Here is a 288,358-nt window from a genome sequence, read left to right as displayed (position 1 = left end):
TCATTCAGGAGGGAGATAGTCCATTCAGCTCTGATGCCCTCTTGCTCTTTAGTTGCTTGAAGAGGCTTGTTATATCCGGTTCATGAATCGTCAAGATGGAAGGAGTCAGGGGTATATACACCGAAGTGTATGAAAGAGGAAAACCTACTTGGAAAATGTAAGTAACACGTTGTAAGCCTTGAGCAGAAGGCTTAACTGATTTAGATCAATTTGAGATATCATTACCCAACGAAAAAAAAAACATTATACCCATTATAAATCACATATTGTTGAAATTTTATAGCATGTGAGCTTAACCCTTTCAGGGACAGCGGTTATTACAGTTATTATACAGCGGTTATTATACAGTTATTACATCAGGTTACAGGATGCATGAAAGGGTTAATGTAGATGTTTTGGCTGTTCACGAGTCGCTCTTGTGGCTTACGACAATTAAAGTTGCACTCAATTCAATTTTTAACTCAACTCAACTTTACATACAGCACTTTAAGTACACTTTTTGTACAGTCACAGCTGTACAAAAGCACTCTTCACAAGACTAATAAATCCTTCCATCCATTTTCCGATCTACTTTAGCCTCAAGGGTCACGGGGGGTGCTGGAACCTCTCTCAGTCATCTTCGGGCAGGAGGCGGGGGACACCCTGAACCGGTTGTCCGCCAATCGCAGGGCACACATAGACGAACAACCATCATCACTCACACCTAGAGACAATTTAGAGTCTTCAATCAGCCTGCCATTCATGTTTTTGGAATGTCGGAGGAAAACAAACTACGCTGAAAAAACCACGCAGGCACGAGGAGAACATGCAAACTCCACACAGGAAGGCCACACCTTTTGCTAAGTAAGCTGTTGGTGAAATGATATAGCAATGCATTGAGTGTTTTGTCCGAATGAAACCTATTAGAAGAGATCAAAAGCGGGTAGCTAATACACTTCGTGAATATACCATTAGCTCCTGGGTTCTGCACTTGCTTGACATTAATTCCCCTGTTTGACAACCGTATGCCTGTTTTTTCTCTATCAGCTATGGGTTATTACAATACAATACAATACAATACATGCTGATTTATATAGCGCTTTCACAACAGCGGCAGCTGTAACAAAGCGCTTTACAAAACAGTTAACATGAGGTAAAATAATAAACACAACACATAACATAAACATAACCATATTAACGTGGTTTAACACATTATTGATATAAAACAGACACTACAACACACACACACACACACACACACACACAAAAGACTATAAATGGAGGGGCATCGAGCAATGGTTGTTTGAGATAACGCCAAACAAACATTAACCGAATACATTTGCATCACATACCTCTTCATAAATATCCCAAAAGACCTGCCAAAACAATGACATTTTTCAAGTTATGTAGAAATTTGAATTGATCATTTTTCAAAACAAAGAAGAAAAATCTACATACCATCAAATACTTTTACCCTTATGTATACTATACTTTTCTATTTATACACCTTTTGGTTTGTATATATATAGTTATTATTTCTCCTTTTTTATTTCAATTTTCTCATATTCATTATAATTATCATTTCTTGAATACAATTGATAAGTTGATCAAAATCCAAAACAAGAACAAACAGTTGTATTATTATATTTTATAAGTATATCAAATTTATCTTCTTAATTCTGATTCTGTACTAATCTTTTGAATTTGTTTTTGAACTCCTCCAACGATTTACTCATTTTCAGGTCCGTTTCAAGCTTATTCCACAGATTGACACCTATTACTGATACATGGACCAAGTGCTGAATAATATGAGGGACTATCGCCTGGACATCTTAGGCATTAGTGAAATGAGGTGGACGGGGCAAGGGTGCCTCATGGTTAATGGAGCAACTTTTCTGTACTCTGGGAAGCAAGACCACCATTCCCATAGAGTCGGCATCATCCTCTCCAGTAGTGCAGCAAAAGCATTGATTGGATGGAAGCCGGTGAATGAATGGATTATTACAGCAAGGCTCTACACCAGATATGCCAAAGTAACCATCATACAAGTCTATGCCCCAACCGAAGCTGCCTCAGCGGACGATAAAGACACCTTCTACAACCAGCTCCAGACCGTGCTTGAGGAGATCCCCAGACATGACATCAAAATGCTGATTGGAGACTTCAACGCAAAACTGGATAATGACACAAGGGGCCTGAATGCCACAGTTGGACCACATGGGTCTGCGAGCTCAACGAACGACAACGGGGAGAGACTGTTGATGCTAACCAGTACCAACGGTCTCAGCATTGGCAACACCTTTTTTGAGCACAAGCGGATCCACAAAGTAACCTGGTTTTCGCCTGGTGGCGGGACCCGGAACGAACTGGACTACGTCTGCATCAACACAAGGTGGCGCTCGTCATTGCTCGACGTTCGCTCCTACAGAGGTGCAGATGTGGGTTCAGACCACTTCCTTGTGGTGAGAAAAATCAAGGTGAAGCTGAAGAAGGTGAAAAAGGTGCAGCCCAAGAGACCTTACGCGGTGGACAAGCTAAAGAATAAAAACTTCTCAGAAAGCTTCTGTGAGGAGTTGAGTAGGAAGCTCAAGGTATCACAACACCTTGCAAACATTGAGGACCAGTGGAATATGTTCTCTTGTGCCATTGCTGAAACTGCAGTAGCTGATATAGGCAGAAAGACGGGTACCAACAAAGAGAGATGGATCAGAGACAACACCTGGAAGTTGATTGATTAAAGGAAAGTGGCTAAGATAAAAAGAGAACAAAAGAGGAGGCTCCGAAGCTGGAGGATGGAAGACGAGGAGTACAGATGCTTGGACAGGGCAGTGAAGAAGAGTTGCAGGAAGGATAAAAGACATTGGCTAGAAGAGAAAGCAACAGAGGCACAGGAAGCAGCAGAAAACAACGACACGACGACCCTATACAAGATCGTGCGGGAGTTAACCAACTCCAGGAGCAGCTCTAGCGTGCCAATCAGGAGCAAGGATGGCAGGACACTTCTAAGCGACTAGGAGCAAGAAGCAAGATGGCTGGAACTCTTCAGGGAGGTTCTCAACCAACCAATGCTTCCCGTGCTCTTCAATTTCGATCAAGAGACACCAGCTCCAGCTCTAAATATTACATCGAAAGAGATATCCGAGACTGAGCTTGCCAGAGCAATCAAGGGCCTTAAGAACAACAAGGCACCAGGACTCGATGAGATAGCTGCCGAGCTGTTGAAACATGGCCAAGATGCTGTTGTGGAGAGCCTTACCCACCTGTTCAACCTGATTTGGCATGCTGAAGAGGTTCCTGCCGACTGGAGACGTAGGGTCATTGTCACGCTCCCTAAGAAGGGAAACCTCGCAAACTGCAATAACTGGCGGGGCATTACACTGCTGTCGATCCCCAGCAAGGTATTCTGCAGTGTTCTGCTACATCGCCTTAAAGATGAAGTGGATAACATTTTGAGGGAAGAACAAGCCGGCTTCAGGAAGGGACCAGATCTTTACCCTTCGAAACATCATAGAGCAGTGCCAAGAACTTCAGATACCACTCATGATCAACTATATCGATTTCAAGAAAGCCTTCGACAGCATCCACCGGGAGTCACTGTGGCAGATCGTCAAGCTGTATGGTGTACCCCCCCCCCCCCCCCCCCAAGTACATCAACATCTTCAGGTCATTGTACCACAACTCAACCTGTTGTGTCAAAACCAACAGTGGCACAACTGATGATTTTGACATTGTCACTGGTGTAAGACAGGGTTGCATTCTGTCACCCCTTCTCTTCACCATCATAATTGACTTTGTGATGAGGAAGTCCATCACAGGAGCAAAGGTTGGTATCAAGTGGGGAGGAAGCAGACTAGCTGACCTGGAATTTGCAGATGATTTGGCTCTGTTAAGTCACACCCAGCCCGCACTCCAGGAGTTGACCAACAATCTTTATGAGCACGGAGTTAAGGTCGGTTTACGAATTAGCCAGGAAAAGACCAAGGCCATGGCCGTCGGACAGCACTAAAACACCTTCAACCACTCACTCTACACCAACATGAAAGAGTACATTGACAGCTTCACATATCTTGGGAGCAACATCTCAAATACAGGTGGTTTGGAGAAAGTCGTCAACAGTAGACTTGGTAAAGCTGCGGGAGTGTTCCAACGCCTCCGCAACATCTGGTCATCGAAAGCCATCACTACGACCACCAAGCTACGCCTCTATATGTCAGTGGTTATCCCAACAGCGATTTACGCCTGTGAGACATGGATGAAGACAGCCAACATTACCAACAAGTTAGATGTCTTCCATCAGCGTTGCCTGAGATCCATCCTGAGGATCTCATGGAGCGACCACATCACGAATGAGGAGGTGATGAAGAAGGCAGGAGTGGCTGAACTGTCAGACATTGTCTCTGAAAGGAGAAGGAAAATGATCGGCCACGTACTCCGACTGCCAAGAGAGAGACCGGCAAGTGTGGCCATGGACTAGATGCCAGAGGGTGGAAAGAGGAAGAGAGGTAGGCCAAAGAAGACGTGGAGACAGACTGTCAAAGAAGACCTCAGCAAAAAGGGTCGCCAATGACCGAAACAAATGGAGGAAACTCGTCGCCCAATGTTCCAAATAGGAACGGGCGGAACTAACTAACTAACTAACTAACTGATACACACCTTTGCTTGATGTTTGTTCTTGTTCTGGATCTGTTGTATTGATTAGTACCCCTTAGACTATAGCAGCTCTCTCTAATTTCAAAAAGCTTCTGGATATTTTGGCAAAGGAGATTGTTATGTGCTTTATACATTAATTGGGCGATTTTGAAGTCAACCAGGTCGTAAAAATAATTGTGTTTAATTAGATGAATATTGGATTTGTGGTTTCTATATATTTAGACCTATTGATTATTCTGATTGCTTTTTTTTTTTTGCAGTTTTAGAACAGGGAGTGTGTTTGTTTTACAGGCTTTCCCCCATATTTCTACACAGTAGGTCATATATGGGAGTAATAATGAGTAATATAACGTGTACAAGGAGCTCTTATACAACACATCCTTAGTTTTGTGGAGTATCCCGATACTTTTGGATATTTTTCTTTTAATGTTATGTATGTATGTATGTATGTATGTATGTATGTATGTATGTATGTATGTATGTATGTATGTATGTATGTATGTATGTATGTATGTATGTATGTATGTATGTATGTATGTATGTATGTATGTATGTATGTATGTAATGTAATGTGTGGCTTCCAGGATAGTTTTGTATCTATTACTAGTCCAAGAAACTTATTTTCATAGACTCGTTCTATTTCAATTGAATTTATCTTTATTTTAACTTGATCTTTGATTGGTCTCGTGCCAAAAACAACTAACTTAGTTTTTGTTAAATTGAAAGATTTTTAATTTTTAATTTTATTTTATTTTTTATTTTGTCTATTCATTTTCCACAGTTTTCAGGAGTTGTTTCATATTTTTTCCAGAGCAGAAAAAGATTGTGTCATCAGCGAATAGGGCACATTTGAATTGTTTTGAGAAACTACAGATCTCATTTATATACCGGTATAAAATGAATAGTTTTGCTCCAAGCACCTGACCCCTGGATAATCTTCAGTAAATTGGATTTTTTTTTATTGAACTGCACATACTGATATCTGTTTTCCAAATAGCTTTCAATCCATTTATATGCTGTGCCTCTGATACCATATCTCTCTAATTTATTCAGTAATATAGTATGATCTATTGTATCAAAAGCTTTTTTTAGATCAAGAAAAATCCAGACCATGAATTCTTTATTATTATCTATATTAGTAGCTTTTGCTTCCACAAACTCCATTGCTCCATTAAGGTGGTCCGTTTTTCTCTGAAGCCATATTGATTTTCACTTAATAGCATGTGTTTATATATGAAGTTATCAAGTCTGCAAGAATATATTTTTTCTAATATTTTGGAAAATTGTGGTAGCAGTGATATTGGTCTATAATTTGTAAAGAATTGTCTTTCTGCACTTTTAAAAATTGGAATGACTTTAGCTGTTTTCATTTTTGATGGAAAAATACCAACTTTAAATGACAGGTTGCATAGATATGTAAAAGGTTATTCATTCATTCATTCATCTTCCGAACCGCTTTATCTTCGCAAGGGTTGCGGGGGGCGCTGGAGACCATCCCAGCTGTATGTAAAAGGTCAAGTCAAGTCAAGTCAACAGTATTTATAGAGCACTTTCAAACAGCCATCGCTACATACAAAGTGCTGTACATGGAGCGATTTAACATACACAATAAACAGTAAGACGAATCGGTAATAAAGGCGGTAGAAAGCACCAAGCAGTAAAATCAAGAACAAATCTAAGCCATGGTGAGTCGAACGCCAAAGAATACAAGTGAGTTTTGAGGAGGGCTTTGAAGATGGGCAGCGAGGAGGCTTGCCGAATGTTCAGTGGGAGGTCATTCCAGAGAGAGGGACCAGCAACAGAAAAGGCTCGATCCCCTCTGAGCCTCAGTTTAGTTCTTGGTACTTTGGTCGCACTATAAATTCTATAATCTGTTTTACTAGTGTCATATCAATATTAAAACAGTCAGTTGACTTTTTACTTTTATATGTTTTTACAATATTTAATATTTCATTGTGATTCACATCAGTAAGAAACATTGTGGAGGATTTTTTTTTATGTATTTATCTATTTCAAAAGAATTTGTTGGATCAGGAATTTGTTTTGCTAAGTTACTGCCAATATTAACTAAATATTCATTAAATTCCTTTGCTATTTCTGCAGTTTCCTCAATAATGGTATTTTTATCTTTCATAAAATACTCTGGATAATCTACTTTATTAGAGCTATTTCTAATTACATGATTTAAGATTTTCCATATTTCTTGAGTGTTGCTTTTCTTTTGCTCTAATATTGCATGAAAATGGTCTCTCTTGCTAGTTCTTATTTTTACAAATTTGTTTTTATAAATCTTATATTTTGTTTCAGCTTCTTTCGTTCTGCATTTTAGAAACGATTTGTATAGATTGTTTTTCTTTTTACATGCATTTTCTATGCCTTTTGTTATCCATGGCTTACTTTGTTCTTTTTACTTTCTGGTGACCTTAATTACTGGGAAATGCTTGTCGTATAAGGAGGTTATGGTTGACTGAAATGCGTCAAATGCAGTATTTGGATCTTCATTTGTGTAGACCTCAGACCAATTTTGCTTGTCTAGGTCGAGCTAAAAAGCTGCGATGGAATGTTGGGTTCTGAGTCTTATTTCTGATATGTGGGTTATTGGTTTAGTTTTTCTAACATAGTAATTGTGAAAGACTGAAAAGACCGGTAGATGGTCACTTATATCAGTTATGAGAAGTCCACTTTCCTTTTTATGATCAATCTTATTTATAAATATATTATCTATCAATGTGGCCGTATCAACTGTTATTCTGCTGGGTCTCAGAATGACTGGGAAAAGACCGTTGCTATACATTGTATTTATGATTTTTTTTTTTGTCCATTTGGGTTTAATAAGTTGATGTTAAAGTCGCCACATATTATTCGTGTTTTCTTGTCATTAGAACAACTCAGCATATCTGTCAGTTTTTTATTAAATGTGTCTAAACAAGATCCTGGTGTCCTATAAACACAACTTATAATGACATTTGATGCATTTTTAATGTATATTTCAAGAGTTAGACATTCCATTAGATTCTCTGTTGTATTTGTCAGGTTCTCAAATTTGCTGCATTTCAGGGTTTTATCTACATATATTACATGATGCATACATTTCATATCCATCAATTTTCATTTCACTTGTTTTTTCATCATCAAGCCAGGTTTCTGATATGGCAGTTATTGTAAATTTATTAAATGTAGTCAAATATTCTTTGATTTTGGTGAAGTTTTTATAAAGAGTTTTACTATTTATATGTTCATTCAATGAATATTTATATGTATCACTGAAAATGTATTTTTCAGTTCTACATTTGTGTTGAATTGTTCATCCGGATAATACTCAGAGTTTGTGATGCTGTAATTATGATTGAAGAAAAAACAAATTGTTCTCTGGGTCGAATGTCTTGTGTTCAGCGTAATCAAAGATTTTAAAGTCAATGTTTGTGTTGTTTGTTTCCTATATCTATTAAGTCAAAGTTTTTGTCTGGTGCTAATCAGCTCTCAGCATGTTGAAGTCGAGCCCGTTGAATTGGAGTACTGGTGCAGGGGTGGACGATGAGTTTGTCATGCCTCAAGTAGGCAATTTCCCCTCTTTCACGTGCCGCTTTTAGTTTTGGAAGCAATTCTTTTCTTTTTTGACGTACAATATCTGTATGATCTTCATTAATGTAGATTTTGGTACCTATTATAAGTATTTTGCTCTCTGTTGAATCATTGTTTTGTCCTTATATTTTTCAAATTTCACCACGACTGGACTTGGTCGAGGTATTCCCGATTTGTGTCTCTCCGTGCGGTGGGCTCTTTCCACCTCGATTGTCTCCTTTAATTGTAGTTGCTCCTTGAAGATTTTTTGCACTTTTTTCTCCATTTCGGTCCACGTTTCTGCTTGCGTTTCTTCAATTCCATCGATTATCAAGTTATTTCTTAAAGATTGCCCCTCTAAGTAGTCCATCTTGTCAGTTAAAACCAGCATACTGTCACATACTTTATAGATTTCAGTTTGCATGGTTTTGCAATGTCAGTTCCATTCGTTTGTTGTTTTTTAATGTCATCGACCTCCTTTTGGGTAAAATTAAGACTTGTTTTCAGTTCTTGTACTTCCCTGGACAAATTGTCGAGTCGTGTGTTTGTTGAGTCCAGTATCATCTTTACAAATCCTTTGAAGTGATCCTGTTGTTGCTGAATGAGTGCTGTGAACGGTTCTTTTTGTTGCATGAGTAGTTCGTTGACTTGCGTAAGGGTCATCAATTCTTCATCCTGTTTAATATCTTATCCCGTTTGGGCGGCATTTTTCGGGTTTTCTTGCTAGCCGGCTGTCAGCTAGTTGATGAGGTGTGCTGTGGTCTTTCTGCCAACCCAGAAGTTGGTGACGTGGCAGTGGGCCTGTGGCCTCCCCGGACGGCACCGCCAGATTAACCGTTCAGCAGGCTGGCCTCAAGTGATGGTGGCTCCAGCTGCCAGCGCCGCCCCCACCGGAGCCCCGAAGAGTCCTCTCGCCCAACCACGCCAGCTGGCTATCGCTAGCTCGCACTCCCTCTGTGGTCAAGCGTGTTGTGCCGCCGCCGCCTGGCTCACCGATCAGCCGATTGGTTTTCTAGGGTGGACCCCGCTGCCCACGTCCGACCAATGGGTCGACCGCCGCTGGGCCCCCAGGCGTGAACCCAGCTACCGGCGCGGAACCAATGGGTCGACCACCGCCGGAGCCCCAAACGACCACTGGCTGTAGCTCGCTCCAGGGGGCAGGGGGCACTGACAGGGGTAGGGAGGACGAGGATGTGCCAAATGCAAATATTTACTGAAATAATTTTACATGAACATTTTTCACTTGGAGCAGTTGTTCACACATAATCTCTCACACAATATTACTTTCCATCAACAACAGTGAAAAATAATATATTTTGTCACACAACAGCTGCTTTAACAGCTTTTTAAATGAAATCAAAACAAAGCAATATAACATTATAAAGTGCACATCTATGGTAAACTAGTTCTCAGCCTATAGTGGATTTAAACCATAGCATACTTCGTTTTTCTCAAGTTTGCTTTGAAGACAGCAGTCTGTTTCTGTATGTTTGTTGAAAGAATAACGAGACCCTGGACACCAGTGTTCGTTATGTGCCGCTGTATTCAAAACTGCCGGCCGTACAAACAAGAGCAAGCATTCCCCCGTGCCGCTGGGGCAAACCATTCTGAAAGCCATTTCACTCCCCCTAAAAAAGTCAGGCTATGTTGATTATGTTGGTACTTCTTTCGCGGAAGTCTCTCTACGGTTTTTGTGTCTACCTCATTTCGAATGACTACACTTGGTTCCATGACAACACTGGAGACGTTTTATTTTCGCTAGGTCGCTACCACTGCACCGCTGAACCGTCAGTCAGACGAACACAGAGAAGCTCCACCCGCTGTATTTATATGGACACGGAACGTTGTAACCTTCCACACAAAATAGTTCCAAACAAGTAACAATCGCGTCAGTGGCATACATCGTATACCTGTATGATACATAGAGAGAGAAGAACAGGTAACTTTGATCTTGTCAGTGGAGCAATCTGGCAACTTTTCAAAAGTAAACTTTCCATTCATAAACTCTTTAAGTATCCGTTTTCGGTATCTCGCGCTGCCATGACTGGCAAAACAGACATGGGCGTGGCCTTCTGCAGCGCGCTTGTTGTTTTGTTCTGGTGTATTTATAGCGCAACGTAACATCCGCTTGTGACGTGGGCCGCGTTAATCTCGCGAGAAAAAATGTAATCCCGTTAAAATTCATTTAAATTAATGCCAATAAAAACGCGCTAAACTGACAGCTCTAAAAAAAACATGTTATTTTTTTCACGAATGAAGGGTTCTGATCTAATGCATAGCGATGATGTACATATCATACAAACAGCTCTTACCTAGATTTCTTCTGGTCTTCCTATATTCAAATCCACCCCCATTGAAGTGGGAGTAACGAAGGATATTTGGTGGACTGTACAACAAACAGTATAGAGCTGAGGCACTCCACTCGACGTGAGGCAGAGTCGCTAGATCAGGGGTGCCCAAACTTTTCGGATCTACTTTTCGATCAACTAACCTCGCGGGATCTACCCTTACCGACGTGCGCACGTACACGCACACGCACACGCACACGCACACGCACACACGCACACACACACACACACACACGCACACACACACACACACACACACACACACACACACACACACACACACACACACACACGCCATGATGAGAAACAGCCTGAAACTGAGGCATGCGACGCACTTCTGCAGCCTGTTAACTATCGTAGCTCACAAGTACCATTTTAAAGTGCTTCCCTGGACCCTCCAAGATTCCTATTCTTTGCCCGTGCCCTCGGTGAATTGTACACGAAGCAAACTCTGAATGAGAAGAATGACGATAAAAGATAGAGCGCAACAGCTCTTATCACAAGCTGCAATTGCAGACTGCGAACAACTTCCGGTGATCTAATCAGGCGCCACCGTAAATTCAAGATTTACCTGCTTTATTTTATTTTTTAAATATTTATTTTGTGAAAATGAGACTGATAGGATTATTAGGGCGCAGCGTATATGACACAAAAATATATTACTAACATGTACAAAGACACACAAATGGTTGTTTGGTTTTTTTTCTGCTCGACACTCTTCAGATCTACTCGGGACCTGTCTTAGATCTACCGGTAGATCAGGATCGACCTAATGGGCACCCTTGCGCTAGATAGTAGTCAAGAGGACAAATAGTCGATGTGGACGGGTACGATGGAAATTTGCTACGTACACATTGAAAAAATTTGAGGCCAGTCATTTTTACTCTCTGACAAGGTGATCAAATAATACAGATGTGTAATCTTCAAACAGATGCCTCACACCCCAAATTGCTTTTTTTGGTCCAGATGGAGAAAGGTCTTGTCCATCAGAGATGGTTCAAGGAGAACATTTTCTTCTAAAGGGGTTAGGAATTCCTCGACGAGGCCACCAGGCGAGAGGCCCTTCTGCCTTGGCAGAGAAAAAAGTATCCAAAGTGGAATTCCTACACTGTGGTTCTTATAATGTTTACAGGTGATATTGTCCATCCATCCATTTTCCGATCCGCTTCTCCTCACAAAGGTTGCGGGGGGTGCTGGAGCCTATCCCAGCTGTCTTTGAGCAGTAGGCGAGGAACACCCTGAACCGGTTGTCAGCCAATCGCAGGGCACACAGAGACGAACACGCATCCACACTCACACTCATACCTAGGGACAATTTAGAGTGTTCAATCAGCCTGCCATACATGTTTTTGGAATGTGGGAGAAAACCCATGCAGACTTGGGGGGGAACATGCAAACTCCACACAGGAAGTCCAGAGCTGGAATTGAACCTGATACCTCTGAACTGTGAGGTCGACGTGCACACCATTGGACCACCGGGCCGCCTCTGTGATATTGTATTCAATGACATTAAAACACACTGAACTTTTATTTGAGTATTAAATACAACAAATAGTAAGTAGCAGAGGTGGGCTAGTTGCAAAAGTGTGTCATTCGTCAGCGGCCTGGGCACCCGTTCATCATCGTCAGTCCGTCATTATTTCAAGTCAAACCAAACTGCAATCATCAGTCAGTGACAATTTTTTTTCCCATCCATGTACGTTGAAATACTAACTCCTTCTGTGAGATATAACAGTTGTATTTAGTGCCCCATCATCTTCTACTCTTGGAAAAGATGTAAAATTATATTTATACATTTTAAAGGAGTGATCTGCATTGCTTATTTTTCCAATTTGAAACAGTTCTTAGTATCAAATGTATCAAAACCCATGCATCAAGGACGAATATGGCATTTTGTTTGGTGGCTGGCCAGTAGGCGCCAGACGATAAGATAAGATAAGATAAGATAAGATAAGATAAGATAAGATAAGATAAGATAAGATAAGATATCCTTTACTCGTCACACACTGGGGAAATTTACAGCCTCCAGCAGCAAGAATGTATGTAGAAAGAAGAAAGGAGAAAGAGAAAAAAAACAACAAACATCTTTCAATTAAATACAATATGAACACAAATCGATAAATCACAGTACTATTTACAATTTTCCTTCACATCATTTAATTATTATTATTATTGTGATTGTTATTTTTTATTCATCAGCCTGACAGCAGTCAGTAGGAATGAGCGTCGGTATCTCTCCTTCTTGCAGCGCGGGTGTAACAGTCTCTGGCTGAAGGAGCTACCAAGTGATCGCCACCAAGAAGACCTTAGAAAAATTCCGCTCAAAATGAAAAAAAAAAATAATATTTTTTTTTAATACTGTATCTGTCTATGTAGTCTACTGTATCTATTTTATATCTCTATGTATTTGATACATATTATAACAATTTTAGATAAGCAGAATACATCTATCACTAATGATAAGATTTGTTTCCTTCATCTGCGCGTCTGATTTTGTACGGAGCCCCTAAGGGGACATGGAAGGAAAAAAAAAAACTTTACGAGGTCTCACAAAGTATAGCGAGATCTCGCAAAGAAAGATTGCGAGATCACTAGTTCGATATCTTTCAGCACATGTTCGACACTCAGCCACACCAGTGACACACTTTGTCGAACTAGTTGCACGGAAATCCTCACTCGCCACTCATTTTTGGCAACTAGTGCCACTTTTGTCCAACTAGTGCTGACAAAATTCTAACTAGTGACTCCTGGAAGCACACAAGCAGAGGGAACTTCCCAGCTAGTCAGCTTTTTTATGCCCGAGTGGCCCACTAGACCAAACTAGTGAGGTTCAAAGTCTTACTAATTTACTAGTAATGTTTAAAAAGTGGTTAACATGTTAACTAGTGAAACATGGATTGTTCTAACATGTTAACTAGTGGCCTATGATTTCCTGCACTAGTTAACTAGTGGGAGCTGAAATATCCACTAGTTAACGAGTGGAGGATAAAACATTGATAGTGCACTAGTTTAAGACCGTTAAAGCCTTGATATCCAACTAGTGAGTCCAAAAATTTTACTTACTTACCAGTGATGCAAACAAGCACCAAACATAACTGAACCAAACTGAATGACGTCACGTCACGTGAGTTGCTACGCATTGCCGAGCTGAAAGAAGGAGCAGCAACAGTAAAGTCAACATTTCTCTCGTGTGAAGCTTTCCCACATTTAAAGTAAAGAACAGAGCTAAACACGGTGGCAGCGCGTGTGTAGAAATTGTCGACGTGAAGAGGGGGCTGGACGAAACGCTAGCTCGTTAGCACGGAAGCTAACCGCGGACGTTAGCACGGAAGCTAACTGCGAAAAGTCGCTACGCAGCTGGAACCCACGACCAGAGACCAACCAACCAAACGCCAGCGAGCGTGAGGGAGCCGGTAAACCCACTTGCCACGTTAGAAACACCCAGCAGCAAGCCTACTGGACACGTCACAAACTAGCATACAACCGGCTAGCAACGAGACCCGACAAAATGCCACCCAAACAGAAGCAAGACACAAAGCAGGAAGAGGATTCCCTGACCCTCACTCAAGTAAATGAATTACTCCAGCAACAAAAAGAACTTTTTACGGCGCTCTTGCAACAACAACAGGAAAATTTCAAAGGATTTGTCAAGATGATAATAGATTCAACAAACTCACGACTTGACACTTTTACCAGGGAAGTGCAAGAAATAAAAACCAGCATCAACTTTACCCAAAAAGAGGTAGACGACATTAAAAAAAAATCTAATCTGTCAAACTGGCCATTCCAAAGACATGCAAACGGAATTCTACAAAGTATGTGACGGCATGCTTGTATTAACGGACAAGGTTGACTACTTGGAAGGACAGTCAAGGAGAAACAACTTAGTAATTGATGGAATTGAGGAAAAACCGGGAGAAACGTGGACTGAAACAGAGGAAAAAGTTCAAAAAATCCTTAAGGAGAAACTGCTGATACAGGGGCAAATTGAGGTGGAGAGAGCTCACCGCACAGGAAGACAAGACCCTGGAAGACCTCGACCAAGGCCAGTTGTGGTGAAATTTCTAAGATACAAGGACAGATCAAGGATCCTACAAAAAGCAAAATATTTAAAAGGCTCCAACATCTACATTAATGAAGACTTTATAGATGCCGTACGACAAAAAAGAAAAGAGCTCCTCCCAAAATTAAAAGCTGCACGTGACAGAGGGGAAACTGCCTACTTAAGACATAACAAACTTATTGTCCACCCCCGCACCAGTACTCCAACACAACAGGCTCGAGTTCAACACCATCAAGCAGCATACTGAGAATTTTTCACCACCAGACAATAAAAACTCTGACCCTACTGAAGCAGGAAATTCACATACCAAAAAACATGGACTTCGAATCCTTTGATGACCCTTCCAACCCTTTGATGACCTCCAACCCTACTGACCACAAGACGTTTGACCCTGAGAACAACTTGGACCCGGACAATAACTTTTTCAAGACCGACCGACCGCGAGGCAGCCAGCGACGACCGACCGTGAGGGAGCCAGTGATGACCGCGAGGAAGCCAGCGACGACTGCAGGGAAGCCTGCGACCGTGAGGAAGCCTGGAGACAACCAGCCTGCGACCACCGTGAGGGAGCCAACGACGACCGAGAGGAAACCAGCGACGACTGCAGGGGAGCCAGTGACCGTGAGAGAGCCGGGAGGCAGCCAGCCGGCGAGGTTGAGGGAGTCGGCGACGACCGTGTGGGAGCGGGAAATTCACATCCCAAAAACATGAACTTCCAACCCTTTGAAGATATTGACTATAAGCCATTCGATCCCGAGAACAATTTGGACCCAGACAATAACTTCTTCAACAACAAACAAAGGGTAACAAACTCTGACTATTACCTGGATGAACAATTCAACCCTAATATAAAATTGGAAAATGCACTTTCGGTAATACACTTAAACAGTAGAAGTCTCTATAAAAACTTCACAAAAATTAAAGAATACCTGACTAAATTCAATAAATTTAAAATAATTGCCATATCAGAAACTTGGCTTGATGAAGATAAAACAACTGAAATGGAAATAGAAGGTTATGAAATGTTTGCAACTAATAGAGAAAACAAAAAAGGAGGGGGGGTTGCAATGTATGTAGACAAAGCACTTAAATGCAGTAAAATCGAGAGATTGACAAACACAATAGAAAACCTAATGGAATGTCTAACCATTGAAATACACAATAAAAAGGCATCAAATATCATCATAAGTTGCATCTATAGGACACCAGGAACATGTATTGACACATTCAATAAAAAACTAACAGATATGCTCAGTTACTACAACGATAAGAAAACACGAATAATATGTGGTGACTTTAACATTGACTTATTAAACCCAAATAGACACAAAAAAACAACTGACTTCATAAATACTATGTACAGCAACAGCTTTTTCCCAGTAATCCTGAAACCTAGCAGAATAACAGTTGACACGGCCACATTAATAGATAACATATTTATAAATAAGATAGATCATAAAATGGAAAGTGGACTTCTCATTAATGACATAAGTGACCACCTGCCTGTTTTTGCAGTTTTTCATAATTATTTCGATAGAAAAGCTAAATCAACAACTCGTATAACAGAAATAAGACTACGAACCCAACGTTCCATCGATGCCTTTAAGCAAGACCTAGAAAAACAAAACTGGACCGAGGTCTACTCAAACGAAGACCCAAATACAGCGTTTGAAGTATTTCAGTCTACTATAATCTCCTTATATGATAAACATTTTCCATTAACTAAAGTTTCCAAAAAGTATAAAGACCCAAGTAAGCCATGGATAACAAAAGGCATAGAAAACGCATGTAAAAAGAAAAACAATTTATATAAATTGTTTTTAAAATTCAGAACTGAAGAAGCAGAAAAAATATATAAGACCTATAAAAATAAACTAGTAAATATTATAAGAACCAGTAAAAGAGATCATTATCATGCACTATTAGAGCAGAATAAAGATAACACACAAGAAATATGGAAAATACTTAACCAAGTAATCAGAAATAGTCCTAAAAAAATTGATTATCCACAGTATTTTATCAAAGGCAAAAATACTATTTAGGAAAAAACTGCAGAAATAGCAACTGAATTTAATGAGTATTTTGTCAACATCGGCAGTAACCTAGCAAAACAAATTCCTGATCCAACAGACCCGTTTGAAGTGGATAGATACGTAGAAAAAAACTCCTCCACGATGTTCCTTACTGCAGTAAAACAAGAAGAAGTATCAAATATTATAAAAGCTTTTAAAAATAAAAAGTCAACTGATTGCTTTAATATTGATATGACAATAATCAAGCAGATTATAGAATATGTAGTGCGACCTTTCACGCACATATGCAACCTGTCATTCAAAGCTGGTATCTTTCCATCAAAAATGAAAATTGCTAAAGTTATTCCAATCTATAAAAGTGGAGAAAAACATCTGTTTACAAATTATAGACCAATATCACTACTACCACAATTTTCAAAAATATTAGAAAAACTATTTTCTCGCAGACTTGATAGTTTTATACAAAAGCATGCGCTGTTAAGTGAGAATCAATATGGCTTCAGGGAAAAACGGACCACCTCAATGGCAGTTATGGAGTTTGTGGAAGCAATAGCCAGTAATATAGACAACAAAGAATTTACTGTTGGGGTTTTCCTAGATCTAAAAAAAGCTTTTGACACAATAGATCACAGTATATTATTGAAAAAACTAGAAAGATATGGCATTAGAGGTGTAGCTTATAAATGGATAAAAAGTTATTTAGAAAACAGATATCAGTACGTGCAACTCAACAATAAAAAAACGAATCAACTGAAAATCACTCACGGAGTACCTCAGGGGTCAGTGCTTGGTCCAAAACTATTCATCTTATATATAAATGATATCTGCAAGGTCTCAAAACTATTTAAATGTGTCCTATTTGCTGATGATACAACTTTCTACTGTTCTGGAATAAATCTGAAACAGCTCCTGACAACCGTAGAAAACGAATTAAACAAATTAAAAAACTGGTTCGACAGAAATAAATTGTCACTTAACCTGAAAAAATCGAAGTCAATTGTTTTTGGCACAAGACCAATCAAACACCAAGCTAAAATTATGGTAAACTCAATTGAAATAGAAAGAGCGTATGAAACCAAGTTTCTCGGATTAGTAATAGACTCAAAACTATGTTGGAAACCACATATCGATAACGTAAAAAGAAAAATAGCCAAGACCGTAGGGATCCTCTACAAAACCAAGGAAGTGCTAAATAAGAGATCCTTGTACACATTATACACTTCATTATTATTACCATACATGACCTACTGTGTGGAAATATGGGGAAATGCCTGCAAAACAAACACACTCCCTATTCTCAAACTACAAAAAAAAGCAATTCGAATTATTAATAGATCAAAATATACGGAACCCACAAATCCACTATTTATCAAATTAAATACGATGAAATTTTATGACCTGGTTGACTTTAAAATCGCCCAATTAATGTACAAAGCACACAATAACCTGCTCTGCCAAAACATTCAGAAGTTTTTTGAAATTCGAGAAAGCAACTATGAATTAAGAGGTACCAACTTATTCAAAAAACTCAAAACAAGAACAAACATCAAGCAAAGAAGTGTATCTAGCAAAGGTGTTAATCTGTGGAATAATCTCGAAACGGACCTAAAAATGAGTAAATCGCTTGCTGAGTTCAAAAACAAATTCAAAAAAATAGTACAAACAACCTACACCAATCAGAGTTAAAATGATAAATTCTAAACGTTAAATATAGTGATAAATCAGAACTAAGTTGATAAATCGAGAAAGGTATTGCAATATCCATTATGAATACAAGAGAAAATTGACACAAGAGTGCCAGGGTGAGGATGTATATAATCCCGATACGAACCAAAAGTTGTGAAAATATCATGGTTAAGGGTAAAGTATGAGCCTTAATGGAGACTTCTTCTTACTTTTTCTTTTCTGATTGATATAAAAATGATTTAGTAGATATAAACACATAACGGGGTAGGACTAGATAAGTTTTTTTACTTCATCCTACTCCCTTGAACATAATAACTGTGTTGAATGAAGACTGATTTCTTTCTTTTACTTTTTTATCTACCTTATTTTCTATCAAATTATTACTGTATGTTTTTTATGCCCCATATGTCCACTAGTGCGTCATTTTGACTTCACTAGTCAAACTAGTGAAGTCAAATGTCGCACTAGTGGAACTAGTGGATGTCACCCTACTCACTAGTCAACTAGTTAAATGGTCGTTTGATTTAACTAGTTAACTAGTGATGGCAAAATGTTCACTTGTACAACATGGGAAACACTAATGGCTCACTGGTCACACTAGTTACGCTAAATGCTAATCAGGAGGCAGGACAGTGCCAGAAGTGAACACCTCCTATTGGCTCCTTGATAAGAGCTCCACCCAGCAAAAAAGTAACCCTTTAAACCCTGATCCTGAGCTTTCACAATTATTTAAAGCCATTTGCGTAATATCTACAGTATACAGAAGGAATCAAGCAATTTTTACCAGTCAATGTATCTGTAGGTGATGTTTATTTATTATGTACACAGAGATAAAGAGTAATGGTACAGCACTGCAGTATCTTTCCACTTTTATATATGTATGCTAAATAAAATTAATAGGGCGCCGTATAATGCAACAGGGGGCGGCCCGGTAGTACAGTGGTTAGCACGTCGGCTTCACAGTGCAGAGGTACCGGGTTCGATTCCAGCTACGGCCTCCCTGTGTGGAGTTTGCATGTTCTCCCCGGGCCTGCGTGGGTTTTCTCCGAGTGCTCCGGTTTCCTCCCACAGGCTGATTGAACACTCCAAATTGTCCCTAGTTGTGAGTGTGAGTGCGAATGGTTGTTCGTTTCTGTGTGCCCTGCGATTGGCTGGCAACCGATTCAGGGTGTCCCCCGCCTACTGCCCGAAGACAGCTGGGATAGGCTCCAGCACCCCACCCCCCCTCCCCGCGACCCTAGTGAGGATCAAGCGGTACGGAAGATGAATGAATGAATGAATAATGCAACAGTTCTGCAACTCCCTAAATAATTATGTGAATTTTCAGTTGTTGCTAAATCAGTTAGGATGCTATCATTTGTGGTGTAGATGCGAATTTAGGAGAGCAGGACAATATATCGCATTGCAATTGGAGCAGCAGCTTGGTTGATGATGTCCCCAAACCGGCTCATCTATTATATTTGTCGTGCAATACAACGAAAATGAGCACAATTGAAAAACAAAGGCTTCTTATATTTTAAAATAAAATAATCACATGTTTACCGTTCTGGGGTTTCTACAATCATGAATGAAGGCATGATTTACAGCAGGTTGACAGCAGTGTGATCGAGCAGATTCGATGGAGTAAAATTTGATTGGGGCTTCACTGATTTATTTCATACAATTCATATCGAAAACACAGTTGAAAAATATTTGATTGTTAAAATATTTAAATACAAGAACTATATCAAGAAATTAACAAAACATAGTTTTTTTAATGAGGAGAAAAGTCTAAAAACATATCACAAATGACAAATATTGTGCCTCTCCTCCTCCTGTTCTTCAATGAAGCTGATCACCCTCCAATTCCCATTAGAAACATAGTGCTGCTGAAGGTGTGCCGGCAGAATGGTTGTGATGCAGGAGGTGCTGTGGACTCTCCCAGAAATGAGGACCTAGCAAATTTATTTTACCCTCATTAACTGTGGACCTGATAAAGTGGTACTTTATGTCCACATGCTTACACCTCTGTCTATGAACAGGATTTTTAGCAAGGGCAATTGTCCCCTGGTTGTCCTTGTACACCGTTGTTTTTGTGTATTGGTAGTTGTCAATAGCCTCTAGCAACTGTTCTAGATACAGGCACTCTTGTATTGTTGAAGCTAGAGCCATATATTCCGCTTCGCAGGTGTAAAGCGCAACTCTAGGCAGCTTCTTAGTTTTCCAGGAAACTAAAGAGCTGTTTTTACTGAGACTAACACAATATCCTGTGGTACTGCGCCTGTCATTGGAGTCAGATGCCCAATCTGCATCGCTGCAGGCTTTAATGCCTAGCTCCTCATTCTCATCTCTTTTGAAATTCAAACCTTTGTCAGAAGTGCCTTTTCGGTATCTTAACACATGTTTCTCATTAACCCACTGCTCCTCTGTCGGTTCTGCAAAATACTGTGACAACCTGCTTACAACAAAATTAAATCTGGTCTGGTACAAGTGGTCAGATAGATTAGGCTACCTACTGCTTCTCTGTAGGTTCTGACATCACTCATTTTCACTGCATCATTTGAATATTCCAGCTTTTGTTCACAGGGTGTTTTTCATACTTTACAGTCTTGCATATTGAAACGCTCTAATATCTTGTTAACATATTTCTCCTGTGGCATTTTTACACATCCATCAGACTGATCGAAATCGATACCTAGAAAATGCTTGAGTGTGCCAAGATCTTTCATTTTGAACTTTACAGAAAGCATCTCTTTCACGTCTTTCAAAATCATTTCTTTGCTGGCCGCGATAATCAAATCGTCGACCCATATGATTATGATCACCTTGTCACTTTTTGACTCTTTGGTATAGATACAATGGTCGGCTGGGTTTTGCTTGTACTCATTATCTGTTAAATAGTCATGTAGAACTCTATTCCAGTTGCGTCCGGATTGTTTGAGACCATAAAGTGATTTTTGTAGTTTGTACACTAGTCTATCATCTTTCTCTTCAAAACCTTCTGGAGGGTTCATGTAGATGTCATAGTCCAAGGGCGCGTGTAAGTACGCTGTGCTCACGTCCATTTGGTGAAGGAGTAAATTCTCCTGAGCTGCTTTTTGTAGCACCACTCTTACACTTGTTAGATTTGCAGTTGGTGAAAACGTCTCTCCATAGTCTATGTCCTTCACCTGGCTGTAGCCATTTGCCACAAACCGAGCTTTGTACTTGTCTTTTCCATCCAAATCACTTTTGATCGAGTATACCCATTTACCCCCCACTGTTTTCTTGCCCGCTGGGAGGGTTGCTCGGGTAAATGTGTTATTATCATTTAACGACCGGATCTCCTCATCCATAGCTTTTACCCATTCTTTAGAGTTAGTCGACCTCATAGCCTCTGCATATGTTTGCGGAACACCACACACTGCTCTGTAGCAATATCCACTGTGGTGTGTGTCGCATCGTTATCATTACATTCATCCACAAAATCATATAAGTGTCTAGGTTTCTTTCTCTCTCTTGTAGGATATCTTCTACTTTCAGGTTCATCTCTTGCGTCACTCTGTTGTGTGAGGCTATACTCATTTGATGCCATTTCTGTACCTGGACTATCATTTTGTACATCCCTGTTGTGTACACTTGGCTTTCGAGTACTCTCTACTTTCTCATCGTTTTCTTGAATGAGCTCACGAGTCCGAGGCTGCCTCATGTCATAATCTGTATTAGGATCGGTCTCATTTGTCTGTCTGTTTCTCAACAGCTGCCTTGTTCACAAATTTTACAAGCCTGTGTTTTGATACTCTGTTTGTGTCTGGATTCTTTACCAAGTAAGCTGGGCTATATTTATCAAACCCCACAAAAAGTCCTTGGTCACATTTAGAATCCACCTTTCCTTTGTCGTGTTTGTATATGTAACATGTAGACCCAAATTTTTGCAGTTTGGATACATTGGGTCTCTTTCCGCTTAACATCTGATAGGAGGTCTGCCCTGTACGTCTGCTAAAGCATCTGTTGCGTACATGCGCTGCCATTTGTACTGCATAGTGCCAAAGCTCTCTTGGTAGCTTACTTTCAACTAGCATACATTTTCCCATCTCAAAAAGAGTACGCCAGCCCCTCTCCGCTGTCCCATTCTGGTGGGGTGAATAGGGAGCTGATGTCTCATGTCTGATTTTGTTATCCCTTATCGATGTTCGGAAATCATTACTTTTGTATTCTGTTCCCCCATCTGACCTCATACGCTTCACATTCCCAAAGGGGTTACATCTGCAAGAAGCTTCTCTGTTGCTCGTACCGTGTCACTTTTCTTCTTTAGAAAATAAACAGACATTGCACCCGAGTAATCATCGGTGAATGATACTCCATAATTGTGACCAATCTGCATGCCATCAACCACACTCTGCAATTTAAGGATATCATCATAATTGCAGTGGCCTAATATCTCGTGCCATTTCTGAATGTCGTGACATGTATTACATTTGTCATTAGGCTCATTCTCAGTATGCAAATAATACAACTTGCCATACACATGAATATCATATTTTGTACCTCCTTTTGTAATCAGTTCATCTTTGCCTTCTTTGAATACAACTGTTGCTCCGCTGGAGGTCGCCTTCTTTACGGAGAAAATATCTTGGGGATATGAAGGAATGTATAGAGCATCCCTCAGCGTCGTTTTGTGTCTCAGTCCTTTGCTGTCTATCAGAGAAACCTCAGCATTCCCCCTCCTCTGTGCGACCCCGCTGCATCGCGTGCCGTCCGCCAGCTCCACACTGTGTTTTTCCGGCCTGAACGTGCTGTCGAAATCCTTAAACATGGTCACGTCTGTAATAATGTGATGTGAGAATGAATTTACTCGTTTAGTTCACACACGTGGCATGTTTGATTTGCCGTCTGCACAGAGAGCAGCCGCTTCTCATCGCTACTGAACAGGAATAAGAAAAAAAAAAAAAATTCGCGCCGAGTACAGACCGGATATGGCGTAGTGTCTTGGCTTGCCAGATCCGTTCAAAATAAAGAACACATCACATCATTACAAAAATGAGGATACAAGACATTGTTTCCCAACAATGTCAATTAGCTTGTGAGTAATAAGACAAAATGTGACTGTTAGACAGAGAACTGTCAGAGCAAACGGCAGATTTTAGAAAGTCCTGCCGAAATAAATCTGCACCCGACCGCGCACTGTCAGCGTTGAACTGTCGCCATTGCCGCCATTGCTGTCAAAGTCAGACACATCTCCGAAATCATGTAAGGCCATAAATGTGCCCACTAGTTCACTAGTAAGATCATTTTGAGGCTTACTAGTTGACATGTACGCCACAAAACACCCACTAGTTTACTAGTAAGATCATTTTGAGGCTTACTAGTTGACATGTAAGCCACAAAACGCCCAATAGTTCACTAGTACGAACCACATTTCCAACTAATATTCAGCGGGCACCTCTGTCATTTGTCAGAGCAACATTATTTTTGTCCTGAGAATTAGAAACACTAGAATTGCAGATTCTGCTAAACCGGAAATGTTGGAAAAAGTAAGCATTCGTGATAATTTTTTACTCTTCTAGATGGTACTCTTGATTTGAAGATAAACACTAGTGCAGTGGAAATTTAATATATTTCCACTGCATCTTTATGTAGTTCCTGATTGGTTTGTGTGCGCCTATTTGGTAGGCGGAACTACCTAATAGGCGCACACACACCAATCTGGGGCTTTTAGATCGTAAGTGCCATATAGAGGAGTCAAAAAAATAATTACTTCATGAAGATTCATTTGTCCATCACGATTTGTTGTTGATTCAAAACTAACATTTCAAAATATAAGTTAGTCAAGGCAGGGTCTGATTGAAATCTACATATTTACATCACCTCAGTGACACTATTTTGTAGCAGTTAAAATTTGAAATGTTTCTTTCTTTTGCATGTTTTTACCTGAGATAGATGTAATGCTTGACAACATATGCATAGATTTTTGGCATGTCTTCAACTTTGGCACTAAATATTCCTGGGATGCCACACTCAGAAATCCAGTCCCCCAAGTCACGTTGGAGTGCTATCAGGTCCTCATTTGTCTTGCACTGTTGAATCTGAGAGACAGGAGTGGGAACAATGCAGCCGAGTCACAGACTGAACTTTCTTTTCATAGAAATAAACAGCAACTGGTAGCAGTTTGACTCTTTACAAATACATCTTTAAATGACAATCATGATGTACCCTTTTGACTTTGCTTCGCACATCTGGGTCAGGCAGCCCATGCCAGTCAAAATGCTCCAGTGTTGGCTCCTGGCCGCACATCAACTGGAAGAGGCAAGGATCCAGGGCCTTAATGCATGGACCACCATGAGCAATTGACCAAGCGATAAGGTTGCCACCTTTCAAATATTTTTACTGGTCTAGAGCCGTTTGGTCATAAGTAAGAAAGACCTGGCCAGCCTTTCCTTCAAAAATTCCGACGAAGGTCTGTACCTCTATCATCAGGAGTCTAGGATAAAAGTCAAAAGAAAAGGGTTTCTTTCAGGCATTCATTCATCTTATGAATTGCTTTGCAGGTGTGCTGGAGCTCATCCCAGCTGTCTTTGTGCGGTAGGCGATGTACACCCTGAACTGGTCGTCAACCAGTTCACGCAAGCTACACTGAGACGAAAAACCATTCGCACCTGCTTACAATTTGGAGCAGTCAACTGGCTGGCAACCAGTTTAGGGTGCTGTGCATAAGCTCCAGCACCCCTGTGTTGAAAATGGAAAATGAAAACTGGCATTCATACCTGAAAAACTCCAGCTGTGGTCCCCCCATATCATCTGCATCTTCTCCTACAAACTCTATGTGTGGTGACTGCATCCAACAGAAAGTCACTCTGGAGATTGCTTTAATGGCACTCTCCAGAAGCTTACTCCTTCTGATACAGATGGTGGATACCAGATTGACAGAAATGTGATCCTCGTGAAAATTCCTCAAAATAGTGGCAAGATCCACTTCTTCCTCATGTATATTAAAAGAACCGTATATTAGAATTGAATGGCAAAACAATGGCAGAGAGAAGCAACACATTATTTCCACTTATGAATATTTAAAATGCAGTGTCATAAACAACTCCTGGAAAAAAAAAACATTTTGGCCTATGTTATGTTTAAAAGAGCTCTAACTTACTGATGGAGGACTGTCATTTTCATAAGCAAGTGCCATGAGGTCATCATCTGACCTCTCTTCTTCAGAATCATCAATAAAAAAGTCATCCACACGAGTCCTAAAAATCTGATTACCCAAATCATAATTACATACTGGAACTCCAGACTCTCAAACCATTTGCATCATAGATGTACTGCATTTTGATTTATCTACAGATGTATTGTGATTTTATTCATGCACGTGGAGCTCCTTAATTTCCTATTCATTCACATTGGTGTCCGTAGAGTAAAAGTGACAAATCATTTATTTGCTTTCTGTATTTTCCATAGAGTTTTGCTGGAGAAAAAGCTTCTTATGTTCGAACCTTCATAACTCTCCAGAGTGTTAATAAGAAAGGGCTGTTGAACTATCTGTCAATATACAGGGCACAGCACAAGTGCTGAGGACAGAACAGAAATTGAATAGAATTCCGTGTCACATATGGTACATGTTTCTTCCATCCATCGATCCATTTTCCGAACCGCTTAATCCTCACTAGGGTCGCGGGGGGGGTGGGGGGGGGGGGTGCTGGAGCCTATCCCAGCCGTCTTCGGGCAGTAGGCGGGGGACACCCTGAATCAGTTGCCAGCCAATCGCAGGGCACACAGAGACTAACAACCATCCACGCTCACATTCAAACCTAGGGACAATTTAGAGCGTCCAATCAGCCTGCCATGCATGTTTTTGGAATGTGGGAGGAAACCGGAGCACCCGGAGAAAACCCACGCAGGCCCGGGGAGAACATGCAAACTCCGCACAGGGAGGCCGGAGCTGGAATCGAACCCGGTACCTCTGCACTGTGAAGCCGACGCGCTAACCACTGTACTACCGGGCCGCCCTTGGTACATGTTTTTAAACCTACAAAATACCTGTTCATTGATTCCAAACGTGTCACTCTGTAAAATACCTTCAAAAGTACAAATGGTGCATGTTATAATGTGAAAACTCCATGAAAGATGTGCATAACACTCGGGGGAGTTTGTCGCATGCAGATCATGACTTGGGATCCCTGGAAAATAAATACCCATCCCCCAGAAAAAAAGAAAAATCAAACATATGAACATATTTTTTACAATAAAAGCACAAGGGTATGTACTGTTCCTACGTTTGAGGTCACTTATACCCTTACCCACCGTTTTATCCATGACAAAAACATTAAATTAATTGGAAATACCAATCTTGACATTGCTAGTGTTTTTTTTAAACAATACAAACAAACATTGCTTTTCTTTAAAGCATAAGGATTTTCTGAGTGACCCCGAACTTTTGAACATTAGTGATATGGCTGGCAACCAGTTTAGGACTACACATCCAATGAAGCAATAACCGCCGAGCCGGCCCACTTTCCGCCATTGAGACTAAACGGGGGCTATTTTTTTTTAAACTCTCAACCTGTCCAAGAGGCCTCCTGCCCGGCCGCACTCGGCCGCCGGGCCGGCTCTCTCCCCGCAATTGAGACTGAACGGGGGCTATTTTTTTTTTATCTCTCAACCTGTCCAAGAGGCCTGCTGCCTGGCCGCACTCGGCCGCCGGGCCGGCTCGCTCCCCGCAATTGAGACTGAACGGGGGCTATTTTTTTTTCCCTCTCAACCTGTACAAGAGGCCTGCTGCCCGGCCGCACTCCGCTCTCCGCCGCCGGGCCAGCCTGCTCCCCGCCGCTGAGCCGGCCCGCTCCCCGCCATTGTGACTGAACGGGGGCTATTTTTTAATCTCTCAACCTGTCCAAGAGGCCTGCTGCCCGGCCGCACTCGGCCGCCGGGCCGGCCCGCTCCCCGCCATTGAGACTGAAAGGGGGCTATTTGTTTATCTCTCAACCTGTCCAAGAGGCCTGCTGCCCGGCCGCACTCGGCCGCCGCAGGGCCCGCCCGCTCCCCGCCATTGAGACTGAATCGGGGCTATTTATATTTTTATCTCTCAACCTGTCCAAGAGGCCTGCTGCCCGGCCGCACTCGGCCGCCGGGCCGGCCCGCTCCCCGCCATTGAGACTGAACAGGGGCTATTTTCTTATCTCTCAACCTGTCCAAGAGGCCTGCTGCCCGGCCGGACTCGGCCGCCGGGCCGGCCTGCTCCCCACAATTGAGACTGAACGGGGGCTATTTTTTTTTATCTCTCAACCTGTCCAAGAGGCCTGCTTCCCGGCCGCACTCGGCCGCCTAGCCGGCCCGCTCTCCGCCACCGGGCCGGCCCGCTCTCCGTCATTGAGACTAAACGGGGGCTTTTTTATTCTCTCAATCTGTCCAAGAGGCCTCCTCCTCAGCCGCACTCGGCCGCCGAGCCGGCCCGCTCTCCGCCGCCGAGCCTGCCCGCTCTCCGCCATTGAGACTGAACGGGGGCTTATTTTTTTTAAATCTCTCAATCTGTCCAAGAGGCCTCCTGCCCGGCCGCACTCGGCCGTCGAGCCGGCCCGCTCTCCGCCGCCGGGCCGGCCCGTTCTCCGCCGCCGAGCCGGCCCGCTCTCCGCCATTGAGACTGAACGGGGGCTTTTTTAAATCGCTCAATCTGTCCAAGAGGCCTCCTGCCCGGCTGCACTCGGCCGCCTAGCCGGCCTGCTCTCAGCCGCCGGGCCGGCCCGCTCTCCGCCGCCGAGCTGGCCCGCTCTGCGCCATTGAGACTGAACGGAGGCTTTTTTTTTTTTAATCTCTCAATCTGTCCAAGAGGCCTCCTGCCCGGCCGCACTCAGCCGCCGAGCCGGCCCGCTCTCCGCCTCTGAGCCAGCCCACTCCCCGCCATTGAGACTGAACGGGGGCTATTTTTTATCTCTCAATCTGTCCAAGACACCTCTCCGCCGGCCACGCTTGACCACGTCGCCGGGCCTCTCCGGTGCTCAAGATGACTTCCGCTGGCCGCGTTCCAACGCCATTCATCCGACCAAAACGCCTCTCCGCCGCCGAGCCGGCCCGCTCTCCGCCATTGAGACTGAACGGGGGCTTTTTTTTAATCTCTCAATCTGTCCAAGAGGCCTCCTGCCCGGCCACGCTCGGCCACGTCGCCGTGCCTCTCCTCCGGTGCTCAAGATGACTTCCGCGGGCCGCGCTCCAACACCGTTCATCCGACCAAGACGCCTCCCCGCCGGCCACGCTCGGCCACGTCGCCGTGCCTCTCCTCCGGTGCTCAAGATGACTTCCGCGGGCCGCGCTCCAACACCGTTCATCCGACCAAGACGCCTCCCCGTCGGCCACGCTCGGCTACGTCGCCGTGCCTCTCCTCCGGTGCTCAAGATTACTTCCGCGGGCCGCGCTCCAACACCGTTCATCCGACGAAGACGCCTCCCCGCCGGCCACGCTCGGCCACGTCGCCGTGCCGCTCCTCCGGTGCTCAAGATGACTTCCGCGGGCCGCGTTCCAACACCGTTCATCCGACCAAGACGCCTCCCCGCCGGCCACGCTCGGCCACGTCGCCGTGCCTCTCCTCCGGTGCTCAAGATGACTTTTGCGGGCCGCGCACCAACACCATTCATGCGAACAAGACAACTCTCCGCCGCCGAGCCGGCCCGCTCTCCGCCGCCGAGCCGGCGCGCTCTCCGCCATTGAGACTGAACGGGGGCTTTTTTATCTCTCAATCTGTCCAAGAGGCCTCCTGCCTGGCCGCACTCGGCTGCCTAGCCAGCCCACTCAACGCCGCCGGGCCGGCCGCTCTCCGCCGCCAAGCGGGCCCGCTCCCCGCCATTGAGACTGAATGGGGGCTTTTTTTTAATCTCTCGTTCTGTCCAAGAGGCCTGCTACTCGGCCGCCGAGCCGGCCCGCTCTCCTCGGCCGGGCCAGCCCGCTCTCCGCCGCCGAGCCGGCCCGCTCTCCGCCATTGAGACTGAACGGGGGCTTTTTTCTTAATCTCTCAATCTGTCCCAGTGGCCTGTTGCCCAGCCGCACTCGGCCGCCGAGCCGGCCCGCTCTCCTCGGCCGGGCGAGCCCGCTCTTCGCCGCCGAGCCGGCCCGCTCCCCGCCATTGAGACTGAACGGGGGCTATTTTTTATCTCTCAATCTGTCCAAGAGGCCTCCTGCCCGGCCACGCTCGGCCTCTCCTCCGGTTCTCAAGATGACTTCCGCGGGCCGCGCTCCAACACCGTTCATCCGACGAAGACGCCTCCCCGCCGGCCACGCTCGGCCAGGTCGCCGTGCCTCTCCTCCGGTGCTCAAGATGACTTCCGCGGGCCGCGTTCCAACACCATTCATCCGACCAAGACGCCTCCCCGCCGGCCACGCTCGGCCACGTCGCCGTGCCTCTCCTCCGGTGCTCAAGATGACTTCCGCGGGCCGCGCTCCAACACCATTCATGCGAACAAGATGCCTCTCGGTTTGCCGAGCCGGCCCGCTCTCCGCCATTGAGACTGAACGGGGGCTTTTTTATCTCTCAATCTGTCCAAGAGGCCTCCTGCCCGGCCGCACTCGGCCGCCGAGCCAGCCCACTCTCCGCCACCGGGCCGGCCGCTCTCCACCGGCCATTAAAATGAATGGCCTTTTGCCTACTACACCGCCCTCTGGCGGACACAAGCGGTTCTGCCGAGAATGAATGGGGGGATTTTTTAATTTTCCCAATGCGACCAAGACGCCTCCCCGCCGGCCACGCTCGGCCACGTCGCCGTGCCTCTCCTCCGGTGCTCAAGATGACTTCTGTGGGCCGCGCTCCAACACCGTTCATCCGACGAAGACGCCTCCCCGCCGGCCACGCTCGGCCACGTCGCCGTGCCTGTCCTCCGGTGCTCTAGATGACTTCCGCGGGCCGCGCTCCAACACCATTCATGCGAACAAGACGCCTCTCGGCCGCCGAGCCGGCCCGCTCTCCGCCATTGGGACTGAACGGGGGCTTTTTTCTTAATCTCTCAATCTGTCCAAGAGGCCTGCTGCCCGGCCGCACTCAGCCGCCGAGCCGGCCGCTCTCCGCCGCCGAGCGGGCCCGCTCCCCGCCATTGAGACTGAACAGGGGCTATTTTCTTATCTCTCAACCTGTCCAAGAGGCCTGCTGCCCGGCCGGACTCGGCCGCCGGGCCGGCCTGCTCCCCGCAATTGAGACTGAACGGGGGCTATTTTTTTTTTTATCTCTCAACCTGTCCAAGAGGCCTGCTTCCCGGCGGCACTCGGCCGCCTAGCCGGCCCGCTCTCCGCCATTGAGACTGAACGGGGGCTTTTTTATTCTCTCAATCTGTCCAAGAGGCCTCCTCCTCAGCCGCACTCGGCCGCCGAGCCGGCCCGCTCTCCGCCGTCGAGCCTGCCCGCTCTCCGCCATTGAGACTGAACGGGGGCTTTTTTTTTTTTTAAATCTCTCAACCTGTCCAAGAGGCCTGCTGCCCGGCCGGACTCGGCCGCCGGGCCGGCCTGCTCCCCACAATTGAGACTGAACGGAGGCTATTTTTTTTAATCTCTCAACCTGTCCAAGAGGCCTCCTTCCCGGCCGCACTCGGCCGCCTAGCCGGACCGCTCTCCGCCACCGGGCCGGCCCACTCTCCGCCGCCGGGCCGGCCCGCTCTCCGTCATTGAGACTAAACGGGGGCTTTTTTATTCTCTCAATCTGTCCAAGAGGCCTCCTCCTCAGCCGCACTCGGCCGCCGAGCCGGCCCGCTCTCCGCCGCCGAACCTGCCCGCTCTCCGCCATTGAGACTGAACGGGGGCTTTTTTAAATCTCTCAATCTGTCCAAGAGGCCTCCTGCCCGGCTGCACTCGGCCGCCTAGCCGGCCTGCTCTCAGCCGCCGGGCCGGCCCGCTCTCCGCCGCCGAACCTGCCCGCTCTCCGCCATTGAGACTGAACGGGGGCTTTTTTAAATCTCTCAATCTGTCCAAGAGGCCTCCTGCCCGGCCGCACTCAGCCGCCGAGCCGGCCCGCTCTCCGCCATTGAGACTGAACGGGGGCTATTTTTTATCTCTCAATCTGTCCAAGACGCCTCTCCGCCGGCTACGCTTGACCACGTCGCCGGGCCTCTCCTCCGGTGCTCAAGATGACTTCCGCTGGCCGCGTTCCAACGCCATTCATCCGACCAAAACGCCTCTCCGCCGCCGAGCCGGCCCGCTCTCCGCCATTGAGACTGAACGGGGGCTTTTTTTTAATCTCTCAATCTGTCCAAGAGGCCTGCTGCTCGGCCGCCGAGCTGGCCCGCTCTGCTCCCGGGCCAGCCCGCTTTCCGCCGCCGAGCCGGCCCGCTCCCCGCCATTGAGACTGAACGGAGGCTATTTTTTATCTCTCAATCTGTCCAAGAGGCCTCCTGCCCTGCCACGCTCGGCCACGTCGCCGTGCCTCTCCTCCGTTGCTCAAGATGACTTCCGCGGGCCGCGCTCCAACACCGTTCATCCGACCAAGACGCCTCCCCGCCGGCCACGCTCGGCCACGTCGCCGTGACCCTCCTCCGGTGCTCAAGATTACTTCCGCGGGCCGCGCTCCAAACCGTTCATCCGACGAAGACGCCTCCCCGCCGGCCGCGCTGGGCCACGTCGCCGTGCCGCTCCTCCGGTGCTCAAGATGACTTCCGTGGGCCGCGTTCCAACACTGTTCATCCGACCAAGACTCCTCCCCGCCGGCCACGCTCGGCCACGTCGCCGTGCCTCTCCTCCGGTGCTCTAGATGACTTCCGCGGGCCGCGCTCCAACACCATTCATGCGAACAAGACGCCTCTCGGCCGCCGAGCCGGCCTACTCTCCGCCATTGGGACTGAACGGGGGCTTTTTTTCTTAATCTCTCAATCTGTCCAAGAGGCCTGCTGCCCGGCCGCCGAGCCGGCCGCTCTCCGCCGCCGAGCGGGCCCGCTCCCCGCCATTGAGACTGAACGGGGGCTATTTTTTATCTCTCAATCTGTCCAAGAGGCCTGCTGCCCGGCCGCAATCGGCCGCCGAGCCGGCCCGCTCTCTGCCGCCGGGCCGGTCGCTCTCCGCCGCCGAGCCGGCATGCTCTCCGCCATTGAGACTGAACGGGGGCTTTTTTATCTCTCAATCTGTCCAAGAGGCCTCCTGCCCAGCCGCACTCGGCCGCCGAGCCAGCCCACTCTCCGCCACCGGGCCCGCCGCTCTCCACCGCCCATTAAAATGAATGGCCTTTTGCCTACTACACCGCCCTCTGGCGGACACAAGCGGTTCTGCCGAGATTGAATGGGGGGATTTTTAAATTTTCCCAATGCGACCAAGACGCCTCCCCGCCGGCGACGCTCGGCCACGTCGCCGTGCCTCTCCTCCGGTGCTCAAGATGACTTCTGTGGGCCGCGCTCCAACACCGTTCACCCGACGAAGACGCCTCCCCGCCGGCCACGCTCGGCCACGTCGCCGTGCCTCTCCTCCGGTGCTCAAGATGACTTCCGCGGGCCGCGCTCCAACACCGTTCATCCGACGAAGACGCCTCCCCGCCGGCCACGCTCGGCCAGGTCGCCGTGCCTCTCCTCCGGTGCTCAAGATGACTTCCGCGGGCCGCGTTCCAACACCATTCATCCGACCAAGACGCCTCCCCGCTGGCCACGCTCGGCCACGCTCGGCCACGCTCGGCCACGCTCGGCCACGTCGCCGTGCCTCTCCTCCGGTGCTCAAGATGACTTCCGCGGGCCGCGCTCCAACACCATTCATGCGAACAAGATGCCTCTCGGTTTGCCGAGCCGGCCCGCTCTCCGCCATTGAGACTGAACGGGGGCTTTTTTATCTCTCAATCTGTCCAAGAGGCCTCCTGCCCGGCCGCACTCGGCCGCCGAGCCAGCCCACTCTCCGCCACCGGGCCGGCCGCTCTCCACCGGCCATTAAAATGAATGGCCTTTTGCCTACTACACCGCCCTCTGGCGGACACAAGCGGTTCTGCCGAGAATGAATGGGGGGATTTTTTAATTTTCCCAATGCGACCAAGACGCCTCCCCGCCGGCCACGCTCGGCCACGTCGCCGTGCCTCTCCTCCGGTGCTCAAGATGACTTCTGTGGGCCGCGCTCCAACACCGTTCATCCGACGAAGACGCCTCCCCGCCGGCCACGCTCGGCCACGTCGCCGTGCCTCTCCTCCGGTGCTCTAGATGACTTCCGCGGGCCGCGCTCCAACACCATTCATGCGAACAAGACGCCTCTCGGCCGCCGAGCCGGCCCGCTCTCCGCCATTGGGACTGAACGGGGGCTTTTTTCTTAATCTCTCAATCTGTCCAAGAGGCCTGCTGCCCGGCCGCACACAGCCGCCGAGCCGGCCGCTCTCCGCCGCCGAGCGGGCCCGCTCCCCGCCATTGAGACTGAACAGGGGCTATTTTCTTATCTCTCAACCTGTCCAAGAGGCCTGCTGCCCGGCCGGACTCGGCCGCCGGGCCGGCCTGCTCCCCGCAATTGAGACTGAACGGGGGCTATTTTTTTTTTTATCTCTCAACCTGTCCAAGAGGCCTGCTTCCCGGCGGCACTCGGCCGCCTAGCCGGCCCGCTCTCCGCCATTGAGACTGAACGGGGGCTTTTTTATTCTCTCAATCTGTCCAAGAGGCCTCCTCCTCAGCCGCACTCGGCCGCCGAGCCGGCCCGCTCTCCGCCGTCGAGCCTGCCCGCTCTCCGCCATTGAGACTGAACGGGGGCTTTTTTATTCTCTCAATCTGTCCAAGAGGCCTCCTCCTCAGCCGCACTCGGCCGCCGAGCCGGCCCGCTCTCCGCCGTCGAGCCTGCCCGCTCTCCGCCATTGAGACTGAACGGAGGCTATTTTTTTTAATCTCTCAACCTGTCCAAGAGGCCTCCTTCCCGGCCGCACTCGGCCGCCTAGCCGGCCCGCTTTCCGCCACCGGGCCGGCCCACTCTCCGCCGCCGGGCCGGCCCGCTCTCCATCATTGAGACTAAACGGGGGCTTTTTTATTCTCTCAATCTGTCCAAGAGGCCTCCTCCTCAGCCGCACTCGGCCGCCGAGCCGGCCCGCTCTCCGCCGCCGAACCTGCCCGCTCTCCGCCATTGAGACTGAACGGGGGCTTTTTTAAATCTCTCAATCTGTCCAAGAGGCCTCCTGCCCGGCTGCACTCGGCCGCCTAGCCGGCCTGCTCTCAGCCGCCGTGCCGGCCCGCTCTCCGCCGCCGAGCTGGCCCGCTCTGCGCCATTGAGACTGAACGGGGGCTTTTTTTTTAATCTCTCAATCTGTCCAAGAGGCCTCCTGCCCGGCCCGCTCTCCGCCGTCGAGCCTGCCCGCTCTCCGCCATTGAGACTGAACGGGGGCTTTTTTTTTTTTTAAATCTCTCAACCTGTCCAAGAGGCCTGCTGCCCGGCCGGACTCGGCCGCCGGGCCGGCCTGCTCCCCACAATTGAGACTGAACGGAGGCTATTTTTTTTAATCTCTCAACCTGTCCAAGAGGCCTCCTTCCCGGCCGCACTCGGCCGCCTAGCCGGCCCGCTCTCCGCCACCGGGCCGGCCCACTCTCCGCCGCCGGGCCGGCCCGCTCTCCGTCATTGAGACTAAACGGGGGCTTTTTTATTCTCTCAATCTGTCCAAGAGGCCTCCTCCTCAGCCGCACTCGGCCGCCGTGCCGGCCCGCTCTCCGCCGCCGAACCTGCCCGCTCTCCGCCATTGAGACTGAACGGGGGCTTTTTTAAATCTCTCAATCTGTCCAAGAGGCCTCCTGCCCGGCTGCACTCGGCCGCCTAGCCGGCCTGCTCTCAGCCGCCGGGCCGGCCCGCTCTCCGCCGCCGAGCTGGCCCGCTCTGCGCCATTGAGACTGAACGGGGGCTTTTTTTTTAATCTCTCAATCTGTCCAAGAGGCCTCCTGCCCGGCCGCACTCAGCCGCCGAGCCGGCCCGCTCTCCGCCATTGAGACTGAACGGGGGCTATTTTATCTCTCAATCTGTCCAAGACGCCTCTCCGCCGGCTACGCTTGACCACGTCGCCGGGCCTCTCCTCCGGTGCTCAAGATGACTTCCGCTGGCCGCGTTCCAACGCCATTCATCCGACCAAAACGCCTCTCCGCCGCCGAGCCGGCCCGCTCTCCGCCATTGAGACTGAACGGGGGCTTTTTTTAAATCTCTCAATCTGTCCAAGAGGCCTGCTGCTCGGCCGCCGAGCTGGCCCGCTCTGCTCCCGGGCCAGCCCGCTTTCCGCCGCCGAGCCGGCCCGCTCCCCGCCATTGAGACTGAACGGGGGCTATTTTTTATCTCTCAATCTGTCCAAGAGGCCTCCTGCCCTGCCACGCTCGGCCACGTCGCCGTGCCTCTCCTCCGTTGCTCAAGATGACTTCCGCGGGCCGCGCTCCAACACCGTTCATCCGACCAAGACGCCTCCCCGCCGGCCACGCTCGGCCACGTCGCCGTGACTCTCCTCCGGTGCTCAAGATTACTTCCGCGGGCCGCGCTCCAAACCGTTCATCCGACGAAGACGCCTCCCCGCCGGCCACGCTGGGCCACGTCGCCGTGCCGCTCCTCTGGTGCTCAAGATGACTTCCGCGGGCCGCATTCCAACACTGTTCATCCGACCAAGACTCCTCCCCGCCGGCCACGCTCGGCCACGTCGCCGTGCCTCTCCTCCGGTGCTCTAGATGACTTCCGCGGGCCGCGCTCCAACACCATTCATGCGAACAAGACGCCTCTCGGCCGCCGAGCCGGCCTACTCTCCGCCATTGGGACTGAACGGGGGCTTTTTTTCTTAATCTCTCAATCTGTCCAAGAGGCCTGCTGCCCGGCCGCCGAGCCGGCCGCTCTCCGCCGCCGAGCGGGCCCGCTCCCCGCCATTGAGACTGAACGGGGGCTATTTTTTATCTCTCAATCTGTCCAAGAGGCCTGCTGCCCGGCCGCAATCGGCCGCCGAGCCGGCCCGCTCTCCGCCGTCGGGCCGGTCGCTCTCCGCCGCCGAGCGGGCCCGCTCCCCTCCATTGAGACTGAACGGGGGATATTTTTTATCTCTCAATCTGTCCAAGAGGCCTCCTGCCCGGCCGCACTTGGCCGCCAAGCCGGCCCGCTCTCCGCCGCCGAGCCGGCATGCTCTCCGCCATTGAGACTGAACGGGGGCTTTTTTATCTCTCAATCTGTCCAAGAGGCCTGCTGCTCGGCCGCACTCGGCCGCCGAGCCGGCCCGCTCTCCGCCGCCCATTGAAATGAATGGCCTTTTGCCTACTACACCGCCCTCTGACGGACACAAGCGGTATTGCCGAGAATGAATGGGGGGCCCGCTCTCCGCCGCCGGGCCGGCCCGCTCTTCGCCATTGAGACTGAACGGGGGCTATTTTTTTAAACTCTCAACCTGTCCAAGAGGCCTGCTGCCCGGTCGCACTCGGCCGCCGGGCCGGCCCGCTCCCCGCCATTGAGACTGAACGGGGGCTATTTTTTTAATCTCTCAACCTGTCCAAGAGGCCTGCTGCCCGGTCGCACTCGGCTGCCGGGCCGGCCCGCTCCCCGCCATTGAGACTGAACGGGGGCTATTTTTTAAAATCTCTCAACCTGTCCAAGAGGCCTGCTGCCCGGCCGGACTCGACCGCCGGGCCGGCCTGTTCCCCGCAATTGAGACTGAACAGGGGCTATTTTTTTTAATCTGTCAACCTGTCCAAGAGGCCTGCTGCCCGGCCGCAATCGGCGGCCGAGTGCGGCCCGCTCTCCTCCGCCGGGCCGGACCGCTCCTCTCCATTGAGACTGAACGGAGATTATTATTTTTTTTATCTCTCAACCTGTCCAAGAGGCCTGCTGCTCGGCCGCACTCGGCCGCCGGGCCGGCCCGCTCCCCGCCATTGAGACTGAACGGGGGCTATTTTTTTTTTAATCTCTCAACCTGTCCAAGAGGCCTGCTTCCCGCCCGCACTCGGCCACCGAGCCGGCCCGCTCTCCGCCGCCCATTGAAATGACTGGCCTTTTGCCTACTACACCGCCCTCTGGCGGACACAAGCGGTATTGCCGAGAATGAATGGGGGCCCGCTCTCCGCCGCCGGGCCGGCCCGCTCCCCGCCATTGAGACTGAACGGGGGCTATTTTTTTTATCTCTCAACCTGTCCAAGAGGCCTGCTGCCCGGTCGCACTCGGCCGCCGGGCCGGCCCGCTCCCCGCCATTGAGACTGAACGGGGGCTATTTTTTTTTTTAATCTCTCAACCCGTCCAAGAGGCCTCCTTCCCGGCCGCACTCGGCCGCCGAGCCGGCCCGCTCTCCGCCGCCCATTGAAATGAATGGCCTTTTGCCTACTACACCCCCCTCTGACGGACACAAGCGGTATTGCCGAGAATGAATGGGGGGCCCGCTCTCCCCCACCGGGCCGGCCCGCTCCCCGCCATTGAGACTGAACGGGGGCTATTTTTTTAATCTCTCAACCTGTCCAAGAGGCCTGCTGTCCGGCCGCACTCGGTCGCATTCAAACTCAAAAAACGTGCTCAACTCGGCCTGAAAATGCATTTAAAGCAATAAAAACTCAAATTGTATGTCACGCCTAAACCCGCTCCCCGCCATTGAGACTGAACGGGGGCTATTTTTTTTTTTATCACTCAACCTGTCCAAGAGGCCTGCTGCCCGGCCGCACTCGGCCGCCGGGCCGGCCCGCTCCCCGCTCCCCGCCATTGAGACTGAACGGGGGCTATTTTTTTTTATCACTCAACCTGTCCAAGAGGCCTGCTGCCCGGCCGCACTCGGCCGCCGGGCCGGCCTGCTCCCCGCCATTGAGACTGAACGGGGGCTATTTTTTTAATCTCTCAACCTGTCCAAGAGGCCTGCTGCCCGGCCGCACTCGGCCGCCGAGCCGGCCCGCTCCCCGCCATTGAGACTGAACGGGGGCTATTTTTTTTATCTCTCAACCTGTCCAAGAGGCCTGCTGTCCGGCCGCACTCGGTCGCATTCAAACTCAAAAAACGTGCTCAACTCGGCCTGAAAATGCATTTAAGCAATAAAAACTCAAATTGAGGGTCACGCCTAAACCAAAAGACTAATGCACACATTTCAACATGTATTTAGTTCAGGTTGACCTCCTGAAGCCTAAATGAGCATTAATTTGACTACACAACTCATTCCTATGAAGATACATCCAAACTCAAAAAAACATGCTCGGCTCGGCCTGAAAATGCATTTAAAGCAATAAAAACTCGAATTGTTTGTCACGCCTAAACCAAAGGACTTATGCACACATTTCAACATGAATTTAGTTCAGGTTGACCTCCTGAAGCCTAAATGACCATTAATTTGACTACACAACTCATTCCTATGAAGATACATCCAAACTCAAAAAACGTGCTCAGCTCGGCCTGAAAAGGCATTTCAAGCAATAAAAACTCAAATTGTGTGTCACGCCTAAACCAAAGGACTTATGCACACATTTCAACATGAATTTAGTTCAGGTCGACCCACTGAAGCCTAAATGAGCATTAATTTGACTACACAACTCATTCCTATGATGATACATCCAAACTCAAAAAACGTGCTCAACTCGGCCTGAAAATGCATTTAAAGCAGTAAAAACTCGAATTGTGTGTCACGCCTAAACCAAAGGACTTATGCACACATTTCAACATGTATTTAGTTCAGGTTGACCACCTGAAGCTTAAATGACCATTAATTTGATCACACAACTCATTCCCATGAAGATACATCCAAACTCAAAAAACGTGCTCAGCTCGGCCTGAAAAGGCATTTCAAGCAATAAAAACTCAAATTGAGTGTCACGCCTAAACCAAAAGACTTATGCACACATTTCAACATGTATTTAGTTCAGGTTGACCTCCTGAAGCCTAAATGAGCATTAATTTGACTACACAACTCATTCCTATGAAGATACATCCAAACTCAAAAAACGTGCTCAGCTCGGCCTGAAAATGCATTTAAAGCAGTAAAAACTCGAATTGTGTGTCACGCCTAAACCAAAGGACTTATGCACACATTTCAACATGTATTTAGTTCAGGTTGACCACCTGAAGCTTAAATGACCATTAATTTGATCACACAACTCATTCCCATGAAGATACATCCAAACTCAAAAAACGTGCTCAGCTCGGCCTGAAAATGCATTTAAAGCAATAAAAACTCGAATTGTGTGTCACGCCTAAACCAAAGGACTTATGCACACATTTCAACATGTATTTAGTTCAGGTTGACCTCCTGAAGCCTAAATGACCATTAATTTGACTACACAAATCATTCCTATGAAGATACATTCAAAGTCAAAAAACGTGCTAAACTCGGCCTGAAAATGCATTTATGCAATAAAAACTCAAATTGAGGGTCACGCCTAAACTAAAAGACTTATGCACACATTTCAACATGTATTTAGTTCAGGTTGACCTCCTGAAGCCCAAATGACCATTAATTTGACTACACAACTCATTCCTATGAAGATACATCCAAACTCAAAAAACGTGCTCAACTCGGCCAGAAAATGCATTTAAAGCAATAAAAACTTGAATTGTGTGTCACGCCTAAACCAAAGGACTTATGCACACATTTCAACATGTATTTAGTTCAGGTAGACCTCCTGAAGCCTAAATGACCATTAGTTTGACTACACAACTCATTCCTATGAAGATACATCCAAACTCAAAAAACGTGCTCAGCTCGGCCTGAAAATGCATTTGACTTATGCACACATTTCAACATGTATTTAGTTGAGGTTGACCACCTGAAGCTTAAATGACCATTCATTTGATCACACAACTCATTCCCATGAAGATACATTCAAACTAAAAAAACCTGCTCAACTCGGCCTGAAAATGCATTTAAAGCAATAAAAACTCGAATTGTGTGTCACGCCTAAACCAAAGGACTTATGCACACATTTCAACATGTATGTAGTTCAGGTTGACCACCTGAAGCCTAAATGAGCATTAATTTGACTACACAACTCATTCCTATGAAGATACATTCAAAGTCAAAAAACGTGCTAAACTCGGCCTGAAAATGCATTTATGCAATAAAAACTCAAATTGAGGGTCACGCCTAAACCAAAAGACTTATGCACACATTTCAACATGTATTTAGTTCAGGTTGACCTCCTGAAGCCTAAATGAGCATTAATTTGACTACACAACTCATTCCTATGAAGATACATCCAAACTCAAAAAACGTGCTCAGCTCGGCCTGAAAATGCATTTAAAGCAATAAAAACTCGAATTGTTTGTCACGCCTAAACCAAAGGACTTATGCACACATTTCAACATGTATTTAGTTCAGGTTGATCTCCTGAAGCTTAAATGACCATTAATTTGATCACACAACTCATTCCCATGAAGATACATCCAAAATCAAAAAACGTGCTCAGCTCGGCCTGAAAATGCATTTAAAGCAATAAAAACTCAAATTGAGTGTCACGCCTAAACCAAAGGACTTATGCACACATTTCAACATGTATGTAGTTCAGGTTGACCTCCTGAAGCCTAAATTACCATTAATTTGACTACACAACTCATTCCTTTGAAGATACATCCAAACTCAAAAAACGTGCTCAGCTCGGCCTGAAAATGCATTTAAAGCAATAAAAACTAAAATTGAGTGTCACGCCTTAACCAAAAGACTTATGCACACATTTCAACATGTATTTAGTTCAGGTTGACCTCCTGAAGCCTAAATGACCATTAATTTGACTACACAACGCATTCCTATGAAGATACATTCAAACTCAAAAAACGCGCTCACTCGGCCTGAAAATGCATTTAAAGCAATAAAAAGTCAAATTGTGTGTCACGCCTAAACCAAAGGACTTATGCACACATTTCAACATGAATTTAGTTCAGGTTGACCCACTGAAGCCTAAATGAGCATTAATTTGACTACACAACTCATTCCTATGAAGATACATTCAAACTCAAAAAACGCGCTCAACTTGGCCTGAAAATGCATTTAAAGCAATAAAAACTCAAATTGAGTGTCACGCCTAAACCAAAGGACTTATGCACACATTTCAACATGTATTTAGTTCAGGTAGACCTCCTGAAGCCTAAATGAGCATTAATTTGACTACACAACTCATTCCTATGAAGATACATTCAAAGTCAAAAAACGTGCTCGGCTCGGCCTGAAAATGCATTTAAGCAATAAAAACTCAAATTGAGGGTCACGCCTAAACCAAAAGACTAATGCACACATTTCAACATGTATTTAGTTCAGGTTGACCTCCTGAAGCCTAAATGAGCATTAATTTGACTACACAACTCAATCCTATGAAGATACATCCAAACTCAAAAAAACATGCTCGGCTCGGCCTGAAAATGCATTTAAGCAATAAAAACTCAAATTGAGGGTCACGCCTAAACCAAAAGACTTATGCACACATTTCAACATGTATTTAGTTCAGGTTGACCTCCTGAAGCCTAAATGACCATTAATTTGACTACACAACTCATTCCTATGAAGATACATTCAAACTCTAAAAACGTGCTCAACTCGGCCTGAAAATGCATTTAAAGCAATAAAAACTCAAATTGAGTGTCACGCCTAAACCAAAGGATTTATGCACACATTTCAACATGTATGTAGTTCAGGTTGACCTCCTGAAGCCTAAATGACCATTAATTTGACTACACAACTCATTCCTTTGAAGATACATCCAAACTCAAAAAACGTGCTCAGCTCGGCCTGAAAATGCATTTAAAGCAATAAAAACTCGAATTGTGTGTCACGCCTAAACCAAAGGACTTATGCACACATTTCAACATGAATTTAGTTCAGGTTGACCCACTGAAGCCTAAATGAGCATTAATTTGACTACACAACTCATTCCTATGAAGATACATTCAAACTCAAAAAACGCGCTCAACTTGGCCTGAAAATGCATTTAAAGCAATAAAAACTCAAATTGAGTGTCACGCCTAAACCAAAGGACTTATGCACACATTTCAACATGTATTTAGTTCAGGTAGACCTCCTGAAGCCTAAATGAGCATTAATTTGACTACACAACTCATTCCTATGAAGATACATTCAAAGTCAAAAAACGTGCTCGGCTCGGCCTGAAAATGCATTTAAGCAATAAAAACTCAAATTGAGGGTCACGCCTAAACCAAAAGACTAATGCACACATTTCAACATGTATTTAGTTCAGGTTGACCTCCTGAAGCCTAAATGAGCATTAATTTGACTACACAACTCATTCCTATGAAGATACATCCAAACTCAAAAAAACATGCTCGGCTCGGCCTGAAAATGCATTTAAAGCAATAAAAACTCGAATTGTTTGTCACGCCTAAACCAAAGGACTTATGCACACATTTCAACATGAATTTAGTTCAGGTTGACCTCCTGAAGCCTAAATGACCATTAATTTGACTACACAACTCATTCCTATGAAGATACATCCAAACTCAAAAAACGTGCTCAGCTCGGCCTGAAAAGGCATTTCAAGCAATAAAAACTCAAATTGTGTGTCACGCCTAAACCAAAGGACTTATGCACACATTTCAACATGAATTTAGTTCAGGTCGACCCACTGAAGCCTAAATGAGCATTAATTTGACTACACAACTCATTCCTATGATGATACATCCAAACTCAAAAAACGTGCTCAACTCGGCCTGAAAATGCATTTAAAGCAGTAAAAACTCGAATTGTGTGTCACGCCTAAACCAAAGGACTTATGCACACATTTCAACATGTATTTAGTTCAGGTTGACCACCTGAAGCTTAAATGACCATTAATTTGATCACACAACTCATTCCCATGAAGATACATCCAAACTCAAAAAACGTGCTCAGCTCGGCCTGAAAAGGCATTTCAAGCAATAAAAACTCAAATTGAGTGTCACGCCTAAACCAAAAGACTTATGCACACATTTCAACATGTATTTAGTTCAGGTTGACCTCCTGAAGCCTAAATGAGCATTAATTTGACTACACAACTCATTCCTATGAAGATACATCCAAACTCAAAAAACGTGCTCAGCTCGGCCTGAAAATGCATTTAAAGCAGTAAAAACTCGAATTGTGTGTCACGCCTAAACCAAAGGACTTATGCACACATTTCAACATGTATTTAGTTCAGGTTGACCACCTGAAGCTTAAATGACCATTAATTTGATCACACAACTCATTCCCATGAAGATACATCCAAACTCAAAAAACGTGCTCAGCTCGGCCTGAAAATGCATTTAAAGCAATAAAAACTCAAATTGAGTGTCACGCCTAAACCAAAGGACTTATGCACACATTTCAACATGTATTTAGTTCAGGTTGACCTCCTGAAGCCTAAATGACCATTAATTTGACTACACAACTCATTCCTATGAAGATACATTCAAACTCTAAAAACGTGCTCAACTCGGCCTGAAAATGCATTTAAAGCAATAAAAACTCAAATTGAGTGTCACGCCTAAACCAAAGGACTTATGCACACATTTCAACATGTATGTAGTTCAGGTTGACCTCCTGAAGCCTAAATGACCATTAATTTGACTACACAACTCATTCCTTTGAAGATACATCCAAACTCAAAAAACGTGCTCAGCTCGGCCTGAAAATGCATTTAAAGCAATAAAAACTCGAATTGTGTGTCACGCCTAAACCAAAGGACTTATGCACACATTTCAACATGTATTTAGTTCAGGTAGACCTCCTGAAGCCTAAATGACCATTAGTTTGACTACACAACTCATTCCTATGAAGATACATCCAAACTCAAAAAACGTGCTCAGCTCGGCCTGAAAATGCATTTAAAGCAATAAAAACTCGAATTGTTTGTCACGCCTAAACCAAAGGACTTATGCACACATTTCAACATGTATTTAGTTCAGGTTGATCTCCTGAAGCTTAAATGACCATTAATTTGATCACACAACTCATTCCCATGAAGATACATCCAAAATCAAAAAACGTGCTCAGCTCGGCCTGAAAATGCATTTAAAGCAATAAAAACTCAAATTGAGTGTCACGCCTAAACCAAAGGACTTATGCACACATTTCAACATGTATTTAGTTCAGGTTGACCTCCTGAAGCCTAAATGACCATTAATTTGACTACACAACTCATTCCTTTGAAGATACATCCAAACTCAAAAAACGTGCTCAGCTCGGCCTGAAAATGCATTTAAAGCAATAAAAACTCGAATTGTGTGTCACGCCTAAACCAAAGGACTTATGCACACATTTCAACATGTATTTAGTTCAGGTAGACCTCCTGAAGCCTAAATGACCATTAGTTTGACTACACAACTCATTCCTATGGAGATACATTCAAACTCAAAAAACGCGCTCAACTTGGCCTGAAAATGGATTTAAAGCTATAAAAACTCAAATTGGGTGTCACGCCTAAACCAAAGGACTTATGCACACATTTCAACATGTATTTAGATCAGGTTTACCACCTGAAACTTAAATGACCATTAATTTGCTCACACAACTCATTCCCATGAAGATACATTCAAACTAAAAAAACCTGATCAACTCGGCCTGAAAATGCATTTAAAGCAATAAAAACTCAAATTGTGTGTCATGCCTAAACCAAAGGACTTATGCACACATTTCAACATGTATTTAGTTCAGGTAGACCTCCTGAAGCCTAAATGAGCATTAATTTGACTACACAACTCATTCCTATGAAGATACATTCAAAGTCAAAAAACGTGCTCGGCTCGGCCTGAAAATGCATTTAAGCAATAAAAACTCAAATTGAGGGTCACGCCTAAACCAAAAGACTAATGCACACATTTCAACATGTATTTAGTTCAGGTTGACCTCCTGAAGCCTAAATGAGCATTAATTTGACTACACAACTCATTCCTATGAAGATACATCCAAACTCAAAAAAACATGCTCGGCTCGGCCTGAAAATGCATTTAAAGCAATAAAAACTCGAATTGTTTGTCACGCCTAAACCAAAGGACTTATGCACACATTTCAACATGAATTTAGTTCAGGTTGACCTCCTGAAGCCTAAATGACCATTAATTTGACTACACAACTCATTCCTATGAAGATACATCCAAACTCAAAAAACGTGCTCAGCTCGGCCTGAAAAGGCATTTCAAGCAATAAAAACTCAAATTGTGTGTCACGCCTAAACCAAAGGACTTATGCACACATTTCAACATGAATTTAGTTCAGGTCGACCCACTGAAGCCTAAATGAGCATTAATTTGACTACACAACTCATTCCTATGATGATACATCCAAACTCAAAAAACGTGCTCAACTCGGCCTGAAAATGCATTTAAAGCAGTAAAAACTCGAATTGTGTGTCACGCCTAAACCAAAGGACTTATGCACACATTTCAACATGTATTTAGTTCAGGTTGACCACCTGAAGCTTAAATGACCATTAATTTGATCACACAACTCATTCCCATGAAGATACATCCAAACTCAAAAAACGTGCTCAGCTCGGCCTGAAAAGGCATTTCAAGCAATAAAAACTCAAATTGAGTGTCACGCCTAAACCAAAAGACTTATGCACACATTTCAACATGTATTTAGTTCAGGTTGACCTCCTGAAGCCTAAATGAGCATTAATTTGACTACACAACTCATTCCTATGAAGATACATCCAAACTCAAAAAACGTGCTCAGCTCGGCCTGAAAATGCATTTAAAGCAGTAAAAACTCGAATTGTGTGTCACGCCTAAACCAAAGGACTTATGCACACATTTCAACATGTATTTAGTTCAGGTTGACCACCTGAAGCTTAAATGACCATTAATTTGATCACACAACTCATTCCCATGAAGATACATCCAAACTCAAAAAACGTGCTCAGCTCGGCCTGAAAATGCATTTAAAGCAATAAAAACTCAAATTGAGTGTCACGCCTAAACCAAAGGACTTATGCACACATTTCAACATGTATTTAGTTCAGGTTGACCTCCTGAAGCCTAAATGACCATTAATTTGACTACACAACTCATTCCTATGAAGATACATTCAAACTCTAAAAACGTGCTCAACTCGGCCTGAAAATGCATTTAAAGCAATAAAAACTCAAATTGAGTGTCACGCCTAAACCAAAGGACTTATGCACACATTTCAACATGTATGTAGTTCAGGTTGACCTCCTGAAGCCTAAATGACCATTAATTTGACTACACAACTCATTCCTTTGAAGATACATCCAAACTCAAAAAACGTGCTCAGCTCGGCCTGAAAATGCATTTAAAGCAATAAAAACTCGAATTGTGTGTCACGCCTAAACCAAAGGACTTATGCACACATTTCAACATGTATTTAGTTCAGGTAGACCTCCTGAAGCCTAAATGACCATTAGTTTGACTACACAACTCATTCCTATGAAGATACATCCAAACTCAAAAAACGTGCTCAGCTCGGCCTGAAAATGCATTTAAAGCAATAAAAACTCGAATTGTTTGTCACGCCTAAACCAAAGGACTTATGCACACATTTCAACATGTATTTAGTTCAGGTTGATCTCCTGAAGCTTAAATGACCATTAATTTGATCACACAACTCATTCCCATGAAGATACATCCAAAATAAAAAAACGTGCTCAGCTCGGCCTGAAAATGCATTTAAAGCAATAAAAACTCAAATTGAGTGTCACGCCTAAACCAAAGGACTTATGCACACATTTCAACATGTATTTAGTTCAGGTTGACCTCCTGAAGCCTAAATGACCATTAATTTGACTACACAACTCATTCCTTTGAAGATACATCCAAACTCAAAAAACGTGCTCAGCTCGGCCTGAAAATGCATTTAAAGCAATAAAAACTCGAATTGTGTGTCACGCCTAAACCAAAGGACTTATGCACACATTTCAACATGTATTTAGTTCAGGTAGACCTCCTGAAGCCTAAATGACCATTAGTTTGACTACACAACTCATTCCTATGGAGATACATTCAAACTCAAAAAACGCGCTCAACTTGGCCTGAAAATGGATTTAAAGCAATAAAAACTCAAATTGGGTGTCACGCCTAAACCAAAGGACTTATGCACACATTTCAACATGTATTTAGATCAGGTTTACCACCTGAAACTTAAATGACCATTAATTTGCTCACACAACTCATTCCCATGAAGATACATTCAAACTAAAAAAACCTGATCAACTCGGCCTGAAAATGCATTTAAAGCAATAAAAACTCAAATTGTGTGTCATGCCTGAACCAAACGACTTATGCACACATTTCAACATGAATTCAGTTCAGGTTGACCTCCTGAAGCCTAAATGACCATTAATTTGACTACACAACTCATTCCTATGAAGATACATTCAAACTCTAAAAATGTGCTCAACTCGGCCTGAAAATGCATTTAAAGCAATAAAAACTCAAATTGAGTGTCACGCCTAAACCAAAGGATTTATGCACACATTTCAACATGTATGTAGTTCAGGTTGACCTCCTGAAGCCTAAATGACCATTAATTTGACTACACAACTCATTCCTTTGAAGATACATCCAAACTCAAAAAACGCGCTCAACTTGGCCTGAAAATGCATTTAAGCAATAAAAACTCAAATTGAGTGTCACGCCTAAACCAATGGACTTATGCACACATTTCAACATGTAATTAGTTCAGGTTGACCACCTGAAGCTTAAATGACCATTAATTTGATCACACAACTCATTCCCATGAAGATACATTCAAACTCAAAAAACCTGCTCCACTCGGCCTGAAAATGCATTTAAAGCAACAAAAACTCAAATTGAGTGTCACGCCTAAACCAAAAGACTTATGCACACATTTCAACATGTATTTAGTTCAGGTTGACCTCCTGAAGCCTAAATGAGCATTAATTTGACTACACAACTCATTCCTATGAAGATACATCCAAACTCAAAAAAACGTGCTCAGCTCGGCCTGAAAATGCATTTAAAGCAATAAAAACTCGAATTGTGTGTCACGCCTAAACCAAAGGACTTATGCACACATTTCAACATGTATTTAGTTTAGGTTGACCTCCTGAAGCTTAAATGACAATTAGTTTGACTACACAACTCATTCCTATGAAGATACATTCAAACTCAAAAAACGCGCTCAACTCGGCCTGAAAATGCATTTAAAGCAATAAAAACTCAAATTGAGTGTCACGCCTAAACCAAAGGACTTATGCACACATTTCAACATGTATTTAGTTCAGGTTGACCATCTGAAGCGTAAATGACCATTAATTTGATCACACAACTCATTCCCATGAAGATACATCCAAAATCAAAAAAACGTGCTCAGCTCGGCCTGAAAAGGCATTTCAAGCAATAAAAACTCAAATTGAGTGTCACGCCTAAACCAAAGGATTTATGCACACATTTCAACATGTATGTAGTTCAGGTTGACCTCCTGAAGCCTAAAGGACCACCAGTTTGACTACACAAATCATTCCTATGAAGATACATTCAAACGCAAAAAACGCGCTCAACTTGGCCTGAAAATGCATTTAAAGCAATAAAAACTCAAATTGAGTGTCACGCCTAAACCAAAGGACTTATGCACACATTTCAACATGTATTTAGGTCAGGTAGACCTCCTGAAGCCTAAATGAGCATTAATTTGACTACACAACTCATTCCTATGAAGATACATTCAAAGTCAAAAAACGTGCTAAACTCGGCCTGAAAATGCATTTAAGCAATAAAAACTCAAATTGAGGGTCACGCCTAAACCAAAAGACTTATGCACACATTTCAACATGTATTTAGTTCAGGTTGACCTCCTGAAGCCTAAATCACCATTAATTTGACTACACAACTCATTCCTATGAAGATACATTCAAACTCTAAAAATGTGCTCAACTCGGCCTGAAAATGCATTTAAAGCAATAAAAACTCAAATTGAGTGTCACGCCTAAACCAAAGGACTTATGCACACATTTCATCATGTATGTAGTTCAGGTTGACCTCCTGAAGCCTAAATGACCATTAATTTGACTACACAACTCATTCCTATGAAGATACATTCAAACTCAAAAAACGTGCTCAACTCGGCCTGAAAATGCATTTAAACCAATACAAACTCAAATTGTGTGTCACGCCTAAACCAAAGGACTTATGCACACATTTCAACCTGAATTTAGTTCAGGTTGACCTCCTGAAGCCTAAATGACCATTAATTTGACTACACAACTCATTCCTATGAAGATACATCCAAACTCAAAAAACGTGCTCAGCTCGGCCTGAAAATGCATTTAAAGCAATAAAAACTCGAATTGTGTGTCACGCCTAAACCAAAGGACTTATGCACACATTTCAACATGTATTTAGTTTAGGTTGACCTCCTGAAGCTTAAATGACCATTAGTTTGACTACACAACTCATTCCTATGAAGATACATTCAAACGCAAAAAACGCGCTCAACTTGGCCTGAAAATGCATTTAAAGCAATAAAAACTCAAATTGAGTGTCACGCCTAAACCAAAGGACTTATGCACACATTTCAACATGTATTTAGTTCAGGTTGATCTCCTGAAGCTTAAATGACCATTAATTTGATCACACAACTCATTCCTATGAAGATACATTCAAAGTCAAAAAACGTGCTAAACTCGGCCTGAAAATGCATTTAAGCAATAAAAACTCAAATTGAGGGTCACGCCTAAACCAAAAGACTTATGCACACATTTCAACATGTATTTAGTTCAGGTTGACCTCCTGAAGCCTAAATGACCATTAGTTTGACTACACAACTCATTCCTATGAAGATACATTCAAAGTCAAAAAACGTGCTCGGCTCGGCCTGAAAATGCATTTAAGCAATAAAAACTCAAATTGAGGGTCACGCCTAAACCAAAAGACTAATGCACACATTTCAACATGAATTTAGTTCAGGTTGACCTCCTGAAGCCTAAATGACCATTAATTTGACTACACAACTCATTCCTATGAAGATACATCCAAACTCAAAAAAACATGCTCGGCTCGGCCTGAAAATGCATTTAAAGCAATAAAAACTCGAATTGTTTGTCACGCCTAAACCAAAGGACTTATGCACACATTTCAACATGAATTTAGTTCAGGTTGACCTCCTGAAGCCTAAATGACCATTAATTTGACTACACAACTCATTCCTATGAAGATACATCCAAACTCAAAAAAACATGCTCGGCTCGGCCTGAAAATGCATTTAAAGCAATAAAAACTCGAATTGTTTGTCACGCCTAAACCAAAGGACTTATGCACACATTTCAACATGAATTTAGTTCAGGTTGACCCACTGAAGCCTAAATGAGCATTAATTTGACTACACAACTCATTCCTATGATGATACATCCAAACTCAAAAAACGTGCTCAACTCGGCCAGAAAATGCATTTAAAGCAATAAAAACTCAAATTGTATGTCATGCCTAAACCAAAGGACTTATGCACACATTTCAACATGTATTTAGTTGAGGTTGACCACCTGAAGCTTAAATGACCATTCATTTGATCACACAACTCATTCCCATGAAGATACATTCAAACTAAAAAAACCTGCTCAACTCGGCCTGAAAATGCATTTAAAGCAATAAAAACTCGAATTGTGTGTCACGCCTAAACCAAAGGACTTATGCACACATTTCAACATGTATGTAGTTCAGGTTGACCTCCTGAAGCCTAAAGGACCACCAGTTTGACTACACAAATCATTCCTATGAAGATACATTCAAAGTCAAAAAACGTGCTAAACTCGGCCTGAAAATGCATTTATGCAATAAAAACTCAAATTGAGGGTCACGCCTAAACCAAAAGACTTATGCACACATTTCAACATGTATTTAGTTCAGGTTGACCTCCTGAAGCCCAAATGACCATTAATTTGACTACACAACTCATTCCTATGAAGATACATCCAAACTCAAAAAACGTGCTCAACTCGGCCAGAAAATGCATTTAAAGCAATAAAAACTCGAATTGTGTGTCACGCCTAAACCAAAGGACTTATGCACACATTTCAACATGTATTTAGTTCAGGTTGACCACCTGAAGCCTAAATGAGCATTAATTTGACTACACAACTCATTCCTATGAAGATACATTCAAAGTCAAAAAACGTGCTAAACTCGGCCTGAAAATGCATTTATGCAATAAAAACTCAAATTGAGGGTCACGCCTAAACCAAAAGACTTATGCACACATTTCAACATGTATTTAGTTCAGGTTGACCTCCTGAAGCCTAAATGAGCATTAATTTGACTACACAACTCATTCCTATGAAGATACATCCAAACTCAAAAAACGTGCTCAGCTCGGCCTGAAAATGCATTTAAAGCAATAAAAACTCGAATTGTTTGTCACGCCTAAACCAAAGGACTTATGCACACATTTCAACATGTATTTAGTTCAGGTTGATCTCCTGAAGCTTAAATGACCATTAATTTGATCACACAACTCATTCCCATGAAGACACATCCAAAATCAAAAAACGTGCTCAGCTCGGCCTGAAAATGCATTTAAAGCAATAAAAACTCAAATTGAGTGTCACGCCTAAACCAAAGGACTTATGCACACATTTCAACATGTATGTAGTTCAGGTTGACCTCCTGAAGCCTAAATTACCATTAATTTGACTACACAACTCATTCCTTTGAAGATACATCCAAACTCAAAAAACGTGCTCAGCTCGGCCTGAAAATGCATTTAAAGCAATAAAAACTAAAATTGAGTGTCACGCCTTAACCAAAAGACTTATGCACACATTTCAACATGTATTTAGTTCAGGTTGACCTCCTGAAGCCTAAATGACCATTAATTTGACTACACAACGCATTCCTATGAAGATACATTCAAACTCAAAAAACGCGCTCACTCGGCCTGAAAATGCATTTAAAGCAATAAAAAGTCAAATTGTGTGTCACGCCTAAACCAAAGGACTTATGCACACATTTCAACATGAATTTAGTTCAGGTTGACCCACTGAAGCCTAAATGAGCATTAATTTGACTACACAACTCATTCCTATGAAGATACATTCAAACTCAAAAAACGCGCTCAACTTGGCCTGAAAATGCATTTAAAGCAATAAAAACTCAAATTGAGTGTCACGCCTAAACCAAAGGACTTATGCACACATTTCAACATGTATTTAGTTCAGGTAGACCTCCTGAAGCCTAAATGAGCATTAATTTGACTACACAACTCATTCCTATGAAGATACATTCAAAGTCAAAAAACGTGCTCGGCTCGGCCTGAAAATGCATTTAAGCAATAAAAACTCAAATTGAGGGTCACGCCTAAACCAAAAGACTAATGCACACATTTCAACATGTATTCAGTTCAGGTTGACCTCCTGAAGCCTAAATGAGCATTAATTTGACTACACAACTCATTCCTATGAAGATACATTCAAACTCAAAAAACGCGCTCAACTTGGCCTGAAAATGCATTTAAAGCAATAAAAACTCAAATTGAGTGTCACGCCTAAACCAAAGGACTTATGCACACATTTCAACATGTATTTAGTTCAGGTAGACCTCCTGAAGCCTAAATGAGCATTAATTTGACTACACAACTCATTCCTATGAAGATACATTCAAAGTCAAAAAACGTGCTCGGCTCGGCCTGAAAATGCATTTAAGCAATAAAAACTCAAATTGAGGGTCACGCCTAAACCAAAAGACTAATGCACACATTTCAACATGTATTTAGTTCAGGTTGACCTCCTGAAGCCTAAATGAGCATTAATTTGACTACACAACTCATTCCTATGAAGATACATTCAAACTCAAAAAACGCGCTCAACTTGGCCTGAAAATGCATTTAAAGCAATAAAAACTCAAATTGAGTGTCACGCCTAAACCAAAGGACTTATGCACACATTTCAACATGTATTTAGTTCAGGTAGACCTCCTGAAGCCTAAATGAGCAGTAATTTGACTACACAACTCATTCCTATGAAGATACATTCAAAGTCAAAAAACGTGCTCGGCTCGGCCTGAAAATGCATTTAAGCAATAAAAACTCAAATTGAGGGTCACGCCTAAACCAAAAGACTAATGCACACATTTCAACATGTATTTAGTTCAGGTTGACCTCCTGAAGCCTAAATGAGCATTAATTTGACTACACAACTCATTCCTATGAAGATACATCCAAACTCAAAAAAACATGCTCGGCTCGGCCTGAAAATGCATTTAAAGCAATAAAAACTCGAATTGTTTGTCACGCCTAAACCAAAGGACTTATGCACACATTTCAACATGAATTTAGTTCAGGTTGACCTCCTGAAGCCTAAATGACCATTAATTTGACTACACAACTCATTCCTATGAAGATACATCCAAACTCAAAAAACGTGCTCAGCTCGGCCTGAAAAGGCATTTCAAGCAATAAAAACTCAAATTGTGTGTCACGCCTAAACCAAAGGACTTATGCACACATTTCAACATGAATTTAGTTCAGGTCGACCCACTGAAGCCTAAATGAGCATTAATTTGACTACACAACTCATTCCTATGATGATACATCCAAACTCAAAAAACGTGCTCAACTCGGCCAGAAAATGCATTTAAAGCAATAAAAACTCAAATTGTGTGTCATGCCTAAACCAAAGGACTTATGCACACATTTCAACATGTATTTAGTTCAGGTTGACCACCTGAAGCTTAAATGACCATTCATTTGATCACACAACTCATTCCCATGAAGATACATTCAAACTAAAAAAACCTGCTCAACTCGGCCTGAAAATGCATTTAAAGCAATAAAAACTCGAATTGTGTGTCACGCCTAAACCAAAGGACTTATGCACACATTTCAACATGTATGTAGTTCAGGTTGACCTCCTGAAGCCTAAAGGACCACTAGTTTGACTACACAAATCATTCCTATGAAGATACATTCAAAGTCAAAAAACGTGCTAAACTCGGCCTGAAAATGCATTTATGCAATAAAAACTCAAAATGAGTGTCACGCCTAAACCCAAGGGCTTATGCACACATTTCAACATGAATTTAGTTCAGGTCGACCCACTGAAGCCTAAATGAGCATTAATTTGACTACACAACTCATTCCTATGATGATACATCCAAACTCAAAAAACGTGCTCAACTCGGCCAGAAAATGCATTTAAAGCAATAAAAACTCAAATTGTGTGTCATGCCTAAACCAAAGGACTTATGCACACATTTCAACATGTATTTAGTTCAGGTTGACCTCCTGAAGCCCAAATGACCATTAATTTGACTACACATCTCATTCCTATGAAGATACACCCAAACTCAAAAAACGTGCTCAACTCGGCCAGAAAATGCATTTAAAGCAATAAAAACTCGAATTGTGTGTCACGCCTAAACCAAAGGACTTATGCACACATTTCAACATGTATTTAGTTCAGGATGACCACCTGAAGCTTAAATGACCATTCATTTGATCACACAACTCATTCCCATGAAGATACATTCAAACTCAAAAAACCTGCTCAACTCGGCCTGAAAATGCATTTAAAGCAATAAAAACTCAAATTGAGTGTCACGCCTAAACCAAAAGACTTATGCGCACATTTCAACATGTATTTAGTTCAGGTTGACCTCCTGAAGCCTAAATGAGCATTAATTTGACTACACAACTCATTCCTATGAAGATACATCCAAACTCAAAAAACGTGCTCAGCTCGGCCTGAAAATGCATTTAAAGCAATAAAAACTCAAATTGTTTGTCACGCCTAAACCAAAGGACTTATGCACACATTTCAACATGTATTTAGTTCAGTTTGATCTCCTGAAGCTTAAATGACCATTAATTTGATCACACAACTCATTCCCATGAAGATACATCCAAAATCAAAAAACGTGCTCAGCTCGGCCTGAAAATGCATTTAAAGCAATAAAAACTCAAATTGAGTGTCACGCCTAAACCAAAGGACTTATGCACACATTTCAACATGTATTTAGTTCAGGTAGACCTCCTGAAGCCTAAATGAGCATTAATTTGACTACACAACTCATTCCTATGAAGATACATTCAAAGTCAAAAAACGTGCTAAACTCGGCCTGAAAATGCATTTAAGCAATAAAAACTCAAATTGAGGGTCACGCCTAAACCAAAAGACTTATGCACACATTTCAACATGTATTTAGTTCAGGTTGACCTCCTGAAGCCTAAATGACCATTAATTTGACTCCACAACTCATTCCTATGAAGATACATTCAAACTCTAAAAACGTGCTCAACTCGGCCTGAAAATGCATTTAAAGCAATAAAAACTCAAATTGAGTGTCACGCCTAAACCAAAGGATTTATGCACACATTTCAACATGTACAGTATGTAGTTCAGGTTGACCTCCTGAAGCCTAAATGACCATTAATTTGACTACACAACTCATTCCTTTGAAGATACATCCAAACTCAAAAAACGTGCTCAGCTCGGCCTGAAAATGCATTTAAAGCAAAAAAACTCGAATTGTGTGTCACGCCTAAACCAAAGGACTTATGCACACATTTCAACATGTATTTAGTTCAGGTAGACCTCCTGAAGCCTAAATGACCATTAGTTTGACTACACAACTCATTCCTATGAAGATACATTCAAACTCAAAAAACGCGCTCAACTTGGCCTGAAAATGGATTTAAAGCAATAAAAACTCAAATTGGGTGTCACGCCTAAACCAAAGGACTTATGCACACATTTCAACATGTATTTAGATCAGGTTTACCACCTGAAACTTAAATGACCATTAATTTGCTCACACAACTCATTCCCATGAAGATACATTCAAACTAAAAAAACCTGATCAACTCGGCCTGAAAATGCATTTAAAGCAATAAAAACTCAAATTGTGTGTCATGCCTAAACCAAACGACTTATGCACACATTTCAACATGAATTCAGTTCAGGTTGACCTCCTGAAGCCTAACTGAACATTAATTTGACTACACAACTCATTCCTATGAAGATACATCCAAACTCAAAAAACGTGCTGAGCTCGGACTGAAAAGGCATTTAAAGCAATAAAAACTCAAATTGTGTGTCACGCCTAAACCAAAGGACTTATGCAAACATTTCAACATGTATTTAGTTCAGGTAGACGTCCTGAAGCCTAAATGACCATTAGTTTGACTACACAACTCATTCCTATGAAGATACATTCAAACTCAAAAAACGCGCTCAACTTGGCCTGAAAATGCATTTAAAGCAATAAAAACTCAAATTGAGTGTCACACCTGAACCAAAGGACATATATACACATTTTAACATGTATTTAGTTCAGGTTGACCTCCTGAAGCTTAAATGAGCATTAATTTAACTACACAACTCATTCCTATGAGGATACATCCAAACTCAAAAAACGTGCTCAGCTCGGCCTGAAAATGCATTTAAAGCAATAAAAACTCAAATTGAGTGTCACGCCTAAACCAAAGGACTTATGCACACATTTCAACATGTATTTAGTTCAGGTTGACCTCCTGAAGCTTAAATAACCATTAATTTGATCACACAACTCATTCCCATGAATATACATTCAAACTCAAAAAACATGCTCAGCTCGGCCTGAAAATGCATTTAAAGCAATAAAAACTCAAATTGAGTGTCACGCCTAAACCAAAGGACTTATGCACACATTTCAACATGTATTTAGTTCAGGTAGACCTCCTGAAGCCTAAATGAGCATTAATTTGACTACACAACTCATTCCTATGAAGATACATTCAAAGTCAAAAAACGTGCTAAACTCGGCCTGAAAATGCATTTAAGCAATAAAAACTCAAATTGAGGGTCACGCCTAAACCAAAAGACTTATGCACTCATTTCAACATGTATTTAGTTCAGGTTGACCTCCTGAAGCCTAAATGACCATTAATTTGACTACACAACTCATTCCTATGAAGATACATTCAAACTCTAAAAACGTGCTCAACTCGGCCTGAAAATGCATTTAAAGCAATAAAAACTCAAATTGAGTGTCACGCCTAAACCAAAGGACTTATGCACACATTTCAACATGTATGTAGTTCAGATTGACCTCCTGAAGCCTAAATGACCATTAATTTGACTACACAACTCATTCCTTTGAAGATACATCCAAACTCAAAAAACGTGCTCAGCTCGGCCTGAAAATGCATTTAAAGCAATAAAAACTCGAATTGTGTGTCACGCCTAAACCAAAGGACTTATGCACACATTTCAACATGTATTTAGTTCAGGTAGACCTCCTGAAGCCTAAATGACCATTAGTTTGACTACACAACTCATTCCTATGAAGATACATTCAAACTCAAAAAACGCGCTCAACTTGGCCTGAAAATGGATTTAAAGCAATAAAAACTCAAATTGGGTGTCACGCCTAAACCAAAGGACTTATGCACACATTTCAACATGTATTTAGATCAGGTTTACCACCTGAAACTTAAATGACCATTAATTTGCTCACACAACTCATTCCCATGAAGATACATTCAAACTAAAAAAACCTGATCAACTCGGCCTGAAAATGCATTTAAAGCAATAAAAACTCAAATTGTGTGTCATGCCTAAACCAAACGACTTATGCACACATTTCAACATGAATTCAGTTCAGGTTGACCTCCTGAAGCCTAACTGAACATTAATTTGACTACACAACTCATTCCTATGAAGATACATCCAAACTCAAAAAACGTGCTGAGCTCGGACTGAAAAGGCATTTAAAGCAATAAAAACTCAAATTGTGTGTCACGCCTAAACCAAAGGACTTATGCAAACATTTCAACATGTATTTAGTTCAGGTAGACGTCCTGAAGCCTAAATGACCATTAGTTTGACTACACAACTCATTCCTATGAAGATACATTCAAACTCAAAAAACGCGCTCAACTTGGCCTGAAAATGCATTTAAAGCAATAAAAACTCAAATTGAGTGTCACACCTGAACCAAAGGACTTATATACACATTTTAACATGTATTTAGTTCAGGTTGACCTCCTGAAGCTTAAATGAGCATTAATTTAACTACACAACTCACTCCTATGAGGATACATCCAAACTCAAAAAACGTGCTCAGCTCGGCCTGAAAATGCATTTAAAGCAATAAAAACTCAAATTGAGTGTCACGCCTAAACCAAAGGACTTATGCACACATTTCAACATGTATTTAGTTCAGGTTGACCTCCTGAAGATTAAATAACCATTAATTTGATCACACAACTCATTCCCATGAATATACATTCAAACTCAAAAAACCTGCTCAACTCGGCCTGAAAATGCATTTACAGCAATAAAAAGTCAAATTGTGTGTCACGACTAAACCAAAGGACTTATGCACACATTTCAACATGAATTTAGTTCAGGTTGACCTTCTGAAGCCTAAATGAGCATTAATTTGACTACACACCTCATTCCTATGAAGATACATTCAAAGTCAAAAAACGTGCTCAAATCGGCCTGAAAGTGCATTTAAAGCAATAAAAACTCAAAATGAGTGTCACGCCTAAACCAAAGGACTTATGCACACATTTCAACATGTATTTAGTTCAGGTTGACCTCCTGAAGCTTAAATGACCATTAATTTGCTCACACAACTCATTCCCATGAAGATACATTCAAACTAAAAAAAACCTGCTCAACTCGGCCTGAAAATGCATTTAAAGCAATAAAAACTCAAATTGTGTGTCATGCCTAAACCAAAGGACTTATGCACACATTTCAACATGAATTCAGTTCAGGTACACCTCCTGAAGCCTAACTGACCATTAATTTGACTACACAACTCATTCCTATGAAGATACATCCAAACTCAAAAAACGTGCTGAGCTCGGACTGAAAAGGCATTTAAAGCAATAAAAACTCAAATTGTGTGTCACGCCTAAACCAAAGGACTTATGCACACATTTCAACATGTATTTAGTTCAGGTAGACGTCCTGAAGCCTAAATGACCATTAGTTTGACTACACAACTCATTCCTATGAAGATACATTCAAACTCAAAAAACGCGCTCAACTTGGCCTGAAAATGCATTTAAAGCAATGAAAACTCAAATTGAGTGTCACACCTCAACCAAAGGACTTATATACACATTTTAACATGTATTTAGTTCAGGTTGACCTGCTGAAGCTTAAATGAGCATTAATTTGACTACACAACTCATTCCTATGAAGATACATCCAAACTCAAAAAACGTGCTCAGCTCGGCCTGAAAATGCATTTAAAGCAATAAAAACTCAAATTGAGTGTCACGCCTAAACCAAAGGACTCATGCACACATTTCAACATGTATTTAGTTCAGGTTGACCTCCTGAAGCTTAAATAACCATTAATTTGATCACACAACTCATTCCCATGAATATACATTCAAACTCAAAAAACCTGCTCAACTCGGCCTGAAAATGCATTTACAGCAATAAAAAGTCAAATTGTGTGTCACGACTAAACCAAAGGACTTATGCACACATTTCAACATGAATTTAGTTCAGGTTGACCCACTGAAGCCTAAATGAGCATTAATTTGACTACACAACTCATTCCTATGAAGATACATTCAACGTCAAAAAACGTGCTAAACTCGGCCTGAAAATGCATTTAAGCAATAAAAACTCAAATTGAGGGTCACACCTAAACCAAAAGACTTATGCACACATTTCAACATGTATTTAGTTCAGGTTGACCTCCTGAAGCCTAAATGACCATTAGTTTGACTACACAACTCATTCCTATGAAGATACATTCAAAGTCAAAAAACGTGCTCGGCTCGGCCTGAAAATGCATTTAAGCAATAAAAACTCAAATTGAGGGTCACGCCTAAACCAAAAGACTAATGCACACATTTCAACATGTATTTAGTTCAGGTTGACCTCCTGAAGCCTAAATGAGCATTAATTTGACTACACAACTCATTCCTATGAAGATACATTCAAAGTCAAAAAACGTGCTAAACTCGGCCTGAAAATGCATTTAAGCAATAAAAACTCAAATTGAGTGTCACGCCTAAACCAAAGGACTTATGCACACATTTCAACATGTATTTAGTTCAGGTTGACCATCTGAAGCGTAAATGACCATTAATTTGATCACACAACTCATTCCCATGAAGATACATCCAAAATCAAAAAACGTGCTCAGCTCGGCCTGAAAAGGCATTTCAAGCAATAAAAACTCAAATTGAGTGTCACGCCTAAACCAAAGGATTTATGCACACATTTCAACATGTATGTAGTTCAGGTTGACCTCCTGAAGCCTAAAAGACCATTAGTTTGACTACACAACTCATTCCTATGAAGATACATTCAAACGCAAAAAACGCGCTCAACTTGGCCTGAAAATGCATTTAAAGCAATAAAAACTCAAATTGAGTGTCATGCCTAAACCAAAGGACTTATGCACACATTTCAACATGTATTTAGGTCAGGTAGACCTCCTGAAGCCTAAATGAGCATTAATTTGATTACACAACTCATTCCTATGAAGATACATTCAAAGTCAAAAAACGTGCTAAACTCGGCCTGAAAATGCATTTAAGCAATAAAAACTCAAATTGAGGGTCACGCCTAAACCAAAAGACTTATGCACACATTTCAACATGTATTTAGTTCAGGTTGACCTCCTGAAGCCTAAATCACCATTAATTTGACGACACAACTCATTCCTATGAAGATACATTCAAACTCTAAAAACGTGCTCAACTCGACCTGAAAATGCATTTAAAGCAATAAAAACTCAAATTGAGTGTCACGCCTAAACCAAAGGACTTATGCACACATTTCATCATGTATGTAGTTCAGGTTGACCTCCTGAAGCCTAAATGACCATTAATTTGACTACACAACTCATTCCTATGAAGATACATTCAAACTCTAAAAACGTGCTCAACTCGGCCTGAAAATGCATTTAAAGCAATAAAAACTCAAATTGTGTGTCACGCCTAAACCAAAGGACTTATGCACACATTTCAACCTGAATTTAGTTCAGGTTGACCTCCTGAAGCCTAAATGACCATTAATTTGACTACACAACTCATTCCTATGAAGATACATTCAAACTCAAAAAACGTGCTCAACTCGGCCTGAAAATGCATTTAAAGCAATAAAAACTCAAATTGAGTGTCACGCCTAAACCAAAGGATTTATGCACACATTTCAACATGTATTTAGTTCAGGTTGACCTCCTGAAGCTTAAATAACCATTAATTTGATCACACAACTCATTCCCATGAATATACATTCAAACTCAAAAAACGCGCTCAACTTGGCCTGAAAATGCATTTAAAGCAATAAAAACTCAAATTGAGTGTCACGCCTAAACCAAAGGACTTATGCACACATTTCAACATGTATTTAGTTCAGGTAGACCTCCTGAAGCCTAAATGAGCATTAATTTGACTACACAACTCATTCCTATGAAGATACATTCAAACTCAAAAAACGTGCTCAACTCGGCCTGAAAATGCATTTAAAGCAATAAAAACTCAAATTGAGTGTCACGCCTTAACCAAAAGACTTATGCACACATTTCAACATGTATTTTAGTTCAGGTTGACCTCCTGAAGCCTAAATGACCATTAATTTGACTACACAACGCATTCCTATGAAGATACATTCAAACTCAAAAAACGCGCTCAACTCGGCCTGAAAATGCATTTAAAGCAATAAAAAGTCAAATTGTGTGTCACGCCTAAACCAAAGGACTTATGCACACATTTCAACATGAATTTAGTTCAGGTTGACCCACTGAAGCCTAAATGAGCATTAATTTGACTACACAACTCATTCCTATGAAGATACATCCAAACTCAAAAAACGTGCTCAGCTCGGCCTGAAAATGCATTTAAAGCAGTAAAAACTCGAATTGTGTGTCACGCCTAAACCAAAGGACTTATGCACACATTTCAACATGTATTTAGTTCAGGTTGACCACCTGAAGCTTAAATGACCATTAATTTGATCACACAACTCATTCCCATGAAGATACATCCAAAATCAAAAAACGTGCTCAGCTCGGCCTGAAAATGCATTTAAAGCAATAAAAACTCAAATTGAGTGTCACGCCTAAACCAAAGGACTTATGCACACATTTCAACATGTATTTAGTTCAGGTTGACCTCCTGAAGCCTAAATGACCATTAATTTGACTACACAACTCATTCCTATGAAGATACATTCAAACTCTAAAAACGTGCTCAACTCGGCCTGAAAATGCATTTAAAGCAAAAAAAACTCAAATTGAGTGTCACGCCTAAACCAAAGGACTTATGCACACATTTCAACATGTATGTAGTTCAGGTTGACCTCCTGAAGCCTAAATGACCATTAATTTGACTACACAACTCATTCCTTTGAAGATACATTCAAACTCAAAAAACGTGCTCAGCTCGGCCTGAAAATGCATTTAAAGCAATAAAAACTCGAATTGTGTGTCACGCCTAAACCAAAGGACTTATGCACACATTTCAACATGTATTTAGTTCAGGTAGACCTCCTGAAGCCTAAATGACCATTAGTTTGACTACACAACTCATTCCTATGAAGATACATTCAAACTCAAAAAACGTGCTCAACTCGGCCTGAAAATGCATTTAAAGCAATAAAAACTCAAATTGAGTGTCACGCCTAAACCAAAAGACTTATGCACACATTTCAACATGTATTTAGTTCAGGTTGACCTCCTGAAGCCTAAATGAGCATTAATTTGACTACACAACTCATTCCTATGAAGATACATCCAAACTCAAAAAACGTGCTCAGCTCGGCCTGAAAATGCATTTAAAGCAATAAAAACTCGAATTGTGTGTCACGCCTAAACCAAAGGACTTATGCACACATTTCAACATGTATTTAGTTCAGGTTGACCACCTGAAGCTTAAATGACCATTAATTTGATCACACAACTCATTCCCATGAAGATACATCCAAAATCAAAAAACGTGCTCAGCTCGGCCTGAAAATGCATTTAAAGCAATAAAAACTCAAATTGAGTGTCACGCCTAAACCAAAGGACTTATGCACACATTTCAACATGTATTTAGTTCAGGTTGACCTCCTGAAGCCTAAATGACCATTAATTTGACTACACTCTCATTCCTATGAAGATACATTCAAACTCTAAAAACGTGCTCAACTCGGCCTGAAAAAGCATTTAAAGCAATAAAAACTCAAATTGAGTGTCACGCCTAAACCAAAGGACTTATGCACACATTTCAACATGTATGTAGTTCAGGTTGACCTCCTGAAGCCTAAATGACCATTAATTTGACTACACAACTCATTCCTTTGAAGATACATCCAAACTCAAAAAACGTGCTCAGCTCGGCCTGAAAATGCATTTAAGCAATAAAAACTCAAATTGAGGGTCACGCCTAAACCAAAAGACTTATGCACACATTTCAACATGTATTTAGTTCAGGTTGACCTCTTGAAGCCTAAATGACCATTAATTTGACTACACAACTCATTCCTATGAAGATACATTCAAACTCTAAAAACGTGCTCAACTCGGCCTGAAAAAGCATTTAAAGCAATAAAAACTCAAATTGAGTGCCACGCCTAAACCAAAGGACTTATGCACACATTTCAACATGTATGTAGTTCAGGTTGACCTCCTGAAGCCTAAATGACCATTAATTTGACTACACAACTCATTCCTTTGAAGATACATCCAAACTCAAAAAACGTGCTCAGCTCGGCCTGAAAATGCATTTAAGCAATAAAAACTCAAATTGAGGGTCACGCCTAAACCAAAAGACTTATGCACACATTTCAACATGTATTTAGTTCAGGTTGACCTCTTGAAGCCTAAATGACCATTAATTTGACTACACAACTCATTCCTATGAAGATACATTCAAACTCTAAAAACGTGCTCAACTGGGCCTGAAAAAGCATTTAAAGCAATAAAAACTCAAATTGAGTGCCACGCCTAAACCAAAGGACTTATGCACACATTTCAACATGTATGTAGTTCAGGTTGACCTCCTGAAGCCTAAATGACCATTAATTTGACTACACAACTCATTCCTTTGAAGATACATCCAAACTCAAAAAACGTGCTCAACTCGACCTGAAAATGCATTTAAAGCAATAAAAACTCAAATTGAGTGTCACGCCTTAACCAAAAGACTTATGCACACATTTCAACATGTATTTTAGTTCAGGTTGACCTCCTGAAGCCTAAATGACCATTAATTTGACTACACAACGCATTCCTATGAAGATACATTCAAACTCAAAAAACGCGCTCAACTCGGCCTGAAAATGCATTTAAAGCAATAAAAAGTCAAATTGTGTGTCACGCCTAAACCAAAGGACTTATGCACACATTTCAACATGAATTTAGTTCAGGTTGACCCACTGAAGCCTAAATGAGCATTAATTTGACTACACAACTCATTCCTATGAAGATACATCCAAACTCAAAAAACGTGCTCAGCTCGGCCTGAAAATGCATTTAAAGCAGTAAAAACTCGAATTGTGTGTCACGCCTAAACCAAAGGACTTATGCACACATTTCAACATGTATTTAGTTCAGGTTGACCACCTGAAGCTTAAATGACCATTAATTTGATCACACAACTCATTCCTATGAAGATACATTCAAACTCTAAAAACGTGCTCAACTCGGCCTGAAAATGCATTTAAAGCAATAAAAACTCAAATTGAGTGTCACGCCTAAACCAAAGGACTTATGAACACATTTCAACATGTATGTAGTTCAGGTTGACCTCCTGAAGCCTAAATGACCATTAATTTGACTACACAACTCATTCCTTTGAAGATACATCCAAACTCAAAAAACGTGCTCAGCTCGGCCTGAAAATGCATTTAAAGCAATTAAAACTCGAATTGTGTGTCACGCCTAAACCAAAGGACTTATGCACACATTTCAACATGTATTTAGTTCAGGTAGACCTCCTGAAGCCTAAATGACCATTAGTTTGACTACACAACTCATTCCTATGAAGATACATCCAAACTCAAAAAACGTGCTCAGCTCGGCCTGAAAATGCATTTAAAGCAATAAAAACTCGAATTGTTTGTCACGCCTAAACCAAAGGACTTATGCACACATTTCAACATGTATTTAGTTCAGGTTGATCTCCTGAAGCTTAAATGACCATTAATTTGATCACACAACTCATTCCCATGAAGGTACATTCAAACTCAAAAAACGTGCTCAACTCGGCCTGAAAATGCATTTAAAGCAATAAAAACTCAAATTGAGTGTCACGCCTAAACCAAAAGACTTATGCACACATTTCAACATGTATGTAGTTCAGGTTGACCTCCTGAAGCCTAAATGAGCATTAATTTGACTACACAACTCATTCCTATGAAGATACATTCAAAGTCAAAAAACGTGCTAAACTCGGCCTGAAAATGCATTTAAGCAATAAAAACTCAAATTGAGTGTCACGCCTAAACCAAAGGACTTATGCACACATTTCAACATGTATTTAGTTCAGGTTGACCACCTGAAGCTTAAATGACCATTAATTTGATCACACAACTCATTCCCATGAAGATACATTCAAACTCAAAAAACCTGCTCAACTCGGCCTGAAAATGCATTTAAAGCAACAAAAACTCAAATTGAGTGTCACGCCTAAACCAAAAGACTTATGCACACATTTCAACATGTATTTAGTTCAGGTTGACCTCCTGAAGCCTAAATGAGCATTAATTTGACTACACAACTCATTCCTATGAAGATACATCCAAACTCAAAAAACGTGCTCAGCTCGGCCTGAAAATGCATTTAAAGCAATAAAAACTCGAATTGTGTGTCACGCCTAAACCAAAGGACTTATGCACACATTTCAACATGTATTTAGTTTAGGTTGACCTCCTGAAGCTTAAATGACAATTAGTTTGACTACACAACTCATTCCTATGAAGATACATTCAAACTCAAAAAACGCGCTCAACTCGGCCTGAAAATGCATTTAAAGCAATAAAAACTCAAATTGAGTGTCACGCCTAAACCAAAGGACTTATGCACACATTTCAACATGTATTTAGTTCAGGTTGACCATCTGAAGCGTAAATGACCATTAATTTGATCACACAACTCATTCCCATGAAGATACATCCAAAATCAAAAAAACGTGCTCAGCTCGGCCTGAAAAGGCATTTCAAGCAATAAAAACTCAAATTGAGTGTCACGCCTAAACCAAAGGATTTATGCACACATTTCAACATGTATGTAGTTCAGGTTGACCTCCTGAAGCCTAAAAGACCATTAGTTTGACTACACAACTCATTCCTATGAAGATACATTCAAACGCAAAAAACGTGCTCAACTTGGCCTGAAAATGCATTTAAAGCAATAAAAACTCAAATTGAGTGTCACGCCTAAACCAAAGGACTTATGCACACATTTCAACATGTATTTAGGTCAGGTAGACCTGCTGAAGCCTAAATGAGCATTAATTTGACTACACAACTCATTCCTATGAAGATACATTCAAAGTCAAAAAACGTGCTAAACTCGGCCTGAAAATGCATTTAAGCCATTAAAACTCAAATTGAGGGTCACGCCTAAACCAAAAGACTTATGCACACATTTCAACATGTATTTAGTTCAGGTTGACCTCCTGAAGCCTAAATCACCATTAATTTGACTACACAACTCATTCCTATGAAGATACATTCAAACTCTAAAAATGTGCTCAACTCGGCCTGAAAATGCATTTAAAGCAATAAAAACTCAAATTGAGTGTCACGCCTAAACCAAAGGACTTATGCACACATTTCAACATGTATTTAGTTCAGGTTGACCACCTGAAGCTTAAATGACCATTAATTTGATCACACAACTCATTCCCATGAAGATACATTCAAACTCAAAAAACCTGCTCAACTCGGCCTGAAAATGCATTTAAAGCAACAAAAACTCAAATTGAGTGTCACGCCTAAACCAAAAGACTTATGCACACATTTCAACATGTATTTAGTTCAGGTTGACCTCCTGAAGCCCAAATGACCATTAATTTGACTACACAACTCATTCCTATGAAGATACATCCAAACTCAAAAAACGTGCTCAACTCGGCCAGAAAATGCATTTAAAGCAATAAAAACTCGAATTGTGTGTCACGCCTAAACCAAAGGACTTATGCACACATTTCAACATGTATTTAGTTCAGGATGACCACCTGAAGCTTAAATGACCATTCATTTGATCACACAACTCATTCCCATGAAGATACATTCAAACTCAAAAAACCTGCTCAACTCGGCCTGAAAATGCATTTAAAGCAATAAAAACTCAAATTGAGTGTCACGCCTAAACCAAAAGACTTATGCGCACATTTCAACATGTATTTAGTTCAGGTTGACCTCCTGAAGCCTAAATGAGCATTAATTTGACTACACAACTCATTCCTATGAAGATACATCCAAACTCAAAAAACGTGCTCAGCTCGGCCTGAAAATGCATTTAAAGCAATAAAAACTCGAATTGTTTGTCACGCCTAAACCAAAGGACTTATGCACACATTTCAACATGTATTTAGTTCAGGTTGATCTCCTGAAGCTTAAATGACCATTAATTTGATCACACAACTCATTCCCATGAAGATACATTCAAACTCAAAAAACCTGCTCAACTCGGCCTGAAAATGCATTTAAAGCAACAAAAACTCAAATTGAGTGTCACGCCTAAACCAAAAGACTTATGCACACATTTCAACATGTATTTAGTTCAGGTTGACCTCCTGAAGCCTAAATGAGCATTAATTTGACTACACAACTCATTCCTATGAAGATACATCCAAACTCAAAAAACGTGCTCAGCTCGGCCTGAAAATGCATTTAAAGCAATAAAAACTCAAATTGAGTGTCACGCCTAAACCAAAGGACTTATGCACACATTTCAACATGTATTTAGTTCAGGTAGACCTCCTGAAGCCTAAATGAGCATTAATTTGACTACACAACTCATTCCTATGAAGATACATTCAAACTCTAAAAACGTGCTCAACTCGGCCTGAAAATGCATTTAAGCAATAAAAACTCAAATTGAGGGTCACGCCTAAACCAAAAGACTTATGCACACATTTCAACATGTATTTAGTTCAGGTTGACCTCCTGAAGCCTAAATGACCATTAATTTGACTACACAACTCATTCCTATGAAGATACATTCAAACTCTAAAAACGTGCTCAACTCGGCCTGAAAATGCATTTAAAGCAATAAAAACTCAAATTGAGTGTCACGCCTAAACCAAAGGACTTATGCACACATTTCAACATGTATTTAGTTCAGGTAGACCTCCTGAAGCCTAAATGACCATTAGTTTGACTACACAACTCATTCCTATGAAGATACATTCAAACTCAAAAAACGCGCTCAACTTGGCCTGAAAATGGATTTAAAGCAATAAAAACTCAAATTGGGTGTCACGCCTAAACCGAAGGACTTATGCACACATTTCAACATGTCTTTAGATCAGGTTTACCACCTGAAACTTTAATGACCATTAATTTGCTCACACAACTCATTCCCATGAAGATACATTCAAACTAAAAAAACCTGATCAACTCGGCCTGAAAATGCATTTAAAGCAATAAAAACTCAAATTGTGTGTCATGCCTAAACCAAACGACTTATGCACACATTTCAACATGAATTCAGTTCAGGTTGACCTCCTGAAGCCAAACTGAACATTAATTTGACTACACAACTCATTCCTATGAAGATACATCCAAACTCAAAAAACGTGCTGAGCTCGGACTGAAAAGGCATTTAAAGCAATAAAAACTCAAATTGTGTGTCACGCCTAAACCAAAGGACTTATGCAAACATTTCAACATGTATTTAGTTCAGGTAGACGTCCTGAAGCCTAAATGACCATTAGTTTGACTACACAACTCATTCCTATGAAGATACATTCAAACTCAAAAAACGCGCTCAACTTGGCCTGAAAATGCATTTAAAACAATAAAAACTCAAATTGAGTGTCACACCTGAACCAAAGGACTTATATACACATTTTAACATGTATTTAGTTCAGGTTGACCTCCTGAAGCTTAAATGAGCATTAATTTAACTACACAACTCATGCCTATGTGGATACATCCAAACTCAAAAAACGTGCTCAGCTCGGCCTGAAAATGCATTTAAAGCAATAAAAACTCAAATTGAGTGTCACGCCTAAACCAAAGGACTTATGCACACATTTCAACATGTATTTAGTTCAGGTTGACCTCCTGAAGCTTAAATAACCATTAATTTGATCACACAACTCATTCCCATGAATATACATTCAAACTCAAAAAACATGCTCAACTTGGCCTGAAAATGCATTTACAGCAATAAAAAGTCAAATTGTGTGTCACGCCTAAACCAAAGGACTTATGCACACATTTCAACATGAATTTAGTTCAGGTTGACCTTCTGAAGCCTAAATGAGCATTAATTTGACTACAAACCTCATTCCTATGAAGATACATTCAAAGTCAAAAAACCTGCTCAAATCGGCCTGAAAGTGCATTTAAAGCAATAAAAACTCAAAATGAGTGTCACGCCTAAACCAAAGGACTTATGCACACATTTCAACATGTATTTAGTTCAGGTTGACCTCCTGAAGCTTAAATGACCATTAATTTGATCACACAACGCATTCCCATGAATATACGTTCAAACTCAAAAAACATGCTCAACTTGGCCTGAAAATGCATTTACAGCAATAAAAAGTCAAATTGTGTGTCACGCCTAAACCAAAGGACTTATGCACACATTTCAACATGAATTTAGTTCAGGTTGACCTTCTGAAGCCTAAATGAGCATTAATTTGACTACACACCTCATTCCTATGAAGATACATTCAAAGTAAAAAAACGTGCTCAAATCGGCCTGAAAGTGCATTTAAAGCAATAAAAACTCAAAATGAGTGTCACGCCTAAACCAAAGGACTTATGCACACATTTCAACATGTATTTAGTTCAGGTTGACCTCCTGAAGCTTAAATGACCATTAATTTGCTCACACAACTCATTCCCATGAAGATACATTCAAACTAAAAAAAACCTGCTCAACTCGGCCTGAAAATGCATTTAAAGCAATAAAAACTCAAATTGTGTGTCATGCCTAAACCAAAGGACTTATGCACACATTTCAACATGAATTCAGTTCAGGTTGACCTCCTGAAGCCTAACTGACCATTAATTTGACTACACAACTCATTCCTATGAAGATACATCCAAACTCAAAAAACGTGCTGAGCTCGGACTGAAAAGGCATTTAAAGCAATAAAAACTCAAATTGTGTGTCACGCCTAAACCAAAGGACTTATGCACACATTTCAACATGTATTTAGTTCAGGTAGACGTCCTGAAGCCTAAATGACCATTAGTTTGACTACACAACTCATTCCTATGAAGATACATTCAAACTCAAAAAACGCGCTCAACTTGGCCTGAAAATGCATTTAAAGCAATGAAAACTCAAATTGAGTGTCACACCTCAACCAAAGGACTTATATACACATTTTAACATGTATTTAGTTCAGGTTGACCTGCTGAAGCTTAAATGAGCATTAATTTGACTACACAACTCATTCCTATGAAGATACATCCAAACTCAAAAAACGTGCTCAGCTCGGCCTGAAAATGCATTTAAAGCAATAAAAACTCAAATTGAGTGTCACGCCTAAACCAAAGGACTTATGCACACATTTCAACATGTATTTAGTTCAGATTGACCTCCTGAAGCTTAAATAACCATTAATTTGACGACACAACTCATTCCTATGAAGATACATTCAAACTCTAAAAACGTGCTCAACTCGACCTGAAAATGCATTTAAAGCAATAAAAACTCAAATTGAGTGTCACGCCTAAACCAAAGGACTTATGCACACATTTCATCATGTATGTAGTTCAGGTTGACCTCCTGAAGCCTAAATGACCATTAATTTGACTACACAACTCATTCCTATGAAGATACATTCAAACTCTAAAAACGTGCTCAACTCGGCCTGAAAATGCATTTAAAGCAATAAAAACTCAAATTGTGTGTCACGCCTAAACCAAAGGACTTATGCACACATTTCAACATGTATTTAGTTCAGGTAGACCTCCTGAAGCCTAAATGAGCATTAATTTGACTACACAACTCATTCCTATGAAGATACATTCAAACTCAAAAAACGTGCTCAACTCGGCCTGAAAATGCATTTAAAGCAATAAAAACTCAAATTGAGTGTCACGCCTTAACCAAAAGACTTATGCACACATTTCAACATGTATTTTAGTTCAGGTTGACCTCCTGAAGCCTAAATGACCATTAATTTGACTACACAACGCATTCCTATGAAGATACATTCAAACTCAAAAAACGCGCTCAACTCGGCCTGAAAATGCATTTAAAGCAATAAAAAGTCAAATTGTGTGTCACGCCTAAACCAAAGGACTTATGCACACATTTCAACATGAATTTAGTTCAGGTTGACCCACTGAAGCCTAAATGAGCATTAATTTGACTACACAACTCATTCCTATGAAGATACATCCAAACTCAAAAAACGTGCTCAGCTCGGCCTGAAAATGCATTTAAAGCAGTAAAAACTCGAATTGTGTGTCACGCCTAAACCAAAGGACTTATGCACACATTTCAACATGTATTTAGTTCAGGTTGACCACCTGAAGCTTAAATGACCATTAATTTGATCACACAACTCATTCCCATGAAGATACATCCAAAATCAAAAAACGTGCTCAGCTCGGCCTGAAAATGCATTTAAAGCAATAAAAACTCAAATTGAGTGTCACGCCTAAACCAAAGGACTTATGCACACATTTCAACATGTATTTAGTTCAGGTTGACCTCCTGAAGCCTAAATGACCATTAATTTGACTACACAACTCATTCCTATGAAGATACATTCAAACTCTAAAAACGTGCTCAACTCGGCCTGAAAATGCATTTAAAGCAAAAAAAACTCAAATTGAGTGTCACGCCTAAACCAAAGGACTTATGCACACATTTCAACATGTATGTAGTTCAGGTTGACCTCCTGAAGCCTAAATGACCATTAATTTGACTACACAACTCATTCCTTTGAAGATACATTCAAACTCAAAAAACGTGCTCAGCTCGGCCTGAAAATGCATTTAAAGCAATAAAAACTCGAATTGTGTGTCACGCCTAAACCAAAGGACTTATGCACACATTTCAACATGTATTTAGTTCAGGTAGACCTCCTGAAGCCTAAATGACCATTAGTTTGACTACACAACTCATTCCTATGAAGATACATCCAAACTCAAAAAACGTGCTCAGCTCGGCCTGAAAATGCATTTAAAGCAATAAAAACTCGAATTGTTTGTCACGCCTAAACCAAAGGACTTATGCACACATTTCAACATGTATTTAGTTCAGGTTGATCTCCTGAAGCTTAAATGACCATTAATTTGATCACACAACTCATTCCCATGAAGGTACATTCAAACTCAAAAAACGTGCTCAACTCGGCCTGAAAATGCATTTAAAGCAATAAAAACTCAAATTGAGTGTCACGCCTAAACCAAAAGACTTATGCACACATTTCAACATGTATTTAGTTCAGGTTGACCTCCTGAAGCCTAAATGAGCATTAATTTGACTACACAACTCATTCCTATGAAGATACATCCAAACTCAAAAAACGTGCTCAGCTCGGCCTGAAAATGCATTTAAAGCAATAAAAACTCGAATTGTGTGTCACGCCTAAACCAAAGGACTTATGCACACATTTCAACATGTATTTAGTTCAGGTTGACCACCTGAAGCTTAAATGACCATTAATTTGATCACACAACTCATTCCCATGAAGATACATCCAAAATCAAAAAACGTGCTCAGCTCGGCCTGAAAATGCATTTAAAGCAATAAAAACTCAAATTGAGTGTCACGCCTAAACCAAAGGACTTATGCACACATTTCAACATGTATTTAGTTCAGGTTGACCTCCTGAAGCCTAAATGACCATTAATTTGACTACACTCTCATTCCTATGAAGATACATTCAAACTCTAAAAACATGCTCAACTCGGCCTGAAAAAGCATTTAAAGCAATAAAAACTCAAATTGAGTGTCACGCCTAAACCAAAGGACTTATGCACACATTTCAACATGTATGTAGTTCAGGTTGACCTCCTGAAGCCTAAATGACCATTAATTTGACTACACAACTCATTCCTTTGAAGATACATCCAAACTCAAAAAACGTGCTCAGCTCGGCCTGAAAATGCATTTAAGCAATAAAAACTCAAATTGAGGGTCACGCCTAAACCAAAAGACTTATGCACACATTTCAACATGTATTTAGTTCAGGTTGACCTCTTGAAGCCTAAATGACCATTAATTTGACTACACAACTCATTCCTATGAAGATACATTCAAACTCTAAAAACGTGCTCAACTCGGCCTGAAAAAGCATTTAAAGCAATAAAAACTCAAATTGAGTGCCACGCCTAAACCAAAGGACTTATGCACACATTTCAACATGTATGTAGTTCAGGTTGACCTCCTGAAGCCTAAATGACCATTAATTTGACTACACAACTCATTCCTTTGAAGATACATCCAAACTCAAAAAACGTGCTCAGCTCGGCCTGAAAATGCATTTAAGCAATAAAAACTCAAATTGAGGGTCACGCCTAAACCAAAAGACTTATGCACACATTTCAACATGTATTTAGTTCAGGTTGACCTCCTGAAGCCTAAATGACCATTAATTTGACTACACAACGCATTCCTATGAAGATACATTCAAACTCTAAAAACGCGCTCAACTCGGCCTGAAAATGCATTTAAAGCAATAAAAACTCAAATTGTGTGTCACGCCTTAACCAAAAGACTTATGCACACATTTCAAAATGAATTTTAGTTCAGGTTGACCCACTGAAGCCTAAATGAGCATTAATTTGACTACACAACTCATTCCTATGAAGATACATTCAAACTCAAAAAACGTGCTCAGCTCGGCCTGAAAATGCATTTAAAGCAATAAAAAGTCAAATTGTGTGTCACGCCTAAACCAAAGGACTTATGCACACATTTCAACATGTATTTAGTTCAGGTTGACCACCTGAAGCTTAAATGAGCATTAATTTGACTACACAACTCATTCCCATGAAGATACATCCAAAATCAAAAAACGTGCTCAGCTCGGCCTGAAAATGCATTTAAAGCAATAAAAACTCAAATTGTGTGTCATGCCTAAACCAAACGACTTATGCACACATTTCAACATGTATTTAGTTCAGGTTGACCACCTGAAGCTTAAATGACCATTAATTTGATCACACAACTCATTCCCATGAAGATACATTCAAACTCAAAAAACCTGCTCAACTCGGCCTGAAAATGCATTTAAAGCAATAAAAACTCAAATTGAGTGTCACGCCTAAACCAAAAGACTTATGCACACATTTCAACATGTATTTAGTTCAGGTTGACCACCTGAAGCTTAAATGACCATTAATTTGACTACACAACTCATTCCTATGAAGATACATTCAAACTCAAAAAACGTGCTCAACTCGGCCAGAAAATGCATTTAAAGCAATAAAAACTCAAATTGAGTGTCACGCCTAAACCAAAAGACTTATGCACACATTTCAACATGTATTTAGTTCAGGATGACCACCTGAAGCTTAAATGACCATTAATTTGACTACACAACTCATTCCCATGAAGATACATTCAAACTCAAAAAACCTGCTCAACTCGGCCTGAAAATGCATTTAAAGCAATAAAAACTCAAATTGAGTGTCACGCCTAAACCAAAAGACTTATGCGCACATTTCAACATGTATTTAGTTCAGGTTGACCTCCTGAAGCCTAAATGAGCATTAATTTGACTACACAACTCATTCCTATGAAGATACATCCAAACTCAAAAAACGTGCTCAGCTCGGCCTGAAAATGCATTTAAAGCAATAAAAACTCAAATTGAGTGTCACGCCTAAACCAAAAGACTTATGCACACATTTCAACATGTATTTAGTTCAGGTTGATCTCCTGAAGCTTAAATGACCATTAATTTGATCACACAACTCATTCCCATGAAGATACATTCAAACTCAAAAAACCTGCTCAACTCGGCCTGAAAATGCATTTAAAGCAACAAAAACTCAAATTGAGTGTCACGCCTAAACCAAAAGACTTATGCACACATTTCAACATGTATTTAGTTCAGGTTGACCTCCTGAAGCCTAAATGAGCATTAATTTGACTACACAACTCATTCCTATGAAGATACATCCAAACTCAAAAAACGTGCTCAGCTCGGCCTGAAAATGCATTTAAAGCAATAAAAACTCAAATTGAGTGTCACGCCTAAACCAAAGGACTTATGCACACATTTCAACATGTATTTAGTTCAGGTAGACCTCCTGAAGCCTAAATGAGCATTAATTTGACTACACAACTCATTCCTATGAAGATACATTCAAAGTCAAAAAACGTGCTAAACTCGGCCTGAAAATGCATTTAAGCAATAAAAACTCAAATTGAGGGTCACGCCTAAACCAAAAGACTTATGCACACATTTCAACATGTATTTAGTTCAGGTTGACCTCCTGAAGCCTAAATGACCATTAATTTGACTACACAACTCATTCCTATGAAGATACATTCAAACTCTAAAAACGTGCTCAACTCGGCCTGAAAATGCATTTAAAGCAATAAAAACTCAAATTGAGTGTCACGCCTAAACCAAAGGACTTATGCACACATTTCAACATGTATGTAGTTCAGGTTGACCTCCTGAAGCCTAAATGACCATTAATTTGACTACACAATTCATTCCTTTGAAGATACATCCAAACTCAAAAAACGTGCTCAGCTCGGCCTGAAAATGCATTTAAAGCAATAAAAACTCGAATTGTGTGTCACGCCTAAACCAAAGGACTTATGCACACATTTCAACATGTATTTAGTTCAGGTAGACCTCCTGAAGCCTAAATGACCATTAGTTTGACTACACAACTCATTCCTATGAAGATACATTCAAACTCAAAAAACGCGCTCAACTTGGCCTGAAAATGGATTTAAAGCAATAAAAACTCAAATTGGGTGTAACGCCTAAACCAAAGGACTTATGCACACATTTCAACATGTATTTAGATCAGGTTTACCACCTGAAACTTTAATGACCATTAATTTGCTCACACAACTCATTCCCATGAAGATACATTCAAACTAAAAAAACCTGATCAACTCGGCCTGAAAATGCATTTAAAGCAATAAAAACTCAAATTGTGTGTCATGCCTAAACCAAACGACTTATGCACACATTTCAACATGAATTCAGTTCAGGTTGACCTCCTGAAGCCTAACTGAACATTAATTTGACTACACAACTCATTCCTATGAAGATACATCCAAACTCAAAAAACGTGCTGAGCTCGGACTGAAAAGGCATTTAAAGCAATAAAAACTCAAATTGTGTGTCACGCCTAAACCAAAGGACTTATGCAAACATTTCAACATGTATTTAGTTCAGGTAGACGTCCTGAAGCCTAAATGACCATTAGTTTGACTACACAACTCATTCCTATGAAGATACATTCAAACTCAAAAAACGCGCTCAACTTGGCCTGAAAATGCATTTAAAACAATAAAAACTCAAATTGAGTGTCACACCTGAACCAAAGGACTTATATACACATTTTAACATGTATTTAGTTCAGGTTGACCTCCTGAAGCTTAAATGAGCATTAATTTAACTACACAACTCATGCCTATGTGGATACATCCAAACTCAAAAAACGTGCTCAGCTCGGCCTGAAAATGCATTTAAAGCAATAAAAACTCAAATTGAGTGTCACGCCTAAACCAAAGGACTTATGCACACATTTCAACATGTATTTAGTTCAGGTTGACCTCCTGAAGCTTAAATAACCATTAATTTGATCACACAACTCATTCCCATGAATATACATTCAAACTCAAAAAACATGCTCAACTTGGCCTGAAAATGCATTTACAGCAATAAAAAGTCAAATTGTGTGTCACGCCTAAACCAAAGGACTTATGCACACATTTCAACATGAATTTAGTTCAGGTTGACCTTCTGAAGCCTAAATGAGCATTAATTTGACTACACACCTCATTCCTATGAAGATACATTCAAAGTCAAAAAACGTGCTCAAATCGGCCTGAAAGTGCATTTAAAGCAATAAAAACTCAAATTGAGTGTCACGCCTAAACCAAAGGACTTATGCACACATTTCAACATGTATTTAGTTCAGGTTGACCTCCTGAAGCTTAAATGACCATTAATTTGATCACACAACGCATTCCCATGAATATACGTTCAAACTCAAAAAACATGCTCAACTTGGCCTGAAAATGCATTTACAGCAATAAAAAGTCAAATTGTGTGTCACGCCTAAACCAAAGGACTTATGCACACATTTCAACATGAATTTAGTTCAGGTTGACCTTCTGAAGCCTAAATGAGCATTAATTTGACTACACACCTCATTCCTATGAAGATACATTCAAAGTAAAAAAACGTGCTCAAATCGGCCTGAAAGTGCATTTAAAGCAATAAAAACTCAAAATGAGTGTCACGCCTAAACCAAAGGACTTATGCACACATTTCAACATGTATTTAGTTCAGGTTGACCTCCTGAAGCTTAAATGACCATTAATTTGCTCACACAACTCATTCCCATGAAGATACATTCAAACTAAAAAAAACCTGCTCAACTCGGCCTGAAAATGCATTTAAAGCAATAAAAACTCAAATTGTGTGTCATGCCTAAACCAAAGGACTTATGCACACATTTCAACATGAATTCAGTTCAGGTTGACCTCCTGAAGCCTAACTGACCATTAATTTGACTACACCACTCATTCCTATGAAGATACATCCAAACTCAAAAAACGTGCTGAGCTCGGACTGAAAAGGCATTTAAAGCAATAAAAACTCAAATTGTGTGTCACGCCTAAACCAAAGGACTTATGCACACATTTCAACATGTATTTAGTTCAGGTAGACGTCCTGAAGCCTAAATGACCATTAGTTTGACTACACAACTCATTCCTATGAAGATACATTCAAACTCAAAAAACGCGCTCAACTTGGCCTGAAAATGCATTTAAAGCAATGAAAACTCAAATTGAGTGTCACACCTCAACCAAAGGACTTATATACACATTTTAACATGTATTTAGTTCAGGTTGACCTGCTGAAGCTTAAATGAGCATTAGTTTGACTACACAACTCATTCCTATGAAGATACATCCAAACTCAAAAAACGTGCTCAGCTCGGCCTGAAAATGCATTTAAAGCAATAAAAACTCAAATTGAGTGTCACGCCTAAACCAAAAGACTTATGCACACATTTCAACATGTATTTAGTTCAGGTTGACCTCCTGAAGCCTAAATGACCATTAGTTTGACTACACAACTCATTCCTATGAAGATACATCCAAACTCAAAAAACGTGCTCAGCTCGGCCTGAAAATGCATTTAAAGCAATAAAAACTCAAATTGAGTGTCACTCCTAAAGCAAAGGACTTATGCACACATTTCAACATGAATTTAGTTCAGGTTGACCTTCTGAAGCCTAAATGAGCATTAATTTGAATACACACCTCATTCCTATGAAGATACATTCAAAGTCAAAAAACGTGCTCAAATCGGCCTGAAAGTGCATTTAAAGCAATAAAAACTCAAAATGAGTGTCACGCCTAAACCAAAGGACTTATGCACACATTTCAACATGTATTTAGTTCAGGTTGACCTCCTGAAGCCTAAATGACCATTAGTTTGACTACACAACTCATTCCTATGAAGATACATTCAAAGTCAAAAAACGTGCTCGGCGCGGCCTGAAAATGCATTTAAGCAATAAAAACTCAAATTGAGGGTCACGCCTAAACCAAAAGACTAATGCACACATTTCAACATGTATTTAGTTCAGGTTGACCTCCTGAAGCCTAAATGAGCATTAATTTGACTACACAACTCATTCCTATGAAGATACATTCAAAGTCAAAAAACGTGCTCAGCTCGGCCTGAAAAGGCATTTCAAGCAATAAAAACTCAAATTGAGTGTCACGCCTAAACCAAAGGATTTATGCACACATTTCAACATGTATGTAGTTCAGGTTGACCTCCTGAAGCCTAAAAGACCATTAGTTTGACTACACAACTCATTCCTATGAAGATACATTCAAACTCAAAAAATGCGCTCAACTTGGCCTGAAAATGCATTTAAAGCAATAAAAACTCAAATTGAGTGTCACACCTGAACCAAAGGACTTATATACACATTTTAACATGTATTTAGTTCAGGTTGACCTCCTGATGCCTAAATCACCATTAATTTGACTACACAACTCATTCCTATGAAGATGAATCCAAACTCAAAAAACGTGCTCAGCTCGGCCTGAAAATGCATTTAAAGCAATAAAAAGTCCAATTGAGTGTCACGCCTAAACCAAAGGACTTATGCACACATTTCAACATGTATTTAGTTCAGGTTGACCTCCTGAAGCTTAAATGAGCATTAATTTGACTACACAACTCATTCCTATGAAGATACATCCAAACTCAAAAAACATGCTCAGCTCGGCCTGAAAACCTTTTAAAGCAATAAAAACGCGAATCGTGTGTCACGCCTAGACCAAAGGACTTATGCAGACATTTCAACATGTATTTAGTTCAGGTTGACCATCTGAAGCTTAAATGACCATTAATTTGATCACACAACTCATTCCCATGAAGATACATCCAAAATCAAAAAACGTGCTCAGCTCGGCCTGAAAAGGCATTTCAAGCAATAAAAACTCAAATTGAGTGTCACGCCTAAACCAAAGGATTTACGCACACATTTCAACATGTATGTAGTTCAGGTTGACCTCCTGAAGCCTAAAAGACCGTTAGTTTGACTACACAACTCATTCCTATGAAGATACATTCAAACGCAAAAAACGCTCTCAACTTGGCCTGAAAATGCATTTAAAGCAATAAAAACTCAAATTGAGTGTCACGCCTAAACCAAAGGACTTATGCACACATTTCAACATGTATTTAGTTCAGGTAGACCTCCTGAAGCCGAAATGAGCATTAATTTGACTACACAACTCATTCCTATGAAGATACATTCAAACTCAAAAAAGGTGCTCAACTCGGCCTGAAAATGCATTTAAAGCAATAAAAACTCAAATTGAGTGTCCCTCTAGGCCAAAAGACTTATGCACACATTTCAACATGTATTTAGTTCAGGTAGACCTCCTGAAGCCTAAATGAGCATTAATTTGACTACACAACTCATTCCTATGAAGATGCATCCAAACTCAAAAAACGTGCTCAGCTCGGCCTGAAAATGCATTTAAAGCAATAAAAACTCAAATTGAGTGTCACGCCTAAACCAAAGGACTTATGCACACATTTCAACATGTATTTAGTTCAGGTTGACCTCCTGAAGCTTAAATGACCATTAATTTGATCACACAACTCATTCCCATGAAGATACATTCAAAGTCAAAAAACGTGCTCGGCTCCGCCTGAAAATGCATTTAAAGCAATAAAAAGTCAAATTGAGGGTCACGCCTAAACCAAAAGACTAATGTACACATTTCAACATGTATTTAGTTCAGGTTGACCTCCTGAAGCCTAAATGAGCATTAATTTGACTACACAACTCATTCCTATGAAGATACATCCAAACTCAAAAAACATGCTCAGCTCGGCCTGAAAACCTTTTAAAGCAAAAAAAACTCGAATCGTGTGTCACGCCTAAACCAAAGGACTTATGCACACATTTCAACATGTATTTAGTTCAGGTTGACCATCTGAAGCTTAAATGACCATTAATTTGATCCACAACTCATTCCCATGAAGATACATCCAAAATCAAAAAACGTGCTCAGCTCGGCCTGAAAAGGCATTTCAAGCAATAAAAACTCAAATTGAGTGTCACGCCTAAACCAAAGGATTTACGCACACATTTCAACATGTATGTAGTTCAGGTTGACCTCCTGAAGCCTAAAAGACCGTTAGTTTGACTACACAACTCATTCCTATGAAGATACATTCAAACGCAAAAAACGCTCTCAACTTGGCCTGAAAATGCATTTAAAGCAATAAAAACTCAAATTGAGTGTCACGCCTAAACCAAAGGACTTATGCACACATTTCAACATGTATTTAGTTCAGGTAGACCTCCTGAAGCCTAAATGAGCATTAATTTGACTACACAACTCATTCCTATGAAGATACATTCAAACTCAAAAAAGGTGCTCAACTCGGCCTGAAAATGCATTTAAAGCAATAAAAACTCAAATTGAGTGTCCCTCTAGGCCAAAAGACTTATGCACACACTTCAACATTTATTTTGTTCAGGATGACCCACTGAAGCCTAAATGAGCATTAATTTGACCACACAACCCATTTCCATGAAGACACATTCCAAGTCAAAAAACGTGCTCAACTCGGCCTGAAAATGCATTTAAAGCAATAAAAACTCAAATTGTGTGTCACGCCTAAACCAAAGGACTTATGCACACATTTCAACATGTATTTAGATCAGGTTGACCACCTGAAACTTAAATGACCATTAATTTGCTCACACAACTCATTCCCATGAAGATACATTCAAACTAAAAAAACGTCGCTCAACTCGGCCTGAAAATGCATTTAAAGCAATAAAAACTCAAATTGTGTGTCACGCCTAAACCAAAGGACTTATGCACACATTTCAACATGAATTCAGTTCAGGTTGACCTCCTGAAGCCTAACTGACCATTAATTTGACTACACAACTCATTCCTATGAAGATACATCCAAACTCAAAAAACGTGCTCGGCTCGGCCTGAAAATGCATTTAAAGCAATAAAAATTCAAATTGAGTGCCACACCTAAACCAAAGGGCATAAACCAAAGGGCTTATGCACACATTTCAACATGTATTTAGTTCAGGTTGACCTTCTGAAGCCTAAATGAGCATTAATTTGACTACACACCTCATTCCTATGAAGATACATTCAAAGTCAAAAAACGTGCTCAAATCGGCCTGAAAGTGCATTTAAAGCAATAAAAACTCAAAATGAGTGTCACGCCTAAACCAAAGAGCTTATGCACACATTTCAACATGTATTTAGTTCAGGTTGACCTCCTGAAGCCTAAATGAGCATTAATTTGACTACACAACTCATTCCTATGAAGATACATTCAAAGTCAAAAAACGTGCTCAAATCGGCCTGAAAAGGCATTTAAAGCAATAAAAACTCAAATTGTGTGTCACGCCTAAACCAAAGGACTTATGCACACATTTCAACATGTATTTAGTTCAGGTAGACGTCCTGAAGCCTAAATGACCATTAGTTTGACTACACAACTCATTCCTATGAAGATACATTCAAACTCAAAAAACGCGCTCAACTTGGCCTGAAAATGCATTTAAAGCAATAAAAACTCAAAATGAGTGTCACACCTGAACTAAAGGACTTATATACACATTTTAACATGTATTGAGTTCAGGTTGACCTCCTGAAGCTTAAATGAGCATTAATTTGACTACACAACTCATTCCTATGAAGATGCATCCAAACTCAAAAAACGTGCTCAGCTCGTCCTGAAAATGCATTTAAAGCAATAAAAACTCAAATTGAGTGTCACGCCTAAACCAAAGGACTTATGCACACATTTCAACATGTATTTAGTTCAGGTAGACCTCCTGAAGCCTAAATGAGCATTAATTTGACTACACAACTCATTCCTATGAAGATACATTCAAAGTCAAAAAACGAGCTCGGCTCGGCCTGAAAATGCATTTAAAGCAATAAAAACTCAAATTGAGTGCCACGCCTAAACCAAAGGATTTGTGCACACATTTCAACATGTATTTAGTTCAGGTTGACCTCCTGAAGCCTAAATGAGCATTAATTTGACTACACACCTCATTCCTATGAAGATACATTCAAAGTAAAAAAACGTGCTCGGCTCGGCCTGAAAATGCATTTAAAGCAATAAAAACTCAAAATGAGTGTCACGCCTAAACCAAAGGGCTTATGCACACATTTCAACATGTATTTAGTTCAGGTTATCCTCCTGACGCCTAAATGACTATTAATTTGACTACAAAACTCATGCCTATGAAGATATATTCAAAGTAAAAAAACGTGCTCGGCTCGGCCTGAAAATGCATTTAAAGCAATAAAAACTCAAAATGAGTGTCACGCCTAAACCAAAGGGCTTATGCACACATTTCAACATGTATTTAGTTCAGGATGACCTCCTGAAGCCTAAATGAGCATTAATTTGACTACACAACTCATTCCTATGAAGATACATTCAAAGTCAAAAAAACGTGCTCGGCTCGGCCTGAAAATGCATTTAAAGCAATAAAAACTCAAATTGAGTATCAGGCCTAAACCAAAGGACTTATTCACACATTTCAACATGTATTTAGTTCAGGTTGACCTCCTGAAGCGTAAATAAGCATTAATTTGACTACACAACTCATTCCTATGAAGATACATTCAAAGTCAAAAAACGTGCTCAAATCGGCCTGAAAGTGCATTTAAAGCAATAAAAACTCAAAATGAGTGTCACGCCTAAACCAAAGGACTTATGCACACATTTCAACATGTATTTAGTTCAGGTTGACCTCCTGAAGCTTAAATGACCATTAATTTGATCACACAACTCATTCCCATGAAGATACATTCAAAGTCAAAAAACGTGCTCGGCTCAGCCTGAAAATGCATTTAAAGCAATAAAAACTCAAAATGAGTGTCACGCCTAAACCAAAGGGCTTATGCACACATTTCAACAAGTATTTAGTTCAGGTTATCCTCCTGACGCCTAAATGACTATTAATTTGACTACACAACTCATTCCTATGAAGATACATTCAAAGTAAAAAAACGTGCTCGGCTCGGCCTGAAAATGCATTTAATGCAATAAAAACTCCAATTGAGTGTCACGCCTAAACCAAAGGATTTATGCACACATTTCAACATGTATTTTGTTCAGGTTGACCTCCTGAAGCCTAAATGAGCATTAATTTGACTACACACCTCATTCCTATGACGATACATTCAAAGTCAAAAAACGTGCTCAAATCGGCCTGAAAGGGCATTTAAAGCAATACAAACTCAAAATGAGTGTCACGCTTAAACCAAAGGGCTTATGCACACATTTCAACATGTATTTAGTTCAGGTTGACCTCCTGAAGCCTAAATGATCATTAATTTGACTACACAACTCATTCCTATGAAGATACATTCAAAGTCAAAAAACGTGCTCGGCTCGGCCTGAAAATGCATTTAAAGCAATAAAAACTCAAATTGAGTGCCACGCCTAAACCAAAGGACTTATGCACACATTTCAACATGTATTTAGTTCAGGTTGACCTCCTGAAGCCTAAATGAGCATTAATTTGACTACACACCTCATTCATATGAAGATACATTCAAAGTCAAAAAACGTGCTCAAATCGGCCTGAAAGTGCATTTAAAGCAATAAAAACTCAAAATGAGTGTCACGCTTAAACCAAAGGGCTTATGCACACATTTCAACATGTATTTAGTTCAGCTTGACCTCCTGAAGCCTAAATGAGCATTAATTTGACTACACAACTCATTCCTATGAATATACATTCAAAGTCAAAAAACGTGCTCGGCTCGGCCTGAAAATGCATTTAAAGCAATCAAAACTCAAAATGAGTGTCACGCCTAAACCAAAGGGCTTATGCACACATTTCAACATGTATTTAGTTCAGGTTGACCTCCTGAAGCCTAAATGACCATTCATTTGACTACACACCTCATTCCTATGAAGATACATTCAAAGTGAAAAAACGTGCACAAATCGGCCTTAAAGTGCATTTAAAGCAATAAAAACTCAAAATGAGTGTCACGGCTAAACCAAAGGGCTTATGCACACATTTCAACATGTATTTAGTTCAGGTTGACCTCCTGAAGCCTAAATGAGCATTAATTTGACTACACAACTCATTCCTATGAAGATACATTCAAAGTTAAAAAACGTGCTCGGCTCGGCCTGAAAATGCATTTAAAGCAATCGAAACTCAAAATGAGTGTCACGCCTAAACCAAAGGGCTTATGCACACATTTCAACATGTATTTAGTTCAGGTTGACCTCCTGAAGCCTAAATGAGCATTAATTTGACTACACAACTCATTCCTATGAAGATACATTCAAAGTCAAAAAACGTGCTCGGCTCGGCCTGAAAATGCATTTAAAGCAATAAAAACTCAAATTGAGTGTCAGGCCTAAACCAAAGGACTTATGCACACATTTCAACATGTATTTAGTTCAGGTTATCCTCCTGACGCCTAAATGACTATTAATTTGACTACACAACTCATTCCTATGAAGATACATTCAAAGTCAAAAAACGTGCTCGGCTCGGCCTGAAAATGCATTTAAAGCAATAAAAACTCAAATTGAGTGTCAGGCCTAAACCAAAGGACTTATGCACACATTTCAACATGTATTTAGTTCAGGTTGACCTCCTGAAGCCTAAATGAGCATTAATTTGACTACACACCTCATTCCTATGAAGATACATTCAAAGTCAAAAAACGTGCTCAAATCGCCATGAAAATGCATTTAAAGCAATAAAAACTCAAATTGAGTGTCACGCCTAAACCAAAGGACTTATGCACACATTTCAACATGTATTTAGTTCAGGTTGACCTCCTGAAGCGTAAATGAGCATTAATTTGACTACACAACTCATTCCTATGAAGATACATTCAAAGGCAAAAAACGTGCTCAACTCGGCCTGAAAATGCATTTAAAGCAATAAAAACTCAAATTGAGTGCCACACCTAAAGCAAAGGACCTAAACCTTCAGGTTGACCTCCTGAAGCCTAAATGAGCATTAATTTGACTACACAACTCATTCCTATGAAGATACATTCAAAGTCAAAAAACGTGCTCGGCTCGGCCTGAAAATGCATTTAAAGCAATAAAAACTCAAATTGAGTGTCAGGCCTAAACCAAAGGACTTATGCACACATTTCAACATGTATTTAGTTCAGTTTGACCTCCTGAAGCCTAAATGAGCATTAATTTGACTACACACCTCATTCCTATGAAGATACATTCAAAGTCAAAAAACGTGCTCGGCTCGGCCTGAAAATGCATTTAAAGCAATAAAAACTCACATTGAGTGTCAGGCCTAAACCAAAGGACTTATGCACAAATTTCAACATGTATTTAGTTCAGGTTGACCTCCTGAAGCGTATATGAGCATTAATTTGACTACACAACTCATTCCTATGAAGATACATTCAAAGTCAAAAAACGTGCTGAACTCAGCCTGAAAATGCATTTAAAGCAATAAAAACTCAAAATGAGTGTCACGGCTAAACCAAAGGGCTTATGCACACATTTCAACATGTATTTAGTTCAGGTTGACCTCCTGAAGCCTAAATGAGCATTAATTTGACTACACAACTCATTCCTATGAAGATACATTCAAAGTTAAAAAACGTGCTCGGCTCGGCCTGAAAATGCATTTAAAGCAATCAAAACTCAAAATGAGTGTCACGCCTAAACCAAAGGGCTTATGCACAAATTTCAACATGTATTTAGTTCAGGTTGACCTCCTGAAGCCTAAATGAGCATTAATTTGACTACACAACTCATTCCTATGAAGATACATTCAAAGTCAAAAAACGTGCTCGGCTCGGCCTGAAAATGCATTTAAAGCAATAAAAACTCAAATTGAGTGTCAGGCCTAAACCAAAGGACTTATGCACACATTTCAACATGTATTTAGTTCAGGTTATCCTCCTGACGCCTAAATGACTATTAATTTGACTACACAACTCATTCCTATGAAGATACATTCAAAGTTAAAAAACGTGCTCGGCTCGGCCTGAAAATGCATTTAAAGCAATAAAAACTCAAATTGAGTGTCACTCCTAAAGCAAAGGACTTATGCACACATTTCAACATGTATTTAGTTCAGGTTGACCTCCTGAAGCCTAAATGAGCATTAATTTGACTACACACCTCATTCCTATGAAGATACATTCAAAGTCAAAAAACGTGCTCAAATCGCCATGAAAATGCATTTAAAGCAATAAAAACTCAAATTGAGTGTCACGCCTAAACCAAAGGACTTATGCACACATTTCAACATGTATTTAGTTCAGGTTGACCTCCTGAAGCGTAAATGAGCATTAATTTGACTACACAACTCATTCCTATGAAGATACATTCAAAGGCAAAAAACGTGCTCAACTCGGCCTGAAAATGCATTTAAAGCAATAAAAACTCAAATTGAGTGCCACACCTAAAGCAAAGGACCTAAACCTTCAGGTTGACCTCCTGAAGCCTAAATGAGCATTAATTTGACTACACAACTCATTCCTATGAAGATACATTCAAAGTCAAAAAACGTGCTCGGCTCGGCCTGAAAATGCATTTAAAGCAATAAAAACTCAAATTGAGTGTCAGGCCTAAACCAAAGGACTTATGCACACATTTCAACATGTATTTAGTTCAGGTTGACCTCCTGAAGCCTAAATGACCATTAATTTGACTACACACCTCATTCCTATGAAGATACATTCAAAGTCAAAAAACGTGCTCGGCTCGGCCTGAAAATGCATTTAAAGCAATAAAAACTCACATTGAGTGTCAGGCCTAAACCAAAGGACTTATGCACAAATTTCAACATGTATTTAGTTCAGGTTGACTCCTGAAGCGTATATGAGCATTAATTTGACTACACAACTCATTCCTATGAAGATACATTCAAAGTCAAAAAACGTGCTCGGCTCGGCCTGAAAATGCATTTAAAGCAATAAAAACTCAAATTGAGTGCCACACCTAAACCAAAGGGCTTATGCACACATTTCAACATGTATTTAGTTCAGGTTGACCTCCTGAAGCCTAAATGAGCATTAATTTGACTACACACCTCATTCCTATGAAGATACATTCAAAGTCAAAAAACGTGCTCAAATCGGCCTGAAAGTGCATTTAAAGCAATAAAAACTCAAAATGAGTGTCACACCTAAACCAAAGGGCTTATGCACACATTTCAACATGTATTTAGTTCAGGTTGACCTCCTGAAGCGTAAATGAGCATTAATTTGACTACACAACTCATTCCTATGAAGATACATTCAAAGTCAAAAAACGTGCTCAACTCAGCCTGAAAATGCATTTAAAGCAATAAAAACTCAAATTGAGTGTCAGGCCTAAACCAAAGGACTTATGCACACATTTCAACATGTATTTAGTTCAGGTTGACCTCCTGAAGCGTAAATGAGCATTAATTTGACTACAGAACTCATTCCTATGAAGATACATTCAAAGTCAAAAAACGTGCTCGGCTCGGCCTGAAAATGCATTTAAAGGAATAAAAATTCAAATTGAGTGCCACACCTAAACCAAAGGGCATAAACCAAAGGGCTTATGCACACATTTCAACATGTATTTAGTTCAGGTCGACCTTCTGAAGCCTAAATGAGCATTAATTTGACTACACACCTCATTCCTATGAAGATACATTCAAAGTCAAAAAACGTGCTCAAATCGGCCTGAAAGTGCATTTAAAGCAATAAAAACTCAAAATGAGTGTCACGCCTAAACCAAAGAGCTTATGCACACATTTCAACATGTATTTAGTTCAGGTTGACCTCCTGAAGCCTAAATGAGCATTAATTTGACTACACAACTCATTCCTATGAAGATACATTCAAAGTCAAAAAACGTGCTAAACTCGGCCTGAAAATGCATTTAAGCAATAAAAACTCAAATTGAGTGTCACGCCTAAACCAAAGGATTTATCCACACATTTCAACATGTATTTTGTTCAGGTTGACCTCCTGAAGCCTAAATGAGCATTAATTTGTCTACACACCTCATTGCTATGAAGATACATTCAAAGTCAAAAAACGTGCTCAAATCGGCCTGAAAATGCATTTAAAGCAATAAAAACTCAAAATGAGTGTCACGCTTAAACCAAAGGGCTTATGCACACATTTCAACATGTATTTAGTTCAGGTTGACCTCCTGAAGCCTAAATGAGCATTAATTTGACTACACACCTCATTCCTATGAAGATACATTCAAAGTCAAAAAACGTGCTCAAATCGGCCTGAAAGTGCATTTAAAGCAATAAAAACTCAAAATGAGTGTCACGCCTAAACCAAAGGGCTTATGCACACACTTCAACATGTATTTAGTTCAGGTTGACCTCCTGAAGCCTAAATGAGCATTAATTTGACTACACAACTCATTCCTATGAAGATACATTCAAAGTAAAAAAACGTGCTCGGCTCGGCCTGAAAATGCATTTAAAGCAATAAAAACTCAAATTGAGTGCCACACCTAAACCAAAGGACTTATGCACACATTTCAACATGTATTTAGTTCATGTTGACCTCCTGAAGCCTATACGAACATTAATTTGACTACACAACTCATTCCTATGAAGATACATTCAAAGTAAAAAAACGTGCTCAAATCGGCCTGAAAGTGCATTTAAAGCAATAAAAACTCAAAATGAGTGTCACGCCTAAACCAAAGGATTAATGCACACATTTCAACATGTATTTAGTTCAGGTTGACCTCCTGATGCCTAAATGAGCATTAATTTGACTACACAACTAATTCCCATGAAGATACATTCAAAGTCAAAAAACGTGCTCAACTCAGCCTGAAAGTGCATTTCAAGCAATAAAAACTCAAATTGAGTGTCACGCCTAAACCAAAGGACTTATGCACACATTTCAACATGTATTTAGTTCAGGCTGATCTCCTGAAGCCTAAATGAGCATTAATTTGACTACACACCTCATTTCTATGAAGATACATTCAAAGTCAAAAAACGTGCTCAAATCGGCCTGAAAGTGCATTTAAAGCAATAAAAACTCAAAATGAGTGTCACGCCTAAACCAAAGGGCTTATGCACACATTTCAACATGTATTTAGTTCAGGTTGACCTCCTGAAGCATAAATGAACATTAATTTGACTACACAACTCATTCCTATGAAGATACATTCAAAGTCAAAAAACGTGCTCGGCTCGGCCTGAAAATGCATTTAAAGCAATAAAAACTCAAATTGAGTGTCACGCCTAAACCAAAGGACATATGCACACATTTCAACATGTATTTAGTTCAGGTTGACGTCCTGAAGCCTAAATGAGCATTAATTTGACTACACAACCCATTCCTATGACGATACATTCAAAAACAAAAAACGTGCTCAACTCGGCCTGAAAATGCATTTAAAGCAATAAAAACTCAAATTGAGTGTCAGGCCTAAACCAAAGGACTTATGCACACATTTCAACATGTATTTAGTTCAGGTTATCCTCCTGACGCCTAAATGACTATTAATTTGACTACACAACTCATTCCTATGAAGATACATTCAAAGTTAAAAAACGTGCTCGGCTCGGCCTGAAAATGCATTTAAAGCAATCAAAACTCAAAATGAGTGTCACGCCTAAACCAAAGGGCTTATGCACACATTTCAACATGTATTTAGTTCAGGTTGACCTCCTGAAGCCTAAATGAGCATTAATTTGACTACACAACTCATTCCTATGAAGATACATTCAAAGTCAAAAAACGTGCTCGGCTCGGCCTGAAAATGCATTTAAAGCAATAAAAACTCAAATTGAGTGTCAGGCCTAAACCAAAGGACTTAAGCACACATTTCAACATGTATTTAGTTCAGGTTGACCTCCTGAAGCCTAAATGAGCATTAATTTGACTACACACCTCATTCCTATGAAGATACATTCAAAGTCAAAAAACGTGCTCAAATCGCCATGAAAATGCATTTAAAGCAATAAAAACTCAAATTGAGTGTCACGCCTAAACCAAAGGACTTATGCACACATTTCAACATGTATTTAGTTCAGGTTGACCTCCTGAAGCGTAAATGAGCATTAATTTGACTACACAACTCATTCCTATGAAGATACATTCAAAGGCAAAAAACGTGCTCAACTCGGCCTGAAAATGCATTTAAAGCAATAAAAACTCAAATTGAGTGCCACACCTAAAGCAAAGGACCTAAACCTTCAGGTTGACCTCCTGAAGCCTAAATGAGCATTAATTTGACTACACAACTCATTCCTATGAAGATACATTCAAAGTCAAAAAACGTGCTCGGCTCGGCCTGAAAATGCATTTAAAGCAATAAAAACTCAAATTGAGTGTCAGGCCTAAACCAAAGGACTTATGCACACATTTCAACATGTATTTAGTTCAGGTTGACCTCCTGAAGCCTAAATGAGCATTAATTTGACTACACACCTCATTCCTATGAAGATACATTCAAAGTCAAAAAACGTGCTCGGCTCGGCCTGAAAATGCATTTAAAGCAATAAAAACTCACATTGAGTGTCAGGCCTAAACCAAAGGACTTATGCACAAATTTCAACATGTATTTAGTTCAGGTTGACCTCCTGAAGCCTAAATGAGCATTAATTTGACTACACACCTCATTCCTATGAAGATACATTCAAAGTCAAAAAACGTGCTCAAATCGGCCTGAAAGTGCATTTAAAGCAATAAAAACTCAAAATGAGTGTCACACCTAAACCAAAGGGCTTATGCACACATTTCAACATGTATTTAGTTCAGGTTGACCTCCTGAAGCGTAAATGAGCATTAATTTGACTACACAACTCATTCCTATGAAGATACATTCAAAGTCAAAAAACGTGCTCAACTCAGCCTGAAAATGCATTTAAAGCAATAAAAACTCAAATTGAGTGTCAGGCCTAAACCAAAGGACTTATGCACACATTTCAACATGTATTTAGTTCAGGTTGACCTCCTGAAGCGTAAATGAGCATTAATTTGACTACAGAACTCATTCCTATGAAGATACATTCAAAGTCAAAAAACGTGCTCGGCTCGGCCTGAAAATGCATTTAAAGGAATAAAAATTCAAATTGAGTGCCACACCTAAACCAAAGGGCATAAACCAAAGGGCTTATGCACACATTTCAACATGTATTTAGTTCAGGTTGACCTTCTGAAGCCTAAATGAGCATTAATTTGACTACACACCTCATTCCTATGAAGATACATTCAAAGTCAAAAAACGTGCTCAAATCGGCCTGAAAGTGCATTTAAAGCAATAAAAACTCAAAATGAGTGTCACGCCTAAACCAAAGAGCTTATGCACACATTTCAACATGTATTTAGTTCAGGTTGACCTCCTGAAGCCTAAATGAGCATTAATTTGACTACACAACTCATTCCTATGAAGATACATTCAAAGTCAAAAAACGTGCTAAACTCGGCCTGAAAATGCATTTAAGCAATAAAAACTCAAATTGAGTGTCACGCCTAAACCAAAGGATTTATCCACACATTTCAACATGTATTTTGTTCAGGTTGACCTCCTGAAGCCTAAATGAGCATTAATTTGTCTACACACCTCATTGCTATGAAGATACATTCAAAGTCAAAAAACGTGCTCAAATCGGCCTGAAAATGCATTTAAAGCAATAAAAACTCAAAATGAGTGTCACGCTTAAACCAAAGGGCTTATGCACACATTTCAACATGTATTTAGTTCAGGTTGACCTCCTGAAGCCTAAATGAGCATTAATTTGACTACACACCTCATTCCTATGAAGATACATTCAAAGTCAAAAAACGTGCTCAAATCGGCCTGAAAGTGCATTTAAAGCAATAAAAACTCAAAATGAGTGTCACGCCTAAACCAAAGGGCTTATGCACACACTTCAACATGTATTTAGTTCAGGTTGACCTCCTGAAGCCTAAATGAGCATTAATTTGACTACACAACTCATTCCTATGAAGATACATTCAAAGTAAAAAAACGTGCTCGGCTCGGCCTGAAAATGCATTTAAAGCAATAAAAACTCAAATTGAGTGCCACACCTAAACCAAAGGACTTATGCACACATTTCAACATGTATTTAGTTCATGTTGACCTCCTGAAGCCTATACGAACATTAATTTGACTACACAACTCATTCCTATGAAGATACATTCAAAGTAAAAAAACGTGCTCAAATCGGCCTGAAAGTGCATTTAAAGCAATAAAAACTCAAAATGAGTGTCACGCCTAAACCAAAGGATTAATGCACACATTTCAACATGTATTTAGTTCAGGTTGACCTCCTGATGCCTAAATGAGCATTAATTTGACTACACAACTAATTCCCATGAAGATACATTCAAAGTCAAAAAACGTGCTCAACTCAGCCTGAAAGTGCATTTCAAGCAATAAAAACTCAAATTGAGTGTCACGCCTAAACCAAAGGACTTATGCACACATTTCAACATGTACAGTATTTAGTTCAGGCTGATCTCCTGAAGCCTAAATGAGCATTAATTTGACTACACACCTCATTTCTATGAAGATACATTCAAAGTCAAAAAACGTCCTCAAATCGGCCTGAAAGTGCATTTAAAGCAATAAAAACTCAAAATGAGTGTCACGCCTAAACCAAAGGGCTTATGCACACATTTCAACATGTATTTAGTTCAGGTTGACCTCCTGAAGCATAAATGAACATTAATTTGACTACACAACTCATTCCTATGAAGATACATTCAAAGTCAAAAAACGTGCTCGGCTCGGCCTGAAAATGCATTTAAAGCAATAAAAACTCAAATTGAGTGTCACGCCTAAACCAAAGGACATATGCACACATTTCAACATGTATTTAGTTCAGGTTGACGTCCTGAAGCATAAATGAGCATTAATTTGACTACACAACCCATTCCTATGACGATACATTCAAAAACAAAAAACGTGCTCAACTCGGCCTGAAAATGCATTTAAAGCAATAAAAACTCAAATTGAGTGTCAGGCCTAAACCAAAGGACTTATGCACACATTTCAACATGTATTTAGTTCAGGTTATCCTCCTGACGCCTAAATGACTATTAATTTGACTACACAACTCATTCCTATGAAGATACATTCAAAGTTAAAAAACGTGCTCGGCTCGGCCTGAAAATGCATTTAAAGCAATCAAAACTCAAAATGAGTGTCACGCCTAAACCAAAGGGCTTATGCACACATTTCAACATGTATTTAGTTCAGGTTGACCTCCTGAAGCCTAAATGAGCATTAATTTGACTACACAACTCATTCCTATGAAGATACATTCAAAGTCAAAAAACGTGCTCGGCTCGGCCTGAAAATGCATTTAAAGCAATAAAAACTCAAATTGAGTGTCAGGCCTAAACCAAAGGACTTAAGCACACATTTCAACATGTATTTAGTTCAGGTTGACCTCCTGAAGCCTAAATGAGCATTAATTTGACTACACACCTCATTCCTATGAAGATACATTCAAAGTCAAAAAACGTGCTCAAATCGCCATGAAAATGCATTTAAAGCAATAAAAACTCAAATTGAGTGTCACGCCTAAACCAAAGGACTTATGCACACATTTCAACATGTATTTAGTTCAGGTTGACCTCCTGAAGCGTAAATGAGCATTAATTTGACTACACAACTCATTCCTATGAAGATACATTCAAAGGCAAAAAACGTGCTCAACTCGGCCTGAAAATGCATTTAAAGCAATAAAAACTCAAATTGAGTGCCACACCTAAAGCAAAGGACCTAAACCTTCAGGTTGACCTCCTGAAGCCTAAATGAGCATTAATTTGACTACACAACTCATTCCTATGAAGATACATTCAAAGTCAAAAAACGTGCTCGGCTCGGCCTGAAAATGCATTTAAAGCAATAAAAACTCAAATTGAGTGTCAGGCCTAAACCAAAGGACTTATGCACACATTTCAACATGTATTTAGTTCAGGTTGACCTCCTGAAGCCTAAATGAGCATTAATTTGACTACACACCTCATTCCTATGAAGATACATTCAAAGTCAAAAAACGTGCTCGGCTCGGCCTGAAAATGCATTTAAAGCAATAAAAACTCACATTGAGTGTCAGGCCTAAACCAAAGGACTTATGCACAAATTTCAACATGTATTTAGTTCAGGTTGACCTCCTGAAGCCTAAATGAGCATTAATTTGACTACACACCTCATTCCTATGAAGATACATTCAAAGTCAAAAAACGTGCTCAAATCGGCCTGAAAGTGCATTTAAAGCAATAAAAACTCAAAATGAGTGTCACACCTAAACCAAAGGGCTTATGCACACATTTCAACATGTATTTAGTTCAGGTTGACCTCCTGAAGCGTAAATGAGCATTAATTTGACTACACAACTCATTCCTATGAAGATACATTCAAAGTCAAAAAACGTGCTCAACTCAGCCTGAAAATGCATTTAAAGCAATAAAAACTCAAATTGAGTGTCAGGCCTAAACCAAAGGACTTATGCACACATTTCAACATGTATTTAGTTCAGGTTGACCTCCTGAAGCGTAAATGAGCATTAATTTGACTACAGAACTCATTCCTATGAAGATACATTCAAAGTCAAAAAACGTGCTCGGCTCGGCCTGAAAATGCATTTAAAGGAATAAAAATTCAAATTGAGTGCCACACCTAAACCAAAGGGCATAAACCAAAGGGCTTATGCACACATTTCAACATGTATTTAGTTCAGGTTGACCTTCTGAAGCCTAAATGAGCATTAATTTGACTACACACCTCATTCCTATGAAGATACATTCAAAGTCAAAAAACGTGCTCAAATCGGCCTGAAAGTGCATTTAAAGCAATAAAAACTCAAAATGAGTGTCACGCCTAAACCAAAGAGCTTATGCACACATTTCAACATGTATTTAGTTCAGGTTGACCTCCTGAAGCCTAAATGAGCATTAATTTGACTACACAACTCATTCCTATGAAGATACATTCAAAGTCAAAAAACGTGCTAAACTCGGCCTGAAAATGCATTTAAGCAATAAAAACTCAAATTGAGTGTCACGCCTAAACCAAAGGATTTATCCACACATTTCAACATGTATTTTGTTCAGGTTGACCTCCTGAAGCCTAAATGAGCATTAATTTGTCTACACACCTCATTGCTATGAAGATACATTCAAAGTCAAAAAACGTGCTCAAATCGGCCTGAAAATGCATTTAAAGCAATAAAAACTCAAAATGAGTGTCACGCTTAAACCAAAGGGCTTATGCACACATTTCAACATGTATTTAGTTCAGGTTGACCTCCTGAAGCCTAAATGAGCATTAATTTGACTACACACCTCATTCCTATGAAGATACATTCAAAGTCAAAAAACGTGCTCAAATCGGCCTGAAAGTGCATTTAAAGCAATAAAAACTCAAAATGAGTGTCACGCCTAAACCAAAGGGCTTATGCACACACTTCAACATGTATTTAGTTCAGGTTGACCTCCTGAAGCCTAAATGAGCATTAATTTGACTACACAACCCATTCCTAAGACGATACATTCAAAAACAAAAAACGTGCTCAACTCGGCCTGAAAATGCATTTAAAGCAATAAAAACTCAAATTGAGTGTCACGCCTAAACCAAAGGACTTCTGCACACATGACAACATGTATTTAGTTCAGGTTGACCTCCTGAAGCCTAAATGAGCATTAATTTGACTACACAACTCATTCCTATGAAGATACATTCAAAGACAAAAAACGTGCTCAACTCGGCCTGAAAATGCATTTAAAGCAATAAAAACTCAAATTGAGTGTCACGGTTAAACCAAAGGACTTATGCACACATTTCAACATGTATTTAGTTCAGGTTGACCTCCTGAAGCCTAAATGAGCATTAATTTGACTACACAACTCATTCCTGTGAAGATACATCCAAAGACAAAAAACGTGCTCCACTCGGCCTGAAAATGCATTTAAAGCAATAAAAACTCAAATTGAGTGTCACGCCTAAACCAGAAGACTTATGCACACATTTCAACATGTATTTAGTTCAGGTTGACCTCCTGAAGCCTAAATGAGCATTAATTTGACTACACAACTCATTCCTGTGAAGATACATTCAAAGACAAAAAACATGCTCCACTCGGCCTGAAAATGCATTTAAAGCAATAAAAACTCAAATTGAGTGTCACGCCTAAACCAAAAGACTTATGCACACTTTAAACATGTATTTAGTTCAGGTTGACCTCCTGAAGCCTAAATGAGCATTAATTTGACTACACAACTCATTCCTATGAAGATACATTCAAAGTCAAAAAACGTGCTCCACTCGGCCAGAAAATGCATTTAAAGCAATAAAAACTCAAATTGAGTGTCACGCCTAAACCAAAAGACTTATGCACACATTTAAACATGTATTTAGTTCAGGTTGACCTCCTGAAGCCTAAATGAGCATTAATTTGACTACACAACTCATTCCTATGTGGATACATTCTAAGTCAAAAAACGTGCTCAACTCAGCCTGAAAATGCATTTAAAGCAATAAAAAGTCAAATTGAGTGTCACGGTTAAACCAAAGGACTTATGCACACATTTCAACATGTATTTAGTTCAGGTTGACCTCCTGAAGCCTAAATGAGCATTAATTTGACTACACAACTCATTCCTGTGAAGATACATTCAAAGACAAAAAACGTGCTCCACTCGGCCTGAAAATGCATTTAAAGCAATAAAAACTCAAATTGAGTGTCACGCCTAAACCAAAAGACTTATGCACACATTTAAACATGTATTTAGTTCAGGTTGATCTCCTGAAGCCTAAATGAGCATTAATTTGACTACACAACTCATTCCTATGAAAATACATTCAAAGTCAAAAAACGTGCTCGGCTCGGCCTGAAAATGCATTTAAAGCAATAAAAACTCAAATTGAGTGTCACACCTAAACCAAAGGACTTATGCACACATTTCAACATGTATTTAGTTCAGGTTGACCTCCTGAAGCCTAAATGAGCATTAATTTGACTACACAACTCATTCCTATGAAGATATATTCAAAGGCAAAAAACATGCTCAACTCGGCCTGAAAATGCATTTAAAGCAATAAAAACTCAAATTGAGTGTCACGCCTAAACCAAAGGATTTATGCACACATTTCAACATGTATTTTGTTCAGGTTGACCTCCTGAAGCCTAAATGAGCATTAATTTGACTACACAACTCATTCCTATGAAGATACATTCAAAGTCAAAAAACGTGCTCGGCTCGGCCTGAAAATGCATTTAATGCAATATGAACTCCAATTGAGTGTCACGCCTAAACCAAAGGATTTATGCACACATTTCAACAAGTATTTTGTTCAGGTTGACCTCCTGAAGCCTAAATGAGCATTAATTTGACTACACACCTCATTCCTATGAAGATACATTCAAAGTCAAAAAACGTCCTCAAATCGGCCTGAAAGTGCATTTAAAGCAATAAAAACTCAAAATGAGTGTCACGCCTAAACCAAAGGGCTTATGCACACACTTCAACATGTATTTAGTTCAGGTTGACCTCCTGAAGCCTAAATGAGCATTAATTTGACTACACAACTCATTCCTATGAAGATACATTCAAAGTCAAAAAACGTGCTCGGCTCGGCCTGAAAATGCATTTAAAGCAATAAAAACTCAAATTGAGTGTCACGCCTAAACCAAAAGACTTATGCACACATTTAAACATGTATTTAGTTCAGGTTGATCTCCTGAAGCCTAAATGAGCATTAATTTGACTACACAACTCATTCCTATGAAGATACATTCAAAGTCAAAAAACGTGCTCGGCTCGGCCTGAAAATGCATTTAAAGCAATAAAAACTCAAATTGAGTGTCACACCTAAACCAAAGGACTTATGCACACATTTCAACATGTATTTAGTTCAGGTTGACCTCCTGAAGCCTAAATGAGCATTAATTTGACTACACAACTCACTCCTATGAACATACATTCAAAGTCAAAAAACGTGCTCGGGTCGGCCTGAAAATGCATTTAAAGCAATAAAAACTCAAATTGAGTGTCAGGCCTAAACCAAAGGGCTTATGCACACATTTCAACATGTATTTAGTTCATGTTGACCTCCTGAAGCCTATACGAACATTAATTTGACTACACAACTCATTCCTATGAAGATACATTCAAAGTCAAAAAACGTGCTCAAATCGGCCTGAAAGTGCATTTAAAGCAATAAAAACTCAAAATGAGTGTCACGCCTAAACCAAAGGATTCATGCACAGATTTCAACATGTATTTAGTTCAGGTTGACCTCCTGAAGCCTAAATGAGCATTAATTTGACTACACAACTCATTCCTATGAAGATACATTCAAAGTCAAAAAACGTGCTCGGCTGGGCCTGAAAATGCATTTAGAGCAAAAAAAAAACTCCAATTCAGTGTCACGCTTAAACCAAAGGGCTTATGCACACATTTCAACATGTATTTAGTTCAGGTTGACCTCCTGAAGCCTAAATGAGCATTAATTTGACTACACAACTCATTCCTGTGAAGATACATCCAAAGTAAAAAACCGTGCTCAAATCGGCCTGAAAGGGCATTTAAAGCAATAAAAACTCAAATTGAGTGTCAGGCCTAAACCAAAGGACTTATGCACACATTTCAACATGTCTGTAGTTCAGGTTGACCTCCTGAAGCGTAAGTGAGCATTAATTTGACTACACAACTCATTCCTATGAAGATACATTCAAAGTCAAAAAACGTGCTCGGCTCGGCCTGAAAATGCATTTAAAGCAATAAAAACTCAAATTGAGTGCCACACCTAAACCAAAGGGCATAAACCAAAGGGCTTATGCACACATTTCAACATGTATTTAGTTCAGGTTGACCTTCTGAAGCCTAAATGAGCATTAATTTGACTACACACCTCATTCCTATGAAGATACATTCAAAGTCAAAAAACGTGCTCAAATCGGCCTGAAAGTGCATTTAAAGCAATAAAAACTCAAAATGAGTGTCACGCCTAAACCAAAGAGCTTATGCACACATTTCAACATGTATTTAGTTCAGGTTGACCTCCTGAAGCCTAAATGAGCATTAATTTGACTACACAACTCATTCCTATGAAGATACATTCAAAGGCAAAAAACGTGCTCAACTCGGCCTGAAAATGCATTTAAAGCAATAAAAACTCAAATTGAGTGTCACGCCTAAACCAAAGGATTTATCCACACATTTCAACATGTATTTTGTTCAGGTTGACCTCCTGAAGCCTAAATGAGCATTAATTTGACTACACACCTCATTCCTATGAAGATACATTCAAAGTCAAAAAACGTGCTCAAATCGGCCTGAAAGTGCATTTAAAGCAATAAAAACTCAAAATGAGTGTCACGCTTAAACCAAAGGGCTTATACACACATTTCAACATGTATTTAGTTCAGGTTGACCTCCTGAAGCCTAAATGAGCATTAATTTGACTACACACCTCATTCCTATGAAGATACATTCAAAGTCAAAAAACGTGCTCGGCTCGGCCTGAAAATGCATTTAAAGCAATAAAAACTCACATTGAGTGTCAGGCCTAAACCAAAGGACTTATGCACAAATTTCAACATGTATTTAGTTCAGGTTGACCTCCTGAAGCGTATATGAGCATTAATTTGACTACACAACTCATTCCTATGAAGATACATTCAAAGTCAAAAAACGTGCTCGGCTCGGCCTGAAAATGCATTTAAAGCAATAAAAACTCAAATTGAGTGCCACACCTAAACCAAAGGGCTTATGCACACATTTCAACATGTATTTAGTTCAGGTTGACCTCCTGAAGCGTAAATGAGCATTAATTTGACTACACAACTCATTCCTATGAAGATACATTCAAAGTCAAAAAACGAGCTCGGCTCGGCCTGAAAATGCATTTAAAGCAATAAAAATTCAAATTGAGTGCCACACCTAAACCAAAGGGCATAAACCAAAGGGCTTATGCACACATTTCAACATGTATTTAGTTCAGGTTGACCTTCTGAAGCCTAAATGAGCATTAATTTGACTACACACCTCATTCCTATGAAGATACATTCAAAGTCAAAAAACGTGCTCAAATCGGCCTGAAAGTGCATTTAAAGCAATAAAAACTCAAAATGAGTGTCACGCCTAAACCAAAGAGCTTATGCACACATTTCAACATGTATTTAGTTCAGGTTGACCTCCTGAAGCCTAAATGAGCATTAATTTGACTACACACCTCATTCCTATGAAGATACATTCAAAGTCAAAAAACGTGCTGAAATCGGCCTGAAAGTGCATTTAAAGCAATAAAAACTCAAAATGAGTGTCACGCCTAAACCAAAGAGCTTATGCACACATTTCAACATGTATTTAGTTCAGGTTGACCTCCTGAAGCCTAAATGAGCATTAATTTGACTACACAACTCATTCCTATGAAGATACATTCAAAGTCAAAAAACGTGCTCAAATCGGCCTGAAAGTGCATTTAAAGCAATAAAAACTCAAAATGAGTGTCACGCCTAAACCAAAGGATTAATGCACACATTTCAACATGTATTTAGTTCAGGCTGATCTCCTGAAGCCTAAATGAGCATTAATTTGACTACACACCTCATTTCTATGAAGATACATTCAAAGTCAAAAAATGTGCTCAAATCGGCCTGAAAGTGCATTTAAAGCAATAAAAACTCAAAATGAGTGTCACGCCTAAACCAAAGGGCTTATGCACACATTTCAACATGTATTTAGTTCAGGTTGACCTCCTGAAGCATAAATGAGCATTAATTTGACTACACAACTCATTCCTATGAAGATACATTCAAAGTCAAAAAACGTGCTCGGCTCGGCCTGAAAATGCATTTAAAGCAATAAAAACTCAAATTGTGTGTCACGCCTAAACCAAAGGACTTCTGCACACATGACAACATGTATTTAGTTCAGGTTGACCTCCTGAAGCCTAAATGAGCATTAATTTGACTACACAACTCATTCCTATGAAGATACATTCAAAGACAAAAAACGTGCTCAACTCGGCCTGAAAATGCATTTAAAGCAATAAAAACTCAAATTGAGTGTCACGGTTAAACCAAAAGACTTATGCACACATTTCAACATGTATTTAGTTCAGGTTGACCTCCTGAAGCCTAAATGAGCATTAATTTGACTACACAACTCATTCCTGTGAAGATACATCCAAAGACAAAAAACGTGCTCCACTCGGCCTGAAAATGCATTTAAAGCAATAAAAACTCAAATTGAGTGTCACGCCTAAACCAAAAGACTTATGCACACATTTCAACATGTATTTAGTTCAGGTTGACCTCCTGAAGCCTAAATGAGCATTAATTTGACTACACAACTCATTCCTATGTGGATACATTCAAAGTAAAAAACCGTGCTCAAATCGGCCTGAAAGGGCATTTAAAGCAATAAAAACTCAAATTGAGTGTCAGGCCTAAACCAAAGGACTTATGCACACATTTCAACATGTCTGTAGTTCAGGTTGACCTCCTGAAGCGTAAATGAGCATTAATTTGACTACACAACTCATTCCTATGAAGATACATTCAAAGTCAAAAAACGTGCTCGGCTCGGCCTGAAAATGCATTTAAAGCAATAAAAACTCAAATTGAGTGCCACACCTAAACCAAAGGGCATAAACCAAAGGGCTTATGCACACATTTCAACATGTATTTAGTTCAGGTTGACCTTCTGAAGCCTAAATGAGCATTAATTTGACTACACACCTCATTCCTATGAAGATACATTCAAAGTCAAAAAACGTGCTCAAATCGGCCTGAAAGTGCATTTAAAGCAATAAAAACTCAAAATGAGTGTCACGCCTAAACCAAAGAGCTTATGCACACATTTCAACATGTATTTAGTTCAGGTTGACCTCCTGAAGCCTAAATGAGCATTAATTTGACTACACAACTCATTCCTATGAAGATACATTCAAAGGCAAAAAACGTGCTCAACTCGGCCTGAAAATGCATTTAAAGCAATAAAAACTCAAATTGAGTGTCACGCCTAAACCAAAGGATTTATCCACACATTTCAACATGTATTTTGTTCAGGTTGACCTCCTGAAGCCTAAATGAGCATTAATTTGACTACACAACTCATTCCTATGAAGATACATTCAAACGCAAAAAACGCGCTCAACTTGGCCTGAAAATGCATTTAAAGCAATAAAAACTCAAATTGAGTGTCAGGCCTAAACCAAAGGGCTTATACACACATTTCAACATGTATTTAGTTCAGGTTGACCTCCTGAAGCCTAAATGAGCATTAATTTGACTACACACCTCATTCCTATGAAGATACATTCAAAGTCAAAAAACGTGCTCGGCTCGGCCTGAAAATGCATTTAAAGCAATAAAAACTCACATTGAGTGTCAGGCCTAAACCAAAGGACTTATGCACAAATTTCAACATGTATTTAGTTCAGGTTGACCTCCTGAAGCGTATATGAGCATTAATTTGACTACACAACTCATTCCTATGAAGATACATTCAAAGTCAAAAAACGTGCTCGGCTCGGCCTGAAAATGCATTTAAAGCAATAAAAACTCAAATTGAGTGCCACACCTAAACCAAAGGGCTTATGCACACATTTCAACATGTATTTAGTTCAGGTTGACCTCCTGAAGCGTAAATGAGCATTAATTTGACTACACAACTCATTCCTATAAAGATACATTCAAAGTCAAAAAACGTGCTCGGCTCGGCCTGAAAATGCATTTAAAGCAATAAAAATTCAAATTGAGTGCCACACCTAAACCAAAGGGCATAAACCAAAGGGCTTATGCACATATTTCAACATGTATTTAGTTCAGGTTGACCTTCTGAAGCCTAAATGAGCATTAATTTGACTACACACCTCATTCCTATGAAGATACATTCAAAGTCAAAAAACGTGCTCAAATCGGCCTGAAAGTGCATTTAAAGCAATAAAAACTCAAAATGAGTGTCACGCCTAAACCAAAGGGCTTATGCACACATTTCAACATGTATTTAGTTCAGGTTGACCTCCTGAAGCATAAATGAGCATTAATTTGACTACACAACTCATTCCTATGAAGATACATTCAAAGTCAAAAAACGTGCTCGGCTCGGCCTGAAAATGCATTTAAAGCAATAAAAACTCAAATTGTGTGTCACGCCTAAACCAAAGGACTTCTGCACACATGACAACATGTATTTAGTTCAGGTTGACCTCCTGAAGCCTAAATGAGCATTAATTTGACTACACAACTCATTCCTATGAAGATACATTCAAAGACAAAAAACATGCTCAACTCGGCCTGAAAATGCATTTAAAGCAATAAAAACTCAAATTGAGTGTCACGCCTAAACCAAAAGACTTATGCACACATTTCAACATGTATTTAGTTCAGGTTGACCTCCTGAAGCCTAAATGAGCATTAATTTGACTACACAACTCATTCCTATGTGGATACATTCAAAGTAAAAAACCGTGCTCAAATCGGCCTGAAAGGGCATTTAAAGCAATAAAAACTCAAATTGAGTGTCAGGCCTAAACCAAAGGACTTATGCACACATTTCAACATGTCTGTAGTTCAGGTTGACCTCCTGAAGCGTAAATGAGCATTAATTTGACTACACAACTCATTCCTATGAAGATACATTCAAAGTCAAAAAACGTGCTCGGCTCGGCCTGAAAATGCATTTAAAGCAATAAAAACTCAAATTGAGTGCCACACCTAAACCAAAGGGCATAAACCAAAGGGCTTATGCACACATTTCAACATGTATTTAGTTCAGGTTGACCTTCTGAAGCCTAAATGAGCATTAATTTGACTACACAACTCATTCCTATGAAGATACATTCAAAGGCAAAAAACGTGCTCAACTCGGCCTGAAAATGCATTTAAAGCAATAAAAACTCAAATTGAGTGTCACGCCTAAACCAAAGGATTTATCCACACATTTCAACATGTATTTTGTTCAGGTTGACCTCCTGAAGCCTAAATGAGCATTAATTTGACTACACACCTCATTCCTATGAAGATACATTCAAAGTCAAAAAACGTGCTCAAATCGGCCTGAAAGTGCATTTAAAGCAATAAAAACTCAAAATGAGTGTCACGCTTAAACCAAAGGGCTTATACACACATTTCAACATGTATTTAGTTCAGGTTGACCTCCTGAAGCCTAAATGAGCATTAATTTGACTACACACCTCATTCCTATGAAGATACATTCAAAGTCAAAAAACGTGCTCAACTCAGCCTGAAACTGCATTTCAAGCAATAAAAACTCAAATTGAGTGTCACGCCTAAACCAAAGGACTTATGCACACATTTCAACATGTATTTAGTTCAGGCTGATCTCCTGAAGCCTAAATGAGCATTAATTTGACTACACACCTCATTTCTATGAAGATACATTCAAAGTCAAAAAACGTGCTCAAATCGGCCTGAAAGTGCATTTAAAGCAATAAAAACTCAAAATGAGTGTCACGCCTAAACCAAAGGGCTTATGCACACATTTCAACATGTATTTAGTTCAGGTTGACCTCCTGAAGCATAAATGAGCATTAATTTGACTACACAACTCATTCCTATGAAGATACATTCAAAGTCAAAAAACGTGCTCGGCTCGGCCTGAAAATGCATTTAAAGCAATAAAAACTCAAATTGTGTGTCACGCCTAAACCAAAGGACTTCTGCACACATGACAACATTTATTTAGTTCAGGTTGACCTCCTGAAGCCTAAATGAGCATTAATTTGACTACACAACTCATTCCTATGAAGATACATTCAAAGAAAAAAAACGTGCTCAACTCGGCCTGAAAATGCATTTAAAGCAATAAAAACTCAAATTGAGTGTCACGGTTAAACCAAAGGACTTATGCACACATTTCAAAATGTATTTAGTTCAGGTTGACCTCCTGAAGCCTAAATGAGCATTAATTTGACTACACAACTCATTCCTGTGAAGATACATCCAAAGACAAAAAACGTGCTCCACTCGGCCTGAAAATGCATTTAAAGCAATAAAAACTCAAATTGAGTGTCACGCCTAAACCAAAAGACTTATGCACACATTTAAACATGTATTTAGTTCAGGTTGACCTCCTGAAGCCTAAATGAGCATTAATTTGACTACACAACTCATTCCTATGTGGATACATTCAAAGTCAAAAAACGTGCTCCACTCAGCCTGAAAATGCATTTAAAGCAATAAAAACTCAAATTGAGTGTCACGGTTAAACCAAAGGACTTATGCACACATTTCAACATGTATTTAGTTCAGGTTGACCTCCTGAAGCCTAAATGAGCATTAATTTGACTACACAACTCATTCCTGTGAAGATACATTCAAAGACAAAAAACATGCTCCACTCGGCCTGAAAATGCATTTAAAGCAATAAAAACTCAAATTGAGTGTCACGCCTAAACCAAAAGACTTATGCACACTTTAAACATGTATTTAGTTCAGGTTGACCTCCTGAAGCCTAAATGAGCATTAATTTGACTACACAACTCATTCCTATGAAGATACATTCAAAGTCAAAAAACGTGCTCCACTCGGCCAGAAAATGCATTTAAAGCAATAAAAACTCAAATTGAGTGTCACGCCTAAACCAAAAGACTTATGCACACATTTAAACATGTATTTAGTTCAGGTTGACCTCCTGAAGCCTAAATGAGCATTAATTTGACTACACAACTCATTCTTATGTGGATACATTCAAAGTCAAAAAACGTGCTCAACTCAGGCTGAAAATGCATTTAAAGCAATAAAAAGTCAAATTGAGTGTCACGGTTAAACCAAAGGACTTATGCACACATTTCAACATGTATTTAGTTCAGGTTGACCTCCTGAAGCCTAAATGAGCATTAATTTGACTACACAACTCATTCCTGTGAAGATACATTCAAAGTCAAAAAACGTGCTCCACTCGGCCAGAAAATGCATTTAAAGCAATAAAAACTCAAAATGAGTGTCACGCCTAAACCAAAGGGCTTATGCACACATTTCAACATGTATTTAGTTCAGGTTGACCTCCTGAAGCATAAATGAGCATTAATTTGACTACACAACTCATTCCTATGAAGGTACATTGAAACTCAAAAAACGTGCTCAACTCGGCCTGAAAATGCATTTAAAGCAATAAAAACTCAAATTGAGTGTCACGCCTAAACCAAAGGACTTATGCACACACTCCAACGTGTATTTTGTTCAGGATGACTCCCTGAAGCCTAAATCACCATTAATTTGATCACACAACTGATTCCTATGAAGATACATTAAAACTCATAAAACGTGCTCAACTCGGCCTGAAAATGCATTTAAAGCAATAAAAACTCAAATTGAGTGTCAGGCCTAAACCAAAGGACTTATGCACACACTTCAACATGTATTTAGTTAAGGTTGACCTCCTGAAGCCTAAATGAGCATTAATTTGACTACACAACTCATTCCTATGAAGGTACATTCAAACTTAAAAAACATGCTCAACTCGGCCTGAAAATGCATTTAAAGCAATAAAAACTAAAATTGAGTGTCACGCCTAAACCAAAGGACTTATGCACACACTTCAACATGTATTTTGTTCAGGATGACCCCCTGAAGCCTAAATGAGCATTAATTTAACTACACAACTCGTTCCTATGAAGACACATTCAAACTCAAAAAAACGTTCTCAACTCGGCCTGAAAATGCATTTAAAGCAATAAAAACTCAAATTGAGTGTCACGCCTAAACCAAAGGACTTATGCACACACTTCAACATGTATTTAGTTCAGGATGACCTCCTGAAGCCTAAATGAGCATTAATTTGACTACACAACTCATTCCTATGAAGATAGATTCCAAGTCAGAAAGCGTGCTCGGCTCGGCCTGAAAATGCATTTAAAGCAGAAAAAACTCAAATTGAGTGTCACACCTAAACCAAAGGACTTATGCACACACTTCATCATGTATTTTGTTCAGGATGACCCCCTGAAGCCTAAACCACCATTAATTTGACTACACAACTCATTCCTATGAAGGTACATTGAAACTCAAAAAACGTGCTCAACTCGGCCTGAAAATGCATTTAAAGCAATAAAAACTCAAATTGAGTGTCACACCTAAAACAAAGGACTTATGCACACACTTCAAAATGTATTTTGTTCAGGATGACCCCCTGAAGCATAAATCACCATTAATTTGATCACACAACTCATTCCTATGAAGGTACATTCAAACTCAAAAAACATGCTCAATTCGGCCTGAAAATGCATTTAAAGCAATAAAAACTCAAATTGAGTGTCACGCCTAAACCAAAGGACTTATGCACACACTTCAACATGTATTTAGTTCAGGATGACCTCCTGAAGCCTAAATGAGCATTAATTTGACTACACAACTCATTCCTATGAAGATACATTCAAACTCAAAAAATGTGCTCAACTCGGCCTGAAAATGCATTTAAAGCAATAAAAACTCAAATTGAGTGTCACGCCTAAACCAAAGGACTTATGCACACACTTCAACATGTATTTTGTTCAGGATGACCCCCTGAAGCCTAAATCACCATTAATTTGATCACACAACTCATTCCTATGAAGATACATTCCAAGTCAGAAAGCGTGCTCTGCTCGGCCTGAAAATGCATTTAAAGCAATAAAAACTCAAATTGAGTGTCACGCCTAAACCAAAGGACTTATGCACACACTTCAACATGTATTTAGTTCAGGATGACCTCCTGAAGCCTAAATGAGCATTAATTTGACTACACAACTCATTCCTATGAAGATACATTCAAACTCAAAAAACATGCTCAACTCGGCCTGAAAATGCATTTCAAGCAATAAAAACTCAAATTGAGTGTCAGGCATAAACCAAAGGACTTATGCACACACTTCAACATGTATTTTGTTCAGGATGACCCCCTGAAGCCTAAATCACAATTAATTTGATCACACAACTCATTCCTATGAAGATACATTCAAACTCCAAAAACGTGCTCAACTCGGCCTGAAAATGCATTTAAAGCAATAAAAACTCAAATTGAGTGTCACGCCTAAACCAAAGGACTTATGCACACACGTCAACATGTATTTTGTTCAGGATGACCCCCTGAAGCCTAAATCACCATTAATTTGATCACACAACTCATTCCTATGAAGATACATTCCAAGACAGAAACCGTGCTCGGCTCGGCCTGAAAATGCATTTAAAGCAATAAAAACTCAAATTGAGTGTCAGGCATAAACCAAAGGACTTATGCACACACTTCAACATGTATTTTGTTCAGGTTGATCTCCTGAAGCCCAAATGACCATTAATTTGACTGCACAACTCATTCCGATGAAGATACATTCAAAGTCAAAAAACGTGCTCAACTCGGCCTGAAAATGCATTTACAGCAATAAAAACTCAAATTGAGTGTCACGCCTAAACCAAAGGACTTATGCACACACTTCAACATGTATTTTGTTCAGGATGACCCCCTGAAGCTTAAATCACCATTAATTTGACTACACAACTCATTCCTATGAAGGTACATTCAAACTCAAAAAATGTGCTCAACTCGGCCTGAAAATGCATTTAAAGCAATAAAAACTCAAATTGAGTGTCACGCCTAAACCAAAGGACTTATGCACACACTTCAACATGTATTTTGTTCAGGATGACCCCCTGAAGCCTAAATCACCATTAATTTGATCACACAACTCATTCCTATGAAGATACATTCAAACTCAAAAAACGTGCTCAACTCGGCCTGAAAATGCATTTAAAGCAATAAAAACTCAAATTGAGTATCAGGCTTAAACCAAAGGACTTATGCACACACTTCAACATGTATTTAGTTCAGGTTGATCTCCTGAAGCCCAAATGACTATTTATTTGACTACACAACTCATTCCGATGAAGATACATTCAAACTCAAAAAACGTGCTCAACTCGCCCTGAAAATGCATTTACAGCAATAAAAACTCAAATTGAGTGTCACGCCTAAACCAAAGGACTTATGCACACACTTCAACGTGTATTTTGTTCAGGATGACCCCATGAAGCCTAAATGAGCATTAGTTTGACTACACCACTTATTTCTAAAAAGATACATTCCAAGTCTAAAAACCTGCTCAACTCGGTCTGCCAATGCATTTAAAGCAATAAAAACTCAAATTGTGTGTCACGCCTAAACCAAAGTACTTATGCACACACTTCAACATGTATTTTGTTCAGGATGACCCCCTGAAGCCTAAATCACCATTAATTTGATCACACAACTCATTCCTATGAAGATACATTCCAAGTCAGAAACCGTGCTCGGCTTGGCCTGAAAATGCATTTAAAGCAATAAAAACTCAAATTGAGTGTCACGCCTAAACCAAAGGACTTATGCACACACTTCAAGGTGTATTTTGTCCAGGATGACCCCCTGAAGCCCAAATCACCATTAATTTGACTACACAACTCATTCCTATGAAGGTACATTTAAACTCAAAAAACGTGCTCAACTCGGCCTGAAAATGCATTTAAAGCAATAATAACTCAAATTGAGTGTCACGCCTAAACCACAGGACTTATGCACACATTTAAACATGAATTTAGTTCAGGTTGACACCCTGAAGCCTAAATGAGCATTAATTTGATCACACAACTCATTCCTATGAAGGTACATTCAAACTCAAAAAACATGCTCAATTCGGCCTGAAAATGCATTTAAAGCAATAAAAACTCAAATTGAGTGTCACGCCTAAACCAAAGGACTTATGCACACACTCCAACGTGTATTTTGTTCAGGATGAATCCCTGAAGCCTAAATCACCATTAATTTGATCACACAACTGATTCCTATGAAGATACATTGAAACTCATAAAACGTGCTCAACTCGGCCTGAAAATGCATTTAAAGCAATAAAAACTCAAATTGAGTGTCAGGCCTAAACCAAAGGACTTATGCACACACTTCAACATGTATTTAGTTAAGGTTGACCTCCTGAAGCCTAAATGAGCATTAATTTGACTACACAACTCATTCCTATGAAGGTACATTCAAACTCAAAAAAACGTTCTCAACTCGGCCTGAAAATGCATTTAAAGCAATAAAAACTCAAATTGAGTGTCACGCCTAAACCAAAGGACTTATGCACACACTTCAACATGTATTTTGTTCAGGATGACCCCCTGAAGCCTAAATCACCATTAATTTGACTACACAACTCATTCCTATGAAGATACATTCCAAGTCAGAAAGCGTGCTCGGCTCGGCCTGAAAATGCATTTAAAGCAGAAAAAACTCAAATTGAGTGTCACACCTAAACCAAAGGACTTATGCACACACTTCATCATGTATTTAGTTCAGGATGACCCCCTGAAGCCTAAATCACCATTAATTTGACTACACAACTCATTCCTATGAAGGTACATTGAAACTCAAAAAACGTGCTCAACTCGGCCTGAAAATGCATTTAAAGCAATAAAAACTCAAATTGAGTGTCACACCTAAAACAAAGGACTTATGCACACACTTCGAAATGTATTTTGTTCAGGATGACCCCCTGAAGCATAAATCACCATTAATTTGATCACACAACTCATTCCTATGAAGGTACATTCAAACTCAAAAAACATGCTCAATTCGGCCTGAAAATGCATTTAAAGCAATAAAAACTCAAATTGAGTGTCACGCCTAAACCAAAGGACTTATGCACACACTTCAACATGTATTTAGTTCAGGATGACCCCCTGAAGCCTAAATGAGCATTAATTTAACTACACAACTCGTTCCTATGAAGATACATTCAAACTCAAAAAACATGCTCAATTCGGCCTGAAAATGCATTTAAAGCAATAAAAACTCAAATTGAGTGTCACGCCTAAACCAAAGGACTTATGCACACACTTCAACATGTATTTAGTTCAGGATGACCTCCTGAAGCCTAAATGAGCATTAATTTGACTACACAACTCATTCCTATGAAGATACATTCCAAGTCAGAAAGCGTGCTCGGCTCGGCCTGAAAATGCATTTAAAGCAATAAAAACTCAAATTGAGTGTCACGCCTAAACCAAAGGACTTATGCACAGACTTCAACATGTATTTAGTTCAGGATGACCTCCTGAAGCCTAAATGAGCATTAATTTGACTACACACCTCATTCCTATGAAGATACATTCAAACTCAAAAAACATGCTCAACTCGGCCTGAAAATGCATTTCAAGCAATAAAAACTCAAATTGAGTGTCAGGCATAAACCAAAGGACTTATGCACACACTTCAACATGTATTTTGTTCAGGATGACCCCCTGAAGCCTAAATCACAATTAATTTGATCACACAACTCATTCCTATGAAGATACATTCAAACTCCAAAAACGTGCTCAACTCGGCCTGAAAATGCATTTAAAGCAATAAAAACTCAAATTGAGTGTCACGCCTAAACCAAAGGACTTATGCACACACGTCAACATGTATTTTGTTCAGGATGACCCCCTGAAGCCTAAATCACCATTAATTTGATCACACAACTCATTCCTATGAAGATACATTCCAAGACAGAAACCGTGCTCGGCTCGGCCTGAAAATGCATTTAAAGCAATAAAAACTCAAATTGAGTGTCAGGCATAAACCAAAGGACTTATGCACACACTTCAACATGTATTTTGTTCAGGTTGATCTCCTGAAGCCCAAATGACCATTAATTTGACTGCACAACTCATTCCGATGAAGATACATTCAAAGTCAAAAAACGTGCTCAACTCGGCCTGAAAATGCATTTACAGCAATAAAAACTCAAATTGAGTGTCACGCCTAAACCAAAGGACTTATGCACACACTTCAACATGTATTTTGTTCAGGATGACCCCCTGAAGCTTAAATCACCATTAATTTGACTACACAACTCATTCCTATGAAGGTACATTCAAACTCAAAAAACGTGCTCAACTCGGCCTGAAAATGCATTTAAAGCAATAAAAACTCAAATTGAGTGTCACGCCTAAACCAAAGGACTTATGCACACACTTCAACATGTATTTTGTTCAGGATGACCCCCTGAAGCCTAAATCACCATTAATTTGATCACACAACTCATTCCTATGAAGATACATTCAAACTCAAAAAACGTGCTCAACTCGGCCTGAAAATGCATTTAAAGCAATAAAAACTCAAATTGAGTATCAGGCTTAAACCAAAGGACTTATGCACACACTTCAACATGTATTTAGTTCAGGTTGATCTCCTGAAGCCCAAATGACTATTTATTTGACTACACAACTCATTCCGATGAAGATACATTCAAACTCAAAAAACGTGCTCAACTCGCCCTGAAAATGCATTTACAGCAATAAAAACTCAAATTGAGTGTCACGCCTAAACCAAAGGACTTATGCACACATTTCAACAAGTATTTTGTTCAGGATGACCCCCTGAAGCCTAAATCACCATTAATTTGATCACACAACTCATTCCTATGAAGATACATTCCAAGTCAGAAAGCGTGCTCGGCTCGGCCTGAAAATGCATTTAAAGCAATAAAAACTCAAATTTAGTGTCACGCCTAAACCAGAGGACTTATGCACACACTTCAACATCTATTTTGTTCAGGATGACCCCATGAAGCCTAAATGAGCATTAGTTTGACTACACCACTTATTTCTAAAAAGATACATTCCAAGTCAGAAACCGTGCTCGGCTTGGCCTGAAAATGCATTTAAAGCAATAAAAACTCAAATTGAGTGTCACGCCTAAACCAAAGGACTTATGCACACACTTCAAGGTGTATTTTGTCCAGGATGACCCCCTGAAGCCCAAATCACCATTAATTTGACTACACAACTCATTCCTATGAAGGTACATTTAAACTCAAAAAACGTGCTCAACTCGGCCTGAAAATGCATTTAAAGCAATAATAACTCAAATTGAGTGTCACGCCTAAACCACAGGACTTATGCACACATTTAAACATGAATTTAGTTCAGGTTGACACCCTGAAGCCTAAATGAGCATTAGTTTGACTACACAACTAATTCCTATGAAGATAAATTCAAACTCAAAAAACGTGCTCAGCTCGGCCTGAAAATGCATTTAAAGCAATAAAAACTCAAATTGAGTGTCACACCTAAACCAAAGGACTTATGCACACACTTCAACATACATATTGTTCAGGATGACCCCCTGAAGCCTAAATCACCATTAATTTGATCACACAACTCATTCCTATGAAGATACATTGAAACTCAGAAAACGCGCTCGGCTCGGCCTGAAAATGCATTTAAAGCAATAAAAACTCAAATTGAGTGTCACACCTAAACCAAAGGACTTATGCACACACTTCAACATGTATTTAGTTCAGGTTAATCTCCTGAAGCACAAATGACCATTAATTTGACTACACAACTCATTCCGATGAAGATACATTCAAACTCAAAAAACATGCTCAACTAGCCCTGAAAATGCATTTACAGCAATAAAAACTCAAATTGAGTGTCACGCCTAAACCAAAGGACTTATGCACACACTTCAACATGTATTTAGTTCAGGTTGACCTCCTGAAGCCTAAATGAGCATTAATTTGACTACACAACTCATTCCTATGAAGGTACATTCAAACTCAAAAAACATGCTCAACTCGGCCTGAAAATGCATTTAAAGCAATAAAAACTCAAATTGAGTGTCACGCCTAAACCAAAGGACTTATGCACACACTTCAACATACATATTGTTCAGGATGACCCCCTGAAGCCTAAATCACCATTAATTTGATCACACAACTCATTCCTATGAAGATACATTGAAACTCAGAAAACGCGCTCGGCTCGGCCTGAAAATGCATTTAAAGCAATAAAAACTCAAATTGAGTGTCACACCTAAACCAAAGGACTTATGCACACACTTCAACATGTATTTAGTTCAGGTTGATCTCCTGAAGCCCAAATGACCATTAATTTGACTGCACAACTCATTCCGATGAAGATACATTCAAAGTCAAAAAACGTGCTCAACTCGGCCTGAAAATGCATTTACAGCAATAAAAACTCAAATTGAGTGTCACGCCTAAACCAACGGACTTATGCAAACACTTCAACATGTATTTTGTTCAGGTTGACCTCCTGATGTCTAAATGAGCATTAATTTGACTACACAACTCATTCCTATGAAGATACATTCAAAGTCAAAAAACGTGCTCAACTCGGCCTGAAAGTGCATTTAAAGCAATAAAAACTCAAAATGAGTGTCACGCCTAAACCAAAGGGCTTATGCACACACTTCAACATGTATTTAGTTCAGGTTGACCTCCTGAAGCCTAAATGAGCATTAATTTGACTACACAACTCATTCCTATGAAGATACATTCAATTTAAAAAAACATGCTCGGCTCGGCCTGAAAATGCATTTAAAGCAATAAAAATTCAAATTGAGTGCCACACCTAAACCAAAGTTCTTATGCACACATTTCAACATGTATTTAGTTCAGGTTGACCTCCTGAAGCACAAATGACCATTAATTTGACTACACAACTCATTCCTATGAAGATACATTCAAAGTCAAAAAACGTGCTCGGCTCGGCCTGAAAATGCATTTAAAGCAATAAAAACTCAAATTGAGTGTCACACCTAAACCAAAAGACTTATGCACACACTTCAACATGTATTTTGTTCAGGTTGATCTCCTGAAGCACAAATGACCATTAATTTGACTACACAACTCATTCCTATGAAGATACATTCAAACTCAAAAAATGTGCTCAACTCGGCCTGAAAATGCATTTAAAGCAATAAAAACTCAAATTGAGTGTCAGGCCTAAACCAAAGGACTCATGCACACACTTCAACATGTATTTTGTTCAGGTTCACCTCCTGAAGCCTAAATGACCATTAATTTGACTACACAACTCATTCCTATGAAGGTACATTCAAACTCAAAAAAACGTGCTCAACTCGGCCTGAAAATGCATTTAAAGCAATAAAAACTCAAATTGAGTGTCAGGCATAAACCAAAGGACTTATGCACACACTTCAACATGTATTTTGTTCAGGATGACCCCCTGAAGCATCAATCACCATTAATTTGATCACACAACTCATTCCTATGAAGGTACATTCAAACTCAAAAAACATGCTCAATTCGGCCTGAAAATGCATTTAAAGCAATAAAAACTCAAATTGAGTGTCACGCCTAAACCAAAGGACTTATGCACACACTCCAACGTGTATTTTGTTCAGGATGACTCCCTGAAGCCTAAATCACCATTAATTTGATCACACAACTGATTCCTATGAAGATACATTGAAACTCATAAAACGTGCTCAACTCGGCCTGAAAATGCATTTAAAGCAATAAAAACTCAAATTGAGTGTCAGGCCTAAACCAAAGGACTTATGCACACACTTCAACATGTATTTAGTTAAGGTTGACCTCCTGAAGCCTAAATGAGCATTAATTTGACTACACAACTCATTCCTATGAAGGTACATTCAAACTTAAAAAACATGCTCAACTCGGCCTGAAAATGCATTTAAAGCAATAAAAACTAAAATTGAGTGTCACGCCTAAACCAAAGGACTTATGCACACACTTCAACATGTATTTTGTTCAGGATGACCCCCTGAAGCCTAAATGAGCATTAATTTAACTACACAACTCGTTCCTATGAAGATACATTCAAACTCAAAAAAACGTTCTCAACTCGGCCTGAAAATGCATTTAAAGCAATAAAAACTCAAATTGAGTGTCACGCCTAAACCAAAGGACTTATGCACACACTTCAACATGTATTTTGTTCAGGATGACCCCCTGAAGCCTAAATACCCATTAATTTGACTACACAACTCATTCCTATGAAGATACATTCCAAGTCAGAAAGCGTGCTCGGCTCGGCCTGAAAATGCATTTAAAGCAGAAAAAACTCAAATTGAGTGTCACACCTAAACCAAAGGACTTATGCACACACTTCATCATGTATTTTGTTCAGGATGACCCCCTGAAGCCTAAATCACCATTAATTTGACTACACAACTCATTCCTATGAAGGTACATTGAAACTCAAAAAACGTGCTCAACTCGGCCTGAAAATGCATTTAAAGCAATAAAAACTCAAATTGAGTGTCACACCTAAAACAAAGGACTTATGCACACACTTCAAAATGTATTTTGTTCAGGATGACCCCCTGAAGCATAAATCACCATTAATTTGATCACACAACTCATTCCTATGAAGGTACATTCAAACTCAAAAAACATGCTCAATTCGGCCTGAAAATGCATTTAAAGCAATAAAAACTCAAATTGAGTGTCACGCCTAAACCAAAGGACTTATGCACACACTTCAACATGTATTTAGTTCAGGATGACCCCCTGAAGCCTAAATGAGCATTAATTTAACTACACAACTCGTTCCTATGAAGATACATTCAAACTCAAAAAACATGCTCAATTCGGCCTGAAAATGCATTTAAAGCAATAAAAACTCAAATTGAGTGTCACGCCTAAACCAAAGGACTTATGCACACACTTCAACATGTATTTAGTTCAGGATGACCTCCTGAAGCCTAAATGAGCATTAATTTGACTACACAACTCATTCCTATGAAGATACATTCAAACTCAAAAAATGTGCTCAACTCGGCCTGAAAATGCATTTAAAGCAATAAAAACTCAAATTGAGTGTCACGCCTAAACCAAAGGACTTATGCACACACTTCAACATGTATTTTGTTCAGGATGACCCCCTGAAGCCTAAATCACAATTAATTTGATCACACAACTCATTCCTATGAAGATACATTCAAACTCCAAAAACGTGCTCAACTCGGCCTGAAAATGCATTTAAAGCAATAAAAACTCAAATTGAGTGTCACGCCTAAACCAAAGGACTTATGCACACACGTCAACATGTATTTTGTTCAGGATAACCCCCTGAAGCCTAAATCACCATTAATTTGATCACACAACTCATTCCTATGAAGATACATTCCAAGACAGAAACCGTGCTCGGCTCGGCCTGAAAATGCATTTAAAGCAATAAAAACTCAAATTGAGTGTCACGCCTAAACCAAAGGACTTATGCACACACTTCAACGTGTATTTTGTTCAGGATGACCCCCTGAAGCCTAAATCACCATTAATTTGACTACACAACTCATTCCTATGAAGGTACATTCAAACTCAAAAAACATGCTCAACTCGGCCTGAAAATGCATTTAAAGCAATAAAAACTCAAATTGAGTGTCACACCTAAAACAAAGGACTTATGCACACACTTTAACATGTATTTAGTTCAGGATGACCTCCTGAAGCCTAAATGAGCATTAATTTGACTACACAACTCATTCCTATGAAGATACATTCAAACTCAAAAAATGTGCTCAACTCGGCCTGAAAATGCATTTAAAGCAATAAAAACTCAAATTGAGTGTCACGCCTAAACCAAAGGACTTATGCACACACTTCAACATGTATTTTGTTCAGGATGACCCCCTGAAGCCTAAATCACAATTAAGTTGATCACACAACTCATTCCTATGAAGATACATTCAAACTCCAAAAACGTGCTCAACTCGGCCTGAAAATGCATTTAAAGCAATAAAAACTCAAATTGAGTGTCACGCCTGAACCAAAGGACTTATGCACACACGTCAACATGTATTTTGTTCAGGATGACCCCCTGAAGCCTAAATCACCATTAATTTGATCACACAACTCATTCCTATGAAGATACATTCAAACTCCAAAAACGTGCTCAACTCGGCCTGAAAATGCATTTAAAGCAATAAAAACTCAAATTGAGTGTCACGCCTAAACCAAAGGACTTATGCACACACTTCAACATGTATTTTGTTCAGGATGACCCCCTGAAGCCTAAATGAGCATTAGTTTGACTACACCACTTATATCTAAAAAGATACATTCCAAGTCTAAAAACGTGCTCAACTCGGTCTGCCAATGCATTTAAAGCAATAAAAACTCAAATTGTGTGTCACGCCTAAACCAAAGGACTTATGCACACACTTCAACATGTATTTAGTTCAGGATGACCTCCTGAAGCCTAAATGAGCATTAATTTGACTACACAACTCATTCCTAAGAAGGTACATTCAAACTCAAAAAACGTGCTCAACTCGGCCTGAAAATGCATTTAAAGCAATAAAAACTCAAATTGAGTGTCACGCCTAAACCAAAGGACTTATGCACACACTTCAACATGTATTTTGTTCAGGATGACCCTCTGAAGCCTAAATCACCATTAATTTGATCACACAACTCATTCCTATGAAGATACATTCAAACTCAAAAAACGTGCTCAACTCGGCCTGAAAATGCATTTAAAGCAATAAAAACTCAAATTGAGTGTCACGCCTAAACCAAAGGATTTATGCACACATTTAAACATGAATTTAGTTCAGGTTGACCTCCTGAAGCCTAAATGAGCATTAGTTTGACTACACAACTAATTCCTATGAAGATACATTCAAACTCAAAAAATGTGCTCAACTCGGCCTGAAAATACATTTAAAGCAATAAAAACTCAAATTGAGTGTCAGGCCTAAACCAAAGGACTTATGCACACACTTCAACATGTATTTAGTTCAGGTTGATCTCCTGAAGCCCAAATGACTATTTATTTGACTACACAACTCATTCCGATGAAGATACATTCAAACTCAAAAAACGTGCTCAACTCGCCCTGAAAATGCATTTACAGCAATAAAAACTCAAATTGAGTGTCACGCCTAAACCAAAGGACTTATGCACACATTTCAACATGTAGTTTGTTCAGGATGACCCCCTGAAGCCTAAATCACCTTTAATTTGATCACACAACTCATTCCTATGAAGATACATTCCAAGTCAGAAAGCGTGCTCGGCTCGGCCTGAAAATGCATTTAAAGCAATAAAAACTCAAATTTAGTGTCACGCCTAAACCAAAGGACTTATGCACACACTTCAACATGTATTTTGTTCAGGATTACCCCCTGAAGCCTAAATGAGCATTAGTTTGACTACACCACTTAGTTCTAAAAAGATACATTCCAAGTCTAAAAACGTGCTCAACTCGGTCTGCCAATGCATTTAAAGCAATAAAAACTCAAATTGTGTGTCACGCCTAAACCAAAGGACTTATGCACACACTTCAACATGTATTTAGTTCAGGATGACCTCCTGAAGCCTAAATGAGCATTAATTTGACTACACAACTCATTCCTATGAAGATACATTCAAACTCAAAAAATGTGCTCAACTCGGCCTGAAAATGCATTTAAAGCAATAAAAACTCAAATTGAGTGTCACGCCTAAACCAAAGGACTTATGCACACACGTCAACATGTATTTTGTTCAGGATGACCCCCTGAAGCCTAAATCACCATTCATTTGATCACACAACTCATTCCTATGAAGATACATTCCAAGACAGAAACCGTGCTCGGCTCGGCCTGAAAATGCATTTAAAGCAATAAAAACTCAAATTGTGTGTCACGCCTAAACCAAAGGACTTCTGCACACATGACAACATGTATTTAGTTCAGGTTGACCTCCTGAAGCCTAAATGAGCATTAATTTGACTACACAACTCATTCCTGTGAAGATACATTCAAAGACAAAAAACGTGCTCCACTCGGCCTGAAAATGCATTTAAAGCAATAAAAACTCAAATTGAGTGTCACGCCTAAACCAAAAGACTTATGCACACATTTAAACATGTATTTAGTTCAGGTTGATCTCCTGAAGCCTAAATGAGCATTAATTTGACTACACAACTCATTCCTATGAAAATACATTCAAAGTCAAAAAACGTGCTCGGCTCGGCCTGAAAATGCATTTAAAGCAATAAAAACTCAAATTGAGTGTCACACCTAAACCAAAGGACTTATGCACACATTTCAACATGTATTTAGTTCAGGTTGACCTCCTGAAGCCTAAATGAGCATTAATTTGACTACACAACTCATTCCTATGAAGATATATTCAAAGGCAAAAAACATGCTCAACTCGGCCTGAAAATGCATTTAAAGCAATAAAAACTCAAATTGAGTGTCACGCCTAAACCAAAGGATTTATGCACACATTTCAACATGTATTTTGTTCAGGTTGACCTCCTGAAGCCTAAATGAGCATTAATTTGACTACACAACTCATTCCTATGAAGATACATTCAAAGTCAAAAAACGTGCTCGGCTCGGCCTGAAAATGCATTTAATGCAATATGAACTCCAATTGAGTGTCACGCCTAAACCAAAGGATTTATGCACACATTTCAACATGTATTTTGTTCAGGTTGACCTCCTGAAGCCTAAATGAGCATTAATTTGACTACACACCTCATTCCTATGAAGATACATTCAAAGTCAAAAAACGTCCTCAAATCGGCCTGAAAGTGCATTTAAAGCAATAAAAACTCAAAATGAGTGTCACGCCTAAACCAAAGGGCTTATGCACACACTTCAACATGTATTTAGTTCAGGTTGACCTCCTGAAGCCTAAATGAGCATTAATTTGACTACACAACTCATTCCTATGAAGATACATTCAAAGTCAAAAAACGTGCTCGGCTCGGCCTGAAAATGCATTTAAAGCAATAAAAACTCAAATTGAGTGTCACGCCTAAACCAAAAGACTTATGCACACATTTAAACATGTATTTAGTTCAGGTTGATCTCCTGAAGCCTAAATGAGCATTAATTTGACTACACAACTCATTCCTATGAAGATACATTCAAAGTCAAAAAACGTGCTCGGCTCGGCCTGAAAATGCATTTAAAGCAATAAAAACTCAAATTGAGTGTCACACCTAAACCAAAGGACTTATGCACACATTTCAACATGTATTTAGTTCAGGTTGACCTCCTGAAGCCTAAATGAGCATTAATTTGACTACACAACTCACTCCTATGAACATACATTCAAAGTCAAAAAACGTGCTCGGGTCGGCCTGAAAATGCATTTAAAGCAATAAAAACTCAAATTGAGTGTCAGGCCTAAACCAAAGGGCTTATGCACACATTTCAACATGTATTTAGTTCATGTTGACCTCCTGAAGCCTATACGAACATTAATTTGACTACACAACTCATTCCTATGAAGATACATTCAAAGTCAAAAAACGTGCTCAAATCGGCCTGAAAGTGCATTTAAAGCAATAAAAACTCAAAATGAGTGTCACGCCTAAACCAAAGGATTCATGCACAGATTTCAACATGTATTTAGTTCAGGTTGACCTCCTGAAGCCTAAATGAGCATTAATTTGACTACACAACTCATTCCTATGAAGATACATTCAAAGTCAAAAAACGTGCTCGGCTGGGCCTGAAAATGCATTTAGAGCAAAAAAAAAACTCCAATTCAGTGTCACGCTTAAACCAAAGGGCTTATGCACACATTTCAACATGTATTTAGTTCAGGTTGACCTCCTGAAGCCTAAATGAGCATTAATTTGACTACACAACTCATTCCTGTGAAGATACATCCAAAGTAAAAAACCGTGCTCAAATCGGCCTGAAAGGGCATTTAAAGCAATAAAAACTCAAATTGAGTGTCAGGCCTAAACCAAAGGACTTATGCACACATTTCAACATGTCTGTAGTTCAGGTTGACCTCCTGAAGCGTAAATGAGCATTAATTTGACTACACAACTCATTCCTATGAAGATACATTCAAAGTCAAAAAACGTGCTCGGCTCGGCCTGAAAATGCATTTAAAGCAATAAAAACTCAAATTGAGTGCCACACCTAAACCAAAGGGCATAAACCAAAGGGCTTATGCACACATTTCAACATGTATTTAGTTCAGGTTGACCTTCTGAAGCCTAAATGAGCATTAATTTGACTACACACCTCATTCCTATGAAGATACATTCAAAGTCAAAAAACGTGCTCAAATCGGCCTGAAAGTGCATTTAAAGCAATAAAAACTCAAAATGAGTGTCACGCCTAAACCAAAGAGCTTATGCACACATTTCAACATGTATTTAGTTCAGGTTGACCTCCTGAAGCCTAAATGAGCATTAATTTGACTACACAACTCATTCCTATGAAGATACATTCAAAGGCAAAAAACGTGCTCAACTCGGCCTGAAAATGCATTTAAAGCAATAAAAACTCAAATTGAGTGTCACGCCTAAACCAAAGGATTTATCCACACATTTCAACATGTATTTTGTTCAGGTTGACCTCCTGAAGCCTAAATGAGCATTAATTTGACTACACACCTCATTCCTATGAAGATACATTCAAAGTCAAAAAACGTGCTCAAATCGGCCTGAAAGTGCATTTAAAGCAATAAAAACTCAAAATGAGTGTCACGCTTAAACCAAAGGGCTTATACACACATTTCAACATGTATTTAGTTCAGGTTGACCTCCTGAAGCCTAAATGAGCATTAATTTGACTACACACCTCATTCCTATGAAGATACATTCAAAGTCAAAAAACGTGCTCGGCTCGGCCTGAAAATGCATTTAAAGCAATAAAAACTCACATTGAGTGTCAGGCCTAAACCAAAGGACTTATGCACAAATTTCAACATGTATTTAGTTCAGGTTGACCTCCTGAAGCGTATATGAGCATTAATTTGACTACACAACTCATTCCTATGAAGATACATTCAAAGTCAAAAAACGTGCTCGGCTCGGCCTGAAAATGCATTTAAAGCAATAAAAACTCAAATTGAGTGCCACACCTAAACCAAAGGGCTTATGCACACATTTCAACATGTATTTAGTTCAGGTTGACCTCCTGAAGCGTAAATGAGCATTAATTTGACTACACAACTCATTCCTATGAAGATACATTCAAAGTCAAAAAACGTGCTCGGCTCGGCCTGAAAATGCATTTAAAGCAATAAAAATTCAAATTGAGTGCCACACCTAAACCAAAGGGCATAAACCAAAGGGCTTATGCACACATTTCAACATGTATTTAGTTCAGGTTGACCTTCTGAAGCCTAAATGAGCATTAATTTGACTACACACCTCATTCCTATGAAGATACATTCAAAGTCAAAAAACGTGCTCAAATCGGCCTGAAAGTGCATTTAAAGCAATAAAAACTCAAAATGAGTGTCACGCCTAAACCAAAGAGCTTATGCACACATTTCAACATGTATTTAGTTCAGGTTGACCTCCTGAAGCCTAAATGAGCATTAATTTGACTACACACCTCATTCCTATGAAGATACATTCAAAGTCAAAAAACGTGCTGAAATCGGCCTGAAAGTGCATTTAAAGCAATAAAAACTCAAAATGAGTGTCACGCCTAAACCAAAGAGCTTATGCACACATTTCAACATGTATTTAGTTCAGGTTGACCTCCTGAAGCCTAAATGAGCATTAATTTGACTACACAACTCATTCCTATGAAGATACATTCAAAGTCAAAAAACGTGCTCAAATCGGCCTGAAAGTGCATTTAAAGCAATAAAAACTCAAAATGAGTGTCACGCCTAAACCAAAGGATTAATGCACACATTTCAACATGTATTTAGTTCAGGCTGATCTCCTGAAGCCTAAATGAGCATTAATTTGACTACACACCTCATTTCTATGAAGATACATTCAAAGTCAAAAAATGTGCTCAAATCGGCCTGAAAGTGCATTTAAAGCAATAAAAACTCAAAATGAGTGTCACGCCTAAACCAAAGGGCTTATGCACACATTTCAACATGTATTTAGTTCAGGTTGACCTCCTGAAGCATAAATGAGCATTAATTTGACTACACAACTCATTCCTATGAAGATACATTCAAAGTCAAAAAACGTGCTCGGCTCGGCCTGAAAATGCATTTAAAGCAATAAAAACTCAAATTGTGTGTCACGCCTAAACCAAAGGACTTCTGCACACATGACAACATGTATTTAGTTCAGGTTGACCTCCTGAAGCCTAAATGAGCATTAATTTGACTACACAACTCATTCCTATGAAGATACATTCAAAGACAAAAAACGTGCTCAACTCGGCCTGAAAATGCATTTAAAGCAATAAAAACTCAAATTGAGTGTCACGGTTAAACCAAAAGACTTATGCACACATTTCAACATGTATTTAGTTCAGGTTGACCTCCTGAAGCCTAAATGAGCATTAATTTGACTACACAACTCATTCCTGTGAAGATACATCCAAAGACAAAAAACGTGCTCCACTCGGCCTGAAAATGCATTTAAAGCAATAAAAACTCAAATTGAGTGTCACGCCTAAACCAAAAGACTTATGCACACATTTCAACATGTATTTAGTTCAGGTTGACCTCCTGAAGCCTAAATGAGCATTAATTTGACTACACAACTCATTCCTATGTGGATACATTCAAAGTAAAAAACCGTGCTCAAATCGGCCTGAAAGGGCATTTAAAGCAATAAAAACTCAAATTGAGTGTCAGGCCTAAACCAAAGGACTTATGCACACATTTCAACATGTCTGTAGTTCAGGTTGACCTCCTGAAGCGTAAATGAGCATTAATTTGACTACACAACTCATTCCTATGAAGATACATTCAAAGTCAAAAAACGTGCTCGGCTCGGCCTGAAAATGCATTTAAAGCAATAAAAACTCAAATTGAGTGCCACACCTAAACCAAAGGGCATAAACCAAAGGGCTTATGCACACATTTCAACATGTATTTAGTTCAGGTTGACCTTCTGAAGCCTAAATGAGCATTAATTTGACTACACACCTCATTCCTATGAAGATACATTCAAAGTCAAAAAACGTGCTCAAATCGGCCTGAAAGTGCATTTAAAGCAATAAAAACTCAAACTGAGTGTCACGCCTAAACCAAAGAGCTTATGCACACATTTCAACATGTATTTAGTTCAGGTTGACCTCCTGAAGCCTAAATGAGCATTAATTTGACTACACAACTCATTCCTATGAAGATACATTCAAAGGCAAAAAACGTGCTCAACTCGGCCTGAAAATGCATTTAAAGCAATAAAAACTCAAATTGAGTGTCACGCCTAAACCAAAGGATTTATCCACACATTTCAACATGTATTTTGTTCAGGTTGACCTCCTGAAGCCTAAATGAGCATTAATTTGACTACACAACTCATTCCTATGAAGATACATTCAAACGCAAAAAACGCGCTCAACTTGGCCTGAAAATGCATTTAAAGCAATAAAAACTCAAATTGAGTGTCAGGCCTAAACCAAAGGGCTTATACACACATTTCAACATGTATTTAGTTCAGGTTGACCTCCTGAAGCCTAAATGAGCATTAATTTGACTACACACCTCATTCCTATGAAGATACATTCAAAGTCAAAAAACGTGCTCGGCTCGGCCTGAAAATGCATTTAAAGCAATAAAAACTCACATTGAGTGTCAGGCCTAAACCAAAGGACTTATGCACAAATTTCAACATGTATTTAGTTCAGGTTGACCTCCTGAAGCGTATATGAGCATTAATTTGACTACACAACTCATTCCTATGAAGATACATTCAAAGTCAAAAAACGTGCTCGGCTCGGCCTGAAAATGCATTTAAAGCAATAAAAACTCAAATTGAGTGCCACACCTAAACCAAAGGGCTTATGCACACATTTCAACATGTATTTAGTTCAGGTTGACCTCCTGAAGCGTAAATGAGCATTAATTTGACTACACAACTCATTCCTATAAAGATACATTCAAAGTCAAAAAACGTGCTCGGCTCGGCCTGAAAATGCATTTAAAGCAATAAAAATTCAAATTGAGTGCCACACCTAAACCAAAGGGCATAAACCAAAGGGCTTATGCACATATTTCAACATGTATTTAGTTCAGGTTGACCTTCTGAAGCCTAAATGAGCATTAATTTGACTACACACCTCATTCCTATGAAGATACATTCAAAGTCAAAAAACGTGCTCAAATCGGCCTGAAAGTGCATTTAAAGCAATAAAAACTCAAAATGAGTGTCACGCCTAAACCAAAGGGCTTATGCACACATTTCAACATGTATTTAGTTCAGGTTGACCTCCTGAAGCATAAATGAGCATTAATTTGACTACACAACTCATTCCTATGAAGATACATTCAAAGTCAAAAAACGTGCTCGGCTCGGCCTGAAAATGCATTTAAAGCAATAAAAACTCAAATTGTGTGTCACGCCTAAACCAAAGGACTTCTGCACACATGACAACATGTATTTAGTTCAGGTTGACCTCCTGAAGCCTAAATGAGCATTAATTTGACTACACAACTCATTCCTATGAAGATACATTCAAAGACAAAAAACATGCTCAACTCGGCCTGAAAATGCATTTAAAGCAATAAAAACTCAAATTGAGTGTCACGCCTAAACCAAAAGACTTATGCACACATTTCAACATGTATTTAGTTCAGGTTGACCTCCTGAAGCCTAAATGAGCATTAATTTGACTACACAACTCATTCCTATGTGGATACATTCAAAGTAAAAAACCGTGCTCAAATCGGCCTGAAAGGGCATTTAAAGCAATAAAAACTCAAATTGAGTGTCAGGCCTAAACCAAAGGACTTATGCACACATTTCAACATGTCTGTAGTTCAGGTTGACCTCCTGAAGCGTAAATGAGCATTAATTTGACTACACAACTCATTCCTATGAAGATACATTCAAAGTCAAAAAACGTGCTCGGCTCGGCCTGAAAATGCATTTAAAGCAATAAAAACTCAAATTGAGTGCCACACCTAAACCAAAGGGCATAAACCAAAGGGCTTATGCACACATTTCAACATGTATTTAGTTCAGGTTGACCTTCTGAAGCCTAAATGAGCATTAATTTGACTACACAACTCATTCCTATGAAGATACATTCAAAGGCAAAAAACGTGCTGAACTCGGCCTGAAAATGCATTTAAAGCAATAAAAACTCAAATTGAGTGTCACGCCTAAACCAAAGGATTTATCCACACATTTCAACATGTATTTTGTTCAGGTTGACCTCCTGAAGCCTAAATGAGCATTAATTTGACTACACACCTCATTCCTATGAAGATACATTCAAAGTCAAAAAACGTGCTCAAATCGGCCTGAAAGTGCATTTAAAGCAATAAAAACTCAAAATGAGTGTCACGCTTAAACCAAAGGGCTTATACACACATTTCAACATGTATTTAGTTCAGGTTGACCTCCTGAAGCCTAAATGAGCATTAATTTGACTACACACCTCATTCCTATGAAGATACATTCAAAGTCAAAAAACGTGCTCAACTCAGCCTGAAACTGCATTTCAAGCAATAAAAACTCAAATTGAGTGTCACGCCTAAACCAAAGGACTTATGCACACATTTCAACATGTATTTAGTTCAGGCTGATCTCCTGAAGCCTAAATGAGCATTAATTTGACTACACACCTCATTTCTATGAAGATACATTCAAAGTCAAAAAACGTGCTCAAATCGGCCTGAAAGTGCATTTAAAGCAATAAAAACTCAAAATGAGTGTCACGCCTAAACCAAAGGGCTTATGCACACATTTCAACATGTATTTAGTTCAGGTTGACCTCCTGAAGCATAAATGAGCATTAATTTGACTACACAACTCATTCCTATGAAGATACATTCAAAGTCAAAAAACGTGCTCGGCTCGGCCTGAAAATGCATTTAAAGCAATAAAAACTCAAATTGTGTGTCACGCCTAAACCAAAGGACTTCTGCACACATGACAACATTTATTTAGTTCAGGTTGACCTCCTGAAGCCTAAATGAGCATTAATTTGACTACACAACTCATTCCTATGAAGATACATTCAAAGAAAAAAAACGTGCTCAACTCGGCCTGAAAATGCATTTAAAGCAATAAAAACTCAAATTGAGTGTCACGGTTAAACCAAAGGACTTATGCACACATTTCAAAATGTATTTAGTTCAGGTTGACCTCCTGAAGCCTAAATGAGCATTAATTTGACTACACAACTCATTCCTGTGAAGATACATCCAAAGACAAAAAACGTGCTCCACTCGGCCTGAAAATGCATTTAAAGCAATAAAAACTCAAATTGAGTGTCACGCCTAAACCAAAAGACTTATGCACACATTTAAACATGTATTTAGTTCAGGTTGACCTCCTGAAGCCTAAATGAGCATTAATTTGACTACACAACTCATTCCTATGTGGATACATTCAAAGTCAAAAAACGTGCTCCACTCAGCCTGAAAATGCATTTAAAGCAATAAAAACTCAAATTGAGTGTCACGGTTAAACCAAAGGACTTATGCACACATTTCAACATGTATTTAGTTCAGGTTGACCTCCTGAAGCCTAAATGAGCATTAATTTGACTACACAACTCATTCCTGTGAAGATACATTCAAAGACAAAAAACATGCTCCACTCGGCCTGAAAATGCATTTAAAGCAATAAAAACTCAAATTGAGTGTCACGCCTAAACCAAAAGACTTATGCACACTTTAAACATGTATTTAGTTCAGGTTGACCTCCTGAAGCCTAAATGAGCATTAATTTGACTACACAACTCATTCCTATGAAGATACATTCAAAGTCAAAAAACGTGCTCCACTCGGCCAGAAAATGCATTTAAAGCAATAAAAACTCAAATTGAGTGTCACGCCTAAACCAAAAGACTTATGCACACATTTAAACATGTATTTAGTTCAGGTTGACCTCCTGAAGCCTAAATGAGCATTAATTTGACTACACAACTCATTCTTATGTGGATACATTCAAAGTCAAAAAACGTGCTCAACTCAGGCTGAAAATGCATTTAAAGCAATAAAAAGTCAAATTGAGTGTCACGGTTAAACCAAAGGACTTATGCACACATTTCAACATGTATTTAGTTCAGGTTGACCTCCTGAAGCCTAAATGAGCATTAATTTGACTACACAACTCATTCCTGTGAAGATACATTCAAAGTCAAAAAACGTGCTCCACTCGGCCAGAAAATGCATTTAAAGCAATAAAAACTCAAATTGAGTGTCACGCCTAAACCAAAGGACTTATGCACACACTCCAACGTGTATTTTGTTCAGGATGACTCCCTGAAGCCTAAATCACCATTAATTTGATCACACAACTGATTCCTATGAAGATACATTAAAACTCATAAAACGTGCTCAACTCGGCCTGAAAATGCATTTAAAGCAATAAAAACTCAAATTGAGTGTCAGGCCTAAACCAAAGGACTTATGCACACACTTCAACATGTATTTAGTTAAGGTTGACCTCCTGAAGCCTAAATGAGCATTAATTTGACTACACAACTCATTCCTATGAAGGTACATTCAAACTTAAAAAACATGCTCAACTCGGCCTGAAAATGCATTTAAAGCAATAAAAACTAAAATTGAGTGTCACGCCTAAACCAAAGGACTTATGCACACACTTCAACATGTATTTTGTTCAGGATGACCCCCTGAAGCCTAAATGAGCATTAATTTAACTACACAACTCGTTCCTATGAAGACACATTCAAACTCAAAAAAACGTTCTCAACTCGGCCTGAAAATGCATTTAAAGCAATAAAAACTCAAATTGAGTGTCACGCCTAAACCAAAGGACTTATGCACACACTTCAACATGTATTTAGTTCAGGATGACCTCCTGAAGCCTAAATGAGCATTAATTTGACTACACAACTCATTCCTATGAAGATAGATTCCAAGTCAGAAAGCGTGCTCGGCTCGGCCTGAAAATGCATTTAAAGCAGAAAAAACTCAAATTGAGTGTCACACCTAAACCAAAGGACTTATGCACACACTTCATCATGTATTTTGTTCAGGATGACCCCCTGAAGCCTAAACCACCATTAATTTGACTACACAACTCATTCCTATGAAGGTACATTGAAACTCAAAAAACGTGCTCAACTCGGCCTGAAAATGCATTTAAAGCAATAAAAACTCAAATTGAGTGTCACACCTAAAACAAAGGACTTATGCACACACTTCAAAATGTATTTTGTTCAGGATGACCCCCTGAAGCATAAATCACCATTAATTTGATCACACAACTCATTCCTATGAAGGTACATTCAAACTCAAAAAACATGCTCAATTCGGCCTGAAAATGCATTTAAAGCAATAAAAACTCAAATTGAGTGTCACGCCTAAACCAAAGGACTTATGCACACACTTCAACATGTATTTAGTTCAGGATGACCTCCTGAAGCCTAAATGAGCATTAATTTGACTACACAACTCATTCCTATGAAGATACATTCAAACTCAAAAAATGTGCTCAACTCGGCCTGAAAATGCATTTAAAGCAATAAAAACTCAAATTGAGTGTCACGCCTAAACCAAAGGACTTATGCACACACTTCAACATGTATTTTGTTCAGGATGACCCCCTGAAGCCTAAATCACCATTAATTTGATCACACAACTCATTCCTATGAAGATACATTCCAAGTCAGAAAGCGTGCTCTGCTCGGCCTGAAAATGCATTTAAAGCAATAAAAACTCAAATTGAGTGTCACGCCTAAACCAAAGGACTTATGCACACACTTCAACATGTATTTAGTTCAGGATGACCTCCTGAAGCCTAAATGAGCATTAATTTGACTACACAACTCATTCCTATGAAGATACATTCAAACTCAAAAAACATGCTCAACTCGGCCTGAAAATGCATTTCAAGCAATAAAAACTCAAATTGAGTGTCAGGCATAAACCAAAGGACTTATGCACACACTTCAACATGTATTTTGTTCAGGATGACCCCCTGAAGCCTAAATCACAATTAATTTGATCACACAACTCATTCCTATGAAGATACATTCAAACTCCAAAAACGTGCTCAACTCGGCCTGAAAATGCATTTAAAGCAATAAAAACTCAAATTGAGTGTCACGCCTAAACCAAAGGACTTATGCACACACGTCAACATGTATTTTGTTCAGGATGACCCCCTGAAGCCTAAATCACCATTAATTTGATCACACAACTCATTCCTATGAAGATACATTCCAAGACAGAAACCGTGCTCGGCTCGGCCTAAAAATGCATTTAAAGCAATAAAAACTCAAATTGAGTGTCAGGCATAAACCAAAGGACTTATGCACACACTTCAACATGTATTTTGTTCAGGTTGATCTCCTGAAGCCCAAATGACCATTAATTTGACTGCACAACTCATTCCGATGAAGATACATTCAAAGTCAAAAAACGTGCTCAACTCGGCCTGAAAATGCATTTACAGCAATAAAAACTCAAATTGAGTGTCACGCCTAAACCAAAGGACTTATGCACACACTTCAACATGTATTTTGTTCAGGATGACCCCCTGAAGCTTAAATCACCATTAATTTGACTACACAACTCATTCCTATGAAGGTACATTCAAACTCAAAAAATGTGCTCAACTCGGCCTGAAAATGCATTTAAAGCAATAAAAACTCAAATTGAGTGTCACGCCTAAACCAAAGGACTTATGCACACACTTCAACATGTATTTTGTTCAGGATGACCCCCTGAAGCCTAAATCACCATTAATTTGATCACACAACTCATTCCTATGAAGATACATTCAAACTCAAAAAACGTGCTCAACTCGGCCTGAAAATGCATTTAAAGCAATAAAAACTCAAATTGAGTATCAGGCTTAAACCAAAGGACTTATGCACACACTTCAACATGTATTTAGTTCAGGTTGATCTCCTGAAGCCCAAATGACTATTTATTTGACTACACAACTCATTCCGATGAAGATACATTCAAACTCAAAAAACGTGCTCAACTCGCCCTGAAAATGCATTTACAGCAATAAAAACTCAAATTGAGTGTCACGCCTAAACCAAAGGACTTATGCACACATTTCAACATGTATTTTGTTCAGGATGACCCCCTGAAGCCTAAATCACCATTAATTTGATCACACAACTCATTCCTATGAAGATACATTCCAAGTCAGAAAGCGTGCTCGGCTCGGCCTGAAAATGCATTTAAAGCAATAAAAACTCAAATTTAGTGTCACGCCTAAACCAGAGGACTTATGCACACACTTCAACATGTATTTTGTTCAGGATGACCCCATGAAGCCTAAATGAGCATTAGTTTGACTACACCACTTATTTCTAAAAAGATACATTCCAAGTCTAAAAACGTGCTCAACTCGGTCTGCCAATGCATTTAAAGCAATAAAAACTCAAATTGTGTGTCACGCCTAAACCAAAGTACTTATGCACACACTTCAACATGTATTTTGTTCAGGATGACCCCCTGAAGCCTAAATCACCATTAATTTGATCACACAACTCATTCCTATGAAGATACATTCCAAGTCAGAAACCGTGCTCGGCTTGGCCTGAAAATGCATTTAAAGCAATAAAAACTCAAATTGAGTGTCACGCCTAAACCAAAGGACTTATGCACACACTTCAAGGTGTATTTTGTCCAGGATGACCCCCTGAAGCCCAAATCACCATTAATTTGACTACACAACTCATTCCTATGAAGGTACATTTAAACTCAAAAAACGTGCTCAACTCGGCCTGAAAATGCATTTAAAGCAATAATAACTCAAATTGAGTGTCACGCCTAAACCACAGGACTTATGCACACATTTAAACATGAATTTAGTTCAGGTTGACACCCTGAAGCCTAAATGAGCATTAATTTGATCACACAACTCATTCCTATGAAGGTACATTCAAACTCAAAAAACATGCTCAATTCGGCCTGAAAATGCATTTAAAGCAATAAAAACTCAAATTGAGTGTCACGCCTAAACCAAAGGACTTATGCACACACTCCAACGTGTATTTTGTTCAGGATGAATCCCTGAAGCCTAAATCACCATTAATTTGATCACACAACTGATTCCTATGAAGATACATTGAAACTCATAAAACGTGCTCAACTCGGCCTGAAAATGCATTTAAAGCAATAAAAACTCAAATTGAGTGTCAGGCCTAAACCAAAGGACTTATGCACACACTTCAACATGTATTTAGTTAAGGTTGACCTCCTGAAGCCTAAATGAGCATTAATTTGACTACACAACTCATTCCTATGAAGGTACATTCAAACTCAAAAAAACGTTCTCAACTCGGCCTGAAAATGCATTTAAAGCAATAAAAACTCAAATTGAGTGTCACGCCTAAACCAAAGGACTTATGCACACACTTCAACATGTATTTTGTTCAGGATGACCCCCTGAAGCCTAAATCACCATTAATTTGACTACACAACTCATTCCTATGAAGATACATTCCAAGTCAGAAAGCGTGCTCGGCTCGGCCTGAAAATGCATTTAAAGCAGAAAAAACTCAAATTGAGTGTCACACCTAAACCAAAGGACTTATGCACACACTTCATCATGTATTTAGTTCAGGATGACCCCCTGAAGCCTAAATCACCATTAATTTGACTACACAACTCATTCCTATGAAGGTACATTGAAACTCAAAAAACGTGCTCAACTCTGCCTGAAAATGCATTTAAAGCAATAAAAACTCAAATTGAGTGTCACACCTAAAACAAAGGACTTATGCACACACTTCGAAATGTATTTTGTTCAGGATGACCCCCTGAAGCATAAATCACCATTAATTTGATCACACAACTCATTCCTATGAAGGTACATTCAAACTCAAAAAACATGCTCAATTCGGCCTGAAAATGCATTTAAAGCAATAAAAACTCAAATTGAGTGTCACGCCTAAACCAAAGGACTTATGCACACACTTCAACATGTATTTAGTTCAGGATGACCCCCTGAAGCCTAAATGAGCATTAATTTAACTACACAACTCGTTCCTATGAAGATACATTCAAACTCAAAAAACATGCTCAATTCGGCCTGAAAATGCATTTAAAGCAATAAAAACTCAAATTGAGTGTCACGCCTAAACCAAAGGACTTATGCACACACTTCAACATGTATTTAGTTCAGGATGACCTCCTGAAGCCTAAATGAGCATTAATTTGACTACACAACTCATTCCTATGAAGATACATTCCAAGTCAGAAAGCGTGCTCGGCTCGGCCTGAAAATGCATTTAAAGCAATAAAAACTCAAATTGAGTGTCACGCCTAAACCAAAGGACTTATGCACACACTTCAACATGTATTTAGTTCAGGATGACCTCCTGAAGCCTAAATGAGCATTAATTTGACTACACACCTCATTCCTATGAAGATACATTCAAACTCAAAAAACATGCTCAACTCGGCCTGAAAATGCATTTCAAGCAATAAAAACTCAAATTGAGTGTCAGGCATAAACCAAAGGACTTATGCACACACTTCAACATGTATTTTGTTCAGGATGACCCCCTGAAGCCTAAATCACAATTAATTTGATCACACAACTCATTCCTATGAAGATACATTCAAACTCCAAAAACGTGCTCAACTCGGCCTGAAAATGCATTTAAAGCAATAAAAACTCAAATTGAGTGTCACGCCTAAACCAAAGGACTTATGCACACACGTCAACATGTATTTTGTTCAGGATGACCCCCTGAAGCCTAAATCACCATTAATTTGATCACACAACTCATTCCTATGAAGATACATTCCAAGACAGAAACCGTGCTCGGCTCGGCCTGAAAATGCATTTAAAGCAATAAAAACTCAAATTGAGTGTCAGGCATAAACCAAAGGACTTATGCACACACTTCAACATGTATTTTGTTCAGGTTGATCTCCTGAAGCCCAAATGACCATTAATTTGACTGCACAACTCATTCCGATGAAGATACATTCAAAGTCAAAAAACGTGCTCAACTCGGCCTGAAAATGCATTTACAGCAATAAAAACTCAAATTGAGTGTCACGCCTAAACCAAAGGACTTATGCACACACTTCAACATGTATTTTGTTCAGGATGACCCCCTGAAGCTTAAATCACCATTAATTTGACTACACAACTCATTCCTATGAAGGTACATTCAAACTCAAAAAACGTGCTCAACTCGGCCTGAAAATGCATTTAAAGCAATAAAAACTCAAATTGAGTGTCACGCCTAAACCAAAGGACTTATGCACACACTTCAACATGTATTTTGTTCAGGATGACCCCCTGAAGCCTAAATCACCATTAATTTGATCACACAACTCATTCCTATGAAGATACATTCAAACTCAAAAAACGTGCTCAACTCGGCCTGAAAATGCATTTAAAGCAATAAAAACTCAAATTGAGTATCAGGCTTAAACCAAAGGACTTATGCACACACTTCAACATGTATTTAGTTCAGGTTGATCTCCTGAAGCCCAAATGACTATTTATTTGACTACACAACTCATTCCGATGAAGATACATTCAAACTCAAAAAACGTGCTCAACTCGCCCTGAAAATGCATTTACAGCAATAAAAACTCAAATTGAGTGTCACGCCTAAACCAAAGGACTTATGCACACATTTCAACAAGTATTTTGTTCAGGCTGACCCCCTGAAGCCTAAATCACCATTAATTTGATCACACAACTCATTCCTATGAAGATACATTCCAAGTCAGAAAGCGTGCTCGGCTCGGCCTGAAAATGCATTTAAAGCAATAAAAACTCAAATTTAGTGTCACGCCTAAACCAGAGGACTTATGCACACACTTCAACATCTATTTTGTTCAGGATGACCCCATGAAGCCTAAATGAGCATTAGTTTGACTACACCACTTATTTCTAAAAAGATACATTCCAAGTCAGAAACCGTGCTCGGCTTGGCCTGAAAATGCATTTAAAGCAATAAAAACTCAAATTGAGTGTCACGCCTAAACCAAAGGACTTATGCACACACTTCAAGGTGTATTTTGTCCAGGATGACCCCCTGAAGCCCAAATCACCATTAATTTGACTACACAACTCATTCCTATGAAGGTACATTTAAACTCAAAAAACGTGCTCAACTCGGCCTGAAAATGCATTTAAAGCAATAATAACTCAAATTGAGTGTCACGCCTAAACCACAGGACTTATGCACACATTTAAACATGAATTTAGTTCAGGTTGACACCCTGAAGCCTAAATGAGCATTAGTTTGACTACACAACTAATTCCTATGAAGATAAATTCAAACTCAAAAAACGTGCTCAGCTCGGCCTGAAAATGCATTTAAAGCAATAAAAACTCAAATTGAGTGTCACACCTAAACCAAAGGACTTATGCACACACTTCAACATACATATTGTTCAGGATGACCCCCTGAAGCCTAAATCACCATTAATTTGATCACACAACTCATTCCTATGAAGATACATTGAAACTCAGAAAACGCGCTCGGCTCGGCCTGAAAATGCATTTAAAGCAATAAAAACTCAAATTGAGTGTCACACCTAAACCAAAGGACTTATGCACACACTTCAACATGTATTTAGTTCAGGTTAATCTCCTGAAGCACAAATGACCATTAATTTGACTACACAACTCATTCCGATGAAGATACATTCAAACTCAAAAAACATGCTCAACTAGCCCTGAAAATGCATTTACAGCAATAAAAACTCAAATTGAGTGTCACGCCTAAACCAAAGGACTTATGCACACACTTCAACATGTATTTAGTTCAGGTTGACCTCCTGAAGCCTAAATGAGCATTAATTTGACTACACAACTCATTCCTATGAAGGTACATTCAAACTCAGAAAACGCGCTCAACTCGGCCTGAAAATGCATTTAAAGCAATAAAAACTCAAATTGAGTGTCAGGCATAAACCAAAGGACTTATGCACACACTTCAACATGTATTTTGTTCAGGATGACCCCCTGAAGCATCAATCACCATTAATTTGATCACACAACTCATTCCTATGAAGGTACATTCAAACTCAAAAAACATGCTCAATTCGGCCTGAAAATGCATTTAAAGCAATAAAAACTCAAATTGAGTGTCACGCCTAAACCAAAGGACTTATGCACACACTCCAACGTGTATTTTGTTCAGGATGACTCCCTGAAGCCTAAATCACCATTAATTTGATCACACAACTGATTCCTATGAAGATACATTGAAACTCATAAAACGTGCTCAACTCGGCCTGAAAATGCATTTAAAGCAATAAAAACTCAAATTGAGTGTCAGGCCTAAACCAAAGGACTTATGCACACACTTCAACATGTATTTAGTTAAGGTTGACCTCCTGAAGCCTAAATGAGCATTAATTTGACTACACAACTCATTCCTATGAAGGTACATTCAAACTTAAAAAACATGCTCAACTCGGCCTGAAAATGCATTTAAAGCAATAAAAACTAAAATTGAGTGTCACGCCTAAACCAAAGGACTTATGCACACACTTCAACATGTATTTTGTTCAGGATGACCCCCTGAAGCCTAAATGAGCATTAATTTAACTACACAACTCGTTCCTATGAAGATACATTCAAACTCAAAAAAACGTTCTCAACTCGGCCTGAAAATGCATTTAAAGCAATAAAAACTCAAATTGAGTGTCACGCCTAAACCAAAGGACTTATGCACACACTTCAACATGTATTTTGTTCAGGATGACCCCCTGAAGCCTAAATACCCATTAATTTGACTACACAACTCATTCCTATGAAGATACATTCCAAGTCAGAAAGCGTGCTCGGCTCGGCCTGAAAATGCATTTAAAGCAGAAAAAACTCAAATTGAGTGTCACACCTAAACCAAAGGACTTATGCACACACTTCATCATGTATTTTGTTCAGGATGACCCCCTGAAGCCTAAATCACCATTAATTTGACTACACAACTCATTCCTATGAAGGTACATTGAAACTCAAAAAACGTGCTCAACTCGGCCTGAAAATGCATTTAAAGCAATAAAAACTCAAATTGAGTGTCACACCTAAAACAAAGGACTTATGCACACACTTCAAAATGTATTTTGTTCAGGATGACCCCCTGAAGCATAAATCACCATTAATTTGATCACACAACTCATTCCTATGAAGGTACATTCAAACTCAAAAAACATGCTCAATTCGGCCTGAAAATGCATTTAAAGCAATAAAAACTCAAATTGAGTGTCACGCCTAAACCAAAGGACTTATGCACACACTTCAACATGTATTTAGTTCAGGATGACCCCCTGAAGCCTAAATGAGCATTAATTTAACTACACAACTCGTTCCTATGAAGATACATTCAAACTCAAAAAACATGCTCAATTCGGCCTGAAAATGCATTTAAAGCAATAAAAACTCAAATTGAGTGTCACGCCTAAACCAAAGGACTTATGCACACACTTCAACATGTATTTAGTTCAGGATGACCTCCTGAAGCCTAAATGAGCATTAATTTGACTACACAACTCATTCCTATGAAGATACATTCAAACTCAAAAAATGTGCTCAACTCGGCCTGAAAATGCATTTAAAGCAATAAAAACTCAAATTGAGTGTCACGCCTAAACCAAAGGACTTATGCACACACTTCAACATGTATTTTGTTCAGGATGACCCCCTGAAGCCTAAATCACAATTAATTTGATCACACAACTCATTCCTATGAAGATACATTCAAACTCCAAAAACGTGCTCAACTCGGCCTGAAAATGCATTTAAAGCAATAAAAACTCAAATTGAGTGTCACGCCTAAACCAAAGGACTTATGCACACACGTCAACATGTATTTTGTTCAGGATAACCCCCTGAAGCCTAAATCACCATTAATTTGATCACACAACTCATTCCTATGAAGATACATTCCAAGACAGAAACCGTGCTCGGCTCGGCCTGAAAATGCATTTAAAGCAATAAAAACTCAAATTGAGTGTCACGCCTAAACCAAAGGACTTATGCACACACTTCAACGTGTATTTTGTTCAGGATGACCCCCTGAAGCCTAAATCACCATTAATTTGACTACACAACTCATTCCTATGAAGGTACATTCAAACTCAAAAAACATGCTCAACTCGGCCTGAAAATGCATTTAAAGCAATAAAAACTCAAATTGAGTGTCACACCTAAAACAAAGGACTTATGCACACACTTTAACATGTATTTAGTTCAGGATGACCTCCTGAAGCCTAAATGAGCATTAATTTGACTACACAACTCATTCCTATGAAGATACATTCAAACTCAAAAAATGTGCTCAACTCGGCCTGAAAATGCATTTAAAGCAATAAAAACTCAAATTGAGTGTCACGCCTAAACCAAAGGACTTATGCACACACTTCAACATGTATTTTGTTCAGGATGACCCCCTGAAGCCTAAATCACAATTAATTTGATCACACAACTCATTCCTATGAAGATACATTCAAACTCCAAAAACGTGCTCAACTCGGCCTGAAAATGCATTTAAAGCAATAAAAACTCAAATTGAGTGTCACGCCTGAACCAAAGGACTTATGCACACACGTCAACATGTATTTTGTTCAGGATGACCCCCTGAAGCCTAAATCACCATTAATTTGATCACACAACTCATTCCTATGAAGATACATTCAAACTCCAAAAACGTGCTCAACTCGGCCTGAAAATGCATTTAAAGCAATAAAAACTCAAATTGAGTGTCACGCCTAAACCAAAGGACTTATGCACACACTTCAACATGTATTTTGTTCAGGATGACCCCCTGAAGCCTAAATGAGCATTAGTTTGACTACACCACTTAGATCTAAAAAGATACATTCCAAGTCTAAAAACGTGCTCAACTCGGTCTGCCAATGCATTTAAAGCAATAAAAACTCAAATTGTGTGTCACGCCTAAACCAAAGGACTTATGCACACACTTCAACATGTATTTAGTTCAGGATGACCTCCTGAAGCCTAAATGAGCATTAATTTGACTACACAACTCATTCCTATGAAGATACATTCAAACTCAAAAAATGTGCTCAACTCGGCCTGAAAATGCATTTAAAGCAATAAAAACTCAAATTGAGTGTCACGCCTAAACCAAAGGACTTATGCACACACTTCAACATGTATTTTGTTCAGGATGACCCCCTGAAGCCTAAATCACAATTAATTTGATCACACAACTCATTCCTATGAAGATACATTCAAACTCCAAAAACGTGCTCAACTCGGCCTGAAAATGCATTTAAAGCAATAAAAACTCAAATTGAGTGTCACGCCTAAACCAAAGGACTTATGCACACACGTCAACATGTATTTTGTTCAGGATGACCCCCTGAAGCCTAAATCACCATTCATTTGATCACACAACTCATTCCTATGAAGATACATTCCAAGACAGAAACCGTGCTCGGCTCGGCCTGAAAATGCATTTAAAGCAATAAAAACTCAAATTGAGTGTCAGGCATAAACCAAAGGACTTATGCACACACTTCAACATGTATTTTGTTCAGGTTGATCTCCTGAAGCCCAAATGACCATTAATTTGACTGCACAACTCATTCCGATGAAGATACATTCAAAGTAAAAAAACGTGCTCAACTCGGCCTGAAAATGCATTTACAGCAATAAAAATTCAAATTGAGTGTCACGCCTAAACCAAAGGACTTATGCACACACTTCAACATGTATTTTGTTCAGGATGACCCCCTGAAGCTTAAATCACCATTAATTTGACTACACAACTCATTCCTAAGAAGGTACATTCAAACTCAAAAAACGTGCTCAACTCGGCCTGAAAATGCATTTAAAGCAATAAAAACTCAAATTGAGTGTCACGCCTAAACCAAAGGACTTATGCACACACTTCAACATGTATTTTGTTCAGGATGACCCTCTGAAGCCTAAATCACCATTAATTTGATCACACAACTCATTCCTATGAAGATACATTCAAACTCAAAAAACGTGCTCAACTCGGCCTGAAAATGCATTTAAAGCAATAAAAACTCAAATTGAGTGTCACGCCTAAACCAAAGGATTTATGCACACATTTAAACATGAATTTAGTTCAGGTTGACCTCCTGAAGCCTAAATGAGCATTAGTTTGACTACACAACTAATTCCTATGAAGATACATTCAAACTCAAAAAATGTGCTCAACTCGGCCTGAAAATACATTTAAAGCAATAAAAACTCAAATTGAGTGTCAGGCCTAAACCAAAGGACTTATGCACACACTTCAACATGTATTTAGTTCAGGTTGATCTCCTGAAGCCCAAATGACTATTTATTTGACTACACAACTCATTCCGATGAAGATACATTCAAACTCAAAAAACGTGCTCAACTCGCCCTGAAAATGCATTTACAGCAATAAAAACTCAAATTGAGTGTCACGCCTAAACCAAAGGACTTATGCACACATTTCAACATGTAGTTTGTTCAGGATGACCCCCTGAAGCCTAAATCACCTTTAATTTGATCACACAACTCATTCCTATGAAGATACATTCCAAGTCAGAAAGCGTGCTCGGCTCGGCCTGAAAATGCATTTAAAGCAATAAAAACTCAAATTTAGTGTCACGCCTAAACCAAAGGACTTATGCACACACTTCAACATGTATTTTGTTCAGGATTACCCCCTGAAGCCTAAATGAGCATTAGTTTGACTACACCACTTAGTTCTAAAAAGATACATTCCAAGTCTAAAAACGTGCTCAACTCGGTCTGCCAATGCATTTAAAGCAATAAAAACTCAAATTGTGTGTCACGCCTAAACCAAAGGACTTATGCACACACTTCAACATGTATTTAGTTCAGGATGACCTCCTGAAGCCTAAATGAGCATTAATTTGACTACACAACTCATTCCTATGAAGATACATTCAAACTCAAAAAATGTGCTCAACTCGGCCTGAAAATGCATTTAAAGCAATAAAAACTCAAATTGAGTGTCACGCCTAAACCAAAGGACTTATGCACACACGTCAACATGTATTTTGTTCAGGATGACCCCCTGAAGCCTAAATCACCATTCATTTGATCACACAACTCATTCCTATGAAGATACATTCCAAGACAGAAACCGTGCTCGGCTCGGCCTGAAAATGCATTTAAAGCAATAAAAACTCAAATTGAGTGTCACGCCTAAACCAAAGGACTTATGCACACACTTCAACGTGTATTTTGTTCAGGATGACCCCCTGAAGCCTAAATCACCATTAATTTGACTACACAACTCATTCCTATGAAGGTACATTCAAACTCAAAAAACATGCTCAACTCGGCCTGAAAATGCATTTCAAGCAATAAAAACTCAAATTGAGTGTCAGGCATAAACCAAAGGACTTATGCACACACTTCAACATGTATTTTGTTCAGGTTGATCTCCTGAAGCCCAAATGACCATTAATTTGACTGCACAACTCATTCCGATGAAGATACATTCAAAGTCAAAAAACGTGCTCAACTCGGCCTGAAAATGCATTTACAGCAATAAAAATTCAAATTGAGTGTCACGCCTAAACCAAAGGACTTATGCACACACTTCAACATGTATTTTGTTCAGGATGACCCCCTGAAGCTTAAATCACCATTAATTTGACTACACAACTCATTCCTATGAAGGTACATTCAAACTCAAAAAACGTGCTCAACTCGGCCTGAAAATGCATTTAAAGCAATAAAAACTCAAATTGAGTGTCACGCCTAAACCAAAGGACTTATGCACACACTTCAACATGTATTTTGTTCAGGATGACCCTCTGAAGCCTAAATCACCATTAATTTGATCACACAACTCATTCCTATGAAGATACATTCAAACTCAAAAAATGTGCTCAACTCGGCCTGAAAATGCATTTAAAGCAATAAAAACTCAAATTGAGTGTCAGGCCTAAACCAAAGGACTTATGCACACACTTCAACATGTATTTAGTTCAGGTTGATCTCCTGAAGCCCAAATTACTATTTATTTGACTACACAACTCATTCCGATGAAGATACATTCAAACTCAAAAAACGTGCTCAACTCGCCCTGAAAATGCATTTACAGCAATAAAAACTCAAATTGAGTGTCACGCCTAAACCAAAGGACTTATGCACACATTTCAACATGTATTTTGTTCAGGATGACCCCCTGAAGCCTAAATCACCATTAATTTGATCACACAACTCATTCCTATGAAGATACATTCCAAGTCAGAAAGCGTGCTCGGCTCGGCCTGAAAATGCATTTAAAGCAATAAAAACTCAAATTTAGTGTCACGCCTAAACCAAAGGACTTATGCACACACTTCAACATGTATTTTGTTCAGGATGACCCCCTGAAGCCTAAATGAGCATTAGTTTGACTACACCACTTAGTTCTAAAAAGATACATTCCAAGTCTAAAAACGTGCTCAACTCGGTCTGCCAATGCATTTAAAGCAATAAAAACTCAATTGTGTGTCACGCCTAAACCAAAGTACTTATGCACACACTTCAACATGTATTTTGTTCAGGATGACCCCCTGAAGCCTAAATCACCATTAATTTGATCACACAACTCATTCCTATGAAGATACATTCCAAGTCAGAAACCGTGCTCGGCTTGGCCTGAAAATGCATTTAAAGCAATAAAAACTCAAATTGAGTGTCACGCCTAAACCAAAGGACTTATGCACACACTTCAACGTGTATTTTGTTCAGGATGACCCCCTGAAGCCCAAATCACCATTAATTTGACTACACAACTCATTCCTATGAAGGTACATTTAAACTCAAAAAACGTGCTCAACTCGGCCTGAAAATGCATTTAAAGCAATAATAACTCAAATTGAGTGTCACGCCTAAACCACAGGACTTATGCACACATTTAAACATGAATTTAGTTCAGGTTGACACCCTGAAGCCTAAATGAGCATTAGTTTGACTACACAACTAATTCCTATGAAGATAAATTCAAACTCAAAAAACGTGCTCAGCTCGGCCTGAAAATGCATTTAAAGCAATAAAAACTCAAATTGAGTGTCACACCTAAACCAAAGGACTTATGCACACACTTCAACATACATATTGTTCAGGATGACCCCCTGAAGCCTAAATCACCATTAATTTGATCACACAACTCATTCCTATGAAGATACATTCCAAGTCTAAAAACATGCTCAACTCGGTCTGCCAATGCATTTAAAGCAATAAAAACTCAAATTGTGTGTCACGCCTAAACCAAAGTACTTATGCACACACTTCAACATGTATTTTGTTCAGGATGACCCCCTGAAGCCTAAATGAGCATTAGTTTGACTACACCACTTAGTTCTAAAAAGATACATTCCAAGTCTAAAAACGTGCTCAACTCGGTCTGCCAATGCATTTAAAGCAATAAAAACTCAAATTGTGTGTCACGCCTAAACCAAAGTACTTATGCACACACTTCAACATGTATTTTGTTCAGGATGACCCCCTGAAGCCTAAATCACCATTAATTTGATCACACAACTCATTCCTATGAAGATACATTCCAAGTCAGAAACCGTGCTCGGCTTGGCCTGAAAATGCATTTAAAGCAATAAAAACTCAAATTGAGTTTCACGCCTAAACCAAAGGACTTATGCACACACTTCAACGTGTATTTTGTTCCGGATGACCCCCTGAAGCCCAAATCACCATTAATTTGACTACACAACTCATTCCTATGAAGGTACATTTAAACTCAAAAAACGTGCTCAACTCGGCCTGAAAATGCATTTAAAGCAATAATAACTCAAATTGAGTGTCACGCCTAAACCACAGGACTTATGCACACATTTAAACATGAATTTAGTTCAGGTTGACACCCTGAAGCCTAAATGAGCATTAGTTTGACTACACAACTAATTCCTATGAAGATAAATTCAAACTCAAAAAACGTGCTCAGCTCGGCCTGAAAATGCATTTAAAGCAATAAAAACTCAAATTGAGTGTCACACCTAAACCAAAGGACTTATGCACACACTTCAACATACATATTGTTCAGGATGACCCCCTGAAGCCTAAATCACCATTAATTTGATCACACAACTCATTCCTATGAAGATACATTCCAAGTCTAAAAACGTGCTCAACTCGGTCTGCCAATGCATTTAAAGCAATAAAAACTCAAATTGTGTGTCACGCCTAAACCAAAGTACTTATGCACACACTTCAACATGTATTTTGTTCAGGATGACCCCCTGAAGCCTAAATCACCATTAATTTGATCACACAACTCATTCCTATGAAGATACATTCCAAGTCAGAAACCGTGCTCGGCTTGGCCTGAAAATGCATTTAAAGCAATAAAAACTCAAATTGAGTGTCACGCCTAAACCAAAGGACTTATGCACACACTTCAACGTGTATTTTGTTCAGGATGACCCCCTGAAGCCCAAATCACCATTAATTTGACTACACAACTCATTCCTATGAAGGTACATTTAAACTCAAAAAACGTGCTCAACTCGGCCTGAAAATGCATTTAAAGCAATAATAACTCAAATTGAGTGTCACGCCTAAACCACAGGACTTATGCACACATTTAAACATGTATTTAGTTCAGGTTGACACCCTGAAGCCTAAATGAGCATTAGTTTGACTACACAACTAATTCCTATGAAGATAAATTCAAACTCAAAAAACGTGCTCAGCTCGGCCTGAAAATGCATTTAAAGCAATAAAAACTCAAATTGAGTGTCACACCTAAACCAAAGGACTTATGCACACACTTCAACATGTATTTTGTTCAGGATGACCCCCTGAAGCCTAAATCACAATTAATTTGATCACACAACTCATTCCTATGAAGATACATTCAAACTCCAAAAACGTGCTCAACTCGGCCTGAAAATGCATTTAAAGCAATAAAAACTCAAATTGAGTGTCACGCCTAAACCAAAGGACTTATGCACACACGTCAACATGTATTTTGTTCAGGATGACCCCCTGAAGCCTAAATCACCATTAATTTGATCACACAACTCATTCCTATGAAGATACATTCCAAGACAGAAACCGTGCTCGGCTCGGCCTGAAAATGCATTTAAAGCAATAAAAACTCAAATTGAGTGTCACGCCTAAACCAAAGGACTTATGCACACACTTCAACGTGTATTTTGTTCAGGATGACCCCCTGAAGCCTAAATCACCATTAATTTGACTACACAACTCATTCCTATGAAGGTACATTCAAACTCAAAAAACATGCTCAACTCGGCCTGAAAATGCATTTCAAGCAATAAAAACTCAAATTGAGTGTCAGGCATAAACCAAAGGACTTATGCACACACTTCAACATGTATTTTGTTCAGGATGACCCCCTGAAGCCTAAATCACAATTAATTTGATCACACAACTCATTCCTATGAAGATACATTCAAACTCCAAAAACGTGCTCAACTCGGCCTGAAAATGCATTTAAAGCAATAAAAACTCAAATTGAGTGTCACGCCTGAACCAAAGGACTTATGCACACACGTCAACATGTATTTTGTTCAGGATGACCCCCTGAAGCCTAAATCACCATTAATTTGATCACACAACTCATTCCTATGAAGATACATTCAAACTCCAAAAACGTGCTCAACTCGGCCTGAAAATGCATTTAAAGCAATAAAAACTCAAATTGAGTGTCACGCCTAAACCAAAGGACTTATGCACACACTTCAACATGTATTTTGTTCAGGATGACCCCCTGAAGCCTAAATGAGCATTAGTTTGACTACACCACTTAGATCTAAAAAGATACATTCCAAGTCTAAAAACGTGCTCAACTCGGTCTGCCAATGCATTTAAAGCAATAAAAACTCAAATTGTGTGTCACGCCTAAACCAAAGGACTTATGCACACACTTCAACATGTATTTAGTTCAGGATGACCTCCTGAAGCCTAAATGAGCATTAATTTGACTACACAACTCATTCCTATGAAGATACATTCAAACTCAAAAAATGTGCTCAACTCGGCCTGAAAATGCATTTAAAGCAATAAAAACTCAAATTGAGTGTCACGCCTAAACCAAAGGACTTATGCACACACTTCAACATGTATTTTGTTCAGGATGACCCCCTGAAGCCTAAATCACAATTAATTTGATCACACAACTCATTCCTATGAAGATACATTCAAACTCCAAAAACGTGCTCAACTCGGCCTGAAAATGCATTTAAAGCAATAAAAACTCAAATTGAGTGTCACGCCTAAACCAAAGGACTTATGCACACACGTCAACATGTATTTTGTTCAGGATGACCCCCTGAAGCCTAAATCACCATTCATTTGATCACACAACTCATTCCTATGAAGATACATTCCAAGACAGAAACCGTGCTCGGCTCGGCCTGAAAATGCATTTAAAGCAATAAAAACTCAAATTGAGTGTCAGGCATAAACCAAAGGACTTATGCACACACTTCAACATGTATTTTGTTCAGGTTGATCTCCTGAAGCCCAAATGACCATTAATTTGACTGCACAACTCATTCCGATGAAGATACATTCAAAGTAAAAAAACGTGCTCAACTCGGCCTGAAAATGCATTTACAGCAATAAAAATTCAAATTGAGTGTCACGCCTAAACCAAAGGACTTATGCACACACTTCAACATGTATTTTGTTCAGGATGACCCCCTGAAGCTTAAATCACCATTAATTTGACTACACAACTCATTCCTAAGAAGGTACATTCAAACTCAAAAAACGTGCTCAACTCGGCCTGAAAATGCATTTAAAGCAATAAAAACTCAAATTGAGTGTCACGCCTAAACCAAAGGACTTATGCACACACTTCAACATGTATTTTGTTCAGGATGACCCTCTGAAGCCTAAATCACCATTAATTTGATCACACAACTCATTCCTATGAAGATACATTCAAACTCAAAAAACGTGCTCAACTCGGCCTGAAAATGCATTTAAAGCAATAAAAACTCAAATTGAGTGTCACGCCTAAACCAAAGGATTTATGCACACATTTAAACATGAATTTAGTTCAGGTTGACCTCCTGAAGCCTAAATGAGCATTAGTTTGACTACACAACTAATTCCTATGAAGATACATTCAAACTCAAAAAATGTGCTCAACTCGGCCTGAAAATACATTTAAAGCAATAAAAACTCAAATTGAGTGTCAGGCCTAAACCAAAGGACTTATGCACACACTTCAACATGTATTTAGTTCAGGTTGATCTCCTGAAGCCCAAATGACTATTTATTTGACTACACAACTCATTCCGATGAAGATACATTCAAACTCAAAAAACGTGCTCAACTCGCCCTGAAAATGCATTTACAGCAATAAAAACTCAAATTGAGTGTCACGCCTAAACCAAAGGACTTATGCACACATTTCAACATGTAGTTTGTTCAGGATGACCCCCTGAAGCCTAAATCACCTTTAATTTGATCACACAACTCATTCCTATGAAGATACATTCCAAGTCAGAAAGCGTGCTCGGCTCGGCCTGAAAATGCATTTAAAGCAATAAAAACTCAAATTTAGTGTCACGCCTAAACCAAAGGACTTATGCACACACTTCAACATGTATTTTGTTCAGGATTACCCCCTGAAGCCTAAATGAGCATTAGTTTGACTACACCACTTAGTTCTAAAAAGATACATTCCAAGTCTAAAAACGTGCTCAACTCGGTCTGCCAATGCATTTAAAGCAATAAAAACTCAAATTGTGTGTCACGCCTAAACCAAAGGACTTATGCACACACTTCAACATGTATTTAGTTCAGGATGACCTCCTGAAGCCTAAATGAGCATTAATTTGACTACACAACTCATTCCTATGAAGATACATTCAAACTCAAAAAATGTGCTCAACTCGGCCTGAAAATGCATTTAAAGCAATAAAAACTCAAATTGAGTGTCACGCCTAAACCAAAGGACTTATGCACACACGTCAACATGTATTTTGTTCAGGATGACCCCCTGAAGCCTAAATCACCATTCATTTGATCACACAACTCATTCCTATGAAGATACATTCCAAGACAGAAACCGTGCTCGGCTCGGCCTGAAAATGCATTTAAAGCAATAAAAACTCAAATTGAGTGTCACGCCTAAACCAAAGGACTTATGCACACACTTCAACGTGTATTTTGTTCAGGATGACCCCCTGAAGCCTAAATCACCATTAATTTGACTACACAACTCATTCCTATGAAGGTACATTCAAACTCAAAAAACATGCTCAACTCGGCCTGAAAATGCATTTCAAGCAATAAAAACTCAAATTGAGTGTCAGGCATAAACCAAAGGACTTATGCACACACTTCAACATGTATTTTGTTCAGGTTGATCTCCTGAAGCCCAAATGACCATTAATTTGACTGCACAACTCATTCCGATGAAGATACATTCAAAGTCAAAAAACGTGCTCAACTCGGCCTGAAAATGCATTTACAGCAATAAAAATTCAAATTGAGTGTCACGCCTAAACCAAAGGACTTATGCACACACTTCAACATGTATTTTGTTCAGGATGACCCCCTGAAGCTTAAATCACCATTAATTTGACTACACAACTCATTCCTATGAAGGTACATTCAAACTCAAAAAACGTGCTCAACTCGGCCTGAAAATGCATTTAAAGCAATAAAAACTCAAATTGAGTGTCACGCCTAAACCAAAGGACTTATGCACACACTTCAACATGTATTTTGTTCAGGATGACCCTCTGAAGCCTAAATCACCATTAATTTGATCACACAACTCATTCCTATGAAGATACATTCAAACTCAAAAAACGTGCTCAACTCGGCCTGAAAATGCATTTAAAGCAATAAAAACTCAAATTGAGTGTCACGCCTAAACCAAAGGATTTATGCACACATTTAAACATGAATTTAGTTCAGGTTGACCTCCTGAAGCCTAAATGAGCATTAGTTTGACTACACAACTAATTCCTATGAAGATACATTCAAACTCAAAAAATGTGCTCAACTCGGCCTGAAAATGCATTTAAAGCAATAAAAACTCAAATTGAGTGTCAGGCCTAAACCAAAGGACTTATGCACACACTTCAACATGTATTTAGTTCAGGTTGATCTCCTGAAGCCCAAATTACTATTTATTTGACTACACAACTCATTCCGATGAAGATACATTCAAACTCAAAAAACGTGCTCAACTCGCCCTGAAAATGCATTTACAGCAATAAAAACTCAAATTGAGTGTCACGCCTAAACCAAAGGACTTATGCACACATTTCAACATGTATTTTGTTCAGGATGACCCCCTGAAGCCTAAATCACCATTAATTTGATCACACAACTCATTCCTATGAAGATACATTCCAAGTCAGAAAGCGTGCTCGGCTCGGCCTGAAAATGCATTTAAAGCAATAAAAACTCAAATTTAGTGTCACGCCTAAACCAAAGGACTTATGCACACACTTCAACATGTATTTTGTTCAGGATGACCCCCTGAAGCCTAAATGAGCATTAGTTTGACTACACCACTTAGTTCTAAAAAGATACATTCCAAGTCTAAAAACGTGCTCGGCTTGGCCTGAAAATGCATTTAAAGCAATAAAAACTCAAATTGAGTTTCACGCCTAAACCAAAGGACTTATGCACACACTTCAACGTGTATTTTGTTCCGGATGACCCCCTGAAGCCCAAATCACCATTAATTTGACTACACAACTCATTCCTATGAAGGTACATTTAAACTCAAAAAACGTGCTCAACTCGGCCTGAAAATGCATTTAAAGCAATAATAACTCAAATTGAGTGTCACGCCTAAACCACAGGACTTATGCACACATTTAAACATGAATTTAGTTCAGGTTGACACCCTGAAGCCTAAATGAGCATTAGTTTGACTACACAACTAATTCCTATGAAGATAAATTCAAACTCAAAAAACGTGCTCAGCTCGGCCTGAAAATGCATTTAAAGCAATAAAAACTCAAATTGAGTGTCACACCTAAACCAAAGGACTTATGCACACACTTCAACATACATATTGTTCAGGATGACCCCCTGAAGCCTAAATCACCATTAATTTGATCACACAACTCATTCCGATGAAGATACATTCAAACTCAAAAAACGTGCTCAACTCGCCCTGAAAATGCATTTACAGCAATAAAAACTCAAATTGAGTGTCACGCCTAAACCAAAGGACTTATGCACACATTTCAACATGTATTTTGTTCAGGATGACCCCCTGAAGCCTAAATCACCATTAATTTGATCACACAACTCATTCCTATGAAGATACATTCCAAGTCAGAAAGCGTGCTCGGCTCGGCCTGAAAATGCATTTAAAGCAATAAAAACTCAAATTTAGTGTCACGCCTAAACCAAAGGACTTATGCACACACTTCAACATGTATTTTGTTCAGGATGACCCCCTGAAGCCTAAATGAGCATTAGTTTGACTACACCACTTAGTTCTAAAAAGATACATTCCAAGTCTAAAAACGTGCTCGGCTTGGCCTGAAAATGCATTTAAAGCAATAAAAACTCAAATTGAGTTTCACGCCTAAACCAAAGGACTTATGCACACACTTCAACGTGTATTTTGTTCCGGATGACCCCCTGAAGCCCAAATCACCATTAATTTGACTACACAACTCATTCCTATGAAGGTACATTTAAACTCAAAAAACGTGCTCAGCTCGGCCTGAAAATGCATTTAAAGCAATAATAACTCAAATTGAGTGTCACGCCTAAACCACAGGACTTATGCACACATTTAAACATGAATTTAGTTCAGGTTGACACCCTGAAGCCTAAATGAGCATTAGTTTGACTACACAACTAATTCCTATGAAGATAAATTCAAACTCAAAAAACGTGCTCAGCTCGGCCTGAAAATGCATTTAAAGCAATAAAAACTCAAATTGAGTGTCACACCTAAACCAAAGGACTTATGCACACACTTCAACATACATATTGTTCAGGATGACCCCCTGAAGCCTAAATCACCATTAATTTGATCACACAACTCATTCCTATGAAGATACATTCCAAGTCTAAAAACGTGCTCAACTCGGTCTGCCAATGCATTTAAAGCAATAAAAACTCAAATTGTGTGTCACGCCTAAACCAAAGTACTTATGCACACACTTCAACATGTATTTTGTTCAGGATGACCCCCTGAAGCCTAAATCACCATTAATTTGATCACACAACTCATTCCTATGAAGATACATTCCAAGTCAGAAACCGTGCTCGGCTTGGCCTGAAAATGCATTTAAAGCAATAAAAACTCAAATTGAGTGTCACGCCTAAACCAAAGGACTTATGCACACACTTCAACGTGTATTTTGTTCAGGATGACCCCCTGAAGCCCAAATCACCATTAATTTGACTACACAACTCATTCCTATGAAGGTACATTTAAACTCAAAAAACGTGCTCAACTCGGCCTGAAAATGCATTTAAAGCAATAATAACTCAAATTGAGTGTCACGCCTAAACCACAGGACTTATGCACACATTTAAACATGTATTTAGTTCAGGTTGACACCCTGAAGCCTAAATGAGCATTAGTTTGACTACACAACTAATTCCTATGAAGATAAATTCAAACTCAAAAAACGTGCTCAGCTCGGCCTGAAAATGCATTTAAAGCAATAAAAACTCAAATTGAGTGTCACACCTAAACCAAAGGACTTATGCACACACTTCAACATGTATTTTGTTCAGGATGACCCCCTGAAGCCTAAATCACAATTAATTTGATCACACAACTCATTCCTATGAAGATACATTCAAACTCCAAAAACGTGCTCAACTCGGCCTGAAAATGCATTTAAAGCAATAAAAACTCAAATTGAGTGTCACGCCTAAACCAAAGGACTTATGCACACACGTCAACATGTATTTTGTTCAGGATGACCCCCTGAAGCCTAAATCACCATTAATTTGATCACACAACTCATTCCTATGAAGATACATTCCAAGACAGAAACCGTGCTCGGCTCGGCCTGAAAATGCATTTAAAGCAATAAAAACTCAAATTGAGTGTCACGCCTAAACCAAAGGACTTATGCACACACTTCAACGTGTATTTTGTTCAGGATGACCCCCTGAAGCCTAAATCACCATTAATTTGACTACACAACTCATTCCTATGAAGGTACATTCAAACTCAAAAAACATGCTCAACTCGGCCTGAAAATGCATTTCAAGCAATAAAAACTCAAATTGAGTGTCAGGCATAAACCAAAGGACTTATGCACACCTTTCAACATGTATTTTGTTCAGGTTGATCTCCTGAAGCCCAAATGACCATTAATTTGACTGCACAACTCATTCCGATGAAGATACATTCAAAGTCAAAAAACGTGCTCAACTCGGCCTGAAAATGCATTTACAGCAATAAAAATTCAAATTGAGTGTCACGCCTAAACCAAAGGACTTATGCACACACTTCAACATGTATTTTGTTCAGGATGACCCCCTGAAGCTTAAATCACCATTAATTTGACTACACAACTCATTCCTATGAAGGTACATTCAAACTCAAAAAACGTGCTCAACTCGGCCTGAAAATGCATTTAAAGCAATAAAAACTCAAATTGAGTGTCACGCCTAAACCAAAGGACTTATGCACACACTTCAACATGTATTTTGTTCAGGATGACCCTCTGAAGCCTAAATCACCATTAATTTGATCACACAACTCATTCCTATGAAGATACATTCAAACTCAAAAAACGTGCTCAACTCGGCCTGAAAATGCATTTAAAGCAATAAAAACTCAAATTGAGTGTCACGCCTAAACCAAAGGATTCATGCACACATTTAAACATGAATTTAATTCAGGATGACCCCCTGAAGCCTAAATCACCATTAATTTGATCACACAACTCATTCCTATGAAGATACATTGAAACTCAGAAAACGCGCTCGGCTCGGCCTGAAAATGCATTTAAAGCAATAAAAACTCAAATTGTGTGTCACGCCTAAACCAAAGTACTTATGCACACACTTCAACATGTATTTAGTTCAGGTTGATCTCCTGAAGCACAAATGACCATTAATTTGACTACACAACTCATTCCGATGAAGATACATTCAAACTCAAAAAACATGCTCAACTAGCCCTGAAAATGCATTTACAACAATAAAAACTCAAATTGAGTGTCACGCCTAAACCAAAGGACTTATGCACACACTTCAACATGTATTTAGTTCAGGTTGACCTCCGGGAGCCTAAATGAGCATTAATTTGACTACACAACTCATTCCTATGAAGGTACATTCAAACTCAAAAAACATGCTCAACTCGGCCTGAAAATGCATTTAAAGCAATAAAAACTCAAATTGAGTGTCACGCCTAAACCAAAGGATTTATGCACACATTTAAACATGTATTTTGTTCAGGATGACCCCCTGAAGCCTAAATGAGCATTAATTTGACTACACAACTCGTTCCTATGAAGATACATTCAAACTCAAAAAAACGTTCTCAACTCGGCCTGAAAATGCATTTAAAGCAATAAAAACTCAAATTGAGTGTCACGCCTAAACCAAAGGACTTATGCACACACTTCAACATGTATTTTGTTCAGGATGACCCCCTGAAGCTTAAATCACCATTAATTTGACTACACAACTCATTCCTATGAAGGTACATTCAAACTCAAAAAACGTGCTCAACTCGGCCTGAAAATGCATTTAAAGCAATAAAAACTCAAATTGAGTGTCACGCCTAAACCAAAGGACTTATGCACACACTTCAACATGTATTTTGTTCAGGATGACCCCCTGAAGCCTAAATCACCATTAATTTGATCACACACCTCATTCCTATGAAGATACATTCCAAGTCAGAAAGCGTGCTCGGCTCGGCCTGAAAATGCATTTAAAGCAATAAAAATTCAAATTGAGTGTCACGCCTAAACCAAAGGACTTATGCACACACTTCAACGTGTATTTTGTTCAGGATGACCCCCTGAAGCCTAAATCACCATTAATTTGACTACACAACTCATTCCTATGAAGGTACATTCAAACTCAAAAAACATGCTCAACTCGGCCTGAAAATGCATTTCAAGCAATAAAAACTCAAATTGAGTGTCAGGCATAAACCAAAGGACTTATGCACACCTTTCAACATGTATTTTGTTCAGGTTGATCTCCTGAAGCCCAAATGACCATTAATTTGACTGCACAACTCATTCCGATGAAGATACATTCAAAGTCAAAAAACGTGCTCAACTCGGCCTGAAAATGCATTTACAGCAATAAAAATTCAAATTGAGTGTCACGCCTAAACCAAAGGACTTATGCACACACTTCAACATGTATTTTGTTCAGGATGACCCCCTGAAGCTTAAATCACCATTAATTTGACTACACAACTCATTCCTATGAAGGTACATTCAAACTCAAAAAACGTGCTCAACTCGGCCTGAAAATGCATTTAAAGCAATAAAAACTCAAATTGAGTGTCACGCCTAAACCAAAGGACTTATGCACACACTTCAACATGTATTTTGTTCAGGATGACCCTCTGAAGCCTAAATCACCATTAATTTGATCACACAACTCATTCCTATGAAGATACATTCAAACTCAAAAAACGTGCTCAACTCGGCCTGAAAATGCATTTAAAGCAATAAAAACTCAAATTGAGTGTCACGCCTAAACCAAAGGATTTATGCACACATTTAAACATGAATTTAGTTCAGGATGACCCCCTGAAGCCTAAATCACCATTAATTTGATCACACAACTCATTCCTATGAAGATACATTGAAACTCAGAAAACGCGCTCGGCTCGGCCTGAAAATGCATTTAAAGCAATAAAAACTCAAATTGTGTGTCACGCCTAAACCAAAGTACTTATGCACACACTTCAACATGTATTTAGTTCAGGTTGATCTCCTGAAGCACAAATGACCATTAATTTGACTACACAACTCATTCCGATGAAGATACATTCAAACTCAAAAAACATGCTCAACTAGCCCTGAAAATGCATTTACAACAATAAAAACTCAAATTGAGTGTCACGCCTAAACCAAAGGACTTATGCACACACTTCAACATGTATTTAGTTCAGGTTGACCTCCTGGAGCCTAAATGAGCATTAATTTGACTACACAACTCATTCCTATGAAGGTACATTCAAACTCAAAAAACATGCTCAACTCGGCCTGAAAATGCATTTAAAGCAATAAAAACTCAAATTGAGTGTCACGCCTAAACCAAAGGACTTATGCACACACTTCAACATGTATTTAGTTCAGGTTGATCTCCTGAAGCCCAAATGACCATTAATTTGACTGCACAACTCATTCCGATGAAGATACATTCAAAGTCAAAAAACGTGCTCAACTCGGCCTGAAAATGCATTTACAGCAATAAAAACTCAAATTGAGTGTCACGCCTAAACCAACGGACTTATGCAAACACTTCAACATGTATTTTGTTCAGGATGATCCCCTGAAGCCTAAATGAGCATTAATTTGACTACACAACTCATTCCTATGAAGGTACATTCAAACTCAAAAAACGTGCTCAACTCAGCCTGAAAATGCATTTAAAGCAATAAAAACTCAAATTGAGTGTCACGCCTAAACCAAAGGATTTATGCACACATTTAAACATGTATTTTGTTCAGGATGACCCCCTGAAGCCTAAATGAGCATTAATTTGACTACACAACTCGTTCCTATGAAGATACATTCAAACTCAAAAAAACGTTCTCAACTCGGCCTGAAAATGCATTTAAAGCAATAAAAACTCAAATTGAGTGTCACGCCTAAACCAAAGGACTTATGCACACACTTCAACATGTATTTTGTTCAGGATGACCCCCTGAAGCTTAAATCACATTTAATTTGACTACACAACTCATTCCTATGAAGGTACATTCAAACTCAAAAAACGTGCTCAACTCGGCCTGAAAATGCATTTAAAGCAATAAAAACTCAAATTGAGTGTCACGCCTAAACCAAAGGACTTATGCACACACTTCAACATGTATTTTGTTCAGGATGACCCCCTGAAGCCTAAATCACCATTAATTTGATCACACACCTCATTCCTATGAAGATACATTCCAAGTCAGAAAGCGTGCTCGGCTCGGCCTGAAAATGCATTTAAAGCAATAAAAATTCAAATTGAGTGTCACGCCTAAACCAAAGGACTTATGCACACACTTCAACAAGTATTTAGTTCAGGATGACCTCCTGAAGCCTAAATGAGCATTAATTTGACTACACAACTCATTCCTATGAAGATACATTCAAACTCAAAAAATTTGCTCAACTCGGCCTGAAAATGCATTTAAAGCAATAAAAACTCAAATTGAGTGTCAGGCATAAACCAAAGGACTTATGCACACACTTCAACATGTATTTAGTTCAGGTTGATCTCCTGAAGCCCAAATGACCATTAATTTGACTGCACAACTCATTCCGATGAAGATACATTCAAAGTCAAAAAACGTGCTCAACTCGGCCTGAAAATGCATTTACAGCAATAAAAACTCAAATTGAGTGTCACGCCTAAACCAACGGACTTATGCAAACACTTCAACATGTATTTTGTTCAGGATGATCCCCTGAAGCCTAAATGAGCATTAATTTGACTACACAACTCATTCCTATGAAGGTACATTCAAACTCAAAAAACGTGCTCAACTCGGCCTGAAAATGCATTTAAAGCAATAAAAACTCAAATTGAGTGTCACGCCTAAACCAAAGGATTTATGCACACATTTAAACATGTATTTTGTTCAGGATGACCCCCTGAAGCCTAAATGAGCATTAATTTGACTACACAACTCATTCCTATGAAGCTACATTCAAACTCCAAAAACGTGCTCAACTCGGCCTGAAAATGCATTTAAAGCAATAAAAACTCAAATTGAGTGTCACGCCTAAACCAAAGGACTTATGCACACATCTAAACATGAATTTAGTTCAGGTTGACCTCCTGAAGCCTAAATGAGCATTAGTTTGACTACACAACTCGTTCCTATGCAGATACATTCAAACTCAAAAAAACGTTCTCAACTCGGCCTGAAAATGCATTTAAAGCAATAAAAACTCAAATTGAGTGTCACGCCTAAACCAAAGGACTTATGCACACACTTCAACATGTATTTTGTTCAGGATGACCCCCTGAAGCCTAAATCACCATTAATTTGACTACACAACTCATTCCTATGAAGCTACATTCAAACTCCAAAAACGTGCTCAACTCGGCCTGAAAATGCATTTAAAGCAATAAAAACTCAAATTGAGTGTCACGCCTCAACCAAAGGACTTATGCACACACTTCAACATGTATTTTGTTCACGATGACCCCCTGAAGCCTAAATCACCATTAATTTGATCACACAACTCATTCCTATGAAGATACATTCCAAGTCAGAAACCGTGCTCGGCTCGGCCTGAAAATGCACTTCAAGCAATAAAAACTCAAATTGAGTGTCACGCCTAAACCAAAGGACTTATGCACACACTTCAACGTGTATTTTGTTCAGGATGACCCCCTGAAGCCTAAATCACCATTAATTTGACTACACAACTCATTCCTATGAAGGTACATTCAAACTCAAAAAACGTGCTCAACTCGGCCTGAAAATGCATTTAAAGCAATAAAAACTCAAATTGAGTGTCACGCCTAAACCAAAGGACTTATGCACACACTTCAACATGTATTTTGTTCAGGTTCACCTCCTGAAGCCTAAATGACCATTGATTTGACTACACAACTCATTCCTATGAAGGTACATTCAAACTCAAAAAACGTGCTCAACTCGGCCTGAAAATGCATTTAAAGCAATAAAAACTCAAATTGAGTGTCACGCCTAAACCAAAGGATTTATGCACACATTTAAACATGAATTTAGTTCAGGTTGACCTCCTGAAGCCTAAATGAGCATTAGTTTGACTACACAACTAATTCCTATGAAGATCATTCAAACTCAAAAAATGTGCTCAACTCGGCCTGAAAATGCATTTAAAGCAATAAAAACCCAAATTGAGTGTCACGCCTAAACCAAAGGACTTATGCACACATTTAAACATGTATTTTGTTCAGGATGACCCCCTGAAGCTTAAATCACCATTAATTTGACTACACAACTCATTCCTATGAAGGTACATTCAAACTCAAAAAACGTGCTCAGCTCGGCCTGAAAATGCATTTAAAGCAATAAAAACACCTAATTGAGTGCCACACCTAAACCAAAGGACTTATGCACACACTTCAACATACATATTGTTCAGGATGACCCCCTGAAGCCTAAATCACCATTAATTTGATCACACAACTCATTCCTATGAAGATACATTGAAACTCAAAAAACGTGCTCACAACGGCCTGAAAATGCATTTAAAGCAATAAAAACTCAAATTGAGTGTCACGCCTAAACCAAAGGACTTATGCCCACACTTCAACATGTATTTTGTTCAGGATGACCCCCTGAAGCCTAAATCACCATTAATTTGACTACACAACTCATTCCTATGAAGGTACATTCAAACTCCAAAAACGTTATCACAACGGCCTGAAAATGCATTTAAAGCAATAAAAACTCAAATTGAGTGTCACGCCTAAACCAAAGGACTTATGCACACACTTCAACATGTATTTTGTTCAGGATGACCCCCTGAAGCCTAAATCACCATTAATTTGACTACACAACTCATTCCTATGAAGGTACATTTAAACTCAAAAAACGTGCTCAACTCGGTCTGACAATGCATTTAAAGCAATAAAAACTCAAATTGTGTGTCACGCCTAAACCAAAGGACTTATGCACACACTTCAACATGTATTTTGTTCAGGATGACCTCCTGAAGCCTAAATCACCATTAATTTGATCAAACAACTCATTCCTATGGAGATACATTCCAAGTCAGAAACCGTGCTCGGCCTGAAAATGCATTTAAAGCAATAAAAACTCAAATTGAGTGTCACGCCTAAACCAAAGGACTTATGCACACACTTCAACATGTATTTAGTTCAGGTTGATCTCCTGAAGCCCAAATGACCATTAATTTGACTACACAACTCATTCCTATGAAGGTACATTTAAACTGAAAAAACGTGCTCAACTCGGTCTGAAAATGCATTTAAAGCAATAAAAACTCAAATTGAGTGTCACGCCTAAACCAAAGGACTTATGCACACACTTCAACATGTATTTAGTTCAGGTTGATCTCCTGAAGCCCAAATGACCATTAATTTGACTACACAACTCATTCCGATGAAGGTACATTCAAACTCAAAAAACATGCTCAACTAGCCCTGAAAATGCATTTACAGCAATAAAAATTCAAATTGAGTGTCACGCCTAAACCAAAGGACTTATGCACACATTTCAACATGTATTTAGTTCAGGTTGACCACCTGAAGCTTAAATGACCATTAATTTGATCACACAACTCATTCCTATGAAGGTACATTCAAACTCAAAAAACGTGCTCACAACGGCCTGAAAATGCATTTAAAGCAATAAAAACTCAAATTGAGTGTCACGCCTAAACCAAAGGACTTATGCACACATTTCAACATGTATTTAGTTCAGGTTGACCTCCTGAAGCCTAAATGACCATTACTTTGACTACACCACTTATTTCTATGAAGATACATTCCAAGTCTAAAAACGTGCTCAACTCGGTCTGACAATGCATTTAAAGCAATAAAAACTCAAATTGTGTGTCACGCCTAAACCAAAGGACTTATGCACACACTTCAACATGTATTTTGTTCAGGATGACCCCCTGAAGCCTAAATCACCATTAATTTGATCACACAACTCATTCCTATGAAGATACATTCCAAGTCAGAAACCGTGCTCGGCTCGGCCTGAAAATGCATTTAAAGCAATAAAAACTCAAATTGAGTGTCACGCCTAAACCAAAGGACTTATGCACACACTTCAACATGTATTTTGTTCAGGATGACCCCCTGAAGCCTAAATCACCATTAATTTGATCACACAACTCATTCCGATGAAGATACATTCAAACTCAAAAAACATGCTCAACTAGCCCTGAAAATGCATTTACAGCAATAAAAACTCAAATTGAGTGTCACGCCTAAACCAAAGGACTTATGCACACACTTCAACATGTATTTAGTTCAAGTTGATCTCCTGAAGCCCAAATGATCATTAATTTGACTACACAACTCATTCCTATGAAGGTACATTCAAACTCAAAAAACATGCTCAACTCGGCCTGAAAATGCATTTAAAGCAATAAAAACTCAAATTGAGTGTCACGCCTAAACCAAAGGACTTATGCACACACTTCAACATGTATTTTGTTCAGGATGACCCCCTGAAGCCTAAATGAGCATTAATTTGACTACACAACTCGTTCCTATGAAGATACGTTCAAACTCAAAAAAACGTTCCCAACTCGGCCTGAAAATGCATTTAAAGCAATAAAAACTCAAATTGAGTGTCACGCCTAAACCAAAGGACTTATGCACACACTTCAACATGTATTTTGTTCAGGATGACCCCCTGAAGCCTAAATCACCATTAATTTGATCACACAACTCATTCCTATGAAGATACATTCCAAGTCAGAAACCGTGCTCGGCTTGGCCTGAAAATGCATTTAAAGCAATAAAAACTCAAATTGAGTGTCACGCCTAAACCAAAGGACTTATGCACACACTTCAACATGTATTTTGTTCAGGATGACCTCCTGAAGCCTAAATCACCATTAATTTGATCAAACAACTCATTCCTATGGAGATACATTCCAAGTCAGAAACCGTGCTCGGCTCGGCCTGAAAATGCATTTAAAGCAATAAAAACTCAAATTGAGTGTCACGCCTAAACCAAAGGACTTATGCACACACTTCAACGTGTATTTAGTTCAGGTTGATCTCCTGAAGCCCAAATGACCATTAATTTGACTACACAACTCATTCCGATGAAGATACATTCAAACTCAAAAAACATGCTCAACTAGCCCTGAAAATGCATTTACAGCAATAAAAATTCAAATTGAGTGTCACGCCTAAACCAAAGGACTTATGCACACACTTCAACATGTATTTTGTTCAGAATGACCCCCTGAAGCCTAACTCACCATTAATTTGACTACACAACTCATTCCTATGAAGGTACATTTAAACTCAAAAAACTTGCTCAACTCGGCCTGAAAATGCATTTAAAGCAATAAAACTAAAATTGAGTGTCACACCTAAACCAAAGGACTTATGCACACACTTCAACATGTATTTTGTTCAGGATGACCCCCTGAAGCCTAAATGACCATTAATTTGACTACACAACTCATTCCTATGAAGGTACATTCAAACTCAAAAAACGTGCTCACAACGGCCTGAAAATGCATTTAAAGCAATAAAAACTCAAATTGAGTGTCACGCCTAAACCAAAGGACTTATGCCCACACTTCAACATGTATTTTGTTCAGGATGACCCCCTGAAGCCTAAATCACCATTAATTTGACTACACAACTCATTCCTATGAAGGTACATTCAAACTCCAAAAACGGGTTCACAACGGCCTGAAAATGCATTTAAAGCAATAAAAACTCAAATTGAGTGTCACGCCTAAACCAAAGGACTTATACACACACTTCAACATGTATTTTGTTCAGGATGACCCCCTGAAGCCTAAATCACCATTAATTTTATCAAACAACTCATTCCTATGAAGATACATTCCAAGTCAGAAACCGTGCTCGGCTCGGCCTGAAAATGCATTTAAAGCAATAAAAACTCAAATTGAGTGTCACGCCTAAACCAAAGGACTTATGCACACACTTCAACATGTATTTAGTTCAGGTTGATCTCCTGAAGCCCAAATGACCATTAATTTGACTACACAACTCATTCCGATGAAGTTACATTCAAACTCAAAAAACATGCTCAACTAGCCCTGAAAATGCATTTACAGCAATAAAAATTCAAATTGAGTGTCACGCCTAAACCAAAGGACTTATGCACACACTTCAACATGTATTTAGTTCAGGTTGACCTCCTGAAGCCTAAATGAGCATTAATTTGACTACACAACTCATTCCTATGAAGGTACATTCAAACTCAAAAAACGTGCTCACAACGGCCTGAAAATGCATTTAAAGCAATTAAAACTCAAATTGAGTGTCACGCCTAAACCAAAGGACTTATGCACACACTTCAACATGTATTTTGTTCAGGATGACCCCCTGAAGCCTAAATGAGCATTAATTTGACTACACAACTCATTCCTATGAAGGTACATTCAAACTCCAAAAACGTGCTCAACTCGGCCTGAAAATGCATTTAAAGCAATAAAAACTCAAATTGAGTGTCACGCCTAAACCAAAGGACTTATGCACACACTTCAACATGTATTTTGTTCACGATGACCACCTGAAGCTTAAATCACCATTAATTTGATCACACAACTCATTCCTATGAAGATACATTCCAAGTCAGAAACCGTGCTCGGCTGGGCCTGAAAATGCATTTAAAGCAATAAAAACTCAAATTGAGTGTCACGCCTAAACCAAAGGACTTATGCACACACTTCAACATACATATTGTTCAGGATGACCCCCTGAAGCCTAAATCACCATTAATTTGATCACACAACTCATTCCTATGAAGATACATTGAAACTCAGAAAACGTGCTCGGCTCGGCCTGAAAATGCATTTAAAGCAATAAAAACTCAAATTGAGTGTCACGCCTAAACCAAAGGACTAATGCACATACTTCAACATGTATTTTGTTCAGGATGACCCCCTGAAGCCTAAATCACCATTAATTTGACTACACAACTCATTCCTATGAAGGTACATTTAAACTCAAAAAACGTGCTCAACTCGGCCTGAAAATGCATTTAAAGCAATAAAACTAAAATTGAGTGTCACACCTAAACCAAAGGACTTATGTACACACTTCAATATGTATTTAGTTCAGGTTGATCTCCTGAAGCCCAAATGACCATTAATTTGACTACACAACTCATTCCGATGAAGATACATTCAAACTCAAAAAACGTGCTCAACTCGCCCTGAAAATGCATTTACAGCAATAAAACTCAAATTGAGTGTCACGCCTAAACCAAAGGACTTATGCACACACTTCAACATGTATTTTGTTCAGGATGACCCCCTGAAGCCTAAATGACCATTAATTTGACTACACAACTCATTCCTATGAAGGTACATTCAAACTCAAAAAACGTGCTCACAAAGGCCTGAAAATGCATTTAAAGCAATAAAAACTCAAATTGAGTGTCACGCCTAAACCAAAGGACTTATGCCCACACTTCAACATGTATTTTGTTCAGGATGACCCCCTGAAGCCTAAATCACCATTAATTTGACTACACAACTCATTCCTATGAAGGTACATTCAAACTCCAAAAACGTGCTCAACTCGGCCTGAAAATGCATTTAAAGCAATAAAAACTCAAATTGAGTGTCACGCCTAAACCAAAGGACTTATGCACACACTTCAACATGTATTTAGTTCAGGTTGATCTCCTGAAGCCCAAATGACCATTAATTTGACTACACAACTCATTCCGATGAAGATACATTCAAACTCAAAAAACATGCTCAACTAGCCCTGAAAATGCATTTACAGCAATAAAAACTCAAATTGAGTGTCACGCCTAAACCAAAGGACTTATGCACACACTTCAACATGTATTTAGTTCAGGATGACCCCCTGAAGCCTAAATCACCATTAATTTGATCACACAACTCATTCCTATTAAGATACATTCCAAGTCAGAAACCGTGCTCGGCTCGGCCTGAAAATGCATTTAAAGCAATAAAAACTCAAATTGAGTGTCACGCCTAAACCAAAGGACTTATGCACACACTTCAACATGTATTTTGTTCAGGATGACCCCCTGAAGCCAAAATCACCATTAATTTGACTACACAACTCATTCCTATGAAGGTACATTCAAACTCCAAAAACGTGCTCAACTCGGCCTGAAAATGCAGTTCAAGCAATAAAAACTCAAATTGAGTGTCACGCCTAAACCAAAGGACTTATGCACACACTTCAACGTGTATTTTGTTCAGGATGACCCCCTGAAGCCTAAATCACCATTAATTTGATCACACAACTCATTCCTATGAAGATACATTCCAAGTCAGAAACCGTGCTCGGCTCGGCCTGAAAATGCATTTAAAGCAATAAAAACTCAAATTGAGTGTCACGCCTAAACCAAAGGACGTATGCACACACTTCAACTTGTATTTTGTTCAGGATGACCCCCTGAAGCCTAAATCACCATTAATTTGACTACACAACTCATTTCTATCTTGGTACATTTAAACTAAAAAAACGTGCTCAACTCGGCCTGAAAATGCATTTAAAGCAATAAAAACTCAAAATGAGTGTCATGCCTAAATCAAAGGACTTATGCACACATTTCAACATGTATTTAGTTCAGGTTGACCTCCTGAAGCATAAATGAGCATTAATTTGACTACACCACTCATTCCTATGAAGATACATTCAAACTAAAAAAACGCGCTCATCTCGGCCTGAAAATGCATTTAAAGCAATAAAAACTCAAATTCAGTGTCACGCCTAAACCAAAGGATTTATGCACACATTTCAACATGTATGTAGTTCAGGTAGACCTCCTGAAGCCTAAATGAGCATTAATTTGACTACACAACTAATTCCTATGAAGATACAGTACATTCAAAGTCAAAAAATGTGCTCAACTCGGCCTGAAAATGCATTTAAAGCAATAAAAACTCAAATTGAGTGTCACGCCTAAACCAAAAGACTTATGCACACATTTCAACATTAATTTAGTTCAGGTTGACCTCCTGAAGCCTAAATGAGCATTAATTTGACCACACAACTCATTCCTATGAAGATACATTCAAACTCAGAAAACGTGCTCAACTCGGCCTGAAAATGCATTTAAAGCAATAAAAACTCAAATTGAGTGTCACGCCTAAAGCAAAGGACTTATGCACACATTTCAACATGTATTTAGTTCTGGTTGAGCTCCTGAAGCCTAAATCACCATTAATTTGATCACACAACTCATTCCTATGAAGATACATTCAAAGTCAAAAAACGTGCTCAACTCGGTCTGAAAATGCATTTAAAGCAATAAAAACTCAAATTGAGTGTCACGCCTAAACCAAAGGACTTATGCACACATTTCAACATGTATTTAGTTGAAATGTGTATATAGTCCGTTAGACTGTGGGTGATATCCCGAGGTCAGACTGGCCGTGGCCCCGAGGGACCGGCAGAACCCCTTCCATACACGGGACACGAATTGGGGCCCCCGGTCCGATACAATGTCCAATGTGATGCCATTGAGACGGAAGACGTGTTTGATGAGGAGGTCGGCGGTCTCCAACGCCAACGGCAACTTGGACAGAGGAACAAAATGGGCGGCCTTAGAGAACCGGTCCACGATAGTGAGAACGACGGACTGCCCACGGGATGGAGGAAGGCCCGTGACAAAGTCCAGGGCGATGTTGGACCAAGGCCGCGGAGGAATGGGTAGAGGCTGGAGCAATCCCGCCGGAGGCCGACGTGAGGTCTTGCCGCAGGCGCAGGAGGAGGAGGCGTTGATGTAGTCCACCACATCCCTCCGGAGCTCCGGCCACCAGAACTGCTGACTGATGAAATGCACAGTCCGGTTCACCCCAGAATGACAAGCCACCTTGGACCCGTGCCCCCACTGCAACACTTCTGAACGCAGTGGTGGGGGCACAAACAGCTTCCCCGCTGGACATTCCGCCAGGACTTGGATACCATCCTGAGCTTCTTGTATCCGCTGCTCTATCTCCCATCTCAGCGCCCCCACGATGCACTGGGCTGGGAGAATGATCTCCGGCGTCCGGTCCCTTTCCGCGGGGTCGTGAAGATGGGCTTGGTGTTCTTGGACCCTGGTGAGTATGTGAGGATGAAGTTGAACCAGGTCAATAATAGGGCCCACCGGGCCTAACGGGAGTTGAGTCTTTTAGCGGAGCGGAGATATTCCAGGTTCTTGTGGTCTGTGTAGACAGTGAATAGCCCCCTCGAGCGAGTGGCGCCATTCTTGCAAGGCGGCGATTACAGCCAGCAGTTCGCGATTGCCCACGTCATAGTTCGACTCAGCTGCACTGAGTAGACGAGAGAAAAAGGCGCAGGGGAGTAGCTTCTGGTCGACCGGGGAACGCTGGGACAGCACCGCCCCGACCCCTGAATCCGAGGCGTCCACTTCTACGACGAAAGGGAAGTCAGGGTTAGGATGTTGCAACACTGGAGGATTAGTGAATGCTGCTTTTAAGCTTGCGAACGCCGAGTCCGCAGCCGAGTCCCATCTGAATGGGACTTTAATGGACATCAGTCGGGTCAACGGGAGTGCCCTTTGGCTGTAGCCGCGAATGAATCGCCTATACAAATTGGCAAATCCCAAAAAGCGCTGTAACTCCTTCCGGTTGGAAGTATTTTTATTTGAATTTGTTTATTTTATTGGAAGTAAGTTTATTGTGTATGTTAAATCGCTCCATGTACAGCACTTATGCATGCAGCGATGGCTGTTTGAAAGTGCTCTATAAATACTGTTGACTTGACTTGACTTGACTTGGATGGAGCAGACCAGTTCGTCACCGCCTGCGTCTTGTTGGGATCTGCTCTCAGCTTGCCCTGCTCAATAATAAACCCCAGAAAAGAGATGACCGGTACATGAAATTCACATTTCTCTGCCTTGACGAAGAGCCTATTCTCCAATAAACGCTGTAAGACCAGTCTGACGTGTTGCTTATGTTCTTGTAACGACCGGGAAAAAATTAAAATATCGTCAAGATACACAAAACAGAAGATGTTCAGCATATCCCTTAACACGTCATTGATCAAACTTTGGAATACGGCGGGAGCATTAGTCAGACCGAAGGGCATGACTAAATATTCGAAATGACCCAGCGGGGTCTTAAAAGCAGTCTTCCATTCGTCTCCCTCCCGAATGCGGACCAAATGGTAAGCACTGCGTAAATCTAACTTATAAAATATAGTGGCTGACTGCAACGGAGCGAAGGCGGAGTCCAACAACGGCAACGGATACTTATTTTTTATCGTGATGTCATTCAGCCCACGATAATCTACACACGGTCTCAGCGACTTGTCCTTCTTTCCCACAAAGAAGAATCCCGCCCCTAACGGTGATCGCGATGGTCTAATTAGACCTGCAGTGAGCGAGCTGTTTATGTACTCTGTTAGTGCTTCTCGTTCTGGTTGAGACACCTGATATAGCCGCAAATTCGGCAACGGAGCGCCCGCCTGCAGGTCTATGGCGCAGTCGCAGGGACGGTGTGGAGGTAACGAGCGTGCGCGGTCCTTGCTGAATACCTGTCGTAGGTCATGATAGCAATTAGGCACTCCGTCAAGGCAGATTGTTTCAGGGGAGTCATCACCGGCACGTTTGCGCTCCCCTACGGCTGACCGTAAACAACGCTCGTAACAGTACCGGCTCCAACTCTCTATTGCCGGGCGCTCCCAGGAAATAATGGTGTTGTGAGTCTTGAGCCAGGGCAAACCGAGAATAACTGGAATGGCTCGAGACCGCATTAAATAAAACCGTCGATGCTCGACATGGTTTCCGGCTACTTGGAGTTTTAGTGGTTCTGTTCTTTGTGTTACAACCGCCAGGAGGCGCCCATCGAGGTCATGAACCCGCTTCTTTTCAGCCAACTCCTCGATATAACAACCTAAGTCCGAGGCGAGGGCGGTGTCCATAAAACACTCATCAGCCTCTGAGTCTATTAGGGCCCTAACCCGTCGCGACCCCCCATATATCTCCCCTTCGAGTTCCAGTCTCTTGGGGTGCCCCGGCCGGGAGTCGATTTGCCGAGGATCGGGAGGCTCTGCGCGGGGTCGTGACTCACAGTACTCGGAGAATGAAGATGGTTGAGGTTCCGGGCGCCTGGGAGCGGCATGAGGTCCTTGTCGGTCGAGCCCGATCGTTGAATCGGCGCCTTCTCCGCTCCGATCCAGAGCTTTCGACACCCAGCTGCATCGGTTCCTCCGCGGTGGCCACATCCCGGGGTCGAGGGTGATCTCCGGGTCCTGCTGCCCGAAGCGCCCCATGGTAATCTCCGCGGTACATGGCATGCCGGAACGGGAACCGGTCACCTCCACACTCCCGGTTTCTCTCCCTCAGGCGGTTGTCCATAAGAAGGGAGAGCTCGATTAACTCCTCCAGGTCGGTACTGTGGTCGCGGGTCGCCAATTCATCCTTGAGCTGCGTGTTTAACCCGCGACGAAACAGTCCACACAGCGCCCGGTCTCCGTAGCCACTCTGGGCGGCCAAAATCCGGAACTCGATCGAGTAGTCCGCCACCGATCGCCTCCCCTGGTGGAGTTCAAGTTACCGTCCCTCCGCCTCTCTGCCCCGCACGGGATGGAACACCCGGCGAAACGCCGTTACGAAGTCGTGGAACAAAGACCGGAGGCTCGGCTTCGCGTCGCTCGTCGCCATAGCTCATGACGCCGCCGGACCTGTCAACAAGCTCATTATATATGCCACCTTCGCGGCGTCATTAGTATAGATGGAAGGTTGTTGGTCGAAGATGAGCGAGCACTGGTGGAGAAAGTGCCCGTGCTCACCCCCGTAACGTGGGGAGTGTGGAAGCGACGGCTCCCTCATCATTGTGGGGAATGATGCGGGTGCCTCAGTGGTGGTAAGACGAACCACGGAGGGAGGTGTTCTCCGTTCCTCCAACCGTACCGAACGGGGTTCGAGATCATCGAACCGATGAGCCAGTATGGAAACCGCGCCGCGGAGTTCTGTAATGGCTTGGCCCTGCTGACTCATCTGTCGCTCTTGTCGGGACAGAGCGGACAAAAAATTTTCTACGTCTGCGGGATCCATGATGGCCGGAGTATTCTGTCACGTTGCACCCGAAGCGATAGAATAATCGCTTCGTGTACAACAAAAAAACTAGAAGTGGATCCCCGAAATAGCAGACACAGAAAAAAGGTTTGTCAAAGAACAAAGGAGGTTTAATACAAACACAAAATACCCGTCCGGGCGAACAACAAAAGGCGCTGGTCAAAATAAGGACCAGGAAATAATTAAGGAAACAACAGAAAACGCTTGCGGAAAAAATAGCAAGGAGAATCTATAGGTGAACAAGATAATCTAACACGAGCGGGTATAAAGACGCGCAATAACAGCCACAAGGCTTCGAGGCAACGAATAGAGTAGGACTAAGCGAGAGGATTGGCACGGCGTGGAATACTCCGGCAGTGAGTAGACTGTCAGAGCGTCCAAATAAAGCCTGTGAAATTAACTAGAAATGAAGAGCAGGTGCGCAGGGGGCCTGCCCCCTGCTGGTAAACTCGGGACGTGACAATTACATACGCACACATGTACACAGTCATTCACTGATGACATCAACCCCTATCCATAACATCGATGTGATCTTGACATTGATGGTTTACAAATGCTGATGAATGATTGGTGAGTGACAATTTTTGTACTCGTTACCCCTCCAGCTCCTCTATTCTCCCATCCACGGGCAACAAATCAAGTCAGTGTGAAGGTGTGGTTGTGCAAGTGTGTGCAATCTATCAAGGGAGAGTGGAAAAAGAGAGAATGTGTTACATTTGTCTCAGAGTGCAAAGAATGGGGAAGAGAGTGAGAGAAAAGGAGAATTCCACTTCCCTCGAATCTTTTTGAAAGCAATTATTTCAGCACTATCAAAAATGCAGAGATTGGCTTGGGTTGAGCAGTTAGGGGTGAGGCTGCATGGGTCGGGTACTGGATCTGGTAGGCACTGAAGATAGTGGAGCGGGACATTCAACAAGTTTGTATCTTTGCTGGTACTGTACTACAGATTTCATAATTAATTCACAGTACTTTCCAGAAAGGGGAAAGTTGAATGTTGGCTGACATACTACTTTGCCAGGCCCGGGTTATTAGGTGACAAAAAGCAAGTTTGAGTGTGCTGTGAGAAAGCTCCACCATCCGAAGCCCCAGAGCCTCAGAAAACATACCATTGAAGTAGACAAAGAGCAAGAATGAAAAAAATAGCAACACAAATGTTGCCTAGTCACCACGTTGAAGTCAGAGTCACAATGGAGATTGGATTGGATTGTTACATTGACTCATGAAGTCAGAATGAAAGAAAATACTAACAAAAACAAACAATAGACAATGTGTTATTCACTTGGGTCAATATCACCCTGTAATTAAGGAGTAGTGTGTCAATCATACTAAATATTTGTATGACTAAATGACATAATAAACTGAATGGGCTGCAACACACTATGATAAACTGAAATATAATTACAAGCATTTCATAAGTGTCAATGGGTTTTAGAGAAATTGCATTTCGTATATGCAATTTGCAGTGCTAGCGATTCTTTCTGGCTCTGGGCTGTTATGCAACCCAACACATGAATTGTTTTAGAATGCTTTACTGTTGGCATGACGCAGGACCAATGGCAGTACTCATCTTTTCTTCTTCCAACAAGCGCCTCCCCATCCCTCCCGGATGCCCCAAACAATCGGAAAAGGGGATTTATCAGACAAAATGGCTTTACCATAGTCCTCAACAGTCCATTCCTTGCACCGTTTGCAGAATATGAGTCTGTACTTCTTGTCCTTCTTGACATCAGGCCATCCTCCAAAGGTCTTTGCCTCATTGTTCATGTAGATGCATTCATACCGACCTGCTGCATTCCTGACGAAATTGTGCACAGGAAGTGCTCCGATCCTGCAGCTGAATCAAATTTGCTCATACGTCATGTTCCAACTGCATGGGGACATTGTTTTGAATCGTGGGTCTCAGTTTATTTCTCATGTGTAAAACAGATTTTGCAGAGTCTATTTTGGATTGCCTAAGATGGCCGCTTGTGCACCAGTGTGTTCGGCGACGCTCCTGCCATTTCGGGTTTTTTACTTTTCGCAATGCTTGTTAACTCCCTAACAGCGTCTCGGTTGGTTTATGATCGCCGATCGTTGTTATTGATTCAACAACACGTCGGAGATTCAGACGCGTTTTGGCAAGACAGTGGTGAAAAGACGCTACCTCCATTCTTGGCTAACCTGCTGGCTGATCTCTTCCGCGTTCGCTCTCTCCCTTCACGGAAGCGCCGCAGCCGCGGCAAACGCAGTGGTCAGCTCATGAAGCTGAAACGGGATCTGAGACACACTTCGATCGCCCCGGCGTGGTGTGCCCTCGACCCCGTCGCCTCGTGCTTGCTAACAGTCGTTGGCTCTCCCAACGCGCCACGGCATTTCTACCCTGCGCGCCTTTCTCGGGGAGGAATCCAGCAAAACCTTTTGAGGGAATTCCCCCGGGCTCGGCGATCGACAGAGGCAATCCCTCCCGTTGCTACTTCCACAAGGATCACGTTGTTAAACGCCCGGTCGCTGACGAACAAGACACATATTCTGAGGGAGTATTTCCTTTCCAATGACTTGATTTTCTGTGTCTGACGGAGACTTGGGCAGGTACTGGTGAGTACAACGCTTTGATTGAATTGTTACCACCTGACTGTGGTTTCCTCGATACCCCGAGGACATCAGGACGTGAGGTACGGTAACCATCTTTAAGAACAATTTCAAATGTGACTCTGGGTATTTTAGTTCGAGTTTGTTTACTTGTTCGGCTAGCGTTTGTATCGCCGTGTTAGCATTAGCTTGTGGCGCAATGTAAACACCGACTAGTAAAAAGGAGGTGAACTCACGTGGCGACTAGAATGGCTTGCAGTTTAAAGACAGCGACTCCAGGTCCGGGCTGCAGTGTGCGTCGAGCTTCGTGACATCAGTGCACCATTCTTCGTTGATATGGGGCCTCATTACAGAAGGGGACGATCGGGAGTACAGGGGACTGACAAAGGACTTTGTGGACTGGTGCCAGCAGAATCTCCTCCAGATCAACCCGAGGAAAACTAAGGAGTTGCTTGTGGATTTCTGCAGGAAAAAGTCCTCACCAGCACCGATGAACATCCAGGGTATGGACATAGAGAGGGTGACCTCCTACAAGTACCTTGGTGTTCTTCTCAACGACAAACTGGACTGGTCCACAAACACGGACACCCTGATTAGGAAAGGACAGAGCCGACTCTTCCTACTCAGGAAACTGAGGTCTTTTGGGGTTCAGGGGTCACTCCTTAAGACATTCTATAACTCGGTGGTGGCCTCGGCCATCTATTATGGCATTGTCTGCTGGTCAGGCAGCATCTCGGCCCGGGACAGAAAGAGAATGGAGCGACTGGTCAGGAAGGCCAGTTCTGTCCTGGGTTGCTCCCTTGACACTCTGGAGGAGGTGGGCAACAGAAGGATGCTAACTAAGCTAAAAGCTATGATGGCCAGTCCCTCCCACCCCCTCCAGCCCGCCCTGACAGCACTTGGTAGCTCCTTCAGCCAGAGACTGTTACACCCGCGCTGCAAGAAGGAGAGATACCGACGCTCGTTCATACCGACTGCTGTCAGGCTGATGAATAAAAAATAACAATCATAATAATAATAATAATTAAATGATGTGAAGGAAAATTGTAAATAGTACTGCGATTTATCCATTTGTGTTCATATTGTATTTAATTGAAAGATGTTTGTTGTTGTTGTTTTTTTTCTCTTCTTCTTTTTACATACATTCTTGCTGCTGGAGGCTGTAAATTTCCCCATTGTGGGACAAATAAAGGATATCTTATCTTATCTTATCTTAGAAGCAAATCCCACCACCTTTCGATTTCCCTGATAGCTCCGTGTCGCGGTCGGCTCGGAGAAGGCGGAAGCCGGGTAGACGTAGCGCGGAATCCGGGTGGCGGTCACTGAGCCAGGTTTCAGTGAAGCAGAGCGCAGCAGAACGTGCAAAGGTTTTTTTGGTCTTTGTGAGGAGAAGAAGTTCATCCATCTTGTTTGGCAGAGATCGTAGATTAGCAAGATGGATCGATGGGAGCGGGGTTCGAAATCCGCGCTGCCAAAGCTTGACGAGCACGCCGGCTCGCTTCCCACTCCTCCCCCCATTCTCCGTACAGCGCAGCCGCTCCGCTCGCGATTAGCTCCGAAAAACCTTGTGGATTTTCGTGTGCTGGTGAAAAAAGACCGAGCGTAGACTCCCCAATGCGCAGCAACTTTTCCCTCGTGTATGTAAGCCGCTCAGGGTTGCCAAAAACAAACGAAAATGACAAAAACAGGGATAATACTAGGGAGCGTGTGACCGAGGCTGCCATACCTGTCGGCGCCTGATGACCCCCAAGTGACCTCCTCGCTGGTTGATAGGTAGAATTGACCCGGCATCTGAAGTTTCCCTGCCTTCCGGCCTTGTGCTGGCGTTTGAGCGGACAGCTCCTCCGGCCAGAGGGTCGCTCTCTAGCACCAAAGAGGACGTGAACATTGTTTGTCCCCGCTCAACAGCGAGGCTGAAACTCCACTATGCCATGGAGCCCGCGTCCTCATCAGCCCGCCCAAATGGGATACCCCACATGCCCTACGAGTGCTCTAAATACAGACGGCCCCAACTTGTAACCTTCCAAGCCTATGTATGATCGCAAGGACTCAACATTTTAGCACTCATCATCTCCACCATCCCGATAGTTGTGGCTCTGTTTAGGAATCTGTAATATGCAACCTGTCCAGTTTTCAAATGTATGTCATTATGTCCTTTTTATAAAAGTGAGATATGAATTCTCTAAAATGAAATGTTGACTGACAAACTGTAATTTTATAACGATACTCGAGGACCGTAAGAGCCTTCGTTGCGAACTCGATGAGGATGTGGAAAACCACACTTGAAGCCAATAGCAAGCCACTTACCCAAGTGTCCATCAAATGTTGCATATACCAAGGTGATGCACTCTCCACACTGCTGTTCTGCATAGGACTGAACCCCCCTAAGCCAAGTAATCGCCAAGACAGGCTACGGATACCGCCACAGAAATGGAGCTACGATCATCACCTCTTCTACATGGATGACATAAAGCTGTATGATAAGAGCGAGAGAGACATAGACTCCTTAATCCACACAACCAGGATCTACAGCGGTGACATCGGGATATCATTCAGGCTTGAGAAATGTAGTCGGATGGTGACTAAGAGAGGAAAGGTAGTCCGCACTGTAGGGGTCTCACTTCCTGAAGGAACAATAGCAGACATTGAGGACAGCTACAAGTACCTCGGTATACCACAAGCCAATGGCAATCTCGAACTGGCAACAAGGAAAGCAGCTACGGCCAAATACCTCCAGCGGGTGAGGTAAGCATATTTGACAATAAAGATGACCTTGACCACTCATATCAATGGGAAAAAAATCGAAAAATAAACTTTGGGCATCCGTAATCCTTCTTGAGCATTGTCTTGAGAGATGGTGACATTCTCCACATTTCTATTATAAAATTAGACATTTTGCCCAGCATGAAATTTTTTTTCTTCCATCATTCCATTAGCCCCTCCTCCCAAATTCTGGGAAAAAAAGCTTCACTTCACAGTTTCTACATCAACTGTATATGGAAGGGGAAACATCCCCACATTTAAATGACCATGTTGCAACATTCACGGTGGTCTTTTAGTATCAAAGTTAAAATATTGATTTTGGTCTCATGTTCTTTGTCCTATTTCGGTTTGATTAATCCTCAACACTTCGGTCTCCACCACATCCTCCACCACAGGCCCCAGAATCTGATACATTCTACAATTCATTTAAACATTCAAAACAAAGACTAACTTCTTGCTGTCTGACATGCTGTTTTTTTTAATTAACTCCACTGCTTCTGTCGGTAAATTTCTATTCACTTTCTGTAGTTGCAATGAGACGTTTTCATGTTTTAAACAATCATTTTTACATGACAATAACCTTCATTTGTTTTATAACAATCTTACTATCTGCCTTGCTTTCCTTGCTTTTGATACTTGCATTGTATTTGCGATCCAATCAGGTCCCATGAAAAACAAAGCTCACCTCTCACACTTTGCATACTATTTTGAACAAAAGCGGTCAAAACTGTATGATGCCTATTCTGTATTCTCCGATTTTATTGTCATCATATTCATCTATCGATTTTGGAAATATGGTTAAGAGATTGAAATGTATCCATTATTATAACTACTTTGAGGGAAAATCTGGAAATCACTTGTTGAAAGTTCAAGGAACTCTGATCACCCCAAAAATACTTAGAATTTTTTTCATAGTATTGACCTTATTTCAAGGAAATCGTGTAGGATGAAGATAATATTTTCTCCAAAATGTGACCTCGACATTGAAGGACATGAAAACATACGAAGAGTTTTAGCATGCATTCCTAAAACTATACTTGTAAATGACTTTCATTTTCCACAAACGGCTGGTTGCAAGGCATAGGCAGGCTGCAAGGTGACCATTTGTAATTGTTGATCTGTACTGAATTTGATTGTGTTCATGTGGGAGAAAAAAAATATATATATACATATAGAGAGAGAGATAGAAAAAATAATAAATCCTCATCTCACCCCTCGGGTGGTGTCCGTCCGTCCCTCATTCAGCTCGGGTCCTCTACCAGAGGCCAGGAAGCTTGAGGGTTCTGTGCAGTATCCTTGCTGTTCCCAGCACTGCACATTTCTGGACTGAGATGTCCGATGTTGTTCCCGGGATCTGTTGCAACCACTCATCTAGTTTGGGGGTCACTGCCCCGAGTGCTCCGACCACCACTGCCACGACTGTCACCTTTACCTTCCAGGCTCTCTCCAGCTTCTCTCTGAGCCCTTGGTATTTCTCGAGTTTCTCGTGTTCCTTCTTTCTGATGTTTCCATCACTTGGGACCGCTACATCCACGACAACGGCTTTCCTCTGCCCTTTATCTATGATCACGATATCTGGTTGGTTCGCCATTACCATCTTGTCAGTCTGGATCTGGAAGTCCCACAGGATCTTCGCTCTGTTGTTCTCCACCACCTTTGGAGGTGTTTCCCATTTTGTCCTTGGGGTTTCCAGTCCATACTCCGCACAGATGTTTCAGTAGACTATGCCAGCCACCTGGTTATGGTGTTCCATGTAGGCTTTGCCTGCCAGGATCTTACACCCTGCAGTTATGTGTTGGATTGTCTCAGGTGCCTCTTTGCACAACCTACACCTTGGTTCTTGTCTGGTGTGGTATATCTGGGCCGCAATGGCTCTGGTGCTCAGGGCCTGCTCCTGAGCAGCCAGGATGAGTGCCTCTGTGCTGTCATTCAGGCCAGCCCTCTCTAGCCAATGATAGGAGAAATAAATAAATAAATAAATAAATAAATAAATAAATAAATAAATAAATAAATATTAATTCATTCATTCATCTTCCGAGCCGCTTGATCCTCACTAGGGTCGTGGGGGGTGCTGGAGCCTATCCCAACTGTCTTCAGGCAGTAGGCGAGGGACACCCTGAATCGGTTGCCAGCCAATCGCTGGGCACACAGAAACAAACAACCATTCACACTCACACTCACACCTAGGGACAATTCAGAGTGTTCAATCAGCCTGCCACGCATGTTTTTGGAATGTGGGAAGAAACCGGAGCACCCGGAGAAAACCCACGCAGGCCCGGGGAGAACATGCAAACTCCACACAGGGAGGCCGGAGCTGAAATCAAACCCGGCAACTCTGCACTGTGAAACCGACATGCTAACCACTGGGCTACCGGGCCGCCCATAAATATATATATATATATATATATATATATATATATATATATGTCCCTTTCGCTAAGAGCGAAAGGGACATAGACTCCCTGATCCATACAATCAGGATCTACAGCAGCGACATCGCGATGTCATTCGGGCTGGAGAAATGTAGTCGGATGGTGACTAAGAGAGGAAGGGTAGTCCGCACTGAAGGGGTCTCACTCCCTGAAGGAACAATAGCAGACATTGAGGACAGCTACAAGTACCTTGGTATACCACAAGCCAATGGCAACCTCAAACTGGCAACAAGGAAAGCGGCTACGGCCAAATACCTCCAGCGAGTGAGGCAAGTCATAAGAAGCCATCTCAATGGCAAGAATAAGACCCGGGCAATAAACAGCTATGCCCTGCCAGTGATCAGATACCCTGCAGGAAAAATAAGGTGGCCAAAGGAAGAGATTCAGACCACGGATGTTAAGACCCGAAAGCTAACGATCCCTACCGTAACGATCACAGAAACCAATGAGCTGATATACGCTTCAGCATCAGTGATCCTGGAGACTCTGGGCTATCAGAGCAACCATGGAAGCAATGAGATACGTTACCCACCATGGAAAAGACGGTTGGAGGCTAAGATCAAGGCGGCCCGGAAAGATGTGAGTCAATTGACTCACATCAAGAAACTCACAGCACTCCATGAGCACCTAGCAGTACAAATGAACCAGCTGCTGAGGGATGGGACTCACCCAGAATGGCTAACCGAAGGGCGAACGATCCTGATCATGAAGGATCCCTCGAAGGGTGCAGCCCCATCCAACTATCGACCAATGACATGTCTCTCCACAACATGGAAGCTCATGTCAGGCATCATTGCGGCTAAGATAAGTGGACACATGGATCAATACATGAACGAAGCGCAGAAGGGCATTGGTAGAGATACCAAAGGAGCCAAACATCAGCTCTTGGTTGACAGAACAGTCGCACAAGACTGCAGGTCCCGACGTACCAACCTGTGCACAGCTTGGATTGATTACAAGAAAGCCTATGACTCGATGCCACATACATGGATCACTGAATGCTTGGAGTTGTATAAGGTGAACAGGACCGTAAGAGCCTTCGTTGCGAACTCGATGAGGATGTGGAAAACCACACTTGAAGCCAATGGCAAGCCACTTACCCAAGTGTCCATCAAATGTGGCATATACCAAGGTGATGCACTCTCCCCACTGCTGTTCTGCATAGGACTGAACCCCCTAAGCCAAGTAATCACCAAGACAGGCTATGGATACCGCCTCAGAAATGGAGCTACAATCAGTAACCTCCTCTACATGGATGACATAAAGCTGTATGCTGAGAGCGAAAGGGACATAGATTCCCTGATCCACACAACCAGGATCTACAGCAGCGACATTGGGATGTCATTCGGGCTTGAGAAATGTAGTCGGATGGTGACTAAGAGAGGAAAGGTAGTCCGCACTGAAGGGGTCTCACTCCCTTCACTGAAGGAACAATAGCAGACATTGAGGACAGCTACAAGTACCTTGGTATACCACAAGCCAATGGCAACCTCGAACTGGCAACAAGGAAAGCGGCTACGGCTAAATACCTCCAGCGAGTGAGGCAAGTCATAAGAAGCCAGCTCAATGGCAAGAATAAGACCCGGGCAATAAACAGCTATGCCCTGCCAGTGATCAGATACCCTTCAGGAATAATAAGGTGGCCAAAGGAAGAGATTCAGACCACGGACGTTAAGACCCGAAAGCTCCTAACCATGCATGCAGGGTTCCATCCCAAATCCAGCACCCTGAGACTGTACACAAGCCGAAAGGAAGGAGGCCGGGGACTAGTGAGTGTGAGAGCCACTGTCCAGGATGAAACATCCAAGCTCCATGAATACATCAAGGAGAAGGCTCCAACGGATGACGTACTCAGAGAATGTCTCAGGCAATGGGGAACAGAGGATGAGGCGCTGGAAGAGGGATAATCATCGGAGGAAAAGCCCCTAAACGGGATGTACCACCGGACCATAACTGAAGTGGCCGATATCAAGAAGTCCTATCAGTGGCTAGAGAGGCCTGGCCTGAAGGACAGCACAGAGGCACTCATCCTGGCTGCTCAGGAGCAGACCCTGAGCACCAGAGCCATTGAGGCTCAGATATACCACACCAGACCCAAGGTGTAGGTTGTGCAAAGAGGCACCTGAGACGATCCAACACAACACATAACTGCAGGGTGTAAGATGCTGGCAGGGAAAGCCGACATGGAACACCATAACCAGGTGGCTGGCATCGTCTACCGAAACATCTGTGCGGAGTATGGACTGGAAACCCCAAGGTCAAAATGGGAAACACCTCCGAAGGTGGTGGAGAATGACAGAGCAAAGATCCTGTGGGACTTCCAGATCCAGACTGACAAGATGGTAATGGCGAACCAACCAGATATCGTGATCATAGATAAAGGGCAGAGGAAAGCCGTTGTAGTGGATGTAGCGGTCCCAAATGATGGAAACATCAGAAAGAAGGAACTCGAGAAATACCAAGGGCTCAGAGAGGAGCTGGAGAGAGCCTGGAAGGTAAAGGTGACAGTCGTGCCTGTGGTGGTCGGAGCACTCGGGGCAGTGACTCCCAAACTAGATGAGTGGTTGCAACTGATCCCCGGAACAACATCGGACATCTCAGTCCAGAAATGTTCAGTGCTGGGATCAGCAAGGATACTGCGCAGACCCCTCAAGCTTCCTGGCCTCTGGTAGAGGACCTGAGCTGAATGAGGGACGGACACCACCCGACGACACCTCCTATTGGCTCCATGATAAGAGCTCCACCCAGCAAAGAATTAACCCTTTAAAACCTGATTCTGAGCTTTCACAATTATTTACCGCCATTTGCGTAATATCTACAGTATACAGAAGGAATCAAGCAATTTTTACCAATGTATCTGTAGGTGATGTTTATTTATTATGTACACAGAGACAAAGAGTAATGGCACAGATCAACAGTATCTTTCCACTTTTATATATGTATGCGATACTAAATAACATTAATAGGGCACCATATAATGCAACAGTTATGCAACTCCCTAAATAATGATGTGAATTTTCAGTTGTTGCTAAATCAGTTAGGATGTTATAATTCGTGGTGTAGATGCGAATTTAGGAGAGCAGGACAATATATCGCATTGCAATTGGAGCAGCAGCTTGTTTGATGATGTCCCCAAACCGGCTCATCTATTATATTTGTCGTGCAATACAACGAAAATGAGCACAATTGGAAAACATAGGCTTCTTATATTTTAAAATAAAATAATCACATGTTTACCATTCTGGGGTTTCTACAATTATAAATGGAGGCATTATTTACAGTAGGTTGACAGCAGTGTGATCGAGCAGATTAGATGGAGTAGAATTTGAATGGGGCTTCACTGATTTATTTTATACAATTCATATCTAAAACACAGTTGAAAAATATTTGATTGTTATATACAATATTTAAATACAAGAACTATATCAAGAAATTAACAAAAAATACAGTTTTTTTAATTAGGAGAAAAGTCTAAAAACATATCACAAATGACAAACGTGCCTCTCCTCCTGTTCTTCAATGAAGCTGATCACCCTCCAGCTCCCGTTAGAAACATTGTGCTGCTGAAGGTGTGCCGGCAGAATGGTTGTGATACAGGAGGTGCTGTGGACTCTCCCAGAAACGAGGACCTAGTTTAGTTTAGTTGTAGATCCAGTAAAACATGTGACAAATGTGACATTATTTATTATTATTGTATTGATTCTCTCCTCTTTCATCTCAAACTGCTTCAAACAAAGCGTGTGATGGAAAAGTGGTTATGTCTGCATGACTGTCTGTGTTTTATGTTATGTGTTGTGTTTATTGTTTTACTTGAGGTTAACTGTTTTGTTAAGCGCTTTGTTACAGCTGCCGCTGTTGTGAAAGCGCTATATAAATCAGCATGTATTGTATTGTATAATGCACAGTTACAGTCTTGTGAATATTAAAAAATGTACTTCATGTAATGCGGGCAGCGAATATTTCAAACGAACCAAGGCAGCAAACAGTAAGAGCAAAATCGTGTTCCAAACATTAACTTTAACTCTTTTTTAAATGTCAATTAGCTTGTGAGTAATAAGACAAAATGTGACTGTCAGAGCAAACGGCAGATTTTAGAAAGTCCTGCCGAAATAAATCTGCACCCGACTGCGACTGTCAGCGTTGAACTGCCGCCATTGCTGTCATGGTCAGACACATCTCCGAAATCGTTGGAGCAAATTTTTAAGCAGGCTTCATCTTGATAAATTGACCACGTATTTGACATTTACACCATAATGTTACCGACTAAAATAATCGTAAAACAAAATTTTGTGTAACAACAAGAGTAATATGTACCCCAAAAGCTTTCAAAGCGTCTGAAAGTTTTCTCCTCCGTTTTTTTGGGGCTTGGCTCGAAATGCATCATGATTGGCTGCCCGAAGTCCACGTGTCTGTCGGACGTGCTCTCATTGGTCTACAATACCATCACGTATGAATAAATACTCAAAGGGCTTGCCAGGCAAGCCCTTTGTGTATTTATTACATATTGCCCACTAGTTCACTAGTAATCGTCATAATTCACTAGTAAGGTCATTTTGACGCTTACTAGTGAACATGTAAGGCCATAAATGTGCCCACTAGTTCACTCGTAAGATCATTTTGAGGCTTACTAGTGAACATGTAAGCCACAACATGCCCACTAGTTCACTAGTAAGATCATTTTGACGCTTACTAGTGAACATGTAAGCCCACTTAGTGTGCCCACTTAGTTTTTTACAACAACAATGGCGGACAGCGTCCTGAGACGTATTCGGCGAAGGTGCAGGGCAATAGAGAATGCCTGTCGTCAAGGGTCTGCCGGTGAAAGTGAAGCACGCGCCATAAACATTTCGATTGCTAATTTAAGAAGAGTTAGTGACCAGTTTAGCGCTGATACTATTCAAAATTTGATTCAAAGTCTAATAGATCTCCGATCTGTCATCATTGCGGGACCCGCTCCTAATGGTGGACGTGTTTGTTCCCATGTGGCACATCGTTTGCACACAGGTAAAATGGGTACCATTTTTTTGTCATTGCTTTTTTGTATGTATTTTTATTCGAACTACACACGGGTTTTACTGACAACTTGCTGTGACTTACCTTCTATCACCCTGTCAAACGTCGTTTTATACCAGTGGTTTTCCTGCAAATCAGTAGACTATTAAGTAACGCGATGGCTATACACTTTTAAGCAATAACTACTGATCTTTTAGTTTTTCAATTATAAGTTTGAATTATTTTTTTCTTGAGTAAAATGGTTAGAGAAAATAGCTGCTCGTGGTTTTGAAGCTGCATATACTTTTATGTACATCTGTGTCTCTATGCCTGTAATAATAATAATAATAATACATTTTATTTATAAGCGCCTTTCAAGACACCCAAGGACACTTTACAATAACAAAAAAACACGGATTGTATACAGTATATAAAAAACACGTAGTGATTCATTTGCTTGAATTCCTTAATCCTTTTATTTCCATACTTTAGGTAGACGAGGAAGACCAGCACTTGACATTACAAGGGATCAAATTGAACTGCTCCTCACTCAGGGCTTTACAGTGAGAGCCATCACGGGGATGTTGGGTTGTTCCTCTTCATACCTGCATAAAAAAATGAAGTTTTTTTCAGATTTCAGCCAGAAATAGATTTACTCCCATTCATGATGTTGACCTGGAGGAGCATGTCAGAAGATTGCACAGCCAATTTCCCAGATCAGGCTCGGAAGCAAGTGTTCTGCTACATACTCTTGTCCCTTCATGTATATATCATTATATTCATTGTGAAAGTGTGCTTTCTTTATTGTGTTGTTTTATGAACCTGTTGCAGATGATGAGGGCATACCTGCGTGCTGATGGTATTGTACTACAAACAAAAAGAGTTCGGGAAATCCTCCACCGTATTCACCCAGCTGCTGCAGCCCAGAGATGGAGCCAGACTGTGGCTAGAAGAACATACTATGTGCCATTCCCCAATAGTTTATGGCACATAGATGGGCATATGCGTCTCATTCGGTAATAAGGGATCATCTTATATTTGTACTCGTGGGAGCATCAGAAAGCCATATTGTATGGACAGCACTGATTAAATTGAATTTTATCATTTGTATATCCAAGTTACACAAACTCCAAATTGCCTCCATGTAGTCTTAAGTGCACAGCAATATCACCTCTACCGAGATGATATTTCAAACAAGATATGAAACTTGATTGTTTTCTTGTATTTAATCATTATTCTTTTCATGTTTGTTTTACAGGTGGGGGTTTGTGACACATGCTGGCATTGATGGGAATTCCAGGCTAATAACGTACCTCAACTGCAGCACAGACGACACAGCTTTGACAGTGTTGAAATATTTTGTCCAAGCCACCTGCCTGTATGCGTTACCCTCCAGAGTAAGATCCGACCATGGTGGTGAAAACACTGGTTGCTCTTTTAATGAACCTACTGCAGGGACAAGACACCAAAATTACACCCCCTCACAATTTACTCACACCTCCCATGGCCTGATTATCTACCAACAGTGGCCCTTTTTGGATTATCATTTTGGCATAGGAACTTTCCTTTCCTATCGTAACCGAGTGAGATGAGCCGGTAGCACCTGGAGCAAAGATCGTCTAAATTTTAATAATGCTTTGGAAAGGTTCTGACCATCCGAAAGGAAAGGAGATATATTATGCAGCAGGAATGCCTTTTTAATGCCTTTACAATCATACATTCTATGCACATACACTGGTCTAAACATGGTATTCAGATTAATTTTACCTTTGTGGAATATGAATTATGCAGAAAATCTCACTTGTTTTTATCCAAATCAGGGGGCTAACATTTTGTACTTGCTATTGACCGAACAGTAGATCACAGTTTCTGTGAGGACAAAATTTCTGGTTCTGTCACAGTCCACCGGAAGCTTTCACATCGCGCAGGTGTAACTTGGGCCGATCACAAGTGCTACTTAACTTTGTTAAACTAAATGAAGAGATGCCTCCGTGCAATACTCAGAGTAAGATGACGTTGTGTAAAGGAAGTGGCATGATGTATAGAAGTTAATGGAGTGCTGTATCTGTCTCCTAAATACAATAAGGACTTTTTACATGGCTTTTCAATTTTTATTGCTTCTTTCAGACACCACCCGAGGGTGGGTGAGACGAGGATTTTTTTTTTAATATTTTAATATATTCAGTCCCTGATTGACTGTTGTCTTCTTGAGATACAGCACAAACATTGCTGATTACTTCAGCGTTCATCCTTTCCCTATGGAATGCAATGTTAACGGAGTGGTGGCTTGCTGACATGGTGATGCACTGCAGTTCCAAAACAACAATGGCGGAGCCACCCGGGTTTGCAACAGAAAAAAAAAACACAAGCAGCCAACACCTGCCCAAAAAGATGTTTGTGAGAAATATAACAACAAGTCACCGATGCAAAAGCACAGAGACTATGTTTATATGCAGACGTACTATATGCTCATGCATGCTTGACATTTTCAATGGTCAATTTCAACACCAGGTTGGTCATATTTTTTTTACAAAGAAAACACCTTTATTTCAGCCTTTGTAACAGGACTGTACTGTGTTATGGCTGCTTCAGCATCGTCGTCGTGAGTCGTTATGAGTACAAATATTTTTGTTGATATTTCTCTCTTAATATACTGTATTATACATTTTAACTGTGTTTGATCATTTAAAAATTGTGTTAAAACACCGTAAAAACATTTTTTTTAAATGTTCTGGAAATGATTTTATAACTTTTATAACTTGCCTAAGGTGTGTAAATTGAAGGAAACAACTGTAACATTGTTCATCTATTTTCTATATTGCTCATGAGAGTCACAGGTGACCTGGATCCTATCCCAGCTCAATCCCGATGATAGGCATGATGAACCCTGGACTGGTCGCATCTCTATTGCAGGGCACTTATCGACAAACATCCATTCACACCTAAGGATTTGCTTTTAGTTTTCAATTAACCCAAAAAGTGTGGTTTTGGAATGCAGGAGGAAGCCAGAGTACTGGCATAAAATCCCAACAAACATGGAGAGTGCATGCAAACTTCAGGAGGCCCAAGCTCGGATTCTAACAACCGACCTCAGGACTGTTAAGTGACCACAACATATTATATATAATTTTACTTTGACCTTAATGAGTAACTTTTTTATTCAGTTCACATACTGTAAATACTTTAAAAAAAAAATGTATAATTTTCAAAGGCATGAAAAAGTTACTCAAGTTTTTTTTTTTTTAAGGTTACCTCTATCCGCTGTTGCAGCATTATCTAATGGTTACCTTACTTTATATGCCCATTTAGTATGGTAAAGCCAAGCTTATACAAATCAACACTCCTCACAACCAATCAATAATGGGGTGCATGAAAATAACAATTATTCACGTTGCCAGTACACACCAAATAATGAGAGGTATTGTGTTGAGGCACAGGAACTCTTTTATTTTGTTAAGTTGTGCCTGCTTAATAATACAAATAGCCCTTTTAGGGAAATAAGACATTTTTACTTTAACTTTGTTAAACAGTAGTTGTCTTTTTTTCCCTTACTTTAACAACAACAAAACACTAATTTTACCAAAATAAATACTAAACATGAAACCAAAAATATCCTTTTCATGTGTACAATTCCCCTTTTCAAATCCCCTCTGAAATCACTTAAAAATATATCAGAAGAGGAGTTAAGAACCATTTTAAATACTGACACAAGGAGCACAGGAATGTGCAGTGCTGTTCTTCCACTATAAGTGAATGCATTGTCTGGGGCATGCAAATATTATTTGAGGATGCCATTGTGACGTTCATTTACCTTGCGGTGTTCTGCTGTTAAACAGCTGCAAAGAACCCCGGGTAGACGGGAGCAGAACTGCACACAATCGAAACCTCCCGCGATTCTAATTGTCTGTGTGCGGCTTTCTTGGGCTGAAGCTGTGAGCACACTGTGGCGTCGCGCATGCGTCTGTTTCCTGACACAATCCTCCATTTTGAATGTGTGTGTATTGGGATAGACGCGTGCTGACGGTTATGTATGGGCACACCTTAAATTCAAATGAGCCAATCAGCGTATCGTATATGCTGACGCTTAGGTATGGGCACACCTTAAATTCAAATGGGCCAATCAGCGCATCGTATATGCTGACGCTTAGGTATGGGCACACCTTAAATTCAAATGAGCCAATCAGCGCATTGTATATGCTGACGCTAATGTATGGGCACACCTTCATTTCAGAGGAGCCAATCAGCGCATCGTTATCGCCACATGCCCTCCTCAGACAGGGTCTCCAGTTAGTCAAACATTATACACACAGTCGCGCTGCTGCGGTCCTCTGCATTACATCTGTTAGTGCACGCAAAGAATACAACGGATAATTTTAACAAGCGATCGCGGTAATGCGCAGATTATAGTCCAAACATATAAAATGTATAACATAAAAATCACTTGATAATTTTTTATTTGATACAATTTGCCGAGGGTCTGGACAGAGAAGGCTCGGACAGAGGAGGTCGGCAGTCCGGGCGTGGATCGCGATCCGCCAGTTGAGGAAGACTGCTTTAGGCAAAACATGCAATACAGCAACTGGTTTGGCATGTGTTGGCATCACAGGGAAGACTCCATTAGTGAAATGGAGGAGCTATCTTGGTAATGGTTGGTATCCTAAGTCAAGCCATTTGACTGCCACAGTGTTTTAAAAATGGCATCAAGGGTGGGCATCTAAAATGTCCCCTGCAGTGGGCTTCACACGGAACAATTACAAGAAATGTACGGTGAGAGCACTTGCTTTCCATACTTGGTTTTATAACTTTGGCGATGAAGTTTGATCGAGTCAACAAATTTAAGATTAAGAAAAAGATTAAGAAAACCTTTATTAGTCTCGCAATGGAGAAATTCCAGATTCACAGCAGCAAAGTTATGAAAGGAAGAAGTAGAACAACAAAAAAATAGGAGCTGCTGGAAAGGCAGCCACTCTCGCGGCGCCATTTTGAAGTCAAAATAACAAAAATAACACAAGACAACACATAGGACAGAGACAGTCGTGCAATCTTCACCACTTTTCTGCATACACTTTGTTGTCTGAAGCAGTTATAGATGAAAGAGGAGAGGATCAAAGTGTCCTTTCACCAGTGGATCAGAGACATCATGCTGAAAAATGTGCACACGTCTGCTACAAGCACAGTTTTGAAAGCAAACACGAAGCTGTAGCGTCCATTGACAAAAAGAGATTAGTTCACTTCTCCTGTCCCACATAATCCGCTTCAAACTCCAAGCCGCGACTCCCAGCTCCAAATCCGCAACGGCACTCCGCGCCAACGCTCCTTTCTTCTCATCGTCGGCTCCTCAAGACCTCCATCCATCCAGCCGCAGACCGTTCAACAGCACCGATCTCTCCACTGAACAAAGCGGGGCTGTGAAAAATGCTGCCCATTACAGGCGCAAGACACAAGCGCCCCGGGACTGTCCAGCAACGACAGTCAAATGGCCCCGACATTCCTCCAGTCAAAAACAGTGCTGGTATACACATGCTGCAGAGAAGGCGCAACCACCAAGCACAGAATCTCCTCCTTGATGAATGTCGTGGCCAAAAAATGCTGAAAAAGGTCCACATCAAGTCCACACGACGTAACAACAAACACAAAGTGACAAAAGAAACACAAGAACAACAAAAAAAGCAAGGCTCATGAGAGCACTTGCTGACGGCTGCCTACTCGGGCGCCATCTTGACTTCAAAGACTTCAAATTTGTCTGGCAAATTAGCTTTAGCATGTCTCGCAGCGTGATTCAACACTTACAACAATTGGAGGTAAATTGTTTTTTGCATTTGGGCGTCTGGTGCCATGATGAATGGCTCTTCTCAAATTGGGTAAGCGCCATTTAGTTATCAAATTAAATGTTTTTTAATCAGTTGGTGTTTTTAATGGTGGCTATGTGCAGCATCAGTTGTGCTCAATGTCGACCATGGAAGGAAACAAATATGGTCGCCTTGTAATTGAAATTGCTGTGATACCTCAGTTAAATAGTGGCATTATGATGGTATTATTTTGGTTTGCTCTTTTATTCAGTTTTATCATGCATTTTTTTTCTCCCTACAAGGACTTTGGAATAGGTTTGTGGTTGTTTTAATGGGCATACATTTGAGAGAAAAAGTTGTTAGTATCTAGGTAGTGTGTGCAAGTGCTTGCCAACAGAATTTTTATATACATAGACATATACATATATATATGTATATATATAAGAAGCAAATATTGTCAAAACATATTATCCCAAACATATTTATCGAAAAATATTACATGCTATCAATTTCAAACTCTGGTTAACTTGGTCAGAACTGTTAGGTTTCAGTAACAATAAATAATTGACTTCAGTAGGGCCTAAAGGGCAACCCGACATCACCAAAATCCGCAGGACTGGATTCCAACCACCAAACAAACACATGCACCACGACTGCAGTTATATAAAGCACACAACTTCGGTCTTCTGCCATGGTAACCCATTCAAATAATGTGTTTAGAGCAAACATTTTTATTTACATTTGGGGTTATGTTATTATTTGATAGACACTGCTCTAAAGTGAAAAATGAATGTTTCTGCATTCTTTAAATTTCCCTCCCTATCCTTGATTTAACAATGATTAATCACAGGAAGCCGTCACCTTACCGTGGTGGAGGGGTTTGCGTGTTCCAATGATCCTAGGAGCTAAGTTGTCTGGGGCTTTATGCCCCTGGCAGGGTCACCCATGGCAAACAGGTTCTAGGTGAGGGGCCAGACAAAGCACATATCATAGACCCTAATGATGAATACAATAGATGGACCAAGGTTTCCCTTGCCTGGACGCGGGTCACCGGGGCCCCACTCTGGAGCCAGGCCTGGAGGTGGGGCTCGTTGGCAAGCGCTTGGTGGCCGGGCCTACACCCATGGGGCCCGGCCGGGCACAGCCCGAAGAGGCAACGTGGGTCCCCCTTCCCATGGGCTCACCACCCATGAGAGGGGCCAAAGGGGTCGGGTGCAATGTGAGCTGGGCGGCAGCCAAAGGCGAGGACCCTGGCGGTCCGATCCTCGGCTGCAGAAGCTAGCTCTTGGGACATGGAATGTCACCTCTCTGGCAGGGAAGGAGCCCGAGCTGGTGTGTGAGGCAGAGAATTTCCGACTGGATATAGTCGGACTTGCCTCCACACACAGCCTGGGTTCTGGTACCATTTCTCTTGAGAGGGGCTGGACTCTCTTCCACTCTGGAGTTGCTCACGGTGAGAGGCGCAGAGCAGGTGTGGGCATACTCATTGCCCCCCGGCTCAGTGCCTGTACATTGGGGTTCACACCAGTAGACGAGAGGGTTGCCTCCCTCCGCCTTCGGGTGGGTGGACGGGTTCTGACTGTTGTTTGTGCATATGCACCAAACAGCAGCTCAGCATACCCACCCTTTTTGGAGTCGTTGGAGGGTGTACTGGAGAGTACTCCTGCTGGGGACTCCCTTGTTCTGCTGGGGGACTTCAATGCTCACGTGGGCAACGACAGTGAGACCTGGAGGGGCGTGATTGGGAGGAACGACCCCCCCGATCAGAACTCGAGTGGTGTTTTGTTATTGGACTTCTGTGCTCGCCACGGATTGTCCATAACGAACACCTTGTTCAAACATAAGGATGTCCATATGTGCACTTGGCACCAGGACACCCTAGGCCGCAGTTCGATGATCGACTTTGTAGTTGTATCATCGGATTTGCGGCCGCATGTTCTGGACACTCGGGTGAAGAGAGGGGCGGAGCTGTCAACTGATCACCACCTGGTGGTGAGTAGGCTCCGATGGTGGGGGAAGATGCCGGTCCGTCCTGGCAGACCCAAACGTATTGTGAGGGTTTGTTGGGAGGGTCTGGCGGAATCCCCTGTCAGAAAGAGTTTCAACTCCCACCTTCGACAGAGCTTTTCCCATGTTCCGGGGGAGGCGGGGGACATTGAGTCCGAGTGGACCATGTACCGTGCCTCTATTGTTGAGGCGGCCAATCTGAGTTGTGGCCGTAAGGTGGTTGGTGCCTGTCGTGGTGGCAACCCCCGTACTCGCTGGTGGACAACAGCAGTAAGGGATGCCGTCAAGCTGAAGAAGGAGTCCTATCGAGCCTTTATGGCCTGTGGGACCCCAGAGGCAGCTGACGGGTATCGACTGGCCAAGCGGAACGCGGCTTCGGTCGTCGCCGAGGCAAAAACCCGAGCATGGGAAGAGTTCAGTGAGGCCATGGAAGCCGACTTCCGGACGACTTCGAGGAAATTCTGGTCTACCATCCGACGTCTCAGGAGGGGGAAGCAGTGCACCACTAACACTGTGTACAGTGGGGATGGGGCGCTGCTGACTTCGACTCGGGACGTTGTGAACCGGTGGGCAGAGTACTTCGAAGACCTCCTCAACTCCACCAACACGTCTTCCTTGGAGGATGCAGAGCCCGGTGACTCTGAGGTGGGCTCTCCTATCTCTGTGGCTGAAGTCACCGATGTGGTTAAAAAGCTCCTCGGTGGCAAGGCCCCAGGGGTGGATGAGATCCGCCCGGAGTTCCTCAAGGCTCTGGATGTTGTGGGGCTGTCCTGGTTGACACGCCTCTTCAACATCGCGTGGTCAACAGGCAGAGTGCCTCTGGATTGGCAGACCGGGGTGGTAGTCCCTCTTTTTAAAAAGGGATCACACTCCTCAGCCTCCCTGGTAAGGTCTATTCAGGGGTGCTGGAGAGGAGGGTCCGTCAGGAAGTCGAGCCTCAGATTGAGGAGGAGCAGTGTGGTTTTTGTCCCGGCCGTGGAACAGGCCTTAGCAGGGTCCTTGAGGGTATGTGGGAATTCGCCCAACCAGTCTACATGTGTTTTGTGGACTTGGAGAAGGCATTTGACCGTGTCCCTCGGGGAGTTCTGTGGGGGGTGCTTCGTGGGTACGGGGTACCGAACCCCCTGATACGGGCTGTTCGGTCACTATACCACCGATGTCAGAGTTTGGTTCGCATTGCCGGCAGTAAGTCGGAATCGTTTCCAGTGGCGGTAGGACTCCGCCAAGGCTGCCCTTTGTCGCCGATTCTGTTCATAACCTTTATGGACAGAATTTCTAGGCGCAGCCGAAGCGTTGAGGGGGTCCGTTTTGGGGGCCTCAGTATTACATCCCTGCTTTTTGCAGATGATGTGGTGCTGTTGGCTCCTTCAAACGGGGCTCTCCAACTCTCACTGGAGCGTTTTTGCACCCGAGTGTGAAGCGGTTGGGATGAAAATCAGCACCTCCAAATCTGAAACCGTGGTCCTCAGTCAGAAAAGGGTGGAGTGCCCCCTCCGGGTCGGGGAGGAGATCTTACCCCAAGTGGAGGAGTTCAAGTATCTTGGGGTCTTGTTCACGAGTGGGGGTAGGTGGGAGCGGAAGATCGACAGGCGGATCGGTGCAGCGTCTGCTGTGATGCGGACGTTGTATCGGTCTGTCGTGGTGAAGAAGGAGCTGAGCCAAAGGGCGAAGCTCTCAATTTACCGGTCGATCTACGTCCCAACCCTCACCTATGGTCACGAGCTATGGGCCGTGACCGAAAGAACGAGATCCCGGATACAAGCGGCTGAAATGAGTTTTCTCCGCAGGGTGTCCGGGCTCTCCCTTAGAGATAAGGTGAGAAGCTCAGTCATCCGGGAGGGGCTCAGAGTCGAGCCACTTCTCCTCCACATCTAGAGGAGCCAGATGAGGTGGCTTGGGCATCTGATTCGGATGCCTCCTGAGCGCCTCCCCGGTGAGGTGTTCCGGTCATGTCCCACCGGGAGGAGACCCCGAGGAAAACCCAGGACACGCTGGAGAGACTATGTCACCCAGCTTGCCTGGGAACGACTCGGGATCCCCCGGGGAGAGCTGGAAGAAGTAGCTAGGGAGAGGGAAGTCTGGGCTTCCCTGCTAAAGCTGTTGCCCCCGCGACCCGGCCCCGGATAAGCGGTAGATGATGGATGGATGGCTCGACAGTGCCCAAAAGTGCCCATTCCTGCATTGATGCACGACACATTGTTAAAGAGGTATGTCCATCAAAATATTCCAAAGCATAACATCTAACAATAAAAATCAATATTTCTCTTAAATGAAAAATGATCGAGGTCGTGTGTGCATGGGACATTATCAAATTTCACCTAATTGGCCCAAAAAGTATTTATTTATAACAAACAATGTATTTTTTTCATCGATCTATGTGTTTGTACTTTTGGAGACATTTTTGTTTGGTGGCGTGAAGTGAAATTTTACCAACTTCAAATGTATGCCTCGGCTCAATAAGGTTTGGAAATCAGTGAGAGGGATGGATGGATGGATAGATAGATAGATGCAGTCATCTGATTGGTTGCCCTCTATATCAATCAAATAACGGGATTGATGAGAGGCTTACGAGCTTAGCGCCGTTGTTTGCGCATGAGCGGTTATGCAGTCATCTGATTGGTTGACCTCTATGTCAATTAAGTAACGGGAACGATGATAGGCTGACGTAGTACGTTCTGTGTAGTTAGCACCTTGTTTGAATGGCATCACCACTGCCGAGGCGTTTTCGACGCTTGTCACGTAAAAGTCCGGAAGCCGCATTGAACCAGCCAAAGAGCCGTATGCAGATTTTGTGGTTTTTGTGGTCCTTGAAACAAGTTGAATTTGTAGTAGCTTTCTCTATCTTAGGCATGTGCTGGAATTTTGAAGTAGAGATTAAATTCCTGATAATTTGGAATTTTCATAAATGTTATTAATCAATATGTGGTTGTTTTATTGCAGGCACGCAAGCCTCTCTTGTTTCAGAGAGGGAGCAGTCGGGTCCACATGACCTGAACTGCAAAGGGCTTTTTTGTTCACTGAAAAAATATGGAAATGGAAATGCTGTATTTCCCGAAATAAAAGACAGATTGCTTGGGACAAGAATTATTTTTTTTTTTAATTTTCATTTGTGGCATAAACAACTCTGATCTCTCTTTGGCAACTTCCTTGAATGTCTCCTGGCCACTGGCCACAATGAGAGCCTGCAACAAGATGTTCTAACCAGATTTGAAGAAATCAGAGATTGGATTTATTTGCTGTGGTACAATTAGTCTTTCTACTGTAAAGGGTTATTGGATGTCAGGTACAACAGTTATGTGTTCACTGTCATGGGGAGAGTCTATTCAGATTGCTGGACTTGGAATGTCAAGTCAAGTCAAGTCCAACTTTATTGTCAAATTCATTCATGAAAGCAACAGCAACCTAAGCAAGTGCAGTGACATAAAGCCTTTAAAAAGTCACATTAGTATTATTATTATCATTATTATTATTATGGGTTTATAGTCTGAATACTTAACACCCCCACCCCAAGCCTCTCCATTTGTAGCATCAACTGTCTAAATGCACATCTTGTTAGCCACTCCAAGCCAGAAAGCTCACTTTTGTGCAATGAGGATGGAAGCTGGGAAGAAGGCCCACTGGCACCGCTGGCCCAATCTTAATGGTCATCATAGCAGACAGGTCTAATGCTAGTTGGAGGGAAAGGGGGGATAAATCAAAGCACCGATTGGCGCTGTGAGATACAATACAGGTACCCATGATACTGAGAATTGTCAAGTTCCATTTGTATTCATGTCTTTGGGGTTGAGGGTGCTCAGGTGGAGGCTATTTGGGAATTGTGAGCAAAGGGCAACCAATCAACAAACACTGCAATTCTGTGTGGCAAAATGAATACAAAAACTGCCCCTCCTCAATACCAAATGCCAATGTGAAGGTGTTGTATTGTTATTATTATGATCATTACTTAGTCTCCGTCCCGGTGGTCGACTGGTTAGCGCGTCTGATTTGAAGTCTCTGAATTGTCCCTAGGTGTGAGTGTGAGTGATAATGGTTGTTCGTCTATGTGTGCCCTGCGATTGGCGGACAACCGGTTCAGGGTGTCCCCCGCCTCCTGCCCGAAGATGACTGAGAGAGGTTCCAGCACCCCCCGTGACCCTTGAGGCTAAAGTGGATCGGAAAATAGATGGAAGGATTTATTAGTCTTGTGAAGAGTGCTTTTGTACAGCTGTGACTGTACAAAAAGCGTACTTAAAGTGCTATATGTAAAGTTGAGTTGAGTTAAAAATTGAATTGAGTGCAACTTTAATTGTCGTAAGCCACAAGAGCGACTCGTGAACAGCCAAAACATCTACATTAACCCTTTAATGCATCCTGTAACCTCATGTAATAACTGTATAATAACCGCTGTATAATAACTGTAATAACCGCTGTATAATAACTGTAATAACCGCTGTCCCTGAAAGGGTTAAGCTCACAAGCTATAAAATTTCAACAAGATGTGATTTATAATGGGTATAATGTTGTTGTTTTTTTTCGTTGGGTAATGATATCTCAAATTGATCTAAATCAGTTAAGCCTTCTGCTCAAGGCTTACAACGTGTTACTTACATTTTCCAAGTAGGTTTTCCTCTTTCATACACTTCGGTGTATATACCCCTGACTCCTTCCATCTTGACGATTCATGAACCGGATATAACACGGCTCTTCAAGCAACCAAAGAGCAAGAGGGCATCAGAGCTGAATGGACTATCTGCCTCCTGAATGAAAGTCTGCGCTGATCAGTTTGCACCAGTCTTCACACAGATGTTCAACAGATCCTTGTGTCTGTGTGAAATCTCGGCTTGCTTCAAACACAGTTCAGTGGATGACACAGTCAACATGAGGCTGCACATTATCCGGGAACCCTGGGAACAAGGGCGCAGGGATGTACGCAAAGATCCTGTTTGTGAAATTCAGATCTGCGTTCAACACCATCATCCCTGAACTACCTCCAGCTCGGTGTGTATCCTGTCATCTGCCAGCGGAGGACAGCTTCATGACAGGCAGGACATAACAGGTGAGGCAGGGGGTGGGCGGGGCGATATCCTCAACACACACCATCAGCACCAAAGGCCCCCAAGGATGTGTTGTCTCTCTGCTCCTCTTCTCTCTCCACGCAAACAGCTCCACCTCATCGCTCTCAGCTGTCAAACTCCTGAAATTGGCAGAGAATTCCACAGTCATCGGCCTCATGAACGATGGGGACAAGCCTGCATCTTGACACAAAGTGGAGCGGCTCAGGCTTTGGTGTGGCCAACACAACTCAGGGCTGAACATGTTCAAGACTTGTAGAGATGATTGTGAACTTCAGGTGACATCCTTCAGTCGGGTGGCATCCTCAGCTCCCACTAACGCTGTGCAAATGCCCTGTGCCAATCGTTGAGACCTTAAAGGTCCTGGGAATTACTGTCTCTCAGGAACTGAAGTGGGAGACTAACATCAACTCTATCTTGAAAAAGACACAGCAGAGAATGTACTTCTTGCAACTGTTGAGGAAGTATGGTGTGCCACAAGGCATGACAAAGAATTTGTCCTGAGCATGTGTTAAAGACAGTTTTCCATTCATCTCCCTTTCTGATTTGAACCAGGTAATAAGCTTTTATCCCGTCTATCCATCCATCTATTGATTTACGAAAAAAACGCTATTTTAAAGGTCGCCTCCCTGGTGAAGTGTTCTGGGCATGCCCTACTGGCAAGAGGCCGCGAGAAAGACCCAGAACACGTTGACAAAGAATTACAGGCATAAACTTACAGTTCCTCTTTTCTGTTAAAAATCTAAACAGACAAGATTGTACACACAGTGATCCACACATGAACCTATTCACCGGTATTCCCGGGAAGGAAATCCATCTCAATATTCAAAGGTTTAGATACTTGAATGGCTTTTTAATTCTGGGGAAATGTGTCTCCGGATAGATATCATCGATGTAAGGCTTTTTCATCCACTTTTTCATAACAACTGCAGCATGAGTGAAAAGGGTTCATTTTACCTGAGACATGTCCTGCTCATTCTATGAAGAAAGCCTCCGCATGGCTCAAGGTTATGCTCTATTACCAGGAGAAATCTTTGGAGGGAGACAAGGAGACACATCGATGGAGCCGAGTCCCTATTCCCCAACATCTGTCATGTTCCGGTCCTTGGCCTGGCCAGCAGGTGGCAGACTGAGCAGACTTTCTGGCTGCACACCTCCTGCCAATCTTTCAGTCAAGGAACTGTGTATTTAAGAACCAACAATCTGTCTGCTGGTTGTCGCGATATTGTTATGCCTTGATGCTTCCTTGCCCATAGACTGTTTTTTGCTATAGATCTCGTCGTGTTTCGCTCTTGAACTCTCGGTACCAATGGTTTTGTGAGTATTGGATTTTATTTTTTTGGAATTGGCTTTCTCTTACGTGTGTTTTGGATACATTGTTTTTGGTTGTCTTCGCCATCCTTATTATCCTCCCTTGCCTTTTGTGCAACCGCTTTTTGTTGTTCGTTGTTTGTGCTCTCTGGTCCTTGTTTTGACCAGCGCTTTATGTTTCTACTTTGTCGGTGCGATTTTTGTACATTAAATATTTTTGCTTCGGAGACCTTGTCTGGCGTCTACACTTTTGGGTTCCAAAAACTTGATTCGGTTAGACCGAATCGTGACGGAATATCCCGACCAACGTGGAACCCGTAGACCTCAACAAGGTTATGACCGCCTTGACCAGCCAAGGACAACTGGTGGGTCAGCAGGAACAAGCGCTCGCGGAACTCCGGGGCACGGTCTCCCTGCTGGCCCATCGACTCGAGATTTTGGGTTCACCGGTGTAGCGGGAACCCAATATCCCACACCCACCGCGTTGTGGTGATATCCCCAGCTTCGCGAACGTGAGCCAACGGGCTCTGTTTTGCTATGGCTCACTTGGGCACGTAATCGGTTCAACAAGTGACAGTGATCGCCCGACTTGCTTGAAGTTTTTCCCCATCGTTTAACAACAATGAGAGGTCGACCAAGGAAAATACAAAAAAAGAAAGCGAATGACATCAAGACAAAAACGGAACCCATCCCCTATTTCCCCCCAGGCTGCAGAAGAAGCGAGTCCTGTGTCAGGCAGTGATGTCTACCCCGACTGTCAATCCACTTAATGTTCTTTACAACGCACCCCAAAAAGATGCACGAGAGGGACAAAAAAAAAACACAAGAAGCATTCCACACCGACAGTCTGGCCACTGTGTGTTCCTTCGGAAGCACCCCCAAAAAATGCATGGGACGGCCAAGAAAAGCACCGGAAGCCTTCCGTACATCCACACCTTTGCATAGGTTGTCCACCGAACGACTGCCCAACATTTGTGACATTCGCTCTGAAGAAGAGGATGGGAAGGATAAGAAATCAGAGGTTGAGTCACCATGCGACACGCCAAGGTCTCAGAACAGGAAGAGGAGCATAGAGGCTGCCGAATCCAGACGACTTAGAAAAAAACTACCAGTGACGCAAACCACATCTTCTCCAGCAAAACGCCGCTGTTCTAAGAACCTGAAAAATAGGGTTATCACTCCTTCATCATCTGAACCCTCACGACCAAGATTCGAACTAAAGGAAGATGAGTCTTTGCTGTCGTCAGATCTGTCAACTGAGTTAAGTGACCACGAGGAACAGATGCCTCTTCTTTCTTTCCCGGAGAATGAGGAGAGTGTTGATGAAGAGGAGCTGCCAAGTTTATTGATGCAGACAAGACCACTGTCTATCACAGAGGGAGTTTTTGTGTGGTGCAAATTTAGACGCTTTCCTACATGGCCGCCACAAGAGGAAGCCCTGCAAGGAAGACGTTGATTAAGCTTCAGAGGATACCAGGAATCTATACAAAGAGTACTACAGTTTGAAACTGGCCAAAGAGAAAAGCAGCAGCAGCAGCAGCAGCACAAGTAACGTTGCAACCAGACATAACAGTGAACAATCTGATTCTGCCCTTCAGAAGGCCTGCTGGGGTTCTCATCTTGAATCGCAGTGCTTTTCCGGCGTCTTCGCCCAAACCGCTTAGTGCCCTGGACAGAGATGCTCTGAAGGCCTCTGCGCAATATTACGGCTTCAAGCTCAAGAGCAACCTGACAACGCTGACTCACAAGGAGAAACCCCTCTCGTTGAAAAAACCCGGACGTGTGCCTGTGAACTCCTTAAAAAAAGATGCTCCAAGTGTTCAGAAAGATAACACTGTCACCACAACCCCTGATGCGGAATCCAGCCCCCCCCCGGGCGGGTGGAGCCGAACCCTGAAGAACCTCTCGAGCCATTTCGGCACATTCCAGAACCGGCCAAAGGTTCTGTGAGTTCTGGTAGGATGCAAGTGTCACCTATGTCCAGTGGAGATGTAGAAAAAGATTCAGAGACTTTACCTGGAGCAGTTGGACCTGCAGATTTTGGAGGGCTTCCTCGTAACGACCCGCCGGAATCTATTTGTTTCGATAAAGTCCCGAGTATCTATCATGATTTACGACAAGTGTTCAGTAAGGACCGAGCTCAGTCTCTGGTACGATTGTGCCATCAACCTGCTCGCTAACACCCCCCTTCCGAGTTCTCGCTTGTATCAAGTTTCACACAAGGAACAAGAAGCATTGAGGGAGTACATCGACAGCTCCCTCTCCGCTGGCCTTATTAGACCATCTAGATCTCCTTTGGGGGCCGGGTTCTTTTTTTATAGAAAAGACAAGTCACTACGTCCTTGTGTAGACTATCGGGGGCTTAACAAAATCACCATAAAGAATAAATATCCAATTCCGCTATTAGATTCTGCGTTTGCCCCTCTCCAATCTGCAACCATCTTCACTAAACTGGATCTACGTAGCGCCTACCATTTAGTCCGCATACGGGAGGGGGATGAATGGAAAACTGCATTCAAGACCCCACTGGGACATTTTGAGTATCTAGTCATGCCTTTTGGGTTGACCAACGCCCCCGCCGTTTTTCAGAGCCTTATTAATGACGTGTTGAGAGATTTATTGAATGTATTTTGCTTTGTGTACCTGGACGACATAATGATTTTTTCTCGTACGCCCCAAGAGCATCAACGCCACATCAGGCTCGTCTTGCAGCGTCTCTTGGAGAATCGACTCTTCGTTAAAGCAGAGAAATGCGAGTTTCATGTGGAGTCAGTTTCGTTTCTTGGTTTTGTCATAGAGAAGGGTCAGCGGTGGTAGAGTGGCCTGCACCCACCACTAGGAAACAGCTACAACGTATCTTGGGTTTCGCCAATTTCTACCGACGATTCATCAGGAACTCTAGTCAGAGAGCCCTTCCGTTAACCTGGGTGGAATATGCCCATAACACTCTCGTCTCGTCAGCCACAGGTCGGTCTCCTTTCATGTCTGCCTGTGGCTATCAGCCGCCGCTTTTTCCGTCACAAGAAGGGCAGGTGGAGGTCCCGTCAGTGCAGCGTCATCTGAGACGGGCTCATCGCATGTGGAAAGAGACCAGGGCCGCGTTGTTTCGCACCGCCTCCAGGAACCGGATGATCGCAGATCGTCGTCGTCGCCCGGCGCCAGCCTATCAGGTGGGCCAGGAGGTGTGGCTGTCGACGAGGGATCTTCGACCCCGCTTCACGGGACCGTTCGTGTTGGACGCGATCGTCAGCCCCGTCTCCGTCAAGCTCCGGTTGCCGCCCACCATGAAGGTCCACCCAGTCTTCCACATCTCCCTGCTTAAGCCGGTGGCCACCAGTCCCTTGGCTCCGCCTCCCACCTCGCCTCCTCCTCCACGGATTATCGATGGTGACCCGGGGTACATGGTGCGGGAAATATTGGACTCGCGGTGCAGGGGTAAGGGGTTCCAGTACCTGGTCGACTGGGAGGGCTACGGCCCGGAGGATCGGCAATGGGTCTCCCGCTCCTGGATCTTGGACCCGTCCCTTGTCCGCGCTTTCCACGCTGCGCACCCATCGAAGCCGGGTGGTCCGCCAGGAGGCGTCCGTTGAGCCTTGAAAACTTGATGTCATGCACTTGCACCATCAATTCCCAGCGCCTTTCACTTGATAGGCCAAGGCCAAACTGATTTATTCCCGGACTAATGGAATGGCAGGTGTTTGAAGTACACTTATGATAACCAAATGATAAGAGCAAAACTAATGCTTTCAATAAAGATATATCCTTTATTATTTACTCACATCTATAATCATTATATATTCTTCATTATATGATCACTTTTGCTTGCTGTACTGTGTGAAAGGTTAGGGTCGCAACCACCTTTCCGAGGACGTGGTTGGGAAGAGATAACTGTTAAGACTAAACAGTGAGCAAGGGTGAACAGTGAATGGAGACATCAACACCAGCTGCAACGTGATGTTCATGTGACATTTGCACACATGTACGTAAATTGCACTCACATACACACACATAGTCAAACAAGTTCAGTGTGTGTTCAACAGCCCCCACCCTTTAGGTTGGGCACACCTATGTAGTAGCTTTCCCAATAAATGAGGAGGTGAAGGGGGAGATCGTTAGGGTTACGTGCCGAGAACTGAAACCGAACGCTTCTCCTCGTTCCCTCTGGTACCAGAATCGAGTCTCCTGTCTCCTCCTTTTGGTTATTCCCGAGTGTCAAATTGGACCAACCTAACAATTTGTGTCCCACATGACATCCTTGCACGTTGCTCCTGCACCACAACAATCCACCCCCAAATTGGAAAGTTTGAAATGGCAGCAATAAACAGGGGGAGGAAAACAAAAAAGAATGGGAAAACAAAAATTGAAAGAGTTGCTATCCGGCCAAGTGGCACCGGTGCTGCTGCACAGATGAAGATGCCAAAGCCTGTCAAACACAAGGCACCCGCCCAATCCAGTGGCTGAGGGTAGACCTGACTGCCACTCATCCAAACCTACAGAGGAGAGACACAAAAAGGACCAACAATCACCACTGTGTACTGTAGAGGTGTACGCATTCCTAAAAATGTCCAATGCGGCACAAACTGGCTTTGAAGTGACCTGAACAGCACAAATAAATGGTCGTTTGTCAACTTTTTCAATTATAGGGGTGTATTTGGCTGAGGATAAGCGCTAGCATTTTTAATAATTTTTCGACGAAGAGGCATTAATTCACCAAACCATATACGATTAAACGAGATGTTCTTCCCTATGTTACTTCTATTGCACCATATAGATCACTTTAAACATAGTTGTAAATGGAAAACGGAACAAACTGAAGACAAACACACACACACTGATGTGTCGGCCCGGAGCCAGACCCCCACGCCTTCTCCCAGGGACCAGGGGCGCGCCGAGGCGTTCCCGGGCGTCAGCTGAAGGATCCAGTGGGCCGACACCAAAGAGGCGAGAATCAAAAGGTTTCTTAATCAATCCGCAGCTAAGAGGACACACCAGAAGTTTCAAAGTGCTTGAAGCCGAGATCGTTCGAAGTCCAAAAATAAACTAAGTCCAGAGGCCAAGGTGCAGGCTGGTCACAAACGAGTTTATTCAATCAAACCCGGAGAGGTACAGATGTGCACATCGGAAGAGCTCTCAAAAACTCCCCGGAACATACACAGGTTTTATAGCGATATGAGGGCAACCCCTCTAGCGATATGAGGGGCAACCCCTCTCTTTCCATTGGTTAGTTTCCAAGATCGTTTGTTAACTTAATGGTGTCATATTGCGTTGTGTATTCTGATTGGCTGTGGCTTTTCTTCTTATGTAGAATTTAATGGTATCTATAATTATTCCATAACTTACTTTGTAGATTATAATGGTAACACAGTTGTTCTGTTTATTAAAATATAATAGGAGCCCCTACTGGGCCTTTTTATTATTGCTTATGGTTTTTACCATGTCTGTGTGGCTGCCTAGTATTGATCCTTCCTGAGTAGACAATGACCGTTTTTTTTTGTTTGCTGATCTCAGCAATAGCTTGTCGGGGTGATCTACCTGTTTTCGCCATGTTTTGCTTATCTTGTGCAGAGGGTGCCTGTAGATTTCCTCAGATGACGGACAACTTGTTTTTCTTTAAGGACGGGTACTATGCTTTGCTAGGTTCTGTTTTTTTCTTAACAATGACCTTTTAGGGGCGACCATCCTGTTTTGCTCTTGACAACCATACTTATTTTCCACTTGCTTCGTAGGAAAATGCAAGGTTTGCATTCTTCACTCACACCGTTTAACATAGGACGCATATTCTTATGTCCTTGCACTTCACCTTTTGCTAAGTAAGCCGTTGGTGAAATGATATAGCAATGCATTGAGTGTTTTGTCCGAATGAAACCTATTAGAAGAGATCAAAAGCGGGTAGCTAATACACTTCGTTAATATACCATTAGCTCCTGGGTTCTGCACTTGCTTGACATTAATTCCCCTGTTTGACAACCGTATGCCCGTTTTTTCTCTATCAGCTATGGGTTATTAACGTGGTTTAACACAGTATTAATATAAAACACACACACACACACACAAAAGACTATTAATGGAGGGGCATCGAGCAATGGTTGTTTGAGATAACGCCAAACAAACATTAACCGAATACATTTGCATCACATACCTCTTCATAAATATCCAAAAGACCTGCCAAAACAATGACATTTTTCAAGTGAGTTGTGACCTAAGCTATGAATCTTTTCTGGAGATGAAAAAAAATGTGTTTGCGGGCGGTGTACAGTTCTTCCAGTTCTGGAATGAAGCAGTGAGCTAGTATTGATGAAAATGCAAAGTGCAAATGACTGGTTGAGACCCCCCCCCCCATCACTAGTTTGTCCCACTCCAAAAGGCGTAAGGATGATTTCCTTCTTACATTTGTAAGAGAACGTGGTAAGAATTTCGGACTAGTTATGTAAAGCTTGCACATAACAGAAAAAAAGAGAGCTTAGTGACCAGCCATCTCTGCGACCCGCGTCCTAGACGCATCATTTTCCTGCGGGACGCACAGTTCCAAATAATGTGCGATTTTGGAACGCAAGGAAATTTCTCAATCAAAACAAAAAAATATTTTTTTTCCAGCAATGATCGCAGTTTGACAATCGCCGCCATTGTTGTTTTGATCTCACGTTAAGTAATCTTGTGTGACGAGATTTCTGTTCTCGCGAGACGAGATTGGCGAGATCGGCAGACGATTGCCAAGATGAAACAAGTGTTGCGAACACGTGTTGTGAAAGTTTATTGCGGAGATATCGCAGAGGAAGCAGCTAAAGTTGGATAGTTTTTTTGCGATAAATTGACTTTGAGAAAGCCTTGCATCTGCCATGTTCCGTTTTTGGCACCAGGTGGCAGGTGTTTCATTTCTGCCGCCTGCACACCTGCTGCCTATTTGGTCCGTGATTGCACCTGCTATATCTAAGCGCTCCGGCGGTCGACTCATCGCCGGTGTATTGCATGTGTTGGGAAACAATGTCTTGTATCCTCATTTTTGTAATGATGTGATGTGTTCTTTATTTTGAACGGATCTGGCAAGCCAAGACACTACGCCATATCCGGTCTGTACTCGGCGCGAAATATTTTTCTTTTCTTATTCCTGTTCAGTAGCGATGAGAGGCGGCTGCTCTCTGTGCAGACGGCAAATCAAACATGCCACGTGTGTGAACTAAACGAGTAAATTCATCTCTCGTCGTTATTCTCCCAAATACATCCGGAAGAAGCGCACACCTCAACAGCATGCCATGCCACTCCTGTTGCCCATGATCGTAAATATCAATCGAGACCATTCGTTGTTAGTTGTATTTTCGCCATCCCAAGGGAATCATTATATTAGCACGCGTGAACTAGTATTTGTATTAAACATATCTTCCTTGCCGTTTTTTGCAAGCGTTTTCTGTTGTCGCGTTTTCCTTATTTCCTGGTTCTCGTTTTTTACCAGCGCTTTCTGTTGTTAATTTGGCGGGGGTTTTGTTTGTAATAAACATTTTTGTTTTGACGAAGTCCTTGTCGGTGTCTGCTCTTTCTGGGATCCAATTATTCTCGTTTGCTCTGTTACGTACGAAGCAATTCCTTTTCCTGCTTCGTGCGTAACGTGACAGAATCATTGGAAGCAGAGTAGAGAGAAGAATTTATTAACTCAAAAACTGAACCGTGGGATGAAATAATAATAATACATTTTATTTAGAACCGCCTTTCATGCCACCCAAGGACACTGTACAGACAATACAATGTAAAAATAAATAAGAGAAATATTGTATAAAAACAGGACATAAAATCACAAGACAGAGGAAATGAATTATGTGTTGTAGACAGTCCTGAACAGGTGTGTTTTTAGATGGGACTTGAAAGTGGAGAGAGGTTTGTTTGTTTGATTATTGAGCATATATAGTACACACAATAACAGATTGACAAGTCAAACAAAAATTATGGAAGGAAAATTAAAAAGTAAGTAAAAGAAAGAGGGCGGCCCGGTAGTCCAGTGGTTAGCACGTCGGCTTCACAGTGCAGAGGTACCGGGTTCGATTCCAGCTCCGGCCTCCCTGTGTGGAGATTGCATGTTTTCCCCGGGCCTGCGTGGGTTTTCTCCGGGTGCTCCGGTTTCCTCCCACATTCCAAAAAAAACATGCATGGCAGGCTGATTGAACACGCTAAATTGTCCCTAGGTGTGAGTGTGAGTGCGCATGGATGTTCGTCTCTGTGTGCCCTGCGATCGGCTGGCAACCAATTCAGGGTGTCCCCCGCCTACTGCCCGAAGACGGCTGGAATAGGCTCCAGTACCCCCCGCGACCCTAGTGAGGATTAAGCGGTTCGGAAAATGAATGAATCAATAGGAGTCAATGTGTGACTGTTGGGACAGTTTTTTTTTTCATCTTCCGAACCGCTTGATCCTCACTAGGGTCGCGGGGCTGTCGGGATAGTATGTCGTAGAATTAAAAAAATAAAATAAAAGTATACTTATCTCTTGAAAATGTATTCACTTTTTTTCCTGTGTTTAATGAATGCATTTTTTAAGATCTTCAATTTGTAAAAAAAACTAGAGCTGTCAAACAATTAAAATATTTAATCTAATTAAAAATGCAATTGTCATAATTAACACAAATGAACTAAAAAATTAATCGTGATTACTCACATTATTTTATCGTTTCTGAATTTCCTTTTACATTTTTTGTCCTATTTTTCCCCATTTTAATGCTCTCATCTCAAAACTACTGATATACTCTAAAATGGTTCAATGATTTTGTTGTTTACGATGATACTAGTGCAGCGTGTTATACCGGAGACAAATTCCTTGTGTGTTCTACATACTTGGCCAATAAAGATGATTCTGATTCTGATCAACTTGGAATCATGAATCAGTTTTCTATGTGCCAAATGCAAATATTTACTGAAATAATTTCAATTTTACATGAACATTTTTCACTTGGAGCAGTTGTTCACACATAATCTCTCATACAATATTACTTTCCATCAACAATAGTGAAAAAAAATATTTTGTCACACAACAGCTGCTTTAACAGTTTTTTTAATGAAATCAAAACAAAGCAATATAACATTATAAAGTGCACATCTAAGGTAAACTAGTACTCAGCCTATAGTAGATTTAAACCATAGTTGCATACTTCGTTTTTCTCAAGTTTGCTTTTAAGACAGCAGTCTGTTTCTGTATGTTTGTTGGAGAATAACGAGACCCTGCACACCAGTGTTCGTTATGTGTCGCTGTATTCAAAACTGCCGTGTCCATATAAATAGAGCGGGTGGAGCTTCTCTGTGTTCGTCTGACAGTGACGGTTCAGCGGTGCAGTGGTAGCGACCTAGCGAAAATAAAACGTCTCCAGTGTTGTCATCGAACCAAGTGCAGTGATCCGAAATGAGGTAGACACAAAAACCGTAGAGAGACTTCCGCGAAAGAAGTACCAACATAATCAACATAGCCTGACTTTGTTAGGGGGAGTGAAACCCCCCTCTTTCAGAATGGTTTGGCCCGACCTAGCGTTTTATTTTCGCTTCGTCGCTACCACAGCACCGCTGAACCGTCAATGTCAGACGAACACAGAGAAGCTCCACCCGCTCTATTTATATGGACACGGAACGCTGTAACCTTCCACACAAAATAGTTCCAAACAAGTAACAATCGCGTCAGTGGCATACATCGTATACCTGTATGATACACAGAGAGAGAAGAACAGGTAACTTTGATCTTGTCAGTGGAGCAATCTGGCAACTTTTCAAAAGTAAACTTTGCATTCATAAACTCTTTAAGTATCCGTTTTCGGTGTCTCGCGCTGCCATGGCTGGCAAGACATGGGCGTGGACTTCTGCAGCGCGCTTGTTGTTTTGTTCTGGTGTATTTATAGAGCAACGTAACATCCGCTTGTGACGTGTCCCACGTTAATCTCGCGAGAAAAATGTAATCCCGTTAAAATTCATTTAAATTAATGCCAATAAAAACGCGCTAAACTGACAGCTCTAAAAAAACATATATTATTTTTGTCACGAATGAAGGGTTCTGATCTAATGCATAGCGATGATGTACATATCATACAAACAGCTCTTACCTAGATTTCTTCTGGTCTTCCTATATTCAAATCCACCCCCATTGAAGTGGGAGTAACAAAGGATATTTGGTGGACTGTACAACAAACAGCATAGAGCTGAGGCACTCCACTCGACGTGAGGCAGAGTCGCTACTTTTCGGATCGCTACTTTTCGGATCGACGATCTACTTTTCGATCGACTAACCTCACGGGATCTACCCTTACCGACGTGCGCGCGCACACGCACGCACGCACACGCACACACACACACACACACACACACACACACACACACACACACACACACACACACACACACACGCCATGATGAGAAACAGCCTGAAACTGAGGCATGCGACGCACTTCTGCAGCCTGTTAACTATCGTAGCTCACAAGTACCATTTTAAAGTGCTTCCCTGGACAAACCTAGATTCCTATTCTTTGCCCGTGCCCTCTGTGAATTGTACACGAAGCAAACTCTGAATGAGAAGAATGACGATAAAAGATAGAGCGCAACAGCTCTTATCACAAGCTGCAATTGCAGACTGCTAACAACTTCCGGTGATGTAATCAGGCGCCACCGTAAATTCAAGATTTACCTGCTTTATTTTATTTTTTAAATATTTATTTTGTGAAAATGAGACTGATAGGATGATTAGGGTGCAGCATACATGACACAAAAAAATATATTACTAACATGTACAAAGACACACAAATGGTTGTTTGTTTTTTTTTCTCCTCGACACTCTTCAGATCTACTCCGGACCTGTCTTAGATCTACCGGTAGATCAGGATCTACCTAATGAGCAGCCCTGTGCTAGATAGTAGTCAAGAGGACAAATAGTCGGTGTGGACGGGTACGATGGAAATGTGCTACGTACAAATAGAAAAAATTTGAGGCCAGTCATTTTTACTCTCGGACAAGGTGATCAAATAATACAGATGTGTAATCTACAAACAGATGCCTAACACCCCAAATTGCTTTTTTTGGTCCAGATGGAGAAAGGTCTTGTCCATCAGAGATGGTTCAAGGAGAACATTTGCTTCTAAAGGGGTTAGGAATTCCTCGATGAGGCCACCAGGCGAGAGGCCCTTCTGCCTTGGCAGAGAAAAAAGTATCCAAAGTGGAATTCCTACACCTTGGTTCTTAAAATGTTTACAGGTGATATTGTCCATCCATTTTCTGATCCGCTTCTCCTCACAAAGGTTGCGGAGGGTGCTGGAGCCTATCCCAGCTGTCTTTGAGCAGTAGGCGCGGAACACCCTGAACCGGTTGTCAGCCAATCGCAGGGCACACAGAGACGAACAAGCATCCACACTCACACTCATACCTAGGGACAATTTAGAGTGTCCAATCAGCCTGCCATACATGTTTTTGGAATGTGGGAGAAAACCCATGCAGACTTGGTGGGGAACATGCAAACTCCACACAGGAAGTCTGGAGCTGGAATTGAACCTGATACCTCTGAACTGTGAGGTCGACGTGCACACCATTGGTATTGTATTCAATGAAATTAAAACACACTGAACTTGTATTTGAGTATTTAATACAACAAATAGTAAGTAGCAGAGGTGGGCTAGTTGCAAAAGTGTGTCATTCCTCAGAGGCCTGGGCACCTGTTCAACATCGTCAGTCCGTCATTATTTCAAGCCAAACCAAACTGTAATCATCAGTCAGTGACATTTTTTTTTTCCCCATCCATGTACGTTGAAATACTAACTCCTTCTGTGAGATATAACACTTGTATTTAGTGCCCCATCATCTTCTACTCTTGGGAAAGATGTAAAAGTATATTTATACATTTTAAAGGAGTGATCTGCATTGCTTATTTTTCCAATTTGAAACAGTTCTTAGTATCAAATGTATCAAAACCCATGCATCAAGGACTAATATGGCATTTTGTTTGGTGGCTGGCCAGTAGGCGCCAGACGATCACCACCAAGAAGACCTTAGAAAAATTCCACTCAAAATGAAAAAAAAAATGTATATATATAAAAAATGTATATGTATATATATATATATATATATTAGTGTATCTGTCTATGTAGTCTACTGTATCTATTTTATATCTCTATGTATTTGATACATATTATAACAATTTTAGATAAGCAGAATACATCACTAATGATAAGAAATGTTTCCTTCATCTGCGCGTCTGATTTTGTACGGAGCCCCTAAGGGGACATGGAAGGAAAAAAAAAACTCGCATTACTTTGCGAGATCTCGCAAAGAAAGATTGCGAGATCTCGCAAAGAAAGACTGCGAGATCTCACAATACTTTATTTATTTTTAATGGTCGTTGACGTGCTTCCGGGTCATCGTACGTGCTTCCGGGTCATCGTACGTGTAAGCGCACACAACAGTTATGGAGCGTGTTCAACCGTTCGTGAATTTAATCGAATTTTACTTTGAAATTGGCTTGAAATACAAAGACATTAAATCTGTTCTTGATGTTAAGTACGGTTTCCAAATAAGTGAAAGACATTTGAAGCGAGTGCTGAACCAAAGAGGACTATTTCGTCGGAAAACGTTCGATGACTGGTGACTACACGATGTTCTAGGCACAAGACTGGAGACGTTTTGTATTTTTCTGTGGTCGCTACCACTGAGTCGCTGAACACCCAACGTGCCTCAATGCATCGTCACTGCCAGAAGCGAACTGCAGGGAAGCTCCACCCCCTTTATTTATATACACCCCATAACACGGTATCCCTCCACACAAAATAGCACCAAACATTAAGCAATAATACCAGTGGCATACATTGTCACCCAACAAGGACGTTCGTCTGGTCCTGAAAGAGTTGGATCCGAGAGGAGTGTCGTTAAGGCAAGCAAGACGTCTGAGACGGCGAAACTACTCCTCCAAAGGGCCATATTTTATATGGCACATTGACTCCTATGACAAAATGAAACCATTTGGAATTTGTATCAATGGACCTATTGATGGTTTTTCAAGGAAAATAATGTGGCTCAATGCCGACATAACAAGTAGTGACCCGAAGTTGATTGGAGGTTACTACATCAACGTTGTGCACCGTTTGGGGGGGTTGTCCTCGTATCGTTCGAGCTGATCTTGGGACTTAAAATGGTCACGTTAAAGGCTTCCAGCGTTTCCTGGTGCCAATACCACCAGGCAGCACTCTTGACAGTTACTTGGATGGAGCCAGCACCGCCAATCAAAGAATTGAATATTGGTGGCGGTTTCTTCGCAGCCAGTGCATGGAGTTCTGGTTATCCCTCTTCACAGACCTCAGAGACAATGTCTTCTTTGATGGTGGATTTCTGGACAAAAACATACAACTACAATTTTGTTGCATGGGACTTATTCAGGTGAGTTCATACAATCTGGTAGACTCATTAATTAAATGTGTATTTTTGTATGTGAGAGTGAGTTAATGGGAAAGTGGACAGGAACACCCAAGAAGATAATGGTGTGTGGTGAAGGTGAAGGAAAAGTGGGGAGTGGTGAGATCTGGTACATATGAGAGGGGAGGAGTGAGACAAAAAAGCAGCTTCATGCTAAAATGTCTTGCTCATAATAGCTTATATGACTGTGCAACTCTTATTTAATCTGTCTGTATATTATTTTCAACAGGATGAGTTGGATGACACGGCCCTAGTTTGGAACAGCCATCTCATCAGGCCCTCAAAGAACATGAATGTCCCCAGTGGTCGGCCCAACGTGATGTATACGTTACCTGAACTTTATGGTACAAGGGACTTCCTCTCCCCAGTTGACAATGAACAAGTTCAACTGTGCAAATGCCAGTGTGTCTTTCGTTTGACCATGCCTTGTGATCCAGATGTATTTGCATTGTGTGCTTTTTTAATGGCCCAGTCTGATCTAATGCCACCAAAAGACCCATTTCAGGCTGTGAACTTGTATTTACACCTCAGAGAGCCCCTCACCGCTACTCTTTAAGATAAGATAAGAAAACCTTTATTAGTCTCGCAATGGAGAAATTCCCAATTCACAGCAGCAAATTTATGAAGGGAAGAATATAAAATATACAAAATATAGGAGCTGCCTGTAAAGGCAGCCACTCTCGCGGCGCCATTTTGAAGTCAAAATAACACAACACATAGGACAGACAGCCGTGCAATCTTCACCAATTTTCTGCATACACTTTATAAATTACAGCCATCTATGTATTGCTTGGTGTTTGGACCAAACTATATTACGGCTCCTCAACTGGTGTGAGAGGTAACATTTACTGAAGCCTGAATTTGACCATTGTCATTTCTTTGATCACTTCACCTTCAAAGGATAATTGAAACACTTTTGATGACAAATAATATATAGCCATCATAATTAAAAGCATTGTTTATCTGCTGTTTTTCTACCTGTATATGGACAACATATTTGATCTACAATATAAAATGTTTGTCAAAGCACTATTGGTGTAAATAAACATTCTTTCTTGGTTGCTGACTTTATACACAAATACTTAATCAACGTGGATGCTGAGGAGTATTCCTGCATAATTGTACATCATCCCAATAGAATTTTCACCTGCCTATAAATGATGACTACGTAATCATCACTCCTCACTTTCGTCAGCAGGTGGTTTGTTGTGTTTAAAAAAACTGTTAAGAATGATTTGGAACAAATTTTATTCACATTGACAAATTCTTACAAACATCAATCTCAACATTTTAAATGGAATATAAAACTTCAGACCTTTGGGTAAAACTGAAAACTCCCATCTTGCCTGAAACCATCATGAGAATAAGTGGTAAGTATATTTGCCCATTTGCTCTTCAGTCATTAGAGAAATTACTGCCATGTCAACCTGCAAAGATAAATTGTGAGAATGAATACTTGAAATTTTGACTTAATAACTTTTAACAAATGTAACATGAGTGATGGTACAGAGCAGTCATTATTTGTATTCAATATCACATAATATAATAATAATAATACATCAGGAAGCAGCAGCACATTTACTTACTGTGATGTCTTTTTTAAATTGTGTGACATAAAGTCATTATTGTAAGAACTAAGAACATCAACAGTACAGGTAGAGTAGATAGAAATGCTAGCTTCACTTTCCCCGCCAAGTTAGTTTCTCACTGTATTTGGAGGTCTGCATGACCAATTACTACTACGATGACGACTACTACGATTAATAATAATAATAGAATTTATGTAATGCTTTTCTTACTTCTCAAAAGAATCAAACGGTTTGCACTACAGTAGCGTATTTACAAAACAGAAAATTAACAGTAGGGAAAGTGACCGTGTCGGAGCCAGCGTCCATTTTGCTCTTGTTACGCTTATTATGTTAGTGTATGGCTGTATGCCCACCTTGTCTCTTTTCATGCGTGTAATGTCCACCTGAGTGACATTTCTTGATCGCAAGAAGTGTTCCAAGTCCTCCTCCATGATTCTCTCCTCCCCCGAGGTAGTGTTGACTCTCAAATGAGCCGCGCACGTGATTCTCTCCTCCTCCGAGGTCGTGTAGTCTCTCAAATTAGCTGTGCACGACAGTCAACATTCGCCAAACTGACCCGGAAGTAGATCAACGCGCATGAAAAGATTGCGAGATCTCGCATTACTTTGCGAGATCTCGCAATCTTTCTTTGCGAGATCTCACGATGTTTTTTTTTCCCTTCCATGTCTCCTTAGGGGCTCCGTAGATTTTGTGACTTTTCCAGTATGGAGGGTTGAGGGGGCTAGGGGGGAGGTCTTCACCAGCAGACTCTTGTTACAAGTTGGACAACATCTGCAGTACATATTTTCAAGCCATTTGAGCATTTATTCCAAATCCCTGATATCAAACATGAGTGTGTTACACTAGTTCGATATCTTTCAGCACATGTTCGACACTCAGCCACACTAGTGACACACTTTGTCGAACTAGTTGCACAGAAATCCTCACTAGCCACTCATTTTTGGCAACTAGTGCCACTTTTGTCCAACTAGTGCTGACAAAATTCTAACTAGTGACTCCTGGAAGCACACAAGCAGAAGGAACTTCCCAGCTAGTCAGCTTTTTTATGCCCGAGTGGCCCACTAGACCAAACTAGTGAGGTTCAAAGTCTTACTAGTTTACTAGTAAGGTTTAAAAAGTGTTAACATGTTAACCAGTGAAACATGGATTGTTCTAACATGTTAACTAGTGGCCTATGATTTCCTGCACTAGTTAACTAGTGGGAGCTGAAATATCCACTCGTTAACGAGTGGAGGGTAAAACATTGATAGTGCACTAGTTTAAGACCGTTAAAGCCTTGATATCCAACTAGTGAGTCCAAAAATGTTACTTACTCACCAGTGATGCCCCATATATCCACTAGTGCATCATTTTGACTTCACTAGTCAAACTAGTGAAGTCAAAATGTTGCACTAGTGGAACTAGTGGATGTCACCCTACTCACTAGTCAACTAGTTAAATGGTCGTTTGATTTAACTAGTGATGGCAAAATGTTCACTTGCACAACATGGGAAACACTAATGGCTCACTGGTCACACTAGTTACGCTAAATGCTAATCAGGAGGCAGGACAGTGCCAGAAGTGAACACCTCCTATTGGCTCCATGATAAGAGGTCCACCCAGCAAAAAAGTAACCCTTTAAACCCTGATGCTGAGATTTCACAATTATTTACCACCATTTGCGTAATATCTACAGTATACAGAAGGAATCAAGCAATTTTTACCAGTCAATGTATCTGTAGGTGATGTTTATTTATTATGTACACAGAGATTAAGAGTAATGGTACAGCTCTGCAGTATCTTTCCACTTTTATATATGTATGCTAAATAAAATTAATAGGGCGCCGTATAATGCAACAGTTCTGCAACTTCCTAAATAATGATGTGAATTTTCAGTTGTTGCTAAATCAGTTAGGATGCTATAATTTGTGGTGTAGATGCGAATTTAGGAGAGCAGGACAATATATCGCATTGCAATTGGAGCAGCAGCTTAGTTGATGATGTCCCCAAACCGGCTCATCTATTATATTTGTCGTGCAATACAACGAAAATGAGCACAATTGAAAAACAAAGGCTTCTTATATTTTAAAATAAAATAATCACATGTTTACCGTTCTGGGGTTTCTACAATCATGAATGAAGGCATGATTTACAGCAGGTTGACAGCAGTGTGATCGAGCAAATTAGATGGAGTAAAATTTGATTGGGGCTTCACTGATTTATTTCATACAATTCATATCGAAAACACAGTTGAAAAATATTTGATTGTTAAAATATCTAAATACAAGAACCATATCAAGAAATTAACAAAACATACAGTTTTTGTAATGAGGAGAAAAGTCTAAAAACATATCACAAATGACAAATGTTGTGCCTCCTGATCACCCTCCAGCTCCCGTTAGAAACATAGTGCTGCTGAAGGTGTGCCGGCAGAATGGTTGTGATGCAGGAGGTGCTGTGGACTCTCCCAGAAATAGTATAGGTCTCCCAGGACCTAGTTTAGTTTAGTTGGAGATCCAGTAAAACACAGTGCAAATGTTACATTATTTATAATGCACAGTTACAGTCTTGTGAATATTAAAAAATGTACTTCATGTAATGCAGGCAGCGAATAATTCAAACGAACTAAGGCAGCAAATAGTAAGAGCAAAATCGTGTTCCAAACATTAACTTTAACTATTTTTTAAATGTCTGTTGAGGTGTGCGCTTCTTCCAGATGTATTTGGGAGAATAACGACGAGAGATGAATTTACTCGTTTAGTTCAAACAAGTGGCATGTTTTATTTGCCGTCTGCACAGAGAGCAGCCGCTTCTCATCGCTACTGAACAGGAAGAAGAAAAAAAAGTATTTCGCGGCGAGTACAGACCGGATATGGCGTAGTGTCTTGGCTTGCCAGATCCGTTCAAAATAAAGAACGCATCACATCATTACAAAAATGAGGATACAAGACATTGTTTCCCAACACCCCCACTTATACTCAGTTTGCTGTAATGTCAACAAAATTAAATGCACCAAAATAGAAAACAATGTGGACCCTCTCACACATTTCAGATTCCAAAAACAATAGGTGCAACCTCAATCAGCTTTGACTTGGTGGCTGGCTTCGTCATAATGTCAGCAACCATAGCTTCAGTAGGACAGTACAGCAAATTTATTTTACCCTCATTAACTGTGGACCTGATAAAGTGGTACTTTATGTCCACATGCTTACACCTCTGTCTATGAACAGGATTTTTAGCAAAGGCAATTGTCCCCTGGTTGTCCTCTGTCACGTCGCGTGCTCGCCAGCAGGTGGCGGGTTTTTTCCCTCCGCCTGTTCGGCACACCTGTCCGTAATTTCGGGCTGATCACCTGCCTTTATTAAGCGACTCCGGCAGTCATCTCACTGCCGGAGAATTCCTTACCGTGCCATTGCTCTCTATTCGCTATTCTCGTCGCTTGACAATTTCTCGCTGCCCTATTGCCTTACGGCCTCTACCTTCGCGTATTTCATATTGTGACCAAATTGTTATCGTCGGTTCTCCTATCTCGGTAGTTCCTCGCCCTTTATCGTTTCGCGAGCGTTTTCGGTTGTCTTCCTTATTTTTCCTGGTCCTTATTTGACCAGCGTTTTCTGTTACCGTTTTCCCTGTTCGGGCTCCTTTTGTTCTTTATTAAAACCCTTTGTTTCTCACAAGATCTTTTCGTTGTCTGCTTTTCCTGGGATCCACCTCGTTTTTTCTGTTGTGCACGAGGCGATTTCTCATCGCCTCGGGCTCAACGTGACATCCTCGTACACCGTTGTTTTTGTGTATTGGTAGTTGTCAAGAGCCTCTAGCAACTGTTCTAGATACAGGCACTCTTGTATTGTTGAAGCTAGAGCCATATATTTAATTTAAGGATATCATCATAATTGCAGTGGCCTAATATCTCGTGCCTTTTCTGAATGTTGTGACATGTATTTTTTAATTTGTCATTAGGCTCATTCTCAGTATGCAAATAATACAACTTGCCATACACATGAATATCATATTTTGTACCTCCTTTTGTAATCCATCTTTGCCTTCTTTGAATACAACTGTAGCTCCGCTGGTGGTCGCCTTCTTCACGGAGAAAATATCTTGGGGATATGAAGGAATGTATAGAGCATCCCTCAGCGTCGTTTTGTGTCTCAGTCCTTTGCTGTCTATCAGAGAAACCTCAGCATTCCCCCTCCTCTGTGCGACCCCGCTGCATCGCGTGCCGTCCGCCAGCTCCACACTGTGTTTTTTGGCCTGAACGTGCTGTTGAAATCCTTAAACATGGTCACGTCTGTGATGATGTGAGAAGTGGCCCCTGTGTCCACCATCAGCCCTCTCTCCAGGATGTCGGCGTCCAACCGCTCTCTGCACCCGGTGTCGCTGTGTTGGATTTATTATTTTTTAGTAATCATACATTCGCGTATTATTCGATTGTCAATTTATGCTCGGAAAGAAGATGGCTTCTGCCTGTCATGATAGTTTGATTTTGCTTGCAAAGAAGAACGCTTATGCTTGCAATCATTAGTTGGCTTTGCCTGCAATGAAGAACGCTTATGCTTTCAATAAAGATATATCCTTTATTATTTACTCACATCTATAATCATTATATATTCTTCATTATATGCTCACTTTTGCTTGCTGTACTGTGTGAAATGTTAGGGTCGCAACCACCTTTCCGAGGACGTGGTTGGGAAGAGATAACTGTTAAGACTAAACAGTGAGCAAGGGTGAACAGTGAATGGAGACATCAACACCAGCTGCAACGTGATGTTTATGTGACATTTGCACACATGTACATAAATTGCACTCACATACACACACATAGTCAAACAAGTTCAGTGTGTGTTCAACAGCCCCCACCCTTTAGGTTGGACACACCTATGTAGTAGCTTTCCCAATAAATGAGGAGGTGAAGGGGAAGATCGTTAGGGTTACGTGCCGAGAACTGAAACCGAACGCTTCTCCTCGTTCCCTCCTGGTACCAGAATCGAGTCTCCGGTCTCCTCCTTTTGGTTATTCCTGAGTGTCAATTTGGACCAACCTGACATTTTTGGGGGCTCGTCCGGGATCGCAACATACCTGACGCCTCCAGACGCTGAGTCGACGGCCAGGAAGACCGTGGCCACGGCAAAGACACCCTTTCTGGGACTGGGTTTCGGCTCCTCGTCTGGGGGCTGAGGGTTGAAGCGAATCCCAGAGGAGAGAGGACTACTCTTGGTGGTAAGTAGGGCGGCGGTGTCCTGTACGTACTTAAACTCCGCATCAACACTCTAGGTGAGTGTTTGCGCGCCGGGTTTGTAAAGACGGAGGTCAGGGTGGTCTTTAAACCTGTTTTTAATTGAAACCCTCTCAGAACAGGTGTTGCAGTTTGCGACATCCGAATACCTAGACTACACCTGGTTCGAGAACCTATTTGAGCCTGAGAGGTGTTTGTTGGGAAGGAACTCTTTCAACGGTGATTGAGTGTTTGCGCGCCGGCAAAAAAAGGATGTGGTCTTTTTAAGCCGCAAAGCCCTGAGCCATACTAGTCCCTATCAGGCATACAGACCGGCAAGTCTCATAAACTGGTGAGGGCGACGATGTCCTGCACGTGCTTAAACTCCGTGTGTAAATAATGTGTATTAAACTCCGGGTATAAATAATGTGTATATAGTGCGTTACCTCTGGTCAAGGTAGTCGGATAAAAGCAAATTAAATGCGCATAAATGAATGACTGTGTAACTGTGTGAGTGGACGGTCGCTACCTCATCTGAACAGGACATTTGTTGTGGCAACTGTCTGAGGAAGCAGATGCAAGAATTTCCCGCCACCTTGGTGGTAGAAGGTTGGAAATTACCTCAGTCGGAGAAATTGCCACCCTGTTCAAGGGAATAGTCAGCCTAGTTACCCTAGGTAAATCGCTGACTCTAAACAAAAATTCTCAAATTCTCAAAGTTCCACCCCCAAATTCGCAATGGGGGTTCATAATAGTAAGACCGTGGAGAGAGGTGATCCCAAAAAGAAGTTAACATGTAAGGACTGGAGATTCGTAGAGAGCCAATGTCCTTCGAAAATAAAACATTTAGATATGTGGATAGAAAAATACAAATTCGCTGGACAGCTGAATATACAAACGTTGATGCGCCTGCAGCATGATATTAGATCAATGTGCAAGAAGGACAAAACGAAAATGGATAAAGATGGGTTTGGAGACATTGATTTCTGGGTGTCCTTGGCTGAAAAGAGGCGGAAAGTGAAAGTAAAGAGGGGTTTAGAGAAAGTGGAAAGAGGGGATTGTGTAAGTGAGTTTGAAAAGAATGAGGGAGACGTTATGTTTCACAGGAAAGAAGAAGATGAATCGGGTCCGGTAGGTATACTGACAGGGGGAAAAACAGAAAGTAGAAAGAGAGAATGCATTGGAGCAGAAAGAAGAAAGAGAAAATGCGTTGGAGATGGCATCCACAAATACTGTTGTTACACCATCATCTTCCGACATCTCCTTTTCCACCATTATTTTTTAATAATAATTCTTATTTGTTGGTGTCGTGGGGCAGAAGGCCACATTTCCCGTGACTGTCCCAAGAGTAAATTTGTAAGTGCACGACAAGACATTCCTGCTTCTCAGCAAAAGATAGCAACTTTCCTTGTTGACTTTGTGATGGAAGGAAGTTTCCTTTTGAAGGAACACGGAAAGTGATGGCGGCTTGTTTGACAGTAAATTGATGGTGTATACTATAGCGATATTTGGATGGGGTGACGTTTTCTCGCGGATGACAAAATTTAAAGTTTGGATGTGCTTAACTTGGTTGTGAGCGGTAGCAAGGTGAATATTTTGGTTTGTCTGTAGGGTTGTGTCTGCGAATATGTGTTGGATTAGTCTTTGCGTGTGGGTGTGTAGATAAGCGTGACTCTTGGCGCGACTCATGGAGTCTTGTTTGTTTTGTTTTCTGGCTTTTGCAGTGTAGAAGGTTTGTATGGCATCTCATATAATTACTTGTAATTGTAACTGTTTTTATTATAATTCCTAACGCCACTTCAGCTTCATTATTTCAACCGGCGCTACATGAAGTATGTGTAAATCAGGTAAAGAAAAAATGATTGAGTATGGGTGTGGTGACACAGAGAGTTTTGGATACTTATAGTGGGTGAAAGGCAAGTGAAAATATTGATGGTGAGACGTAAGGTGATGATGGAAGTTGAGTATGTTGAGAATAAAGAAAGGCACAGGTAGGTGAGGGTTGACACAGTGATGCTACGAATGAGGAGGTCACCGTGTGTTTAAGTTGAAAAGGGCCATAAGGTCACGAGATGCTTAGATGGTTGTTTGTAAGTCGTAAACACAATTTTTTGTTTGTGTTGAGTAGTCGTCAGTGGACGTGTGTGGAACGTTATTGACTTTCTGGGAGGAGTTAGAATGTGTAAGTATGCACAGTGAAGGCCTTGATCTGGATGATTTGTGAACGTTAATGTCTGTGGGTTTCAATTATCTTATTTGTTTTATAAATGCTTCTGTTATGCTGCTAATTGCCAGAATGTTCCGATTATGTTCCAATGTTTTTTTAGATTACGTTCATAAGATGCACATTTCTCTTGAAACATGAGAAGAGCCATCACGGCTCCTGATGTGGGAGAAATTATGGTCTTGTCTCATGAAATTTTGTAAATTCAGTTACAACTTTACTATCCGTGGATTGTGCCTTCCGTCATTATGAAATTTAATGACGAGAGTTGAAGCTATCGTCGAACATACAAATTCTTGTTGGTTTGAGTCATAAAAAAAACCGTCAGATTTTAAGACATGTCTCATTTGTGCATACACGGGCTGGAGTTATAATTTCGTTCGTCACAAGAGCTAAATCTTCCAGCTTTAATCAGCATGTTTCAGGGTCACGTGTGAATAATTTACAATTGGCTTCGTTAACTTAGTATGACTGCACGTTTTAAGGTCAACAGTGGCATTTTTGAGAATCACGCACCCTAGGTGGTGTTTACCAAAGACAGTTGTGGCACAGATAGGCCTTTTGGCAGCCTTGAGCAGTGTATGGTGCGAACTCTGCATGCTGGAAGAGTGCTAGGAAGAAAAGAAAAAGGGATGAGCTGTTGCACACTAGCATGACGTTTTTTGTCGCCTGGATGGCATTTATTTTGTGTGTCTATGTTCTATGGATCTATGGAAAAATGCACAGTGCTTAACCGTGCTACTTTGTTATTGCTTCCTGATGGGTGTTTGTTTGTTTGTTGGAATGTAAACAGGTAATAGTGATTTGAGAGGTTGTAGGAGGAAGTACAACAAACTCATCTCATCTTATCTCCCGTTTTGTGTGTGTGTTGATTTGTTTCATATTAATATTGCAATAACATGCATGACGGGCTGATTGGAAACTCTAAATTGTCCCTCGGTGTGAGCATGGGCTTGGGTGGTTGTGCTTGTGTCTGTGTGCCCTGTAATTGGTTGGCGACCGGTTCAGGTTGTCCCCCTCCTACTGCCCGGAGATGGCTGGAATAAGCTCCACCCACCCCCGCGAACGTCGTGGGGGTACGGCGGATCGGGGAATGGATGATTGAGTGAATTGCTTAATATAGTACTGGGTCGTTTTTTGTGTACCGGTACATCTCGGTTTAACGGGCGAAGGGAGGAATCTAGATATAAACAAGCACGTTTTGCGGGCTATATTTAGGTAGGTTTGTGCGACTTTCGGTTTGTGCACGAACTGTTTGAGCATATACGGGAGCATATTTTTGCGTCGCTTTTCAAAATTAGTGCCCCGTTACATTACGGCATCTCATCAGTTTATTGGCTTAAAACTGATTTGTATAGTTATTTTGCGGTTTGCTTTTGAACCTCTTTTTGGACACAGCGGGTGGGTCGCACATTTTCTGGTCAGCATGGTGGCCAACGGCCATCTTGATGTCCAAGTCGTCAGGGTCCATACTGTCGAGCGACTCGAGATTTGACGTGTGATGCCTGCAGCAGGAGCTCATTTGGCTTTTCTTTCTAATGCTTGAAGGTCTTTTTGACGAGGACATAGAAAATTTCTTTTTACTTTCTTTGTTAAGGTCGCGGTTGTTGTGAATGTGCCTTTTGAAGTGGAGTATGTTGTATAACACGTGAAGTATTGTTAATTCAGTGTGACGAATGTTGTTCGTTTTTGTATCAAGTTGCGATATTTACGCGGCTCACACGGCAGCGATTTATTTTTTTTTAGGGGGGACTTGCTGACTAACAGCAACATGTTAACGTTTGGGGTTCAGTTCACTTCTGTTTTATATGCGGCAACAAATTGGGCAGTGAACCCAAACTTCTTTTTTGTGTCATGGATTATCTCACGCATTGGCAGGGGGAATGGTGTCTCTGGTTCGGAAACATGATACAACCTATGGTTTTAACCAATGTTGGAATACGGTACATTTTGAACTACATCTCCATTTCAGATAATGTAGATGGTTTTCGTTGAATTAATGAGGGGATGCCATATTGCCGGGGTTTGGTTGAGGCTTTTCCAAAATGGGTCGAAAATTGATAAAATGGAATGCATGTTTCACATTTTATTTGAGACACTATTGCTCCTGCCATCCACAATCTGCAGGATTGGTAGCAAGTCTGAAAGTACGGTATATGGTTAAAATTCAATTAAATAAATTGAATTGACTTATATGTTACTATTACGAGAATGGTGTTTTCTTCTTTGTTTGAAATATTGTTTGGGAGACTATATATATTATTGATAATTTCTACAAAATTGTGAACAAGGAAATGAAGCTGATTCGGTTGACAACATGTGAGAACGTTTAGAAAAAAAAAAAAAAGGAATTGAGATTGCCGTAGGACGATTGTGCTTTTTCACAGCAGGTTCCAGCAGACATTGCTCTGATTCGAAACATGAAAAACAAACATTGTGTTTCTTTGAAGTGTTGATGACCACACCGTTTGATGGACATTGTAAAAAGGTAATCTCGACAGAAACATCCACTGAGGAAGGTGAGCAAAGTCCGGTGACGCGATGGGCACAGTATTTTAGTTACTGGGAACATCAAACGACCGGCGGAAGAAGTTTCAAGACACCTTTGCACTCATTTAGGGTGTTTCTGTCGACATGCTAGAATATCAGTGGTGGCATGTCATTTCCTGTTATATGATCACACCAACACATGGTCGACTGTTCTTCTTTTTTATATGGTATTTGTGCTCTCCTTTAGCACATGTGAATGGGAATGTATTTTTTTAATAATAACCTACATTTTGCGAATAGATCTAGACCAGGGGTGTCAAACTCATCTTCGAGGCTGCTTTGGGGTTACACCTTCCTTCGATGGGCCGGTACGACGGAGAAATTTGATTAAATGGTTATATTTTATTAATTGTACAACTCAACTGTGTTTATAGAGCAACTTGAATCAACCATCGCTGTATACAAAGATATGTACATGGAGTGGATATATCAGAAATACAATGATGAAATTATTTGCTAACAACTACATATGGATGAATTCTGCCAATTCTGAAGCCAGTCATATTTTGTTCGATTATTGTTTCGTTGATTGTTTTAACAGGTAACAAAATTATCACAAAATCTCGACATTATTCATATAGAATTTGGGCATTTCGACTTTGACACCTGTGATCTAGATGATCTAGGGAAGTGAAATGAAAAACACATTTCGGCACAAATTGTTGTATACTTTTTTTGTTTTGGCGGCAAAAGTATTTATATTTACAATCGATGTAGTCGATCTCATTATGAAAATAAAAAATAAAAATGGAGAAGTGAACACACCATGAGTGGTAGAAAAGAGCACAACTTTTTTTATTTGGGTTTGTTTTGGAGATTGAAGTGATGTGTGTACTATCTACAACCTGACACGCTGTTTCTCATCTTGAACTCGTTGTCGGTGTCACCATCTTCTGAAGCTTTACTGGCGTCATCTCGTCTGTTCTTATTATCCTTGTCCCTGCGTCTACATGTGTCATCTTTGTGTGTGTCGCTTTTACAATGACTGCACCAAGTTTTCTGTCGACATTCTTTTGCTCTGTGGCCTTTGATTCCACACTTGAAACAAATCATATCTATGTCATCCTTGATCCGTTCTTTGTGTGTCGCCGCCCATTTCGACCCTGGGCCTGTGTTTTCATCACACCGTCACCTGACTCTGTGTTTAATTTCTCGGTTGCTTCATAACTTCGTAATTTAGTCTTGAAATCTGCAAACTTGATTTGGTCATCTGAATGTGTCACATGTATTGCAAATGGTTTAAAACTCTCTGGTAGTCCTTTTAAAACCATGGCAACAAGTAGTCCATCGCCCATAGTCTCGCCTGCATTCCGCAGTGCTGTGATGGCGGTCTCAGCTCTGATAATGTAATCTGTAACACTTTCATCGTTCCTCTTTTGAAGCGATGCGAGTGTGGTGTAAAGATTTATTATCCGTGGTTTTCCTTTCCCGGCATAATACTCTCTTAATATCTTCAGAGACTTTCTTCCATTATCATCTCTCATAATTAGTGAGAGACTTTTGTCATCTAACATTTGTATTAATTCAGCATAAGCATCAGCATTTTTCTGTGCGTCAGTCACTCTTTCAGGGCTTGTCACCAGCTCTCCTAGCACAGTCTTCTTCAGTCCCAATAAATGAAAATGTCCGAGCATTTTTGTTTCCCATATTTCGTACTTAGCTTCATCTCCGTCGAATGCCAGTCGGAGTGGCCTGCTTGCTGCTCCTCGTTCTCGATCCATTTTGCTGTAGCGTTACTCCGCTCTTTTAGCCGGTTAGCGATGGCCACGTTAGCTCACCGCTCCTCTACAGTTGGACCCGCTGGCTTCTCTTTTATCTCCCAAACATCAGCTGCGTCTCCTGGGCCCATAACCTGTTGAGGTGTGCGCTTCTTCCGGATGTATTTGGGAGAATAACGACGAGAGATGAATTTACTTGTTTAGTTCAAACAAGTGGCATCTTTTATTTGCCGTCTGCACAGAGAGCAGCCGCTTCTCATCGCTACTGAACAGGAAGAAGAAAAAAAAGTATTTCGCGCCGAGTACAGACCGGATATGGCGTAGTGTCTTGGCTTGCCAGATCCGTTCAAATAAAGAACACATCACATCATTACAAAAATGAGGATACAAGACATTGTTTCCCAACAATGTCAATTAGCTTGTGAGTAATAAGACAAAATGTGACTGTCAGACAGAGAACTGTCAGAGCAAACGGCAGATTTTAGAAAGTCCTGCCGAAATAAATCTGCACGCGACTGCGCACTGTCAGCGTTGAACTTCCGCCATTGCCGCCATTGCTGTCAAAGTCAGACACATCTCCGAAATCATCTAAGGCCATAAATGTGCCCACTAGTTCACTAGTAAGATAATTTTGAGGCTTACTAGTTGACATGTACGCCACAAAACGCCCACTAGTTTACTAGGAAGATCATTTTGACGCTTACTAGTTGACATGTAAGCCACAAAACGCCCAATAATTCACTAGTAAGATCGTTTTGACGCTTACTAGTGAACATGTAAGGCCATAAATGTGCCCACTTGTAGTGCTTGTGACATTACACTGTACTTGCATTACATGCAAATAAGGATGGTTACGAAAACATGGCTATGTTTTTTTGTCATTGCTTTTTTGTATGTATTTTTCTTCGAACTACACACGGGTTTTACTGACAACCTGCTGTGACTTACCTTCTATCACCCTGTCAAACGTCGTTTTATACGAGTGGTTTTCCTGCAGATCAGTAGACTATTAAGTAACATGATGGCTATACACTTTTAAGCAATAACTAGTGATCTTTTAGTTATTCAATTATAAGTTTGAATTATTTTTTTTGAGTAAAATGGTTAGAGAAAATAGCTGCTCGTGGTTTTGAAGCTGCATATACTTTTATGTACATCTGTGTCTATATGCCTGTACTGTATACAGTATATAAAAACATGTAGTGATTCATTTGCTTGAATTCCTTAATCCTTTTATTTCCATACTTTAGGTAGACGAGGGAGGCCAACACTTGACATTACAAGGGATCAAATTGAACTGCTCCTCACTCAGGACTTTACAGTGAGAGCCATCACGGAGATGTTGGGTTGTTCCTCTTCATACCTGCATAAAAAATGATTTTTTTTCTTCAGATTTCAGCCAGAAATAGATTTACTCTCATTCATGATGTTGACCTGGAGGAGCATGTCAGAAGATTGCACAGTCAATTTCCCATATCAGGCTCGGAAGTAAGTGTTCTGCTACATACTCTTGTCCCTTCATGTATATATCATTATATTCAGTGAGAAAGTGTACTTTCTTTTCTTGTGTTGTTTTATGAAACAGTTGAAGATGATGAGGGCATACCTGCGTGCTGATGGTATTGTAGTACAAAGAAAAAGAGTTTGAGAAATCCTCAACCGTATTGACCCAGCTGCTGCAGACCAGAGATGGAGCCAGACTCTGGCTCCATCTCTTGATCAGTTACTCTTTTAATGAACCTCCTGCAGGGACAAGAGCATGCAAGGCACATTACAAGCCAGTCTGTGCACAATCAACGTATCGAAAGCCTTTGGAGAGATGTTTTTCATCAGGTTGTGCACTACTTTTACAAGCTGTCCTATTCGTTTGAAGATGAACAAATACTGAACCCTGAAGATATCATTCACGAAATGGCACTACAGATTGTATACAAGCCAGAAATTGAAAAACTACTGTGCTTATTCAAATGTGGTTGGAACAACCACAGAATGAGAACAGCAAACAACCGCACTCAACACAAATTTGGATGGAGGGCATGTTAGCCAACAGTGAGCAGGAAACAACAGCCCTCAAGAATGTCTTTGGAGGTGACCCTTACAGCCAAGAAAATCTCGAAGCTGGCTTGGCAAGACACGGCATACAGTTCAACCAGTTTCAAGCAAACAGTGAGGGTCTTGAACAACCAGTGACTATATCACAGCAACTTAACCTGAGCCCAGAGCACCTGCAATATATTCAAAATGCAATCAATGAAACAACAGACTTGAGGGAAAAATACCTGGTGTGTGCAAGAACGATTCAAAATATCCTTGAAGTGAGATAAACGCACCTCTACACCTTTCCAAAGCCCAAGGAGTCGTCTATTGCCTGGGAGAGCATCTGCTGCAGGTCGTTCTCCTCTGTAACTCCTCTCGGCAGATACAAACAAAACATGCAGGTAGACGCGTAGGGCAAACGTCGCATGCCCTCAGCCTGGTCATAAAAATCGATGCAGATGTTGTCGCGGAAACCCAGGACAGGAACTTGAACCGCCCCAGTGATGAAGACGAGAAGGTCTTCAAATCTGATTTTAACCATTTTGTCTGCCATTGGACACAAAAAAGTAAATCAAACATGACATCTGGACAGTATTTCACCATCTTCTCGTGTAACAAATTTAGGGTATATGAACATTATGTAAGGAAAAAGATTTGCATTTCATTAAAAGTTTCTAACAACCCTTTCTTGTGTCAATTACATTGTCTTCAAATGGTAAAACATCCGACTATTGCACTTTGATCAGTCCGTCAAAGTAGGGAAAATTTTAAGTGTGCCATTTTGTTTGTGCAAGGTATTTAATAATTTCTGCAACAAAGGCTTGATTAAGTTACCCTCAATCATATTCAAAACCATTTCCCAGCTGTAGATGGTATCCTCCTCTGTCTGCCTATTATTGGTTCCTCTGTCACTGTAATTATAAATGAGGATGGCTTTGAAGGCTGCCTTTGACAGTGGTTCCTGCATGTTGGTGAACAGGGGCAAGAAAGCGATCCAGTTTTTCTTGACTAGGTCCCACAACTTTCCGTATGCATTCATTCCCTCTGTGAACTGGTGTATAATCTTGGCTGTTCTATAATGCAACAGTGAGAACATATGCAGAGTATATTAGTCTGTAACAGTCTTGAATCCCTCATATACATTTGGAGTTTTTCATAAAACGCATAATTGGGCCCAAATTCATATGACCGTAGGGTATGTAGTCATAATTATGTTTTTACAATAGCTTTCCATTTTTAGCAGTCATGGCCAGATCAGAAAGGGGAAACCCGATTCCGCACACCTTTTCATGATTTAATTTCATCTGTCTCTTGTTTCAGCAATGAGAACCACATTTCCAACTAATATTCAGCGGGGACCTCTGTCATTTGTAAGAGCAACATTATTTTTATCCTGAGAATTAGAAACACTAGAATTGCAGATTCTGCAAAACCGGAAATGTTGGAAAAAGTAAGCATTCGTGATAATTTTTTACTCTTCTAGATGGTACTCTTGATTTGAAGATAAACACTAGTGCAGTGGAAATTTAATATATTTCCACTGCATCTTCATGTAGTTCCTGATTGGTTTGTGTGCGCCTATTTGGTAGGCGGAACTACATAATAGGCGCACACAAACCAATCTGGGGCTACATTTAGATCGTAAGTGCCATATAGAGGAGTCAAAAAAATAATTACTTCATGAAGATTCATTTGTCCATCACGATTTGTTGTTGATTCAAAACTAACATTTCAAAATATAAGTTAGTCAAGGCAGGGTCTGATTGAAATCTACATATTTACATCACCTCAGTGACACTATTTCGTAGCAGTTAAAAGTTGAAATGTTTCTTTCCTTTGCATGTTTTTACTTGGAAATACCAATCTTGACATTGCGAGTGTTTTTTTGAAACAATACAAACAAACATTGCTTTTCTTAAAGCATAAGGATTTTCTGAGTGACCCCGAACTTTTGAACATTAGTGATATGGCTGGCAACCAGTTCAGGACTACACATCCAATGAAGCAATAACCGCCGGGCCGGCCCGCTCTCCGCCATTGAGACTGAACTGGGGCTTTTTTAAAATCTCTCAATCTGTCCAAGAGGCCTCCTGCCGGGCCGCACGCGGCAGCCGAGCCGGCCCGCTCTCCGCCGCCGGGCCGGCCCCCTCTCCGCCGTTGAGACTGAACGGGGGCTTTTTTAAATCTCTCAATCTGTCCAAGAGGTCTCCTGCCCGGCTGCACTCGGCCGCCTAGCCGGCCTGCTCTCCGCCATTGAGACTGAACGGGGGCTTTTTTTTAAATCTCTCAATCTGTCCAAGAGGCCTCCTGCCCGGCCGCACTCGGCTGCCGAGCCGGCCCGCTCTCCGCCGCCGGACCGGCCCGCTCTCCGCCGCCGAGCCGGCCCCCTCTCCGCCGTTGAGACTGAACGGGGGCTTTTTTTAATCAGAATCAGAATCAGAATCAGAATCAGAATCAGAATCATCTTTATTGGCCAAGTATGTAGAACACACAAGGAATTTGTCTCCGGTATAACACGCTGCACTAGTATCATCGTAAACAACAAAATCATTGAACCATTTTAGAGTAACCAGTAGTTTTGAAGTACCATTTTGTGGTGCAAGAAGAGTGACTATGTCAGTGACTGTTTAAGGAGTTAATGGCTAGAGGGAAGAAGCTGTTTAAGTGTCTACTGGATTTGGTGCGCATGGATCTGTAGCGTCTGCCTGAGGGGAGTGGCTGAAAAAGGTGGTGGGCAGGGTGCGGGGGATCCAGGAGGATTTTCCGTGCCCTTGTCTTGATTCTTGCAGTGTGCAAGTCTTCAAGAGTGGGTAGGGCGGTGCCAACGATTTTTTCTGCCGTCCTAACTGTCCGTTGAAGTCGGATTTTGTCCTTTTTTGTGGCGGCCCCAAACCAAACTGTGATGGAAGAACACAGGATTGATTCGATGACTGCCGTGTAGAACTGTCGTAGCACCTCCTGTGGCAGGCCATGCTTCCTCAGCAGCCTCAGGAAGTACATCCGCTGCCGGGCCCTTTTCAGGATGGAGATGGTGTTGACTTCCCACTTCATGTCCTGGGAGACTGTGATTCCCAGGAACTTGAAGGTCTCGACGGTTGACACAGGGCAGTTGGATAGTGTGAGGGGCAACTGAGGAGAAGAATGTTTCCTGAAGTCCACGATCATCTCTACAGTCTTGAGCGTGTTCAGCCCGAGGTTGTGTCGGCCGCACCACAGCTCCAGCTGCTCCACTTGTTGGCGGTACGCAGACTCGTCGCCGTCTTTGATGAGACCGATGACCGTGGTGTCGTCTGCGAACTTTATGAGTTTGACAGCTGGATCTGTTGAGGTGCAATCGTTTGTGTAGAGAGAGAAGAGCAGTGGCGAGAGGACACATCCCTGTGGGGCTCCAGTGCTGGTAGTGCGTATTGATGATGTTGTTGCTCCCAGTCTCACCTGTTGTGTCCGTCCCGTCAGGAAGCTGAGGATCCACTGGCAGATCGTAGGGGACACACCAAGGTGGAGTAGTTTGGGGGTGAGGAGTTCCAGGATGATGGTGTTGAACGCAGAGCTGAAATCCACAAACAGAATCCTTGCGTAGGTCCCTGTGCTGTCGAGGTGCTTGAGGATGTAGTGCAGACCTATGTTGACTGCGTCTTCCACAGACCTGTTTGCCCGGTAGGCAAACTGGAGAGGGTCCATCAGGGGTCCAGTGACGTTCTTTAGGTGGTTCAGCACAAGGCGTTCAAAGGACTTCATGACCACAGACGTCAGGGCGACAGGCCTATAGTCGTTCAGTTCCGATGTTGCCGGTTTCTTGGGAACTGGGATGATGGTAGACTGTTTGAAGCAGGATGGGACCTCACACAGCTCCAGGGATCTGTTGAAGATTTGTGTGAAGACCGGAGCCAGCTGGTCAGCGCAGACTTTCAGGCAGGAGGGGGACACTTTGTCGGGCCCCGGAGCTTTCTTGATCTTTTGCTGCTTGAAGAGCCGTCTCACGTCCTGTTCGTGGATCTGTAGTGGAGAAAAAGAGGGTGGGGGGGTAGGTAGAGTGGTTTCTGGTAGAGGTGGGTGTGTGTGGGAAATGGGGGTGTCCTTTTCAAATCGGCAGAAAAACATGTTTAGTTCATTAGCAAGACCCTTATTGTTCACTGTTTGGGGGGATGGCATTCTATAGTTAGTGATTGCTTTCAGGCCATTCCATACAGATGCAGAGTCGTTAGCAGAGAACTGGTTTTTCAGCCTCTCTGCATAGCTTCTCTTTGCGATGTTAATTTCCTTTGTCAATTGGTTTCGGGCATGTTTGTACAGTGCCCGATCTCCACTTCTAAATGCGGCCTCTTTCTCTTTCCTGAGTTGCCTGAGTTTGGGAGTAAACCATGGCTTGTTATTGTTGAAGGAGCAGAACGACTTCGTTGGTACACACATGTCCTCACAGAAACTGATGTATGATGTTACAGTGTCTGTGTATTCATCCAGTGTGCCCGTTGAAGTTTCAAAGACGCCCCAATCAGTGCAGTCAAAGCATTCTTGTAGAGCTAGCTTTGCTTCATCTGTCCATTTTTTCACAGTCTTAACAACCGGTTTAACACATTTGAGTTTCTGTCTGTATGTAGGTATTAAGTGGATTAAATTGTGGTCAGAAAGACCCAATGCTGCACGGGCGACCGATCGGTATGCATTTTTGATTGTTGTATAGCAGTGATCTAGAATGTTGCCTTCTCTGGTGAAACAGTCTATGTGCTGCTTATATCTGGGAAGTTCGCGGTTAAGATGTGCTCTATTAAAATCGCCCAAAATGATCAGGGGTGACTCTGGGTATTTTAGTTCGAGTTTGTTTACTTGTTCGGCTAGCGTTTGTATCGCCGTGTTAGCGTTAGCTTGTGGCGCAATGTAAACACCGACTAGTAAAAAGGAGGTGAACTCACGTGGCGAGTAGAATGGCTTGCAGTTTAAAGACAGCGACTCCAGGTCCGGGCTGCAGTGTGCGTCGAGCTTCGTGACATCAGTGCACCATTCTTCGTTGATATAGAAGCAAATCCCACCACCTTTCGATTTCCCCGATAGCTCCGTGTCGCGGTCGGCTCGGAGAAGGCGGAAGCCGGGTAGATGTAGCGCGGGATCTGGATGGCGGTCACTGAGCCAGGTTTCAGTGAAGCAGAGCGCAGCAGAACGTGCAAATGTTTTGTTGGTCTTTGTGAGGAGAAGAAGTTCATCCATCTTGTTTGGCAGAGATCGTAGATTAGCAAGATGGATCGATGGGAGCGGGGTTCGAAATCCGCGCTGCCGGAGCTTGACGAGCACGCCGGCTCGCTTCCCCCTCCTCCGGCGGCGTCTCCATGCTCCGTACAGCGCAGCCGCTCCACTCGCGATTAGCTCCGAAAAACCTTGTGGATTTTCGTGTGCTGGTGAAAAAAGACCGAGCGTAGACTCCCCAATGCGCAGCAACTTTTCCCTCGTGTAAGTAAGCCGCTCAGGGTCGCCAAAAACAAACGAAAATGACAAAAACAGGGATAATACTAGGGAGCGCGTGACCGAGGCTGCCATACCTGTCGGCGCCTGATGACGTCGGAGGACCTCAATCTGTCCAAGAGGCCTCCTGCCCGGCTGCACTCGGCCGCCTAGCCGGCCTGCTCTCATCCGCCGGGCCGGCCCGCTCTCAGCCGCCGGGCCGGCCCGCTCTCCGCCGCCGAGCTGGCCCGCTCTCCGCCGTTGAGACTGAACGGGGGCGTTTTTTTAAATCTCTCAATCTGATCAAGAGGCCTCCTGCCCGGCCGCACTCGGCCGCCTAGCCGGCCCGCTCTCCGCCGCCGAGCCGGCCCGCTCTCCGCCATTGAGACTGAACGGGGGCTATTTTTTATCTCTCAATCTGTCCAAGAGGCCTCCTGCCTGGCCACGCTCGGCCACGTCGCCGTGCCTCTCCTCCGGTGCTCAAGATGACTTCCGCGGGCCGCGTTCCAACAGCTTTAATCCGACGGAGACGCCTCCCGGCCGGCCACACTCGGCGACACCGCCGGGCCTCTCCTCCGGTGCTCAAGATGACTTCCGCGGGCCGCCATTGAGACTGAACGGGGGCTATTTTTTATCTCTCAATCTGTCCAAGAGGCCTCCTGCCCGGCCACGCTCGGCCACGTCGCCGTCACCTTATTTTCTCAATCTGTCCAAGAGGCCTGCTGCTCGGCCGCCGAGCCGGCCCGCTCTCCTGGGCCGGGCCAGCCCGCTCTCCGCCGCCGAGCCGGCCCGCTCCCCGCCATTGAGACTGAACGGGGGCTACTTTTTATCTCTCAATCTGTCCAAGAGGCCTCCTGCCCGGCCACGCTCGGCCACCTCGCCGGCCCTCTCCTCCGGTGCTCAAGATGACTTCCGCGGGCCGCGCTCCAACACCGTTCATCCGACGAAGACGCCTCCTGGCCGCACTTGGCCGCTAAGCTGGCGCGCTCTCCACCATTGAGACTGAACGAGACTTTTTTATCTCTCAATCTGTCCAAGAGGCCTCTTGCCATCACATCGCGTCAACACCCGCCGCGGGCCTTCGCAATGCTTTGTTTTAATTAAACAGTCGGATTCCCGTCGCACCGCCTGCCCGGCCGCGCCGTCCACATCCGACTCCGCCCACCTGACCCCCGCCGGGGTGGCTCCGCGCCCGCACCCCGGCGGCGTCGCCGAGCGTGGCCGGCGGGGAGGCGTCTCCGTCGGATTAAAGGTGTTGGAACGCGGCCCGCGGAAGTCATCGCGAACACCGGAGGAGAGCCCCGACGGCGTCGCCGAGCGTGGCCATCGGGGAGGCGTCTCGGTCGGATTAAAGGTGTTGGAACGCGGCCCGCCGAAGTTATCGCGAGCACCGGAGGAGAGCCCCGGCGGCGTGGCCGAGCGTGGCCGGCGGGGGGGCGTCTTGGTCGGATTAAAGGTGTTGGAACGCGGCCCGCGGAAGGCATCTTGAGAACCGGAGGAGAGGCCCCGGCGGCGTCGCCGAGCGTGGCCGGCGGGGAGGCGTCTTGGTCGGATTAAAGGTGTTGGAACGCGACCCGCGGAAGTCATCTTGGGCACCGGAGGAGAGGCCCGGCGGCGTCGCCGAGCGTGGCCGGCGGGGAGGCGTCTTGGTCGGATTAAAGGTGATGGAACGCGACCCGCGGAAGTCATCTTGGGCACTGGAGGAGAGGACCGGCGACGTGGCGGAGAGCGGGCCGGCCCGGCGGCGGAGAGTGGGCTGGCTAGGCGGCCGAGTGCGGCCGGGCAGGAGGCCTCTTGGACAGATTGAGAGATAAAAAGTAGCCCCCGTTCAGTCTCAATGGCGGGGAGCGGGCCTGCTCGGCGGCGGAGAGCGGGCTGGCCCGGCCGAGGAGAGCGGGCCGGCTCGGCGTCCGAGCAGCAGGCCTCTTGGACAGATTGAGAAAAAAAAGGTGACGGCGACGTGGCCGAGCGTGGCCGGGCAGGAGGCCTCTTGGACAGATTGAGAGATAAAAAATAGCCCCCGTTCAGTCTCAATGGCGGAGAGCGGCCCGGCTCGGCGGTGGAGAGGCGTCTTGGTCGGATGAATGGTGTTGGAACGCGGCCAGCGGAAGTCATCTTGAGCACCAGAGGAGAGGCCCGGCGACGTGGCCGAGCGTGGCCGGCGGATAGGCGTCTTGGTCGGATGAATGGTGTTGGAACGCAGCCAGCGTAAGTCATCTTGAGCACCGGAGGAGAGGACCGGCGACATGGCGGAGAGCGGGCCGGCTCGGCGGCCGAGTGCGGCCGGGCAGGAGGCCTCTTGGACAGATTGAGAGATAAAAAAGCCCCAGTTCAGTCTCAATGGCGGAGAGCACGCCAGCTTGGCGGCGGAGAGCGGGCCGGCTTGGCGGCCAAGTGCGGCCGGGCAGGAGGCCTCTTGGACAGATTGAGAGATTAAGAAAAAAGCCCCCGTTCAGTCTCAATGGTGGAGAGCGGGCCGGCTCGGCGGCGGAGAGGCGTCTTGTTCGCATGAATCGTGTTGAAGCGCAGCCCGCGGAAGTCATCTTGAGCACCGGAGGAGAGGCACGGCGGCGTGGCCGAGCGTGGCCGGCGGGGAGGCGTCTTCGTCGGATGAACGGTGTTGGAGCGCGGCCCGCTGAAGTCATCTTGAGCATCTTGCCTTGAGAGGAGAGGCACGGCGACATGGCCGAGCGTGGCCGGGCTGGAGGCCTCTTGGAAAGATTGAGAGATAAAAAATAGCCCCCGTTCAGTCTCAATGGCAGGGAGCGGGCCGGCTCGGCGGCGCAGAGCGGGCTGGCCCGGCCGAGGAGAGCGGGCTGGCTCGGCGGCCGAGCAGCAGGCCTCTTGGACAGATTGAGAGATTTTAAAAAAGCCCCCGTTCAGTCTCAATGGCGGAGAGCGGGCCGGCTTGGCGGCAGAGAGGCGTCTTGGTCGGATGAATGGTGTTGTAGCGCGGCCCGCGGAAGTCATCTTGAGCACCGGAGGCGAGGCACGGCGGCGTGGCCGAGCGTGGCCGGCGGGGAGGCGTCTTCGTCGGATGAACGGTGTTGGAGCGCGGCCCGCTGAAGTCATCTTGAGCACCGGAGGAAAGGCACGGCGACGTGGCCGAGCGTGGCCGGGCTGGAGGCCTCTTGGACAGATTGAGAGATTTAAAAAAAGCCACCGTTCAGTCTCAATGGCGGAGAGCGGGCCGGCTTGGCGGCAGAGAGGCGTTTTGGTCGGATGAATGGTGTTGAAGCGCGGCCCGCGGAAGTCATCTTGAGCACCGGAGGAGAGGCACAGCGGCGTGGCCGAGCGTGGCCGGCGGGGAGGCGTCTTGGTCGGATGAACGGTGTTGGAGCGCGGCCCGCGGAAGTCATCTTGAGCACCGGAGGAGAGGAGAGGCACGGCGACGTGGCCGAGCGTGGCCGGCGGGGAGGCGTCTTGGTCGGATGAACGGTGTTGGAGCGCGGCCCGCGGAAGTCATCTTGAGCACCGGAGGAGAGGCACCGCGATGTGGCCGAGCGTGGCCGGGCAGGAGGCCTCTTGGACAGATTGAGAGATAAAAAATAGCCCCCGTTCAGTCTCAATGGCGGGGAGCGGGCCGGCTCGGCGGTGGAGAGCGGGCCGGCTCGGCGGTCGAGCAGCAGGCCTCATGGAATGATTGAGAGATTTAAAAAAAGCCCCCGTTCAGTCTCAATGGCAGAGAGGCGTTTTGGTCTGATGAATGGCGTTGGAACGCGGCCAGCCGAAGTCATCTTGAGCACCGGAGGAGAGGCCCGGCGACGTGGTCAAGCGTGGCCGGCGGAGATGCGTCTTGGTCGCATTCGGAAAATTTAAAAATCCCCCCATTCATTCTCGGCAGAACCGCCTGTGTCCGCCAGAGGGCGGTGTAGTAGGCAAAAGGCCATTCATTTTAATGTGTGGTGAAGAGCGGGCCGGCTCGGCGGCCGAGTGCGGCCGGGCAGGAGGCCTCTTGGACAGATTGAGAGAATAAAAAAGCCCCCGTTCAATCTCAATGGCGGAGAGCGGGCAGGCTCGGCGGCGGAGAGCGGGCCGGCTCGGCGGCCGAGTGCGGCTGGGGAGGAGGCCTCTTGGACAGATTGAGAGAATAAAAAAGCCCCCGTTCAGTTTCAATGGCGGAGAGCGGGCCGGCCCGGCGGTTATTGCTTCATTGGATGTGTAGTCCTGAACTGGTTGCCAGCCATATCACTAATGTTCAAAAGTTCGGGGTCACTCAGAAAATCCTTATGCTTTAAAGAAAAGCAATGTTTGTTTGTATTGTTTAAAAAAAAACACTCGCAATGTCAAGATTGGTATTTCCAGGTAAAAACATGCAAAGGAAAGAAACATTTCAACTTTTAACTGCTACGAAATAGTGTCACTGAGGTGATGTAAATATGTAGATTTCAATCAGACCCTGCCTTGACTAACTTATATTTTGAAATGTTAGTTTTGAATCAACAACAAATCGTGATGGACAAATGAATCTTCATGAAGTAATTATTTTTTTGACTCCTCTATATGGCACTTACGATCTAAATGTAGCCCCAGATTGGTTTGTGTGCGCCTATTAGGTAGTTCCGCCTACCAAATAGGCGCACACAAACCAATCAGGAACTACATAAAGATGCAGTGGAAATATATTAAATTTCCACTGCACTAGTGTTTATCTTCAAATCAAGAGTACCATTTAGAAGAGTAAAAAATTATCACGAATGCTTACTTTTTCCATCATTTCCGGTTTTGCAGAATCTGCAATTCTAGTGTTTCTAATTCTCAGGATAAAAATAATGATGCTCTTACAAATGACAGAGGTCCCCGCTGAATATTAGTTGGAAATGTGGTTCTCATTGTTGAAACAAGAGACAGATGAAATTAAATCATGAAAAGGTGTGCGGAACCGGTTTTCCCCTTTCTGACCTGGTCATGACTGCTAAAAACGGAAAGCTATTGTAAAAACATAATTATGACTACATACCCTACGGTCATATGAATTTGGGCCCAATTATGCGTTTTATGAAAAACTCAAAATGTATATGAGGGATTCAAGACTGTTACAGACTAATATACTCTGCATATGTTCTCACTGTTGCATTATAGAACAGCCAAGATGATACACCAGTTCACAGAGGGAATGAATGCATACGGAAAGTTGTGGGACCTGGTCAAGAAAAACTGGATCGCTTTCTTGCCCCTGTTCACCAACATGCAGGAACGAACCATGGTCAAAGGCAACCATGGTCAAAGGCAGCCTTCAAGCCATCCTCATTTATAATTACAGTGACAGAGGAACCAATAATAAATAGGCAGACAGAGGAGGATACCATCTACAGCTGAGAAATGGTTTTGAATATGATTGAGGGTAACTTAATCAAGCCTTTGTTGCAGAAATTATTAAATACCTTGCACAAACAAAATGGCACACTTAAAATTTTCCCTACTTTGACGGACTGATCAAAGTGCTATAGTCAGATGTTTTACCATTTGAAGACAATGTAATTGACACAAGAAAGGGTTGTTAGAAACTTTTAATGAAGTGCAAATCATTTTCCTTACATAATGTTCATATACCCTAAATTTGTTACACGAGAAGATGGTGAAATACTGTCCAGATGTCATGTTTGATTTACTTTTTTGTGTCCAATGGCAGACAAAATGGTTAAAATCAGATTTGAAGACCTTCTGGTCTTCATCACTGGGGCGGTTGAAGTTCCTGTCCTGGGTTTCCGCGACAACATCTGCATCGATTTTTATGACCAGGCTGAGGGCATGCGACGTTTGCCCTACGCGTCTACCTGCATGTTGTGTTTGTATCTGCCGAGAGGAGTTACAGAGGAGAACGACCTGCAGCAGATGCTCTCCCAGGCAATAGGTGACTCCTTGGACTTTGGAAAGGTGTAGAGGTGCGTTTATCTCCCTTCAAGAATATTTTGAATCGTTCTTGCACACACCAGGTATTTTTCCCTCAAGTCTGTTGTTTCATTGATTGCATTTTGAATATATTGCAGGTGCTCTGGGCTCAGGTTAAGTTGCTGTGATATAGTCACTGGTTGTTCAAGACCCTCACTGTTTGCTTGAAACTGGTTGAACTGTATGCCGTGTCTTGCCAAGCCAGCTTCGAGATTTTCTTGGCTGTAAGGGTCATCTCCAAAGACATTCTTGAGGGCTGTTGTTTCCTGCTCACTGTTGGCTAACATGCCCTCCATCCAAATTTGTGTTGGAGTGCGGTTGTTTGCTGTTCTCATTCTGTGGTTGTTCCAACCACATTTGAATAAGCACAGTAGTTTTTCAATTTCTGGCTTGTATACAATCTGTAGTGCCATTTCGTGAATGATATCTTCAGAGTTCAGTATTTGTTCATCTTCAAACGAATAGGACAGCTTGTAAAAGTAGTGCACAACCTGATGAAAAACATCTCTCCTAAGGCTTTCGATACGTTGATTGTGCACAGACTGGCTTGTAATGTGCCTTGCGTGCTCTTGTCCCTGCAGTAGGTTCATTAAAAGAGCAACCAGAGTGTTTTCACCGCCATGGTCGGATCTTACTCTGGAGGGTAACCCATACAGGCAGGTGGCGTGGACAAATTATTTCAACACCGTCGAAGCTGTGTTGTCTGTGCTGCAGTCGAGGTACGTTATTAGCCTGGAATTCCCATCAATGCCAGCATGTGTCACAAACCCCCACCTGTAAAACAAACATAAAAATAATAATGGATTAAATACAAGAAAATAATCAAGTTTCGTATCTTGTTTGAAATATCATCTCGGTAGAGATGATATTGCTGTGCACTCAAGACTATATGGAGGCAATTTGGAGTTTGTGTAACTTGGATATTTAAATGATAAAATTCAATTTAATCTGTTCTGTCCTTACAATGGCTTTCTAATGCTCCCACGAGTACAAATATAAGATGATCCCTTATTAACGAATGAACGCACATGCCCATCTACGTGCCATAAACTATTGGGAAATTGCACATAGTATGTTCTTCTAGCCACAGTCTGGCTCCATCTCTGGTCTGCAGCAGCTGGGTCAATACGGTTGAGGATTTCTCAAACTCTTTTTCTTTGTACTACAATACCATCAGCACGCAGGTATGCCCTCATCATCTTCAACTGTTTCATAAAACAACACAAGAAAAGAAAGTACACTTTCTCACTGAATATAATGATATATACATGAAGGGACAAGAGTATGTAGCAGAACACTTACTTCCGAGCCTGATCTGGGAAATTGACTGTGCAATCTTCTGACATGCTCCTCCAGGTCAACATCATTAATGAGAGTAAATCTATTTCTGGCTGAAATCTGAAGAAAAAAAATCATTTTTTATGCTGGTATGAAGAGGAACAACCCAACATCCCCATGATGGCTCTCACTGTAAAGCCCTGAGTGAGGAGCAGTTCAATTTGATCCCTTGTAATGTCAAGTGTTGGCCTCCCTCGTCTACCTAAAGTATGGAAATAGAAGGATTAAGGAATTCAAGCAAATGAATCACGACATGTTTTTATATACTGTATACAGTACAGGCATATAGACACAGATGTACATAAAAGTATATGCAGCTTCAAAACCACGAGCAGCTATTTTCTCTAACCATTTTACTCAAGAAAAAAATAATTCAAACTTATAATTGAATAACTAAAAGATCACTAGTTATTGCTTAAAAGTGTATAGCCATCATGTTACTTAATAGTCTACTGATCTGCAGGAAAACCACTGGTATAAAACGACGTTTGACAGGGTGATAGAAGGTAAGTCACAGCAGGTTGTCAGGAAAACCCGTGTGCAGTTCGAAGAAAAATACATACAAAAAAGCAATGACAAAAAAATGGTAGCCATTTTACCTGTGTGCAAACGATGTGCCACATGGGAACAAACACGTCCACCATTAGGAGCGGGTCCCTTAATGATGACAGATCGGAGATCTGTTAGACTTTGAATCAAATTTTGAATAGTATCAGGGCTAAACTGGTCACTAACTCTTCTTAAATTAGCAATTGAAATGTTTATCGGGCGTGTTTCACTTTCACCGGCAGACCCTTGACGACAGGCACTCTCTATTGCCCTGCACCTTCGCCGAATGCGTCTCAGGACGCTGTCCGCCATGGTTGTTCTAAAAAAACTAAGTGGGCACAGAATTTCCAAAATCATGAGCCCTGACTGGTGGGATTAAACTATTTTGAAATGGGCAGCCAATAGGATACCGTTACATGTTTTCGTAATCATCCTTATATGCATATAATGCAAGTACAGTGTAATGTCACAAGCACTGCAGGTGGGCACATTTATGGCCTTACATGTTCACTAGTAAGCGTCAAAATGATCTTACTAGTGAATTATTGGGCGTTTTGTGGCTTACATGTCAACTAGTAAGCGTCAAAATGATCTTACTAGTAAACTAGTGGGCGTTTTGTGGCGTAAATGTCAACTAGTAAGCCTCAAAATGATCTTACTAGTGAACTAGTGGACACATTTATGGCCTTAGATGATTTCGGAGATGTGTCTGACTTTGACAGAAATGGCGGCAATGGCGGAAGTTCAACGCTGACAGTGCGAAGTCGGGTGCAGATTTATTTCGGCAGGACTTTCTAAAATCTGCCGTTTGCTCTGACAGTTCTCTGTCTGACAGTCACATTTTGTCTTATTACTCACAAGCTAATTGACATTGTTGGGAAACAATGTCTTGTATCCTCATTTTTGTAATGATGTGATGTGTTCTTTATTTTGAACGGATCTGGCAAGCCAAGACACTACGCCATATCCGGTCTGTACTCGGCGCGAAATACTTTTTTTTCTTCTTCCTGTTCAGTAGCGATGAGAAGCGGCTGCTCTCTGTGCAGACGGCAAATAAAACATGCCACTTGTTTGAACTAAACAAGTAAATTCATCTCTCGTCGTTATTCTCCTAAATACATCCGGAAGAAGCGCACACCTCAACAGGTTATGGGCCCAGGAGACGCAGCTGATGTTTGGGAGATAAAAGAGAAGCCAGCGGGTCCAACTGTAGAGAGCGGTGAGCTAACGTGGCTATCGCTAACCGGCTAAAAGAGCGGAGTCACGCTACAGCAAAATGGATCGAGAACGAGGAGCAGCAAGCAGGCCACTCCGACTGGCATTCGACGGAGATGAAGCTAAGTACGAAATATGGGAAACAAAAATGCTCGGACATTTTCATTTATTGGGACTGAAGAAGACTGTGCTAGGAGAGCCGGTGACAAGCCCTGAAACAGTGACTGACGCACAGAAAAATGCCGATGCTTATGCTGAATTAATACAAATGTTAGATGACAAAAGTCTCTCACTAATTATGAGAGATGCGCCTGATAATGGAAGAAAGTCTCTGAAGATATTAAGAGAGTATTATGCCGGGAAAGGAAAACCACAGATAATAAATCTGTACACCACGCTCACATCGCTTCAAAAGAGGAACGATGAAAGTGTTACAGATTACATTATCAGAGCTGAGACCGCCATCACAGCACTGCGGAATGCAGGCGAGACTATGGGCGATGGACTACTTGTTGCCATGGTTTTTAAAGGACTACCAGAGAGTTTTAAACCATTCACAATACATGTGACACATTCAGATGACCAAATCAAGTTTGCAGATTTCAAGACTAAATTACGAAGTTATGAAGCAACCAAGAAATTAAACACAGAGTCAGGTGACGGTGTGATGAAAACACAGGCCCAGGGTCGAAATGGGCGGCGACACACAAAGAATGGATCAAGGATGACATGGATATGATTTGTTTCAAGTGTGGAATCAAAGGCCACAGAGCAAAAGAATGTCGACAGAAAACTTGGTGCAGTCATTGTATAAGCGACACACACAAAGATGACACATGTAGACGCAGGGACAAGGATAATAAGAACAGACGAGATGACGCCAGTAAAGCTTCAGAAGATGGTGACACCGACAACGTGTTCAAGATGAGAAACAGCGACACCGGGTGCAGAGAGCGGTTGGACGCCAACATCCTGGAGAGAGGGCTGATGGTGGACACAGGGGCCACTTCTCACATCATCACAGACGTGACCATGTTTAAGGATTTCGACAGCACGTTCAGGCCGGAAAAACACAGTGTGGAGCTGGCGGACGGCACGCGATGCAGCGGGGTCGCACAGAGGAGGGGGAATGCTGAGGTTTCTCTGATAGACAGCAAAGGACTGAGACACAAAACGACGCTGAGGGATGCTCTATACATTCCTTCATATCCCCAAGATATTTTCTCCGTGAAGAAGGCGACCACCAGCGGAGCTACAGTTGTATTCAAAGAAGGCAAAGATGAACTGATTACAAAAGGAGGTACAAAATATGATATTCATGTGTATGGCAAGTTGTATTATTTGCATACTGAGAATGAGCCTAATGACAAATGTAATACATGTCACGACATTCAGAAAAGGCACGAGATATTAGGCCACTGCAATTATGATGATATCCTTAAATTGCAGAGTGTGGTTGATGGCATGCAGATTGGTCACAAATATGCAGTATCATTCACTGATGATTACTCGGGTGCAATGTCTGTTTATTTTATAAAGAAGAAAAGTGACACGGTACGAGCGACAGAGAAGTTTCTTGCAGATGTAACCCCCTATGGGAATGTGAAGCGTATGAGGTCAGATGGGGGAACAGAAGACAAAAGTAATGATTTCCAAACATCGATGAGGGAAAACAAAATCAGACATGAGACATCAGCTCCCTATTCACCCCACCAGAATGGGACAGCGGAGAGGGGCTGGCGTACTCTTTGAGATGGGAAAATGTATGCTAGTTGAAAGTAAGCTACCAAGAGAGCTTTGGCACTATGCAGTACAAATGGCAGCACATGTACGCAACAGATGCTTTAGCAGACGTACAGGGCAGACCTCCTATCAGATGTTAAGCGGAAAGAGACCTAATGTATCCAAACTGCAAAAATTTGGGTCTACATGTTACACATACCAACACGACAAAGGAAAGCTGGATTCTAAATGTGACCAAGGACTTTTTGTGGGGTTTGATAAATATAGCCCAGCTTACTTGGTATATAATCCAGACACAAACAATATCAAAACACTGGCTTGTAAAATTTGTGAACAAGGCAGCTGTTGAGAAACAGACACAGACAAATGAGACCGATCCTAATACAGATTATGACATGAGGCAGCCTCGGACTCGTGAGCTCATTCAAGAAAACAATGAGAAAGTAAAGAGTACTCAAAAGCCAAGTGTACACAACAGGGATGTACAAAATGATAGTCCAGGTACAGAAATGGCATCAAATGAGTATAGCCTCACACAACAGAGTGACGCAAGAGATGAACCTGATAGTAGAAGATATCCTACAAGAGATAGAAAGAAACCTAGACACTTAGATGATTTTGTGGATGAATGTAATGATAACGATGCGACACACACCACAGTGGACTATTGCTACAGAGCAGTGTGTGGTGTTCCGCAAACATATGCGGAGGCTATGAGGTCGACTAACTCTAAAGCAGGCATGTCCAAAGTCCGGCCCGGGGGCCAAATCCGTCCCGCGGCCGAATTTCATCCGGCCCTCGGCCCCTGTCATAAAATCAGTGCCATCTGGCCCGCAGTTTGGGCGCAATGGAACACGTGTTGCATTGACTGAGGTCTCGTAGACTGGTGAGTGATGTTTCATAGAGTACTGCTTCCCTCTAGTGGCTAAATGAGTAATAGCATTCACTAAATGAGTAATAGCATTTAGACACTGGAGGGCATTACTCACGAGTTAACAAGACATCACTCCGTGTTTATATTGACTGATATGTCACATTTCAAATGATCCTTGCAGTTGTGGATATGTGTATTGCTTGTTCCTTTCCCTGTTGTTCGAGTCAAAGGTTTTGTGACTATTGAAAAGTCATGGTGATACATTTTATGTTTCAAATCAATCAATTTGCACTCAGGAGACTTCTGTTTAAGAAAAAGTCAAGTGAATAAGCAGTTGCATGTGATATACCTGTTTCAAATGAACCAAAAGAAATTCTTAAGATTGTTGAAATTAAAATAAAAATGGAAATGTGAAACAGACTGGCTTACTAAAATTTGTTGAACAATATTGTTGTTCAATGTAAAGAATGTCAGCCAAGGTCGGCCCCCCGACATTTTACCACATAAAATCTGGCCCCCTTGGCAAAAAGTTTGGACACCCCTGCTCTAAAGAATGGGTAAAAGCTATGGATGAGGAGATCCGGTCGTTAAATGATAATAACACATTTACCCTAGCAACCCTCCCAGCGGGCAAGAAAACAGTGGGGGGTAAATGGGTATACTCGATCAAAAGTGATTTGGATGGAAGAGACAAGTACAAAGCTCGGTTTGTGGCAAAGGGCTACAGCCAGGTGAAGGACATAGACTATGGAGAGACGTTTTCACCAACTGCAAATCTAACAAGTGTAAGAGTGGTGCTACAAAAAGCAGCTCAGGAGAATTTACTCCTTCACCAAATGGACGTGAGCACAGCGTACTTACACGCGCCCTTGGACTATGACATCTACATGAACCCTAGGAGAAGGTTTTGAAGAGAAAGATGATGGACTAGTGTATTCATTTTCCGTACCGCTTGATCCTCACGAGGGTCGCGGGGGGTGCTGGAGCCTATCCCAGCTGTCTCCGGGCAGTAGGCGGCGGACACCCTGAATCGGTTGCCAGCCAATCGCAGGGCACACAGAGACGAACAACGATCCGCGCTCACACTCACACCTAGGGACAATTTAGAGTGTTCAATCAGCCTGCCACGCATGTTTTTTGGAATGTGGGAGGAAACCGGAGCACCCGGTTTCCTCCCACGCAGGCCCGGGGAGAACATGCAAACTCCACACAGGGAGGCCGGAGCTGGAATCGAACCCGGCACCTCTGCACTGTGAACCCGACGTGCTAACCACTGGACTACCGGGCCGCCCTGGACTAGTGTACAAACAACAAAAATCACATTATGGTCTCAAACAATCCGGACGCAACTGGAATAGAGTTCTACATGACTATTTAACAGATAATGAGTACAAGCAAAACCCAGCCGACCATTGTATCTATACCAAAGAGTCAAAAAGTGACAAGGTGATCATAATCGTATGGGTCGACGATTTGATTATCGCGGCCAGCAAAGAAATGATTTTGAAAGACGTGAAAGAGATGCTTTCTGTAAAGTTCAAAATGAAAGATCTTGGCACACTCAAGCATTTTCTAGGTATCGATTTCAATCAGTCTGATGGATGTGTGTTAAGGAATTATTCCGCTAGAAGTAGTAGTAGAACATTGTTGAATTTCATCTTGGTATGAGAACTATTGACACTAGTCTCTCTCCTGAACATCTGCTGAAGTAGTTAAAACAAAGGATGTACTTTGAAGTTTAGAGCCCATCTCCCTTTGGGTAATTAACAGCCCCCCGAGGGTTTTTATTGCCTCCACTTCCTCATAAAAGTCCCTGAAGGCTCTCAAGTGCCCTCAAAGAGGAACCCTAATCTCAAGATCTGTGACCAGCAGCAGTGGTCTATACTTTGTCATCATATCAAAATCGAACTTTGCTTGATCTTCCTTATTTCTGCTTTTTACTTGGTTATGGTGTTGTTCCTTCCTGTTGGTTGTGTTTGTTCAGACACTGAAAGAAACAATGTACAAATGCGGTTGAAGGTATATACTGCTCAAAGTTATTACAATCAACTTTAGTGCCCTCGGCCCCCACCACTTCTGGGGCCCCCCTCCGCGGGACATGTTTTAGAGGAGCTGTTATCTCCGGTATCTTTGTTCCTGCCATCGCACCAAATGGGGGGTAGTGGTGGTCTGGTCTCACCTCACCGCTCCTGGCTTCCTCCGGCCACACCGGGTCAGATGACATGTTACTTTCTTTGTTTCGGGATTTGCATGGGAGGCGTACCTCCCCGCCTCTCATTATCATATTGTCTCCATATAATCTCATGAATGTGTTTCTTCGGGGCTTCCTGATGAAATCTGAGACTCACAGGAGCCCGAATCGATTCGTGTTGCGTTGCGATAAACTGAAGAAAAGACTACGTGGTGTTGGGTCTTCTTCCACCTTATAGAGAGATAAAAGAATCTGTAACCAAGGAAGGGCCAAGAGCAAATTGACAGCTCCCATTCCTCAACAATGTGTAAAAATGTCACAGGAGAAATCTGTTAACAAGATATTAGAGCGTTTCAATATGCAAGACTGTAAAGTACGAAAAACACCCTGTGAACAAAAGCTGGAATATTCAAATGATGCAGTGAAAATGAGTGATGTCAGAACCTACAGAGAAGCAGTAGGTAGCCTAATCTATCTGACCACTTGTACCAGACCAGATTTAAGCTTTGTTGTAAGCAGGTTGTCACAGTATTTTGCAGAACCGACAGAGGAGCAGTGGGTTACTGAGAAACATGTGTTAAGATACCGAAAAGGCACTTCTGACAAAGGTTTGAATTTCAAAAGAGATGAGAATGAGGAGCTAGGCATTAAAGCCTACAGCGATGCAGATTGGGCATCTGACTCCAATGACAGGCGCAGTACCACAGGATATTGTGTTAGTCTCAGTAAAAACAGCTCTTTAGTTTCCTGGAAAACTAAGAAGCAGCCTACAGTTGCACTTTCCACCTGCGAAGCGGAATATATGGCTCTAGCTTCAACAATACAAGAGTGCCTGTATCTAGAACAGTTGCTAGAGGCTATTGACAACTACCAATACACAAAAACAACGGTGTACGAGGACAACCAGGGGACAATTGCCTTTGCTAAAAATCCTGTTCATAGACAGAGGTGTAAGCATGTGGACATAAAGTACCACTTCATCAGGTCCACAGTTAATGAGGGTAAAATAAATTTGCTGTACTGTCCTACTGAAGCTATGGTTGCTGACATTATGACTAAGCCAGCCACCAAGTCAAAGCTGATTGAGTTTGCACCAATTGTTTTTGGAATTTGAAATGTGTGAGAGGGTCCACATTGTTTTCTATTTTGGTGCATTTAATTTGGCTGACATTACAGCAAACTGAGTGTAAGTGGGGGTGTTGGGAAACAATGTCTTGTATCCTCATTTTTGTAATGATGTGATGTGTTCTTTATTTTGAACGGATCTGGCAAGCCAAGACACTACGCCATATCCGGTCTGTACTCGGCGCGAAATACTTTTTTTTCTTCTTCCTATTCAGTCGCGATGAGAAGCGGCTGCTCTCTGTGCAGACGGCAAATAAAACATGCCACTTGTTTGAACTAAACGAGTAAATTCATTTCTCGTCGTTATTCTCCCAAATACATCCGGAAGAAGCGCACACCACAACAGACATTTAAAAAAGAATTAAAGTTAATGTTTGGAACACGATTTTGTTCTTACTGTTTGCTGCCTTAGTTTGTTTGAATTATTCGCTGCCTGCATTACATGAAGTACATTTTTTAATATTCACAAGACTGTAACTGTGCATTATACAATACAATACAATACATGCTGATTTATATAGCGCTTTCACAACAGCGGCAGCTGTAACAAAGCGCTTAACAAAACAGTTAACATCAGGTAAAACAATAAACACAACACATAACATAAAACACAGACAGTCATGCAGGCATAACCACTTTTCCATCACACGCTTTGTTTGAAGCAGTTTGAGATGAAAGAGGAGAGAATCAATACAATAATAATAAATAATGTCACATTTGTCACATGTTTTACTGGATCTTGTGGTATATGGTGTTTGCTGCTTCGCTGGTTTTCAAAAAACACTCGGTGATCGGTGGCTGTTTCCCGACGAATGAGCACTTCAGGGACCACGGCTGATTGGGAAAAGATTTTATTCTACCGATGTCAGAGTGGAATCGATTCGGGCTCCTGTGAGTCTCCGATTTTATCAGGCCCCCCCGAAGAAACACATTCATGAGATTATATAGAGACAATATGATAATGAGAGGCGGGGAGGTACGCCTCTCATGTAAATCCAGAAACAAAGAAAGTAACATGTCATCTGACCCGGTGTGGCCGGAGGAGACCAAAGGTTATGAGAGCCAGTTCTTCAAAAACATGTCCCGTGGAGGGGGCCCCCGACTTGGTGGGGCCGAGGGCACCAAAGGTTATGAGGTCCAACTGCAAAAGCATGTCCCGTGGAGGGGGCCCCAGACTTGGTGGGGCCAGGAAACCCCTGGGGGGCTGCTAATCAACCAAGTGAAATAGGGTCCAGACTTCACACTACATTCTTTGGTTTAAGTACACGCAGAAGCTGAATTCTCCCTGACCCGCAAATATAGAATAGAATCGTGTCACTGACGCCAGGTGGACATTCTAAGGCCACCTACAGGAATAGAGAGGGAATTCCAAATTACACTTCAATCTACAACTAAACTAAACTAGGTCCTCGTTTCTGGGAGAGTCCACAGCACCTCCTGCATCACAACCATTCTGCCGGTACACCTTCAGCAGCACTATGTTTCTAACGGGAGCTGGAGGGTGATCAGGAGGCACAACATTTGTCATTTGTGATATGTTTTTAGACTTTTCTCCTCATTAAAAAAACTGTATGTTTTGTTAATTTCTTGATATGGTTCTTGTATTTAAATATTTTAACAATCAAATATTTTTCAACTGTGTTTTCGATATGATTTGTATGAAATAAATCAGTGAAGCGGGGCGGCCCGGTAGTCTAGTGGTTAGCACGTCGGCTTCACAGTGCAGAGGTACCGGGTTCGATTCCAGCTCCGGCCTCCCTGTGTGGAGTTTGCATCTTGTCCCGGGCCTGCGTGGGTTTTCTCCGGGTGCTCCGGTTTCCTCCCACATTCCAAAAACATGCATGGCAGGCTGATTGAACACTCTAAATTGTCCCTTGGTGTGAGTGTGACCGTGGGTGGTTGTTCGTCTCTGTGTGCCCTGTGATTGGCTGGCAACCAATTCTGGGTGTCCCCCGCCTGCTGCCCGAAGACAGCTGGGATAGGCTCCAGCACCCCCCGCGACCCTAGTGAGGATCAAGCGGCTCGGAAGATGAATGAATGAATGAATGGATGCACGACAAATATAATAGATGAGCCGGTTTGGGTACATCATCAACCAAGCTGCTGCTCCAATTGCAATGCGATATATTGTCCTGCTCTCCTAAATTCGCATCTACACCACAAATTATAGCATCCTAACTGATTTAGCAACAACTGAAAATTCACATCATTATTTAGGGAGTTGCAGAACTGTTGCCTTATACGGCGCCCTATTAATTTTATTTAGCATACATATATAAAAGTGGAAAGATAGTGCAGAGCTGTACCATTACTCTTTATCTCTGTGTACATAATAAATAAACATCACCTACAAATACATTGACTGGTAAAAATTGCTTGATTCCTTCTGTATACTGTAGATATTACGCAAATGGTGGTAAATAATTGTGAAAGCTCAGCATCAGGGTTTAAAGGGTTACTTTTTTGCTGGGTGGAGCTCTTATCATGGAGCCAATAGGAGGTGTTCACTTCTGGCACTGTCCTGCCTCCTGATTAGCATTTAGCGTAACTAGTGTGACCAGTGAGCCATTAGTGTTTCCCATGTTGTACAAGTGAACATTTTGCCATCACTAGTTAACTAGTTAAATCAAACGACCATTTAACTAGTTGACTAGTGAGTAGGGTGACATCCACTAGTTCCCCTAGTGCAACATTTTGACTTCACTAGTTTGATTATTGCAGCTTGTGATAAGAGCTGTTGCGCTCTATCTTTTATCGTCATTCTTCTCATTCAGAGTTTGCTTCGTGTACAATTCACCGAGGGCACGGGCAAAGAATAGGAATCTAGGAGGGTCCAGGGAAGCACTTTAAAATGGTACTTGTGAGCTACGATAGTTAACAGGCTGCAGAAGTGCGTCGCATTCCTCAGTTTCAGGCTGTTTCTCATCATGGCGTGTGTGTGTGTGTGTGTGTGTGTACGTGCGTGCGGTAAGGGTAGATCCCGTGAGGTTAGTCGATCAAAAAGTAGATCGTCGATCCGAAAAGTTTGGGCACCCCTGATCTAGCGACTCTGCCTCACGTCGAGTGGAGTGCCTCAGCTCTATACTGTTTGTTGTACAGTCCACCAAACATCCTTTGTTACTCCCACTTCAATGGGGGTGGATTTGAATATAGGAAGACCAGAACAAATCTAGGTAAGAGCTGTTTGTATGATATGTACATCATCGCTATGCATTAGATCAGAACCCTTCATTCGTGACAAAAATAATATATGTTTTTTTTAGAGCTGTCAGTTTAGCGCGTTTTTATTGGCATTAATTTAAATGAATTTTAACGGGATTACATTTTTCTCGCGAGATTAACGTGGGACACGTCACAAGCGGATGTTACGTTGCTCTATAAATACACCAGAACAAAACAACAAGCGCGCTGCAGAAGTCCACGCCCATGTCTTGCCAGCCATGGCAGCGCGAGACACCGAAAACGGATACTTAAAGAGTTTATGAATGGAAAGTTTACTTTTGAAAAGTTGCCAGATTGCTCCACTGACAAGATCAAAGTTACCTGTTCTTCTCTCTCTGTGTATCATACAGGTATACGATGTATGCCACTGACGCGATTGTTACTTGTTTGGAACTATTTTGTGTGGAAGGTTACAGCGTTCCGTGTCCATATAAATAGAGCGGGTGGAGCTTCTCTGTGTTCGTCTGACAGTGACGGTTCAGCGGTGCAGTGGTAGCGTATTATCATTTAACGACCAGATCTCCTCATCTATAGCTTTTACCCATTCTTTAGAGTTAGTCGACCTCATAGCCTCTGCATATGTTTGCGGAACACCAGACACTGCTCTGTAGCAATAGTCCACTGTGGTGTGTGTCGCATCGTTATCATTACATTGATCCACAAAATCATCTTCGTGTCTAGGTTTCTTTCTCTCTCTTGTAGGATATCTTCTACTTTCAGGTTCATCTCTTGCGTCACTCTGTTGTGTGAGGCTATACTCATTTGATGCCATTTCTGTACCTGGACTATCATTTTGTACATCCCTGTTGTGTACACTTGGCTTTCGAGTATTCTCTACTTTCTCATCGTTTTCTTGAATGAGCTCACGAGTCCGAGGCTGCCTCATGTCATAATCTGTATTAGGATCGGTCTCATTTGTCTGTGTCTGTTTCTCAACAGCTGCCTTGTTCACAAATTTTACAAGCCTGTGTTTTGATATTGTTTGTGTCTGGATTATATACCAAGTAAGCTGGGCTATATTTATCAAACCCCACAAAAAGTCCTTGGTCACATTTAGAATCCAGCTTTCCTTTGTCGTGTTGGTATGTGTAACATGTAGACCCAAATTTTTGCAGTTTGGATACATTAGGTCTCTTTCCGCTTAACATCTGATAGGAGGTCTGCCCTGTACGTCTGCTAAAGCATCTGTTGCGTACATGCGCTGCCATTTGTACTGCATAGTGCCAAAGCTCTCTTGGTAGCTTACTTTCAACTAGCATACATTTTCCCATCTCAAAAAGAGTACGCCAGCCCCTCTCCGCTGTCCCATTCTGGTGGGGTGAATAGGGAGCTGATGTCTCATGTCTGATTTTGTTTTCCCTCATCGATGTTTGGAAATCATTACTTTTGTCTTCTGTTCCCCCATCTGACCTCATACGCTTCACATTCCCATAGGGGGTTACATCTGCAAGAAACTTCTCTGTCGCTCGTACCGTGTCACTTTTCTTCTTTAGAAAATAAACAGACATTGCACCCGAGTAATCATCAGTGAATGATACTGCATATTTGTGACCAATCTGCATGCCATCAACCACACTCTGCAATTTAAGGATATCATCATAATTGCAGTGGCCTAATATCTCGTGCCTTTTCTGAATGTCGTGACATGTATTACATTTGTCATTAGGCTCATTCTCAGTATGCAAATAATACAACTTGCCATACACATGAATATCATATTTTGTACCTCCTTTTGTAATCAGTTCATCTTTGCCTTCTTTGAATACAACTGTAGCTCCGCTGGTGGTCGCCTTCTTCACGGAGAAAATATCTTGGGGATATGAAGGAATGTATAGAGCATCCCTCAGCGTCGTTTTGTGTCTCAGTCCTTTGCTGTCTATCAGAGAAACCTCAGCATTCCCCCTCCTCTGTGCGACCCCGCTGCATCGCGTGCCGTCCGCCAGCTCCACACTGTGTTTTTCCGGCCTGAACGTGCTGTCGAAATCCTTAAACATGGTCACGTCTGTGATGATGTGAGAAGTGGCCCCTGTGTCCACCATCAGCCCTCTCTCCAGGATGTCGGCGTCCAACCGCTCTCTGCACCCGGTGTCGCTGTTTCTCATCTTGAACACGTTGTCGGTGTCACCATCTTCTGAAGCTTTACTGGCGTCATCTCGTCTGTTCTTATTATCCTTGTCCCTGCGTCTACATGTGTCATCTTTGTGTGTGTCGCTTTTACAATGACTGCACCAAGTTTTCTGTCGACATTCTTTTGCTCTGTGGCCTTTGATTCCACACTTGAAACAAATCATATCTATGTCATCCTTGATCCGTTCTTTGTGTGTCGCCGCCCATTTCGACCCTGGGCCTGTATTTTCATCACACCGTCACCTGACTCTGTGTTTAATTTCTCGGTTGCTTCATAACTTCGTAATTTATTCTTGAAATCTGCAAACTTGATTTGGTCATCTGAATGTGTCACATGTATTGCGAATGGTTTAAAACTCTCTGGTAGTCCTTTTAAAACCATGGCAACAAGTAGTCCATCGCCCATAGTCTCGCCTGCATTCCGCAGTGCTGTGATGGCGGTCTCAGCTCTGATAATGTAATCTGTAACGCTTTCATCGTTCCTCTTTTGAAGCGATGTGAGCGTGGTGTACAGAGTTATTATCTGTGGTTTTCCTTTCCCGGCATAATACTCTCTTAATATCTTCAGAGACTTCGGCTTACTTAGCAAAAGGTGAAGTGCAAGGACATAAGAATATGCGTCCTATGTTAAACGGTGTGAGTGAAGAATGCAAACCTTGCATTTTCCTACGAAGCAAGTGGAAAATAAGTATGGTTGTCAAGAGCAAAACAGGATGGTTGCCCCTAAAAGGTCATTGTTAAGAAAAAAACAGAACCTAGCAAAGCATAGTACCCGTCCTTAAAGAAAAACAAGTTGTCCGTCATCTGAGGAAATCTACAGGCACCATCTGCACAAGATAAGCAAAACATGGCGAAAACACGTAGATCACCCCGACAAGCCATTGCTGAGATCAGCAAACAAAAAAAACGGTCATTGTCTACTCAGGAAGGATCAATACTAGGCAGCCACACAGACATGGTAAAAACCATAAGCAATCATAAAAAGGCCCAGTAGGGGCTCCTATTATATTTTAATAAACAGAACAACTGTGTTACCATTATAATCTACAAAGTAAGTTATGGAATAATTATAGATACCATTAAAATCTACATAACAAGAAAAGCCACAGCCAATCAGAATACACAACGCAATATGACACCATTAAGTTAACAAACGATCTTAGAAACTAACCAATGGAAAGAGAGGGGTTGCCCCTCATATCGCTAGAGGGGTTGCCCTCATATCGCTATAAAACCTGTGTATGTTCCGGGGAGTTTTTGAGAGCTCTTCTGATGTGCACATCTGTACCTCTCCGGGTTTGATTGAATAAACTCGTTTGTGACCAGCCTGCACCTTGGCCTCTGGACTTAGTTTATTTTTGGACTTCGAACGATCTCGGCTTCAAGCACTTTGAAACTTCTGGTGTGTCCTCTTAGCTGCGGATTGATTAAGAAACCTTTTGATTCTCGCCTCTTTGGTGTCGGCCCACTGGATCCTTCAGCTGACGCCCGGGAACGCCTCGGCGCGCCCCTGGTCCCTGGGAGAAGGCGTGGGGGTCTGGCTCCGGGCCGACACATCAGTGTGTGAGTGTTTGTCTTCAGTTTGTTCCGTTTTCCATTTACAACTATGTTTAAAGTGATCTATATGGTGCAATAGAAGTAACATAGGGAAGAACATCTCGTTTAATCGTATATGGTTTGGTGAATTAATGCCTCTTCGTCGAAAAATTATTAAAAATGCTAGCGCGTATCCTCAGCCAAATACACCCCTATAATTGAAAAAGTTGACAAACGACCATTTATTTGTGCTGTTCACGTCACTTCAAAGCCAGTTTGTGGCGCATTGGACATTTTTAGGAATGCGTACACCTCTACAGTACACAGTGGTGATTGTTGGTCCTTTTTGTGTCTCTCCTCTGTAGGTTTGGATGAGTGGCAGTCAGGTCTACCCTCAGCCACTGGATTGGGCGGGTGCCTTGTGTTTGACAGGCTTTGGCACCTTCATCTGTGCAGCAGCACCGGTGCCACTTGGCCGGATAGCAACTCTTTCAATTTTTGTTTTCCCATTCTTTTTTGTTTTCCTCCTCCTGTTTATTGCTGCCATTTCAAACTTTCCAATTTGGGGGTGGATTGTTGTGGTGCAGGAGCAACGTGCAAGGATGTCAAGTGGGACACAAATTGTCAGGTTGGTCCAATTTGACACTCAGGAATAACCAAAAGGAGGAGACAGGAGACTCGATTCTGGTACCAGGAGGGAATGAGGAGAAGCATTCGGTTTCAGTTCTCGGCACGTAACCCTAACGATCTCCCCCTTCACCTCCTCATTTATTGGGAAAGCTACTACATAGGTGTGTCCAACCTAAAGGGTGGGGGCTGTTGAACACACACTGAACTTGTTTGACTATGTGTGTGTATGTGAGTGCAATTTCCGTACATGTGTGCAAATGTCACATAAACATAACGTTGCAGCTGGTGTTGATGTCTCCATTCACTGTTCACCCTTGCTCACTGTTTAGTCTTAACAGTTATCTCTTCCCAACCACGTCCTCGGAAAGGTGGTTGCGACACTAACCTTTCACACAGTACAGCAAGCAAAAGTGATCATATAATGAAGAATATATAATGATTATAGATGTGAGTAAATAATAAAGGATATATCTTTATTGAAAGCATAAGCATTCTTCATTGCAGGCAAAGCCAACTAATGATTGCAAGCATAAGCGTTCTTCTTTGCAAGCAAAATCAAACTATCACGACAGGCAGAAGCATTCTTCTTTGCGAGCATAAATTGACGATCGAATAATACGCGAATGTATGATTACTAAAAAATAATAAATCCAACACAAATGCTGTGGAGGTTTCGATGGGAAGTCTACTTTCCAAACAGACTCAACTCGGTGTGCCAATTTCTCCCTTACATCTATAATTAGTTTTGCTCTTATCATTTGGTTATCATAAGTGTACTTCAAACACCTGCCATTCCATTAGTCCGGGAATAAATCAGTTTGGCTTTAAAGACCTTTGCTCGTCAGCAATTCTCTGCTGGAATGAAGGACGAAGAAGGCCTTGGCCTATCAAGTGAAAGGCGCTGGGAATTGATGGTGCAAGTGCATGACATCAAGTTTTCAAGGCTCAACAGACGCCTCCTGGCGGACCACCCGGCTTTGATGGGTGCGCAGCGTGGAAAGCGCGCACAAGGGTCCAAGATCCAGGAGCGGGGGACCCATTGCCGATCCTCCGGGCCGTAGCCCTCCCAGTCGACCAGGTACTGGAACCCCTTACCCCTGCGCAGAGAGTCCAACATTTCCCGCACCGTGTACAATGGGTCACCATCGATAATCCGTGGAGGAGGAGGCGAGGTGGGAGGCGGAGCCAAGGGACTGGTGGCCACCGGTTTAAGCAGGGAGACGTGGAAGACTGGGTGGACCTTCATGGTGGCGGCAACCGGAGCTTGACGGAGACGGGGCTGACGATCGCGTCCACCACGAACGGTCCCGTGAAGTGGGGCCCCAACTTGCTTGAAGTGCCGGCCAGACGCAGATCCCTCGTCGACAGCCACACCTCTTGGCCCACCTGATAGGCTGGCGCCGGGCGACGACGACGATCTGCGATCATCCGGTTCATGGAGGCGGTGCGAGACAACGCGGCCCTGGTCTCTTTCCACATGCGATGAGCCCGTCTCAGATGACGCTGCACTGACGGGACCTCCACCTGCCCTTCTTGTGACGGAAAAAGCGGCGGCTGATAGCCATAGGCAGACATGAAAGGAGAGCGACCTGTGGCTGACGAGACGAGAGTGTTATGGGCATATTCCACCCAGGTTAACGGAAGGGCTCTCTGACTATAGTTCCTGATGAATCGTCGGTAGAAATTGGCGAAACCCAAGATACGTTGTAGCCGTTTCCTAGTGGTGGGTGTAGGCCACTCTACCACCGCCTTAGTCTTGGCGGAATCTGCTCTCAGCTGACCCTTCTCTATGACAAAACCAAGAAACGAAACTGACTCCACATGAAACTCGCATTTCTCTGCTTTAACGAAGAGTCAATTCTCCAAGAGACGCTGCAAGACGAGCCTGATGTGGCGTTGATGCTCTTGGGGCGTACGAGAAAAAATCATTATGTCGTCCAGGTACACAAAGCAAAATACATTCAATAAATCTCTCAACACGTCATTAATAAGGCTCTGAAAAACGGCGGGGGCGTTGGTCAACCCAAAAGGCATGACTAGATACTCAAAATGTCCCAGTGGGGTCTTGAATGCAGTTTTCCATTCATCCCCCTCCCGTATACGGACTAAATGGTAGGCGCTACGTAGATCCAGTTTAGTGAAGATGGTTGCAGATTGAAGAGGGGCAAACGCAGAATCTAATAGCGGAATTGGATATTTATTCTTTATGGTGATTTTGTTAAGCCCCCGATAGTCTACACAAGGACGTAGTGACTTGTCTTTCTTTTCTATAAAAAAGAACCCGGCCCCCAAAGGAGATCTAGATGGTCTAATAAGGCCAGCGGAGAGGGAGCTGTCGATGTACTCCCTCAATGCTTCTTGTTCCTTGTGTGAAACTTGATACAAGCGAGAACTCGGAAGGGGGGTGTTAACGAGCAAGTTGATGGCACAATCGTACCAGAGACTGAGCTCGGTCCTTACTGAACACTTGTCGTAAATCTTTTTCTACATCTCCACTGGACATAGGTGACACTTGCGTCCTACCAGGACTCACAGAACCTTTGGCCGGTTCTGGAATGTGCCGAAATGGCTCGACAGGTTCTTCAGGGTTCGGCTCCACCCGCCCGGGGGGGCTGGATTCCGCATCAGGGGTTGTGGTGACAGTGTTATCTTTCTGAACACTTGGAGCATCTTTTTTTAAGGAGTTCACAGGCACACGTCCGGGTTTTTTCAACAAGAGGGGTATCTCCTTGTGAGTCAGCGTTGTCAGGTTGCTCTTGAGCTTGAAGCCGTAATATTGCGCAGAGGCCTTCAGAGCATCTCTGTCCAGGGCGAAGACGCCGGAAATGCACTGCGATTCAAGATGAGAACCCCAGCAGGCCTTCTGAAGGGCAGAATCAGATTGTTCACTGTTATGTCTGGTTGCAACGTTACTTGTGCTGCTGCTGCTGCTGCTGCTTCTTTTCTCTTTGGCCAGTTTCAAACTGTAGTACTCTTTGTATAGATTCCTGGTTTCCTCTGAAGCTTGATCAACGTCTTCCTTGCAGGGTGTCCTCTTGTGCTCCTTAACAAATCTATGTTCCCATCTTTTGAGCAACACTTTCACCTCGTCGTAGCGACCCATAATCGGACCAAAAGCTTTAGTCTAAACTATTAGATGCACTTTGGGACATATTCCGCGATGTTTAACACGGTTCATTAGACGTTTTTAAAGGGTGATCGTGAAATAAAATGCGTGCGTCATAATAATAATAATAATAATAATAATAATAATAATAATAATAATACATCACATTTAGCGAACAACGAAGACCTCATTGAGCTTGTGGGCAAAAACCACTTCATATTTTCCCACGCCAGAAAATGGCTGACATCGCTCCTGGTTTCCTGCCGCGGGCTTCCCTTCAGCTTCCAGCTCAGCAAATACCTGACATCTCTCCAGCCACTTCTTGTCCACATTGCTCAGCCGGTTGGCGGGAGAAGGCCTTCCCGCGGTGGCGGCTATTCGAACCCCTCCACCCCCGAATCCACCAATGCCCGAACCGGAAGAGCCAGTGATAGACCATAAAGAGTACCGTCCAACTCGAGTCTCTTGGGACGTCCTGCCCTGTACTCCTCGAGACCCACACGTCCTCCTACCAGCTGCAGGGGCTCCTCCTCTGCGTCGGCTGGGCTGGAACACGAATAACGCTCGGGTCCGGATGGTCGCCTGGACTCCTGTTCAGCCGGCCGACTACCCGCCCGTCGGGGTTTAAAACGGGTAGTTCCTTGTTCGTGCATGCGATCCCTCTCACGCTCCCGTAAGCGGTTGTTCATGACGAGGGCCAGACTGATGAGCTCCTCCAGGTTGGTGCTATCATCGCGGGTAGCCAGTTCATCCTTTAAAGCAACACTTAACCCGCGGCGAAACAAACCACACAGCGCGTGGTCCCCGTAACCGCTACGGGCTGCCAAAATGCGAAACGAAATAGAGTATTCGGCCACTGATTGCTTTCCTTGCCGATACTCTAGTAACCGACCTTCGGCCTCTCTTCCCATCAATGGATGGTGGAAGACCCGTCGAAACTCTGCCACAAAATCAGGAAAGGAAGACCGAAGGCCGTGTTTAGCATTGCTCACTTCCAACGCCCATGACGCCGCCTGACCAGTCAATAGACTCATTATGAACGCCACCTTGGTTTTATCCTTGGCATAGCTGTAGGGTTGTTGGTCGAATACCAACGAGCATCGGTGAAGAAATTGTTCACCGGGCCCAAGTTCACCACCATAACGCGGTGGGTGTGGGATATTGGGTTCCCGCTACACCGTTGAACCCAAAATTTCGAGTCGATGGGCCAGCAGGGAGACCGTGCTCCAGAGTTCCGCGAGCGCTTGTTCCTGCTGACCCACCAGTTATCTTGGCAGGTCAAGGCGGTCATAATCTTGTTGAGGTCTGCGGGATCCATGTTGGCTGGAGTATTCTGTCACGTTCGGACAAGCCGAAATAAAGTTGGGATCCCAGAAGTGCAGACACCAAACAAGGTCTCCGTAGCAAAAGGGTTTAATATACAAAAATTCGCACCGACAAAGTCGTAACATAAAGTGCTGGTCAAAACAAGGACCAGAGGGCACAAAAACGAATAACAAAAAGCGCTTGCACAAAAGGCAAGGGGGGAAAATAAGAATCGCGAAGCCAAACAAAAAACAATGTAACCACTACACAAAAGCGAGAGCCAAATCACAAACTAAGAACCATACTTACAAAATACTGAGCACCGAGAGTTCAAAAAGCGAAACACGATGAGGTCTGTAGCAATAGCAGTCAATAAGCAAGGAAGTAGCAAGGCAAAATTCAATACTCCAGCGACATGTGCATATCAGAGGGCTCCTTAAATACAGAGTGAGACTAATCATAGATTGGCAGCAGGTGTGCACAGAAGTCCGCTAATGCCATCTGCTGGCCAGACTGAAGATAACCGTGACAGTACCCCCCCCCCCCCCCCAACCGACGCCTCCTGGCGGACCACCCGGCTTCGATGGGTGCGCAGCGTGGAAAGCGCGGACAAGGGACGGGTCCAAGATCCAGGAGCGTGGGACCCATTGCCGATCCTCCGGGCCGTAGCCCTCCCAGTCGACCAGGTACTGGAACCCCTTACCCCTGCGGCGAGAGTCCAACATTTCCCGCACCGTGTACACCGGGTCACCATCGATAATCCGTGGAGGAGGCGAGGTGGGAGGCGGAGCCAAGGGACTGGTGGCCACCGGCTTAAGCAGGGAGACGTGGAAGACTGGGTGGACCTTCATGGTGGGCGGCAACCGGAGCTTGACGGAGACGGGGCTGACGATCGCGTCCACCACGAACGGTCCCGTGAAGCGGGGCCCCAACTTGCTCGAAGTGCCGGCCAGACGAAGATCCCTCGTCGACAGCCACACCTCCTGGCCCACCTGATAGGCTGGCGCCGGGCGACGACGACGATCTGTGATCATCCGGTTCCTGGAGGCGGTGCGAGACAACGCGGCCCTGGTCTCTTTCCACATGCGATGAGCCCGTCTCAGATGACGCTGCACTGACGGGACCTCCACCTGCCCTTCTTGTGACGGAAAAAGCGGCGGCTGATAGCCATAGGCAGACATGAAAGGAGAGCGACCTGTGGCTGACGAGACGAGAGTGTTATGGGCATATTCCACCCAGGTTAACGGAAGGGCTCTCTGACTATAGTTCCTGATGAATCGTCGGTAGAAATTGGCGAAACCCAAGATACGTTGTAGCCGTTTCCTAGTGGTGGGTGTAGGCCACTCTACCACCGCCTTAGTCTTGGCGGAATCTGCTCTCAGCTGACCCTTCTCTATGACAAAACCAAGAAACGAAACTGACTCCACATGAAACTCGCATTTCTCTGCTTTAACGAAGAGTCAATTCTCCAAGAGACGCTGCAAGACGAGCCTGATGTGGCGTTGATGCTCTTGGGGCGTACGAGAAAAAATCATTATGTCGTCCAGGTACACAAAGCAAAATACATTCAATAAATCTCTCAACACGTCATTAATAAGGCTCTGAAAAACGGCGGGGGCGTTGGTCAACCCAAAAGGCATGACTAGATACTCAAAATGTCCCAGTGGGGTCTTGAATGCAGTTTTCCATTCATCCCCCTCCCGTATGCGGACTAAATGGTAGGCGCTACGTAGATCCAGTTTAGTGAAGATGGTTGCAGATTGGAGAGGGGCAAACGCAGAATCTAATAGCGGAATTGGATATTTATTCTTTATGGTGATTTTGTTAAGCCCCCGATAGTCTACACAAGGACGTAGTGACTTGTCTTTCTTTTCTATAAAAAAGAACCCGGCCCCCAAAGGAGATCTAGATGGTCTAATAAGGCCAGCGGAGAGGGAGCTGTCGATGTACTCCCTCAATGCTTCTTGTTCCTTGTGTGAAACTTGATACAAGCGAGAACTCGGAAGGGGGGTGTTAGCGAGCAAGTTGATGGCACAATCGTACCAGAGACTGAGCTCGGTCCTTACTGAACACTTGTCGTAAATCATGATAGATACTCGGGACTTTATCGAAACAAATAGATTCCGGCGGGTCGTTACGAGGAAGCCCTCCAAAATCTGCAGGTCCAAGTGCTCCAGGTAAAGTCTCTGAATCTTTTTCTACATCTCCACTGGACATAGGTGACACTTGCGTCCTACCAGGACTCACAAAACCTTTGGCCGGTTCTGGAATGTGCCGAAATGGCTCGACAGGTTCTTCAGGGTTTGGCTCCACCCGCCCGGGGGGGCTGGATTCCGCATCAGGGGTTGTGGTGACAGTGTTATCTTTCTGAACACTTGGAGCATCTTTTTGTAAGGAGTTCACAGGCACACGTCTGGGTTTTTTCAACGAGAGGGGTTTCTCCTTGTGAGTCAGCGTTGTCAGGTTGCTCTTGAGCTTGAAGCCGTAATATTGCGCAGAGGCCTTCAGAGCATCTCTGTCCAGGGCGAAGACGCCGGAAATGCACTGCGATTCAAGATGAGAACCCCAGCAGGCCTTCTGAAGGGCAGAATCAGATTGTTCACTGTTATGTCTGGTTGCAACGTTACTTGTGCTGCTGCTGCTGCTGCTGCTTCTTTTCTCTTTGGCCAGTTTCAAACTGTAGTACTCTTTGTATAGATTCCTGGTTTCCTCTGAAGCTTGATCAACGTCTTCCTTGCAGGGTGTCCTCTTGTGCTCCTTAACAAATCTATGTTCCCATCTTTTGAGCAACACTTTCACCTCGTCGTAGCGACCCATAATCGGACCAAAAGCTTTAGTCTAAACTATTAGATGCACTTTGGGACATATTCTGCGATGTTTAACACGGTTCATTAGACGTTTTTAAAGGGTGATCGTGAAATAAAATGCGTGCGTCATAATAATAATAATAATAATAATAATAATAATAATAATAATAATAATAATACATCACATTTAGCGAACAACGAAGACCTCATTGAGCTTGTGGGCAAAAACCACTTCATATTTTCCCACGCCAGAAAATGGCTGACATCGCTCCTGGTTTCCTGCCGCGGGCTTCCCTTCAGCTTCCAGCTCAGCAAATACCTGACATCTCTCCAGCCACTTCTTGTCCACATTGCTCAGCCGGTTGGCGGGAGAAGGCCTTCCCGCGGTGGCGGCTATTCGAACCCCTCCACCCCCGAATCCACCAATGCCCGAACCGGAAGAGCCAGTGATAGACCATAAAGAGTACCGTCCAACTCGAGTCTCTTGGGACGTCCTGCCCTGTACTCCTCGAGACCCACACGTCCTCCTACCAGCTGCAGGGGCTCCTCCTCTGCGTCGGCTGGGCTGGAACACGAATAACGCTCGGGTCCGGATGGTCGCCTGGACTCCTGTTCAGCCGGCCGACTACCCGCCCGTCGGGGTTTAAAACGGGTAGTTCCTTGTTCGTGCATGCGATCCCTCTCACGCTCCCGTAAGCGGTTGTTCATGACGAGGGCCAGACTGATGAGCTCCTCCAGGTTGGTGCTATCATCGCGGGTAGCCAGTTCATCCTTTAAAGCAACACTTAACCCGCGGCGAAACAAACCACACAGCGCGTGGTCCCCGTAACCGCTACGGGCTGCCAAAATGCGAAACGAAATAGAGTATTCGGCCACTGATTGCTTTCCTTGCCGATACTCTAGTAACCGACCTTCGGCCTCTCTTCCCATCAATGGATGGTGGAAGACCCGTCGAAACTCTGCCACAAAATCAGGAAAGGAAGACCGAAGGCCGTGTTTAGCATTGCTCACTTCCAACGCCCATGACGCCGCCTGACCAGTCAATAGACTCATTATGAACGCCACCTTGGTTTTATCCTTGGCATAGCTGTAGGGTTGTTGGTCGAATACCAACGAGCATCGGTGAAGAAATTGTTCACCGGGCCCAAGTTCACCACCATAACGCGGTGGGTGTGGGATATTGGGTTCCCGCTACACCGTTGAACCCAAAATTTCAAGTCGATGGGCCAGCAGGGAGACCGTGCTCCAGAGTTCCGCGAGCGCTTGTTCCTGCTGACCCACCAGTTATCTTGGCAGGTCAAGGCGGTCATAATCTTGTTGAGGTCTGCGGGATCCATGTTGGCTGGAGTATTCTGTCACGTTCGGACAAGCCGAAATAAAGTTGGGATCCCAGAAGTGCAGACACCAAACAAGGTCTCCGTAGCAAAAGGGTTTAATATACAAAAATTCGCACCGACAAAGTCGTAACATAAAGTGCTGGTCAAAACAAGGACCAGAGGGCACAAAAACGAATAACAAAAAGCGCTTGCACAAAAGGCAAGGGGGGAAAATAAGAATCGCGAAGCCAAACAAAAAACAATGTAACCACTACACAAAAGCGAGAGCCAAATCACAAACTAAGAACCATACTTACAAAATACTGAGCACCGAGAGTTCAAAAAGCGAAACACGATGAGGTCTGTAGCAATAGCAGTCAATAAGCAAGGAAGTAGCAAGGCAAAATTCAATACTCCAGCGACATGTGCATATCAGAGGGCTCCTTAAATACAGAGTGAGACTAATCATAGATTGGCAGCAGGTGTGCACAGAAGTCTGCTAATGCCATCTGCTGGCCAGACTGAAACATAACCGTGACAGTACCCCCCCCCCCCCCTCAACCGACGCCTCCTGGCGGACCACCCGGCTTCGATGGGTGCGCAGCGTGGAAAGCGCGGACAAGGGACGGGTCCAAGATCCAGGAGCGTGGGACCCATTGCCGATCCTCCGGGCCGTAGCCCTCCCAGTCGACCAGGTACTGGAACCCCTTACCCCTGCGGCGAGAGTCCAACATTTCCCGCACCGTGTACACCGGGTCACCATCGATAATCCGTGGAGGAGGCGAGGTGGGAGGCGGAGCCAAGGGACTGGTGGCCACCGGCTTAAGCAGGGAGACGTGGAAGACTGGGTGGACCTTCATGGTGGGCGGCAACCGGAGCTTGACGGAGACGGGGCTGACGATCGCGTCCACCACGAACGGTCCCGTGAAGCGGGGCCCCAACTTGCTCGAAGTGCCGGCCAGACGAAGATCCCTCGTCGACAGCCACACCTCCTGGCCCACCTGATAGGCTGGCGCCGGGCGACGACGACGATCTGTGATCATCCGGTTCCTGGAGGCGGTGCGAGACAACGCGGCCCTGGTCTCTTTCCACATGCGATGAGCCCGTCTCAGATGACGCTGCACTGACGGGACCTCCACCTGCCCTTCTTGTGACGGAAAAAGCGGCGGCTGATAGCCATAGGCAGACATGAAAGGAGAGCGACCTGTGGCTGACGAGACGAGAGTGTTATGGGCATATTCCACCCAGGTTAACGGAAGGGCTCTCTGACTATAGTTCCTGATGAATCGTCGGTAGAAATTGGCGAAACCCAAGATACGTTGTAGCCGTTTCCTAGTGGTGGGTGTAGGCCACTCTACCACCGCCTTAGTCTTGGCGGAATCTGCTCTCAGCTGACCCTTCTCTATGACAAAACCAAGAAACGAAACTGACTCCACATGAAACTCGCATTTCTCTGCTTTAACGAATAGTCAATTCTCCAAGAGACGCTGCAAGACGAGCCTGATGTGGCGTTGATGCTCTTGGGGCGTACGAGAAAAAATCATTATGTCGTCCAGGTACACAAAGCAAAATACATTCAATAAATCTCTCAACACGTCATTAATAAGGCTCTGAAAAACGGCGGGGGCGTTGGTCAACCCAAAAGGCATGACTAGATACTCAAAATGTCCCAGTGGGGTCTTGAATGCAGTTTTCCAGTCATCCCCCTCCCGTATGCGGACTAAATGGTAGGCGCTACGTAGATCCAGTTTAGTGAAGATGGTTGCAGATTGGAGAGGGGCAAACGCAGAATCTAATAGCGGAATTGGATATTTATTCTTTATGGTGATTTTGTTAAGACCCCGATAGTCTACACAAGGACGTAGTGACTTGTCTTTCTTTTCTATAAAAAAGAACCCGGCCCCCAAAGGAGATCTAGATGGTCTAATAAGGCCAGCGGAGAGGGAGCTGTCGATGTACTCCCTCAATGCTTCTTGTTCCTTGTGTGAAACTTGATACAAGCGAGAACTCGGAAGGGGGGTGTTAGCGAGCAAGTTGATGGCACAATCGTACCAGAGACTCAGCTCGGTCCTTACTGAACACTTGTCGTAAATCATGATAGATACTCGGGACTTTATCGAAACAAATAGATTCCGGCGGGTCGTTACGAGGAAGCCCTCCAAAATCTGCAGGTCCAAGTGCTCCAGGTAAAGTCTCTGAATCTTTTTCTACATCTCCACTGGACATAGGTGACACTTGCGTCCTACCAGGACTCACAAAACCTTTGGCCGGTTCTGGAATGTGCCGAAATGGCTCGACATGTTCTTCAGGGTTTGGCTCCACCCGCCCGGGGGGGCTGGATTCCGCATCAGGGGTTGTGGTGACAGTGTTATCTTTCTGAACACTTGGAGCATCTTTTTTTAAGGAGTTCACAGGCACACGTCCGGGTTTTTTCAACGAGAGGGGTTTCTCCTTGTGAGTCAGCGTTGTCAGGTTGCTCTTGAGCTAGAAGCCGTAATATTGCGCAGAGGCCTTCAGAGCATCTCTGTCCAGGGCGAAGACGCCGGAAATGCACTGCGATTCAAGATGAGAACCCCAGCAGGCCTTCTGAAGGGCAGAATCAGATTGTTCACTGTTATGTCTGGTTGCAACGTTACTTGTGCTGCTGCTGCTGCTGCTGCTGCTGCTTCTTTTCTCTTTGGCCAGTTTCAAACTGTAGTGCTCTTTGTATAGATTCCTGGTATCCTCTGAAGCTTGATCAACGTCTTCCTTGCAGGGCTTCCTCTTGTGCTCCTTAACAAATCTATGTTCCCATCTTTTGAGCAACACTTTCACCTCGTCGTAGCGACCCATAATAGGACCAAAAGCTTTAGTCTAAACTAATAGATGCACTTTGGGACATATTCCGCGATGTTTAACACGGTTCATTAGACGTTTTTAAAGGGTGATCGTGAAATAAAATGCGTGCGTCATAATAATAATAATAATAATAATAATAATAATACATCACATTTAGCGAACAACGAAGACCTCATTGAACTTGTGGGCAAAAACCACTTCAGATTTTCCCACGCCAGAAAATGGCTGACATCGCTCCTGGTTTCCCGCCGCGGGCTTCCCTTCAGCTTCCAGCTCAGCAAAAACCTGACATCTCTCCAGCCACTTCTTGTCCACATTGTTCAGCCGGTTGGCGGGAGAAGGCCTTCCCGCGGTGGCGGCTATTCGAACCCCTCCACCCCCGAATCCACCAATGCCCGAACCGGAAGTGCCAATGATAGACCATAAAGAGTACCGTCCAACTCGAGTCTCTTGGGACGTCCTGCCCTGGACTCCGTGAGACCCACACGTCCTCCTACCAGCTGCAGGGGCTCCTCCTCTGCCTCGGCTGGGCTGGAACACGAATAACGCTCGGGTCCGGATGGTCGCCTGGACTCCTGTTCAGCCGGCCGACTACCCGCCCGTCGGGGTTTAAAACGGGTAGTTCCTTGTTCGTGCATGCGATCCCTCTCACGCTCCCGTAAGCGGTTGTTCACGACGAGGGCCAGACTGATGAGCTCCTCCAGGTTGGTGCTATCATCGCGGGTAGCCAGTTCATCCTTTAAAGCAACACTTAACCCGCGGCGAAACAAACCACACAGCGCGCGGTCCCCGTAACCGCTACGGGCTGCCAAAATGCAAAACGAAATAGAGTATTCGGCCACTGATTGCTTTCCTTGCCGATACTCTAGTAACCGACCTTCGGCCTCTCTTCCCATCACTGGATGGTGGAAGACCCGTCGAAACTCTGCCACAAAATCAGGAAAGGAAGACCGAAGGCCGTGTTTAGCATTGCTCACTTCCAACGACCATGACGCCGCCTGACCAGTCAATAGACTCATTATGAACGCCACCTTGGTTTTATCCTTGGCATAGCTGTAGGGTTGTTGGTCGAATACCAACGAGCATCGGTGAAGAAATTGTTCACCGAGCCCAAGTTCACCACCATAACACGGTGCGTGTGGGATATCGGGTTCCCGCTCCACCGGTGAAACCAAAATTTTGAGTCGATGGGCCAGCAGGGAGACTGTGCCCCAGAGTTCCGCGAGCGCCTGTTCCTGCTGACCCACCAGTTGTCCTTGGCTGGTCAAGGCAGTCATAATCTTGTTGAGGTCTGCGGGATCCATGTTGGCTGGAGTATTCTGTCACGTTCGGACAAGCCGAAATAAAGTTGCGATCCCAGAAGTGCAGACACCAAACAAGGTCTCCGTAGCAAAAGGGTTTAATATACAAAAATTGGCACAGACAAAGTCGTAAGATAAAGTGCTGGTCAAAACAAGGACCAGAGGGCACAAAAACGAATAACAAAACGCGCTTGCACAAAAGGCAAGGGGGAAAATAAGAATCGCGAAGGCAAACAAAACAATGTATCCAAAATACACGCAAGAGAAAGCCAATTCAAAAAAATAAAATCCAATACTCACAAAACCATTGGTACCGAGAGTTCAAGAGCGAAATAGTCTATGGGCAAAGAAGCATCAAGGCATAACAATATCCCGACAACCAGCAGACAGATTGTTGGTTCTTAAATACACAGTTCCTTAATTGAAAGATTGGCAGCAGGTGTGCAGCCAGAAAGTCTGCTCAGTCTGTCCCGGCAGACCACCCGGTTTTGAAGGGTGAGCAACGTGGAAAGCACGAAGAAGGGCAGGGTCCAAGATTCAGGAGCGGGGGACCCACTGCCGATCCTCCGGTCCTTAGCCCTCCCAGTCGACCAGGCACTGCAACCCCTTTCCCCTGCGCCGAGAGTCCAGGATTTCCCTCACCGTGCACACCGGGTCACCGTCAACAATCCGCGGAGGAGGAGGCGAGGTGGGAGGCGGAGCCAAGGGACTGGAGGCCACCAGTTTAAGAAAGGAGACGTGGAAGACTGGGTGGACCTTCATGGAGGGCGGCAGCCGGAGCTTGACGGAGACGGGGCTGACGATCGATTCCACCATGAATGGTCCCGTGAAGCGGGGCCCCAACTTGCTCGAAGCGCCGGCCAGACGCAGATCCCTTGTAGACCGCCACACCTTCTGCCCCACCTGATAGCTTGGTGCCGGGCGACGACGCCGATCCGCTATCTGCCGGTTTCTGGCGGCGGTACGTGACAGATTTTACACTTGCAGTGAGAGGTTCCTGATGCCAGACCATTTTAAGACTGCCTTGAGAAGGCAATTTGATTACATCCACTCAGACGTCTGTTGGAATTGAAACAAAGCATTGTGTTCAGCTGCTAGGATTTTCTCATACAGAGCCGCTCAATCATCAACTCATAGTCTTGTATTTCCCTGTTACTTAAACAACGTCCTTTCAGGTATTTTTCTTCTGCCTTCTTTATAGAGATATTGTCCATCCCAACAATGGCGTATGTGATAGCCTCGGGAAGGAGCACATCCAAAACAAACGGGATGCGCTCCATGTATTGAGCCGCAGGCTTGCCTGGCAGTATGGGCACAGCAGTCTCGTAGAGCTCGGTGAGATAACAGAACATTTTGTCTAACTGCGTGTTATCTTCCAGGTAAGTCTCCACTCCAAAAAATCTATTGTCAGATCTCTGGAAGTAGCGGAGCCACCTCGATTGCACCTGACCTCGGATCACAGCCAGCAGGCGTCCTTCCACCATGCGCTGTTTGATTACAAAGTGCACAAGCTTTTCGTTGGCACGGTTATGTGCAGCTAGGGTCCGGTCTGGCAAGAGCTGCTTGGCACACTTGTTGACCTCCTCCTGCTGCTGCTGCTCTTTACAATCTTCTTTGGGATTCTCCCACTGACCCTCTTCCTCCATCAACGAATCACCAGCGATGGTGACTTACTTAGGAGTCCTGCGCTGACTTGTTCCTCACTGGATTACTAATGCCATGATTAAAGTACTCGAGGAAGGAACCACAAAACGAGCCACAAGCGATGCGTATTCGGTAGTCGGTTATCAGCTCCAGGGACCACTTCATCTTAGTGGCCCATTCTTCTTTGGCTTCAGCCGCCAGCTCAATAGCTCCTTCACGGTCAAAAGGCTTCAGGGATTTCAGAGCCACAATGACCCCCCGTTTTTGTCGACTTATCTGATCATCAATGAAAATAATGCTGGCCTTTTTTGCCTTACGATTTACTTGCTTGACCAACGCTGGCCATGTAGCAAAGCGTCTAAATTTGCACCACACAAAAACTCCCTCTGTGATAGACAGTGGTCTTGTCTGCATCAATAAACTTGGCAGCTCCTCTTCATCAACACTCTCCTCATCCTCCGGGAAAGAAAGAAGAGGCATCTGTTCCTTGTGGTCACTTAACTCAGTTGACAGATCTGACGACAGCAAAGACTCATCTTCCTTTAGTTCGAATCTTGGTCGTGAGGGTTCAGATGATGAAGGAGTGATAACCCTATTTTTCAGGTTCTTAGAACAGCGGCGTTTTGCTGGAGAAGATGTGGTTTGCGTCACTGGTAGTTTTTTTCTAAGTCGTCTGGATTCGGCAGCCTCTATGCTCCTCTTCCTGTTCTGAGACCTTGGCGTGTCGCATGGTGACTCAACCTCTGATTTCTTATCCTTCCCATCCTCTTCTTCAGAGCGAATGTCACAAATGTTGGGCAGTCGTTCGGTGGACAACCTATGCAAAGGTGTGGATGTACGGAAGGCTTCCGGGGTTTTTCTTGGCCGTCCCATGCATTTTTTGGGGGTGCTTCCGAAGGAACACACAGTGGCCAGACTGTCGGTGTGGAATGCTTCTTGTGTTTTTTTTTGTCCCTCTCGTGCATCTTTTTGGGGTGCATTGTAAAGAACATAAAGTGGATTGACAGTCGGTGTAGACATCACTGCCTGACACAGGACTCGCTTCTTCTGCAGCCTGGGGGGTAATAGGGGATGGGTTCCGTTTTTGTCTTGATGTCATATTCGCTTTCTTTTTTTTGTATTTTCCTTGGTCGACCACTCATTGTTGTTAAACGATGGGGAAAAACTTCAAGCAAGTCGGGCGATAACTGTCACTTGTTGAACCGATTACGTGCTCAAGTGAGCCATAGCAAAACAGAGCCCGTTGGCTCACGTTCGCGAAGCTGGGGATGTCACCACAATGCGGTGGGTGTGGGATATTGGGTTCCCGCTCCACCGGTGAACCCAAAATCTCGAGTCGATGGGCCAGCAGGGAGACCGTGCCCCGGAGTTCAGCGAGCGCTTGTTCCTGCTGACCCACCAGTTATCCTTGGCTGGTCAAGGCGGTCATAACCTTGTTGAGGTCTACGGGTTCCATGTTGGTCGGGATATTCTGTCACGATTCGGTCTAACCAAATCAAGTTTTTGGAACCCAAAAGTGTAGACGCCAGGCAAGGTCTCCGAAGCAAAAATATTTAATGTACAAAAATCGCACTGACAAAGTAGAAACATAAAGCGCTGGTCAAAACAAGGACCAGAGGGCACAAACAACGAACAACAAAAAGCGGTTGCACAAAAGGCAAGGGAGGAGAATAAGGATCGCGAAGACAAACAAAAACAATGTATCCAAAACACACGCAAGAGAAAGCCAATTAAAAAAAAATAAAATCCAATACTCACAAAACCATTGGTACCGAGAGTTCAAGAGCGAAACACGACAAGATCTATAGCAAAAAACAGTCTATGGGCAAGGAAGCATCTAGGCATAACAATATCCCGACAACCAGCAGACAGATTGTTGGTTCTTAAATACACAGTTCCTTGATTGAAAGATTGGCAGCAGGTGTGCAGCCAGAAAGTCTGCTCAGTCTGCCACCTGCTGGCCAGGCCAAGGACCGGAACATGACAGATGTTGGGGAATAGGGACTCGGCTCCATCGATGTGTCTCCTTGTCTCCCTCCAATGATTTCTCCTGGTAATAGAGCATAACCTTGAGCCATGCGGAGGCTTTCTTCATAGAATGAGCAGGACATGTCTCAGGTAAAATGAACCCTTTTCACTCATGCTGCAGTTGTTATGAAAAAGTGGATGAAAAAGCCTTACATCGATGATATCTATCCAGAGACACATTTCCCCAGAATTAAAAAGCCATTCAAGTATCTAAACCTTTGAATATTGAGATGGATTTCCTTCCCGGGAATACCGGTGAATAGGTTCATGTGTGTATCACTGTGTGTACAATCTTGTCTGTTTAGATTTATTTTTTGACAGAAAAGAGGAACTAAGTTTATGCCTGTAATTCTTTGTCAAGATGCAGGCTTGTCCCCATCGTTCATGAGGCCGATGACTGTGGAATTGTCTGCCAATTTCAGGAGTTTGACAGCTGAGAGCGATGAGGTGGAGCTGTTTGCGTGGAGAGAGAAGAGGAGCAGAGAGACAACACATCCTTGGGGGGCTTTGGTGCTGATGGTGTGTGTTGAGGATATCGCCCCGCCCACCCCCTGCCTCACTTATTATGTCCTGCCTGTCATGAAGCTGTCCTCCGCTGGCAGATGACAGGATACACACCGAACTGGAGGTAGTTCAGGGATGATGGTGTTGAACGTAGGTCTGAAGTTCACAAACAGGATCTTTGCGTACATCCCTGCGCCCTTGTTCCCAGGGTTCCCGGATAATGTGCTGCCTCATGTTGACTGTGTCATCCACTGAACTGTGTTTGAAGCAAGCCGAGATTTCACACAGACACAAGGATCTGTTGAACATCTGTGTGAAGACTGGTGCAAACTGATCAGCGCAGACTTTCATTCAGGAGGGAGATAGTCCATTCAGCTCTGATGCCCTCTTGCTCTTTAGTTGCTTGAAGAGCCGTGTTATATCCGGTTCATGAATCGTCAAGATGGAAGGAGTCAGGGGTATATACACCGAAGTGTATGAAAGAGGAAAACCTACTTGGAAAATGTAAGTAACACGTTGTAAGCCTTGAGCAGAAGGCTTAACTGATTTAGATCAATTTGAGATATCATTACCCAACGAAAAAAAACCCAAACATTATACCCATTATAAATCACATCTTGTTGAAATTTTATAGCTTGTGAGCTTAACCCTTTCAGGGACAGCGGTTATTACAGTTATTATGCAGCGGTTATTATACAGTTATTACATCAGGTTACAGGATGCTTGAAAGGGTTAATGAAGATGTTTTGGCTGTTCACGAGTCGCTCTTGTGGCTTACGACAATTAAAGTTGCACTCAATTCAATTTTTAACTCAACTCAACTTTACATATAGCACTTTAAGTACACTTTTTGTACAGTCACAGCTGTAAAAAAGCACTCTTCACAAGACTAATAAATCCTTCCATCTATTTTCCGATCCACTTTAGCCTCAAGGGTCACGGGGGGTGCTGGAACCTCTCTCAGTCATCTTCGGGCAGGAGGCAGGGGACACCCTGAACCGGTTGTCCGCCAATCGCAGGGCACACATAGACGAACAACCATCATCACTCTCACTCACACCTAGGGACAATTCAGAGTCTTCAAATCAGACGCGCTAACCAGTCGACCACCGGGACGGAGACTAAATAATGATCATAATAATAACAATACAACACCTTCCCATTGGCATTTGGCATTGAGGAGGGGCAGTTTTTGTATTCATTTTGCCACACAGAATTGCAGTGTTTGTTTATTTGTTGCCCTTTGCTCACAATTCCCAAATAGCCTCCACCTGAGCACCCCCAACCCCAAAGACATGAATACAAATGGAACTTGACAATTCTCAGTATCATGGGTACCTGTATTGTATCTCACAGCGCCAATCGGTGCTTTGATTTATCCCCCCTTTCCCTCCAACTAGCATTAGACCTGTCTGCTATGATGCCCATTAAGATTGGGCCAGCGGTGCCAGTGGGCCTTCTTCCCAGCTTCCATCCTCGTTGCACAAAAGTGAGCTTTCTGGCTTGGAGCGGCTAACAAGATGTGCATTTAGACAGTTGATGCTACAAATGGAGAGTCTTGGGGTGGGAGTGTTAAGTATTCAGACTATAAACCCATAATAATAATAATGATAATAATGTGACTTTTTAAAGGCTTTATGTCACTGCACTTGCTTAGGTTGCTGTTGCTTTCATGAATGAATTTGACAATAAAGTTGGACTTGACTTGACTTGACATTCCAAATCCAGCAATCTGAATAGACTCTCCCCATGACAGTGAACACGTAACTGTTGTACGTGACATCCAGTAACCCTTTACAGTAGAAAGACTAATTGTACCACAGCATATAAATCCAATCTCTGATTTCTTCAAATCTGGTTAGAACATCTTGTTGCAGGCTCTCATTGTGGCCAGTGGCCAGGAGAATATTCAAGGAAGTTGCCAAAGAGAGATCAGAGTTGTTTATGTCACAGATGAAAATTAAAAAATAATAATAATTCTTGTCCCAAGCAATCTGTCTTTTATTTCGGGAAATACAGCATATACATTTCCATATTTTTTCAGTGAACAAAAAAGCCCTTTGCAGTTCAGGTCATGTGGACCCGACTGCTCCCTCTCTGAAACAAGAGAGGCTTGCGTGCCTGCAATAAAACAACCACATATTGATTAATAAAATTTATGAAAATTCCAAATTATCAGGAATTTAATCTCTACTTCAAAATTCCAGCACATGCCTAAGATAGAGAAAGCTACTACAAATTCAACTTGTTTCAAGGACCACAAAAAACACAAAATCTGCATGCGGCTCTTTGGCTGGTTCAATGCGGCTTCCGGACTTTCACGTGACAAGCGTCGAAAACGCCTCGGCAGTGGTGATGCCATTCAAACAAGGCGCTAACTACACAGAACGTACTACGTCAGCCTATCATCGTTCCCGTTACTTAATTGACATAGAGGGCAACCAATCAGATGACTGCATCACCCACCGCTCATGCGCAAACAACGGCGCTAAGCTCGTAAGCCTCTCATCAATCCCGTTATTTGATTGATATAGAGGGCAACCAATCAGATGACTGCATCTATCTATCTATCTATCTATCCATCCATCCATCCATCCATCTCACTGATTTCCAAACCTTATTGAGCCTAGGCATACATTTGAAGTTGGTAAAATTTCACTTCACGCCAGCAAACAAAAATGTCTCCAAAAGTACAAACACATAGATCGATGAAAAAAAAATACATTGTTTGTCATAAATAAATACTTTTTGGGCCAATTAGGTGAAATTTGATAATGTCCCATGCACACACGACCTCGATCAGGTTTCGTTTACGAAGAGAAATATTGATTTTTATCGTTAGATGTTATGTTTTGGAATATTTTGATGGACATACCTCTTTAACAATGTGTCGTGCATCAATGCAGGAATGGGCACTGTTGAGCATATTTTTGAAATGTGCTCCAATTTTGTTAAACAGCTCATTGGTCAATGAGGGATACTGTTTTTTTTGGGGGGGTGGGGGGGTAGCTTGCTTTGCTGTGACAACACCCATTTGCTCTTGTTTGGAAAGCTAATAAAAAGATTGACTTTGATGTTGGGGAATAGGGACTCGGCTCCATCGGTGTGTCTCCTTGTCTCCCTCCAATGATTTCTCCTGGTAATAGAGCATAACCTTGAGCCATGCGGAGGCTTTCTTCACAGAATGAGCAGGACATGTCTCAGGTAAAATGAACCCTTTTCACTCATGCTGCAGTTGTTATGAAAAAGTGGATGAAAAAGCCTTACATCGATGATATCTATCCGGAGACACATTTCCCCAGAATTAAAAAGCCATTCAAGTATCTAAACCTTTGAATATTGAGATGGATTTCCTTCCCGGGAATACCGGTGAATAGGTTAATGTGTGTATCACTGTGTGTACAATCTTGTCTGTTTAGATTTATTTTTGACAGAAAAGAGGAACTGTAAGTTTATGCCTGTAATTCTTTGTCAACGTGTTCTGGGTCATTCTCGGGGCCTCTTGCCAGTAGGGCATGCCCAGAACACCTCACCAGGGAGGCCACCTTTAAAATAGCGTTTTTTCGTAAATCAATAGATGGATGGATAGACGGGATAAAAGCTTATTACCTGGTTCAAATCAGAAAGGGAGATGAATGGAAAACTGTCTTTAACACACGCTCAGGACAAATTCTTTGTCATGCCTTATGGCAGACCATACTTCCTCAACAGTTGCAAGAAGTACATCCTCTGCTGTGTCTTTTTCAAGATAGAGTTGATGTTAGTCTCCCACTTCAGTTCCTGAGAGACAGTAATTCCCAGGACCTTTAAGGTCTCAACGATTGGCACAGGGCATTTGCACAGCGTTAGTGGGAGCTTAGGATGCCACCCGACTGAAGGATGTCACCTGAAGTTCACAATCATCTCTACAAGTCTTGAACATGTTCAGCCCTGAGATGTGTTGGCCACACCAAAGCCTGAGCCGCTCCACTTTGTGTCAAGATGCAGGCTTGTCCCCATCGTTCATGAGGCCGATGACTGTGGAATTGTCTGCCAATTTCAGGAGTTTGACAGCTGAGAGCGATGAGGTGGAGCTGTTTGCGTGGAGAGAGAAGAGAAGCAGAGAGACAACACATCCTTGGGGGGCTTTGGTGCTGATGGTGTGTGTTGAGGATATCGCCCCGCCCATCCCCTGCCTCACCTATTATGTCCTGCCTGTCATGAAGCTGTCCTCCGCTGGCAGATGACAGGATACACACCGAGCTGGAGGTAGTTCAGGGATGATGGTGTTGAACGCAGATCTGAAGTTCACAAACAGGATCTTCGCGTACATCCCTGCGCCCTTGTTCCCAGGGTTCCCGGATAATGTGCAGCCTCATGTTGACTGTGTCATCCACTGAACTGTGTTTGAAGCAAGCCGAGATTTCACACAGACACAAGGATCTGTTGAACATCTGTGTGAAGACTGGTGCAAACTGATCAGCGCAGACTTTCATTCAGGAGGGAGATAGTCCATTCAACTCTGATGCCCTCTTGCTCTTTAGTTGCTTGAAGAGCCGTGTTATATCCGGTTCATGAATCGTCAAGATGGAAGGAGTCAGGGGTATATACACCGAAGTGTATGAAAGAGGAAAACCTACTTGGAAAATGTAAGTAACACGTTGTAAGCCTTGAGCAGAAGGCTTAGCTGATTTACATCAATTTGAGATATCATTACCCAACGAAAAAACAAAACAAAACATTATACCCATTATAAATCACATCCTGTTGAAATTTTATAGCTTGTGAGCTTAATCCTTTCAGGGACAGCGGTTATTACAGTTATTATGCAGCGGTTATTATACAGTTATTACATCAGGTTACAGGATGCATGAAAGGGTTAATGTAGATGTTTTGGCTGTTCACGAGTCGCTCTTGTGGCTTCGTTTGGTTTGGTTTGTTTGTTTATTGAACATAAAACTTATACAGTAATAATTTGACATAAAATAAGGTAGATAAAAAAGTAAAAGAAAGAAATCAGTCTTCATTCAACACAGTTATTATGTTCAAGGGAGTAGGATGAAGTAAAAAAACTTATCTAGTCCTACCCCGTTATGTGTTTATATCTACTAAATCATTTTTATTTCAATCAGAAAAGAAAAAGTAAGAAGAAGTCTCCATTAAGGCTCATACTTTACCCTTAACCGTGATATTTTCACAACTTTTGATTTGTATCGGGATTATATACATCCTCACCCTGGCACTCTTGTGTCAATTTTCTCTTGTATTCATAATGGATATTGCAATACCTTTCTCTATTTATCAACTTAGTTCTGATTTATCATTATATTTAATGTTTAGAATTTATCATTTTAACTCTGATTGGTGTAGGTTGTTTGTCCTATTTTTTTGAATTTGTTTTTGAACTCAGCAAGCGATTTACTCATTTTTAGGTCCGTTTCGAGATTATTCCACAGATTAACACCTTTGCTAGATACACTTCTTTGCTTGATGTTTGTTCTTGTTTTGAGTTTTTGGAATAAGTTGGTACCTCTTAATTCATAGTTGCTTTCTCGAATTTCAAAAAACTTCTGAATGTTTTGGCAGAGCAGGTTATTGTGTGCTTTGTACATTAATTGGGCGATTTTAAAGTCAACCAGGTCATAAAATTTCATCGTATTTAATTTGATAAATAGTGGATTTGTGGGTTCCGTATATTTTGATCTATTAATAATTCGAATTACTTTTTTTGTCGTTTGAGAATAGGGAGTGTGTTTGTTTTGCAGGCATTTCCCCATATTTCCACACAGTAGGTCATGTATGGTAATAATAATGAAGTGTATAATGTGTACAAGGATCTCTTATTTAGCACTTCCTTGGTTTTGTAGAGGATCCCTACGGTCTTGGCTATTTTTCCTTTTACGTTATCGAAATGTGGTTTCCAACATAGTTTTGAGTCTATTACTAATCCGAGAAACTTGGTTTCATACGCTCTTTCTATTTCAATTGAGTTTACCATAATTTTAGCTTGGTGTTTGATTGGTCTTGTGCCAAAAACAATTGACTTCGATTTTTTCAGGTTAAGTGACAATTTACTTCTGTCGAACCAGTTTTTTAATTTGTTTAATTCGTTTTCTACGGTTGTCAGGAGCTGTTTCAGATTTATTCCAGAACAATAGAAAGTTGTATCATCAGCAAATAGGACACATTTAAATAGTTTTGAGACCTTGCAGATATCATTTTTATATAAGATGAATAGTTTTGGACCAAGCACTGACCCCTGAGGTACTCCGTGAGTGATTTTCAGTTGATTCGTTTTTTTATTGTTGAGTTGCACGTACTGATATCTGTTTTCTAAATAACTTTTTATCCATTTATAAGCTACACCTCTAATGCCATATCTTTCTAGTTTTTTCAATAATATACTGTGATCTATTGTGTCAAAAGCTTTTTTTAGATCTAGGAAAACCCCAACAGTAAATTCTTTGTTGTCTATATTAGTGGCTATTGCTTCCACAAACTCCATAACTGCCATTGAGGTGGTCCGTTTTTCCCTGAAGCCATATTGATTCTCACTTAACAGCGCATGCTTTTGTATAAAACTATCAAGTCTGCGAGAAAATAGTTTTTCTAATATTTTTGAAAATTGTGGTCGTAGTGATATTGGTCTATAATTTCTAAACATATGTTTTTCTCCACTTTTATAGATTGGAATAACTTTAGCAATTTTCATTTTTGATGGAAAGATACCAGCTTTGAATGACAGGTTGCATATGTGTGTGAAAGGTCGCACTACATATTCTATAATCTGCTTGATTATTGTCATATCAATATTAAAGCAATCAGTTGACTTTTTATTTTTAAGAGTTTTTATAATATTTGATACTTCTTCTTGTTTTACTGCAGTAAGGAAGGCTTACGACAATTAAAGTTGCACTCAATTCAATTTTTAACTCAACTCAACTTTACATATAGCACTTTAAGTACACTTTTTGTACAGTCACAGCTGTACAAAAGCACTCTTCACAAGACTAATAAATCCTTCCATCTATTTTCCGATCCACTTTAGCCTCAAGGGTCACGGGGGGTGCTGGAACCTCTCTCAGTCATCTTCGGGCAGGAGGCGGGGGACACCCTGAACCGGTTGTCCGCCAATCGCAGCGCACACATAGACGAACAACCATCATCACTCACACTCACACCTAGGGACAATTCAGAGTCTTCAAATCAGACGCGCTAACCAGTCGACCACCGGGACGGAGACTAAATAATGATCATAATAATAACAATACAACACCTTCACATTGGCATTTGGCATTGAGGAGGGGCAGTTTTTGTATTCATTTTGCCACACAGAATTGCAGTGTTTGTTTATTTGTTGTCCTTTGCTCACAATTCCCAAATAGCCTCCACCTGAGCAACCCCAACCCCAAAGACATGAATACAAATGGAACTTGACAATAATCAGTATCATGGGTACCTGTATTGTATCTCACAGCGCCAATCGGTGCTTTGATTTATCCCCCATTTCCCTCCAACTAGCATTAGACCTGTCTGCTATGATGACCATTAAGATTGGGCCAGCGGTGCCAGTGGGCCTTCTTCCCAGCTTCCATCCTCGTTGCACAAAAGTGAGCTTTCTGGCTTGGAGCGGCTAACAAGATGTGCATTTAGACAGTTGATGCTACAAATGGAGAGGCTTGGGGTGGGGGTGTTAAGTATTCAGACTATAAACCCATAATAATAATAATGATATTAATAATAATAATGTGACTTTTTAAAGGCTTTATGTCACTGCACTTGCTTAGGTTGCTGTTGCTTTCATGAATGAATTTGACAATAAAGTTGGACTTGACTTGACTTGACATTCCAAATCCAGCAATCTGAATAGACTCTCCCCATGACAGTGAACACGTAACTGTTGTACCTGACATCCAATAACCCTTTACAGTAGAAAGACTAATTGTACCACAGCAAATAAATCCAATCTCTGATTTCTTCAAATCTGGTTAGAACATCTTGTTGCAGGCTCTCATTGTGGCCAGTGGCCAGGAGACATTCAAGGAAGTTGCCAAAGAGAGATCAGAGTTGTTTATGTCACAGATGAAAATTAAAAAAAAAAAAAAATTCTTGTCCCAAGCAATCTGTCTTTTATTTCGGGAAATACAACATATACATTTCCATATTTTTTCAGTGAACAAAAAAGCCCTTTGCAGTTCAGGTCATGTGGACCCGACTGCTCCCTCTCTGAAACAAGAGAGGCTTGCGTGCCTGCAATAAAACAACCACATATTGATTAATAAAATTTATGAAAATTCCAAATTATCAGGAATTTAATCTCTACTTCAAAATTCCAGCACATGCCTAAGATAGAGAAAGCTACTACAAATTCAACTTGTTTCAAGGACCACAAAAACCACAAAATCTGCATGCTGCAGGCTCTTTGGCTGGTTCAATGCGGCTTCCGGACTTTCACGTGACAAGAGTTAACAATGTGTCGTGCATCAATGCAGGAATGGGCACTGTTGAGCATATTTTTGAAATGTGCTCCAATTTTGTTAAACAGCTCATTGGTCAATGAGGGATGCTGTTTTTTTGGGGGGGGTGGGGGGGGGGGTGGTAGCTTGCTTTGCTGTGACAACACCCATTTGCTCTTGTTTGGAAAGCTAATAAAAAGATTGACTTTGATGTTGGGGAATAGGGACTCGGCTCCATCGGTGTGTCTCCTTGTCTCCCTCCAATGATTTCTCCTGGTAATAGAGCATAACCTTGAGCCATGCGGAGGCTTTCTTCATAGAATGAGCAGGACATGTCTCAGGTAAAATGAACCCTTTTCACTCATGCTGCAGTTGTTATGAAAAAGTGGATGAAAAAGCCTTACATCGATGATATCTATCCGGAGACACATTTCCCCAGAATTAAAAAGCCATTCAAGTATCTAAACCTTTGAATATTGAGATGGATTTCCTTCCCGGGAATACCGGTGAATAGGTTAATGTGTGTATCACTGTGTGTACAATCTTGTCTGTTTAGATTTATTTTTGACAGAAAAGAGGAACTGTAAGTTTATGCCTGTAATTCTTTGTCAACGGGCAACGGTATCTTACCCCCAGTCACTGAAGAACCCTAAGCATTCCTTTGTATTTGTTGTTTTGTTTTTGTTGGCGCATCGACCTAGTACTATGTTCAATTCCAGCTCCAGCCTCCCTGTGTGGGGTTTGCATGTTCTCCCCGGGTCTGCGAGGGTTTTCTCCGGGTACTCCGGTTCCCCCCTCACAGTCCAAAAACATGCATGGCAGGCTGATTGCACACTCATAATTGTCCCGAGGTGTGAGTGTGAACGTGAATGGTTGTTCGTCTCTGTGTGCCCTGCAATTGGTTGGCAACCGGTTCAGGGTGTCCCCTGCCCATACTGCCCGAAGACTTCTGGGATAGGCTCCAGCAGCTCCCGTGGCCCTTGTGAGGATAAAGCCGATCAGAAAATGGATGGATGGATGAATGATCAAAAAGTAGATTCTGTCTCAAAAGCTGCCAATTTGACACATCGTATAGTATTCCCGGCTGTGTGCCGCAAGATTTCCTTCGGTGGTGCGGGATAATCTCACCTCACCTCTCTTAAATCTTCTCTGGCATAGAAACCCCTTCATTTAATACATTTAAAAAGTCAAAATTCAAATTAAACAATACAAACTCAGATTCAATTCAGATTCCAATTTTCAAATGCACTTATTAAAGTTTAGCCATTCAAATTCAAATATACATTTTTCAGATTCCATTTCTGGTGGCGCATAGTCATCCCGTAAATTATGTTCTCATGCGTAGGGGAAGATATTTTCGGCACCTTTCTGGAGAAAAAGCCGCCCACATTCAGGAATAAAATAATCCAACAATGCAAAAACCAGAGAGTTTGAAGATCTCCTCCTTACATCTAATCCTCCAGAGGATGGCTCTGATGAGGATGTTGATATTGGTAGGACCTTGTTTCCCTGGAACCTATGTTAGTGTTCAGTATTTAAATGAATCCCCAGGCACAGGTCAGTAGGCCAGCGAGTACGACTTCCCAAGAGCAACAACGTACTATGAAAACGTGATGATCAGGAGCATAATGTGCTTTTGGTATTTTAGTATTGCAATTGCTGAATCAATATATTTTTTACCGATGATCCACTTGCCATCGATTTTATTCATTCATTAGGTCAAGAAACATTCTTTTGCTGGTTTATTTATTTATTTATTTATTTATTTATTAACACACCTGATACCGCCTCGGCCTAGGAGAGACCAGGAAAGGTGTCTGCTTCTCAAGCAGAAAAACCTCTTTTCATTTTCATGAAATATTTATTTTCTCCAATGCTCCATAGCATTTTATTCAGGGATGTTTCATTGAAGGAGCCTTTGTTTTGCACGACTTGTTCACATACAGATGTTTTATGTAACATTGAATCCATAACCTTTGTATAATTCCATCTTTTCTCCTTAAGGAATCAAGGTCTTCAATTGCTTTATGACACTTCCGTTTGAATTATTGATGTGCTTTGCTATTGTGAAGTGAAAAAGCACTGAATAGCAGCTACTTCAGCAAGCAGGTGAGCGACTGTACAGCTCACCCGACGGCTGCCAGGCTATTGAATAGACAGACCTGAAAACCTGGACGCACCCCCACTCATCCATTTTTCAATATGCTTCTATTTATATTTTATAAATCATACTTACATAGTTTTGTTCTTCTATTTCTCCCTTTCATAATTTTGCTGCTGTAAATTGGGAATTTCTCCATTGTGGGACAAATAAAGTTTTTCCTATCTTATCTTATCTCTAAGTTTCCCCATCAGTCGACGTTAGAGACAAGAGGCAGAAGAGGGTAAGAGAAGGGTCAGACAAAAGGGGTGGAAAAAAATGCTGAAATGAAAGTAAACAATTGACTTTGTCTCCATTCATTCATCTTCCAAACCGCTTTATCCTCACTAGGGTCGCAAGGGGTGCTGGAGCCTATCCCAGTTGACTTTAGGCAGCAGGCGGGGGACACCCTGAATAGGTCGCCAGCCAATCGCAGGACCTTGTCTCTAATGGCCAGTAAAATCAGTGAAATAAGGATAAAGAATCACTTAACTGAAAATGAACACAACTTTTCTTTTTTTGTGTGTGTGTATTTCCCATCTCCACCAATTTTCACAGGCGAATTCTGAAAACACGAGGTAAACTTAAAGCATTTGGTACTCAGTCTTTGAGGCTCGGATTGTGCATTTCACAAGCTTACAAATGTTAAAAGGGCTGATCAAAATTGTGTCATTGTGTTGCAAGAGTTTTGTGCATCTGCATCAAATTTTAAATGTCCCTTTGGACCTTTCCATGCATAGTGCTTATGTTCTCCACGTGCTTGCTTGTTTCAGTAGTTGTTTCCCTTCATCTGACCTGTGATTGATCGCCAAATTTGTCTAGGGTGGACCCTGCCAAACACCCAACAGTCCGTGCCCACAGAAAGAGATGACACTTTGTGTCACAATGTACCTGCCCGCGGCTGGAACTTGTTTCCTGAATACTCCTGATGCTTTTTTTGCTATGCCTTGGGAGCCTTATTAAAAATACCTGTGTTTGTGTGTTTGTAACAGCCTCGTCAGAATCAAATTTATTGGCCAAGTGGGTTAAAAACACACAAGGAATTTACTTTCCTAGTTACAGCCCGTCCTGAGTACCATCAACAAAACAATGATCCACAGGGGGGAAAAGAATGGGAAGCCTTGCAATTCGCTGTTAAGCGCCACGATATCTTAGATGTGAACAGAAAACAATAGGGAAGAATAGGTGGTAAAAAAACGACAGACCCCAACCATTCTCCTTAGTTTGAGCCTGAAAGAAAAAGCAGCACACATGTAGCGTATATTTAAAAGACAAGTACAACAAATCTCAAACCTTGACATGCAGTGAACAGGGAGGATGGATGTGGTTGTGGTGATGCGTCACATTTATACCGGCAAGGAAGCTAAGCATGGCAGCACTCCAGCCAATCAAGTTGGAACACGTGGGACTGGAGCGAATAGGAATTTGACGAAGACGTTGATATTGCAGTGTGTGCGTGTGTTATTGTCGTTTGTGTATGTCTGTGTGTCGAGCACCTGTGACTGAAGGCCAGTCCCAAGCTCGGGACGGAGGAGTAAAGGGCAAATAGGAATGCAAGCGTCCAATCAAGTTTTTTTGCATCCATGGGAAAGTCCAGGGAGCAGAAGCAGAGCAGAAAAGTGCCTGCCTCCATCAAGACCCAGAGCAGACAAGCCATTGTTTGGCCTTAATGGTTGAAGGTTGCGAAATGTAGGGTTAGCCGATTATATTTGTTCCATCTTGGTATTGATTCTGTTTACAATTAGCCTATTCAGACTTCAATATTTCATTATTTTGCGGTTGAGGATGCAATATGAATGTGTGTAATTCATGTTCCCCCATTGTGGGTGCGTTCAGAAATAGTGCTCTGAGCGCACTGCTTCACTCAGACTGTTCAGAAACTCTAATTGATGTTTAAATGTGACCTTTGGTTATTCAGGGTGTGTTTTATTTTATTTTCTCCTGAAGCCTAAATGACCATTAATTTGACTACACAACTCATTCCTATGAAGATACATTCAAACTCAAAAAACGTGCTCAACTCGGCCTGAAAATGCATTTGAATCAATAAAAACTAAAATTGAGTGTCATGCCTAAACCAAAGGACGTCTGCACACTTTTCAATGTCTAAGTGTTGTTTCCGATGCGCGCTAGTGTGTGTGTGCGTGCGTGTGCAGGTGCTTGTGTGTGTGTGTGTGTGAGAGCGTGTATGTGTGTGTGAGTGTGTATATGTGTGTGTGTGTGTGTGTTGTGAGCACACCCCTCCGCCCCAAAGTACTGTATTCGGAAAAAATGACGAATTACTCAGAGGTTTTAACTTTGGCTTTCACTTTATTTGTTCTGACACCGACGACGTCCACCAAAGACAGCCCGAGTGGATCTCGCCCACGTGGTGTGAGGGCAGGGGGAGGTGAAAAGATGTAAAGGCATGCTGATTGGCTGTGTATCTTTCAGGCTTCCACGTGGGTTAGTCTTTGATCTTCAATCAGTGTCTAAGTGTTGTTTACATGCGTAGCGTGTGCGGATGTGTGTGCCTCTCATGTGTTTGTGTGTGTTTTCGCGCACGCGTGTGCGTGTGCCCATACATGTGTGAGTGTTTCTTTGATCTTAATCATTGTCGGTGTGTTGTTTACGATACGTGCTAGTGTGTGCGTACGTTTGTGAGTGTGTGTGTGCGTGTGTTTGTGTGTGTGCTTGCATGTGTTAGTGCTGGCGCGCGGAAGCGTGTGTGTCACAGAGAAAGAGAGGGAGCGGGATCGCTGGCCTGTATGGACTCTATGTGAAACACACAGGACATTTGTAATTTCGTCCCTTTCACATTTTTGGGCTTTTTAAAAAATAAATCTTCTTTTCATCACTGGTTCAAAATGAGTGTCACGCCTAAACCAAAGGACTTATGCACACACTTCAACATGTATTTTGTTCAGGTTGACCTCCTGAAGCCTAAATCACCATTAATTTGAGTACACAACTCATTCCTATGAAAATACATTCAAACTTAGAAAATGTGCTCAACTCGGCCTGAAAATGCATTTAAAGCAAAAAAACCCAAATTGTGTCTCACGCCTAAACCAAAGGACTTATGCACACATTTCAACATGTATATAGTTCAGGTTGACCTCCTGAAGCCAAAATGACCATTAGTTTGACTACACAACTCATTCCTATGACGATACATTCAAACTCAAAAAATGCGATCAACTTGGCCTGAAAATGCATTTAAAGCAATAAAAACTCAAATTGAGTGTCACGCCTAAACCAAAGGACTTATGCACACATTTCAACATGTATTTAGTTCAAGTAGACCTCCTGAAGCCTAAATGAGCATTAATTTGACTACACAACTCATTCCTATGAAGATACATTCAATGTCAAAAAACGTGCTCAACTCGGCCTGAAAGTGCATTTAAAGCAATAAAAACTCAAATTGAGTGTCATGCCTAAACCAAAGGACTTATGCACACACTTCAACATGTATTTTGTTCAGGATGTTCCCCTGAAGCCTAAATCACCATTAATTTGATCACACAACTCATTCCTATGAAGATACATTCAAACTCAGAAAACGTGCTCAACTCGGCCTGAAAGTGCATTTAAAGCAATAAAAACTCAAATTGAGTGTCATGCCTAAACCAAAGGACTTATGCACACACTTCAACATGTATTTTGTTCAGGATGTTCCCCTGAAGCCTAAATCACCATTAATTTGATCACACAACTCATTCCTATGAAGATACATTCCAAGTCAAAAAACGTGCTCAACTCGGCCTCAAAATGCATTTAAAGCAATAAAAACTCAAATTGAGTGTCACGCCTAAACCAAAAGACTTATGAACACATTTCAACATGAATTTAGTTCAGGTTAACCTCCTGAAGACTAAATGACCATTAATTTGACTACACAACTCATTCCTATAAAGATACATTCAAACTCAAAAAGCGTGCTCAACTCGGCCTGAAAATGCATTTAAAGCAATAAAAACTCAAATTATGTGTCACGCCTAAAGCAAAGGACTTATGCACACATTTCAACATGTATTTAGTTCAGGTTGACCTCCTGAAGCTTAAATGACCATTAATTTGATCACACAACTCATTCCTATGAAGACACATTCCAAGTCAAAAAACGTGCTCAGCTCAGCCTGAAAATGCATTTAAAGCAATAAAAACGCAAATTGAGTGTCACGCCTAAACCAAAGGATTTATGCACTCATTTCAACATGAATTTAGTTCAGGTTGACCCCCTGAAGACTAAATGACCATTAATTTGACTACACAACTAATTCCTATGAAGATACATTCAAACTCAGAAAAACTGCTCAACTCGGCCTGAAAATGCATTTAAAGCAATCAAAACTCAAATTGAGCGTCACGCCTAAACCAAAGGACTTATGCACACACTTCAACATGTATTTTGTTCAGGATGACCCCCCTAAACCCTAAATCACCATTAATTTGATCACACAACTCATTCCTATGAAGATGCATTGAAACTCAGAGAACGTGCTCAACTCGGCCTGAAAATGCATTTATAGCAATAAAAACTAAAATTGAGTATCACGCCTAAACCAAAGGACTTATGCACACATTTCAACATGTATTTAGTTCAGGTTGACCTCCTGAAGCCGAAATGAGCATTAATTTGACTACACAACTCATTCCTATGAAGATACATTCACACTCAGAAAAAGTGCTCAACTCGGCCTGAAAATGCATTTAAAGCAATAAAAACTCAAATTGAGTGTCACGCCTAAAGCAAAGGACTTATGCACACATTTCAACATGAATTTAGTTCAGGATGACCTCCTGAAGCCTAAAAGAGCATTAATTTGACCACACAACTCATTCCTATGAAGATACATTCAAACTCAGACAACGTTCTCAACTCGTTCTGAAAATGCATTTAAAGCAATAAAAACTCAAATTGAGTGTCACGCCTAAACCAAAGGACTTATGCACACTCGTCAACATGTATTTTGTTCAGGATGTTCCCCTGAAGCCTAAATCAACATTAGTTTGATCACACAACTCATTCCTATGAAGATACATTCCAAGTCAGAAAACGTGCTCAACTCGGCCTGAAAATGCATTTAAAGCAATAAAAACTCAAATTGAGTGTCACGCCTAAACCAAAGGACTTATGCACACATTTCAACATGAATTTAGTTCAGGATGACCTCCTGAAGCCTAAAAGAGTATTAATTTGACCACACAACTCATTCCTATGAAGATACATTCAAACTCAGACAACGTTCTCAACTCGTTCTGAAAATGCATTTAAAGCAATAAAAACTCAAATTGAGTGTCACGCCTAAACCAAAGGACTTATGCACACACTTCAACGTGTATTTTGTTCAGGATGACCCCCTGAAGCCTAAATCACCATTAATTTCATCACACAACTCATTCCTATGAAGATACATTGAAACTCAGAAAACGTGCTCAACTCGGTCTGAAAATGCATTCAAAGCAATAAAAACTCAAATTAAATGTCACGCCTAAACCAAAGTACTTATGCACACATTTCAACATGTATTTAGTTCAGGTTGACCTCCTGAAGCCTAAATGAGCATTAATTTGACCACACAACTCATTCCTATAAAGATACATTCAAACTCAGAAAACATGCTCAACTCGGCCTGAAAATGCATTTAAAGCAATAGAAACTCAAATTGAGTGTGACGCCTAAACCAAAGGACTTATGCACACATTTCAACATGTATTTAGTTCAGGTTGACCCCCTGAAGCCTAAATGAGCATTAATTTGACCACACAACTCATTCCTATGAAGATACATTCAAACTCAGAAAACGTGCTCAACTCGGCCTGAAAATGCATTTAAAGCAATAAAAACTCAAATTGAGTGTGACGCCTAAACCAAAGGACTTATGCACACATTTCAACATGAATTGAGTTCAGGATGACCTCCTGAAGCCTAAATGAATATTAATTTGACCACACAACTCATTCCTATGAAGATACATTCAAACTCAGAAAACGTGCTCAACTCGGCCTGAAAATACATTTAAAGCAATAAAAACTCAAATTGAGTGTCACGCGTTAACCAAAGGACTTTTATGCACACACTTCAACATGGATTTTGTTTAGGATGACGTTCTGAAGCCTACCGTATTTTCACGACTATTCGACGCATCGTACTAATGGCCGCAGTCTCATTAATGGTTGACATTTCTGTATTTTACACATACACAGCACGCACCGTACGAATGGCCGCAGTTTTACAGTGGTAAAACATACGCCAGCTTAAACATACGGCATGCATGCGCGCACTCTAACACGTTAGCTTGAAGCATACGGTAGCATGCCATGACATACAGATAAGATAAAAACAAGTTTTTAAAAAGGCAACGAAAGCAGAACTGAGTTCGGGTGTATTTTATTTAGCCATCGTACAATGTTCTCACGTTTTTCGATCAATCATCACCCAGAAATCCATCGAAGTCCTCATCCTCTGTATCAGAAGCAGAGGACTGCACATTTCAGTTGTCATTGAATGCATGTCATGCTAGTGTGAGTTGCTACACATTGCCGACTGGAAAGAAGGAGTAGCAACAGCAAAGTCAACATTTGTCTCGTGTGAAGCTTTCCCACATTTGAAAGTAAAGAACAGAGCGAAACATGGTGGCAGGGCGTGTGTGTGTAGAAAGAATTGAACAATTGTGCAAGTACCGTAATCCATCAAAAACGCCGCGTTCCCTCTCGTTGTTGCGTATTGTGGCGTAACTCGCCAAGCGCTGCCTCTCACTCTTTGTAAAGTTGTGTTTGCCACCGATCATCCATTGTTCCCATGCCGTTTGCAACTTTACTTTGAACGCCCGGTTGATGCCAATGTCCAGCGGTTGGAGTTCTTTAGTCAAGCCTCCGGGAATAACGGCAAGTTCAGAGTTCATTTGCTTGACTTGTTTTTTCACCGCTGCTGTGAGATGGGCACGCATGCCAAAAGCATAACCGGTGGCTCTAAGTTTGAACTGAGCTTCGTAGGCGTGTCTTTTTGTCGAATTTATTTTCAGGGGTTCTTAGAAACCAAAACCGGAGTTGTTTTGCAACAATGCACATTGCCACACTCTATACAAGTGTTGGTACTGGCTTGAGGCGTCCACTTACACGCCCACCCT

General features: G+C 42.0%; 2 protein-coding genes across 2 annotated transcripts; both read right to left on the bottom strand.

Moving 5' to 3' along the window:
* Window positions 1-267,462: 267,462 nt before the first annotated feature.
* LOC127604275 (PWWP domain-containing DNA repair factor 3A-like) lies at window positions 267,463-268,138 on the bottom strand. The gene has a single exon (XM_052071322.1). It carries the CDS (start codon window positions 268,136-268,138, stop codon window positions 267,587-267,589), a length of 552 nt encoding a protein of 183 aa, XP_051927282.1. The 3' UTR covers window positions 267,463-267,586.
* Window positions 268,139-268,166: 28 nt separating this feature from the next.
* On the bottom strand, window positions 268,167-269,407 carry LOC127604225 (PWWP domain-containing DNA repair factor 3A-like). Its single transcript, XM_052071249.1, has one exon. The coding sequence runs from the start codon at window positions 269,154-269,156 to the stop codon at window positions 268,167-268,169; it is 990 nt and encodes a 329-aa protein (XP_051927209.1). The 5' UTR covers window positions 269,157-269,407.
* Window positions 269,408-288,358: the final 18,951 nt, after the last annotated feature.

This window comes from Hippocampus zosterae, chromosome 7 (genome assembly GCF_025434085.1).
Source record: "Hippocampus zosterae strain Florida chromosome 7, ASM2543408v3, whole genome shotgun sequence".
Classification (NCBI taxonomy): domain Eukaryota; kingdom Metazoa; phylum Chordata; class Actinopteri; order Syngnathiformes; family Syngnathidae; genus Hippocampus; species Hippocampus zosterae.
Note: the sequence above shows the minus strand (reverse complement) of the source record. Positions and strands in the feature narration are given on the sequence as shown.

Excerpts from the sequence above, each read along its gene's own strand:
- LOC127604225 (XM_052071249.1), bottom strand. The coding sequence starts at position 269,156 with ATGTCTACACCGACTGTCAATCCACTTTATGTTCTTTACAATGCACCC.
- LOC127604275 (XM_052071322.1), bottom strand. The coding sequence starts at position 268,138 with ATGGAGGAAGAGGGTCAGTGGGAGAATCCCAAAGAAGATTGTAAAGAG.